Source organism: Prinia subflava, chromosome 14 (genome assembly GCF_021018805.1).
Source record: "Prinia subflava isolate CZ2003 ecotype Zambia chromosome 14, Cam_Psub_1.2, whole genome shotgun sequence".
In the NCBI taxonomy this organism is placed as follows: Eukaryota; Metazoa; Chordata; class Aves; order Passeriformes; family Cisticolidae; genus Prinia; species Prinia subflava.
In genome coordinates, this window is record NC_086260.1 from 1,193,259 (window position 1) to 1,479,087 (window position 285,829).

Sequence of the window (285,829 nt, forward strand, 5' to 3'; positions counted from 1 at the left end):
TTTCCAAACAGGAATGAGATCTGGAAGAATACGGTGTTCTCAGGCCACCTACTTTTTTTTCCACCCAAGAACCAGCTAAACAAAATCCTAAGGAAAGCTCATTTGTATCCATTTAATTATTTAATCAATAGCTCTGCTTTCAAAGCTCCTCCTCGCCCTCACTCCAGCAAAGCCTGGTGTCCCACAGATCCTTGGATATCCAGATGACAGCAAAGAATTTTAGTGGGCAACTGTTACAGGAGTTAAATTTAAAATAAAATTCAATTTAAAAGGTATTAAATTAAAGAGACAGAGCAAGAGGGAACAAGAGCTGGAAGCCTCACCAAGGCTGACCTGAGCCTTGGATACAAAAGTGGCTTTGAGGAGAGCAAGCACAACTCTGGGGTGCCCAGGTTATCCCAGTGTCTCCCCCAAAGCCCCAAGGGTCGTGCAGTTCCAAGCAGGCAGCGAGCAGGGCCAGCAGGAAGGTGTGCAGGGATTGTCTCCTGGCCAGGACATCACCTCCAGCAGCCTCGTGCCCCAGGCATGAACCTGTCCCCTCCTGACCCAGCAGATCCCAACACCAGTTGAGTCATCCTGACATTTAACGGTGCCACTGGCCGGCTGCTGCTGCTGCTGTTCTAGAACCAGGAGAGGAACCACAACAAATCAAAAATCCAGATAATTTTAAAAAGCTTTTTTCCTTGCTTTTGCCAGTCTCTTCTCCAAGCGTTTCCCGCACGCATTCGGGGTGAGGGAATGGCTGTGGCTGACTCTGACGTGCTGCTAATGGTGGCCAGGCACTGCTTCTCTAGCAGTGAACATTTCCTGGGAAAAATTCTTCAAATCATTGGAAAACCCCTGCTGAATTTGAGGTTTGTCTCTGGAGGCTCCCATCAGCCTTGGTTAGAGGGCCTACAAGGGGGCTGGAGAGTGACTTTGGACAATGGCCTGGACTGACAGGATCAGGAGGAATGGCTTTAAGCTGACTGAGGGCAGGGTTTGGTTGGATATGGGGAAAGAATTCTTGGCTGTGAGGGTGGGCAGGCCCTGGCACAGGCTGCCCAGAGAAGCTGTGGCTGCCCCATCCCAGGAAGTGTCCAAGGTCAGGGGGTGGGACGAGATAAGTTTTAAAATGAAACCATTCTATGATTCATTTCCAACCCAAACCATTCTATAATTCTTTGGAGCTGGGATGGGTCAGACCCATGGCAAAGGGATTGCACAAGCCACAGTTTCAGTGGAACTTCTTTGTGACGATGGGCTGCAGAGACACCTTGAGTGTGCATCTCACACAAGAGTCAAGGGGATTAAAAACCCAAAGTAAAATGCAAAAGGGCTCAAAACAACTCCTTTGATGATGCAAAACACTACACAGAACTGCCATTAGTTTTCTCACGTCTCACATTTCCTTCCCCAAATTTCCCTTGCTGCTGATTCCCATTGCTCCTGAGGTTGAGACCAGACAGTGGCAACACCACCCTCCCATCAGCAAGCTTTGCCTCAGCCAATTTTCCAGCATTAACTGCCTCCCAAGGCCGTTTGTTCTGAGGTATACAGCCTTTTTTTTTCTCGGGAATTGATCTGGCAGTGCTTTCGGGACTGCTGCCAGGGAAAGAGTGTCCCTATTGCTCCTTCATTGCCATCACAGCTACGGGGACCTCTGCTGCCTGTCTCAGGATCTTGGCTGCAGTTCCCGAGCCTGAACAATCTTTCCAAATGCAGGGAATTCCCTTTGAATAAAGGGACAGGCACTGTCACAGGAAAGCTTTGACTGTCATTCCTCAAACATATTCCTTCATGTCCTTGCAGGGAGCTGCCAGCACGGCTGGAGCCAGCCGGCACCTCCGGGCTGGCTCCACCAGGCTCCAACCCAGGCCAGGGTACAAACCTCAGTGAAACCCCTAGTGCACATGCAGACATCACTGTGCAGCAAAATCAAAATATAGGAGACCTTCGCTTTTTTTTTCTCTTAACCCACTTAAAAGCCTTACACAGAAAAAAAAAAAAAAGAAAAAAATAAGGCATTACTGGAGAGAAAAGTGATGTGCAAATACTGAGCATCATTAAAAGAGGATCAACTCATACACATGGTAAGGAGAAGGAGCTCCAGTATTGCTATTCCTCTTAGGGCAGGGAGAAGCTGTGGTGATCCTGCACGGTTCCTGCTCCCGGCAGCTCCTGTCCCGGTTTCTGGATGAGAGGAGCAGCAGCCTTCTCTCATCTGCTCTGTCACCACCCTGACCTTTCCCAATCCCCTCTCATATCTCATCTGTTACTGCCATGTACTTTTCTCTCCAGACACTCTGGAGCAGTTATTACTCACAGATGTAATTGCTTAGTGCTCCCTCAAGTCACAAACACAAGACATCAGAAGACATCTAAGAGCAGAGTTTCTCCAAGGCCCTGAAGTATGGAAACAAAGGATGCCTTTTCCCAGGAAAAGTTAGGGCAAACCATAGCTGTGATGTTTAAGCCATGAAGACATCTCGATTCCTTATTTTAAACAGGGTTGACTTTGCATCAACAATAACATCGCCCTTTTGCTAAAGACCTCGAGTTTGGGTTTCACAGAAACATTTAGGCTGGAAAAGACCTCCAAGATCACGGAGCCCAGCCTTTAACCCTTGGTTTGGAGCAGGGCTGGTGTGGAGCAGAGCTCACGTGCTTCCTGATAACCACGCTTGACCACATGACTGAGCAGCACACATCCCACGCTTCCCATGCCGCTCCTTGCTTCTCACCCTGATCTCTGCTTTCATCTCCCAAACATAACATGGGTGGGATTTGTTTACGCTGGGTGGAAGGACGAGCAAGAGCCAAGCCGGCGACCGCAACTGTCAGAAACTGGCAGAAAGGGCAGCAGCTGCTATGATGCAAAAGTACATATTTGCCTGAAGACTCTGGCTGGGAAACCATCAGAGAGATCCAGACTGATTCATGCTCTGCACCCTCTCCAGATGACTTCCGAGAGTCACGCCAGCCCTGCTGCCACAGCTGGAGCCGTGGTGGCTGCCCCAGGCCAGCTGCTGCCACTGAGACACCGGGCTGGGACAGCCCAGCAGCCTCCTCTGCCAGTGCAACACATCAGATAGATTTGTCTTTAATCAAAGTTCTGAAGGAAGATATTAAATGATGGTTTAACTACAGCATCAACAGCTGAATCACAATGGCTGAGCAAGCAAGCAGTGCCAGACAGTCGTGGTGCCTGGGGAGCCCCAGGGGAGCAGGTGAAACCTGGCAGGAATGCTCAAGGCTCCGGCACTGCACTGCCAAACCCACCCAGCCACAGTCCCTGGCAGGGCCAGGAGAGAAATGCCCATGGACCCTCTGTTTGCTGCTGGGAATAAAACACTCCGAGCCTCATCTGTGTGACTTGGTGCAGAATAAACCTCCTCAGTCAAGGGACAAAAGTCAGGAAAGCAGGAGAGCATGCTCTTCAAGATATGAAATCTTGGAAATGTGGACTGAAGTTTGAGCTTATCAGAAGAAGACTGCATAAGTTAATTTGCAATCTCTAAGTACCCCTCCCTCAGCCAGAGCTTCCAATTCACCCTCTTGAGGATAAGAGAGAGAAATACTTCTCTGGGGGTTTCTGAGGTTCCAGTTCAGGTTTCTACATTTGCATGAGATATTAAATGAACAAAGTATGCTGCCTGAAGAAGCTTTCACCATCATATGTCCTGGTTTTGGCTGGTGTGGAGTTAACTTTTTTTTCCCAGTAGCTGATACAGGGCTGTGCTTTGGATTTAGGATAAGAGTACTGCTGATAATGCTCTGATGGTTTAGTAGTTGCTGAGCAGTGTTTACATTAAGTCAAGGACTTTTTCAGCTTTTCACCCCAAAATAACTTCCCCTAAAAAGTTCATAAATATGACAATTATCACAGATTGATGAAGTGGCTTAAATATCCCAAGATTGGCAACTGTGGTTGCCACATCTCAACTCTCAGTGAAAGAGTTTTCCTCCACTGGCCATATATCCCAGTATTCCATTGCTAGCAGCAACACTTCTGGGTTCTTCTCCAAATTCTATCCAGCAATATTCTCAGACTAAGTGTCAGTCCCAGATAAATCAGTACCAACCAGGAGTACCTTCCTCCAATTCCAAATTACTTGACTTGTGCCCACAAACCAGGACAGGAATCCCCAAATGAAAAGGCCAGCCCATCAGGCCTTGGGATTTTGGGCAGTCCATCGTGGACAGGTTTTCCCTGCCAGGTGACACAGCTGCAGATCACAGGCAGCGTGGTCAGACCTCAGCTCCTGGGAGCACTGAAACCTTCACAGGCTGGACAGTGACTGACCACTGCAAAAGGGGAAAAATGGGCTGCTCTGCAGAGAAATGACAGCAAACCCTCCCTCAGTGTCCCTCTCAGAAATGAATAAAGACTCCCTAGGAATGTGTAGTTTGAGTAAAACCTGCTCCAGGGTGACCTGCTCTGTTCTGCTGGTGGCAGAGGTGGATTTTATGCCTATATGGTATTCCCAAGGTATCCTCCTTCCCTTCAGGTCATGAACAGAGTTTGGGGGAACCAGCTGCTATTTTCTGGGGGGGAGATTGTAGCCCATTTTCCCTCCCAGTGCTTATAACAAGACCTCTGTTCACAGTAGTGCCATAAACTCCCTCACCCAGCCCCGAGTGAACACCTGAGCACATTGCTCAACCAGAACACAGGCAACAAAGCCATCAGTCCCCAACCCTCCAGCACAGCCCTTGGAGAGGGACAGGACATGGCCAAACACCAGCCCATGGGCACAGGAAGGCCTTGGCAGCTGCTGTGCCCTCCCTGGCTGGCACAGCTCACACAGACCCCCGTGCAAAGGGAATCACCTCACCCACGAGAGGCCTGCAGCACCAGCACTGTGACAGAGGCCCTCGAGCCCAGAGGGGCTGAAAAGCTCTGGTTCTGTGCTTGGTTGTTTGAGGGGACCCCTGGCACAGTGCCCTGGTGCCCTCCAGCCAGGGGAGCTCTGTGCCCACTGCTGCCCACGTCCCCTGGCAGGAGGCTGTCCCACTGCTGAGAGCAGCTGCTGGGGATTCCACACACTGAGGGTGCTACGTGCCCGTTCCCAGCCCACCACATCCCTCTGGGTATGCCCTGTGGAATACAGGTGAATTGCTTTACAATCCAATGCATAATAAAGAAATGCGAGATATTTCCCTGCTTTTGTCTCCCTCCTCCTTTGCAGCCTTGCATCAGCTTTTTCCTCCCCTCCTGCAGTAACTGCAAGCTCCCTCCCTCGCCCTGAGAAGAACCTGCAGCAATGTAATGTCTCTGGGCTCTCCAGCTCGAGCAGTTTACTGCCCACACTGGATTTATGCTGTGTTTGTTTATGTAATGGCCCAGTTAGGAAACTCAGAGTGGGCTCTGTGCTTGGGGTACGCATGGATCTCAGCAAGACGTGCCACAAGTGCCTGGGCAATCTCTGGCCTCCAAACCACTGCAGCCATGGGCAGGGACACCTTCCACCACCCCAGGCTGCTCCAAGCCCTGTTCAAGCTTCCTTTGGACCCTTCCAGGGATGGGAGCAGCCACAGCTGCTCTGGACAAGCTGTGCCAGGGTCTTACCAGTCTCTGAATAAAGAATTTCTTCCTCAGTTTCTTCCTAACACGTGCTCTAAAACATCAAGGACGCTGGTCCCACATCTCCAGCCTTTGTAACCAGTCTGTAGTTTGTCACATCCAACCCACAGGCTTTGCTAGCACTGAGAGCTCTGCTCCTCCACTTTCTGTCCCTTATGTCACAACAAACCGCCTGGACACTGCAGGAAGCATTGAGGACACTTGTCTTAGTTTTATATAAACAGAAATTTCTGTTCTGGGACTCTCTGGCTGGGTTAGCTTTGCTTTACACAACACAGAGCAGCACACCCAACACAGACAATGACACAACCTGGCCAACGACCATGAAAATTCAACTTGAAACAAGGTCTCCATCAGCCTTCCCTGCTCTGGACTCAGCTGGTGGCCAGGCAGGCACAAGAAAAGGTTTCTGCTCTGGCCAGCAGCCAGCACTGAAGAAATGCCAGACCCCAGCACCTGGCTCCTGCGGCACTCGTACCAGTTCTGCTCCCACCTCCGAGGCCCAAGACTTACTTTGATGCTGTTCTGAAATCTCCTTCTCCCAGCTCCAAAGCAAGACTTGAAATTATTAGAGGTAGTAATGCCTCTCAGGGCAGAATGCAAATTTAAAACACTTGTCCCAAATAACAGGAGGTAGTAATTAGGCTCCAGCACTCCAAAGCAGCATCCCTCAGCTACACCCTTTCCTGACTGCTCCACTGATGTAGAGCATGTGCCATGCCATGACATGAAAACCCAGCTTGCACAAGGTTGTTTTTCTTTATCTGTATATAAATCAACTCCCCGCTTTTAATTTTCCTCCTTCACTCTGTGCTCTGGTCTATGAGTTTTTATCCCTGCTTGTTTAAACCTTTTGCTTCTTGTTGCCCTGGTCCCATTATTTTTGTTGTTGTTGTTGTTGTTGTTTTATCTGTTCAAGGTGCCTGCTTCCTTAAATAGTTCTCTCTCTCTCTGTCCTATTCCTTCCTCCCTTTCCTTATCATCTTCTCTTTCTCACAGTTAACCAGAGTCTTCTTCCTCTTCCCCTGCCTTTCCTGCAAGGCCATTTGCATTCTTTCTCAATCACATCAAACAGGAGATTTCAATTTAGCAGCAATCAGGAAAACACCCCAGACATCCACATGGCATCAAAGCCTGCGGCCACCTCCGTTCCCCAAGTCCCACTGAACTCTGGCTCGGTGAAGCAGGAGCTCAGGCTCACATAGCACCGAGGTGACAGTGCATGAGGGGCCACTGTTCCCCGCTGTCACCGCGCCACTGCCAGAGCCACCCTCTGCTCTGGGGACCGGGTCCTGGCTGATCCAAGCCACGTCCTGCTGTGCATCTCTTCAGGCCAGCAAGGGCAGCTCTGCTGCTCCTGCGAGGCAAAAAATGAAGTGAATGATGGTGACTGCCACAGGGTGAGGGCTGAGCTTAGGGCACAGAGGGATCGGATGCCCGAGGCAAAATAACCGGGACACAGACCTTGCCCCGGGACACAGACCTTGCCCGCTACTGCCCGTGCCCTCAGGGAGGAGCAGAAAGCTAAAGGAGACAAGTCTTTACATGGCCTTTAGGAATTAGGTATGTTCATTATAATCTGATTAAAATTCCTTACAAATACACTTTAAAGTTAGCTCTGGCATCAGGGAATGGTCGTGAATCTCCTCAAGCACAGGATTTGTGTTTAAAAAATTCTGTTGTTATGGTAAATCTATGAAGAATGTGTCCAGCTAGGTTAGCTCTGTCACAAGAGCCTCTGGTTCACCACTCATCCCGACTGCCAGGTTAAAGATGGGCTGAGACTGTAATTCCAGGGAAAATAACACAACCTAGAAACAGATGTTTTCAAAAAGCCAATGGAAGCAAGGAGAGTATGGGTTGTCACATCACTTTTTCACTTTCAAACTGGTTAAAGTAGAAGTTGTAGGGAAAAACATCTCCAGCCCCTCTAAATGACTCTCAGCCAAAGGTTCGTGTGCTGAGAAAGCAGAGGGGAAGGGAAGAAGCCTGGTGCCAATTACACAAAGCCAAAGCTCCAGGACTTTTTATTCAGGGCATCCAGAAAATGCATTGGAATGATGCATCAATTGCCAGAATATTTTTAAAGTTTTCTAATTCATCTGGAAGTTTACTTGGTCTGAGTCTGAGATGCTCGTCTGTGCTTTGGATCCTTCTGCAGCCACCAGGACAGCTCGAAAACTGCTTTGAACTGGCGGCAGAGTTCTTGAGGCATCCCCCACCAGGCGTGGGGGCTCTGGGCATGCAGTGAGCCTCGCAAAGCTGGGCAGTGATGCTACAGAAAGGTGGGAACATCCCTGTGCCAAGGACGTGCCATCACTGCCCGTCCTGGGGGCGAAGAGCTGTGTCAGCCCTGTCCTGTGCTGGACCATTCCCAAAAAGAGATGGGAGGGTGTGGGGACAGGGCTGGCTGCACCCCGGAGCGAGGGGGGACCGGGGCAGCGCTCCGGTCTCAGCTGCAGCTGCAGAGAGAGTTCTGGGGGAGCCTTGTTCCCACAGCCCCGGTGCATCCCGACTCCGGGACCAGCACCCTCCTCACAGCCAGCCCAGGGCTGATTTCACATCCTCCAGCCCGGCGTCCCTTCCCAAAGCTGCGGCAGCTGCTGGCACGCAGTCCTACAGTGCTGCTCCCGCCGTCCGGCCACCCCTCCGCCCGATCCCTGCCCGCGGCTCCTGTCTGGGGCAGTCTGGAAGCCCCCGGGGGCCACCCCGCCGCCCGATCCTTGCCCGCGGCTCCTGTCTGGGGCAGTCTGGAAGCCCCCGGGGGCCACCCCGCCGCCCGATCCCTGCCCGCGGCTCCTGTCTGGAGCGGTCTGGAAGCCCCCGGGCCAGGGGAAGGTGTTTGCCGTGGCCCCGAGGAGCCAGCCCGCTCCCCAGCGCACGGGAGCGGGGCGCGCATCCCCGGCAGGAAACACAGCGCTCTATTTTAATCCCGTCAAGGGTCTTCTGGGGAGCCAGGCAGAGCCCGGCTGTGCAGAGTTAAGAATGAATCCCTATTTTTAGCCTGTCCTGGGTGAGGTAAGTGCGCGTGAGTCAGACGCCGGCGTGGGATGTTGCATAAGCCGGGCCTGCGCCGCAGCTCCCGGCGCACGGGGGTGAGAGGAGGAGGATGGAGGGAGCCTTCCCTCGCCGCTTCCTGGCATTGTCATTTCAAGACAGACCCTTCACGGCATTTAAATGCAGGGTTCTTTCTTCCCTCCCCACCCTCCCCGAAAAGTTTAATTAGAAACAGCAGTAGGCTGGTTATGTAATGTGATTAATTGCAGCATTAGAGTGAAAAAAAAATATAGGGCATACAGGTCTTAAAGATTCACATGCAAAGTCATGTGTGGGAGTGAGAGAGGCAAGGGTGAAACGCAAGACTTATCTGTTTGATTAGGTGCTTTTCACAGGGCAGTGATTTATTCCCCGAGTAATTTCGTCGGAGGAATCTGCAGATAGCTAAAGCAAAAAAATAAAAAAGGAGCAAATAAACATCCAGGAGACAACGGGCCAAAAGTGCTTTCACAGCATCTCTAAAGGTTAGCGTTGTACCCGGGAGCAGGATGTTCCCTCAGCTGCAGACCTGCCCCTTGAAGCACTCACTCACACCAATAAAAGGAGGTTTTCCCCTGAGTCATGATGAAGGAGCTGCAGACACTGCAGCTAAACTTTCACTAGGCTGGAACTTTATTCCAGAGAACATGTGGAGCTTCAGATGAATTCTTTCCCCCTGCCTTTTGTGAGCCTCTCGGCAGGGAAGCCCCAGATTCCAGGCTGGCATCCCCTCCCACGGTGACCTCCAAGCAGCCGATGCTGAGGGCGCAGCGCTGCAAATGCTGCGCTCGCCACGGCTGTTGATTAAATCCAGCCCAGCTCAGTAATGCCAAGGAGTCAGCAGCGTGTTTGATTGCTCGAGTGTCCCACATGTGCACGGCCCCGCTGCAGAACAGCGGTGTCGGGGTCTGGGCGAGCTCCTCTCCGCAAAGCCAAGCTCGGCGAGGCTGAGCCCGCTGGATTTTGGCACTGCAGCTCTTCCGAGGGAAACAACTGCTGTTAATATTCATGCGACGAGGGGAGATGAAAAGGCACCGAAGAAGGGAGCTCGTGGCAGGGTACCAAGGATGTCTCAGCAGGTTTTATCCTGTGCTCTTGCTGGGAAGAGGAGGGTTCACAGCTGTTCTCACACCACAGATATTCTCCAGCATTGCCTGAATGCCAGCTACCCCTAAACGCAATTCTGAGGCTCCACTGAATTAAGTATTAATTTAAGGCAGCCTGAGCTGCCTCTGAAGTGAAGGTTCTTCCCTCAGTGAGCTCAGTCTAGTTCTAGAAAGCTTAATTCCTGGTAGCCTCAGCTGTAAAGCCATGGCTGGAAACACAGAAACCTCCAGAACCGATCTCTCCTGAATAAAAACTTCATTTCTTACAGCTGTGCAATGATTTCAAAGGCTTCAGATTTGTCAAGCAGCAAAATGCCAAGATTAATTTAAAAACAGCTTTACAATTACCTCGAGTTTGCATATTGTTTCTTGCTTTGCTTATTAGCAAAACACTAAATGATTCATATTAGAAAAGAGATTTCAACAGTGTTCTCAGGGAGGCCAGGCTCTCACTCCAAGTGATAAATGCAGAAATTCCCTCCCATGAGGCTTCCAGTCTTAACTGGAGCCAGAATGTGAGGGAGAGTGAATGGGCCAAGAAGTCCCAGCCACAAGGGAGGGCAACACTGCATTTGTGCAGCTACACGGCCTTGCAATAGTCCTGAGCTGCTTCCCTGCTTTTCTAAACCTTTCTTCTCCCTGCACGTGATAGCCAAGCAGGAAACACATCCCTGGAGTCAGCATTTGACTTCACACATCCCAATGAATGTGTTCCATATCACCTGAGCACAATTCCTTCTGCAGAACCTGTTTGAAGACAATTATAGGGACAGATCCTGAAGATGCTGCTTCCCCTGGTGAAACTTCCCCTGGTGAAACTTTCCCTGGAACCATTTTCCAGTGGAAACTTTTATCCTCTCTTAGAAATTGGACAAAGAAAAATTGTTCAGGTCTCTCAGTGCTAAGTGCACAGTAAAATATCTCCTGGAGAAATCAAGATCAAAGCTTGCACAATTAGAGACAAACCAAAATCAAGGGCACCTTTACTGAAGCTCATTAAAAATATCCTTTGTACCGCTCTCCTGTGTGGCACCCAAAGTCTCTCGAATATTGTGGTGTAATGAGAATGCAGTAAGGGTTTTCTCCCTCCAGTATTTTTCTTTTCCATAGTTAGCAACTGTCATAGTTTAATTAAGGGATGTCACAGGCACAGAGCGCTGCCCCGAGATAATCAAACCCTGCTGGTAGATAACTGCTGAGGTGAAGACAGGCAGGAACAGCCACCGTGCAAATGCCAAATCATCAAGGGAGGGCAAAGTTCAAAAATGGAACTGCCAATCCTTCATTTACAGAGGTGGGAGATGCTTTTGCCAGCCTTTGTGAATGGGCCCCTCCACCCAGATCAGCTTCACAACCCTTTCTGACTCCTCTCCGGCCTGTTTTTGCTCCCATGTTGTCCCTTGCAGGAAGATTCACCCCAAAGTATCTCCTGGGTGTCTGCAGCAGCACAGGATTGCTGCTGGCACACCCTTTCCTTGGAGCAGCCACGGACACGCCCTAAGGAAGGATCCCAGCTCCCACCCAGACACCCCTCAGCTGTGAGCCCTGGGTAACCTCACTAAGAACTGACCCCCAGCCATTCAAATTGCTACAAAGGCTCCCACTGCCTTTAATTTAGTCTTTCAAAGCGTGCAGGCTTTTATTTGTTAATATTTACCAAAGCCCTTCCAGTCTTTGGCTCTTTGATTTTGCAACCTTTTATGATTCTCACTAGATGAAGTTTTCTTTTCCTGAAAAACAACCGAGTGCCAACCCAACCAGCTGCGTGCTCCTCTCTCCTGCTGTCTGTGCTTGTTTTCATGGGAAGGTTGTGTCCTTCTCCTTTCCCTCTTCCACCCAGGTCATTATTGATCTGATCTTCCAGCAGCAGCTTTGTGCTAGCAGCTGTTTCTGTGATGTGCCCACCGATGAATCCATGACCTGCAAACCATCCTGATTTCTTGCTTGTTGTCCTTGCCTGGGTTCATTCACAGACCACAGAACAGTTTTTTAGAGGGGTGGTCTATGCTTTATTTCACCAATTACTTCCATTTCTCAACTTCTGTGGCACAACACTTGACAGGATCCCCATCTCTTCAGAATTATCTTCCAGTTAATGTACAGGTACTGTATTTCCAGCAAATATTTCCTTTTAATAGAAAATGTGCCCTAAAAATGGCACGCTGGAGTCCCTGTATAAGTTCATCAACACAAAGTGCTCTAAATTTGGCCGCATGGGGCTCAGGTCCAGGTTCAATCCCTATTCCTGATGAGGAGCCCACCATCCACACAGAAATAAAAGAAAACATCTCTTTGGAATTCTAACACCTCCTACAATTTTCCCATGGCACTGGGGACAATGCCAGCAAGGGGCTTCAGCATTTTCAGACTGCACAGGTCAAGCAAGATGGATAATTTTTCTTGGATCCTGGCTGATCCCTCACTGCATTATTAACAAACAGCTGTATTTTGACCAGCTTTGATGTAAACTTTATGTGACCCAGTGGTGAGGTTCTTCAAGTGAGACCACCCCACAGAGGTCCCTGGGAGAGGGGTTCAGAAAGTAATTGTGAGTAACAAAGAGAAGCCAAATGAATTCCTTCACTCTGAAAAATGGTGTGTGTCTTCTGAGCCAGGAAAACAAAAGGATTTCCATGGCATTCCCGTACAAAACTAGCAATGATTTCATTTCCATGAAACCAGCTTCATAAAAAATTCTGTGGCTTTCCCAATAAACTGTGATAAAACCAAGCCCCCATACTGCTTAATTGCACTTATTAGCAAGCCAATTGTCTGTCAGATTTGTCATGCGGGCCGTGTTTGTCAAAAAGAACATGAGATTTTTAATCAAACTTGTAATAGTCACCACAAGACAGATTTTTGAAGGGCATAACTTTACCCAAACAAGCACATTTATCATTGCTGAGCACACAGAAGAGGTGGCTGTATCTTGGTATATGAAAACAGCTGGTTGTATAAAGATTTATTTCCTCCATCCCACTCTGACTCTAATGCATTTGCAGGCCTGCTTGATGGACCTCGGGGTGAGCCTGGCGCTCAGGTCCCTGCCCAGGTGAAGGGAGTCACAACACACAGCCACCCCCAGCACATCAATCATTGACAGACGCACAGATTTACGTGCTCAAAGACTGTCACGTTTCCTCTTTTCCAGCTGGGACAGCTGCATCTCTCCCTGTGTGTCCCACCAAACCTCAGCCCCACAGCCCCTCTCAGTTCAGCGTGGACACACCGGGCAAGCCTGTGGCCGCGGGCAGAGGTCGTGGCAGCGCTGCCGCCCTGGCAGACGTGTTCCAGTGGACTCTGGCCTCTCCTCACTGCCACACCACCCCTGTCATTGCCCACAAGGTGCCCAGCACCAACATTTCCTCGGCTGCAGAAAGCACCGCGATTGAACTTTCCTTGCAGACATTTATCTCAATAGCTCGCACACATCCTCAGCACGCCGCCCTGTTCTTGTTTGTTCCATGAATATTCCAGACGAGAGCAGTACACTGATCACAAAGGTTGTCCAACACTCTCCATCATAAACCCTGTCTTAAGCTGATAACAACTTTGAAAAGGTTCACTGACTCTCTCTGCCAAGGAAGCAAGGGAGCAGGGATATTTTATCCATGCTAAAATAATTCTAGAATTGGTTTTTTTTGTGGAAAGATCTGATGCCAACATGCCTTGGGCTTGCACCCAAAACCTGGCAGTGGAGGGAAGGGTGAGTTCTGCCATCTTAACAATGAGGCCATCGACCTGATAAGCTAATAATTGATAAGCTTCTGAGAAGCTGCAGTTGTTGCACTTCTCAGCAGAGGTCTGATAGATGCTCCCAGCTGAATTGCCTGAGGATCTCACCATGTGAGGCCCAGCAGGCTCTCCTCTGCAACTGCAGATGCGCTGGGCTCAGCCTGGGCACTGGGACTGGAGATGGCATATTTAACTTCCTTGTTTTCCTAGGGATCTTTGGGGGTAGAAGCTGCCCCACTCAAGCACCAGGGGAGCAACACCTGCACTTGTGTTCAAGAAACTGCAGTTTGCTTTAGCTCAAACTAATTTTTTTTCAGAAACTGGTAGAGAGCAGCAGGGCTGGAAGGGAGACTGGGGGCAGGCAAGGATGTAAGCACAAGCAGCCATGAGAGGGGAAGGCAGAGGAGCAGGCTGAAGGACAGAGTCCTGATGGGCCCAAGCCCAATGTCTGGCAGTTCTCTTTCAGAGCTTTGACCAGATCATAAATCTTCTAACTCCCATTGCACTTATCCCATCTGCAAGTGTCCATGAAACCTTCTGGCCCTGTGCAAAAAGCTGTGAGAGCATGGCTCGCTGCCCCAGAGCTGGCTTGCAGCATGTGGGTCTCTCAGCAACACCCTGAGTTACAAAGGTAAGGCAGAACACCGAGTCCTTGCTTGTTAAGAAACACCCTCCGCTCTGCTCACTGGCTAGACAGGGCTCCGTGCAAAAAGCAGGAGATGAATATCTAATAAGGCTTCTAATCCATGCCCAGAGATAAGGCAAATTAATTTTGCACAGGCATCTCTTTTCAGTCCTGGATTTGGCAGCCACAGAATTGGCCTTTGAGGAATGCTTCATGTCTGTGCTTTAATCATTTGGGGCTTCATTGTGCCAGCTGTGGTACAAGTGGGGACAAGAATGACCAAGGAGACATTTATGTGTGCGGCCAGCTTTTAATTTTTGTGTAGTAAAAAAAAGATCCAGGTGGGTACGAGTGACAGGAGGACACAGAGGTACCATAGGTGGGTGAGGGACGGTCACTAATGACTCGTGGAGGTTATTTAGAGATTGCATGGAGAGCGCAGAGGAACCTCCCAGTATCTGAAGGGGGTTACAGAGGAGCTGGAGAGGGAGCCCACCATGAGCTGTAGTGATGGGACAAGGAATAATGGGTAATCAAAAGAGGGAAAATTTAGTTTAGATATTACAAAGTACTTCTTCCCTGTGAGGGAAGCTGTGATCCCTGAAGTGCCCAAGGCCAGGTTGGACACTGGGACAGTGGGAGGTGTGCCTGCCATGGCAGGGGTGGCACTGGGGGGGATTTAAGGTTCCTTCCAACCCCTTAGCATTCTGTGATTCCATGACTTTGGAAAGGACAGTGAGTGACCCTTGAGCGCAGCTGAGGCAGCGCTGAGGACGCTCACACACCCGCGTAGGTACGAAGAAGGAAATGTCACATTCATTTTACACCGTTTCCCACGCTCGTCCATCAGCAGGATGGCTGCCCGGCCGGGACATCCACCGTGTCCCCGGGGAGCGGATCTCACACCATTTCTGTGGGAAGCTGAGGGGGTGAGGTTAGCGGTGTGCGGCTCCCCGGGGCCGGGCCGCTGTGAGGGAGCGATCCCCGGGGCCGGGCGCTGTGAGGGAGCGATCCCCGGGGCCGGGCGCTGTGAGGGAGCGATCCCCTGCACGGCCCGTGAGGGAGCGATCCCCTGGCACGGTGCATGAGGGGTGAGCGGTGTGCGGCTCCCCGGGGCCGGGCGCTGTGAGGGAGCGCTCCCCGGCACGGTCCATGAGGGAGCGCTCCCCCGGCACGGCCCGTCAGGGGCGGGCGCCGTGCGGCCCCGAGCCGCCCCGCGGCGGCCCCTGAGGGCGGGCCGGGCCATGCGGGGCGGGCCGCCCGGGCCATGCGGAGCGGAACGTGACGGGGCCGCGCCACCGGGCGAGCGGGGGAAGCGCCGCCTCCTGCCCGGCCCGGCCCAGCCCCGGCCCCGCACGGGGACGGGCGGGCGGCCAAGGCGTGTCGCAGGCGGGCAGCCGGCTCCCGTCTTGCTTCCCTCGCTCGCTCCCGCCAGCTCGGCCCCCGCGGGCACGGCCCGTGTCCGCCCGCCTTCCTGCCGCCCCCGCCGCCGCTGGCAGCCGCCCCGCGGGGCTTTCCAGCGCCGCCGCGCCCGGCACGGGGGCTGCACCGCGGGGCCGAAAGGCGAGAAGAGCCCCCAGAAGCAGGGGCTGCGCCAGCCGCGGGGCCGGCAGCGCCGGCGGCCGAGCCCCGCCAGGGCTGGGGACGGACCGGGGCCGGCAGCGGCTGCCGCGCATCACCACCCGCCCCTCGAGCCCGCCGCCGGCCGGGCTGTTCTCAGCCATGCTTAGATAAAATAAAAACACAGCACTGCTGGATTCTTATAAGCTAAACCCCGGGGTTGCCTCAGGGGCAGGAGTGTCACCCGTAGCCCCCAGAGCGAGCCCGGGCTCCCGCGTAGCCTTGGACGCGCCCGCTGTGCCGGTGCCGCACAGTGCCTGAACTCCAGAATTCCCGAATTCCCGAATTCCCGGCCCAGCGGAGCAGCTCTGTGCCTTTGGAAAAGTTGAGCTCACCTTTTGCTAAGCACATTCCCCGAGGATTTCGGGAGGTGCAGCAGGCGTTTAAAATAGAAAAACATGTGAGACCTTGCTCTTTCCAAAAGGCCTAAGCATGCACTTGCGTAATATTCAAGTGTTATCCCTGTAATTACATTAGGTTTTACTTCTCACAAGATTAAAAAAGTTCAACCAGGACTTCACTTTGCAGAAACTAATATTTCCGCTTCTCAACATTTTATAGATATTGTTTTACTTTAAAAAAATAAAAACACTGTTTCTCAGCCTGTTACCTTACAATATATTATTTGTCAGTGCAGAACTGCAGTTACTTGTGATCTGACTGATCCACTTGACTTGGGCTTGCAAGGGCAATGTGATTTTCCAGATTTTATTGTGTTGGCACTTATATATCCAGAGCCCAGTTTGGGGGAATTTATGGCTGCAACGTCACGTCTGATGTGCCAGTGCCATTAGTGGCATTCTGGGCTGGTCCTAAATGCTTCATCTGCCCCAGTCGATGCAGTATCGTGGTTCAGCAAAAACTGGTAATTCAGCACAATCGATGGCTTGCTTCCTTGAAGAAAGAAACCTTTCAGGGTTTTTAATTCAATGTCTCCTAATCTGCTGGAGGTATTGTATTTCCCCGATATAATCCTGCCAAAACCCCATTGTTCGTAAATAAAATATACGTGATATATAAGTGATGCCTTAAGTAAACCTCGAGCCCTGACAGGACACAGGGAGATGTGATCTCTAAAACAGTACGAAATGCAGCGCAAATGCGTTCGTGTTTGTTCCGGTAATGAGGGAAAGGTGGTGATGGTTAACAAGAACCAAGAGAAAATCCCCCAGCACAGTCATTTTTTAAGTCAAACAGAGGTTGCGCCAAGCCGAGAGGGAAAATGTTTTCTGCTGTATTTTCACATGACACCAAGGGGGTTGGAGAGGCTGCTGCTGCCTGGCCCTGGCAGCAGGAGTGTCCGTGGGTTAAACGTGAGTGCTCCAGGGCAGGTATCCTTTCCAGAGGGGTCTGGGAGCTGCTCCTGCTCCCCAGTGTCCCCTCCGTGCCCCTGGACCTCGGGGGGGCTGAGCGGCCCCTCAGTTTTCTTCACAGGGGGATTACACCCCTGAGTCCATACAGAAATCCATACCTTACTCTTAGTAACTGGTTATGTGAGCAAACACAGCTTGTGCGGCTGAGTTTATTCCTACTACTGTAGCAACTAAATATTCTATGGAAAAAAGCAGAGGTTAGGTAAGATATTTTTTAATATATATATATACGTATTTATATATATATGCCATTAAAAAGCAAGTTGACTACAACACAGGGCTTCTTACATTAAAAAAAGGTTTTTAAGTGCATCAACAAATGGTTACTGCAAGTACCAGCGTCTTTCCCAAGTACCAGTGACTTTCCCAAACACACTTCTGTTTCATTGTACCAATTTTTCCACTCAGTGGCCACTTTTTATAACACGTGTTTATCTTCAGAATGAGAGGGAGGCTTTTCCCATGGTGCAAGAGATGGCAAATCCAAATCCCTGCGGGGCTGGTGCAGAGAGGTGATGGCAATGTGGAGAAGCCTGGAACAATCTCTGACATCCCATGTGAGGAATCACCTTTTCCACCAAAATGTGTGGAAGAGAAACTGGCAGTACAGCAATGGAGGAGGTCAAAGAAGGGCTGTGAAATATTTGACCATTTTGCATTTAAATCACTTCTCTGTAGCTTGTACGCAAAGTGCCAGCCCGATGCAAATCAACACTGCTGAGTCATGGCCAGAGTGAGGGGAAAAAAGGTAATTTTAGGTGAATTACTTTAAAAAGCTTTTGCGTTTGGAATTTGAACCACTCCTTCATAACATTCACAGTTTACAATTAGGGGACAGTATGTCAAGATAAGAAAGGCTTAAAACAACTTAAATCAGACATTTATAAAGCCCAAATTATTGTAAATATCAGGTAAGGAATGAAAAAATATTTTTCATCTCAGCATTTTTCAACAGCATTAAAAAAAAAGCCCTCAACTTCTCAAGCCAAAGATACAGCAGAGTAGATGGGTAAAATTCTGAATAGCAGCAAAACCAGCTATCAGCTCTGGGGGTATTTTATATAAAATAAGAATGTAGCAATGAAAAGGACATGATTTTCTTGGTCATTCTGGGTTAATGTCTCCAAATATTTTAGGGTTAATTCTGCAGGTTCTGGTTTACGACTGTCGGGTTTATCTTAACCCTGTTTTTCCCAGCGCTGAGGATGCGGGGCGGTGCTGGAGGGAGTTTGTGGGGGCCCAGGGGAGGAAAGCTGCTTTGCTCCTCCAGCAAAACAACTTCAGCATTCCGTGCCATTCCCCCTGCCCGCCGCTTTCCAAGAAGGGAGGCTGGGCTGGCTGAGCGCAGGGTTCAGGACAGGGATGGATTTGAGTGAGGGTTATCACTGTCCTGTGTCCCGCTGGTGCTGCAGGAGGGGGACAAAGTCCTCCCCGTCACTCTGGCGTCACTCGGGCATTTATCTTCAAAGGCCCCGTGGTTCGGGAGCTGCAAGGGGCAGGGGGAGAGAGGTGGCACCGAGGACTTTGGGCTGAAGCGTGGCTGCACCGGCAGCGTTGAACTTGGGGTGTTCAGGGGGCTTTGCCAGCTCCCTGGAGCTGTGTGAGGGTGCTGGCTCTCGGTCCCCGGCACAGCTCCTTGCTTGAATTCCCACCCCATTTGCTCTGGTGGCTGAGGTTTAGAAATCTTTTGGAAGACAATTTTAGCCCCGTTATGTCCTGCCAGTCTCATCCTTCCACTCTGGCATTTTCCTACCTTTCCCCCTTAGTTCGGGTGAGGCCACCTGAGGAGAAGATCCCCGGACAGAGTTTGGGCAAGAGCTCTGCCTCTGAGTGGGTGTTGGGAGAAAAACCCCTGAGCATTCAAATGAGGGACAAGAGCAACAGCTGTAGTGGAGTTTAAGTTGTAGTGATCATGGGACTTTGGGTCGTTTCCTATCTGTTTTTCGGTAACGCGTCTGGTGGTTATAAAATGAGCAGTATTTATCTGACCCGGGAGGCAGAGACATTACCTCATTGTCACGGGGTCAGTGGCAATTAGACTGCAAAGCCCAGCCAAGCAGTGCCGCTGGGTACAATAGTCTGTGGCAGGCTTAACCTTTACGGTCACCGCTGCTGCGGGGGACAGCATCGGAATAGCCAGAGCAGAAATGCCCTTTCCTCCCCAAACCCCTCCCAGGCAGCTCACACACGCTCCTCCCTCTATATGTTAAAAGACTGCAATATATTAATTTGGGCAGGATGGGTGGCTTAATGATTTATGTCAGTCTGGATTTGGAGTTAAAAATTAAGTTCGTCCCCAAAAAGGTGTAGTAAGGACTAAGTGTAACGCAAGAGCAATAATTTATAGACATCAGCCAGCCCGTGCTTACTGTAAACACGGCGTACAAAGGTGAGCAGGTAGGCCAGCAGCACAATTTAACCTGCACCTGGAGATGGTGACAGTGGCACTGGGGAGCAGCGAGGGGCCTGACCCACTGCTGCCCACAGCAGCTGAGCCTGGGCCCAAGGGCATCTAGAACTGAAACCAGGTGCTTTTCCTCTCTGGAGGTGGCACCCTGGTGTTTCTGCTCTGTTCACACGCAGTTGTTCGTCACACACAGCTCCTGTCCGTGGGTGACAGGCTCGAATCACAACCTAACCCCAGCTGTGAATTTAAGGGCCATTCACTTTCGGAGAGCTCCTTGAACAGTCACCCCAGAGGAGCCACTGGCTGAGGGCTGCTGCTCCCAGCTCCCACTGTTACTCAGCAGTGCCCGCAGGGGTTTGTCAGGATGGGCAGGAATGCTGCAGGAGCTGTGCCTCAGCCTGGCCGCCTGCCACCAGGGCTTTCCTGCTCCCTGCAGTCACCCAGCCTCTGATTCACACTGTCTGCCCGGCCTGCTCCTGCACGAGTTCATGCACCACCTCTGGGCTTTTGGTTCGGGAAAATTGAACCTTCTGCCTGTTTATTTTTTCACTCTATAAAATGTGAGGTTTGGCACAGGTTGAGGTAACCCTGGTCTCCCAGAGAGACAGGCTGGGAGAGAGGGGAGGGGGCAGCGCTGCAGGTACTGTACAAGCATGTAACCTTCCCTCTTGCTTTGCAATTCCAGTTGCTCAGAATTAGGTTAAGGGTGTGGGTAAGGAGCAAGACTTTCTCCTACAGCCATGTCAGACTGAGTACTAGACTCACAGAAAGACCAGGAACTAGGCTTAGAAAAGACCTGAAAAGCAAAAATCCGAGTGTTTGTGTTCTTACCTTGTAGGCACCAACTCAGACCCTGAGTTTGGGGTTTCAGTTCTTAGACAGGTGATGGGGAGAGAAAGGTGAGTACATAAAGGAGGCAGGAGAGCCTCTGGCACAGGGATGGAGCCTCTGGCACAGGGATGGAGCCTCTGGCACAGGGATGCAGCCTCTGGTCAGCACAGAACACCCTTCCAGCTGCTTTTCTCTGTGCTGGAATCACAGCTGGGAGCTCTGCCCAGGGCGAGGTGGGGAGCAAAGCACAGTGTGCACTGGGCAGCAGCCTGGAAGAGCCAGGTAAAAGCACGATGTCCCTGAGATAGGAGCTGCTTTATTCTTCCTTGGATACTTATTCCTTCAAAGCCCTGCCCAGGCGAGGGGATCCTGCAGCTCACAGCCTTGCTAGCCGTGCCTGCTCCTGACAACAGCCAAGGATTTTTACCTCTCCACCCCTGCCCTGTGCATCTGTGCCAGTGGTGAGGAGTGGTTGTTGGTAGAGCATTCCCTCCATAAATGGATTGCTCTGGTTGGGGAGGTACAAGAGGCTCCTTCAGGGCCATCCATTCATCCCAGCCATCCTTTGCACTGCTGCCCTTGGCTCTTGCAGGAAATTTTCACAGGGCCAGGAAGAAACTTAGGAGTGGCTGTGATGGCACTGACATCAAAGGGCTGTGAGGAACCTGCCTTTCCATCTCTTCCCAGCATTTACATTGAGCAGTTTTTGGAGGCCACCATTTCCTTCTATTCCTCCCACTTCCTAATTTTAGGGAAAAAAGGGAACGAGCTCTGGTTGCCAACCACAAACACACACCTTTGGGAGAGAGGCTCCTGACGCAGCAGAGCAGGAAGTCTGCGAGCTCATTCAGGAGGAGCCCAGCAGCAGCATTTCCCTGGGCATGACTCATCCTGCCCGGCCAGCCCTGCTCGTTTGAGGTTTTCCGTAGCCTTAGTCCTGGCTTCTTCCACACTTGGAGCTGCTCTAGGTTTGGGGGTGTCTCCAGGGTGAGGCTGGATTTCCATGCATTTTGGGTTTAAACAGCTTAATTCTCTCATCAGCTCTAGATCTAAGCGGACACAATCCAGGTTGCTCTCTGCAGAAGTCTGCTGGCTACTGAGGTGACCTTTTGAGCCAGAATGAGATTCAAAAAAATCAAATTAAAAGCAATAAGTACATTTATCAGTAAAGGCAGCCAGTCACAGGGCCACATTGCAAAGGTCTACACCAAATTCAGCATCACACAGAGATGTTCTTGAAGATGTGGGGCAGTTTTCCCACCACTTTGGGAGACACTCTGTGATTTGGGTCCTGCAGGTAGTTGTGTTACTGTGCAACCACAAGTTGCACCAGGGGAGGTTTGAATTAGATGTTAGGGAGAATTTTTCACAGAAAGGGTTGTAAAGAATTAGAACATGCTGCCCAAGGAAGTGGAGGGGTCACCATCCCTGTAAGTGTCCCAAAGAACCTGTGGAAGTGGCACTGAGGACATTGTTTAATGGTGAACATGGTGGCAGGGCTGGGTTGACCATAGGCTTGATGATCTTAAAGGACTTTTCCAACCTTAACAGTTCTGTGATTCTGCTTGATTATAATGGTTCTTTGGTTAGTGAATAATGAATCATCCTGTGATTAAATTGATGTGAAAACTCCCGTGGTGTGTAAATAGAGGCAAGCTGCAGTTTTTAGCTCCTTTTGGGGTTGCTAACACCGAGGGGATAGAATTTTCTTCCTGGAATGTGATTGTACATGATGTTTGCACCCATCATTCATAAGGAAAAGTTTCTTACAGACTTAACAGATTGTGTTTCCATCTCTGCTGCGTAAAAACAGTGTTATGGACACAAACGAGATGGAAATCATAACACAGCATCTCCACTATTTTAAGAGTCATATTGGAACACATGCAAGAGAGATGGAATTCCACTCTTCACTGCCTTCAGATTTGGTGTTCCGTGTATTTACACAGCGCTAGAAAAGGAAAGTGAAAACAAAGCCATTGCCTCAATAAAGCCCAGGAACGGGCTTTGCTCCTGCCCATTCCCTTGGGACCAGGCACCATTTCCAGGCAGTGGAAGGGCTCTGGGCAAGCAAGAGCTACAAAGACATTCCTGAGATGAGACAACAAAGGGAAAAAAAGGGCTGAGGGTGAGAAGAGCCAGCTGAGGAGCACTAATGGGTGAGAAAGAGACAGGTCTGAGGGATGATTGTGCTTCTGGAGGGAAGGGCTGCCTGGAAATGGGTCTGGCTGTTCCTGCTCTGTGGGGCTCCTGGGGAAGCACCTGCCTGCAGGCAATTTATCCAGCTGTCAGTGCGTTCTCACACAGACTCTGGATGCATCCCAGCACTGGGAGTTCGGCTGCGCACAGGGTGCTTTTCCCATCTCCTGGTTATTGTTGAATTTCAGGCTTTTTTCCTGTGTTGTGTTGGCTCAAACTGCTCCTGTTTCTCCCATGGAGACCTGAAAACAGAGAGAAGATTTGGGCACTTCCACACCAGCATTTAAGCTCTAAATTAATCAGATTTTCTGGGGGCTTTTTTGTTGTTTTGCATTTTTTTTCCTGCAAACTTCTCCATGCAATTCAAGCTCCAATTCTCCTGAGTTACTCTAATTCGGTCCAGAGTTATTCTTTAATTTTTTTTCCTTACACAATTTCAATTCCAAATGTCCCCCTCACACGTAACTGCAGACAAGCAGCCAGGACTGGGCAGGCTGCTCTGGTCCGAGTGTCCAGCGTGGCATCTCCTGCCTGTACATCACAATTTCAGGGTGACTATACACATTGGCAGTGGTGTTCAGTGGCATCTCCAGAGCACTGCTCTGTATTTGTCTTTCCTTCCTCTGTTTGTGTCTGTTTAGAAGGAAAAAACCAGGTTCAAGCTACGTGCTGACAAGACTTGGCGATTCTGGATGGCAGGAGGGGTACGAGGCTCAGCGCAGCCAGTACTGGAAAGATATTTGTCACTGCAGATTCTGCTTGTCATATGCAGAGATGACATGCAGATCTCCCTCTGACAGATTGATAGTCATTCCGAGATGCATCCACCCACAAAAACCACAGACATGCTGCTTGACTCAAATCTTGACTTTAACCACAACTTTGTGATGCAAAACTGGTGGAGTTTTTGGTACTTTTTGTTAAAAATGAAATCTTTATAGGGGTTTTCCAGCATCCTTGCTAGTTACTAAAAACAAACCAACATCAGCCTACTGGATGGGACAGCTCAGTTTACTCGTGGGTGGTTTTGACATTCAGCTCATTAACATGTTTAGTCTGAAAGAGGGTTGGAAAGGTAGTAAATAAAAAATTGGACGGGGAAGCACAGCATCTCTCCAGAAGTTACTCCTTATGTCACAGTGACAATGCCAGTTTCACTCAGAAGAATATTTGTCCTGGTTTTACTGCAGGTATCCCCAGCCCGTCGTGAGCAGCCCAGAGCCCGGTCAGTGTGTTTGTAGAAGTGAGCGCGCTGTGCTGAGTGTAAAGGTTACGCTCTGTGCTGGCCGGGCCAGGAAGTTCACAGCTCGGCACGGAACTTCCAGCGGGGCGTGGGAGAACCCGGCCGTGCTGGCCCGCGGCCAGGGAGTCTCCCAAGAAAACAGGGAGCCAGCCCCGGCAGCAGGAGCTTGTGGCCCCTGTGCGTCCCTGGTGGGGAGGGCAGTGACACGGAACTGGCTCTGGCACGGGGGGGCTCCACAGGCATCCCCTGGGCCCCCCTGTGCGCTCCTGCCTTGTGCTGTGGGATGGAGCAGGGATGCTGGAGCAGGTGATCCCCACCTGAGCCATGCTGGAATTGCAGCCAGTGGCTCTGCAGAGCACACAGAACACACAGGCAGCGTCTTCAGCTTGTGTTGGAAATGGGAAAGTGCTCCAAATAAGTTTCTCTTGTTCGGAAATACAATGGGCAATTTAAACCCCCTATTAGGCGTGTGTGTAGGAGCATTTCCCATCCGGGGAGACGAGGGGGATTGCTGTGGAGCTGCATTATGACTGCCCCGGTATCAATCAAGCCCCCATTATGTAAGGAGGTCTCCATCACACGCGCCCCGGTGCGAGGCCCCGCCGCGAGCACCGAGGTTGCAATCCCGGCTCCTTTGTCCTGCCCGCCGCCAATTTGCTGCAAAATTGAGGATGAGGCTTGAATTTGCCATTGTGGCGGTGCCGGGCTGTGCTTTCAGAGCAGTTATTTGCATTGCCTAGATTAGCATGTCACCTGCTTCATTAGCGGGGAAAAGGCTCCTCCACACACTCAGCCAGTCATGCAAATTGAGGAATGCAGGGAGATCCTTCCCCTCCAGGACTTTCCATTATTAGCAAAATTGGTAGATTCGGTTTGTTCCTTCCTCTTCAGAAGGGCGCTTCTGATTTCCACCTCCGAATGGAAGTTCTTATTTAAGAGATAAAGTAATCATGGTCCCAAACTTTAACATGCAGCAGTCGTGCTTAATGAAACCTGATGCCAAAGGAAAACCCAGGTGTGTGCAGGGCAGGTGGAACCTCCCTGGTTTCAATCTAATCCTTAAACCAACAGCCATCTGTCTGTCATCCAGTCATCAATTTTACTGGACGTCAGCAATGTCTTTTTAGAGCCAAAAAGCTCCCTCCTGTGCAGGACCTAAGCTTACATTATAGATGCCTCTCTCAGATTTTGGAGGGGTTTTTTTTTCACTTGAGAGACCAACAATTGTGAATAAAGCTTTCTGTGATGTCAGAGATACTCAGCTTTTGTGGAAAAGAGTACCCCAAATGGGGAAATTAAGCAGATCCCTCACACAGCTTTTCTGTGAGATCAGGAAGTTGCCATGGGGCACCAGATCTCAGTCCAGAATGGGGAAGTCCTAACACAGATTTGACCTCGGAAGCTGCAGGGACAGAACCACCACCAGCCCCAGCAGGGTTTTCACCATTCCCTGCCTCTGCTGGCACAGTCGTCATGGGCAGAGGAGTTCAGCCAGAAAGAAAAACAAACAAACAAAAAAAGCTTAGAAACCCAAGAGTGAAAGAAGAAAAAAGGAAAAATCTGATGGTCATGCATGAAATGTCCCAAATGTCACTGCAGAAATGAATCTGCAGACATGAATGACCTGTTCGTGGGCTGAGGGGAGGAACAGAGTCACCCTCCTCTGCTGACCAGCTGACACAGCCTGTGCCCAGGCTGGGGACACTGTGTGACCTCCTGAGCCATCCGTGCCACCCCTGGAACCACCCACCTTCTTCACAGCTCCATCCCCACTGCCGGGGTGGGGGCCGAGCTCTGCTCCTCTTGCTGCAGCTGCAGCCGAGGGAGGGAACCTCCCTCTCTGCATGTCCCAGAGCTCTGGGCAGGCTCAGCCGCGGTGAGAGGCGCGGGTCCCACCCTGCTGCTTTCACACGGGTCGCAGAGCAGGGCTGAGCTCTCGCTGGTTCTGCCTTTTTAAGGTAAAGATGAAGCAACGCCGCACATCCTCAGGGGTGCCCTCTCAGGCTGTGCTCAGCCACCTCCCTCTCACCTGACTGGCAGAGGCTCCGGGAAGCCTGACAAATTTGTGTCTGCTCATCCCTGGATGGCAGCAGGGGAAGGAGTGAGTCAGGTACGTGTCTCTGCTGCTCAGGGCAAACGCAATCCTGCTCCTCCAGCGCGCCGCGCCGGCGGCAGCCGCGCTCCCCCTGCACACACCTTGCTGCAGAGGGGAAGGCAGATCTGCCAGGAGATATTTATGGAAATAGCTGCGATTAAGGAGTCACAGTCTCCCGATAAATCTGGCTGGGAGACTGCTGGTCAGGCCACCCTCCTTCCTGCCTCCCCCTCGGGCCCTCCCCTCTCCCCATGACCTGAGCCGGGGACATGCACCCACCTCAGCCAGTGTGTGTGCATTCACCAGATGAAAGATGATTAATTGTGCAGGGTAGTTCCTGCTGCATCTTAATCAAATACACCCCATCAGCAGCGCTCCTGTGCACACGATGCGTGGAGCTGGAGGGGTTTTTAACTCTCACATGCTCCAGTGACAGCCACAAAGCTAAACTACCAGTGGGGAGAGTATGAAGTATCCCCACCCAGAGTGACCGCAGGTGACGCTCCCTGGGTGCCAGTGCCTCTCACTGCTGGAGGAGAGACATGCTCTGGTTTTAAAAAAATCAACCCCTGCCCCTCTGGGCACTGGGAACAGCCCCATCCTTACCTGGCAGGCCCCTGTGACCCACACCCCAGGACAGTGGGTGTGACAGAACTGCCACACGTCACCTTGGAGGGGACACAAACCACCAGCAGCCTCTGACCGTAGAGTATTTTGCATCATTTATTTAAATACCTATATTTATGCATTTACAAATTTTCATAGCTCTGTCTGTAGCTTTTTTTTCTTTTTTTTTTCTTTTGTAGACAGTATTGCAGAGAAGTCAGCTTCTGTAAAATGAGGTCCATGTATAAAACTATGCAGCGGATTGGAGGAAAAAAAAAACCAACCAAACAACAACCCGACAAGTTTCCTTTCACACTCTGGAGAATCAGAAACCAAAGAAAGTGACCGAATGAAAGGGGACAGGGAGAGGAAGGGGTGGGACAGAGCAGCCTCAAACCAGTGGCTCTCACACAAGCATTACACACATCAGTGCTCAGCTACAGGACACGTTTCAGTCGGTGCAGTGCCTGTTTGCTAAAGCTTTAGCAGGCACGTAGGTCTCTAATGAAAAAATAGAAGGAGAGGATCCTACACGCTGAGAATGCAAAGCCTGGACAGCCTCAGCTCGGTCCTGGGAGACTGCACCGACTCGCCAGCAGTGCATCCTCACTCCAAACTTCATTTTGCATAAAAAGTTCCCTTTAAGAAATCTTAGCATTTAAAAAACCCGGAGCTCTTCTAGCCTCAGTACTCTAAAGAAATCTCTTGAAAAATACCTCCTGCTTTCCTCACTCGGAAGCTTCAAAATAATGTTTTGCTTTAATCAATATCAATTGAACAGCTCATGGAGTCCCAGCTTCATCCCTGGGAGGAAGAGGCAACAAATATGGCATTGCAAGATATTTACACACATGGTACAAAAATGTCCAAGGGTATGAAAAAATCACCAGTTACACAATTTTGCAGCAGCCTCATTTACACCTGTAATTTTATACCATTTATTACATTGTACTGACACACCAGATCCAAAGATGTGCACTCCCTTTAGGACATTCAGGAGTTCCAAATATATTGTGATTGCATAATTCATATTGCACAATTGTATAAAAACATAAATACTAGCTATTCTATTCTTTTGTTTTTTAAATACAAAATACATGTCACATAGTCAAATAATCTCTTCAAGTGCAATTCAGGTCCTCTCTTTAGTCCTTCCAAGGAAAAGGCAATTTTGATAGTTTTGGCACAAAGTTTAACCTCTGTCCCGTGCCAACAGTTCTAACAACGCACGCGCCCCCAGCTCGACAGAGTAGCAGTCATGTACACCTAAGTATAAAACCAGGGTATTTACAGGATGCACAGGAGGGTCGGGGAGCAGCCTCGGGGCTGGGGGTGCTCCGGGGGTCCGGAGGGGCCGGACCCTCCCAGCTCAGGCCGGCTGCTGCTGCAGGTTCACATTCACGGGCGGGGGGTGGCCAAGGAGACCGATGCGCTGCTTCTGCTTCCTCTGCTCTGTCATCTGGAAAATTAACAAGTTTGCTCATTAGGCCTCGGCGCTTCCTGTGCGTCAGCCCGCCCAGGGCCCGCTGTGCCCGGCCAGCTCCCGGGGCAGGGGGTGACTCCAGCCCCGCCGTGCCCGCCCGGGCATGGCCACGAGCCCGCCGGCGTGCCCGGCGCCTGCTGTGCCAGGGCCAGCCCGGAGCGGCCTCAGGAACCTCCCCCGCCAGGAATTCTCTGTCACCCGTCCAGCAGACGAGACGGAGAGGGCGGAAAAAGGGGCGAGCCCCGCAGGCAGGCTGGGAATACCCTTGCCTTTGCTGGAAAAGACCGAGCACTCCCCGCTCTCATCCGGAGCGAGCCAACAGCCCTCCCCGCCTGCCGAGCAGGGCTTAACCACCTCACTGCCACACGGCCCGAAGCCCGGCATTCCCCGTCTGCTGCCAGTGATTAAATCACGTTCTCCTGATCGGTGAACCGTGAGCGGAGAATGGATCCGTTTGTTACCACTGATATTGAGAAATGGCCACAACCCAATGGCTCCACTCTGGATTTCTAAAACTTTGGGAGGTTTCTGACAAGTTATATAAGCCATGTGAGGAATGAGTGCGGCTGGGCAGGGGCTCGGGAGTGAACAGCTGGATCCCACAGCTGGATCCCACAGCTGGATCCCACAGCCAAGGAGGAGCTGACATGTGGGATGGCTCACAGGGAGTGCCAGGACAGCCTCATCCCTGCACCACCGAGGGCACCTGGGCTCCCCCAAGAGCCCCCACACCCCCAGGGCTCAGCACAGCAGGCACATGATCAACACTGCCACCCTGCTCCTGCTGCTCCTTCCACCTACACCCACCATTTAACTTCTCCAGTCGCTGCTGTTTAATGACAAATGCCACCCAATGTCACTGCTTGTGGCAACCCCGGCAGAAGGGAGGTGGCATGTACATGTTTGGTTCATTTCTAGCACACCTGGGATCATGGAATTGTTGAAGTTGGAAAAGACCTCCAAGATCAAATCCAACAGTTAACCCAGCCACACCACCCTGGTCACCACCAAACCACTCGAGTGCATCTGTTTAAAGCCCCAGTTTCAGCGCTGCTGGAGTTCCCCAGCTGGTGCAGGGTGTCCTGGTGGCCCCAGTGGTGTTCTCTGTGGGGAAGGGGATTGCTCCAGAGGGGCAGTGCTGGACAAGAGCCTCCACAAGGCTCCTCTGCACCCCGCGGGCCGGACGTGCTGCACAGCCCACACCCCCTGAGTGTCCAGTGCACTCCTTTAACCACCAGGAAAAGGGCTGAAACACCTCATTCCTCCTGAAACCATAATGAACCTTGACCTCAGCCCAGCACCTCGCTCACTGCCTGGCCCCAGGGGAGGCAGAGCTGCTGCTCTCCCTCTCCCAGTGCTGACCGCAGCCTCCTGAGGCCAGGGCACACCTCCAGCTCCTCCTCACAACTGCTGCAATTCTCTCCACAAAAACCCCTAATGCTTCACGGGGAATGGGAGCAGGAGGAGAGGGGCCTCCCCAGGGCTCTCTGAACACACACAACCCACCCTCTGCTAAACCTGAATGTCAAACTGCTTCTAAGATAACCTACAAGGGGAAATCAAGGCAGGCCACCAGGACCTGGCTTAAAACTGCCCCTTTACATTCATTATCTTCACTGGGCAAACTGAGAGTCACAACTTCACACTGCCAATAAACTGATCCAGAGGATGCATGGAATAAAAATGGAAAGAACAAGGAATAATGAAAAGGGACTGCAGGAGATACTTTTCAGGCTGTGTGGAAAAGGGATGGTGCACCCTGGTGCAGGTGTTTGTAGAAGATGTGGCTTTAAAAAAAGGGAAGAATGAAGCAACTAACCATAAATAAGAGGGAGAAATGCAATTTTAGTCTCGATGCAGAACATTATTAATCCTGCACGATGCTTAACGCTTGTGTGGAGGGGCAGGAGCAGGAGATGGGGCAGGATCCCCACTGGACACGGCACCTGCTGAGTCACTGAGTCACACCTGGAGCTCAGGGGGGCTGTCCCCAGCCAGGGCCTGTCCCCAGGAGTGTCCCTGGACTCGGTGACACCGGGGGAGGCGCTGGGAAGGATTTCTGGGTGATTACATCTAATCCCCTGCTGCTGCAGACAATTATGGTGTAATCTTTTTGCACAGAATTAAAGTGATCAGGATTTTAATGGCTCTTGGTGCACTTTGGGGAAGCAGGCGGGCTAAAACTCAGCTTCTAATAATTAGAGTCTCCAGAAACCTAACGAGCTTGAAGAGCAAATGAATGAGAGGTTTTCCCTTTATTTAATTACGAGAAAATAAATACAAATAAAAATTCCCTGAGTTGGTTCCTTTCCTGGAGACAGTTCCTGATCAGGAGGAGGGATATACTGGCTTTGTCACATAATTGGAGCATCCTGCATCTTCAGCAGGGCTCTCAGTAATGGTACTTAAGGGAATTCCTAAAAGCTATCACCACATTAATGAAGCTGGTTTCCTCTCTTGCTTTTACAGTCAAATAGCTCCCTAAAAGCTAAACCCTTCATTCTGATTTTCACAAAGAGCGAGGAAGGGTTTTAGTGCTTGGTCAGCCAAGAGGGCTGCGAGCTCCAGAAAGAAATGTGTCCTGAGGCTGCTGGGGAGGCTCCTGTGCCTGCAGAGCCCCTGGAGTCAGAGCCCTCAGCAGGGACACACGAGACACATGGGCAGGATAATTGTTTCCAGGCAGAACAGCCAAACCACTGCCCAGCAAGAATTAAAGCCCAGACAAAAGAGCAACTGCCTCTGCCCTCCATCCTCAGACCAACTGGAGCAAGGGGCTCCGTGGCACCGTGCCTGGGAACTAATTACAGCCTGGGGCAGCGAGGCTGGCAGCTCCAGTCCCCACAGGAATCCTTCCTTGTGCTCCCCAGGGGCTGGGGACAGGGTCAGCTCCAGCCCACGGGCAGAGCTGGGCCTCGGGCAGTGCTGGCTGCCAGGGCCCCTGGCACAGGAGAGCTTCCTGGGGACACCCAGCCAGCCCAGCAGGGATGGACTGGTGCTGGGAGAGGAACTGACCCAGAGCTCCTGCCCCGGGCAGCTCCATCCACCACCCGGGGGCAAGCCAGCAGTTAATCCCACCCGGTGCCAACAGCTCCATAAATTCACTAATTGAACCATCTGGCTCAGGTTATTAATGCACAGAGAGAAGCAGCCACCACAAACAGCTCCTGCCAGCGCAGGCAGCAGTGCTGTCCCTGCTCCCTGCAGTCAGGCTGGGATCCCTCGGGACAACACCAGCCAAAGCCCTGCTGCCTCTGTCTCACAGAGCCCAGAGCCCAGCCAAGGCAGAGGCCAAGCAGCTCTTGCTGCAGAGGAGCTGCTGCACCAGAAAAGCCCTGCAGGTCTGCGAGCGCAGCAGCTGCAGCGCCTGGTGCAGTGCAAGCCTCTCCTGGGGATGTGCGAGCTGCAGGCTGAGGGTGCCAGCAGCCAAATCACATCTGCTCAGCAGCACAGCCACAGCACGGAGGGACCAGCACCACCAGTAACCACCCGGGTGCTTCTCCAGTTTCTCGGTGGGTTTTGAGGTGCACACAGTGACACAGCCCTGGTGTCACTGTCACAGCCTCTGGCTGAGAGCATCGCGCTCAGCTCCTTGGGGTAAAACCCCAAACAATAACACCACACACAGGCTCCCTGCACCAGCCAGGACTGATTTAAGTTAACTCTGGTGATGTTTTTAACACAAGTTCTCCCTTTCTGATGTGGCTGCTTTGGAACTCGCCAGGTGGGTCAGCACCAGGCAGGTCAGCGGGAGCAGGGGGCTCTGGAGGGACACCTGGCTTGTTCACTTCTTTCCTCACCCCGAGTTACTCTGGGAAAGCTCTCCCTGGGGTCTGGAGGAGCTGCAGAACCCCCTGCAGGGGCTGGCAGGAGCCGTGCACTGCCCATCCCTTACCTGATCCTTGAGCTCCGAGAGCTGCCCGGAGAGGTTGGTCACGAGCTTCATGGTGGACTCCAACTTCTCCTGCAGGTTCCTCAGCTCGTTCTGCTCTCCCTCCGAGTCGCTGCTGACCAGTGACATGGCCCTCATGCGAGGGAACCAGTCCAGGTTTCTCTCCTGAGGATCACACACCAGGGCACAAATTAGCGTTTTATCCACATGAAAACCTGCCCGGGAGCAGGGCACTGACAGAGCTCTGAGGCCACGGGACATTCCTCGGATGGGCAGCTCTGTGCTCATCTGCAGTTATCTGCATTTGCATCTCACTGGAAAGTTTGCAAAGTGCCAGCCCGAGGCGCTGCTGGGAACTGGGGCTGCTCAGTGCTGGCCTTTCCTCTCAGCCACTGCTGCCCCCAGCCCTGGCTGCCTCACACACACCTCAGGATAATGCACAAACGCTGGGCATTAAACCAGCCTGATTTCACGTCTGGACAAGCATTTCCCAGTGCTAGAAATCCGCTGCCATCTTACAATTTTTAATTTGTGTTTGAGGAAGGTTTTCTGCTTTTTTGGTCAAGCAAAGCCTGGCTGTGCTCTCTGATAAAAGAAACCAAGTTCTACCTGGAAATTCTTCTATAGCTGAAATAGTTCCTTTTTAATGAAAAGGAAACTCATATTTTGACTGTCTGCTTCAGGCTAGAACATGGGACAGACACATTACAATGCACTGCCTGTAGAGTTTTCCTTCAGCCACACAAACTCTCTAATGTTCCACGCTGAAGTTCAGTCAGGAATGTCACTGGACACGCTCTCAGTGTGAGGAGCCTGCAGAGGCTCACACAGGCACTCGTGTACACACCCGAGATGTTAAAAATAAAGGCAAGAGCGGAACAGAAAGCCACAAAAGAGGAGGGGGTGCACCCCACGTCCTGACACCTTACAGTTCAACATCAAACTGGTTTCCCATCCAGTCTGGTTCTCCTCCCACGTGGGAGATGTGCTCTGAAATGGAAGCTGAGCTGGGGCTGGCTGAGGTAAGGCTGTGTGTGCCCTCCCAGCTGGGGAGCTTTAACACACCAGGCACGCTGATGGGTGACTGCAGTAACACCAAGGGATGATGTTAACCAAAAATCAATCAACACTGCAGATGAACAGCGACCAAGGCTCCCCACACTGTGCTGGCCAGGCTCTTCTCTGAGCTCTCAGCTTGTTTTTGCAGCCACTCCTGGCTTTTTGTCATTCCCTGCCTAAACCTCCAGCTCCAACCCGCTTCCCCTCCACGCTCCCCCTCACTCCCAGGAGCATCCATCCTGCCTAATCAGGGCTGTGCACCTCTACAGAGAGCTCCAGTCACATCCTCTCTGCAATTCAGATGCGATGCCAAGACTCATCAGCTTAAATTAGCTGCTTCTGATCTGCCTGGAGTTTCCTCTTGCCAGGATGAGAAGGCAGAAAGCAGGCCCTTTCCCATGCAGGCACCACAGCATTCCCACGTGATGCAGAACTGCCAGGAAGGCTGTTTGCTCCTGGTCTCTGTTTACAGGGCAGATGGTTTCTGCTAATAAAAGGGAGAAAAAAAAAATCTATGTACAAAAAAATATGCCTTTACCAAGACAAGTGCCAAAATATTTTGGACTTTAGGAAGCGCCAGTCCCACAATTAGGGTTTAACAGGAGGAACAGGCAGCACTGCACTGTGTTCTTCCAGCTGTAGTAAAAGCCTCATTAGGGAGGAGGGGGCAGCTCAACATTTGAGCTCAGGTCCAGCATCTCCCAGGCAGAGAAAACCAACTACACCAACTGCACTTCCCCCTGTTCCTCCAGGGAAGAAACAAGGATGGAGGATGAGGAAAGTTAGACTAAAATGCAATTTATATTTGCAGGTTTGCCTGGACCCTCAGGCCCATGTCCTGAGGTTTCTAGGCAGACACAAGAGCCCTGAAGCTCCTGCCTGCACCTCTCTTGCTCCAGAAATATTCTCCTTGTTGCCAAAAACGTTTCTAAGGCCATGCCCAGAGCGTTCCCAGGCCCCATCCTTGAGAAGGATGAAAGGGATAAGGGAAGCACCAACTTTCCCTACCTGCAGTGTTTCATAACAAATACCCCCAAGCACTTTCCAGCATTACTCTGCAATTTAAGCCAACGCTGCAGCTGCTGCAGGGGCTGTGACTTGATCGTTCCAGGCCCGGAAGGTGAAATCAAACAGCGCCCACAGCTTCTGCAGCCTCCTCAGAGCTTCCATACTCGCTGGGGTTCTGAAAGCCCCAGCCCTCAAAGTCGGTAGATCTCGGCTTTGATTTGAAAAAAACCAACAAAGCACCTCTAGTTCTCATGGCAATGTTCAAAGATGAAAACCAAACCTGCCTCACGTGAGCTCCACGGGCCGGGGAAGGCTGAGGACAAGGGGACGCAGCCCTCTGGGGTGTCTGAGCTGGGGACAGGGCTCAGCTGGAGCTGCAATGCCCTGCAAGGGCTGACCCACCTGGGAAAGGGTTCACTGGAAATTCCCTGTGCAGGGACAGCCCCACGGAAGGACTGGACACCCCAGTGCCCTCCTGACTGGGCTGCACTGATCTGCCTCCCCGGTCACAGCTGGTGAGCACCTCCCAAACACGGAATTTATCTGGACACGTCCGGCTGCCACCCAGCAAGAGACCAGGGGACATCTACCCAAACGGGCTGGGAAAGCACGGGGAGAGAGGGGCAGATAAATCCCCGTGGATGCAGCAAATGCAGGCACCAGGCAATGCCCCTGGCCCAGGACTCCCCAGGGAGGACAGAGGGAAGCTGCCAGCACGGCAGGACGCAGCTCTGCCTTCTGCACACACTCTTCATCCTGGATTGCACTGGAAGCCTCCAGCCTCTTGTTCAGCCCCTCCCAGCCCTGCAGAGAGGAGCTGGATGTGACCAGGCTGCTGACACACAGTCCCTGTCCCTGCTGGGAGTGTGGGGGTGTTTTCTTTCAAATAAATAAATATTTAAGCGGAGCCAGCACCAAGGGAACAGGAATGCTGAAAGGTCAGGGGATGGTGATCCTGCTGGGCCAGCCTGGCTCCCAGGGGTCAATAAAAGATTTATATCTCCATGATCCAGTTTCTGCTGAACTTCAGCTCAGCCCTGGGCTGCCTTTAAAGGCCTCACATCCCTGTTGAGGCTTTGGAGGTGTTTTAGGTACTGAGTGAGCCCAGAGAGGGGAGGCAGCCCCTGCTCATGGGCAGCTGCTGGCACCCACACACCGATGCTCTCTGAGCCCTCTGCCCTGGGATCCCGGGGTGCACTCAGCTCCCATTCCCAGGATCCCGGGGTACACTCAGGTCCCCATTCCCAGGATCCTGGGATGCCCTCACTCCCATTCCCAGGATCCCGGGGTGCCCTCAGCTCCCCATTCCCAGGATCCTGGGGTACCCTCAGGTCCCCATTCCCAGGATCCCGGGTACACTCAGCTCCCATTCCCAGGATCCTGGGATGCCCTCACTCCCATTCCCAGGATCCCGGGGTGCCCTCAGCTCCCATTCCCAGGATCCTGGGATGCCCTCAGCTCCCATTCCCAGGATCCCGGGGTGCCCTCAGCTCCCATTCCCAGGATCCCGGGGTGCCCTCAGCTCCCATTCCCAGGATCCCGGGGTGCCCTCACTCCCATTCCCAGGATCCCGGGGTGCCCTCAGCTCCCATTCCCAGGATCCCGGGGTGCCCTCAGCTCCCATTCCCAGGATCCTGGGTACACTCAGCTCCCATTCCCAGGATCCCGGGGTGCCCTCAGCTCCCATTCCCAGGATCCCGGGGTGCCCTCAGCTCCCGTTCCCAGCACGGGCACAGCCCCCAGCGCTGCAGCAGCCCAGCGGAAGCTGCCTGACCGCAGGGCTGGGTTTGGGGTTGCAGCTCTTTTCTAGGTGAAGCTGGAAAAGTCCCTGTTGTACGGCGAGCACCGCCGAGCCTCGGGGCTCCATCCCCGCCGGGAGCTGCGAGGAAGAGGAAGAGGAAGCGGTGCTGCTGATGCACTCGCCGTTCATTCTGAGAAGCGCCGGCTCCTCCCGCCTCCTGCCCAAGAGCTGCTTCTCAGAAAGGCTGAGAGGCGACCTCAGCTCGAGCTGTGCCAGCAGAGGCACCAGCCCTGCTCCTCCTGGGCAGGGGTGGCAGCTCAGGGCAGGGAGCGGGGCCCTCCTCTCCCCAAGGGCTCACCGCCCCTCTCTGGGGTCTCCATGCACCCAGCTGTGCCTTGCCTGAAAGTCACAGAGTGCTGAAGGGCTAATTCAGCCCTCTCCAAAAGAAATCCCTGCAGCTGCCATCATTTACAGAATCACAGAATTATTTGCCTTGGAAAAAACCTCCAAGATCACCAAGTCCAAGCTGTGCCCCATCCTCACCTTGTCACCCAGCCCAGAGCACTGAGTGCCACATCCAGTTGTTTCTTGAACACAAGCAGGGAAAGGTGGCAGCAGCAAATTTCAGTTTCCGTCATGGGAAGTTAAAAATCAGACCCACACAGCTACAGGAGAGCTCTGTGAAGCACTCTGAGAATTCATTTGTTTGCTTGTGGTGAGTTGGGACTCCTCTTGGGTCTTTCTTGAGCTTCCTGGAAAAATCCCCACTTCAGGTTCTCTCTCTGCTGCAAAGGGCTCACCATCACTTCTTCCACACCGAGCTGCACTTCTCCCCTCTATAAAAACCAGCACTTGGTGGTGTCCCCCTCCACAAGAACACTCTCAACTCCTCACCTGCCCCGTGCTGTTCCACGGGAGGCTGATGACACAGGGTTAGGGTGCAATAACCCCATTTTCTGTGTTAAATACCCAGGTGGCAGAGCACCTGGAACACAGACCCCATTCCCGAAGGTGGAGGATGACCATGGCCCTGCAGCCCTGAGGCAGCTCTGCTGTGGGGGCTCCCTGAGCCCATCCCAGATGGGTGGGGATGTCATTCCTGAAGGGCATGTCCTGCCTCCCAAAAGGACAGGGCCACCTCCCCACACCATCCTCCCCCGGGCTGCTGGCATCCCAGTGAAGCAGGGCACGTCCCAGCCCACAGCTGGGCAGCAGCAGCCGTTCCCCAGCACAGGCTGAGCAGTGCAGCTGGTGGCAGTGGCTGCTGTCACCACGTCCTCTTGCACAACGCCCGGGGTCACAGCGTGACTCAGGGCCGGCCTCGCCCCAGCCCTGGGCACCCCACGGGGCTCTCTGGCCCCCGTGGTTTGTGTTCCCAGGGCATCACCCACGGGTTCCAGACAGGAACCTTCCCCCGTCCCCGGGCGCTGCTCCAGGAGCAGGACACGGCACCCCGGCAGCTGTTTGGGATCCACCCAAAGCCAGCACGTTATGCAAACATCCCACTGCCCACAGCTGGCCCCAAGCCCTTCCTTCTGCTTTCATCCACCCAGGCCTGCTCCATGCACACGCTCAGCCCAAGGGAAACCTCTGTCTGGTCAGCCGGGATGCCAAGGCAAGATTCCCAGCATGGATACCAGGGGGTTTATCAGGGAAAACCAAGCACTGGACCAGTGGGGTTACTGCCAGCAGCAGGAGGGTTTCCTGCACTCCCCCATGGGGCAGCCAGCTCAGGCACTCCAGGGAATCCCAGAATGGGTTGGGTTGGAAAGGATCTTAAATCTCATCTTGTTCCACCCCTGCCATGGCAGGGACACCTTCCACTGTCCCAGGCTGCTCCAAGCTCCATCCAGCCCGGCCTTGGGCACTGCCAGGATCCAGGGACAGCCACAGCTGCCCTGTGCCAGGGCTGGGGAAGGTGAGGTTGACCATTCCCCTCTCCCAGTGCAGCTCCTCCTGGTTTGCAGCAAGGGTGGAACGAGTTCCTCCCCTGTGTGAGCACAAGGCTCAGCCCCACCGATGACACAGTGTTTCCAGCAGCCCAGGGCCTGCTGCCAAACGCTCTTGGCTCTCCCAAGCCTCTGCCATGATTTCTTGTTTAACCCTGTAATTATATTGGCTAACTCCAGCCAGCTATCTCAAGATGCAGCTTGTTGGGAACTTACCACCAAACTAAGCACTGTCAGCTCCAGGTCACATCCTGACCTCCCTGGTCTTCCTCCTCCTCCTCCTCCTCCTCTCCCAGGCTGCACCAGCGTCACGGTGACTGGTAGCCCCAAAACCCCAATTTCCTCATCTGTAACCCAGTCATTTGCACGGGCTGCTCACTCCTGTGTCTGCAGCTCGTTTGCTCAATATTGATATGACAAATCTCTCCTATTTGACTCTGCCTGAAGTACAGGATTTCCAGGCACAAATGACAGATGAACAAGTTTCCAGCACTTTCTCAGACTGTAATTTCATGTCCATGTGTCTCTCACCAGTGCTGGGATCATTAAGGGCCTTTTGGAATGCTTTGGGCTGGAGGTATCTTGGCCTGCCCTTGTCATTGCCGTGGGAGCTGCAGTGCAAAGCCAGTCCTGGCCATCTCCAGCTGAAGGGGATTTCATGGAGAGCTGGGACACAGCCACTGCTCAAGGCCACCAGCACTGGTGGATCCACCTTCCCTTGGGGTGTCAGACACAGTCACTGTCCTTGCTGGGAACTCCCTGGGAAAGGCTGCAGGGCACACTTGCACTGCTGAGAGGATGCAATTGAAAAGCCTGACACTGATGGAACCTTGTCTTTGCTTCCCAGGGGGCTGTGCCTTGGCCCAGAATCAGAACTCACCCAGACCCAGAATCAGAAACACTTTCCACTACAGGACAGAGCTCGGGACATCAAGGAAAAAGCCCAGTAACAGACCTCAACCCCCAGGTTTGTACACAGAAACAGGTACAAAGGGAAATCTGTAGCCTTCATTTCTACTCCAAACTCCTTTAAGGATATCTGTGCCATCACTCCTATTTGTAAATGGTTCCTTTTCAGTGACAACACAATCCAGATTTGGAATTCACTGCCCTGGATCCAGACATGGGAGCTTGGGCAACCGTGACACCTCTGCCTCATTTCTGTAATAGAGGTCCTTAATGACACAGATCCTGATTGGACTGAAAACATGGGGGAACTGCAGGAGCTGGCTAAGAAGCTCTGTGCTACAACCCTTTCTAAAGCAGCCTTTATTTTTTAATGAGCACATCTGCATGCACAGCCCCTGGCAGCCGTGGCTCGTACCCTCTGCCCAGGGTGCAGGGCACGGGATGCAGGGGTTGGGCATGCAAATATTTGTCTGTGCTGCCTGCAGACAGCTTAGGAATGCACCAAACCCCGGGTGTCTGTGTGGTTTTCTCTGTGCAGAGGTGCAGAGCGAGGGGTTTTACATCTCCTGAATGCCTGCACACAGCTGGCTGTGGCAGGGCCCTGCCAGGGCCCGGTGACAGCAGAGCTGGCAGGGCTGCTGTGCTGCCCAGGCTGCCACGGCAACTGCAGGCAAAGGCACGGAACTCCCGGAGGAATTCTCAGGGCAGGATGGGAAGATAAGACATTTAAATGAACTAATCTGCAGGGAGTTGCACGGAGTTCACATGAGTCACTGGGGTGTGGATGTCAATGTCTGGCCAAGGCGATAAGTGGATCCCCCCACCTCCCACACACAGGGTGTTATTCAGACATCACCTGATCCTCCTGGTGACTGCAGAGCCTCGCAGAACCGGGGCCTTTGTTCCTGGGAACCACGGGAGGCTCCCTCAGCATCCCTCCCGATGAGCGCTGCCCCAACACGGGCCCAGCCCTGTCTGTGCAGTGCAGGGGTCAGGCGGGCACATCCCTGCCTCGGCCAGCAGAGCTGGCACACCCCAGCAGTGAAGATCATCCCTGTACCATTCCCACATCCTGAGCCCTGTCTGTGCCACTCCGTGGATACAGGGAGGTGGCTCAGGATGCACTCCAAGCGGAGCTGCTCCGTGCCAAGCTGCTGAGATCCTTTGCCATCTCCCGACTCGCAGGGGCAGCAGGGCAGGGGTGGCCCAGGGCAGCACCCAAGGGTGTGCACAGGCTCAGCTTCCCCCGCCCCACCCTGCAGCCCCATTCCCTGAGCATCCCCAGCAGAGATTCCTGAGATAGCCCGAGTTTTACATCATCTGTCGCAGCAGGCACATGCTCCCCTCGCTGATGAAAGGGAACATTATCCCTGTTTACAGGGAGAGGAATTCCAGCCTCCATCAGCAGCCTGGACCTGCAGCTACAAGCCCAGGGCAGCCTGGCCCTGCACTCAACCAAACCAGTGCAGACCCCAGAGCCCCAAACTGGTCCCAGAACAGGGCTATGGGAGGGAGAGTGACAGTGCTGCAAGCTGAGAGCCACAGCAGCACTGTCAGGACAGTTACCAGATTTTATTTCACAGAATCCCAGGATCCCAGACTGGTTTGGGTCAGAGGGGACCTTAAAGCTCCTCTCACTGCAGCCCCGTGGGCAGGGACACCTCCCACCAGCCCAGGCTGCTCAGGTCAGATCACTGCTGCTTTTCTTTTGATTTTGAGGTTTGATCAGTCTTCAGTGCCCTAAACTCAGCTGTTTCCAAGTGTACCTGTTGACTTCTTTCCTCGTGATGTGTTTGAACTTAATGAGCTTCTGTCTGTGAAGAATATAAAATTCACTAAGGAACTGTTGTTAATCATTGACTTTCAAGGCTACAATTTCCTTAATGTGGGGTCAGGATCCTGGAGGGGGCCAGACCCAGCTCTGCCATACCCAGTGCAGTGGGAATCCTCAAAACTGCCTTTCCACACACATCATTTTTAGACAAGAAAACATCAAAATTCAAGATCACTCTTAAAGGCGCCTGAATATTCACTAACTGCATAAATGAAATTGTCCAGGATTCTTTTGATACCACAGTGCTTAAAATATCTTTAAAGCACTGTACAAGCAGCACTGGAAGCAACTCACAAACTGACAGTGGATATAATTTAAGTGTCCTAAATTCTTTATTTTTTTTTTACTGTTCTGTAGTGTTGGAACAACCCACGAATACTAAATGGCAAAGGCAATTTTTCAAATTGTATTTTCTTAACTTTTTTTCTTCCTTTCATTTACCGAGGGGCAGAAATCCAAGAGTTTTGTGGAGGTCTTTTGTTGGGAGTCAGAGCACAGGTGACACATCCGAGGTGTGTTCTGCCACCACAGTGGGACTTGCAGCACATGGTGCTGCCCACCCCAACTCCTAAAAACAGGAGCAGACAGCAGCTGGTCCCACACACACAGCCCGGGGAAGACGTGCCCCATCTCTGCCACTATCCAAGATGTTACAGTGCCACCTTCAGTCGGAAACACGGGAGGAAAATCCCTTTAAACGCCAGCCCTGCCCCAAGGAGCCTTCCCGGGACAGGCTGGTGGCTGCCACATGAGCGAGCCATGGAAGGCAGCACCTCCAGGGAACCTCTGCCTGGGCACCCATGGACACACTCCAGGCTTTCCTTGCTCTCTCCCTCTGCATTCGTGGGGTTCTGCCCAGACAGGCTGAGCTTGGGGAGTCCCCATCCCTGGAAGTGCCCAAGGCCAGGCTGGGGCAGCCTGGGACAGTGGGAGGTGTCCCTGCCCCTGGCAGAGGTGGCACTGGATGGGCTTTAAGGTCCTTCCCAACCCAATCCAATCTGGGATTCTATGAACACAGAAAGCTTGAGGAACAAATGAACCAGGCCCCACCCAAATTGTCCCTAAAACCACCTTAAATGGGGAAAAAAAAGCACTTCTGACTCTTACAGCAGCATTTAAAACAGGCCTGGTAGAGAAACAGATTCGTCATGTTTTACAACCAGAATTTAGGGCAGAAAAGGAAGTTTTTATGTTAAAGGACACTGGAAGGAAACTGATTTTCAGAGTAAGCTTTGCCAAATGGCTCCTCAGGAGTACAAGGACTGCAGAGACTCCAGAGTCAGGGCACAGCAGCCTGAGCCTGGGGCAGGGTGGTGACAGAGCACCGAGGTAAAATCCACATTTCCTGCCTGTTCCACGCTCGTGCAGTTACACCCCACATTCACCAGCCCTCACTGAGACCTGCTCTTAGATCTTCATTTAAAACTGCCTCATGAAATGCAAAACCCCACCAATACACACACCCTCCAAACTCTACCTAGAGCACATGGTTACATAAAATTGCATCTGCATGAGACACTCTGGCTATGCATAATTTATCCCTACTCCCATCCACACACAGTAATTAGCCCTTGCTGACACTTAATGAATGGGAATTCTCATAAAAGTTCTCCAGTTTTTGTGCTTGATGCAAACATATTCAGTGACTAATTTCTGCTTCTTATCTAATTCGAACCGTTCATCTGAAATAATGAATTGGTTGCCAACTGAAACTTTCTTTAAACTGGTTTTAACAACAACAAAAACACAGCACAAAATCATCTTTTCGAAGCAAAAGCACAACACAAAATGGTCTTTTAGCAGCAAAAACCCCTCAGAAATGCAGAGCTTCCCCCTGAAGTCACGCGTGCTGCGGGGGGATAAAGGGAGGGAGCAAAATAATCAGGCAGCCTGGAAAGCAGCAGTGATGCACTTGGTTATCTCACTGTGCTAATCCTCTGTCAGGTGACTGCTCACAAGATTTCTTTAAGCCCTCATTACTGAGGTAGAAATCCAGAAGTAGGACGGACACTTTGGTGACCCCAAAATAACACGTTTGACCTGGGAGAGGGCTGGGGGGGATTTCCAGTCCCACCCCAGGGGAGGTGCTGGGAGGGGAGGCAGCGAAGTGCTCTGCCCTACAGAAATCACACTGAAATGGCATAAATCAAACAGCTCTTGCTCCCCAGCCAGAAGACACAAATTAGTGACTAGGCTTCGGATCTAATTCCAGGAGCTCTGAACCTGCAGCTTGGCAGAGATGAGGCTTTTAATTCTCTCATTAAAAGCCCTTCCAATTGAGTAGACATTAATTGCAGTTTTTCACAATACTAAGCTCAAATCATATGACAACAAATCCTACAAAGTCAGTTGGAGATATTTATACCAGGACAGGCTGTAACCTGTTGGTTGTGCTTCAGACTCTTCCACCAGCTTGAAAATACCCTCCCTGAATGTGAATTTAGGGCAGAGCAGGTTCTCTTCCCCTGATCCAGGCCATGGGGAGTACCTGGCTGCCACCACTCACTGTCACCTACTCCAGCACACACACAGAGTGCTCTGGAGGCTGGGAACTCACAGTACATTTACAACATAAATTAAATAAAATACAGAGCAGTGTACCAGATCTTCCAATGGATTGGTCTAATCTAGAAAAAAACAAAAGGAAAGCTCCAAACTCACCTTGATCATTTCTGCCACATAACTCTCTGGTCCTGTGTATTCTGTGGAATCTTTGACTTTCACTAAGACAATAAAGCACAGATAGTGCCACATGTTGTGCTCTTCCTTAATGTGCTCCTCAAAGGTGACTGTCTTGTTGTCAAACTTATCTCTCTCCAAACCTGTGAGGGGGACACAGGGAGAACCCTGAGTGTTTGCCAGCTGGGCACCAGGAAAATCAGCTCCATGACAAAACTGGTTCCTAAAGTCTGCTGCACTTCTGGAAGTCATTCTGGATTGGACACGGAATATCAGGGTAAAATCTGACTAATACTGAGGGAGAGGAAGGAGGGAGAGGAAGGAGGGAGAGGAAGGAGGGAGAGGAAGGAGGGAGAGGAAGGAGGGAGAGGAAGGAGGGAGAGGAAGGAGGGAGAGGAAGGAGGGAGAGGAAGGAGGGAGAGGAAGGAGGGAGAGGAAGGAGGGAGAGGAAGGAGGGAGAGGAAGGAGGGAGAGGAAGGAGGGAGAGGAAGGAGGGAGAGGAAGGAGGGAGAGGAAGGAGGGAGAGGAAGGAGGGAGAGGAAGGAGGGAGAGGAAGGAGGGAGAGGAAGGAGGGAGAGGAAGGAGGGAGAGGAAGGAGGGAGAGGAAGGAGGGAGAGGAAGGAAGGAGAGGAAGGAGGGAGAGGAAGGAGGGAGAGAAGAGTGAAAAGAAAGAAACGGAAAAAAGAAGGAGAGAGAGAAAAGAAAGAAAAGGAAAAAAGATTAGAGGAGAAAGAGAAGTGGAAAGAGAGGAGGAAGAGAAAGTGAAGTGTAACAAGTACTGCTTATATTTATTATACATAACAGAAAAAATTGGTTAAAAAAGGCAACAACCCTGTAGCAAGCAGTTTGTTGGATTTCATAACACATCTCCTATTTTTAGGCAAACTGATAGCAAAAGCAACGTTTGCTTTGCAGCAAACTTCCAAAGGTTATCCCGTCAGGCTGCGTGTTATGCAACAAGGCAGGACCATGTCAGTCAACCACAGCCCCTCCATTCCCAACCTCCTGGTGGGAAAAGCTTCCACAGGCAGCGCTCTGCACGCCTGGAAAAAATGAATGTTCATAAAATCTCCTCTGTCCCAATAGGAAACTGTTCTTCGAGGCAGAGGAGAGGCAAGAACTGAAGTCTTGAGGAAAAATGGAATCCTGAGCATTCCCCATGTGCTGCTGCCAAGCTGCAGTGCACGTGGTACCAGGACATGAACTGGCTGAGGAGAGCAGGGAGGAACAGCCAGCAATTCAAGGCTTTTTCCTGAGTCTGAGCTGTCCCTGGCTTACCCAGAGTAACCCCTTCTTGTGAAGCTTCTCCACACTTACCACAAATAAAGCAAGTGGTTTTTAAAATCTCTTCTTTCTTCTGTTTTTCACTCCTTAAATCGGCAAAAGTGTCAATGATCACCCCAAAAATCAGGTTCAGGACAATAATGATGACCATGAAGAAGAACAACAGATCATAGATCACTCTAGCAGCAAAGAGAGGTTCCTGCAAGATACATTTTTGAATTATTAACAGCCCAATTAGGTACACATCTCACCCTTATTACCACCCTGCCCCAAACCCCTTTCCCTGAGATTCTCCACTGCTGATGCTCTCCAAGGGGAACTCACAACTCAAAACATTAAATGAAACTAAAATGCAAAACTAAAATGCAAAAATCACCGAAAGAAAAGCCAAATTAGTCAGCTGCCAGTGTGGGATCTCTGCAGAGCTGCTCTTCCAAGATTTTGGACTTCTCTCACAAGAGAACAAACTCTTCTCTCACACACTGAAATTTGTTCTCACCCCTCCCTGAAGCCCTTCCAAATTATATCCTTATATTAATTTGCAATATATCAACAAAGGATCAGTGCGGACCATAAAGTCTTTTACTGGAATTTAATACCATTAATTGCATTTAACAGCCATGTAAATGAACACTAAGCTGGAATTTTGAGTACACATTCCACATTTATTTCAGGCCTGAATACCCAAAATATCCAACCCCCATTTTCACAATCATCCTGCCAGTCAAGTGCCAAACTTATTGCTAAGTAACTTTGAAGGTTAAGTTTTAGAAAAAAACTTTGAAATGTCAGGTAAAACAAAAAGCACTGCCCCCAGTGTGGCTTTGGGAGTGGCAGCCTGAGCCTCAGATCACAGAATCATCACAGAATTGTAGAATGGGTGGGAGGGGACCTTAAACCCCACCCAGTGCCAGCCCTGCCATGGCAGGGACACCTCCCACTGTCCCAGGCTGCTCCCAGTCCTGTCCAGACTGGCCTTGGGCACTGCCAGGGATCCAGGGGCAGCCCCAGCTGCTCTGGGCACCCTGTGCCAGGGCTGCCCACCCTCACAGGGAAGGATTCCTTCCTAAATGATGGACACCAACAGCTCAAACAGCAGGCAGGGGGGAGCCAGAGGGGTGGTACTGAAAATTCCTGCTGCTTAGCCTGGTCCTCGCTCTGGTGACAGCTCCAAACCACATCCATCCTGGTCCCTGTCCTCTCATCCCTCCCCTTTGACTGTCACCTCTCCCTAGGGATGCTCCCACTCGTGCCACTGGCACCCAGCAGCTGCCACAGCGTTTTCCTGTGCCAGCTCACGCTCCTCCCTCACGGATTTGTGCTCATCTCCTTCCTTCAGCTCCCAGCTCAGACTGCTGGCTCCCCATCCCTGCTCCCCTGGGCAGCCCACAAGCTCCAAAGGCTGGGCAGAGGCTGTGTGGGGTGGCTGGTGCTCAGTGTGACACACAGATGTCACCACAGAGCCCCGGGTCCCTCTGCAGCCGCCCCTCGCCGTGCTCAGAGCGCTGCACACACGCAGATCCCAGCCCTGCTCAGGATCACTCCTCCACCCCCAGCCAGTGGTAATTTACCTCTTTGGAAGGTTTCCTGAGCACATCACCTACTCCACCCCCGCTCCTGAGCCCGTGACTCAGTACAGTAACAATGCACATCAGCAGCGTCTCGCACGTATGCTCCTTGTTCTCTTCCTCCATCTCCTCAGTGATCAGCTCTGGGAACACAGCAAGCAAAGACACGTTTCACTGCCAAGATTAGCTCTGAATCCTCCTCTCCATTCTTTGCTGGGTATGCTCTCTCCCCCCTCACACTGCCAGCCTGTGTTGCAAGTCCCTGTAGGTTCATTCCCCAATAATCACGAACAGTGTGGGCTGTGGGGACCTCTGCAGATCACCCATCCAAACCCGGGCAGGGTCACCTGTGCAGTGACACAGGAACACTCCAGGTGGGTTTGGGGTGCCTCCAGAAAGGGAAACTCCACCATTCCCTGGGCAGCTGCTCCAGGGCTCTGCCCCCTTCATGGAAAGAAGCTCCTCCTCATGCTGAGGCAAAATCTGTTTTAATTTATGGCCACTGCTCCTTGTCCTGTCACTGGGAACCACTGGGAATGGTCTGAAACCATTCTCTGACACCCCCTGGGGATATTGTACGGATTGTTGGGATCCCCTCTCAGTCTCCCCTGCACGAAACACTCTCTCCCCAGAAGGGAGATGCTGCAGACCCCTCATCATCCCATGGCCTCCCCTGGACCCTCTCCAGAGCCTCCCTGGGAGCAGATCTCCTGCCTGCCCCCTCTCCCCACTGCCAGTTTTCTTTTGTGCCTGAGCTGCTGCCTGTGACTTGGTGAAATCTCTCCCATCCCTGCTTGCCTGCACAGCTCAGATCACCAGATGCCTGTTTATACAGAATCCGAGCTTTTTGACAGCTCAGAGGACAAAGTGTTGCCTCTTCCACTCTCCCCTGGTGCCTGACAGATTGCACAGCCTTTGGGCTGCACTCAAAATGGCAACTTCCACTCGGAGCTTTCAAATGGCTAAAAGATCACTGCTTGTGGAAACAGCATTCTGCTAGAAAAGCAACACACTTTTTTAACCTTCCCTTCGCTTGGCTCGAGGTTCCAACTTCACTGTTTCACTTGAGGAGCTGCAAAAATCCATTCTCTACCCTCATACACTCCCCTGTACCCATTAAAAACCTCCCGACTTTGATTTCATCACAAAAATGCTCATGAGCAGATCCCACCTTCCCCAGCCTGGACGGGCCCCAGTCCCTCTGCAGCCCTGAAAGAACCAGAGCCAAGAGCAGGGGCCAAACACGGGGCACCAGGAACACCCCTGAGCACACACACCCTGGCACTGTGCTGGTTATTTGTGACACAAAAACATCCCTGAGTTCTCCTTCCTGCAGCCACAGCAGAGAGAAGGAGCCGAGAGAAGAAGCTCTTCCTGCAGCCAGGCTGAATTTTACTTTCTCATAGAGGACCCCTGAGCAAAGCAGAGCCCTCTCCTGCTGTGAGCAGGGCTGGTGGACATTGCTGCCCTTCCCAGAGGAACTGGGATGTTCTGTCTGCCCCTCCCAGCCAGCACCGTAAATCTCCCACAAGGAAATTACATTTTCTAGAAATAAAACTGAAATATTTCAATACCCAGCTAATATCTCACTTTCTTGATCTGCAAGCCCCCCAAACCTACCCTTGTCTACTTAATCCATCAGGTACTTCCTGCCATGATATTAAAACAGTTCCTTAGTTTGAGACAGAACAATGCTGCCAATAAACCATATTTCACAGGGCATTATCCTCTGAGATCACATTTAATAGCCTCATGTTTTAAAATAATAAACTTTGCAAAGAGGCAAACTGCATCTCTTCCTTCTCCAATTGATGCAGAAAACTAAAGAGTATGGCAGTGTTTTATGAAGTCTGGTTTAGTTCTAGGTTTCTCTGCTTTAGTCACTTCATGTAGCAAATGTTATTTATGCTGCTGGCCTAAATTAATCCTATTTCAAGTTTATCTCATGATAGCTTTGTTCCCAAATTTATTGCATAGGATTTTCTACAGAAATTACTTTAATTAAAGGTGATTAACTAAAACCAGAGTGCAAACTCAGGGTGTGAGTGGGGATTGCAGAGTGGCACTTACGGTCGGAGGAGATGATGGAGGAGCAGTTCTCACTGCTCCCTGCCTTGCACACATCTGAGTAGAGGAACTCGCCAGTCATGGTCTCACCCGGCTCTGTGCGATCTGAAACCACAAAATGCTGCATCAAAGGGGGCTTTAGCACCCTGCAAGGTGACTTCTCAGGGATGAGGGCTCCCCATCCTACTCAGTGTGCAATTACAAGGCATTTAGAGCAGTACCTTCCCCTAGAGCTCAGAAGGGCACAGCCCTTTCTGATTTACACATTCCATGGTTTTAAATTCAACCACAAAAGCGTTTTTATTTCACAGAATCCCAGATTCATTGAGGCTGGAAAAGACCTCCAAGGCTCTTCACTTAGTGGCTGACCCCCACCTTGTCCCCAGCCCGGAGCACTGAGTGCCACATGCAGCCCCTCCCTGCACACCTCCAGGGATGGGCACTCCAAACCCCCCTGGGCAGCCCCTTCCAGTGCCTGCTCACCCTTTCCATGCAGAAATTCCTGCTGCTGCCTAACCTGGCCACCCCTGGCCCCGCCCGAGGCCGCTGCCCCTGTCCTGTCCCTGCCCTGGGGAACAAGAGCCCGCTATTCCTCCTCACAACCCCGGGAATGAGCTGCTGGCACCCACCTGGCAGCAGGGTCTCGTTGGGGAGCTTGTCCACCTCCAGGATGAAGTCGTCCTTGAAGAAGAGGTAGCCCACGATGGAGAACAGGTAGACCAGGATGAGGGCCAGCACGGCCGTGAGGATGATGGAGCGCCCGTTGCGCGTCACGCTCTTGATGACGTTGAGCAGCGTCTCCTCCCGGTACACCAGGTCGAAGAGCTGGGGACAGCCAACAACAGCACATGGAGCACCATGGTGACATCGTGTCCTGGCCAGGCACGTGGGGACAGCTGTGCCCTCCTGTGCAGCAGCCTGGCCAGCAGCCCGTGCCCGCTGTGGGCAGGTGTTCCTGCCTGGGTGCTAGACACACACCCAGCTGCCAGCTGGTTTTTGTGGTATTATCTGCCCCCTCACAGCCTCCAAACAGCTCACTTCAAATTGCAATTTGCTGTTTTCTTTAAAGCTTCATTTACTGAGCATTTCATTAAAGAAGCAGTGTTTTTTCTAAAATCTAAACCTCTCCTGTTTTGGTTTAAAACCATCCCCCCATGTCCTGCCCCTATCTGTCTGTGCAAAAGGTCACCCATCAGCAAAAGAGATGTGGCAGGAGTCCTGCTGTCCCCCACTGTAACTTCTCCTAAAGAAAACCTCCAGTCTGGGGCTCTTCCCAGTGTCTGTTCAACAGTTTCCCATCAGAAAAGCAGGAATTTTCCTGGATATGCCCAAGATGGGCCTTCACAAACAGACCAGAAGATGTTCTGAGGGCCAAGCAAACACCCACCAGGAGGCTGTAAAAGAACTCGTGCACGAAGAGCCCCAGGGCACAGATCAGCAGGTACAGCAGGTGGTAGAGGAACTCCACGTCCATGATCATGGCCTTGTATCCTCGCGTGAAGGTTCCGCAGTTACCCACAAAACTCATCAGGAAAATGATTTTATTGCAAACCTAAGGAAAGATAACCATGAGTTAGTTCCAATTCAGGGAAAACAGACTGTTTCTTCAAGCTGGAGGTAACTTGGAACCTTGCTGGGCAATCCCTTCCAATGCCTGAGCTCCCTTTCCATGGGGAAATCCCTGCTGATGTCCAACCTGACCTCCCCTGGCCCAGCCTGAGGCCGTTCCCTCTCCTCCTGTCTCTGTTCCTGGGAGCACAGCCTGACCCTCCCAGCTGTCCCCTCCTGCCAGGGACTTGTGCAGAGCCAGAAATTCCCCCTGAGCCTCCTTTGCTCCAGGCTGAGCCTCCCCAGCTGCTCCCCGTCAGACTCACAATGCATCATTTAATGAACCTCACACAACCCCATAAATCCTGAGGCTGTTTGGGTGAACAGCCACGTGCTTTAGGTCACAGAGCCTCCTCCCTGTGTCTGTCTGAGCTGCTCCTACACTGAGCAAAACCTCAGGGCTCTGTCTGCAGCCTGGGGAGCCGGCATTAAATGGACAGCACAGAGCACTGTGTGAGGCACAGCCCAAGGAGGGAATTACTCCTCCCACCAGCCACACCACCACGTCCCAGGCTATTTTTGCTCCACATCTCCGCGGGCAGGTAAGGAACCCTTATGAAAGAGGCAAGAGAAGCCAGAGAAGCCCTCTGGGCTCTTACATTGAATGCTCCCAGCAGGAACAGGGTGGGCTGCAGCCCCACGGAGAAGATGAGGCGCAGGATGGTGGAGGCGATGAGGGCGCGGATGCCGTGCGGTTTGGGCAGCGCGATGACGATGGCCAGAGAGATCAGCATGGCTGTCCACAGCAGGCCAGACAGGTGGGGCTCCAGCGTGCCTGGCAGAGGGAAAACAACCCATTCCTGCATCAGCAAACTGAGCAGAGCACTGCTGCTCGGTCTGTCTTTGGGGGAGCATCACCCAGCCCCTCATTCAGCCACCCCTGACTGCACAGCACAACACCTGAGCCCAAAGCCTTCAGCAGGCCTCAATCACAAACTGGTTACTAAGTTATTAATCCAACAAGAAGGACTAGAGGTTCCTCATTTTGGTGTTCACTGCTCGTACACTGAGTGCTGAGGGCCCTTTACCAGGTGAGGACACCCCCAGAGCCTCCTGATGCGCTTTTGGCCAGACCCTTGTACCACTTTTGGCATCTCTTGCTATTCCTGGGTGTGTTTAGGCTGTCCCATGAGATTGGCTGCTTACACAACACCGAGCCCGTGCAGCTAAAAATACACGTCCCTCAAGGAGCCAGAAAAGAGATTCAGCCCAAAACACCATTTACCCCAGGTTTATGCAGAACACGAGACACCTCTTTCTCAAAGCTGACTCCAAAATTTTTTATCTTCAAGCAACTGGTTCCTCAACAGACAAAAAAGCAAGACCCCCAAATTTCACAGCCCTTCTGCAAGCACATTCTCACAGAACTTGTGTCTGACTGGCAAGATCCTCACCCAGGGCTTTTCCCCCTGCTCCCAAAGTCAGGCAGCTTAGGAAATATTCCTCTCATCTGACTACCACGAGCAGCCATTTAATCTGGTTCCAAATCACTGCAGATTAATAAAGACAGCAGAGGATGGATGGAAATTAAAAGTTAATAAGCGTAAAGTTGAACAGCTGTTTTGGCTGCCTGGAGGGGCTTTGGGCTCCTGGAGCTGTCACACAGCACAAGGTGCAGGGCTGGGAATGGAGCCACTGGGTGGGAACAGGCACAGAGAGGGGACAGAGGAAATGTGCAGCAGCTGATTTAGGAGTGACTTATCTAAAATCTAAATAGGATTTATTTGGGATATATTCACTTTCAGGAGTTGGAGCAGCTCCCAGCAGGCCTGAAGACACACCTGGAGTGGCTGCAGCCCTCAGGTGTTGCCTGTTGTCCTTGTCCTGGCACACGGAGCTCAGGGTGGTCACTCATCACCTTCTGCACCCAACCTGACCCACAGCCTTGCTGGGAGCAGGGGGAGCCCCTGCACAACCCCAGACAGGGGGAACATGCAACCAGCAGGAAGTTCTCCCTGTCTCTGGAATTCTCACCATTCCAGTACCGAATTCCAGGCATCCAGTTTTGTTTCTGCTCCTCAAGTCAGAAGTTTTACAGCTTCTGCTACTGTCAGATGCTCATCAGCTGCTCAGTTCACCGTGTCTGAGCAATTCAAGACACTGACAACTTCCCCCAAACAGTCTGTTTGGAAGAGTCTTTTTTTTTTAAAGCTAAATATAAGATACACATGTATTTATTTATTTTACTTTTTGGATTCTAACCAGGAGAGGACGAGGTTTTATCAAAACGTTACCTGATAAATAAAGAATTTCGAATATGTAGGGTAGGGCATCTTCAAAACAATCCCCCCCACAGTCTTGCAGTTTGTAATCTCAGGGAACTCATTTAACCAGCAGCTTTCCTGGCAGCCATAAATTCAGAGCTTTTAACTTGGGATCTTTGCAGCTAGAGACAGAAATTCAGTGGCTCCTTGGGCTTGCTGGAACCTTCCAGGCAGGCTCTGGTTGTCCCCACTGTGCTGGCACTGGGTGTGACACCGAGGAGCAGCAGCTGCAGCCACAGCCCGCTGGTCCTGGTGGCAGAAGGTAAAGCTGTTCTCCTCCCCCTCTCAGGAACGCTGGAATTCGGTCTGAAATATCCCCCTGACAGGCTTTTCCAGGATGCAAACCCCCCACACACAGGGAAAAAAACTCCTACCCAGACAGTCACATCATTCTGCAAGGGATGCACGGGACATTCCTGAGAACATCCCTGCAGACTTCCAACTGCTGCTGGCAGGCTCCAGCCCTGCCCTGCCCTGGGGAGGGATCCAAGGCTGCATCCAAGGCTGGATCTGCTCCGGGAGCCCCCGGCCCCACACAGCCCTGGCTGGGAGCAGAGCAGCCTCCAGGGAGCTGTCACTGCAATCCCTCGATGTCACCCCAGAATTTGTGGCAGGAATTCCTGCAATCCCACGGTGTCACCCCAGAATTTGGGGCAGGAATTCCTGCAATCCCACGGTGTCACCCCAGAATTTGGGGCAGGAATTCCTGCAGTCTCATGGCGTTACCCCAGAATTTGGGGCAGGAATTCCTGCAGTCTCACGGTGTCACCCCAGAATTTGGGGCAGGAATTCCTGCAGTCTCACGGTGTCACCCCAGAATTTGGGGCAGGAATTCCTGCAGTCTCATAGGGTTACCCCAGAATTTGTGGCAGGAATTCCTGCAGTCGCATGGGGTTACCCCAGAATTTGGGGCAGGAATTCCCCTGGGAATGCTCTGCTCCCCCATGCAGGCAATCCTGGGAATGGGCTCTTCTCCCTCATCCTCCACAGAACCCTCCTGGTCACGTCCCCCCTGCCAAGGCAGGATAATGTCACCCACCCCCAGCACCCAGAGGCCTCCTGCAGCACTAGGAAAAGGCTGTGGAAAAAGCCATTAATAAACTGCAAGCTCAAGGAAAGCAACACATTCACCATTTTGCTTATTTTTAGCTCAGTCCTTAATTACGGGACTTTAAAACAAAGTAGAACAGTCAAGCAATTAAAGGTGGATGTTTGTCTGGGGTAATTTTTTCCCCTAGGAAAAAGCATGGCTCTACATTTTCCTTAAAAATGCCTCAAGAAAGAGTAAGAGAACAGCACAATTTAAAACAATGCCATTTAAAACACCGAATTCTGCCCTGCTACCCCCACTGATGTAAACAGCAGTGCACAGACATGAGTGGGGAGTGCACAGTTTGGCTCGTGATACCTCATTTCTTCACGTTTTTGTAGGTTAAATATCAGTACCTCCTCGAATTCCTTTGAATGGGTAGAAAAATGCCACGAGCAGGTTCATGAGGACAGCCAGGTTAAAGGAAATGCTGCTCCAGAAGGACATGTTCCGAGCACACCAGTACAGGAAAGGCTGAGCTGCAAAAGAGAAAATGATTCATTTTTCATGGAGGGTTTACTAAAAATAAGAGGTGTCTACCAAAAAAAAAAAATTTACTACCAAAACAAATTTGTTTCCAGTTTGCCCAAAAGCGCAGCATCAAAATAATATTCATGGCTTATTCTATTTAATTATCCTTCATCTTGGGGGCTCTTCAGGTTTCTTAGATGGTGTTTTAAGTAAAGAATCCCTGTTTCAAACATGGTTCAGCAGCACCAAGAGAACAAGCTGAGAAACTGCAGAGATCAAGCACCTGAGGTTTCCCTAATAATATACTCTGTACTCAGGGTCACACCAAGAGCAATTTGGAATCTGGAGGAGGAAAACGAGCAGTGAGCTCCAGCCCCATCCCTCTGCGTTCTGCTGCTGCCAGCAGCTCACCTGCACCAGGCAGTGCCACCTGCAAATTCATTTCTGCTGAGAACAGCCCAAAACAGCCCCAGAATAAGCAGGGGGTGAAGCCCCCTGGCCCTCCCTCTGCCCAGGGCAAAGGACTCAGCACATCTGCACAGAGCTCAATGCACAGCCCAGCAGCACACTGAAATCCTTAATGTTACACAGAAACCCTTCTCAAAAAGACTCCTGATTTTAATAATCCCTGCAGCCAGAACCAAGAGGCAGAAAGCTGAGAAGATTCCTTTGCTGAAGTGGTCGTGAACCCAAGGAAGCCCAGAAGCTGCCTTGCAGTAATTCCCTCTGCATCCAGGCAAAATCCCCCTGATTTCAGCTCCTGCAGGCTTACTGCACAGCAAATCGTGTCCTCCTGAAATCTAGAGTAGGGAAAAAAATCCATTAAAACGCTCTTAAAGAAGGGAAAGGACTGTTTTCCCTGGTGGAAGGAGGCAGCATGTTTAGATATGAGAGAGCAAAGGAAAAGCTCTCAGTAAAATTTAGGAACACGCTGAAAATGCAGACTTTGTGTTGCAGGGTAATTTATTACACGCAGCAGTTCTGAGCCTGGCAGTGGCCACCACCTCTCCAGCAAATCCTCTCCTCTAACACCCCCAGATAACAAAGGGGTAAAGAATATCCATAACCTCTCCATGTTCTCAATTTCCTTTTAACTGGAAGAATTTGTGACCAGGTTTAATTAATTAATATGAAATTATATAAGGGTGATTATAAAGGTCCAGGATTAACTTTACACCTTCCTTTGGTGAAGGACACTGACTCTGTGTAGTGCTTCTGCCTGGCTTTAGCAGCTCATTTCCATTCTTAATTAACAATTAAGAGGCTTCTGGTGCTCAGATTATGGGTCAGCACCGTGAGCTGAAGGGAGAGGTACACAGGTCTTTATTTTAGAAGTCTTTCTGAGGGTTGAGAAACTCCAACTGGCATCACAAGAGCACACACAGCACTGCCAGAGGTCACAGCTCCAACACAAACTCTACTGAAAATGTGAGAAACAACTGTATGAAGGCAAAACATCACTCAGAGGCCAGCCAAGACCTAGATATTAGAGACAGAATAAATGATCCCTGTTTTTTAAAGGAAAAAAAAAAAAGAAAGAAATATTCTCCACTCCTGCAAGTGGATCTTGGCTAATTGGTGGTCTGTTATTAATGATGGATGCCTTCACAGCTTGCTTGGAGACAGCCTCAAAGACAAAGTGACTCAAACAACAAAATCTAACAGAATATATGGATGCTGTGGAAGCTGCCATTTGTCTAGGATGTCACACTCCCAGATTTCTTGCAGAGCTCTCAGATTTTTGGAAGCAGTCCCACACCTGCTCCAAGAGGGGGTTCCAGAGCAGTCCTGCTTGTGCAGGAACAGCTGGAGTGGGGCTGGTGCAGGGCAGGGGAGCAGCAGGGCTACAGGGGCAGGAAGGAGCTGCCCTGTCTCACATTTCACAGGGTCACTGCTGCTCAGCTCTCTGCACTGCCCACTGAGCCCCAGCACTCAGCCTTCAGCAGAACAAGAACAAAAATATTAAGGAAATGAGCTAAAAGGTTTACTGGGGGATGAGGTGGCACTGTGTGAATCAGAGTATCATTTTAAGGGATTTCCCAGCTGCCAGTGGGAACCTCAGAGGGAAAATCAGTGCTTGAGAACACCTGCTTTAACATCATAGGGATGGAAGGGACTTGTCAACCTGTCAGCCAGCCTACTTGCCAAAAAGGGATGATTCTACTGTACCATTACTGAGAAATCCACCTTTAACTCGTTCTTAAACATCTCCATTCCTATAGGGATGCCCTAAGCCCACAGAATCTTTATGGTTTAAAAGACCTTTACAACCACCAAGTCCAACTTGCTGCATTCCCCTGCATCCAGCTCTCTTCAGCTGGGTCCTCCCCCTGTCTCCTTCTCATTTCAGCTACTCCTCCACACATTGGAGATCCCTGCTGGATCTCAAAAGGGACGACCTGTCCTGCTCCTTCCCACCCTGCCCTGGATCCCCACTGCTCCAGCGTTCAGCCTGCCTTCATCCCAGCATCCTGCCAGATGCAGAGCAGCAGCTCTTGCCATAAACCATCGAGGGTGCTGCACCCTGGGGAAGCGCCCGCAGTGTCCCCAAATCCTGCGCCCCGCGTGGAGCAGCACGGACCCACCTCGCAGTTTCTTCTGCCAGTTCATCTCGTTGAAGAGGTCCTCAGACTTGAGGAAGAAGTCGTTGATCTTGCTGCCCTGCTCGTCCCTCTCCGTGGTGTAGTAGATGCGCAGCTTGGACTCCTTGGTGAGGAACTCGCAGATGCTGGGCACGGGGAACACGATCTGCTCCATGGTGCGGTCCGACCTGACAATCTGCACGGCAGCCTCGTCAGCCCTGCCCAGCTCTGAAATGCCTCCACTGCTTGGTTTTCTGCCTGTTTTGCTCCCCTTTCAAACCAGCTACATGCAGACACGTTTCCAAAGAGCAGCAGCTCGACACAGATTTGATTTAATTTACCTTTCAGAGCAGGTCTGCATTTAGCTCCAGATTTGTAATTTCTATGCTGTGTCTTATTCTGGTCTTAGCTGGGATTTCCAAGGGGCCCAGAGAATCCTGCACCAAAGCTGGGATGGAATTCAGAGCAATGTGGTGTCCCAGTTCAAGAATGTTGGCAAATTTGAGCCATAGGCAAGCAGAGGAAATAACAGTTATATCTGTATTGCTTATTAGGGAGTTTTGTGAAGTCACAGAACCATGGACTGGGCTGGGTTGGAAGGGTCTTAAAGCCCATCCAGTGCCACCCCTGCCACGGGCAGGGACACCTCCCACTGTCCCAGGCTGCTCCAAGCAGGCCTGGGACGCTCCCAGGGATGGGGCAGCCACAGCTTCCCCAGGAAATCTCCCTATTTGTGAACATTTTATTTTTATAAAGCTCTTAGATGGCACACGAGGCCAAACTGTCATCTGAATCCAGAAAGGGTGGCAAAAGCTATCAGAAACTTTCTGGATTCAGCAACAGCACCGGCCAAAATGTAACAGAAGCGAAGCCACACTTCCTCTGCCAAGAGAGCTCTGCTCAGCTCCATCCCCGAGCCCACACATGACAGCTCAGGAATAGCTCCCCCCGCCACTCCAGGGAATTAAATAAATAACTCTCTCTATGTGCTCATATCAGAGACAACAGTCCCCAGGCAGGCAGGGCCCTCCAGCAGCCTGGATGGTGCTCAGGGCTGCCCCAGGCGGGCTCAGCCCCTGCGGGGTCCCGTACCTCGATCTGCGCCGTGTGCTTGGCGTAGAACTCCAGCGCCTCGTCCCCCTCGATCTGACCCCCCGGCTTCAGCATGTTCTGCAGCTCTTTGTTGTGACGAGCCAACTAAAATAAAGGAATGCACAGGGAGTGGGAGACACCAGATGTCTCTCTGTGATATTAAATTTCTGATTTTTGGCATAAAAAAAGAAATAGTACGCAGTCAGCTGCTAGGAAAGGGCAAAGTTGACAGAAGGCTTGTTCTGTTCCAACCAGACACCCTGCAGCTCTATTTTGGGAGCGAGTCAGAATGATTCAAATATGTATTTCTTTAATGCCAGTGTTGTACTCCTCTTTTCCCCATCCTCTCCCACCCTTTGCCTGGAATCTTTCTGATCACACAGAAATTCACATTGGGTCTGTCCTTCTACACCACCCTAACCCAAAGGTGTGCTCATCGCCCAAGGACCCAGGCAGGGATACAGAGAAAATCTGCATCAGCTGAGCAGCAGATGTACAGAGCACTGCTCCAAAGGTGCTGCTGGATGCTCCAAATTCATCCTGCAGCACAGTGAGGCTCTGTCAGCTCAGATGCTGGAGGAACAAGAAGTCTCCACTGCAGTGAGAGGATGTGGCACCAATATATTAAGTAGATTTAGATATGTTTTTCTCTCCTTTGGTTTTTTACCTTTTAAACACACATTGTGTCAATACAATGGCTCTGCTTGGCTCCAGCAGAGAGGGAAATGTGGCAGGGACTGAGATTTCTGATTACACTTTAATTGATCTGTGAGCAGAATTTCTTTGGGAGTATAAAGTAACCTTTGATACAGCTGAAAAATAATACACTGCTGCTCAGTGCTGCCAGGAATTGAGCCACGTGTCCTCAGGAACTCAGTCCAGAGCCCGCCTGCCTCCCACTATAAAAGAAAGTCCCCCAGATTTTCTTGTATCATACTATTTTTGTTTCTGACTGCAATTCGGATTTGCTCCGATAACAAGGGAACGTGCAGTGAGTCAGTCCCAGAGATGAGGCACGACAACAGTCCCAGGGAAGGGCGGACGGGGGCTCTGCCCAGTTTGTGACTCGTGGGGAGACTCTACCTGATGAGCCAAGATGTAAATGTTGTGCCCCACGTTCCTCGGAGACGCCGCGACATCTTCCCCGTTCTCCCCATCCTCAAACTCCACCTCTCCCTGCAGATACGCCTTCTTGATCACTTCCACCTGCAGGAGGAGGGAGGCAAGGACGGGAGGCTGAGGCTGAGGCTGAGGGCGGGAGGTGCTGGGGGCAGCACGCCCTCGGCACTCCCGGGGACGGGAATGGGAGCGGAGCAGGGACACTCAAAGGGGGGTCAGTGGCTTTCTCCACACCCAGATAAACTGAACTCAGCTCCAGCCCAGCTCACTGGCACAACAAACTGAGCCCCACGTGTCCCTGAAGCTGACACACTCCAGGCCACCCTCTTTGCACCCGTGTCACGCTGTGATCCCAGCTCCAAGGCAGCCCCAAGCACTGGGACAGGCCAATGGTGCTCCGGATCTCCTGCTTTGTGTTTTCATCAGTTCATACATTAACCAGCCCCCAAACCCTGCCATGGCTGACTGGACAGCTCTGGGGGCTCAGGGAATTGTCACTCCTCTGTCTCCTGTGCAAATGAACAGCCAGGAGCTCGGCAGTGCTCCCGGGGCTCACCAGCTCCTTGGGCCTCATGTTGTACAGGATCCTCTCGGCGTTCTCACTGTCGTGCCTGCTCTCCATGATGGCCAGGAGCAGCTTGGAAGCGTTGTTCTGAGGGGAGGGAAAGCAGTGGAGTCACTGCCAGGAGCCAGAACTCAGGGTACCCAGCCTGAGGGGCACCACTCTGCTACCAGAAGGGCTTTGGGGACACAGGTGCCACACCAGCAGCCACTGCTGGCAGACTGTGCCAGGGCTCCCACAGCCTCACCTCACCAAGCCCTCCCTCTCCTCTAATTACTCACCTATACAACTCAACAGCATTCTTTAGCAGTTATTCCCCAAATCCTGGTTATCAAGAGGTGTCAAATTAACCCCAGCCAAGGTTTAAATTTCTAAAAATGCTGCTGTTTCATGCTCGTGTTGTTTTGTTTTGGTTTAAAGATACTGCAGCATCACCACAAGCTCCGAGCTCCCAAATGGTGCAGCTCAGCTCTGCTGAAGATGCTGCTGATTAAATCAAGGGACAGCCAGGGCTGAAGACAGACGTGCTTTGCTGCTTTTAACTGAAATCACTCTGCAGTCTGCTCACGCCAAGGAACACTGGGAGGAAATGGGAAACTACCACAAGGCACCAGACTACTTTAATACGAACAATTAAGATTAAAATCCATCATGCCTGACAATAAAACCCAATAAAAGTATTTAATTTTGAAGTATAGTGCTAATCGGGTCTAAAAGCATTTTTTATTTACAATAATAAAAACCCCTCATTACCCATAATAATGGTGTGAGTCGGCAACGGAAAACAAGGAGACACTGCAGTGTCAGTCAGGGCAATAAGGCAGAAAGGAAACATTTCTCAAGCACAGGCTGAAGCAAGAGTGCTCTGGGAGTGCTGTTGCTAGAGGGGAACCTGCTGCTGTGTTTTTGTGTTGAAACCAGCACCAGGGCTAATTATTTCAGCATTAACATGGACCGCCCTAAAGAACTGTTGATGATTTAATGTCAAGCAATTAAACAACACCAATGAAGTGTTAGGAAAGTAGTTGCAACACAAGAAATTTCACTTCCATTGCCCACGTAAAAGCTCAGCAACAACAGTTTTCATCAGGTTTAGGTTTTTCACAGGAAGTAATTTCAGGATTCCTCAGCATGTTCTGACTGCCTGCATGCCCCATCTGAGAATTGGTGGCTCCATGTCATCATTTAAGAGATAAAATACCCAGGACAAACAATCTTTGGGCACTGCCTGCAGCTCACTGATGTACATAACTTTTGGGCACTTAAGAATATCAGGTTATAATAAATACCCACCCAATCCCAACAATGCAGCGATGTTTTATCTCACTGCTAACCTGCTCTGCACAGAGCATTCACTTGCCTTCAGCTCCAGCACGAGGTCCATCCTCTTCTTTCCCAGAGGGTTGATGTCATTGAGAATTAATGCTGTGATGATGTCAATGCCGTTGGACTCGTGAGTAGCAATGCAGTTCTGTCCAAAGAAAAGTCATCAGCCTTCACTAATTGCCTGCACTACAAACACAGCCCGGGCTGGTGACCCTGCCAGAGCAGCAGAGTCCCCTCTGTCATCACCTCGGGGCTGCCCGGGATGGATCACTGCACACACAGCCCCAGGCAGTGCAACAACAAAAGATTGAGGCTTTTTGTTCCAGGCTTTTCCTCTCCTCAGCCGAGGTCCTGCCGGAGCCCCCGGCCTCAGGAAGCACCAAGGACCACAGCTGATAAATGAAGCATTTCCATGCCAAAGTGTGCAGGCTGGAGGAACAGTGTTTTACTGAGATTAGGGAGAGTTTTCTTTATTATAAACGTGCCAATCAACACCTACTTCAGTGTTCCACACAAAGAAGGGGAATTTCCTTACCCTGCCCAGCCTTCAGCCCTGCTTTGGGAATGGTCTGTAACCAAAATGTCCCAACAGCAGCAGCTTGGTGGCCTCAAAATGCAGACACAGCCCTGCTCTGCTGCTGAACTCCACACCCAGAACACCTAAAGGGGTTTATTGCACCTGATGCAGGGAGCAGAGGGACACTGACAATTCTCCCAGGTAGCCACAGCCTCCAATATTCTCTTGCAGAGACAAAAATGACAGAAAAGTCACATTCCAGCCTTTCAGGACAATATTATGGTTCGATCAATAAGGAAATGGGGAGAATAAGCAGAAACTGGCACAGGGTGCCCAGAGCAGCTGTGGCTGCCCCTGGATCCCTGGCAGTGCCCAAGGCCAGGCTGGATGGAGCTTGGGGCAGCCTGGGACAGTGGGAGGTGTCCCTGCCATGGCAGGGGTGGGAATGGATATTTAGGGCCCCTTCCAGCCCAAACCACTCTGGGATTGTATGACGTACAGAAATTCCCCTCTCTCCCTGTCCAGCCTAATGAAACAGATCTCAGCAAAGCAGGAATGCTTCTACTGCTTTGAGTGTTTCAACTCCTCAGAGGGGGCCCTGAGAAAGACAAATTGGTTCTGAGGAGTTATAAATGAACAAAATGGGGCAAGTGAAAGGGGCAGTGTTCTAAGACAACAGCAGTCTAGCAGAGCTGGGGCCCAGGGAGAAAGGGGGATGCATTTCTCAGCTCTGGATTCTTTACCTGGTTCTCATGGCAGGGCCCCTGACAGTATTCAGTCAGACTTTCCAGCGTCTGGTTGATCAGTGCCACGTTTTTCTCATTTATATACAGCCCCAGAAGTCCAAGTCCTCCAGTTGTGCTGCCACAGATGCAGTCCAGGAACTGCAGTGTCTCACACACCAGGTTGTAGTTTGTCTTGTTGTTCTGGCAGCGCAGGAAATTCTGTGGGGAGAGCGCCAAAGCCATGAGGGAGGGGAAGAAGAATCCTACAAAATGCTGTTTGCCTGAAAGTTTTTGTGAAGTTCACCCCTCCCCAGTTCCACTGCTTGGTGGATTGCTCTGGTTCACTGCACAAGCAGCTTCAGCCTCTTTCCAGGGCTTATCTGCACGTGCTGCTCTCGTTGGCTTCACGCTGTACAGCAATGAACAGAGTGCATCCCATGAACAGAGAGATCCACTGGAGCTGACACACCCAGCACGGAACAGGCACTCTGGGAGCTCTCTGGAGCTGCAAACTCCACCTGCTGCACCTCCCTGCCAAGCATCACTCACTGCTCCCTCCCCAGACCTCTCTCCAAGGTGGAAGCAGCGATTCGCTGGCTGGGGCCTCACAGCAGCTCCACCTGCACAACAGGGATCTGAGTGCACACCTTCAAGAAGGTGTCTTAAAATGGAATTCTCTCCACTGCATTTCTTTCCACATAAATATTGTGATTTCTGCTTGAGGCTGCTCATTAGGAGCAGTTCCTCTAATGAAAAGCCAGATTTGCCACCGTGGATTTAACAGCTTCCTGCTCTCCTATATTCCAAATTTAAAAAAAAGCACCAAACCCACCCAAAACTGAAGGACAATTAATGAAAACCAATTTCCCAGTGACTCAGATGCTGTTTGCCAGTGCACTCCCAGCAGAGCTACAAAGATTAGCAGCCACTACCACTTGATTTTCCTTGAAGTTTCAGCAGGAAAACTCTTATTTAGCTTAATTCTAGCAGGTAACAGCAATTGCAGGGTGAAAAAGCCCTCAGAGGAACAGGAGCCAGGGGACTGTGGAACCAGCAGGGACTTTCCTGCCAGCCCAGAGAGCAGCACTGGTCCCTGGCTGTCCCTGCCTGAGTCAGACTAACGAGTCTTTTAAGGCAAACAGAGAGAGAAATTGCAGATTCAATGGAAGGCGAAGCTAAAAAAGGAAAACGCTGTCTATGAATGCAGACTAAAGGTGACAGTGATTCAGCACATTTCAGCTGATTGCTCATTTAGTACCCTGACTTCTGATTAACTTGTCAGAATGTAAAAAAGGTTGATCCTACAGAAATTGGAGCTCGTGCATTCCCTCCAGGAAAAAAAAAAAAACACCAACAAAATAAAAGGATAATACCCAAAGTGAGGAAGTAAAATGCTCCCTGGCTGCAGCACAGCATTTATTCTGGTTACAGCTATGCTTGTACCTGAGCTGCTGGAGCCACTGTCAGTAAGGAGAGAAGAGGAACGAGGCACAAGAGGCAGGAGAGCATCGTTAGGGTAAAACACGGGGAAGGAAAAAATTGTAGAAAACAAACCCCTGCTGTACTGTGAGAAACTGCCCCAGGGAGTGTCTGCTGCTGTCTCAGCCAGGACACAGTGAACTCTTCATTTCCAGACACCCAGAGCATCTCCCAGGCTATGGAGGGGAACACAGCTCCTCAGTGCTGAGTGTGCCACCCCACTGCTCCCCTGGGAATGTCCCCGAGCTGTGACAGACCCTGCACCAGCAGCCACTGGCACAGTCAGCCAGAACACGTGGGAATTGTGCACCCACCCTTTCACCCCAGTCCCTGATTCACTGGAGAAGGTGCTGCAGCCCCAGGGAGGGCTGTGGAGCAGCATCACACGGAGCAAACCGGGGCTGTGTCTGGGAGGAAGGGCTGGCTGCTGCTGAGGGCACAGCACTGCAGCTGCCTGGGCATCCCAGACACCTCCTCCTCCTCCTCCTCCTCCTCCTCAGCACAGCAGCTCCTCCAGCACGCCCTGCACTCCCCTGTGTCTGCACATCAGCAGCCTGGGAAGGCTCGCTGTGCCCAGCACACCCCTGTGCCAGGCAGGTGACCCCACCTCACTCCAATATAACAAATATAACAAATATAACAAATATAACAAATATAACAAATATAACAAATATAACAAATATAACAAATATAACAAATATAACAAATATAACAAATATAACGAGACATTCCAGACACAGCTTCCTGCAGAGCCCTTCCCTGGTCCTCTAGGCAGCACTGGTGCTACTGCAGAGCTCAGCTACACATACCAGCTGCAGACACCAGGATTTTGGATGATCAGACACTTCTGCCCTCCCTTTGGGGTGAGGGAGAAGGACAAACCTCGAGGCAGGCAGGCAGCAAGAGGATTACACCGGAAAAAATGTTCTATCTTTTTTTTTTTTGGTTAAAAAAAGAAATCCCTTTTCTCTCTCAGAGATGACTACAGCTACCTGCTGTTTGGGAAATCTAATTGTTGGGGATGGGAAGAGCTGAGGCCAAGTTTCTGCACTGGCTGGAATTCAAGCGTGCTCCTATAGCTGCGGGTGCCTCGCCAGCGGCAGCGGCGGATCCTGTGCGTGCGGTTTGGAGCGGTGCCACGGGAACCGACACCGCCAGCGGCAGGAAAATCCTCTGACAAAACACACATCAAAGGGCTCCTTTTCCTCAGAATGAGGGAAGGGCTGATGTGTATAACCTGGGCGCTCAGAGATGCTCCCAGAACGCCTCCATGCAGCTGTGATCCCCCGTGCTGCCGGGGCATTCCCGCTCACAGGAAGCGATTTGGAAGCTCCGCACAGCTCTCAGGGTCCCACGCTCCTGCCGGCCACGGAACAATGGGCAATCAAGGCAATTATTGCTCTTTATGAGGGCATTTAGCACATTGTACAGCGCCTCACCAGCTCGTCGAGCTCAACCCGTGCTGCGCTGAACAAAAATCATCTGAATTGCAATTCCCATGTAAGGGGGAACCTGCTCCGGGCTCCCTGGAATTGTACAGACACGTCCCAGGGCAGCACAGGACACTGAAGCTGCCAGGACCTTTGGACACTGCCAACTCCAAGCCCCATCACCAGGCAGCTGGAGCAGAGCCTGGCCCGTTCCCCCCACAGCCCCCATCAGGTGTTTGCACCATGGTGGGAGATCCTGAGCCCCCTCCTCTGCCCCTGACCTCCTCCAGCTTCCCCTGCCTCTCCTTGTCCATGGTCAGCTCTGAGACTGCCTGCTGGACTCAGGAGCCCAGGACTGGAGCCAGAGGCATCCACCTTGTTTAGGTGCATATCCAACTTTTTTGGATGTTTCCCATCCCAACTCTCCACCAAGGGTGACACTCCCTTGCTCCAGACCTCACCAGGGCCTCAGGGATGTAGGGCTGGTGAAGGCCAGTCCTTCCCATAAGGGGCAAGGTGAAGGTGGCACTGAGCTCCCTCACCTTCTCCATGTCCTCTGGCACCAGGGGCTGTGCCCATTCCACCTCTCCCTACCTCCTCCTGTGTGGATACAACCAAAAAATCCTTCTCATTGCCCTTCATGTCCCTCAGCGGATTCACCTCCATCTGAGGCTTTCCTGACATCTCACCATGTGTTCAATTCTAGGCACACAAACTGATCCAAGAAAATCCAGGAGAACCTGGGAAAGTTAAGCTTGAGGGTTGCTGAAACCAAAGTCCCAATGCCCTCTTTGTTTTCCCGCGATTTTTCTTTCCTTCCCTCCCCTCTCAAAAGCAAATCAATAACCTCACAGCACATCACTTACTTGCTTTCAACATGTACTTTTTAAAAGCCCCAAGAAGCGTTGATCCAAACCATATTTATGCACCTCTCAAAGACCACCGGATAACTGGATTTACTCATATCAGCCCAGCAAGGTATAAGTACTTTTTTTTCCCTGGATTAACGTCAAGACCAAAGAGAATAATTGGTCCCATAATCCAGTTAAAAAGGCCAGGGATTAGGGCTAACGGTGTGGCAGCACAGCAGCCTGGAGCCAGGCGGTACCTGCAGGTCGCGGTTGTGGTTCTCACAGAGCAGCTGCAGGAAGCGCAGGATGGGCTGCATGATGGAGATGACAGCGCTCATCTCCAGCTCGTCCTTGCTCTTGTCTGCAGCAGCCTGGGCCCCCTCTCCAGCTGAGTAGTGCTCCTCGGGGTCGGCCTCTCTGCGGTAGGTGTTGTAGGCCTTGCGCGTGGCCGCCGACGCCTCCAGCAGCTGGTCCCGCACCTCCTCGGTGATCTGGGTCATGGGCTCCCTCACTGCAACACACAGGGCACGCCTGCCTCAGGGGGCTGCACGAGGAGGGCCAGGAAATGCATCCTCAGTTCCCCCGCAGCCCCACGCCAGGCCCCGCTGCCGAGCAGCAGCTCCTTGGGGAGTACGTTCAGTACAGATGAGGGGCTCGTGTCACACTCTGCACTTCAGACACCAACCACAGCAGGGTATGAATCTGGGGATTAATTGGATAGGGCACACACACCTAGCACGAGCAGGAGTTATGGTAAAAGGACCTGCTTCAGGACAAAATTAGGATTTCTTCTCATTGTTAGAGAAGGTGCTGACCACAACCCACAGTCCGGGGTTGTTACTGTGGATTTGGGCAGCTTGTCACAAGACAAGGCAGCAGGGTCTCAGCTCAGAAAGACTTTTCCACATTTCAACAGCACAACCTCACAAATGGATGAAGAGGGGATGAAGCTCTTGAAATCCCGAGCCAGGGCACCACTGATCTCTGAACTTTGCTCTGTGGGATCAGAGATCAGAGCATTATTGCATCAACTGAAATGAGTTCAAACACACCCGCTGTCACATCTGAAGGGGAATGACTGGGGATTACCTCTTTTCCTGTTGGGGACATCTCTGTCCGAGTCATCATCCTTCTTCTTGTTTCCTAAGTCACTGGTGTTGACTGTGACAGTTGCCTTGATTTCTTGCTGTGCCACTTTCATGCGATCATAAAAAACCTTAAAGAACTTCTCAGATTTCTTATCTTCTGTCAGTCGGCAGAAGAAGGAGTGCTGCAAGAGAAAAGGAACGGCATCTGTAGCTCCACACACAGGTCTGGATCCAGACAATTCCACCTCTCTGCACTGTGTGGCATCCTGCAGGACTGGGAGCTCCATCAGTCAGTAAACTGAAACTCAGAGCAATGGAAACTTGTACTTTATTGTGGGGCAGCCCCAGTGTCCCAGCTTTGATAAGTCCCTCATTAACAACTTCAAATACAGATTTAAGGAGAAGTGAGGGCAATAAATCACACCAGCCTGATACACTTGGGCAGCACACCTCACTCTCAACAAAGGGAGATAAGGTAATTACCAGGAATTAAGGTAAGGAGAAGGGAATTCCCTGTAATTTGACCCTCAGTTCAGAAAGAAAAGGGTATGAGAAAAATATAGGGGAAGAAAAACTGTCCTGCCTTCCCACCCTCAAATCCAAGGGACTGTGACTCACAACACACAAAAGCCAACGTTAATCACAGTCCAAAAATGTACAAACAGGGCGATGCCGTGAGGGACATCTCGTGCTGAGCTTCCCCTGCCCTGCCTGCAGCAGGCTCCTTAAAACCCCTTTTAGTTCCCACTCCAATAAATCTGTAAGTGACAGAAAAACCCAAAGCACTGACTACTTTTAAGAGGGTTTATTACTCTTCTTCTGCACATATGTGCACGGAGACAGAAAGTTCCCCCTAAAATCGAGGAGAATACAAATCATGTACAGGTCAAGAAGGAGCCAACACAGTGAGTGATCAGACAACTCTTGATGAAACCAATATGCTGTTACATAAATCAGGACCAGAGCTTAAACACGACTGAAGGATGAACTTGTAAGTGGGTCACCTTATGCAGAGCATTATGAAATTAGTTAGCATTCTGCAGCGGCTCGCCATCCAACAGCTTTACATGATGAATAGGAATGAAGCCTGATTTATTGAAAAAACAAATTAAAATGGGAACAGCAATATATCCTGCCCGCTCTGCCGAGGAGCACACGGGGCCGTGGCTGCTGCTGCCTTTGATCACTCCCAGCAGCTGCATGGAGAACACACCGAGTGACTTTGAACACTCCCAGAGTTGTGTCTTTGATTACTGCAGGAGAATGAGTGTGGCTATTTAAAGAACGTGGTCAATATTCACCAGATATCCCTCCCAGCACTGCAATACCTCCCACCTGCCCTCAGCACCTAAACTCTGAAGATTGTGTTTATTTCTAGTGATTAGCAGAGAGGAGGGAAAGGAGAAAAACTCAGGACAGACATCCCAAATCCAGTCACACCAGTTCCCCCTCCTGACACCCACCCAGAGCACTGCAGGACCTGTGATGTGCTGTAGGGTGATCTGGGTGCCAAATTCATTTATTAGTATCGGTACAGTAGAAATAAATTATCTAACCCAAGACTTCCGATCAACAATTTGAATGTTTTCTCATAATGGTTTCCCATGGTTTTAAGTGAAAGAGGGCTGACTTGGATTAGATATATTCAAGAAATTCTTCCCTGTAAAGAATTGTTGGCTGTGACCGCAGCCCCTCAGTAACTGGGTGGTTGAGGCAACCAGGCCTGAACTAACCCTGTGACTTGGTGGCTGCGAGGACAAAAAGAGGAGAATTTGTATCTAAGGTGCATTTTAGAAATTTCACTCTACCAAGATTACAAATAACAACAATTACAGATAGACCAGCAGAAACCACAGGCTCTAGCACGGCCAAGCACTTTGTGAAGGCTCAGGTTGTGAGGCAGTGATGGCCGTGACCTGGCTGTCACATCTGCACAGCCCAGACTGGAGGAGTTTCCCTGTGACGAAGCCGTGCTGAAGGAAGCCTTTTTTTAATGAACCACACTAAAGAAATACCTTTCATGAGAGTAATTACTACTTGCTGACAGACTTGATTTTTGCCGTCTTTTCAAGCTTCTTAACTGAGTTTCCACTGCACTTCAGAGAAAAAACCCCAAATGAAAGCAGCATTTCCAGTAAAGCTTCTTGTGCATGCTGTGCACACGCTGAAGGGGTGCCACCAAATGATTGTTTCAGTTTAGGTCAGGATGCCTAACACCTTCACACATATGAATCAACCACATGCCAGCTCCCAAAGATACTGTATTTTAAGAGGTGTGATCTTGCAAGTTACGCTTGAGCAGGTAACGGGTGGTGATAATTATGACAGAAACCCTAAAATCTTATTTACAGATATAGCCTCAAAGCAGAAAGTGGAGAAATCTCCCTTTTTAAAAGGGAAACCGAGTGGCCATTTTAGAGCACCGTCTGCTGGGGTCCTGGCTTGTGTACAGACACCACGGAACCACAGGCTGCTGAAAGAGCAAGTGAGGAGGAACAGCAACCTCCACACTCCCGTGGGATTCTGAGGAACAGAGCTTTAAACATAGCCCTGACACTGCGGCATCTGACACCAGCCATCCCTGAGGACGCAGTCAGCATCACAATGGGCTCTGGGAGCTCCTCAAATCCTACTGCAGGCAGGGAACTGTGTCCCATAAGGAACCAGCATGGAAAAGCTGTCTGAGAGGCACTGGAGACATGGGCAGTGAAGGCCAGAGAGGGAATTCTGGCGAGGGGAATGGCTTCTCAGTGCCAGAGGGCAGGGTCAGGTGGGATTTTGGGAAGAAATGCTACCCTAAGAGGGTGAGCAGGTCCTGGCACAGGTTGCCCAGAGAAGCTGTGGCTGCCCCAGGATCCCTGGAAGTGTCCAAGGCCACGTTGGAGCACTGTGGGCTAGTGGAAGGTGCCCCTGGCCATGGCAGGGAGTTGGAAGTAGATGATATTTAAGACCCTTCCTCCCAACCCGAAGCATTCTGGCATTCTCAGAGTGCTAAGCTCACATACAGTGAAACTGCATCTTATTTCAACCCTGCGTTGGTGATGTCTGTGAAGTCCCTGCCCCTGGACAGGAGACAGAGCAGCCTGTGAGGTTTGCCCCATGAGCTCAGGCTCAGCAAAGAGCTCTCCAAGTGCCACAGCTCAGGGGAGCCCAGCACACCTCCAGAGCACAGCAACCTCCCCAGCAGCGAGCCACGGCAGCCCCGAGGTGACAGCGCCGAGATAACGGGGTGGAAATTAATTACCAGGCACAGGAGGAGAGCCAGAGCCAGCCACGGGACAGGCACGGGTGTGTGACAGGACAGACACTCCCTGTGTGCAAGGACAGCACCAGAGACCTCCATCATTTCTGAGGAGGGAGCACCTCCTGCACACATCCATTGTTTCAGGGGGATGGGAGGAGAACCCAAAATCTGCAAAGAGCCACACCACTGCCCCTCCTGACAGCCAGCACCACAAAGCAGATGAACTGACACCACCAGCCACCAGGAAAGCTGTGGAGTAACTTCCTCTCCTCTCCATCACCCAGCTCTGCTCCCAAGGAATTCCAGGCAGAAGCCTCATGCACAGCAGGACATCCCCCTTACACCTCTGCCCTCTGGGCCAAAGGAGGTCGGTAAGGAAATCCCATCATCACCCATGGTTATCTCCTGGTCCACCCCACAGCTGGCAGAAGAAAAGCTGCAAATGCAGAGATGGATTTCTCTGGAAAAGAAACCAAAGGCCAAGTTTCAGCTGCAGCACCTTGACCAGCCACAGCCCTGCCCACCCTGGAGCACCAGCAGCCCCTCGAGCTCCCTCAACAACTCAGCCTTTGTCTAATGTGGTTTTTGAGAAAAGAATCCTGTCTTTCTTCAGCAAGTGTCAGGGATTATGGACTATGTCTGTCTATGGTCTGTTCCAGTGGTTAACAACTGTTAGAAACATGTGGTTAAGCTCTTTCTTGTGCCACTAACTTCCAGTCACAGACTTTTTCTTTTAAGTTTGTGTCTCTTCTGTAGTTATTCCCAGGAACTTGGTCTCCTCTTCCCTTCTGACTATTTACATACTCTGTGAAATGTTTACCTAATGTTTCGTGCTAAACTGAAAATACCATTTTTGCTTGCTGACTTTTTATTCAGCATTAATGTAATTTTCTGTGGTGGGTATTTTTTGGCACGTTCTTAAATACTGCAAATCATTAACAAGCTGGACTTTAGAACCCCATTAAAAAATAATAAATTGGCACATTTCCTGGCATTAGCATTTAATTCTGAGACCTCTGACATATGCAATATACAAAATTTCTAATGATGAGTGGAAGAGAAGCTCAGCTAACTCCCCAGCAGTTCAGGGGGGTGGGATTATGGAGGCAGGATAACCACAGGGCAGGGACAAATGCTCCTTAACGTCTCTCATACCAGCAGTCAGTAACAAATTGGATTTTAGCCAGCAGAACTGACATCTGTCCTGTGGAGAGTGAAACCATACAGCACAGCAGGCTGGTACCTTTGTGTAAGATGTACAGAGGACAGACTCAGGTAACTAATCCACTAGAAACGTAACTAATCCACAGTAAATTTAACAATGAGTGAGCTTGTGCCCAGTGTAGGATTGTTAAACAGGGAAAGCTGATTTCTAGCTCTTGCCTCTGAAAGCCTCAGCAGTTTGGGCCGTGTGTGCTGTTCCCTTTTCTGGGGACACCTTTCCCTGCCCTGCCACCTGGCTCTGCCCCAAAGTCACGACTGCTCTGCCAGCCAAGGAAAGGAACAACGCTTGGATTGTTTCTTGTGGAACAGCTTGGCTTTGCACCGTGGGCTCGCTCCGGGCTGGGCTGTCTGACTGCTCCTGGGAGAAGCAGCAGCAAAGCCCAGCAGCGAGCCCTGGGTTTGGGCAGGCTCTGCCCAGCTGTGTGTGCTCCCCACGAGGGAGCCTTGGCTGCAGGAGCCGCTCCGAGGTTGCCGTCAGCCCACGGAGCCCGGCGCGCTCCCGGGGCCGCACCCTCCCAGAGCTGTTCCATCAGCCACCAGCCCAGCACATCCCCAGAATTCCTCAGCAAAACGAGCTTCTGATCCCCAGGAAATCAGGGGAAGCAGCGTCCCAGCAAACACCTCACAGTTAAAGCAAACTGCTGTTGTCTCCTTCCCCATTTCTCTAATGCCAGTGGACAGAAAACAGCCCGTGAACCTGGCGAGCCAGGGAGATTGCAGAGAGGAAAGTCCCTCCAGAAAGAGGAGAAAGCTCAGCGATCTGGCTTCAGCTCAGGACATTTTATTCCAACACTAGAGAGAAATCATTGCAGGGACCTCAGCTCGCCCGGGTTATCCGGCCAGGCTGCCAGCACGAACTAATGCAAAACTTGTGTGCTACCTCATCTCTGCAGGAAGAGTTTGCCACCCCCAGATGAGCTCTTAGAGCTGGACTACTTCAAACAAGCCACATTTTAAGGGGAACTGCACTAACACAAACACCGAATTAAGCACAAGTGCCAGCCCTCTACATTCTGCCTAAACATATTGCGAGGGCTTCCACTGCAGAAAATTCCAACCTAACTCTGCTTTCGGTCCCTCCTCATTTATTTATTTTAAATATCACTAATCCCTCTCTCTCAAAATCTCTCTTACGTCCTAGCTCGCTGCAGATCCATCACTTTGGGCATGAGTGATAGATATCATTAGTCTTACATAGCTTAAGGAAATGGCAGCTGAAATATTTCACACTGAACATACTTCACAGTTTGAAATAAACCCATGAGGAAAATCTGCCAGAACACCTCAATTGCCTGTTTTTTTTGCAAACTGTAAAATAAACTTTGTCCTGAAAGCAGAAGGAGGACTTCCCAGCTCTATTTTCCACAAATAAGACAAACTCTCCCTGCCATGGGCATTCACTCTCCACCCTGCACAGCTCTGCTCTTTGCTGGGGGTTCTGCCCACCTCACGGGGAAATGTTTTTGGGGGTGATGAGTGCACAGAGCCTGACCTGTGGAAATGCCTGCCTGTCCCAACCAGCCTTAAATGAGACCAGCACCACAACCACACCAAGAAGAGCCCTTGTATTCTACACATTCTCCTATGGCAGGAGAACGGATCCCATTCCCCGTGGCAGGAGAACAGATCCCATTCCCCTTGGTAGGAGAACCGATCCCATTCCCCGTGGCAGGAGAACAGATCCCATTCCCCATGGCAGGAGAACAGATCCCATTCCCCATGGCAGGAGAACAGATCCCATTCCCCGTGGCAGGAGAACGGATCCCATTCCCCATGGCAGGAGAACAGATCCCATTCCCCGTGGCAGGAGAACGGATCCCATTCCCCATGGCAGGAGAACTGATCCCATTCCCCGTGGCAGGAGAACAGATCCCATTCCCCATGGCAGGAGAACTGATCCCATTCCCCGTGGCAGGAGAACCGATCCCATTCCCCATGGCAGGAGAACAGATCCCATTCCCCATGGCAGGAGAACAGATCCCATTCCCCACTGACAGGAGAACCGATCCCATTCCCCATGGCAGGAGAACAGATCCCATTCCCCATGGCAGGAGAACAGATCCCATTCCCCGTGGCAGGGGAACAGATCCCATTCCCCACGGCAGGAGAACTGATCCCATTCCCCATGGCAGGAGAACAGATCCCATTCCCCGTGGCAGGAGAACGGATCCCATTCCCCACTGACAGGAGAACGGATCCCATTCCCCATGGCAGGGGAACAGATCCCATTCCCCGTGGCAGGGGAACAGATCCCATTCCCCACGGCAGGAGAACGGATCCCATTCCCCACTGAACCGGCAAGTGCTGCGTAGGTGTGAGAAACAAGGAAGTCTGCAGACTCCCCAAAAGAAAAAAAAAAAAGTGTAAGATCTCCTTGAGAGACAGAGGAATTAAAGAAAACCATAGCAACAAGTCAGTCCACCTACCCAAACCACCCACCCACCACCAGTTTCATTTGCTGACGCACTTCAAAAACAAGCTGGCTCCTACCCGCTCTGGAAGGTGAGCAAGCCCTGAGAGCTCATTAAATTCCCTTCTCAGCTACTCTTGTGTGCCTGCAGCTAGTGAGCAAGTGGGATATAAATAGAAGTTATATAACAGCGCTTTGTTGATTCCTGTGCTTACCAAAAAAAAAGGCAGCATGACCTTGTTTTGCTGAATAGCTTTGCCTCTGCCTGCTCGGGGAGGACTTTAATCCTGCTAGGGATCATCTTGAAAGTTTATGTTGGACCTGGATCCCATGGAGAGGAACTGGGAGAATCACTGATTTACCTCCCTGCTCCTTGCAGGACCAGGATCCCAGTGGAATGCTGAGAGGATTGCCACACAGGAGGTGGTACCCAACCATGAACAACACAAGGCCACCAAGGCACAGCTGAACCCTGAGGGAGTGCCTCTCCTTTTTTTCCACCTACACTGCTCAACCGCACAGATGGGCATCTCAGAATCCAACAGAAAACCTTCTCTTTTGGGAAAAAAGGCTGGGAGATGTTCTGCTCCAGCAATACTGATGGCCCAACCATACCTCAGGAAGCAGCAGGAGCTGCAGCTCAGCTGGAAAGACAAGGTGGGATCGTTTCCATCCCACCTCATCCATCCTCAGCCTCACCTGTGCATCCCTGAATGAAAATGGAATGTCCCCTGCACGAGGATTCCTCACACTGCACCATCAGTGGGGCTGGGCCTTTGGAACACGGTGTAGGGACAGCTGAGGGACACTGAGACTTCACTGTGCTAAATAAATTAAAATATACAAGGAGAAGATGGGTGTGCTCCTCCAGGCTTGGCAGCCCTGTCTCCTCACGTGCTGTGCAGCAGCAGAGCATCAAGACAGAGGCTCCTCATGGCTCCTGCAGGTCCTGTGCCCTCTCTGGAAGGCAACTCCACTGCCAAGGTCAGCATCTGCACAAGGTTTCCTTCTGGAGAGGGCTCTTCCAGAAAAGGACAAGATCTCTGCCCACGGTTGATGATGCAGGTCCTTATCAATGTTTTTCTAAATGTCATGCTCCTAACATACTCAGAATTTTTTTAAAAAGGTGTATTCTATCTTGAGGAAAACCACATTAAAACAGTGAAAGACACAGGTAGGTGACTCTGTGACACGTGCCAAGAGCTTGCTGGTTGTGCATTGATTTCCTAAACAGGTATCATTAAAACAATGTAAAAAGAGATACAACATCCTGTATCACAAAATTCTGTCTGTTAGAAAAAACCAGAAAATTTAGGACTTGTTTTATCGATGATCAAAAGTTTTCAAGTGCTGTTTGCAGAAGTTTAGTGACCCAGAGACATTCTTGCCTCTGCAGCCTTTGCCATCACATACAACTGTCTATGCTACTAATATCTATGACTGCTGCAAATCTTGCATGAAATAAAGCTGATTTTAACAGTCCAAACCACAAATTAAAGCACTATTGTGTCACTAAGCCAACATTTTACCCCACCAATACTCCTGTAATGTTTTGTAGAGTTTTCCCCTTATTTTGCAGGGCAGTTGCAGCCACATAAAAAAAGAAACAAAGTGTTCCTGCAACCAAATAGGACATTTTGGTCACAGTACTTCACAGCCAATGCTAGAGTGAGCTCAAGGACACAGATTTGTCTTCAAGTGTCTGCTCTCTCAGTCCCAAGGGCTGTGGCTGACCAGCACCGGTGGCTGGTAGCCCCCAGCTCTGGGCTTCCCTGGGTCCCCAAGTGCCAGAAACACAAAGAACTGGGCAGCTCTGGATTCAATTCCTTTTGTGCATCAATCCTGCAATTATGTAACAACTGTCAATCATCTCTGGACAGTCGGAGGCACAGAAAAGGAGACCACAATTCACCCTGGCGGGGTTTCGTCACTGTGGCAAGGCATGAGGAGGAATGCTGAGAAATGTCAACTGAGTCCAAGGATGGAGCGAGACAGGGCTGGGATGGGAGAGCTGTGTGAGTCCAGGGCACAATTCCCTACCAAACCTGACGGAGGAGGAGGTGCCTGCTGAGATTTCTGTATCCCTGGCACCTGTTCCAGGGCTGGCACAGCCACAGCCCCCGAGTGCACCCAAGGAGGGCACATGGATCCTCAGGGGAGGCTCAACCGAGGAGCTCTGGAAGCTCAAACAGCTCAAAGCCACGAGCTTTGTGCCCTGTCACACCTCAGAGGAGCCTCAGGCACCCTGGTGAGCCCCAAGGCAGGTTCCATGCAGCACCCTGCCATGCTGTGACACAGGCACAGCCCTCCAGCTCACACCAGCTCAGCGGTGCTGTCTCGAGTCAGGGGGGCTCCTGCTCCTCATCCCCTCCTCAGCTGCTGGGGACAGAGGGCTGTGGAGCACATCCCACCATCATCCTCTGCTCAGCTGCCTTAAAGCCAGGAGCAAATCCACTTCTTTCCTGAAAAGCACTCACCTCTTCTTGTGTGCCAAGCCCCATCAGCCCATCCTCTGTGACTGCAGCCCGCCCAGGGGACAGCAGAGGACAGAGGGGAACAGAGGCACCACCATGCTGAGGTGGCAGGCGTGCATTGTGTCACCCTGGGGCAGCACCTAAAATCTGCCTGAAACAACCGGTGCCATCAGCCTCGTTTCACCCTCCCCTGCTGGAAGCACCAGCGTGTGCGTGTGGGTAATTTGTCACGCAGGCTGACTTCTGAGAAGATCCCTAATTAAAGGAGCAGAGTCTCCATGGAGAGGTGTTATGTAAGGGGTTTTACTTGCCATCAACTTCCACGGAGCAAGGAAACCCGAGACCCGGCGGAGGTGAGGCACGGTAACAGCACACGGAATTTTTATTTAGCAGATGAGAGACGAGCGCTGCAGGACGAGTCCTCGGCAATTTCCTGCACTGTCACTCACTGCTGTGCCAGAGGAAAGCCTGGCTGTGCTGCCACGCATGTGGGAAGGGACTGAGCCTTCATCCCCTCCCAAGGAGACGCAGCTCCGAGTGCCCACGGGCATCAGCACCCACCAGAGCATTCCCTGCCCTGGAGAAGGAGCCCAGGGCAGCAGCAGGACAGCAGGCAGGCACTGGCACCCAGGGCAGGCTCAGCCTCACCCTCTGCAGCACCCCCAGGGCTGCTCAGAACAGGAGCCAGCGCTCCCCAGGGGGATGCTCAGGGTTACATAAATTAATACAGGCCTGATGTAATTTGCAGCTCAGCCAGTTGTGCCATTTGTCAAGGTAATTTGTTGTCTGGTGCTGACCCCGTGGTGCCACCTCTGCCTCTGTCTGTGCAAACGAGGGCAGGCTTCCCGCAGAGCCGGAGCGAGGAGCTCACCAGGCACTGCCACCACGAGGTCACCACCTTCCCGCTCCCTGACAGTGTTTCTAAGCTTGTTCCAAAAGCTAAAGCCCGGAAAGTTCCCACCCAGAGAGCTGGAAGCGGGCAGAGACCTTCCCAGAAGAGCTCATTTGCACACTGACATTCAGCCCTGCAGCAAAGCACGGAGCAGCGTGGGATTCAGTGCCACACACCAGCCCAGCCTCCCTCCCGAGGTGAACCAGGAGCCTTTTCTCTTGTCCTGCTTCTCCCCCACATTCATTTTCTTAACAATACCATAAAAACCCCTCCTACCAATTACAATGAGGAGCGTTTTGAGATTTGCTTTTCTGCTGGAGTTGGCAACCACCTACTTTGCCTACCCTTAATGCTGGCCCTGCCTGTAGCTAATGAACAGCAACACCTCTTGCAGTGATCCCTTCCCAGCATCACGGGGATCTGCTCTCCCACTGAAGCTCATGGGAGTTACCCGGGAACTCCCTTTATTAACCACATTACAATCATCACGTGCAAGCTCCTGTGTGTTGGTACAAACCCTCTGCTTCACTCCGGGCAGAATCAATTTCCCGTGTGAAAACCTGGAGTTAAGAAAATGCCATGCAGGGGTGACACATTTCTGGCTTTGCTGCCAAAGAGCCTTTTTTACATAACCTGTCCCTATCCCACCACTTTCCTGTTCTCAAAGGCCTGTAGATAGAGGCAATTGAAGTTCAGCAGAAATTATTCAAACAGAACAAGCTTGTTTGGAACACTATCAATCAAAAGCTGCTAATAATAACCAAAAAAAAAAATTATGAAATGAAGATAAACTATGTTAGACCTCAAAGACAAAGCTGGCTGGTTTGGCTAGGTCAACTTTCCCAATGACAAATGCATCTAACACAAAATGAACACAGTTACTAGTCCAGAGACTGAGGATGACTCTTCCACTGGCACTTACTGGGAATGCAGAAGAACTACAGAAAATCCACTCTACAGGTTGCAGAGGTTGCCAAGCCCTACCTACCCAGCCTGCAAAACTTACCAAGGAACATAGAGGAAAGACTGGGATAAAACACAAGGGAAGTATCAGGTTCACTTTCCCAAATGCATCTTGTTCCCATAAGCAGCCAAATTTTGCAGCGTGTTTTGTAAAACCGAATTCCTGCTAAGGGCAGACCATCACTTAGCTGCACTCAGTAAATCTTCACTGTGTCACAGCCAAAGGCTGCTGTGCAAAACCCATCAGCTTTGCAGATCAGCAAGTACCCACACAGCTCCCCTGAGCAGCTGGGCTGCACGCAGGGCCCTCTGTGAGCCATCCTTCCTACGTGGAGACAGCAAGGCTTGATGACACGAGTTCAGTGTCTCAGGACCCCAGTTTAACTCAGCCATCACATCGCTCAGCAATCACCCTGGGAGATACAGCCCTGAATTAATGACTTTACTGAGGAGCAAGCCTCCACCTTCACTTTGATCCCCAGTGTGGAGCCAGCTGTTCTCCCAAAAGCTGAGCTTTGGTTGGTGTTCTCCTCGTTGGAGTCCTCCTGCCTTGGCTCTCTGAAGCCCCGCTGAGAGCTCAGAGGAGGACCCGACTGCCACCACCAACGTCCCACGGGCCCCCATGTGCTGGAGCCACTGCAAGGCACCCAAAACCTCTCTCCCTACCACCAGGAATTTAACCAGCGTGGAGGAAAGCCCCAGAACACGTCTATGCACTGATTCTGCTCCTTTTTTGCCTTTTGCTACCAAGTCCACTGAGTGTTCCTAGCATGGAATATCCTCACCCCAACCACTCCACGGGATATTTTCAATAACATCCCGTCCGTGCCTTGCATGCATGAGTAAGAGCTGCTGGGTGTGTCCGAGCCCTCAGAGCTCACAGCATTAGCTGTAGGCATCACAAGTCATTTGGTTCCTAAAACATTCTGTACTTTAAAGCAGCCCACACTGCAGCAGAGCCCCCTCCCAGCCCATCCCTCTGGAGCACGCACACGCGCCCAGGGACTGCTGGCTGCCCCGAGCACGTCCTACAGACCCTGCCAGGCACTTACTCCTGAGTGGGAAAGGGTGGAAAACAGCCACTGTGGGCTGTGGAAGCACAGCTGTAGAGGCTGGAATGCAGCAGGACCTGGCAGCAGTGCACGGTGCCCTGAGAGCCATCCATCACTCCTGACAGCAGGGTCATTCCAGAACCTCCCAGCTCCCGGTCACAGACAGCAAATGCAAACTAAACCACCTCCCTTTGGGGCAAAAAGGTGTCTTTGGAGATGGGCTGCAGATTTTCCTGTTGGTTTTTAGTGGGTGAGCTAAGGAATCTGCTTCCAACACGGATTTGTTCACAGGGGGAAGTGACTCTGCTCGATCCTTTAGCACCGAGGTCCAGCACAAGCAAAGGATCTCTCCACATCAGGCTGGTGCGGTTTGTTTTTCCTTCCAGCACGACAGTGTGAGGTTACCTGAGGCTCCCTGAGAGCTGTAAAGATGAAAGCTCAGCTTCCTTTACATTAGAGAAGAGCAGGAAATCTAAAGGAGTGACTGTCCCCCAGGAATGTTAATCCTGTCACTGCAGTTTAAGGTGACACAGGATTTTCAACACTCAATTCCCACTTTATCCTTTGCAAAGAAGTTTTATTCCAGAGCTTATACATAGGGGATTAATGAGGGCACTGATTGCACAGACAGAGTGAAGGAGCCCAGAGACATTCCCTGCTCTCTCAAGGGAAGTTTGCATGGACACAGGAGGTGCTGCTGTAGGGACCTAGAGTGTGTTTCAACCAAAACCATGAGATATAACTGCTCAGGACTCAGCCCCACAGACAGACTGCAAACACAACACGTGCACGACTAAACAAATAAGATATCACAGATTCTATCATCTTTGTAGGTAAGTTTTGCTGGAATAAGGTTTTACTTTCCATTTGGAAGAACATAAGAGCCCGCTGGTGTGTGTTCATTAATCCACACCAGGGACAATTTTCTTTTAGGGGAATCTAATCCTTACTGAAAACACAGAAAGGAAGAACAGCAAGATTGCTGGAGAATGGTGGTGGTCTGAAGTTTACCATACACTTATTTCAAATTCCACTCTGAAATTTTATAGCTCATTGTAAAAGTCTCTGAGCACATTGCAGTTGCTGAAGTTATTTGTAAGAGCAGTCAAGAACTTACCTGTTAAACAAAGCTGTTTTATTACACATTCCTCTGTATCGCCCTGGGAAAACACCTCAAGTACCCAGCGCCCGTGCAAACATTGAAAAAGTTCACTTTTGCATGGCAGACACCAACATTTCCCTTAATTACAGGTCAAAGATCAATCAGATCATTTCCTCTCTCGCCTCCTTAACCCTCTCAAATTTCCTGCATTTCATAAAAACATTTCCCTTCCCCACACGGCTCAGCCCCAAGATGGAGTTTTCCATTTCCCTACCTGTATCGTGGTGTTCCCACCTTCCAGCAGGGCAATGGCCAGCAGGATGCTCTCGTGGAAGACTCTGTCGCTGGTGGCATTCATGATGAGATCTATGACCAGGTTGGAAGCACCTTCTTTGTCCAGGTGGCACTGGACGTCTGCCAGGCTCATCTCCCCTCGGCTCATTGAGCTCGAGCCAGAGCTGCCCCCTGTGAAGGTGATCATGAGAAACAGGTTGGCACTGACCCCACGGGGAGGGCAAGGCCAGGCTGGACAGGGTCAGTGGAAGGTGTCCCTGCCCATGGCAGGGGGTGGCACTGGATGAGTTTTAAGGTCCCTTCTAACCCAACTCATTCTGTGACTCCATTAGTGACTTTTTCAGCAACAGCCTCAAATTAAATAAACTTCACTGTATAAATGACTTCAAATGGAATTTCTGCCCATCCTACCCCACAATCTCTGCAATACCATGAAGTGGTGCTCTTTCAGTAGTGGTTAATAATCTGACGCCCTTATGGGCACACATCCTAGATGTTATTGCAAATATTAAATTGATCAGGATATCCAAGTACATTTACTCGAAGCAATGTCACAAAAGTCAAGCCAGCCCAAGGCAGTCACTGAAAGGTGCAGAGAGCTCCGTCCGCCAGTTCTGCTCTCAACCGCAGTCACCCACGTGGACAGCCTGACTTTTTGAGGAGTTCACAGACAAAACCGTGAGGGAAAACACCCCAATTCCAGCTCAGGGGGTGACAGCCAGGAACACAGGCGCCCAGGGACGAGCAGAGAGCAGAGCAGTCCTACCTGCCGGGCCGGCCTTGCCGGGGCCGCCGGCGGACAGCGGCCCGTTGCCGAAGGCGGTGAGGCTCTCGCGCCGGCCCGCCGCGCGCACGTTGCCGTAGTAGCGGTTCACCAGAACCTGCCGCAGGGCCTCGCCCTGCACGCAAAGAGCAGAGAGAAATCACCACGGGAGCCCCCTGAAACAGCCAACCACCCATGCTCGTTCAGGGCTGCTGTTACCAGGAGCCTTCCCGTGGTGAGGGAGAAAAGATCTCCAGGTATGAAACGCTGGAGAGCTGGAAAAATCCAGTGAGGAGCTCCTCGTGTGCTGGGACACCGGAGGGGTCTCACGGGGCTCAGTAAGATTATGGGTTCCACCACGCAGCACGGAGACAGCTGCAGTTCAGATTTGGTGTAAAGCTTTCTAGACAGATTTAATTTTCCGACAGTTTTGCTTTAATTAATTTCAATTGTCTCGGTCTTAAATGCAAAGGAGTTGCATCCGTACAGCACCAACACAAAATCAAGAGGTGGATTAGAGGAACATTAGAAATGGTTTCAAGGAACAATTTAAGGAACAATTTAATCTCCTCATGCCTCTCCTATTTTCCATCCCACCAACCCCGCGGGGCTGTGCTCGGTGTCCCTCCACCAGCAGCTGACAGGATCCAAAGCCGAGCAATCCCGCTGGATCCCACTCTTTGGTCCCTGCTGGCAGCTGCCAGAGCCCTGCCAGCCCTCCCACCCCAGCACTGCACAGGCCAGGTCCTCACACAGCCCCAAATCCCCGAGAGCCCTGGCACGGCCCCGGCAGAGATCCAACACCTCCAAGGGGGATACGCTTCCATCACCGCCTGGGCCCAAGAGTGAACACGTGGGAGAGGCAAGAGACAGCTCAGGAGCTCCAGCAAATCCTGTCCTGGAGGGGTGCTGGGACTGACAGCAACATGGGAGTGTTCAATACACGAGGCAGGGCTTTCTCCACCTCCCTGCTCCCAGTCTGGCAGGTAATGGAGGCTACATGACAGAACAAGGCCAAGCCTGACAAAAAAACCCTGAACCACATCTTCCTTGTACATGTGCACCGAGGAGAAAGGCAACTTGACACCCTGATGGGCCCCAGGACACCAATGGCTACAGGGGACCTCTCACACCACCTTCTTCCTCTGTTGAACTAACTGGCAGCCATCGTGTCAACTGGCATTTAAACCAGTGATCTTTAGTGCTTACTCCCAAGGTAACACACACCCAGCCTCGAGAACACCCTGCCTGAATTCAGGAGGGCAACTACAGCTCTTGGAGCTGCCCCAGGTTCTCCTTCTGGCCCCTTGTGGAGCAGGAGGTGATTTCTGTTCCACTGTCAGAACAGCTGGGGTGAGTGGAGACCTGAGCAGGACAAGCACTGCTGGTGTCTGTAGGTGTTGTGTATCCAAACAAGACAAATCACCAGAAAATACAGCAGAACAAGTATGAAGCAGTTTCTAGTCAGAGCATGGCTGATACAGGTCTGGAAATACACAGTCACCAGCATTTCAAACCCTAACTGGGAAGAAAAGCTTTGGTTCTTACAAATTTATCCAAACCCACGGTATCAGCTAACGAAATATGAGTATGCGATGAAAGCAGAAGGGAGCAAAAATAAATGGTATTTAAGAAATGTTCTAATTAATTCAGCTGCAATGCTTGGCTTCAGAACAGTTCTTTAACCATCCTGTTAGTGCTGTGCACCACTTTGACGAGGGCAGTGTGCAAACAAATATCAGATGTTTGGCAGTAACCAGAAAAATCAAATATGGTACCCAGGAAAAATCACAACAGCGTCCAGTTTCATCTGCATCCACACCAGGTAAAGTAAGAGTAAGCCACAAGAAACATCACTGCACATGTATCAGCAAAGCAGATGCACCACACAACTCTAAGTGATACCAGAAACCTGTTACAAGTTTTAAAACAGAGCATCTTTCATATTTTAGAGTGAAGCAGTTGGAAGTTGCTGCTGTTGTGCTCCCTGCTGCAAGAGCAGAAGAAATGCAGAAAGGACCAGCGATGCTGATTTTGCAGCTTGGCTGGGTACAAAGGGGTGGTGGTGTGCCAGCTCCACCAGCAGTGCTGAGTGTCACCTCACAGTGGAGGGATCACCAGCCACGGGAGGGTTTGACAGGGTGAATGGACCAGACCAGGACCTGAGCTTCATTCCGAGCAGCCAAGCACTCGTCCCTTCCATGTAACCCCTGAGAAGGGGCTCCAGCACCTCACTCTGTAAATATGACTGAGTTTTGAGATTTTCCAAGGGCCCAACAGCCAACACTTAACCACACAAATTCCTTACACGATTTAGGCTTGAGTGTCTAAAAGGGAAAGGGAGAGGTGAGTTCTGGATGCACTGACTGCTGTACGTACCCTTCTATGGTCCTCCAGCTGCCTCTGTGGTAGGGCTTGATCAAGCTCCTGCTGCGCGTGCAGAAAGTTCATTTTAAAGCAGAACAACACTCAAGAGAGACCAGACCAACATCTTGGCACTCGTGGGGAATACTGGGGGAGTCACAGCTGGGTGCGAGGGGGGACATGAGGGACTGACAAGCCACCCAAACAGGACACCTGCCCTGTGCCAGCCCTGCCCCTGGGCCCTGCCACCCTCACACACCCCTGGCATGCACGTGTGCCAGCAGTGCTGGGCTCCAGGAGCACCAGGTCTGTCTGGGGTCACAGCTCCAGGACACACACACAGGTTTGGGGGGCTCAGCCCACGCATGCCCATGCACAGACACACAGGACACCCCCTGGACACACACCCTGGGGTGAGGGACCCCAGCACACCCCACCGTGGTCACTGAAACTCATTTGAGACTGGGGAGGGCTTCTGGAACAGCCTGGGGGCTCCCTTCAAGGGCTGGGATGTCAGTGGGAGTCACTGAACAGAGCCCCTTGGCACGGGCACTTCCCAATCAAATCTCTCTCACTTTAGATATCCATTTCCCCTGAGGCACATTGGGGTTTTGCTGCTTTAAAGCATCAGGAAAGGTGTAGGATAACAGCTCTGCAGGGACCCAGCAGAAACCAGGAGCCATCTCCCAGACATCTCAAATCCATTTGATGACCACTCAGAGTTTCAGGTTACATTTAAACACTATTCCACAAAAGTTACAAATACAAAGGCCTAAACCATCACAAACATTTCTTTTTCTACATGACCTCACATTTATAAACGTCACAGCTCAAGAATCAACACTCTCCCAAATTTAGACTTCCACATTGTTTCAGTTAGATTTGCACTGATTTGGCACCCAGTTGTCCAATCCACCAATGCCATGTCTGGGTCTCCCACGAATTTCAAAGGAATTGGAGGTTTGATAAATTTTCCTGCCTTCTTTTTGGCAAATGATCTGTTTTATGCACATAAAGGACATGTTTCCACATATCCAAATCCCTCAGAACCAGTAACCTTGACAATGTGCAGTGACCCTGAGCTTGTCCACTGGGACCTTTAAATAGGACACCAATTGCTCTGGAGGTATGAAGCTTCCACTAAGAACTTCTGACACCTCCCTCTCCTTAAAGCATTGAAGTTTTTAAGTATGCGAGGCAAAGGAAAAACCAAATTCTGCATTAGGAGCCAAAATGAAGTTTCATTTTGCCAATGTAGGAAAATTTAAGAGGTGACTTTTCCCAGTGCCACCCTTAGAGAATAAAGGAAATGGCTGAAAGGAACAGACTTAGGGTTAGCTTACATTTTTTTTTAATATATTTTCAGACTACCACGCTGATGCTGTATTGGATTAAGGCACTTGAACAAATCTACTGATTTCCACTGTCTAACACCACACAGGAACACACATTCCACAGGGGTTTTCACCAACAAGACACTCCACTAGCACTACTGAGACACCAATATTTGTGTGCTGTACAAATATAGGTGGCTGACACACCTCTACAGGGCTCTCCGTTTCTGGAGCTTGCGGCAGCTAGTTGAAAGTAAAATGCAGAAAAATTAGTCATTCCTCCAGAATCTTTCATCCCAACAGCAATCCAGTGGTCAACAGTGAGGGGAAGGGAGCTGGCAAAGCACTTGACTTCAGCTGAATCATCACGAATGAATTATAGGTGTAATTAGTGTTTACACCTTCCCACCCTGCTCCTAAAGGGGTCACATTTGGCAAATTTCACAGGAATCCTTTGAACATCCCAAACTGCTTTGCATGAACTCAGAAGCACAAGCAAAAAAATGCAGTTGCAGGTGCCCAGAGCACTTTTGGGGACCACACCCCCAGGATCTGCCACTGGAATGCTGCACATCCATCCCAGTGGGGACGAGGAGGAAGCCAGGGCTGCATATTACAAAGGTAGCAGCCTTAAGGTTTTACCTTAAAAAAAATATATTCTGTGGATTCTCATCTATAAATGTACTTTCCTCAAGATAAAAGATACATGATACAGCACCAAACAGGAGCAATGAAATAAGGGCCCGAATGGTGACAGCTTTTCAAATTTAAAATGCTGATCTTCAACTGAAACAGATGAAGACAAGTAACTTTTATCTAGTCAAGCACAGACACACAACAGAGAGCTGAACATTCAAACTCAACTGCTGACTTAATTGTGGGGAATTTGCTGTAACTCCTCAGGAGCAGACACCAGGAAACAACACCCTCACAATCCTGTAACCCCAACCCGAGCCAGGCGTTTGTGGCCGTGCCTGCCCAGAGGCCACAGGGATGGACAGAACAATGGAGCACAGACTGGGAGAGCAGCCCAGGAGCTGCTGCAGCCTGGGGAGTGCCCAGCAAAGGGGCAGGGAGGCCACAGGTCCAGCAGCAGGAATAACAAGACTCCACTTCCCAGGAAGGAGCCCCAGGAGCGAGCGCTTCCCCTGCGGTGCTCCACGGCCGAGAAAAAGACCCTTCTCCATTCTCCTCCTCAGGGATTTGCTCCTGGCCAGCTCCCACGGCCTTTGGTAGTGGCTTCCTTGCATTGTCGCTGCTCCTGGACACGTCTCAAGCATGCAAGCCCCTTGTCTGGCCAAGTGGAAGCAGGCAGGGTTTAATCCAGGGGAGCGCAGGAAGCAGCGCGTTCCTGCCGGGGAACACACCGTCCCTGCCCTGCCCTGCTCCCAGGCTGGGCTCGGGACAGCTCCTGGGGAGCCTGGCACATTGTCCTGCCTGCACAACCTGCCCGGGCCATAGGAAACACCCCTGCCTTCCCCAGGAGCCAACAGCAGCAAGGAAACTGGGGAAATGAGGCCCCTTCCTCCTGGGGAGGTGAGACTGAAGCTGACAGGTCAAGTGGCCGTGACTGCTGGACTCAGGATTCCAAACAAACGTTTCCTTCTGGGCACTGGTACAGGCTTCCCAGAGAAAGTGTGGATTTTCCACCCCTTCAAGTGTCCCAGGCCATGCTGGATGGAGCTCTGAGCACCCCGGGACAGTGGGAGGTGTCCCTGCCATGGCACTGGGTGGGCTTTAAGGTCCCTCCCAATCAAACCATTCTGGGATTCCTGGGCTCATACCCTACCCCATTTCAACCAAACACATATTCACATTTTGGGGTTAAAAAGCAGCACAGACGAAGGACCAGCATAAAATTATAGTTTCCTCTTTCCCAAGCTAAAATTGCCTATTCCAGCTCACAAATTCCTGCGCCCTCCCTCTGTGGCACAGACAGCACATCAGAGCCAGCCCCACACACTGACCTGGGAGCAAAACCACTGCCCTGGGCAATGCCCACAGGAACATCCACAGCAGCACAGCCCTCAGCAGTCTCCCAGTAAGAACAGAAATTCCAAATCCTGAATTTGTTATTCTTTGACTCAAAACGGGTTCAAACAGCAAAGGATTATCGAGCTCTTGTTGCTGTGCTACACTTTGCACTCTCCTGTGTGTGCTGCAACAGCCAAGCATCACCTTATGCTTTACAAGGACTGAAGAGGGTGGGAGAGCAGCCCAAAGCAGTAAATTTCCAAGATTTCTTGTGCCTCCATGTATTTCAGCTCTCTGTCTATCAGAAGGTGATGGTCTGGGGCAGGTTTGTTGAATATCAAACACAGCCAGGTGGGTAGCAGGACACAGTGGACAGCTTTCAACTGGAGCCCATTGGGTGGCCAGCTCAAATCCAACATCTGTGCTTTGTACAAGCACTGGGGAAAGGTCCTTTCAACTTGCTGAGCAAAACCCTCTCTTCCTTTGAAGCCTGCACTCCCCCAAGGCTGGCCATGACTGGAGAGGCACAGTCTGTGACCCTCTGGTGACCGCAGTGCTTCCAGCATGCACTTCCCCAGCACAGGCCACGTGTGCTTCCCAGAACAGCCTGTCTGACTCAGGAGGGGACGTGTCCCCCCCAAAAACCACCAGAGCACGTGCCAGCTCCAGGGTGAGCTCATGACATCTCAATTCCTGAGACACAGATGAGCTTCCCATCCTTTTCCTTTACGGTTTGGAGGAATTCTTCAAAGTTTCATCCTCATTTGCTTTCAAAATAACAATCACAATCAAAGTTACCTAAGCCTTCCTTCACAGAAAATTCAAACTACTGCTGTGATAGAGTGGAAAAGGTTTGAGGAAAAGCAGAAAGATTTTCATTCAAGTTTGAAGCATCAGAATTGCTTTTCTCCAGTTTCTTTACCCAGCTGTGCAGTGAACACCCAGACCACCGAGCAGTGAAAAGGCTTGAAATGCATTTAAAAGGCTGGTGGGGATTCCAATCCACAGACTGGGGCTGCTCCAGAGAGTGGCTTCAGCAAAACAGGCTGGAAAACATCTCACATTGTAAATAAATGAGAGGGAAATAATCTTATCAGAAAAGTCACATTTGTGTGACCACACAAATGCACATTCAAAATCCGGGTCCTGTTCTCTTCAGCCTCACCAGACTTCAGAATTTTGACAGAATTCTGGACAAACCAGCACAATTCCAAGCACCAATCCCCTACACTTCAGGCTGCCCTGGGGTTCAAAGGACTGAGAGGTGACAAACCTGACACTGCTGAACTGGTGACATTTTCCACACAATTCCTTCAGGTCTTTCTCCAAACATCCCTCTCTGCTGTCCTGGGAGGTCCTCACTGAGCACTCTGAGGAAGCTGAGCCAAACCCCATGGATTGGCTCTGTGGATACACAAAGATGAGGAGCAGGATGCCCTGGGCTGTGCAGAAGTCAGGTTCAGTCACTGAGAGGTCCCTTCTGGTCCCCAAATCTGAATTCAGGAACTGACCCAACCCCATGCATATGGCTTCTCATTATTGGGGTGGCAGGGGGAGACATTTGGCAGAGAGGAGGAAATAAAAAGGGAAAAACACAACTGCAGAGTCAGCCAAATAGCACATGAAGCTTTTGATAGCCAGGTTGTACATCTAGATGCAAGGAACTAGAGTGAAAATCTCAGATAAATGTTATTCTGAAGGCTCTGCCTCAGCTCCTGCGTTGCCATCTCCAGCAGCAGCTGGAATTCCAGTGGGAAAGGCTGTTCAGACTGAGTACTGCAAGTCCCTGTCCACTTTTTCCTCCTTTCTCAGAACTTCTCTGCTCTTCCCTTTGAAACACCACCAGCTCTTCCTTGAAAGGCACACAGCAAAAGCATCACCTTGTCTGATTCATGGCAACAGACTAGAGCACAAATTATGTTTCTGTCCTTCATAACTCTTTAAAAATACCACAAAACTCTGTGCAGCTTCCTTGCCAAGTCCCCTTTGTAAAGCCAACAGTGTTACCTTGTGGAGCTGAGCAGAAATTTGGATAGGAAATTTCTAGCCCCTGCAGATGATCTGTAGGTGTTTGTCAAACAAGCATTTGACTTGTCACGGAGAAGTTTCAGGGCAGAGGGGAATAACTGGGGCCCAGGAGCACTGAACTGCTCTGACAGACTTCCCACGTTCCATTTCCCTGGTACAGACACTGCTTTTTCAGGGATGGAGGATCTCAGACCCACCCAAATCAGGGAGCAGCAGGAGAGGTGGGGCAGCCCCTTGTCCTGGCACAGGGTGGGGTTTTGGGGGCAGGGGCAGCCCCCCAGGGCAGGGACAGGGCTGAACATCCCCCCTACCACAGGGAATGTGCAGAGACTTCGTGCACTGCCAGGCGAGGAGGTGGCAAATCTGCCACCAGGGCTGCCAGTGCCCGCACTCAGAGGTCACCAGGATCTGCCTGTGGGAACGCCTTCCCTCATTTTCCAGACTTTTCAGTGGAGAAATCATGCTTTAACTTGGGCTGGGGCTTTCCAGGAGCTGGAGACCTCAGTCTCTGCCCTTCAGTGGGAGTGCAACCACTTCCTCCTCCTTAAATCCTCAATCTTGCACGACTTCTACTGAATACAGTAAGAACTACCTTCACACCACATTTTACAGCAGCAGTTTTAATTAACCAATAAGATGGTACAACTATGACTTTTTTGGTGACAAGTAACTGTAAGAAATGTTCCAGTCTCCTTTTCCAAGGAGCTCACCAATTCCAGTCCGTGTTAAAAAAAAAAAAAAGAGCCCAGTCCAAAGACTGCAGGATTTCTCAAGGGGAAAAAAAAATATAAGGCAGCCCACAAAAATTTATGAGTGCCTGCATTTCCTCTGCTCGAGACATAACAAGTGAAGCACTGTCTAAGTGCAAAATACACAGGAGAAATGACTGCAGAGTAAGCTCTCTACAAGGAAAATAATTCCCCAGTGCAGCGTTCCAGCTCTGAAGAGGTTAATACATTTCCTAACACCAATCAAAAATGCATAGAACAGCATATATTTTGCACCTTAGTCATTGGAATTTCAGTTTATCATAGATAAGGAGCAGTGAGGAGGTTAATTCAGGCAACCCCTTTGAACCAGGATTTTCAGTTCCCTTTTCACCTACTTGAAACCTCAACACTAATGCCAAGAGGTGAAAAAACCCCAAACCTAAACTCTACTGAGTGGGTCTGCAAGTGCATTTTACTGGATAGAGCAGCCTGTAGATGTATCAGCTGCATAAAGAAGTGTCACTACGGAAACAATAGATAAAACACCAACACAACCCTAAAAAAACCCTAAATAACTACAAGGGAAACTCCGTGCTGGATTTGGTTGGGTGGTTGCTGGCTCCTACCCCAGCCCCAAAGGTTGAAGGGAAGGAGAAGAGCAGCCCCGTTTCACCTTGGAAAATGAAACAGAGCTGCAGTGGGGTGGGATTAGGTTTGGGGGGAAGCAGAGCACCCTCATTTCACCCTGGAAAATGAAATAGAGCTGCAGTGGGGTGGGATGAGGTTTGGGGGGAAGCAGAGCACCCTCATTTCACCCTGGAAAATGAAACAGAGCTGCAGTGGGGTGGGATGAGGTTTGGGGGGAAGCAGAGCACCCTCATTTCACCCTGGAAAATGAAATAGGGCTGCAGTGGGGTGGGATGAGCTTGGGGGGAAGCAGAAGAGCAGCCCCATTTCACCCTGGAAAATGAAATAGAGCTGCAGTGGGGTGGGATGAGCTTGGGGGGAAGCAGAGCACCCTCATTTCATCCCGTCAAACCCAGCAGAGCTGCAGTGGGGTGGGCTCAGGGAAGCAGCAGCAGCCCCGGCTGGGCTGCTACCGGCACGGGCTGCGGGCCAGCGGCGGTGCCTGTAAACATCCCCACCGCCTTTATTGGCAATTACTGCTGAAGGTCACACATCAGCAGCGGGCCCAAATTCCAGGAAAAAAAGCTCTTCTTATGTAACTGCTGCCTGAATGTTGGCAGGTGCCCAGCGGAACAGCTCACTGCAATGTGGCTGGGAGGGGAGGAAAAAAAAAAAAAGGAATATAAAAAAAAAAAGGCAAAGTAGGCCATCTCCCAGCGCGATCGGCATCCTGCGCGTGCCACCTGCAGGTCAGCACCAGCGGGGCCCTGCCTGCCAGGCCATAAAACATTCATGGCTTCTCCAGGACGGGGGTGTTTTAGTACCCAGGACTCGCACTGCAGGTGGAAACTGGGCCACGGTGTCCCCAGACAGCAGCCCTGGCCCGGAGCATGGACAGGAATGTCCCTTCCCAGCGCCCCGGCAGGGAGGGAGCAGGGCTGGGCTGGAGCACAGGGAGCCCACGGTGCAGCTCACCCTGCAACACCAGCAAATCTGCATTTGCAGCACGCCTGCACCTCTCAGTGGGTCGAGGATTGAATTAACAGCAAATTAAGCTGTTGTGTCTAATTACGAGCAGGGTTTGGCTCTCGCTGTTGTGTGAAGATTCACAGTTGGTGGCACCAGGGAAGAATTCACCTCGGCCCTGAAGCTCTTCCCTGAGACAGCAGCAGCTCCACCAGGAACAGGATTAGAGCAGCTCCAGCCCAGGAAGGAGCCACCAACACAGACTCAGCCCAGGGGCTTTTAAGGACAATGCCCTGCCTTGGGGTTTTGGCTTCATCGCCTGCACAGAGCCAGTGTCAAACACGCCCTGCTGAGCTCCTGAGCTCCTGCTCCCACCCCATGCCCGGGAGAGGCAAAGAGCAGCCCCAACACAACCCAGAGGCAAAGAGCAGCCCCAACAGCACCCAGAGGCAAAGAGCAGCCCCAACAGAACCCAGAGGCAAAGAGCAGCCCCAACACAACCCAGAGGCAAAGAGCAGCCCCAACATAACTCAAAGAGCAGCCCCAACAGCACCCAGAGGCAAAGAGCAGCCCCAACAGCACCCAGAGGCAAAGAGCAGCCCCAACAGCACCCAGAGGCAAAGAGCAGCCCCAACAGCACCCAAAGGCCAAGCTCTGAGCACACAACTCCCCAAGACCAGGGGAGAAACAACACAACAAAGGTGCCAATGTGGTGTGACAGTTCCCAGTTCCCCACGGTTTGGATTCTCTATCAACGCTGCTTTTCTCCCTGGAGAACTGCAGTTCCTCCCTGTCCCTGCTTTCCAACACAGAGGGAATCACAGACAAACCCTCAACAGAAGTGTGAGTTAGGACAACAGCACCACCTCTGCTGCTCCCTTCCACTCCCCTTCTCCAGCACCCAAAGCCCCCAGCTCAGCCCAAAATTGCTGACCAACCCCACACTCAGGGGATCTGCTGCCATTGGGTGAATTCCAGCATTGTTCACCCACTTCCAAAGGACACTCCCTTCTTCACTCACAGAAACCTTAAAGAAGGTCTGTCATGACTTTCTATCATGACTTTCACTAACAAACACATGAACCTCCTGGCATTTTTAGTCTCCTTTATTTTTTGGACCCACTGTTCGCTGGGATTACCTTGTAGGACACAACTAAGATAACTCAACCTGCATAAAAAACCACCATGAAATCACGCCATCAATGTTCCTTCAGTGGAGTGTCCCCTGAGGGAATAAGGAGCATTTCAGCTGATGAAAACAAATTGTGCATAGTTCTGTCAGAAAAGCACATTAATAATTTTACTAATAATGGAGGTTTTGTATTCTTTGCCCTAAATGTTTACTATTTCCAGGGCTGACAAAGGGAAAAAAGGAAAACAGAAAACCCCAGGATTTCTGAGACTTGCCAGTGGTTCCACCTCCACCTGAGTCCCTCTCCCTATGCAGCCAGGGCTCAGTGCTGATGGTTACACACACCTGCTCCTTCCATGCACTTGCTCCATTAAGGAGCAATAAAATTCCTCCTTTGCAGCCTCCAGACCAAATCCTAAATTGCTCTGCATGCTCTGGCTGATTTACTGCAGACAAAGACAGCACACAGCCAGAAACCAAAGGGGAAAGAGTTTCACATTATGACTTAATTTGCAATTAAACAATTCAACTTTCTCTCTGAAGTTTCTCCAAGCTAAAATTACACATATACACACGTGCTATTCTGGGAAGCTGCAGCAGCACACCATCCAAAGGACCTGGCCTGATGGAAATGTTTCTGTGCTACAGGTTAACTACTGGGACCCACAGCAGGCTGCTGGTGTGTGTGCCCCAGGTAAGAAGGGAAAAAACCTGTGTTTATTAACAAAAAACCCAGAGAAACGACAGCAGAGCACCTCTGTAATGCCAGAAGTGTGTGTGGAGCTTGGAGACACACCTGAGATCTCATCCCAGCACTGCTCACAGGTGATGGCAGGGCAGCAGATGAACTGGTGCAACAAGAAATTTTTCTTTGAGGTCAAAATCAGACTCTGGGCTGAAAGCAGTGGTGGGAAACCCATTTCTTAGGAAAGGGACCTTCAGCTCCAGCCCTAAAAGGCTCCCTGAACAGAAAGCACCCTCCAGGCCAACCCTGGGTGATGTGTACAGTATTTATCTACTTTAGTGACAAATAGTTTGGCTTTCAAATCCATTTCACCATGCAAGATCCCCAAATATTTCATTTTCAGAATGAAGTTTACCCAGCAAATTCAGGTGATTAACATCAAAATTAACAAGTCACACTGTAAATTGCTTTCTGTAGATTTCATTACCTACTCTACTAAATAAAGGTCAGAAATGCTTTAGGCATTTTAAGTGGCTGAGCTTTGTTCCAAATAAAAGCCTGGCTTGGGAGAGAACACAGGAAACACAGCACCGAGAGGAAAATATTTCTTTTTTTCCGTGGTATTTCAGTAAAATAAGGTGCCAGTCAATCACTTTCTCAGTATTATACATTTATGCAAATTCCACGCCCACAGCAGGGTTTTTTTGAGCTGATGAGGAAGCTGCACAGCAGAGGCAGCTCAGCTCCCTGCGCCCTGCCCCGACCGACACTCAGAGCCCTTGCAAAGCCCCACTTCGGTTCCACTCCCAAGTTTTCCCTCAGAAAGGGTTTTTCACTCAGAAACAGCTTCCCAAAGCACTGATCCCTCAGGGTTACACAGCACCCATCCTGTCTGACACCCAAACCCCACGGCAAGGGCACTGCAGTGCTCTCAGGACAGCACTGTCACCTCTTGGGAACAGCAGCAGCACAAGGACCTGCCCCTCTCCCCAGTCCCACCTGCACCCAGCTCCTGCATGGACACCATTAACCCTCACTATTTTAGCTTTCCAAATAAAAAGAAATGATCCCCTCACAGAAGGCACAGCAATGGTGGCCCAGTGCTAAATGCTGACTGCTTCCAGCAGTTCATCCTCCAGGTCTGACCCTCAACTTCACGGGATCTACCACGGCACCAGCTGATTGCAGACCACCAAAAATGATAATAACCCCGTTTGGATTAGTATTGCAAGTCATGACATATGGAATTAGTTATGGTAACTATTCCCAGGATAGACACACAGCAGACTGAAAACTCCACTGATTCACTGACACAGGCACACAAATCAGAACGCTCCGTGCTGCAGAGACAGGACAGATCACAGGGCTACTGGTAGAACAAACACCATAGAAACAACACTGGAGAAAAGAAATAAAATTAAAACCTCAGCATTATCCAATTCAATGGTAATCTGCTGGGAAAGAAAGAAGGGGAAGAATTGAAAGGAAGGATTAGTAAGAGAAATTAAACATAAGTTTCATGTAAGGATCTTATAAATCATTTAACACTTTAATGCTGCAATCCCACGTTGTTTTTGCAGTGGGCACAAGGCACATCTGCCAGCGCCGGGTTAGGGAACAGACACTGCTGGGAATGCTGTGCCAGGCAGCTTGGGAGGCAGGATGTGCCCTGCCTTTGTTCCTGTGCCAGGGACAAACCACGTGGACTGCCTGACCCAGAGCCAAGGACTTCACCCCGGGGCACGGGAGTGTCACGAGCTGTGAGCAGCAGCAGTGCAGGGGCTGCATTTCCACTCTGGGGGGAAAATGGAGCTTCCCAACGCAAGCCCTGCAGAGCTGAGGGGAGTCAGCTGCTAGGCACCCGGGCAGACGTGCGTGAATGACATGTTTCAGCACAGTGAAAAGCTCGGGTCTAGCCTACACTGTCAATGTAGAGCAGTTTTGTGCCTATTAAATACTCCACAGTATGCTCCCCGTCACTGAGCCATCCTGAGCGCGTGCCAAGCGAGGAGTCTTCGGCAATATGGAAAAATTTGAGCCTTCCCACAGGCTTCTGTACATCTGTGCTCTCCCCACGGGGTTTGCTGGCTGCTGAGGAGCCCCAGCTGTGGCTCCAGGGCCCTGGGTGACAGCAGCACACCCGTGCCCTCCTCAGGGATACGGGCAGGAGGGTGAGCTGGGCTGGGCTGGGACACTCAGCAGCACAGGAGCAGCCCCATCCCTCTGTAACTCAGGCTGCTCCACGAGGGGCTGAACCTCCCCAGAGCCCTGGGGATGGGCAGGGCTGTGGAGGGACAGCTGGCAGCCCTGGCACAGGGACAGGACAGGCGCTGACAGCTCTGCACTGCCACAGGCTCTGGCTCTGGGGAAGAATCCTCCCTGTGCAGGTGGGGAGGCCCTGGCACAGCCTGCCCAGAGAGAGAAGCTGTGGCTGCCCCGTCCTGGGAGGGTTCAAGGCCAGGTGGGGCTAAGGAAGGTGACCCTGGCCATGGCAGGGAGGGAACTGGGGCACCTCTAAAGTCCTTTCCAAGCCAAGCCTTTCCATGGCTGTGTGCTTGTGAGGTCTGTAAGCTGCTCACAAGGGTGAGTTCTGCCCCCTCCATGTAGGAACCCACCTCTATGGATTTCCAGTGGGGTTTTTCACAATGTAAGAGGGGTTTTTCCTTCTTTTTTTTGTTACGCTACAGGATGGTTTTAAAAACAAAAGGTGCTGCCTTTTAGGTGGTGACTAAATTCAGTTCTCTGAGTCACAAGGGAGAATAAATCTGACTGCACTGCTCACAGCCAGACAGCAAAAGCTGTTCTACTACTACTCACAGTCTATCTGTGAGCAATCAGCTGCTTCTTCCGACTCGGAAATCACTTCACAGGCAGGCATATCCTGGCTCCTTATGTAACTGAGCTGCTGCTTCAGAAATTAATGCCTCTGCCACACTTTGAAGATTTTTTAGCATCTTGTGGGGTTCTCCGTGGTGTGATTGGTGTAAGGTGGGTTAACTGCAGCTTCTAGAAATACTGCTTCATCCAAGTTAGCTGAGTAAAGTCTGAGAAACTCCTAGAAATTAACTTCCATTTGGGGAAATCTCTCAGTGGCAGATTACATATAAGGAAAACTCTCAAAGCTCTGATTTGGGTTCCACTGGTGTATAGTACACACAATATCCATCACACACTGCTTTTATTACTTAGGGTGACCTTGGGCAGTGGCTCCTGGGAGGATACACTGCTCTGCTGGAGAAGTGTAAAACGTGGTCTATGGTTACACTGAACCTGTTACACCCCCAGTGCTGAACATCAGGAAATACCAGCACCCCTCAGAGGCTCACCAGTCCCACTCCTTTCCCAGGAGCAGAATGACTTCTGCAGGCCACAGCCAGCCCCCTTCTGCTGGGATGTCTCAGGAGAGGACAGAGGGTGATGCCCCAGCACAGGAATTGAGCAGAGAAGGACAATGTGCTCCACGCTGACACCTGCACTGCCCTTCCCCACCCAGCCTGCTCCCTCCTCATCCCACAGGGATGTGCTGCTTGCCTGCAGCTGGCCAGGGAATTCCCTCACGCCAGCGAGTTTGCTCAAACCCACTGCTGCTGCCCCATGAGACAGTGCCCAGGCAGGAGCTGGGCTGGCACCTGGCAGCACGTGGGAAGAGCCCTCCTGGCAGGGCAGGGAGCACAGCCCTGGCCATCCCCACCCCTCGGGCATTTTCCTGGGAGTCTCCTGCTCCCTGGCACTGCCTGTGCTCCCTGGGTGTGCCCACGTGTGCCAGGCTGCCACTGCTCCCTCCCCAGAGCCCTACATCCTGCTCCTGCAGATCCTGCTGACATTCCCAGCTGGACAGGATGCTCCAGCTCCCTCTGCCTGTGGAGCCCCTCCCTCCCTGGCAGCTGCTACAGGTGATTCCTGCTGCCAGGAAGCTCAGATCTGAGGATTTCTGCCCTTTTTGCTGTGAACTGAGCACAAGGCAACAGCTCCAGACCCACCTGTGGGGAGAACTGGACTGAGACCCCAGCTGGGCACGGCCTCCCAGGGCAGGGAGAGCCCTGCCACTCCCAGCTCCCCCAATACCTGCCCTGCAGGGGGGGCTCCTCCGCGCCCCTGGGTGCCAGGGGGAGAACCCTGAGCAGGATTCCAGGAGAACCTCCCAACCCCAGCCTCAGCCGACTGCAACCACGTCTAGAAACACAAAGAGATGGGTGCACACACACTCTCCTGATGGAAATAAAGAATAGGTCTGTACCTACAGAAAAATGTTCTTCTCAACCAGTCAAGAGTTGTATGTAAGAAAGGGAAAGAAGAAACACGGGTGGGTGTACAGAGTTTCCATCTATAAATCACCACAAGATTACTCACTTGTACACAAATTCAAATTAACTACAAAACACCCTCCTGTTGCAAGGTTACATGACCTGAAGAGTCACCTCGACCCAGGAAAAGGTTACAGCCTTTGTTAAAAGGTAATAAAATTGATATTTTAGAGCACCAGCAACTGCAGGGATTAGACTTAAACTTGCCAGTCTCAAGAAGAAAAACAACCAAAACAAGCTTAACTTCAAATATGATTTGAAGGGTATTAGTTGACTAAAAACATTTTGTCCCTGCTCCAGCCTAGAAGTGCTTACACATACAAAACAGCTTGAAAAAGCAGTTTTATTTTCCTTTACTGAATCAAGACAGTGTTTAACAGAATGATGGACTGTACCTTACCTTTTCTCCATAGCCTCTATCTTTGGTCATCATTTCCCTGAGCGTCTGTAATACCTTAATACACAGCTTCTCCTCATTCTCCTCCAGCAGCTGCTTTGTGTGCTTAATTAACCTGAAAGAAGCCATCAGTCAGGTTAGGGCAAATATTCTAAAAATGGTTAAGATATATGTGCTTATCTGGACTCATTTATGGTGCAAACAAGGTTTATCATCCCACTGTTACACAACATTTCTGGAGCGTTCTCTCCAGAGCAACACCTGACAGCTGCAGGGCAACCTGCAGCCCCTGGGCAGGAAAAGAGCCAAAAATCCCCTCTGGCTGCAGGCAGCAAGGAATCTGTGGGACCCAGGACCTGAGGGCCCTCCAGAACAGCCAGTTGACAGTAAGAAATTTATTCCACTTGGTTAAGAACCAAACTGAGAGCCCTGGAGGGTGCAGTCCCAAATCCATCCCACCCAGCATTTGGGACTCAGTGCTCAGCTTCCACAACCTCTACAGAGCCCACCCCTCCAAGAGGTGACAGGAGAAGCTGGATCTGCTCTTATTTACCCTCTAAATGACCTTGGGATCTTCCCCTTTGCTCCCCTCTAGCTGTGGTGATGCCCATGACAACAACTGATCCTGATGTATTCACCCAGCACCTCACAAACACTCCTGGGGTGAAGGCAGGTATCAATGACTGGATCAGCTCCAAATTTAACTCATTTATACAACTGCTCAGGACATCTGCATCCTGCAGTAAATGGACATTTTTAAGCATTAGCTGGGAGAATATACCAACAGGTCTCTCCCCATTCCCACAAGTGTTTTTTTCCTCCTCCAAGGACAGATGGCCTTGACCATATCACAAAATACTGATTTTTATAGGTATTTCAGAGGATAATGAGTATTTACTAAGCTGGGCAAAACGGCTCCATTCCACAGGGCATGGGGAGATTGAGGAAAAACAAAACGAGGCAGATTTCCAGGACAACTCACTTGCAAATGAAACCTCCACTTTCACATTTCCTCCTGGCATCCGTGTTCTCTGGGAAGAGCAGCTCGGGCCTGTGGAGCACATCCACCAGCACTGACAGCTCTGCCTGGACCAGAGGGCGCAGGCGATCCTCCAGGGCTGACACGATGTCCTGAAACAGCCACAGCGGGTTTGAACAAACTAACAACACACATTACAGGTGAATTAACTTAACCAACGGCACATGAGGGACAGGAGAAGTGGGTCTGTCCTGCCTGAATAAATGAAAAGGGCTCAGGGTTTAGCCAGGTGAGCCTTTCAGTCAGTGCCCCTCAGGGAGGAAGGGGAGCTGTGCATCACCTGCAGCCTCTCGATGATGTTCCTGTAGTCCCTGGAGGCGGCCAGCACCGAGTCCCTGCGCGCGGCGTTGCGCGCCGTCATGCGCCAGTTCATGGCCGTCTTCTGCACGATGTTGTGGGATTTCAGGAACAGGTTGTTCACCTGGCTGTCCAGGTCCACCGGGATCGCAATCGCCCGGCTTTTGGCTGCAACAGGCAAAACCAGCAGGGGCTGAGACCCTGAGCCCGCCAACCAACACAAAACCAGGACAAAGGGCTCTGCAGTGCCCTCCTTCCACACTCTCTCCTTCCCAGGCTGAGAGGACACAGCCTCAGGTTGTACTAGGGAAGGTTTAGATGAGACATTGGGAATTTAGGACATTAGGAATTTTTATTCCCCACAGAAAGGGTTGTAAAGCATCAGAAAGGGCTGTCCAGGGAGGTGGTCAGAAACATTTGTATGTGGCACTCGAGTTCATGTTTTACTGGTGACCACAGTGGTGGTGCTGGGCTGGCAGCTGGACTTGACAACCTTAAGGGATCTTTTCCAACCTTAACCATTCCATGACTCTGAGTGCCTTTTAAACAGGGCAGTCCCAGTCCCCACGCAGGGTCAGGCCTGGGCAGGACTGTGTTCAGAGGCTCTCACACCTTGGAGCTGGTACTGCTCATTCAAGTGTGGGAGTAGGAATCAGTCCCTAAACACACACCCCCAACAACTCGTGCTGGCACACGTGGACACACAGAGCAGAACTTGACCCCATATCCAGTACAAGCTGCTCTTGTGGACACTGAAACTGGAGCAAATTTGTGGGCAGGAGAGGCACTCCCAGCTGCACCAGGGAAGGCTCAGGTTGGACAGTAGAAGGAATTTCTTCATGGAAAGGGTGGTCAGGCTTTGGAACTGCCCAGGGAGGTTTGGAGTGCCCAAGGAAGGGCTGGAGGTAGCACTCAGTGCTCTGGGGACAAGGTGAGGATTGGGCACAGCTGGGGCTCGATGGGCTGGGAGGGCTTTTCCAACCTCCAAGATTCCATGAAAACTTCTCCCTGCTGCAGATCAACAGGACTGCAGGGAGTTTTGAGGTGAGACACAGAAAGCACTTCAGGTGACAGTGACACCACCCACTGCTCCCCCACAACGCTCTCTCAGCATCAGCCTGGAGTAGGAGCTACCCCCAGGTGTCACCTGCAGGACACAAACCGCCCTGTCCCCGTGGCAGGGTGACACAGCAGCAGGGAGCCCTGCAGGGGCACGCCCGGGCAGGCAGCTCTGCTCTTACCTACGTCGGAGAGCACGCGGATGCAGCTCTCCACAGACGCCTTCTGGCTGGGCAGGAGCCAGGTGCAGTGGTACACCCGGAACACCCCCTGCAGCAGCTGCACGAACACGGGCTGCCGGGTCTGCAAGGCAAGCACAGCGGTCACCCCCTCGCCCCCAGCGGGCACTGGCCACTCCAGTGCCCTCTAAATGTCTGCAGCACTCACTGGGCAGCTCCCGTGGCAGCAGGGTATCCACCATGGGATCAGCACTACATGGGAAGGGTGGGAATGCTGCAAGGGAGACACGGAACAGGAGCTTCTGCAGCAGAAAGGCCCAGTAATTGGGGCCTGACTAAGCAAAGGAAATGAGCAGCCACCTTCAGCTGGTTTATCAGGGCTATCAGCAACCCTGGCACACGGATTCCTCTTTTAGTGTTGACCAGCAGCTGACTCAAGAGGCCACAGGTAAATGAGAGTTGGCTGTGTGACAGCACAGCTCCAGAGTTGGAAACTCATCATTCCAAGCATTATTAGCTGGTACCCAATTCACTCAAACCAGCTGTGTGTTATTTGGAACACAGGCAGTGGTTAGTGGCAAATACTGCAGCTGCTACAGATCAGCCAAAATCAGGGTGTGGTTTTCACCCCTGAATTTCACACGGTGATCCAGCACAGACAGGTGAGCTGCTCACACCCAAGCCCACGAGCTCTGTTCTTTCACCTGTGCAGCTGCCCAACAATAGTGACCAAAACTCCAGTTGGTTTTGTACAGTGATTACTTAGTAAGGACATATTTTACCTGCAGAGGAAAGAGCACGTCAAATATTTCAGTCTGAGAGGGAACACCCTGTGTCCCTGTGCCCACTAGCTATGGAATGCTTCTATCAGCTAAAGGAACTACACCACAGTGCAAACACCACAGGACTTTAGGAACCAGGGAAAAAATACCTCATATATTCTGGCCAACAGTAAAGCCTGTTTGCAAGAAAAAAGCGGAGTTAGAGTAAAAAGCCAAACCTATGCGCCAATTAAATCTGTTAGATCAATTAAACCAAACACCATTACAAAATGTACAAGAGGAGAACCAACATTCAAGCCCCAAAATTGCTAGGAGGCAAATATCCATCATTCTTTCTGAAAATAAGCCAAACACCAAAAACCATGGCAAACAGCAGCATTCACCCAGGGCCCTGAAAATACCTGTATGTTTGGATTTAACCACCCACGTGTTCCTTTCAGTTCATGTCCAAAGACTTTTTAATCTTAAAAAGCCTTGAAGATATCTCATTTGCTTAAATAAGGTCAATAAATCAAAAAGGAAATTACTCCATGTCCCTCATGTCTCCAACTGCATTTGGGAAGGGAAACCTTGGGCAGCAACAACTTTGGAGGTGAACAGGCTGAACAATGTTTGTTAAAGAGAAGCTGTGGGCAGCTGTCCTTTGCCAAGAGATTTGTGCTCTCCTGCTTTTACAGGATTTGAACCACATGATGGATGGACAAGGTGTTCCCTGAACCAGCAAGGCTGGGCCTGACTCAGGGCAGGAGGAATTTCAGTCAAACAAGCCCTGACATGAAGGAGCAAGAGGCGAGAGAAGGCTGGGAGGGATGAGAAGGTGCAGCAGGGAGGGCAGGGAGGGACTGAACCCAAAGGAGAGTGGCCATAGCCCTTATCTCGAGAGATCAGCCCACCTGCAGCACCCCAGGGGAGAGGAAATCCCACCTGGAGAAGGGAGGGACACCAGGCAGGGGGTCCAACGGGCTGGGCTCCTCACAGGGGAGAACCCCTGGGCACAGACAAGAATATTGACAGGCAGGAAAAGGGAAAGGAACTGCTTTTAACTTGGAGACGTAGAGGAAAGATGAATCTAGGACAAGGCAGATCTATCAACTGAGATGGGAAAAGAGGTGAACCAAGTGACTTCATCTTGCTAGACAGAGGGGGAGATTGAGAAACTAAAGAAAAACTGCTGATAGAACATTAACAGATGGCTAAAATGGGATGGCAGGATGTGTGTTCAAATGCTGCATCTCAGAGATGACAACTGAGCAGGGCAGCCCAGGTACACAGCACAGAGGGAAGGGGACAAGGCCACAGTCTCCATTTCTCACTGCTTTGATGAGCACGGGTGGTGATGGGCTGAAGCCACCTGAGGAGCAGAATCAGCTGCACTGCTCAGGCTGAGGTGAGGTCAGAGATGTGGCAGGGTAGGGCTGGCTGAGCTCTGAGACCTGGAGGCTGCCCTGCAAACACCTGCCTTTGGCACGGCCAGGCTGCATCAAGTTTGAACAACTGCCCCTCTCAGCCTGCAGCCAGAGCTGCCACACACCCAACCACTCCACCCACACCCTCCCAAAAAGTTATTTATGAATAAAGAGCAGCGTTATCTCCGTGCAAATACAAATGTTAGGGCAACCTCCTGCCACTGCTGCTCTGCTGTACAAATCTCTGCCTTCTCCCCTTCACAAGTGTCCCAAGCTCCTCCTCCACATTTCTCCAACTTTTGAACAAGACAAGAATCTACTCTGTGAGACACGAGAGTTCTGGATTTTTGTTTGGAATCCTTTGTTTTTTAAAGGGAAATCAGAATCTTTCTATAAAATATGCTGCTGTCCTCAATCAGTCGCCCTTGCTCCCTCTGTGGTACCTGTGGCAGGGGGTTGGATGAGACAGGCTGTAAGGTCCCTTCCAACCCAAACCATTCTGGGATTCAGTGACACACTAGAACTCTACAGAAGACCTGGGTGGTAACACAGAGTTGAATCCATTGATGAATTCATGTAACACTTGAGCTTTCCTAGAAGAACATTTGTACTGAGACCTACATGTTTTTCCATTTCTACAGCAAAAAGACCAGCCTGGTCACCAAGAACACCACCAGTTACACCACCACTGCTCCCATGCTTGCTTTGCACTGCTAAATGGCACAGCTGCCTTGGCAGTGCCCTCCCTGCTGTGGCCCTGAGCGTTCCCCACCTGCAGGGTGGTGCTCTGGTCGGAGAAGGGGGAGCTGAAGAAGGTGGTGACGATGCTCATGACGATCTCGGTCACGTACTTCTCCAGGACGGAGTCCGCGTGCTTCCTGTCGCTGGTGTTGTTGCAGGCCTGCAGCACAAACCAGAGCAGGGTCAGGAGCAGCTCGCCAAGGCAGTGAGGCTGGAATTGCTCAGCTCACACTGTCCTGGTCCCAGCAGTTCACTGGTGGCACTGGGGCTCTGCATTTCCAGCCACGGCTGCCCCTGGTTTGAGGTGCTGGCACAGAGCAGGGCTGGGGGCAGGGAAAAAACCACAGTGTCCTGGAGGAAAGCAAGAGCAGGATGGGGAGGACTGAGGTGTAATGCTTTCGTATGGGGAAATACTTGGAATCCCAGGCAAAAAGCCATATGGCCAAATAAACACCAAGGCTGGAAAACAATCTGTCCTGACCTGCCAAAAAACGCTGAGTGCTGCTCAGGAAGGAGCTCAGCAATCCTGGCCAGAATAAGCAGGACAGAAAAGGCACTGGACAACGAAGCAGGGCGTGGAGCTTCACTGAGCTTCGGGTTTGGGCTTGGATTTTTCTTTTAAAAAGGAAAATATGAATGTGTTCCATGGAATATGACTAATGAAATCCACAGGCATAAGGAAAAGGAGGCACATATTTGCAGGAACAGAGTATTCAGGATACTTATTGCCTGGATGCACTGGGATGTCTTATCCCTCCTGCTCTGGATTAAAGGGGTTTTTAAGCTTTCTGAACTCAGTTCCTTGGTGCAGATACATTACCCGACAGATGTCAACCAGGAAGTTCTCAAACAGCTTCCACATGTGATTACTGGTATAAATCTCTTTCATTTCTACTTCTGTGTCCACATAGCAGTGATTCAAGAAGTTGATGTATGCTATTTTGACCTAAAAGTAGAGAAAATAATTGATAAAGAATAAAAACCCGAAGAGTGGCATGAATGAATATAATGTCACATTAAAACTGCTACATAGATCATTTGGAATTCTCCTCTTCCTTTTACTTAAACACTGGTGAAATTTAATGCCATGAATAGCAAGACACCATCCAATAAAAAACCACCAGGATTACTGCAGACAAAACGTCAGCATAATAATAATTTCCAGTTCTGCAGAACCATCTGTTCAAGGTTAGCAGCACATCCATAAACCTCTCTGCCTCAAGAACCCTATAAAATAACCAAGTACAGCACCACATTCGCACTCTCAGGGTAAGGAGGAAGTATAAAAGGATTTAACTTGACTGTCCAGGCTGGCTGGGGGTGCCAACAGCAGCAGCAGGAAGGTCTCAGCTCCCCAGCTCGCTGCCCACCTGCACCAAGCCCCTTGCCAGGCCAGACTCAGCAGTGCCAGCCCTGTCTCACCCAGACCCAGCACACTCAAACACAAACAGCCCGGCTCTCCTGTAAGCCCTCACCTCGGGTATGCAATCCTCGTGGGTCACCACCCTCACAATGTCATCCAGAGGGAGCAGCGAGTTGCATTTGATCTCTGTGTAGACGTTCTTGCCCTCGGTGCACACGGCCAGCAGCTCCACCAGGTGGATGTGGTACATCAGGGGGCTGTTCTCATCCATGCGGTCCCGCTCTGACCTCATCATCTGCACCAGGGTCTGGAAGGAGGCTCTGTCGTTGTAGAACACCAGCACATCCTCCCCTGCATTCACCAGCTGCGGGGCAAGGAGAGCGTTCCATCAGCAGAGCCCAGCCTGGGAGCCCCCACAGCACCTCCCACAGCACCCCCTCGCTGGGGCTGCCCCACTGCACGGCCCCACTGCTGCCCCTGCCCCACTGCTGCTCCCCAGCCCCACTGCACGGCCCCACTGCTGCTCCTGCCCCACTGCACAGCCCCACTGCTGCTCCTGCCCCACTGCTGCTCCCCAGCCCCACTGCTGCTCCTGCCCCACTGCACGGCCCCACTGCTGCTCCTGCCCCACTGCTGCTCCCCAGCCCCACTGCTGCTCCTGCCCCACTGCACGGCCCCACTGCTGCTCCTGCCCCACTGCTGCTCCCCAGCCCCACTGCTGCTCCTGCCCCACTGCTGCTCCCCAGCCCCACTGCACGGCCCCACTGCTGCTCTGGCCCCACTGCTGCCCCTGGCCCACTGCTGCTCCTGTCCCACTGCTGCCCCGGCCCCACTGCTGCTCCCCGGCCCCACTGCTGCTCCCCAGCCCCACTGCTGCCCCTGCCCCACTGCACGGCCCCACTGCTGCCCCTGCCCCACTGCTGCTCCCCAGCCCCACTGCTGCCCCTGCCCCACTGCACGGCCCCACTGCTGCTCCTGCCCCACAGGCACAGCAGGGCCCCAGGGGGACATCCCCACTTCACTGCCCACTGCTGGAGAAGTTCAAAGCCAGGCCAGCTGCCTGCTGAGCCAGAAGCTGTGCCAAGGAGTTTGTGACTTTCCATTGTGCCTCCCATTTCACATCTGCCACCCCGGGTGACTTTAACACTGTGGCAGCTGTGGCAGCCCTGTGCTGGCGGGGAGCTGCCCAGGGCACAGGGGAGGGGAGGAGTGAAGGGCTCACTCCCTTCCACCCTTCCCAGCAAACACCTGCCATTTTCCAAGGCCAGGGAGTGGCACGTTAAGCCACACACTGAAGTTCTTCATCAGCTTCACATTTGACACCTGGCTGGCCACGATTCTGGAGCAGCTCAAACCTCCTGGAACTCCAGGAAGGGAAGGAGACTGAGCAAACCAAGCCCTGGTTTAGGCTGGGCACTGCTGAACACACAGCTGGAGGGATCCAGGGCTGTCCTCCCACAGGGTTTGGGAAAAACAGCAGGATAAAATGCAGAAGGAAATCCCCAGGGCAGCTGCTGACCCCAGGGAAGCCCCTTGCTGAGCATCTCACACTTGACTACGTGTTGAGAAGCTCATGGAGCTGGTTTTGAGCTGAACGGCAAAATATGAAAGATTTTTGATCCATCCGTCAGGACTGATGCTCAAAAGCCAGATATGACAAATCTGATCCTGGGGCTCCCCCTGCTGAGGAGGCCAAAACATCCCATCAGCTGTGCAGCTCTGCCAACAGATCCCATCCAATATCCCACTTAAAGGCATTCATTCACCCTTCTCTTACCTCTCCCTGTTGTCCTGACTCCCCAGTTTCCAGTTACCCACACAGCTAAAGCCCATCCTCATCTTCCTCCCCTTCAGCACCTGGACAGCTGAATTAGTACACCTTGCTAAGACTGTCTGCAAGGGCTTGTAGAGACAGGACAAAGCGGGGTGGCCTCAAATGGAAAGTAGGTTTAGATGGCAGGAAAAACATGGGTGGGCAGGCCCTGGCACCTCAGGGTGCCCAGAGCAGCTGTGGCTGCCCCATCCCTGGAAGTGCCCAAGGCCAGGCTGGATGGGGCTTGCAGCACCCTGGGGCAGTGGAAGGTGATTCCATGGTGCTTCCATGATTTCATAACAAATTCCCATCAAAATGCTATCATAGTGAAATTCTCCTTGTGCTTTGGTGATCTGGAAACTGAACCACTTCTCCTCAAGCCACTTTTACCAGACAAAGGCACCCTTGCTTCATAACCCCACCCACACGCTGCTGTGTAAGGCCTGGGAAGTAACTCCTGCCATTAATGCCTTGTTACACCTGTGAGTCAAGAGCTCAGAGAGCTTTTGGTCACAAAAAGCCTGAGCTTCCTGGGAGCTGCAATGCTCTTTTTGCACGGTGAGAGCTGTCAGCTTCTTGGCAGTCCCCGAAGCGAGAGGATCAATTTGTCATGTTCACCAACTGCTATGTGCAAACTTCTGTTCAGACCCTGCAAATCTCTGCAGCTCTCACCTCAGCCATTACCATATCTTGGCATTTCTTGATGAATTTCCCCTCTGCCTTGACGATGGTCTGCAGGAACTTGATGTACTGCACGTTCCTGCCGTGCGTCTCGATGCAGTGGACGAAGTGCTGAACCACGCGCTCGTTGATCTCGCTGCAGAGCTGGAAGTTGTTCATGAAAATGTGCTGCATTGTCACTGCCTCCAGGATCTGAGGGAGAGCACGAGAGGGAGCAAAACATCAGAAAATCAACAGCTCACCACATCCCTGCTGAGGTTAGGGTATAGCCAACACTCCTGCAGGCTCAGGGCTGAGGGAACACTGCTGAGGACCTCAGCTTTCAACACCACTGCTCCTATCTCAGCCTGTTTTTCACTCCACTTCAGCCTCTTGAACTTTCTACACTGAAACTGCCCTAAACAAACACCTTGCCAACTTTTGAGGCTTTAGAACGAAAACAAAATGTGACCTCTTCAACCAATCTTGCAACAGAACAGCCCCAGAGGTATCATCAAGGACAATCCAGTCCCTTCTCTTGCTAGAACAAAAAAATACATCACAGCCTGAGGTTATTCTTACCCCTGGGTTAAGGAACAGGTTTATGTGCTTGTGCAGCAAGGCCTGGTTCTGTTGGTTCCCAGCACAGAAGTTCTGCAGGAACTCGTGTGCAAGCTTCATTATCTCCTGCATCCTCGTGTCTTCAGCCTGGCATTGCACACAAAGAAGAGGGGGTTAAAAGGAATCCAGAGGTTCACCTTGAGGTGAGCACAGGATGAGCCTCAGCTCCAGCAGGGGAACTGTCACGTCTCTCACACCCCGAAGGAAAACAAACCTCCACCCAGCTCCCAGACGCTCGGGATGAGCTGGGCCAGCTCCACGCTTCCAAAGCGCGTCAAAAATAAAGCCCGTAATAGAAATTACAGTAGTTCATCCTCTAAAAAGTGCCTATTCCACAGCCAGGCCTGCCAGCAACGTGCTTTAGTCACTTCTGCGCCTCTGCACATCCCAGCCCCGTGGCCAAGCCACACATCATCACCTCGGGGCTGCCCAGGAACGCTGCCACGTTCCACTGCCGCGCCTGCTGGCGGCCACGGGCCGGGAACCTCGTGGCAGAGCAGGGATGGAAAAGTTGCTACTGCACCAGCTCAGCCCAATTCATCTTTACTGGAAGCTCCACGCTCCTTGCAGCCTTCCAAGCCCCACTGAGGAACCTGTGCCCTGCCTCTGACGTCAGCGTGGATTCCCAACCCGCCGACGGCAGGAGCCGCGCTTTGGAAAATTACTGCCTGTTTTTGTTTTTAGGGAATTAATGTGTTTCCAAGGGTGAAACCCCCTCCACACTGCCTGTCTAATGCACATTCACACGTAGAGGACAGAAAGGTGATGAGGAGGTCTTGAAGGGTGTTTTTGCTGGCGATTTTTTAGCAAAATACAACGTGAGAAACCACAAGAATTAACATTAATCAAAGCTCCTGTGTAGAATTACTGGTTCTCAGAAACCTGGTGAGTTTAGAACAGAGGACAGCAGAATGACCAGGAAAATGTGAAGAGGTGCCTCACCTCTGTACTGCTGAATACCTGTCACCCGTGATTAACGAGCAGCCAACGTGCTGACCCTCGGGTGTGCTGTGTCAGCACAGCCTGGTGCTCTGCAGGCCCACAGGCACAGCCCGGCCCCAGTGGGCTCCAGCCTGCACATCTGGCAAGTGCCAGCAAGGAAATGGCTCACTAGGAGCAGCCAGTGGGTATTTATTCACCTCCAAGAGGAGTTTAGGTCCCTACAGCTGGGGGAGGGTCTATAGCTACTGCTCATAAAACCCCTTGGGGGAGCAGGCAGCCTCCATTCCCTCTGTTCCCAGGATGGTGCTCACACAGCTGCCTCTCAACAAGGGTCTTGCTTCCATCCACACAGCTTGACCTCAAGGCAGCACCTCCTCACATGGAAAGCTCAGAGTTGAGCCTTAATTCTGAGGTGTGATGCATGAATATTTCTCCAGGCAGTAGTACATATTTGTATAGTCAAAGGCTTCAAAATAAACAGAGTTTGTCTGAGCATGGGTATTTCATAGACTGTGAGGCTACACAAACCAGCCTCTGTGCATCCAGTCTACAGGGAGGAGGTTCAGGAAGATCCAGGGGAGGTATGAAAAGCCTGTGAACACGACACAAAGCCCCACCTTCTCGTAGGGGATCTGCAGCAGCTCCAGCACCACGGCGTGAGCCCCCATGTTCCGCAGGAGTCGCTGCTGCTGCTTCCTGCTCTTCCTCACCGAGGCCCCCTCCTGCACGCAGAGCTTGCTGAGCCGCAGCAGGATCTGCAGGAGACACTGGCCTTAGAGCCCCAGCCCTGGCTCCCCTCCAGAGAACGCCAGGTCCCAGCGAGCAGCAACAGGGACCACTCATTGCACGGGGCAGGGCGGCTCCGGGCAGCCCCTCGTGGCCCAGGCTCCATCCGTGGCATCTGACTAGGGCTGCTGGACTCGGATGATCCTTGTGGGTCCCTTCCACCTCAGGACACTCTACAGTTCTGACACTCTATGCTCCTGCAGAACTCAGCCATGTCAAGTGAACCCAACACCAAGCTCCACAGCAGAGCCACAGCCACGCCTTCAGCTCACACCACACCAGCACCACAGCACGTTCTTGATCTGGCATTTTCTACATTAAATTTCAACAGCACAGTGGCTTTGAGTGCAAGGCACTCAGGACAGGGCACATTAAATGGCTTCTCCCCTTGCTTACTGCCTTTATAGTCCTTAACAATAAAAATATTGTGTTACCATTGAAACAGCAGCAAACGTCGCGTTTCTCACTAATCCATTCTTAAGGAAAGAATACACACATCGTGCTTATTCTATCCTGGCTTCTCATTCAAGTTGGGATTTGTTATTACTCAGCAAATAGTTTCCACAATGGCAGAGTGACTCAGACTTTCCTGGGTGCCTCCCTCTGACTGCAGCTCTCCAGAGCTCTGTTACTCATTTACACTTCCAGTGAACTATCAAGAAGCAAAGTTTTACCTCTTTTACTACCCGGTAGTTGTAGCTGCTAGTACTTTCAGGCTTTTGAGACTTGCTGTGACCTTCCTGAGGATAAAATCAGACAATTTATTAGTAGCTTATACTACTGTCTACATGAAGGCTAAAATTACCGTTCTAGGATAGCGCCCGCTCTCCTCCTGGGAAGGATTGGCATCCTCCAGCTCTCTGACAGCCTCAGAAAAGCACATACAATTATCCTGTCAAGTCACATTGACCTCTAGGACACAAAATAAGGTGAGGGTGGGATGATTTCAGAGGCAGCAACCTCCTGTCCTCTGCCTGTCACATTCTGTCTCTAATCAAGTCTCCCCTCAAAAACACCCCTTCCTTTCTCTCCCTCTCTGCTGCTATTAAGCTGTCACTGCACAAATACCAAGACATTCCTCACAGCAATGTGTACCAGAAAAGCAGCAAGTGGATTGCTTGAATTTACTTCCAGCAATAAATGTTCCTAAACAGGGACTGCTTCTTGGATCCCCTCATCCAGGCTTTCCTATTTGATTGCAAATTATGTGGAAGCAAAAGATGCTCAAAGAGCTCTAAGCCAGATGTGCACGTTGGGAAAACCCTGTGTTATCAGGCAGAGATAAAGCACAGCTCTCTGCTGTCATTTAATCAAGTGCCATGACTCAAAATGCACCACCTGAGCAGTCACAGCTCTGCCCTTACCTTACGTGATGTACTTTTGACTGCACAAATCCCGTGCCATCGGTCAGTGCTGAGAGCACACAGCTGGGGAGCCAGAGAAACCCAAACCAGCCCTGTCAGACCCCAAAGGTGACACCCCAGTGGCTGCTACTGGGCATCACCTGGCTCAGGTTCTCCTCTCATTCCTGCCTCAGCCTGAAAGCAGTAGAGAGAACCTCACCTAGGCAGTGTGCTGGGAAGATGGGCCTTGTCACAGTTCTGACAGCAGCTACTCCCTCCAAATGCCCACCCAAGTTCACACAGACACAACCCAATTACCTCTTTCTTCTTGTGCTCGTTTTCACCTGGCACACTGTCCATGGCCTCATCAGGACCTTGGCCTTTGTACACCCAGAGCTCAGATTTCTCCACTATTGACCTCAGCTGGTCCAGATCTTGTTTGATCTGTTTGTAGTTGTCAACATCTTGGCTGGTAACGAGCAGTTGAACCTTAGAGGGAGGCAAAGCCATTAGTTGCAGAAAAAGGGCTGGGTTCAGCTGCCATAAATACATTCAGATGAGGAATAACTCTCTCCAAACACACACGTACCTGCTTGAAAGCCTGAAGGACTTCCTGTCTCTGGCTGAAGTGCCTGAAGAGCAGCTGCAGGGCACCAGACACCAGGGGAGGGTAATCATGCATCGTTAAATGCAGCAGGACCCGCAGGAAAGTCCTGCCCCCGTGATCATCCAGGTCCAGAGGGGTGTTCTCCTCACTGCAAACACAGCAGGAGTTAACCAGCACATCAGCAGTTTCTAAGTCCTCTTAGCAGTGGCAGAAAACCACTTTTTTTTTTCCTTAGTTTTAAATAATGAGGAAACAGTACTGAGATTTTATTGCAGCATCGAGCTGAGATGCACTAATCCTGCACCTTGGCTTTCACCCACAGCACGGAGCCCTGCCCTGATGATCCTTCTGGATGAAGATCCCTGTTATCTCTGGTTTTTGATCCAAATGGACCCTCTGAGCTGCATCAAAGCCTAATTTCAGGAAAATGAACCCTGGGTAGCTGTGGCAGCCATTTCCCCAGTCCTCACTCCTTGGGAGCCCTCCAGCCTGGGGACTCCCCCTCAATCAACATCTGTGAAAAGATACTTTCCTTCCACCAAAGATCCCCTCAGCCTGTTCTTCAATGTGCTCAAAGTCCAGGGTTCCTGAAAAAAAAAATAAACAATACAAATACACGAGGTCAGAGGGGCAGCAAAGATGTTTTTCCGGCTTAAAAACATTTCAAACGAGAAGTGAGGACCTGCAACAATCATCCCATTAGCCCCTTGAAGACTCCAGAGCCTCCCCTAAGCCACAAACCTCATTCCTTGCCAGATAACCCACCTGGTACATTAGCTGGCATTTCCTGACTGCTGCTTCCAGTGGGGGATTCTGACATCTGAGCGTTGCTCTCATCAAACTCATGTTTGAATATACAGAGCAGGCAGGAGATCCTGTAGTCCAAGCGCACGTTCAGAATAAACTGATGACACAGAAGGAGGAAAAACATTGAAATAATTTGTGTATTTCCACCACATGTGCAATTCCCACAAAGCAGAGCTACCAATGTGCAGCATCAACTGAGCAGAGATGTGGATTTAACCTGGAAAAGTTACCCAGGGTGGTGAGGGCCTGGCACAGGGTGCCCAGAGGAGCTGGGGCTGCCCCTGGATCCCTGCAGTGCCCAAGGCCAGGCTGGATGGAGCTTGGAGCAGCCTGGGACAGTGGGAGGTGTCCCTGCCATTGGCAGGGAGTGGGATTGGATGAGCTTCAAGGTCCTTTTCAACCCAGCCCATTCTGGGATTCCATCTTTCTAAGAGATGCAAATGTTGCCTTACAAATCCCCAGAAACCAGTAGTATTTTCCAGGGATTTTAATGAGCATGATACGCACACACAATAAATACTGATGAGTAAAATGTTTTGGCAGAGCTTTGGTGCCTCATTCCTGTGTGATACTGGCCTCCTCACCCCATCCCCCAGGAAAGGGAAGCAGCATTTCCATTCCATCCTGAGCACGTGCTGCTGCTCTCCCGGGGTGCTGGGACACAGGAGCAGGACACGAGCTGCCAGGCTGTGCCACACAGGCCACCACCTCAGCTGGGCTGGGCCAGCTGGTGCCAGGGAAACCTCCAGCCTAGCAGAGACCACCTTCTCCACAATCTTCCTCTTGATAAGGAGCTACAAAGCCAAGAACACTCAGAGCTCTTGCAGCTTTCAGGGAAAAGGCTTAATGCCAGTTTGAATGGCCCTTGGTAACAGGGAACACTGGCACACTGAGATATCCCCTGCACATGCCAGGCCACGAGAGAAGCTCTGGCTTGAGCTGAAATTAGCAATGGTGCAAGGAAGGAATGGAGCCTCCCCTGTGCTGCATCTGCTGCTGAGGGAAGGGTGCAGCCTCCCACGGGGCAGGAACAGCACGGCTCTCCTGCTGCTCTGCTGCCCTCACCCACCAGGCTCTGGCAGCATCCTGACCCCCAGGACCTCGCTGGTGAAGTTACTGAGCACAGAAAGGACTCCTACATTCTGAGAGGGAAGATGCATTTCAGTGCAGTAATTCTGAGTCAATAACGAGGAAAAAACGTGTGTGTCCCACAGACTTTGGGGTGAGCAAGTGAGAAAAGCAGAGATCAAGAGAGAGGCTGTGCACGCTGCAAATACACGTCAGGCTGATGGCTCTGCCAAGGGGAGTCTCCAGATCCCCCCATTCCTCAGGGCAGCTCAGATGGCCCTGCAGACTCAGAGAAATTGAGAAGACAACAGGGTGGGAAACGACAGCTCTGCCTCAATCAGATACTCACAAATGACTGCTAAAACCACAGAAGTCTACTGCAAACTCTTCTCTCATGAATTCTTTCAATAATGGACATTGTCATAAACAAGTTGAGAGCCCTGTGCCTGACAAGGGCACCCCTGCAATACTTTCCCAGTCTGAGAGTCAGAAGCACATGAAGAGGCAGCAGGAAAGAGAAGCTGCAGCAGTGTGTACCTGGAGTATCTCGATGATCTTCAGCTTGGTGTCCATGACCAGGATGTCCTCCTTCTCCGGCTCGCTCTGCTTGACGTTCCCCTCGGGGGCAGCTGCCAGGGGAGTCATGGGCAGGAACCCCCCGCCCCTGAGCACCACCTGGGTCATCAGCTCCCCCACGCCGTGGATGGACCTCATCACATTGCTCCCTGCAGAGAGCACACAGCCGGGGTTAGCGTGGTGCAGTGGGACTGCGCTAACGGGGCAACCACCGGCCACAGCCTACACAGAGAAACTGTCTCAACATCACACATCCACATCCTGGGACAGGGGAACCAACAGAAGCACTTGGAGAAGTCCCCTGCCCTCTCAGCTTTGCAACCAAGCCATGGGCAGAAAGATTTCCAGGCACAGCATCACTGGCCAGGGAGGGAGGGCATTGTCCTGCTCTGCTCTGGGGCAGCCTCACCTCCAGCCCTGGAGGCACTTCTGGGGCCAAAATCTAAGACCCAAAGATGTCAGGGAGTGCTCAAAGGAGGCTCCAAAGATGGGGAAGGGACTAGAGGAGAAGTGATGTGAGGAGCAGGTGACACCACTTGGTCTGTTCAGATGGGGCAGAGCTCAGACCTCACTGGGGGCTGCAGCTCCCATCTCTGCTCTGGGACAGGGACAGCCCCCAGGGAGTGGCTGGAGCTGGGCCAGGGGAGTTCAGCCTGGAGATCTGGAAAGGTTTTTCCCCCAGAGGTGCTGGCACTGCCCAGGCTCCCCAGGGAATGGGCACAGCCCCGAGGCTGCCCGAGCTCCAGGAGCCTTTGGATGGCGCTGCCAGGGATGCCCAGGGTGGGATTTGGGGGGTCTGTGCAGGGCCAGGGTGGGACTGGATGATCCTGTGGGTCCCTTCCAGCTCAGGATGTTGTGTGATTTCATTGTTCCACCCCACAGTGACATTTGGAGATGAACCAGAGCCACCCAAGAACTCCCTGTCCTGCACTTTCCAGCCTTACCTTTACTTTCCTCGCCTTTTGCCATCTTGGTAATAGGGAAGATGGTAGTGATGTGCACACAGTCTAATATAGCAAGGAGGATTTTGGTTAGTCTGAGGAGGTCACAGAAGTTGTAGAAACCAAAATATATCAGATTTCTGGCTAAGTTAACAACCTACCAAAATAACAATAAAAAGCCTGATTAATACTGAACATTTTGCTATCACAGTCAAGTTGTCTTAACACAATGACAAGATCTAGAACCTGGCTGAGGGTCAGATTTTATCATAATATCTGGGAATTCTGCAAGGCTGCCTAGCTCTACAGCACATCAGAAAGTTTTCTACTTGCAATGCTTGCAGTTAATGTCTGTATATGCAGCTGATGTTCTATAGCCATAAAATCAGAATTTTTTGTCTCATTATAAAACAGGACAAGACTAGAGGGAAGGTACAGATAGTTTTTATCGTTGTCTTACAGAAAAGGTATCACACCCATAAAGCTGAGCTTTGCAGCCTCCAAGTTATGAAGTTTCCCCACAAGTCCACCCCATAAAGATCCACATAAAAACATCACATACAGGGCAAATATTTAATGCAGCCCCATTATCAGAAGTATATTACATCAACTGTATTTTTTACAGACTGTCACAGCTTTTCTTAAATTAAAGGTTATTTGTTGCTTGGATTTGCTCCATTTTATTTGCACAGGCTGTTTTAACAGGTCAGTAAGTGACAGGACACTTTTCCCCTTGGTGAACACCACTGTAAGCTCTCTGTGCGTGCAGACAGTGTTTAATTTTTGAGATATTTATTCCAGTAAAGCCTGGCTTTGCAATAACACTGAGAGCACGGAGAGTAAACAAGACTTCTGCAAACCTCAGACAAACTCACATTGATTATTTGTATTTCAAGAACCATCATTGCAAACTCAAACTTCACTGGGGTTACTTGCACCAGGAGAAAGGAGCCAGCTGAGGCTCAGCACTTGCTAATTACACTCACTAATTACTTGCCAAATTACCTGGTGCTGAAAAAATAACCAACATTCCACAAAAAACCCCAAATAAGACAAAATCAGAACTGGATAACTACCTCAAAAGTGAGTTTATTTTTCTCTTTATCAGAGAAAGGGAACCTCTGACACACCACATCTCTTAAATATTCCTCTACAAATTCCATTGTTTGTGCAAATCTCTCCTTAATTTCATCTTTGGAAGTTCCACTGCTATCATAGCTGAAGAGGGGAAAAAAAAGAACAAAACAAAAAAGAAAACAAAACAAAACTTAGCATGCAAATACACAGGGCTCTTTTCCCCCCAGTACAATTTTTCATTGGTTTGTCAAAATCCAAGAAAAGCTAAAGGCTGGTAAATAATTTATCCAAATGAGGGAGTCAGGACACTGACACCAGAATTTCCTGGCTTTTGTTGCTTTATCCCATATGCTCATTAGGTACTATTTTAAAATGTCTGAGGAAAACAAAAAAAAATTACAATTTTGTCCCAAAACCCAGAAAAAGCAACCCTCATTATCTGAGAGGAAACAATGACAAGTGATGTGCAGCACTGAGGAGCACGGGTGGCCAAGAGAGGCTGAGTGGGGATGGTATTTTTCCTCCAAATAAAACCAATATATATGCAAAGCAGATATTAATTTTTAATATAAATTCTACGGGTTTTTTTCAGTATGTGCAGAGTGACTTTGAGAAGGACAATCCCACCACCTCCCACAAAATATTCTTGCTTCCTATTTGATCACTTATCACTGGTGAGCCTCTGCCAGAACTAAAACCATTTGGTTTTATGTTTCGGCCTTTAAATTTGATTTATTATCTGCTGCATCTCTCTCAGCAGAGAAAACCAGGCTGGTAAGGTGCGAAATACAAGAAACCACTGAACACCAGTATTAACACTGACAAGATTTAAATTCCTAACACGTAACACCGATTTTAGGTGTTCATTTTCTCCAACTGAAAAAAATTAGCTCTGAACAGTTGAGTACTGTAAATTTGGAATTATTAATTACAGAGTTAATACAAGTGGTCAAGAAATCATGTACCTCCTCCAGCTGTGGTTTTGTGTAGGTTTTTGAGCACTGTGCCAGAGGATTTTCCACTGGAAGTTGAGGAATGTGTCCTTGTTTGAGCATCTTCCCCCTTGTTTCCCCCATGGGGACAATGACCACACTCAGAGGAGGTGGCCTCAGACTGGGGAGGTTTAGAGGGATTTTAGTGAAAATGTCTTCACTGGAGCAGGGGTGGAGCCCTGGAACAGGGGCAGTGGTGGAAGCACCACCCCTGAGGAGCTCCCAAGGTGTGTGGAGGTGGCTCCTGGGGACACGGCTCAGTGGGAACATTGGGCTTGAAGGGCTTCTCCAAGCTCAACAATTCTGTGGAGTTCTCCTCCAACCAAACGAGGCAGGAGGAGAGATGGACCCCTCCTCCCCTGCCCTGGTCACTCCATGGCCACCCCACACACAGGGAGCTCATTTAACTCCCAGCCACACCTCACAGGTGCCTGATTTATTTACAAACACCAACTGGACCAGCAGTGCACCACTTCAGGACTGCTGCTGCCTTAAAGCCCCACAGCTGCTGCAGATGGGTGAAACCCCACAAAAGAAAGGCTTGGTAAAACCATGGCCAGGCCTGCTGCTCCAGCTGAGTACAGCCAACAGCTGGCCTGGCAAGGATCCCTGAGAATCAGCCTGAGCTAGGGAAACCAGAGCAGGGACTGGCACCCTGTGAAATGTCTGGGACCCTGGAGACAGGAACACAAACCTCTTCAGAGAGGAAAGGGTATGGCCAGCAGCTACTCCAGCAACTCACTAACCACTGAACTGGGCAACTAGGAGCTGGTAACCAATGAAAATTAAATATGACACTTCTGTAGAGGTGAGGATGGGGGGCAAGGGAGGGGGAGCCGGGGCAAGGGGGAAAAGCCGGGGCAAGGGGGGAAGCCAGCCGGGGCAAGGGGGGAAGCTGGGGCAAGGGGGGAAGCCAGCCGGGGCAAGGGGGAAGCAGCCAGGGCAAGGGAGGAAGCCAGCCGGGGCAAGGGGGGAAGCCAGCCGGGGCAAGGGGGGAAGCCAGCCGGGGCAAGGGGGGAAGCCAGCCGGGGCAAGGGGGGAAGCCAGCCGGGGCAAGGGGGGAAGCCAGCCGGGGCAAGGGGGGAAGCCAGCCGGGGCAAGGGGGAAGCCAGCCGGGGCAAGGGGGAAGCAGGATTGGCTACTGCAGCAGGAAGAACAGGAGCTCTGCCCACCCGTGCCCCGCAGCAGGGGCAGCCGCCCCGCACGGCACTCACTCGTCGATGGCGATCTCGGAGGGGATCTCGGACCAGAGGCGGGCGTACTTGACGGGGGTGACCTGCTCCTGGGGGTCCCTGTCCACGTGCATGTGCAGCATGAGGCGGCAGAAGGAGGCGCGCAGGTCGTAGGGCAGGTTCTCGTCGGCCATGCAGCGCAGGATCAGGTCCACGTCCAGCTGCCCCGAGATCTCGTTGATGGCCAGGTACTGGCGGTCAAGGCACATTCGGGCAAAGAGGTTCAGCTGGTATCTTCGGGGGGAAAGGAAAGGAAGAAGAAAATTATAAAAAAAAGAAGATAATTATATGCTTTAATTTATACAGACTTGAGGCTTATGATCTGATACCCTAGGTAAAGTATATAAAAATATATATAAACACAATGTACATTATACATCAGATAAAATGCATATATAAATACAAACAAAGTATACTTTATATCCATAAAAATATATATATAAAGCAGAGAGGTTCAGCTGCTATCTTCACAGGGGGAAAGGAAAGGAGGAAGAAAATTTTAAAAAAAGATTATTACATTCTTTACTTTATATAGACTTGAAGCTTATGATTTGATTTCCTATGTACTGTAAGGTATATATAAATATATATATACACAATGTACATTATACATTACATAAAAAGCATATATAAATACATATAAAGTATACTTTATATACATAAATATATATATATATATAAAGCAAAGAGGTTCAGCTGGTATCTTTGGGGGAAAAAGGAAAAAAAGAAGAAAAATTATATGCTTTAATTTATATAGACTTGAAGCTTATGATTTAATTTCCTGTGTAAAGTATATATAAATATATATACTTTATACATTAGATACAAAGCATATAGAAAGTATAAATATAAAGCATATATAGAAAGCATAAATATAAATAAATTGAAAGCACAAATATATGGAAAGCCTATATATATATATATAAAGTATACTATGAAGTATACTGATATACTCTTATATATTAATAGAAATAATATTATGTTGTCTAGTAATACAGCTCCATCCTTACTGTGGAAAGAATAAAGCATTCAACATTAGCAAATAGTGGAACAATAGGATAAATTAAACAGCACAGAATAAATAACATAGAATCACTCATTAAATATCATAAAATCACTGAATGGTTCAGGTTGGAAGGCACTTTAATGATCCTGTGTCACCCCTGCCATGGCAGGGACACCTCCCACTGTCCCAGGCTGCTCCAGCCCCAGTGTCCAGCCTGGCCTTGGGCACTGCCAGGGATCCAGGGGCACCCAGGAACTGCCCACCCTCACAGGAAATAATAAATAATGATTTCTATGCAAGCTCCAGCAGAATGCAAACAACACTTAAGGCAACTCAGCCTGAACCCTGTGCAAGGCCAAACGCTCCTTACAGATGCTGAAGCCACACTTCTCCCTGAGGCAACAACACAGGTCAGGCACCTGATGAAACAGCTACTGAGCTCTGCTCCCTCCAGTGAGAGAACTGGTGAGAAACACTCAACTTCAGTCAACTCAACTTCCTTTTCAGTCCCTGAGCTGATCCCTGGCACTCACTTGTGCCCAGCCACCAGACTGCTAATTCACCTTTAGCCATACAGCACGTGCCCAACACTCAGCAGTGCTCACAGGCTGCTGCTCAGCACTGCCAAGTCTGAGGCTTCCTAAAGAAAAGATTTAATTGAAAGCAGATTCCTTTCACTTTTGGTACTCCTCATGGAATTTATCCAAACCAGAGCCTATGCCCTTCTTTTAAGCATGTTTATGAGGTATAATGTAGACTAAAAAATAGTTAACACTACCGTTGTTATGCCAATATATACACACACCAAAAATTATCAATTCTATTTAAAACCAAGCAAAATACCTACTTTGAAAGCAAGTATGTTTTAAAACACTTTTATCTAAGAGGTCTCCTTTTGAGCTCCAACAGGCTCAAATAAAACCAGGTATCAGGAATTCCCCTGCAGTGATCATTTCAAAGGAAGAGACTATTCAAAATAAAATGGTTATTAAAACAAACAATCTAGTTGTGCTTTCTGCACTGCCACAACTGAGTCTGTCAAATGACTCCCAGGGGTTTATAACCCAGACACAGGAATTTGGTCTGGGCTGAAACCTGACCTTACACATGCCAAGAACTCAGTGTCTTGTCAAGTCATGTGGAAACCTCACCCGTGTCAGGGCTGCCCAAAGCACGGCCTGGGCAGTGCAGACAGCCCTGCACACCCTCACACCCAGCCTGGGGCACCAGCACAGCTTCTGGTTTGTGCTGCTGGAACACAGGAACACTGAAGGCTTGCAGAGAGAGCAGCAGGCACAGAGAACAGCAGTGACTTCTCACAAACCAAAAGCAAAGACACCTACACACCCAAATCCTGCAATCCCCCAGAGCCCCCTGAACACAGTGGGCACCTGCAGGGGGCTCTTCCAACACCCACCAGCAGGAAAACAAGCACAAGGTGCTTGGGAAATGCAACACACTCGAAGCCTGAGCTGTTTTTTAAAAATCAGTTTAAGCTGGGTCATGTCACTACCTGCACTCCTCACCATGAACACCTCTGTGCTTGCAGCTCTGCCTTATGAGAGCCCTCACCCTCCCTGCCTCTCTGCAGGCTGTTTTGTGCAGAACCAGGAGCTTTCCTCCCAGAGCACAGCCCGGGCAGCCCTGCTGGGCCCTGCTGTGCGTTGTTAACCTGTAGTAGCTGAGCACGTCCCGATCCTCCTTCTGGCCCTCCTTGGCGTCCTGCGCCAGCTCGCGGATGCTCTTGCTGCGGATCTCCTTGGTGCTGTCCCTCCAGAACAGCCACACCTCCTCCTCGTCCTCGCCCACCTCCAGGGCGTTCTCCCCGCTCGACACCTCCTCGAACTCGAACCGGGACAGCACCAGCCTGCCAGGAGGACCAGAGGTTACACTCCAGACCCACACATCTCCTTCCAGACACTCGCTAAAATGTATCTCACCCTTTCAGCAGTAGTATTCTACTACACCAAACCATTGGGGTGTACAGTTAAAAGCTTTACATTACAAGCTTTCCATTCAGCCTTAAAAAGATGAACATTTCAGCTCCTTTCATATGAAAAGATGAAGAAACAAGGCAGTTAAAGACACATAACAATGGACTTTCAAAACCTTCTTTGCAGGAGAAAAGATTCAAAGATCATTCAACAGACCAGGAAAAGAAATGGCAAAGAAAAAATTGATTCATTCTGTACCCCATAAATGCCAAATGGATCAGAACTTCTTTCTGTTTATGTGATGAAGTAACTAGAAATGTATCAGCTGCTGATACTAAAAAGGCTTCCAGCAAAGAAAAGATCAACATCTGAAAAATACCCAGATTAAATACTCAAGGATAAATAAGTGATGCACCAATGTTAAGTGCTCGTGGAAATAAACACAGCCTTTATGATTTCATTACAAGAATGAAATGTGCAAGCATACTCTCAGCCATTTCTCTTAAACACTACCTGCCTCCCTTCTGCAGTACTTTGATAATGGTTATCTGTTCCCTAGTATATATAGTGAATAAAGCCATCTTTATCAAAGACAGCCAGGATTTGGTGCCTGCTATGAGGCCTCAGCAATGGCAGAGGAGAGCTGGAGCCCCAAACCCCACCTCGGTGGGAGGAAAGGTGAGCAGAGCTGGACCAGCTTCTGCTCCTCTGCTCCCTCAGAGCTGGGGAGGGTCAGAGCAGGGGCCTGCCCACCACCCTGCAAGGGCTGCAGTGGATCAAACGGGAGAGATGTGATGGATTTGTGCCCGCAGGGCTGAGGACACACCTGCTGTCCCCAGCTCCCGGTGTTTGAACAGGACCCCACACAATTCCCTGCCTCCCTGGGACCTGCCAACACCTCCCCCCTGCTCCACACACCAGGAGAACCATCCTGAAAGGCACCGACTCACTTGGTTTCAATGAGAATGTCTGCATTGGCTGGGTTCAGCACGGCTTTGCAGATCAGCTCCTGTGTCACGGGAATAGACTTGTTCATGGAAACGCACAGATCCGAGAGGTAATCCAAAAACCTGTCGGGAGACACCAGCCAAAGGGGCATCAATCACTGCTGAGATCCAGGCTGGAGCAGTCTGCATTTCAGGAAGCAAACATGCACAACTCCACTGGAACAGTGCAGAGCAAGCCTCGGTGCCCGAGGGGACGGCAGGGCGAGTGCCAGAACACAGCGAGCTGGCTGTGCTCCTCCTGAGCAAGCTGCCAGGTACAGACTTCCCCAGAAGGAGAAGGGTAATCACACATTCACAAAGGCAGCTCTCACCTGGGCTCCCTGTTTTTCCTCACGAGACTCACGAAGGTGTCAATCTCAGCAGCTGTGATGTGCTTCTCCAGGAGCTTGCGGTTGTTGTGGAGCAGGGCTGTGATGGTGTCCTCGGCCAAGACGTCGTAGCCGATCTGCTTCTGCATGAAGCCAAACTGCTTGGCAATGTATTCCTTCAAAACACACAGGCAGGGAGGAAGGGGGGTAATTAACCCTCAGAATTGGAAATAATAACAGAGAACAGGTGGATGTTTGTCAATAGCAACATCCCAAGGAGCAAACGGGGTTAGATCCAAATTGTTTGTGTGAAAGAAGGCAAACAATGACAGACTCTTAACACCTCCATCCCTTCCCTCCCTCCTGGGATAGACACCAGCCAGGCATTTATACTTATCTGACAGGACCCTTGTTTTTAATACATGGCAAAAAAAGCTGAACAGCCCTAATTTACAGGGCAACTTTCAATGGAGCCTGTAGTCAGCAAGAGTGAACAGAGCCTTGTAATTCACCTGTGTGGGACAGTTAGAAACTCTTTTGTTTTCTTAAATCCCACTTAGAACCAGTGCTAATTAAATCATATGAAAAAATGAAAATATAAAATATGAAAATGAAAAAATAGAATGAAACTGAGCAATCCCCAAACCTCTTGCTGACTGTGCAATCAGAGCAGACGGGATAAAGCTTTTTTTTTTACTTTATGGGTTAAAACTTTTTTTTTTTTTTTGGGCACAGGAACCACGCTGATGCCATGGATCACGACAGACATTTTTCCAACCTGATTCTTCCTGTAGTCCTGCTGGGAGTGCCTGAGCACCCTGTAGCAGAGCCTGCAGATGTGCCTGAAGGGCGCGTGGCGCTGGTCCCCCAGCTCCTCCAGCCGCAGCATCGGCCCGTCCCCGCTGTCCGTGAAGGGGGCTTGCAACAGCTTGAAAATCTGCAGGTTTGGTGAAAAACACAGACACAGCCCCATGAGGCACTGCTGCCTTCTGCTCAGAACTGGTGTCAAAGCTCTGTGCCTTTGTGTTCCAAAGGAATACGCTGCAGTCACCAAGGTTCTTGGCCACAGAGCAGCCCAGAGAGAAGATGGTGATCACCTTCATTCAACACCATCTGCTGGAATTTTCAGTTCCAGCAATGGTGAGCCTACAGTCCATTGCCCAGAGCCTGCTGAAAGCTGAAAACTCCAAGGAGCTTTTGGTCCCAATAACTGGAAACCAAAGTTTCACAGAGCCAGAATGGCTTGGGCTGGAAGGGACCATGAAGATGTTCTCACTGTAATCCTCTGCCACTGGCAGGGACACATCCCACCAGACCAGGCTCTCCAAGCCTGGCCAGGTTCTCTGGTATCAGCTTCTTTCATTCCAAGAACTCTTCTCACAGGCAGAGCTTAGAGAAAAGCACAGCCTACCTGCTTTAGAATATTCTGCTCTCTCATCAGCTTCTGCCGCTCTCTGTTGGGTTTAGAAAACACCACCTCAAGGACGTCCTGGCCAGAATTAGTTCCACCAGTAACAAAGTAGACCAAGTCCTCCAACAGTTTGGTAACAGATCTATGGAAAAGCCAGAAGCTGTTAACACGAGGATACAAATTCTCTGTGCTAAAAGAGCAGTGCCAGGGTGAGTTCATACAGATTTAATGCTAAGTGGAAACCCACCAGCAATTAGAGAGTGGATGAAGCCCAGAGGTTTGTACAGAACTTAAAATCAGGAATTAATGCTCCCCCATTGCTGCAGGCTCACTGTCCAACAGCTAAACCACAGCAGCAGCAAGACAAGAAAATCACTTTAGGACAACTCTACACTTGCCAAGTTCCATTTGGCACTTCTTGCAATTGCCACAAACAATAAATCAGGTGATAATCTCTCCCCAGGCCAAATAAAAGGCACTGGCTATGGAAGCACAGGGCCCTGGTGTGACACAGCCACCCCTGTGCTCTTTTTGTGTGGCCCCATTTTCACAGACACGGTCAGAGGATTTGCAGCAAGTCACATGCTCAGTCCTCACAAGATGGATTAGGAGTTCCCACACTCCATTTGCAGAGGTATGCTGGGGATTAGTCCCCCAAGCTCACAACATTTCTCGTGCTCTCACTACACAGAGGACAAGGAGGGCTGGACAGACCAGGCCTGAGAACATCCACTATGGACACAACAATATCAAATCTCCTCAAGGAGGAAACCAAATCCCTCTTCTATAGCTTACTCTGATAAAACTTTCAAAGAAACAGTTACTGACCAAAGGAAACAACATTATCTGATCCCAGTTCTGGTTTCCTTACCTTCTTTCATTCTGGGTTATTGTTCCCTTTTCCAGCTTGCCAGCAATGGAACCCAAAACTTTACTTGCATCATTTGCAAAATCCAAGTCCCGAACCTCTGCAGGCGAGACTGGCACTATAGCAAAAGCTTCTTTGTCCTCCTTCACTGGAGAGGTCCCAATCTGAAACCCAGAGAAGCTTTATCAGCAAGCCAAAGGCAGGAACAAAGCAGAGCCTCACACACTCAGTGACAATGAAACGGAAAAGCCACACTCTGCTTAGGCAGCATGGGGCACTGCTGACCCCAACTCTGAGAACACTCTGTGCAAGCTCAAAGCCATCCCTGAATTCAAAGGAACAGCAGGTGAGATGGCAAAATGTTGCTGTAGCCAGGGAGAAAATATCCTGCTCCTGATAACTGTTATGGTGAAGTTAAAAGCTGAACAGTGTAACTAGAAAACTACCACGAAACTGAGCCATTAAGTGCAAATATTTTGCACAGGCACTGCTCATTACTGTCACATGCTTGGTGTGTGACAGGCTCAGGGAGTGAAACTCCTGCCAACACCACTTCTGTGGAAGTTCAGGAATCAAAGGATGTGCTCACACCAAGTAACAGAACTTACTTTCAGCATCACGGGCTTCTCCTCCTCTTTATCAATAGGGATGTTGGTGCTGTGAACCCAGGTGTTGGTGCAGAGGTGCCTGAGCCTCACATAGGAGTTCCTGAAAGACAGTCAGGAGTGCCCAGCATGAGCCAGCTTCCCAGCTGGGAACTCTGCATTGCTGGGATTCTGAGATGCTGGCAGGAACAAGTGGAAGAGTGTCCACCCTGCCTACCACCACTGGAACAACATTCTCATTGCCTTAGCTCATTCTGTGAATCCACCTGAGGAAAGCTTCTTCTGTAATGAGAGATATTCTGCTCTCAAACAGAACCACAGCCACCCTCAGTTGCTGCATAGCAACAATCTAAACCTCTTCCCATGCTCACTTCTCCACTGCTATGAGCTGCCAGCTTCCCCCCTTGCCTCTGGGGTTTTCAGCCCAGAACTCCCTGATACTCCAAAATATGGGCACCCAATGATTCAGGGAGTTGCTGAATCGATGGAACAAACTTGCTGTGCTTCCTCAGTGGGACTCAGAGCTGTGTGCAGGGCGTGACTTGGAAAGGGGCAGCAGCTTCTCAGCACCAAGAGGTGCCACATGAACAGTAAAGAACACAAACAACAGAAAACCCAGTGCTAAACAGCTGGTGTTACATCCTAACACAACACAGACAGGTCACAGGAATGAATGCCTGGATAAGGCACCCAAGGCTTTCAGTCCCAGGTCATTCCTGGTGGGGAAGTCCCTGAGGAGAGGGTCCCTGAGGAGGGGTCCCTGAGGAGAGGGTCCCTGAGGAGGGGTCCCTGAGGAGGGGTCCCTGAGGAGAGATCCCTGAGGAGAGGTCCCTGAGGAGAGGGTCCCTGAGGAGGGGTCCCTGAGGAGGGGTCCCTGAGGAGAGATCCCTGAGGAGGGGTCCCTGAGGAGGGGTCCCTGAGGAGAGGTCCCTGAGGAGAGGTCCCTGAGGAGAGGTCCCTGAGGAGGGGTCCCTGAGGAGGGTCCCTGAGGAGGGGTCCCTGAGGAGGGGTCCCTGAGGAGGGGTCCCTGAGGAGGGGTCCCTGATGGAGTTCCCTGAGGAGAGGTCCCTGAGGAGGGGTCCCTGAGGAGAGGGTCCCTGATGGAGTTCCCTGAGGAGAGGTCCCTGAGGAGAGGTCCCTGAGGAGAGGGTCCCTGGGGAGAGGGTCCCTGGGGAGGGGTCCCTGAGGAGGGGTCCCTGAGGAGAGGTCCCTGAGGAAGGGTCCCTGGGGAGGGGTCCCTGAGGAGGGGTCCCTGAGGAGGGTCCCTGAGGAGAGGGTCCCTGAGGAGGGGTCCCTGAGGAGGGTCCCTGAGGAGGGGTCCCTGAGGAGGGTCCCTGAGGAGGGTCCCTGAGGAGGGGTCCCTGAGGACAGGTCACTTACTCTCAATTTTCCCATCTGTAAAATGGTGTTCTCTTACTCCTACCTCAACTGTAAAACACTCAAGTGAAGCTTCAGGCATTTTCTAGCGATTTCCGTGTTCATTTGAGGAGGAACCTGATTCCCTTCCCCGCCCCGCCGAGGCAGGCCGTACCTGGGCACCAGGCTGTCTCCCCCGCGCAGCGTGGTGGGGTCCAGCTCGAAGATGGAGGAGATGTCGTTGCCCTCGGGGACAGACACCAGGGAGTAGGCCATCTTCTCCGGGGCGCCCCGGCCCCGCCGCGCCGCGTCCTGCTCGGGGTCCAGCTGCACAGAGACCCCCGCGGTCAGCACAGCCCCACAGACACACACGGGGGGCGGGCAGGGCTGCACCAGGGCACTCAGATTGAATTCTCACAGAGCCTCATGTGCTCTGCCAGGGTTCAATAGCTCTGAGGGTGCCCAGCCCCTCACAGAAAATGGCTCAAAATGACGAGCGAGGTGGCGTGATGGAGTGTGTCTTGAAAAGCACAAAAGGTTTTAATAAAAGAAGAAAATAATATAAAACAAGGAACGAAGTCGAACACAGTGTAGGGGCAGGTCCCACACACCTGCTACAGCACCCCCAAAATGCACTGAGGAGCCTCTGTGCTCTCCTTTAAGTACTGGATGGTTTAGGTGGGTTTTTTGGCAAACAGCCCAACAGAGAACAGATTTTTTTTTGAGCAACAGGTAAAGAGACCTATCAGTGTTTTTGTTTGCCACTCAGCCAATTACTGCCAGGAGAGCAAAGAAGTTTCTGGGTCCTTTTACCTTATAAGAACAGCAAGGGGTGAATCTCAAACCCTGCCCTGTATGGAGACACCTGCAGGGGTGTGGGGTGCACTCCCTCAGGCTGGGCTGCAGGGCACCAGCAACTCTGCCAGCAGCTGCTCTGGCCAGCCACACTCCTGGCTTCCCCCTGGTGTAACTCCTGAGTACCAGCACAGGAACTGCCCCTCCACACACAATTTCCATCTCACACACAGTGCCAGAGAGACAAACCCCCCAGCCATTCCCCCCGACTGGTCTGTGGTACCACACATCAGCTGAGATCCCCAATCCTGACACCACCAGCTCTCCAAACAGATCCCACACATTGCAATTATCCCTCCAACCACGTAATTAATGAGCTGAAAATGTCAAAACCCGGCCATGCCGTGTACCAACAACCTTGCTGGGAAATAATCAGCTTCGGCAGCAAAAACGGGATGCACATCCATCAATCCCAGGCAAGAGAGACAAAAAGCCAATCAAGAGCTGGAAGTCTTGCTGTTCACACTACAGCTTGTGCTGCTCTCAAGCACAAAAATGTGTTCCAAAGGCCACGGCACCAGAAGGATCTTTATTCCCAAGGTGCCAGCAAATCCCCAGCCTCCTTCAACAAAGTAAAGATACATCACTTGGACAAAACCCCAGGGCTTCAGATGAAAGGACAAAATGGTAGGGAAAAACAAAGATGAACTGAGAAAAAGGAACAGCAACTTTCTCCAAATCCTTTCCTAGGGACCTCCCAGCTATCACAGGCCCCTGAAGAAGTTGCTCACTGTCCTGGAACACAGGAACCAGCTGTCCACGTACAACACCCAAACCCTGGCTGCAATTCTCAAGGTGACCAAGAAACCAAATTCTCAGCTTCTCTGTGATGCTGGCACCCAAGGGAGTCAGCACTGAGGCACCTGCCTGTCAAAGTCCTGCTGTAAGGCACTGCCATCCTGAAGCAGATGGAAGAGGTATCCAGTGCTGCTTGTGCCTCAGGATACTCCCAAGTTAACATATTTGCAGTCGATGAACTTGGCTGCAAAGCAGTGACATTTAAAGTCTGATTTTGTGCATGGGAACAGGCAGTTATCTGTATGGAACAGAAATACACTTTGGGAGTGTGCCTTCAAGGGAAGGAGCAACTCTACACTCAGAGTCCATCTGGAGAGAAATTCTGGGAGAAATTCGCTCACTTGGAATGAATTCTCCGAATTTCAGCTGTCTCCTTCATCCCCCCCAGCAAGGGGAGGGAATACAGGGAGGGATCCAGCTGCTTTGCATTCACAGCTTGTCCTTCAGGAGACAACTGGTCACCTCTTCAAACTGTGGCAAGGCTGAACATGAGCAGTAAAGCAGAAATCAAGAAACGGGGCAGTTCAGGGAGCACGGAAATTCAGCCCCAAAGGTGACGAGAGCAGCCCCCTTGGCTGCTGGGAGGTGGAGCTGGCACCTCACCCAGGCCCAGGGAAACCCTTCCTGCACAGCCCTGGAGGGACAGGGAGAAAGCACCAATAAAACCCCTGAGCTGTGCACAGAAACCCTGCAGACAGCTCGCACTCGGATCAGGCTGGAGTTTGGATAAAGTTGGATAAGGCAGCCTACACCCTCCTGTCACCAGAGAATGATGAACGATGTGGCAATTTCCTGTCAGAGCTGAATTATGTGCTCCTGCTCCTGTTCTCGCTGGTCCATTTTTGCCATCTAGTGGTAAAGAGACAGAGCGGGGAAAAACCAGAGAGCTGAGACAGTGCCTGGCTGTAATCCATGCACATGGATAGGGGTTATCCAGGGGCAGGGGTGTCTCCCTAAAGGCCCTCAACATTGATTAACTTCCAAAAAATTAACCCAACAAAACACCTCGGTATTGGATTCCCCCCACACCCCAGACAGCAGCTACGGGTGGGGTTTGCTCAGTTTTTTTACAATGTTTACTGCACTCAAGCTGCCAAACGCCACCAAGAAGTAATCAGGAAAACAGCTCAATATCTGAGGGTAAGGGAAGCATTTTAATGGCCAGGCTATAATGAAAAATCCTTTTAGGAGGAAAAATGCACCCTGCAGGATTTCCAAGCACCACATCCATCTCTGAAGAACGGAAGGAATAGCTCTTTGTCATATCCAAATGGTGCAAATCTTCCATAACACAGGATAAATGACCAAGAAAGCTGCATAAGCCTCTGATCAAATCCAACCAAATAATTAAAACCACAATGGAAAGTGCTGTTCCAGTTTTCTCTGTGTTCAACTACTGAAGCCACGCTGCTTCCCTCTGACACCACAGAGAAGCTTCTGTCAATACAAAGCACCACACACTCAGTTTTTGACACAATAACATTTACTGACAACACAGACTGGCTCCCACAGGACAAACAGAGGGATGGCACTGGGATCACCCTCCCCCTGCCACTCCTGCTCTCTGTTGTCCTGCTTTCCTGAGATGAGGTACAACGACAGCCAATTCACAGCTCAACCACGGGGGTCACACAGGCACAGCGCTGGGGACATCCCCTCAGGGACCATTCCCATCTGGTGGCACCCTGAGAGACTTCATGTCCACCCTTGGCAGGACAGTGCTCCAAGGAAGCAAAGGTTGAGGAGAACAGGAAGACAGAAAAAGATGCCACAAAGGGAGGAGTTGAGGGGGGTGCAGGTAATGTGTTATTTCAGCCCAGAGTGGGTTATTCTTCACTAAGGTGTCAACACCCACTCCTTGGATAGGCCTTAAAGCCTCCAGAGCATTCTCAGGTTTTTAATTTCTTCACTAACAACGGAGCTGGGCCAGCTGTGCACTGGCCAGGGCAGCCCTGGGGCTGTGCCAAGCCCTCCTCAGCCAGGGGCAGGACCATCCCCTTGCCTATACTTACTGAGGATTGACACTCCAGGTCATCTTCCTCATAGTCAGGGTTTACCTGATGGAACAGAATCACAGGCACGTCAAAACTCCAGCACAGCTGCAAGGGGAAACAGCCTGAGCATCACCTCAACCCTGGTGGTCACCACCAGGCTGAAGTGAGAGTTAAATAACCTGCAGACACGCAGGGAGATCTCTCTCACTCAGGAGAACCACTACAGGACAAGAGGAGAGAGTTAACCAGTTTATGCTTTCTTTTTGTTGTTTAAATTCCAAGTGGAATTCCCAACTACAAATTACTGACTTGGAGAAATCCTTTAGAACAAACATTATTCTAGCGAGGGATCAGGTTAGAGCAATCTCCTCTAGGATATTCTTGCATGGTCTAAGAGCACGTTTTTGTTTTGGTTGATTAGCAAACCCGAGATTTACTGGAAAAGCTCTGCACTGGATCACTACTGAAAAGGATTTGCAGTGTGCATGTGACAAAATGCTTCTGGCTTTCCAATCTGCTTATCACAAGAATATTAAATGGGATATTTAATCTGGGCTGTTCTCTATCTGCAGCTCTTACAGACTGGTCTGAAGTCAGTGTTTTCATTTTTTACTCAGTTCCACGATTCTGCTCAAAAATCAGTGATTCAAGAGAAATTACCAACACTTGAATTCCCTTTCCCCCTAAGGCTCTCAGTCATTTACCATTTATTCATCAGTTAATAAAGTCACATTGATTCCAGGGCCCACATGACAGGATACTATTTAGTGCCTATTCTTTGCAGCAGAAGTTCCTGACTCCAGAATTCACACAAGAAGTGTAATCAGCTCCTGACTACCCCAGACCACGGCAGTCTTTCAGCTCTTCCATCTCATTTCCTACATTTAGCATCTATTTCTGCATTAATGCCCACTCTCCTCCCTCGCCGTGTCCGGTTTCAGGGTGGGAAATGACAGATTTTGAGAAGGTGCTGAAGGAGGAGAGCACAGTGCGAGGGCAGGCAGAGGGGCCAGCCCAGCCCACGTACCTCTGCTGCCAGGTAGTGCCCCGTGGCCAGGTGCTTGAACCTGAAGAGGCTGTTCCAGTAGCCGGCCCCCCCTCGGCAGGGGTCGTGCTGCACCACCTGCAAGGACAGGAACACACCTCAGCCCCCTTCCCAGCACGGCCTGCCTCACCCCACGTGCAGGGAACAGCAAACACAGCCAGGGCTGAGAACACACAAATCCACCTTTTGTCTGTGGCCAGGGCTGAGAACACACAAATCCACCTTTTGTCTGTGGCCAGGGCTGTGCAGGGAAGGCCTGAGCTGGCTGGGAATAGTTCACCTCAGTTTATGAATGAATTAAAGAAGGTGCCCTCTATGTGCATGTGCTGCTAGGTCTTGAAACAAAGCCCTAGAAAAGGCAACAAATCCATTACCCTATGGCTATAACTCAATTTTTGACTGCTTAAAGTGGATGAGGGAAGACACCTGGAAATATTTCAAGTGCAACAACGCTGTACACAAAAGAATTAATATTAATATTTATATTTACTGGCAAAGTGGGGCAAGCAGAGCCTCCAACACCTGTAAGCTCATATTGGCTGCTCTGTGGATACATCTGACTCCTAAAGAAAACTCATCCCAGCTGACCTGAACCCTTCAGGAAGAACTCTCTCACCTGTGCCAGGTAACTGCACACACAGGGACAGTTACTACAGACTGACAACATGCCAAAGTAATGCTAATTACTGGCAGCCTTTCCTTGAAATACAGGAGAAGCTGAATGTCACAGCAGATACTTCTGGAAAAGGAGTATAAAAACATCTATCCATCATTACAATTTATTTTTTGATCCTTATACGCAGCTCATAATTTTTAAACAGATTTAAAATCATAAACCAATGCTAATAATAACAAGAGATTGAGGCTATTTTCAGAAGCCAGTGATGGCCAAGGTGTTAGTCACTCTGTTTAAAAGCCAAGCGAATTTAAAAAGCCAGTTCAGACAGACTAGCAAGGGGCTGCAGCCTCCCATCAGATGAGGATACACATAATCACATTATTCCACACCAAAAATAGAGTCCTCAGTACACTCAGCAGGACAGTGGAAATTATAAGCCGGTATTTAACTTCAGTGACTGGTATGAAAATGACTTCATTGATGTTTCTCTGTGCCCTTTTCCTGAACTGTAAAGCACCTGAGCTGAGAGCTCTGTGCTGCACCATCAGAGAGCAGAGCTCCACTGTGCCTGTGCACAGAGAGAGCACAGCAAGTGAAGGGATTTTAATTTCAACCTGTAACACCGGGAAAATTGTACCTAAAACCAGAAACCCAGAGTGTTTTTAACCACAAGGAGCAATTGTTCCCACCCAGGCAGCCCCAGTCCTCACCTCCACCTCCCACAGGGCTTTGGAGCTGGTGGCAGACGTGGCCGACTGCCTGCCCGTGGTCCTGAGGAACACGTGCTGCTTCTTCCTGTGCTCGTCGCACGTCAGGAACTTCTCCTGCTCGGCGTGGAACAGCCTCACCACGTCCCCCTGCCAAGGGAGCAGCAGGCTCAGCAGGGGCAGTGCCAGCAGGGCTGCAGGCAGCCACGGCGCTGGCGCTCACCCCTTTGAGGATGTCGTCCTTGTTGTCGCTCCATTTCATGAAGAGCACGATTTTCCAGCTGGTGTTGCAGTTCACGGAGTTGACCTAGGAGGAGAACTGAGACCATCAGTCCCCTGTCCTGTGCCTGCCAAGATCCTGCCATCAGCCACTGCCCTGTTTTCTAGACAATCTTCCCCAGAACACTGCAGGCCTGGCTCTAGAGAAGAAAAGTCCTTTCTGTACCTGCTCCAGGACAAGTAATTTCAGAGCTGACTTGCCTGGAAGCCACTTGTTACACATCTGTGCTGGTAGATTTAATTTTCTTCACAGTGACTGGTATCAGGCACATCACCGTGCCACAACTCCTGATTTTGAAGGAACAACTTGGTTTTAGCCAGTCATGCAAAAGAGATCCAACTCCAACCTCTGCCAGCACCCAAGAGAAAGCAGAGCTCCAAGACTTTTAGGTACTGGTTATCAGGATAACCATTCCTAAGCAGTGCCACGGGTACCAACCAACTTGCTGAATTCTAAACCATGTACAAATAGCTAAGCTGGAGCACAGAGAGGTTTGTACAGCTGTGCCAAAGCCCCCTTACCTCATTGCATCCCGGGTTATCCACAAGCTGATGGCTACTGGCGTGGAGAGGCTGGCCAGCATTGACAGGATTCAGGACTACTTTGTCTCCAATGACAACCTGCAGAGAAGTGCAGCATCAGACAAATTTGCACCCTGAGAAAGCTCTTTCTTCCTTTTTTTTTTATTTTTTTTAAATGGGAGCTATGGGAGGAAATCACCTTTTTGCAGGCTGGAGAGATGCCAGTCTGAGTACTCCACCAGGATTCTGTTTGGTTCAGAATCAAGCTCACCAAACTCAGTCACTGAGGCCAAACCCCCCATGCTACTGGACCCAGAGCTTGCAGAAGAATCAGATTGAGTCCTGGTACAGATGGGGGTGGAATACCTCATTTATCTACAGGATAAATGATGGCTGATGGATAAATTCACCGTGTTTAGGTGCCAAACACGCCTGGCCTGAACCCCAGAGCACACTGAAGCTCGTGACCTCCTGGTTTTAGGAAGATTCTATACCCAGGTGACTCAGATGTTGCAGAAGAAGGGATTCAAATGGTGATGCACTTCAAGACTTCCCACAAACTTGGGCATTTCACTTCCTTATTACCTCACTCCTCATATCCCAAGTGATGACGAATTTCAGCTCTAAGCTGACAACACTGAAAACCAAGATGCTAATTATTCCCTCCAAACCTCCTGAAGGAGCTCAACACTTCCTACCATTTTGAATTGAGCAGGAATTGTGCAAGGCCAGCCTAATTAGGTCCCTTATTCCCTCCAATGTTAGATCATTCCACGTTTCCAAAATACAAGTTACCATAGCAATTTCCCTCCCCCACATGACAGCATAGCAAGAAGGCTGTTCCTGCATCATCATCACGCCCTGGGGGATGTGTGCATTGCATTAATTGCAGGAAGGCCTCCCATGCAGGCTGTGTGAGGAGCCTGCTGCAGCACTTACACTGTCCCCGATGGAGCGCAGTTTGTAGAAGGGCTGGATGTAGAACCAGGATCCCTCATTTCCAGCTTCGTCCAAGGTCACCCTCATTGCATTCTTCTCCAGCAGAGCTGGAAGCCTCTTATTTACTGTTAAGTATTTGTTACTTTTTAAGTGAAGCAGCTAGAATAAGAATCAGAGTTCAGTTCTAAGAATGCTCCTCTTCCTCCCCTCAACAACCCGAGCGTGCAGACAACTGCAATGCTACACAGGACTGCAAACTGAATTATGTACAAATGCTGATGGATTCGGGCACAATTCCACTCACACTCAGAGACACAGAACAAAACACCCTCAGTTAATCCAACTGCCCCTTGCCCAGCTAGGACAAACACATGGAGATGCCCTCATCACTCACAACAACCTGTTCAAAAAATCCCAGGGCCAAAGCTTGTGAAATGCTGGGACTGAGTGGCTCTTCCTGGAAAGAGGCAGAGCTGCTCTTCTCTTGCTTTGCTTGGTCTCATCTAACAGATAATCTAACTATAATCTATCTAGTTAGATAATCCAACTATCTCTACTGATTTTCCTTCTCTGTGTCAGTTTATGATTTAAGTGCCAACATTTCACTGAGAGGATATTTGGTGTTGTGCATGTGGCACCTTCCAACAACTCTAATGAGAGGTGTAACAAAAATTTCTGAAGCAAACAATCAGTGGTGACCTCAAAACCCAACACAATTAACCCATAATAAAGAACTCATCACAGATATAATAACACCCAAGCCCTGCTTCCCAGGATCCCACCTCAGAGCATGGTGGAACCTGGCAAAACTACACACTCCTGACCATGAATTCCAGAAATCTGCACTCCACTGAGCAGGGGATTTGCACCTAAACCCTCTCCAGCTTGCCCAGATGCTCACAGCCTACCTGGATGACGTTCCCATACTGGATGACTGTTCCCAGCAGTTTTCTGTTTTCAGTTTCGTTCTGTTTCTTTTCCAAATCCGCTGCATGCTGGAATTAAAGGAGAACAGTTCAATTGCTGAGTGTTTTAGAAAAGGGGGTTTTGTGAAACTCCCTTTGCTTCGAGATCATTTCAAAGGACTGCAATAACAGCGAGCATCTGAAAGAGCCTAATTTCCTCTTTCTCCAGCTTCCAACAGTGCAATTTTCAATTCCCTTTCTCAACTGTTTGTGGAGATAGACACACATCATTTAAGTACCCTGTAATTTGGGTACAATTGGACAAAATTCTGGGATAAAACATGAGGTGAAAAGCTCAGAGAAGCGAGAAGGCAGATACCTAAGGGGGGAAAGGTGAAAAGGGGATGGGTAACCACTCCAGCCAGGCATTCTATTTTCCTTTCTACTGACTTCTACACAAACTGAATGAAAGAACCTCAACTTTGACTCTTTATTTTCCTTTGCCAATCCAGGCTGTGTTTTCCTGGAGCCTTCAAAGCCCCTCCCTGTGCAGCAGGATTTGTGGGCACACACAAATGCCCACTGCAGCTCTGCATTTGAGAGCTCCCCACGCCTGGGCTTGTGCCCCCTGAGGTGATGGATCCTCTGTGCCACAGCTGAGACTCCTGCACCACACGGCAGGGAAAGGGAAAGCCCTTGCAAAACTGAATTATTATAAGGAGATAAAGACCTCATTAATAATTAACAAAGAGCCTCCTGCCATTCTTGTTTTTAAAGTGAGCTATTTGGCCTAGGCTGTTCTTAAACAACTTCATTTGGTAAAGAACTTCTTCATTTTACAGGAAAGATGATGTTCTGAATTAAAATCAAAATTCTGTATTTGCTTTAACTGCTATCTAGAGGTGGAGAGCAACCTTAAATTGGACTTTTTAGGAGGTTGAGCATCAAAATCATGGTTTGGTTCTCAGGTCTCAAGGACTGTGGTGGGTCCAGGTTCCTCCTGGAGAAGAAAAGTGCCCACAGCTCCTCACTATGGTGAGGTGAAGTACCAGGACAAAGGAACAGCTTTTTCCATGCTGTTAGAGAATCTCACCAGCTGCAGCTCACTCAAAATGTGCCATTCTCAGATGCTGTGCTAGGTATGAAAAATGGCTTCTTACTCCAGAAGAACCTGAGGTACAGCTGCTCTTTCAAATTCAAAACATTATTTAGTTATGCAGGGCACCACAATTTTCTCTGTATTGCTGAAATACAACTTTTTTGCTTCATTTCCAAGCATTCTGTCAAGACAAGGTTTCTTCAAGACACCAGAGCCCTCCCAAATAACAGCAACCACAGCCAGGACTGCCCTGTTACACCAGGTGCCACATTTATCATAAATACAGAAAACAATTCTTTCTGTGAAAGCACAACCAGGACTTGGGATGTACTCCAGAAGCAGCTCCCAAACCTGACAGTGACTCCAGGAGAAGCACTTTTCTGGCCACTAGATGTCAGCTCCTCAAGCAGCTGGGATGCTGCGACCACAGAGAGACAAGTGTCCCAGATTTTAAATCCCTTAAATGGCATTAACTTAAAATAACCTGACCTCAGCATGGAGCCGTCCGTGGCAGACAATAAATTCCACCAGCAGACAAACAGAAGCCAAAAAAGGCAAGTGATGATGATGAAGACATCTTGCATCATCAGCTGCGTTGGAAATGCAATGTGCTGATAAAGAAACCTCATCCTGGGCAGAACTCACAGCTGAGGGCACAGGCACGAGGCTCAGAGCACTCCTGGTGCCACCAAGTGGAAAAGGTGACCCGTGGGCACACGGGACTGGCAGGAGGAAGTTCTGGTATGAGTGATGTCCATGGGACAATTATTTTCAAGCCCTGGGTCACTGCAGACCTGATTCAGCCCCTCAGACTTCCAAGTGGTGCAGATTAAATAAATCCCAGCAGAACTTAAGGCACTCAAATCCTTTCTCCCAGTCAATCAAGTCTTGGTGGGACATTTCTGTGCAAACATTACTGGGCTCAGGCTAGTGCTGGAAAAATCTCATCCTGGAAGAATCTCGTCCTGCATTTCCAGGACTCTGGCACAAAAGGGTCAAGTGTCAGATGAGCAGGGACAGGGGAGACATTTCCACATGAGAATGTAATCCAGGGCAATTCCAAAGCCCTTTTCTTCTCCATGTTGCAGTATTTAGAGTCCATTTTCTGTTAAAACCCATGAACTCTCCCTTTTCCTGATACACCCAAGCAGCCAAACCCTGAACCCCATCACTCTAAGCTTGCTGCCAGAGCCCACTTCCCTTAACAACACGGCCCAGGTGAGGGAGCTTTGTGCTCCCAAAATAGCTTTGTCCCTGCCAAGCTGATCCTTTTGGGTTATAAATACATTCCCTGAAGCAGAAGGAGTCCACCAGTGGGTCTTTGTGAAGTGCAGCAGCGAGGCAGCCATATGGCAATCAGCAAGTGACACTCTCCTACGGGGCCATTTCGTATTCCAGGCTACAATGAGCTTAATATAGGCTTAAAGAACCTAAAAATATTTAGAATTGTAATTCTGACATGAAGTACTCCAGCTATGTAATTTTAACATAAACACTGAGTTTATTTAACTCTAAAGTCAACAGATGGTATTTAAGTTAAGCTGGCTTTTTTTAATATAGGAGCTCTAAAAACAGCAATCAACTGCCTTACTGAGTTTTCAGCTGCTGAATGTCAACATTTTACCCAGAAAATATTAAATACTGCAAGCTAATACGGAAGGAGAGGCTGTCTGGCCTTGTAATTACTCCTAATTACCCATCAACCTTTCCACATATCAATAGCAGCGATGTTTGTTTGAGCAGTCCCAATAGATTGATCAGAGCAGCAGCTCCTGGTTTCCTGTGCTGAGATGCAGTGCTGAGACTCCTCCTCTGTGCCATTGTCCCAAAGGTCCCTTTTGGATGCTTTTAACACCCAAAATGCTCCCCTGGAGCATCATTGTCTCTGCCCCAGGTTAAAGACAGAGCTCCTGGGGATACCCCGGTGTCACAGACGGACTGGGGGACACAGACCTGGAGCAGGAACAGGAGCAGGAGGGGGTTCTGCCCATTTTCTGTGATACAGAGCTCAGGGAACGGCTGGAGCTGGGCCAGGGGAGGTTTGGGTTGGAGATCAGGGAATGGTTCTTCCCCCAGAGGGAATTACCCAGGGCACAGCCCCGAGGCTGCCTGAGCACTGGACAAACACTCCTGGGGACAGGGTGGGATTGTTGGGGTGCCTGTGCAGGGCCAGCAGCTGGGAGGATCCCTTCCAACTCAGTTTATTCCATGACTTTGTCATAAATCAGAGACCTGAAGGCTTGGTGTGAACATCTCCAAAGGAATCTTGCTGATTTATTTCCCTGTGCCCAGCTGGCTGGGAATGCTCATGGCAGCAGGCTGGGTGTGAGTGCTGGGGTGAGGAGGGGCTGCAGAGGAGGGATACTCACGTGCAGTTTATTGAGCAGCACAGCATCCGTGGTGCTGTTGGCTCCTGGCTTTGCTGCCTTCCAGAACTGCTTCTGTGCCGAGTAGCGGTTCATGGGACACAGCTTGAACAGGCAATCTGGAAAAAACACATGGGACAAGCACAGGGATGGCTACAGCCAGCCATAATTATCTGGATTCTTGCTGCTAATGCTCTCCAAATATTCCAGCGGCAAGGAAAGCTTCATAAACAAATTCCAAAAAGCTCTTGATCAGACAAATGCTTTTTTGAGCAACAGGAATGTTGCCCCGTGAATGATAAAAACTAACTGCTGCTGCCAACATCTGATGCAAGAGCAGAAAATTTATAACTTGTCCCAGTCAAAAACAGTACCAGACTAAAACGGGAACACGTTCCAGCGCTTTCCCAGGCAAACAGATTTGGCTTCTGCACTTCCAGCTGGGAGTTTTTGTACTTCAGCAGGTAAACTCTGTCAGATTCAGGGGGGTTTTGCTTTGCATTTTTTCACTGCTGTTGTTGTCAGTTCAGTTTTTAAATCAAATCCCTTCTATTGCTAGGGAAAATGGTGCAAAAAATAGGAGCAACTCCTCACCTAATGAAGGGGCAGCAGCATAAAATACCCTCAAACAACAGCCTGCACAAGCACAGACATTCAAGGCATGGCCTGAGGTAACATGAAACCCCTCAGGGTGTCAGCTTCTATACCCAATGCAGCAACACAGTTTATTTAACATTCTGCCTGGCAAAAGTCAGGAATCACAGCTCATTAGTCTTATTAAAAATACATTTCTGTATTAGAGATGCTAACTTATCAGTAATAAACCCACACGAGCTGCAGTGACTGTTTTCCCTCCTGTCGTCGCTAAGTAACAGAACACACAAAAAAATAAATTCAGCTATTCAAAGGCAGCGCCGAAAGTAGCACTCAGAAGTTCAAACAAAGTACCAGGAGAGCCAGGAGGCTGTTCCCAGCAGAGCTCTGCTGCCAGCAGAGGGGATGCAAGGCTCCAGGCTTTGACACTGCCTTGCTCCAGGCTCCCGGTGTATCCCCCCCAGACACGGCAAGGGGAGGAGAAACCCGCCTGGGGTTTATCCCCAGGGCTGGAAAGCAGAGCTGCCTGTCCATGGACACTCTGGATGCACATCAGCCACCAGGGGAGGAACCCCATGCTGGAGACAGGTCACAGCAGCTCTGCCAGAGGCTGAAGCTGCTGAGGGGGCTGACAGACCTTGGATTTCACCTCTGGATGCTGTTTGAGATGGACAGTGCCACTGCTCTCATGCCTTTCCTCTAACCCATCCCCAGAGCACACCAGGCAACATCAAACACCTTCCACAGCAGGGCAAAGAATCCCACAATGGTTTGGGCTGGAAGGACCTAAAAGATCATCCCACTCCACCCTGGTTTGCCAGCACAGGACCCCAAAGCAGACCTGGCAGGAGCTGGGATGGCACTGGGGCCCTGTGACAGAGTGACACTGGGGAAGGACAGAGCTCAGGGCACGAGGGGGAGACTGAGCTGCATCTCTGCACAAACTCTCAGCTCCACCTCCACGCACACTGCCAGCCTGGGGCTGCTGAACCACCAGGAAAAGTGCAAACCACACTTCCCAGGTTTGAGCTCCTCACCACTTTCTTCATTTCCATCAGGATGATTCACAGATTGACAGCACAGCAGAGATTCAAAAAGCCACTGCGGGCTGGCACTCCGAGCTAAGACTGCATTGTAAGCAACACACCAGTTATAAAATTTTCTATTTTTGCTTAAACCATCAGTTCACACAATGACAGCAATTAACACACAGAACTGCAGAGAAGAATTAATTGTATGCTAGATTTAGTCACAGTGCGCTTCTTCCCATCCTTTTCAGTCAAGAAAGTTGTCAAGTTAGGCTTAACTTCCAAATTGTTAACTGCAAGTAACCCCCTCTCCTGCCTGAAGCAGCCAGAGAGGGCTGCAAGGGTTTGACCTTGTCCAGTGCAAGAAGGGAAAGCATAACATGTTTTCCCTAGGCTTTCTCCCTAGTAACAAAGCTGCAGATCTAAAACAAACAATGAAAAGCACCCAATATATTTTTTCCTACTATTTGTTCTATGAAATCCATTTCTGAAGTGGTTGAGAAGTTCAACTTTGCCTTATTCACCTTCAAATGGCCACCAAATGTATTTTGCCACAGGTCAAACTTCATGAACTTTAGGGCCAGAGGAGTTTTAGATCTCCAGACCCCGTTGCCTTGGATGTTTACAAAGTCAAGGATGTGCTGGCTGAGTACCACCGTGGTCACTGATCTGTAACCCACAGCCCTGATGACTGAGCAAGATAAACCCGCGCTTGTCACACACCATCCTGATGGAATTTGGGTCTGTTTCTGCAACAGGAGCCAAAAACCCAAAGCCAAAACTAAAAGCAAAGCCAAAGCAGCCCGAACCATCAGCTCTCTGCTCCGCTCAGAGATTTGAGCAGCTTTAGCCACATAGGAAAGGTGATAAATAAAGCAATTACTGCACAGTAACCACATCTTTTTATAGCCTGTTTGTTGCATATTAACCAGAAAGGAACGCATTTTCCTTTCAGATCTTCATGATACACAGTGAAAAATGGCAGAACTGCACAATGAAGAAGTGTAAAAATAAAATACTACGTCACTGTTGATGGAATCATGATACATCGAGCCTGAACACCCAACAAAGGTCCTGCAGGAAGAAGGGATTGCATAATCCCACACTGCCCCAGCAGGATGGTGGAGGCTGCACGGGCACGTGTTCAATGTGCATTTCAATGCTCCCAGCCCAATCCTGCTCTTTATTCCTGCTGGAACGAAGCGAGGCTGCGGCTGCGCCACGTGAGCTGAACGCTCCCACTGGTGGGACACTCACAGCCCACCTGCAGCTCCCCAAAATACCACAGCAGGGATTGGTTACCCTCTGCCTGCACCAGCAGCACACAGAGTGGGCAAAAGCATCCTGGCAAGGCTGGAAACCCCCGTGTTCCCAAGTATTTTGGGGCTCAAGGGAGGGGGAACTTGCCAGCAACATTATTCCAACTGCTAATTCCTTCTACCCCATGGTTTTCATCTGCTCTTCTCCCTTCTACACCCCCTTCCTGACTAGGCTGTGCTCCTTCCCAACCCAGCACAGATCCAAACTTCCAACCCTTCCCTCCACTCCAGGCCTGAGCAGCCACATCTCAAATGCCCAAATACTTTTATTTTGCCCAATAGCACAATGAAAAATCTGACAAATACTGAGCTTTTTCTTTTTCTTAAATGGACTTCACCCTGTGGGAACTTAAGTCCCATTTAGGTTGCATTTTGGGGACCCCACCCCCAAATTTTCCTCCCTTTGCCCTTCTCCAGCGCTCCTGTTCCAGAAAGATCTGGAAGCAGTTTCAGCTCCAGCCAGGCTGGTTGTGCAATCCACCACTCATCATTTTTTCCAAGTCTCCACTGCCTATTTTAAGCACTTAGGAGAAGGTCTTCACCAACTTTTCTGCAGTTGGAGAGAGCAGGAATCAAATACTTCGTTGGCAACAAAAAGGTGCGTCGTTATTTCGGGTTTTAAACCCAGACTCTCCAAAATGCCAACTGGAGAAAGGTAAGAACCAAGAGAAATTACTCCCCCTCACAAAAAACATACTTTAGGGCGCTTTCAAATGAGGGAAATCTCTAAAGATGAAGATCTTTAAATAAGTCACTTACAAATCCACTGAACATTTAACACCAACACAGCTGTTTCTTCATTACTTGGAAAAAACCAAACTCATTTTTGCAGAGCAAAACTAAAATTAAAAGAAAACCAGCAATTCCCTGCTGAAATTTAGCATTTTCTCTTAAGACTTTTCTATACTTAGATACCTGATATTTTCCCAAGGCCAAAGCCTGCTCACAGGAGAGAATAAACCCACAGATAGTATCTTTTTATTTTAAATATGAAAGAACAGCAGCAGTGAAGAAGTAACATAGCTGGCAATGATGGAGATACTGTAAATAGAAGTTGTTGACTTTGTATTTACGAAATTGCACAGCTTTAATCCACTCACAAGGATGGTAATGCTCCACAAGATGAGGAGTTTATTTAAAGACAAAATGAAGACCTCTCTTGTGCTCAAATGCAGTATTTTCACACAGGAGACTTAGAATAATACAAAATGCATGTATTCAATCACAGACAAGTTTCACCTTTTCAGAAACCCTCGGATTACTCCATCATCTATTTCTATACTTCTGTTCCTTCTGGGATTTAAAATTAATGGATGACAGCCTGAGAGGTTCAAAGAATATAGAACAAAAGCAGCTACAGAAATGTGTTGATTATTAATCATCCCTGCATTTCCATGGAGGAGGAGAAAAAAGAACCTGATCCTGCTGAAATGACTCTCTTTGTGATGAGGAGACATCCTTTCATTTTCAATTTTGCGGGGATCAAGCTTTGCAGGGGCACAGCAGCTCTGTTTCTGTGCTCCCAAGGAGCTCCATCCATCCACCCACAGCTCCATCCCAGCCAGGACCACACCTGGACCCTGCAGCTTCAGCCTGGTGGAAGAACTCAGCTCAGCTCCAGCCTCGTGTTGCCAACAGCTCTGCCATGCCAAAGGGGGGGAATTTGAGGCTCAGGTGAGCAGGGCATCGGTAACAGGGAAATCTGTGCCTGTCCTCGATCCCTGCAGTGCCCCAGGCCAGGCTGGACAGGGCTGCAGCAGCCTGGGACAGTGGGAGGTGTCCCTGCCATGGCACTGGAACAAGCTGGAGTTTAAAGTCCTTTCCAACCCAGCCCATTCTGGGATTCCATTCCAGGCCCAAAGACCTCACATCAGCCACATCCCTCTGCAAAGCAGCCCAATCACCCAGGGTGCAAACCCTGAACTAATTACATGACAACATTTATTAGTGGTTTCTGCCGTGGTGATGCCTGTTACCTCCCTGCTTTGTGCTGCTGCATCTTGTGTTTCAAGGGCTTTCAATGCTTTGCTTTTAAAAGCAGAATAAAGAAGGAAAATCACCCTTGCAACCAACATTTAAATTGAGAGCGTGCACAATTTGTGATCTAAATATATTTAATTTTTATGTTAAAATAACCACCCTCAACTCCTATCTGCAAGACACGAGGGTAACCACCCTCTTGCTATTATATTCATTTATGCAAAGCCCTGCCAATGGGAATTGCTGCTTCATTTGTTCAAGCTGTAACAACACAGGAAATAATGTAATTGTTATTAACTTGGAGCTGAGGTATCAAAGCAAAGGAAGAAGACTGAACAGAGATTTCAGAGAGAGAAAAATTATCTACCTGAGGGCTGGACACTGAATATCAATGTCTGCTCAAGCTAAAGCTGACCTGAGAAAAGCACCTCTAAGTAAACACCTTGTGTTCCAAAGAGCTCAGAACACACCAGTGTTTGTTTTATTTCTACACGTAACCTCTTTGGTCTCCTTCAAAAAGAAAACTGCTACTCGAAAAGAGAGAAATATTTAGACACTGGATATACAGGCAGTTCCAAAAGGAAACATTTGCAGGAAAGACCAGATGCTTTTTTCTATCTCTGGTACTGAGGGAAGATGCTGCGTGAAAACACAGAGCCAGAAGGGAGAGCAGCACAAGCAGAAAGGAAAAAAACCCCTAAAACCCACTGATTTAACTACAACATATCCCATCTGACATCCACTCGGGCTCAAAAAGCAGGAAAACCATTCCTCTCCTTGTCAGCACAATGGATAATGTGTCCCTGGATGGGCAACACGGGCCACAAGAGCTCTGAGGTGACAAAACAGAGCAAGTTCCCTCAGAGAAAGCTGCTAAGGACACAGGGAATACACCAGGGACTAAGGTACAGCCTCATTTATGGACACAATGGATCACTTCAACCAACTTCAGAACAATCTCTTTATAAATCATCAAAGCACCTTGATGGCTCCTGGCTAATAACAGACACAAGTCACGAAAAAACTCTTCATGTTGAGGAGAGGGGAGAAGAGAGGAACAAACCTCAAGTGAGGGGCTCAGAGCTGCACACATGAATGTGAGTTATCCCAGAGAAGCTGCTGGTCCCAGTGAGTGCTTCTGTCTTAGCCCAGCTCCAGCTCTGGTCCAGCATGAAAAGAAACCCTGAACGAGAGGTCCCCTGGGCACATGGAAAGGCCACCCCTTTCTCCCCCTCACAAGCGCTCAAAATCCATTTTTACACACAAGGAGAAGGATTTGTACTTTATATGAAGGGAATTCAGAAAACTAACGCTGTATGAATGGCAGAAATAGTTTTAAGTGAACTGTTGTGGCTCTAGCCTCTGTCCCAGCCTGAGAGCTGGATCCTTGACCCAGGAACTCATTCCCATTCTCCATTTTCCGTGACAAATCTCCCTGTGAGACACCAACACAACCCTCAGGACAGGAATCCTGCGACGTTCCCTCCTCAAAGTCTTTGGGTCTATTCAGTCTACATTTCACCCTGGCAGGAAACCAAAGCATATTGATTTCCTGGCCAAATTTCGTTTAATTTTGGCTGCTCACCCCTTGGATTTCACTCTCACATTTGCTTCTTCACTTGCTCCCGCTTTTCCGGATGAAAGTTCCTGCTGAAAACAGGGCAGGAAGTGGGGGCAGGAGGCAGGGAAAGCTTGGACAGCCTGAGCACAGGAAGAACAAGGAAGATCAAATTTCAAACCCCCTCTGGAAGCGTCAGTGTTGACCAGCATGGAAAGAACACTGTTGTGCTATTAGACAGAGCTGACTGAACAGCACAATAAAAGTCACTTCCATTTAAAAACGTTTCTTGTGCGTGCCACAAGGAATGAACCACCACAGCACCATGAAAGAGAAAAGGCAAATTTTTTCAGCTGTTCAATAAGGCAGCTCCATTTTCAGCTCTTAAATGGATTCGGCTTAAAGAAAAACTCCATTGCCAAAAAAAGACGTAGGGAGATTAAATAAATATTTGATAATATTATTGAGCTCTTGGTTGGAAGAATGGAAGAAATAATAAAATTGAATTTAGTGCTTCAATTTTTCTTCCGCTAATGAAGCGCTCGGGATCCCTTGCCTGCATTGTTTATTTGTTTCCTTCCCTCTGCACCAGGTGCTGCCCTCCTGAACTGCTGCAGAACTCCAAGTGCAGGTTCAGAGGGCTGGCAGCCCCTTGGAGAGCTTCCTTAGCTCATCCCTCCCTTCCAAGGGCAGAGTTAGCTCCATTCCTGGCATAAACACCTGAAGCAAACCCTCCAGCCCTCCATTTCTGTATCTAACCAATTCCTTTCTGCAGTTTCATGCTATGATCTTTCTCCACAGGGCAGAAGGGAAATTCTCCCTCTGCCAGCAATAGCTGCAGGCTGCTCTGTCCCACACCCACCAGAACGTGAGACTGGCCAGAGGTGCTGCTGCCCATTTCCCTCCTGGATTCTCTCTCACACCTTTCTGCAAGTACAAGAAACTTCACTCAAGGCTCTGCCAGAGAGCAAAACTGGAAAAAAACAACAACTGTTTTTTAGCAAGGTTTCTTTTTCTGCATTTTCCAAGGCAGCAAGTGCACTTTTCGTCACAGCACAGCATTGACAACTCCTTTTCTAACCACAGTTCCCACACCACGGATCCTTCCCTGTCGCACTGCCACGTGCCCACCCTCCTCCTCCTCTCTGGGTGCAGCCAAGTGGGAGCAGTTTCTGACAGATTCTGAGTGAACTCCAAGCTGGAGTCTCCTCTGCAGAGCCCACAGAGCACAGCCAGCTGTGACCAACACTGTGGGCAGGCGTGGGTAGCACCCAGGAGGTTTGAACTGCCACAGATGTTCAGCCTTCCACAAACTGGCTTAACAAAGCAAGAGTAAAAGCAAAAAACCCTTCCTTAACTATAGGAAACAACACCCTGGAGCTGAGCAGATCCTGGTGCCCAGCTGTGCTGCACTCCCAGCAGAACACCACTGCCCACATCTGTTCCGAGTCTGGAAGTTTTATTCCTTGCTTTCTGCTGCTGGGCTGGAGTCTTCCACCTCCTGAAGGCCTCTCCCTTCTCTCCACTTTAAACAGTCCCCATCCTCTCTGGCAGGGCCCCAGAGATGCTCTGCTGAGGCTGATCAAGTGATGCAGCTCAATCTGTCCAAGCTCGCTCCGGCGCTGGGCGCCGCTTCCCCTCCCGGGAACACAGCGCGGAAAACGCCAACAAATCATGCAGCTAATTAAAACCTGGCCTCCAGAACGTAATCTTAGCACTGAAGGCTGCACTCTGCAAGTCATTTTAATAAGCAGGTTATGCTGACAAGGTGTATATACCCCATAAACACAAGTGCTGCCATATATTGCCTCTGCAGCAGCAACGCAGAGCGTTACAGCAGAGCACAACAGCCAAGCACTTCTGAAAAGCACAATATTCCAGTCTGACAGCACTCAGGAGTTCAGCTGTGCCAGCACCGCTGCTGAAACGCAATCCACGGCTTCAGAGATCAAAAATGAAAGTGGAAAATAGTCCCTGAAGTGGTAAAACAGCCCCTTCCAGGAAGGGTTGGAGAGCTGTGCGTTACCAAATAAGGGAGGCGAGCGGCGGGAGCCGAGGCAGCGCTGGATCCAGAGCCCGGACAGCTGGATTGCAGGGATGGGGGAGCAGCCAGCCCTGCTGCACTGCAGAGGGGAAGAACAAACGCTCCTGAGGGGAAGCAGAGCCTGCCAGGACAGGGCTGCACCCCTTCCACCAGCACACGGCCTCGGGGGGTCTGTGGTAATGCAGGGCTGCCACTGCCAGCAGGCAAACCTGCAGAGACAGAGAGGGACACCCATGGGACACCTGCCATCACCTGAGAGCCACAGGACACTGAATCAGCAGGTTGGGAGAGAGCTCCAAGATCATCGAGTCCAACCCAGTCCTGACATCACCTCAACTAAACCTTGGCACCAGTGCCACAGCCAGTCTTTCTTCAAACACACCCAGGGATGGTGACTCCACCACCTCCCCGGGCAGACCACTCCAGTACTTTATCACCCTTTCAGTTAAAAACTTCCTTCTAACATCTAACCTAAATTTCCCTTGGTGCAGCTTGAGACCAAGCCTGCAAATTCCATCCCAGATCCTGGGGATGCTCTGTGTGTCCCACAGGGACACAATTCACCTGCTGCACGGAGCTGCCCAAGCCCACAAACACGGGGATGCTAAAGAGAAACCTCTCCTTTTTCAACTCCAACTGAGCTGTTGTTTTCTCCTCTCTTACTTTAACACATGGGTGTAATCCAATTTCTTTTTGCCTGCTCTCCCAGCTCATTTTCTCCCAGCTGAAGAAGCAGAACACGCTATCTCCATCTCAGGGATGTTTCATACACGCTCCAGTGTGAGCCTTCTGCAGAAATAAACACTCTGTTAACTTGGTGTCTCTTTTCCAGCAGACAGAGCAGCTCCTGTGGCTCTTGGTTTATCACAGCTGATTGCCTCCCTGGAGGACAGGCTGAGAGAGCCCCCAGGAACACCAAAACTTCACGGGATAAGCCAAGGGGTTAAAACACACCTGCTAAAAAACCCCACAAGCTGTCATTTCTTTAACTCCGTGTGCAACTATGAAGCTAAGGGTTTAGGTGCTGACAGTGCCTCCCTTATTGGCCTGAAATCCTGGAGACAAAAACAAGTAAAAACAGTATCTTGTATATGTGCCTGAAAACTCTACAGAAAATAAATGTATTCAAGCTGCTTTGTGCTACAGCTATTTAACAACTTCCTTTTCCACAAAGAACAATAATTAGGTATTTTCACTGTTTTCAGCCATCTTTCAAGCTGCCTTACTGACACAGTGATAACACATGAGTCAGGGAGGGAGAACACTGGATTCACAAGTGATGGATGGGCTGGGAGAATTATTAAATAACACCAGCTGCACCACTGAAGGCATCCTACACTCACATCCACCCAGAGTCAGCAAAGAGTCATCCTGGCGCACAAATACCACCCCTGTCAGTAGCCTGGAAGCAGAAATAACCTTCCAAGTTCAGAAAAATGAACTGAAATCTACTTTTAACACTGCCTGCGCCTTTCCGTTCTCTTCCCTCATTTGTTTCAATCACTGTCTTTATTTCCAATTATTAATTGTATCATAATTGCATTACAACTGTTTTCTGGTTGTGTCAGGTGGTCTAGTCTCTAATTCCAGACCTACACCAGCTTTGTGCCTTGATTTGCAGGATTTCAGGTTTCAGATCAATTTAATCAGATTTCAGATGAATTTTCCTTTTCTGCACAAAATCCTGGGATTCAGGAACAGCAGAAGCAGCCAAAACAATCTGATTCTATCCCACAGATTTGATAACATCAACTCACAGCCGTGGGTCTGCAGAGCAGGAGGTGAAACCCTCTGGGGACAGCCTGAAATGCTGACAGTGGCCAAGGCACCCACACTTAAATTCAGCCCCACGGAAGGACCCAGCCCTGGTGGCTTCACAGCCAGGTTGGAGCATTCCAGAAGCTCCTGGAGATTTCTCTGGCTCTGCTGTAAATTGAGGGGGAGTTCTCAGAACCTCACCACACCTGAGCAGTGCCATGTGCTGGTTCCAGCCCCTAAATCCAGCCCATGGCACCCTCAGCTCCAGGAGGGCTCAGTGCCCCTGCCAGCTCTCCCACAGAGGAGGTGGAAAACAGGAATCATTTCTGCCCACAACGTTTCCACCTTTTGGAAAAGAAGATTCCCAACCTCTCAATCCAACAAGCAATCCCACACGATAAACCAGACACAAGTTATGAAATCTGGATTGCAAGTGTCCTTGGATTAGAGATGCTCAAAAAACACATTCGGAAATAACAATTGGTTCAGCAAATCCCAAACAAAACCCAGACAACTGATGTTATCCAAAGGCTCCATCATGGAAGTGCCAGCTGCCCTGATGAAATATCTGAACCTTATTCCAAGATAAATGGTACAAACAGAACAAAAAATTCCCCTCAAAACATCTGAGGCTATGAAAGTTATGTAAAAAACCAAAAAAACCACGTGAAAAAGATGTGAAAAGCTGATAATCTGCAGTTTCCTGAGCTTTTCAATCTGGATGAGCACTTGGGACTTTCCCATTTCCCATTCTACTGAGACGTGAAGAGGACACCACCAGGAGCAATGGGGTAAATTTGTGTGATAAGTCCCTGGACTCTTAAAGGTGAACTTCATGATGCCAACCATGCCTTCTTTTTGCCTACTGAAAATATTCCAGAAGTCTGCTCCTTTTCCATGCAAATACACAAATTATACCTTAGGTATTTGCAGAACCAACACGTTATTCTTTATTAAAGAGCACTTATGATACCACACCTAGGCAAAATTAAAAACTTCTTCAAGAAAGGATTATGAGTCCAAACAAAAGACATTGCTGGCACAAACTCAGTGAATTTTATTTCCACAATCTCCAGCTCTTGCAGACAGAGCACCATTAATGAACACAAGTGTCACTGGTGCCTTGTGGCAGCACTTCCACCAGGCAGATTTCCCCTGCTGCTCACTCAAAAAGCTTTGAGGGCTTTTCTGACAAGGAGAAGCCATTGCAAGCATGGTTAAAAACGTGACAAAAACCCCGTGTTTGAGGAGAAACAGATGAGCTGCTGGAGAATCACTGAGCCAAATCCCTTCTCTGACACTGAGAGAACAATCCTGTATTTTTTACAAGGCACTATTGAGGCTGGAAGTGTGACAGCAGGTCAGAGCAGGGACAGAACAGTGCTGCACACAGGGATGAACAGATTCCCACTCCAGCCCTGAACTGCACCACTACAGACACTGCCAAGTGCTGTAATTTCCATGCACATTCTCTCCCTGTCTTTGATAGAACATGTCTGGAAAGTTGTCATCAGCTTGCCCACACTCTCAGACACTGTGTCCCACGTCTGGGGACACAAATGACCGCTAAATTCAGAAAGCTTCCAGCCTGCACTGCAGGGCTGCTCGTGGATTCTGAGGGACCTCAAACACCCCAGCCTCACCCCAGAGAACAAAATTTCCTCACCAAACATCCCCGCGTGGAACCTCTCCTAATAAACACACACAAACAGCTGCTGAGCGCAAGCCTCAAACCATATGCCTGTGACATACACAAATCAACTTTTCCACTAAAAATATTGAAACTGAAACTGTTGATAAACCCACTGTGATGGAGCAGATGGATCCGTCAGTTCACCATCAGAACACCCTTTTGCTAGATTAAAAACTTGCAGAGGACTTTCAAAGAAGTAACAAATTAAGAACTCACAGAGGACTTTCAAGAAGTAACAAATAGAGTTCTGCACATCCTTGAAGGGGCACACCACGAAGGAGCAGAACCACAGAATGGACTAGGTTGGGAAAGACCTTTGAGATCAAGTCCAGTCTGACCAGACACCTCCTCATCAATTAAACCACAGCACTGAGTGCCACATGCAGACTCTTTAATTGGTTTAAACAGTGCAGAAATGCACACAGGATGGACAAGGAACCTGCCTAAACCCAAAGGTCCATGAAGGCCACCATGCTCACGAGGGCTTCACCTCCTCCTCCGAGCAGTGCAGGGAAAGCCACTCGGCTCAATAAAAGCTCCATCCTTCCCCACAGACCGCGTGAGCTCTCCCCGAGGAACGCACGGAGCTGTGGCCAGCAGAAGTTCCCAGGATTGCTGCAGGAGCAGCCCTGCAGGAGGATCCTCCCCCGCTGCCCTGAAGCAGCTGGCTCTGCCTACTCCCACCCCACGCTCTCCTCCATGGCAACCCTGCCATGCACACGGGGAAATTCGGGAGAGGAGCGCGGGATTCTGCTGCAGGCAGAGCCAGAGCAGCCCCTGGGCAGCTCAGCCCTTGGGGAAACTCCAGCCAGGGGCTGGACTGGCTCCATGAACCCCAAAAACCCCACGTGGCACCCAGCAAACCCTCACTGGAGCCTGCCACGGCTCCACCACAGACGGGTGAAGAATTCCTGTGGATCCATGTCTGACCTATCTGTTCCACTGGACACCTGCCCTTCCCAGCCATCACAAATATCCAGTCCCTACAATCAGACCCTACATCAGACCCTACATCAGACCTTACAATCATCTATTCCTACCATCCTCAGACTTCTGAGTGTTAAACAGGGATAAAAGGTTATTGCAGCCCAACCACAGGCACGTGGCCCCTTTCTGTACAGTCCACTAGTTGTGGTTTGTGTGTATTTGCACAGGATTTGCTCAAAAATTCCCTCTGACACATTCAGGAACTCTCACTAGGCCACCTGACTGCTTCAGCAAAAGCTCTGTCCAGACCCAACTCTCTCCACACCACTCCCAAAGAGCTTGAGGCCATAAAACCTCGAGAACATTTAGTGTTGTACAGAGGAACTCAGAGTTTATCTAGAACAAAAATCTACATAAACTTACCTTTACACTTGCAAAACTATAAATATTTATAAACAAACCCTCTCCTTTCTACTTACCAATATCAGGGCACTATGCCTCTACACTTCAAAAACCTAAATACTGGAAGCGTGGTTTAAATTAGCACCGTGCACAAGATGCTGCCAGTGAATTCTCCACCAATAAAAACCACATTTGGAGGCGGGAGAGACTCTGGGAGCTTCCAACACGCGCCACGGAGCAGATATTCAAAGCAGCTGAGTCACTGTGGTTTTCTGAAATGAGCCTCGAGCAGGGCTTGAAGGAAGGAACATGAAGTGACAGGCACTTCAAAATCTCTGACAGATAAAAGTTTTTCTTTGAAAGTTCCTGAGTTTTTTCAGTCTAAGGCTGCAGCTTCTTTACTTCACACTTTTTTGCCCTTTTATTTTTGGTTTTTGAATACTTTTGATATCTAGCTCCCAACACAATGTTTGACTTCAATCCTGCATTAAACATCAGAGCAAGGACCAGGCTCAGCAGACTTCTAAAAACTCAGAGCAGACAGGCAAATCCCACAGTTTGTGCACAGAGGAGGTACAAAAAGAGAACAGCAAATGTAAACACTGGAAATACCTGGAGGGAACAGATGGAATTAATTCAGTGTGAGATGCAGACTGCTCCCCTCAATCCCCTCCTGGTTTCAGGCAGGAACAAACCTTGGTGAAGGATCACAAAGATCCTCAGTGCTACACAAATGTATGCAGCCATCAGGTATGAAAATAACACTGAAAGCTCCAAGAAAGGAATTACTGCTCAGAAAAATCCCCTGTCCCTGGAAAGGTCTGAAAACAAGAACCAATTTTTATATTTTTTGCCCCCAAGAGCTTTACTTGTTCTCTGAGGTTTTGGCTTGTGCTTCTTTTTTTTTGCTGAATTTCAGAAAATAAAAAACTTGGATAATTTCATTTTTTTTCTCAGTAAGGGATTCACAGAGAAGCTGGAACAATAGAATATTCTCTCCTGTTCAACTCTGAACATTGTTTTACTCATTAGTGGGAAGAATAAGAACTCCACGTGGATTCCACATCTCTAAACCTTGCTCAGATTTTCCCTCCCTCCATTCAGTGGGGGCAGAGGCAGCACAGGGAATTGTGACACCCTCTGGAAACACGTCCTGAAACAGCTGCAGGGTTTTCCCTCGATCAAACACTCCACAGAGGCAAAGAATTCACCACATTTCTTCCCTTCACATCTCTCCCTGCTGCTCCTCTGCCCTCAAGGTCCTCCCAGTATTGCTCAGCACTGAGGATTGAACACTGAGCCCCTGCAGTGATGCCTTCTGATCTTTCAAGGTAACTGCACCTAAATACTACAAAACAAACACGAAAACACATCCTCTCAGTTATTTTTGCATCAGATAAGAAGTACAAATTAAATGTCAACCGTGATATTAAGACTAAAAGGAGCTGCTGTGAAGTATTAGTGGATATTCATAGCATAAGCTACGACAATTAAATATAAATCATCTCTGTATGTTGTACTCCTTTCTCTACAGTGTTTATTTGTTTATATATCCATATAGAAATAAACACATGAACCTGTAAGGAGACTGCAATACAAATAAGCTGTTCAAGCCCAGAGTTCTCTGCAGGCAAATTCTGATCATCTGCCAAGCTGCCCAATTCTTCAGAGAACACAAAAACTTGCAGCACATGACAGGCTGCATATGGAAAAAATTATATTTGGGATTAAATCTTATAGATCATATTTGAACGATCTTCTCCTCATTGTCATTCTTCATGACCAAGGCCATCTGCCTGACAGGGAGTGGGAGGATAGAAATTCTTCACTTATTTTAAAGCTTGTCAATGCCAACCAAGAACGTTATTTGTAAAATCTATATTGCCTTCAGGTTTACCTCCAGCCCCCAAGGCTGGAGCTCAGGGTGCTGCCATTGCTGTCCACTGAGGATGCACTGGGCACCAGGGAAGGATTTTTTCTCTACATGGAGGGCACCATCCCATAACCCTGCCAAAAGCTCTTCCAGGAGCTTTCCTTTCCCAGGAAAAGCTGGTGATCGAGTCACTCTTAGTGGACCTCAGCTTCTGACCAGTTTTTGTGGCAATGACCTGAGTATGGGACATTATTTGCTTTCCAATCAACGTGAAAATGCATTTCTGAAGGTCAGAACAAAGCCAACGCTGCCTCCAGCAAAGCTGCACGAACGTGTCTGCTCCAAAAAGCCTCTTTGTCAATGCTGGTGTTGAGACATGAGCAAGAAGTCACAGGCACCTGGATGCACGTGCCATAAAAACCCAGTTAAATGCACATGAGAATGCTGAGAAAGGCTCTGTGTGAAGCCATTTGTGAGCAGGCAGCATCACAGACCCACCCCTCGGTGCTTTCTTTGGTAAATCAGAGCTGCGGGTCTGGAGCATTTGCCAGATCAGCACTGCAATCCTGCTCTTGGGAGGAGTTTGGGAAAGCACCAAAGTCAACACCCAGCTCAGCCCTCCCTGCTCCCATCCTGCCCTTCAGAGGGGACTGAACTCTTCCTCTCTCCACACTGGTGCTGCTCACACTCTCATAATGCTGAGATTTATTCCTCCTTCTCTGACCATAAAACGCAGCTTTACTGCAGCAGGAGCAGCTGTGGGCTGGGATCCCCAACCCAGCCCAGCCCCTTTGGGCCACCACCAGCCCAAACCTCTGGCCCCAGGGCTGGTCAAAGCCAGCTGGTGCTCCGAAGGGGAGGGAAAGCATTTCTGCAGCTCCAGCTCAGATTTTTTCCTTTTCAGGATGGCTGCTCCCTCACTTCCTCATGCCTGCAAGTTCTGTGTTTATTTTTTCCTTGTATAATTTTTAACCTCGACAAATAAAAAGGTTGACATTCACTAAATGCAAGGTCTAAGTGCTACCAGATTGCTTCTGCATAGCACAGCTCTCTGTATCCTCAATAAAACCCAGCTCAGGCATGATTTGTTCTGGTCCAGGCAGGGGAGGATCCTGTGGCAGTGATTTCAGCACTGTCATGGTTTCTCTGCTGTCAGCAGAGCTCGCAGGAGATTTCTTCCTCTGAACATCTCAGTGAGGGCTCCAGCAGGGCTCTTCACCCACAACACAGGAGTTATGTTTTCACTGAACTTCTGTAGGTTACATAATCAAAACAGATGATAATTGCCAACGCTGAGGGCTCAGTGCTGACTGCTTTCACAAATTAGGAATGAAGAAGTGTTAGCCCTAACACACGAGTCCCTCGAGTCCCTCTCTGAGTGAAGAGCTGCTCATTAGAACAGAATCTTCCAGGAACACTGCACTCAGTGTCAGTCTGTGATGGCTATTTCAGTGTTTCCACACTCATGTGAGACATAAGGCTTCTTTGACACATTTGTCAGGGGCCACTAAAGCCAATCCAGGATTTTTACAACTCCCTACCCCCAGCCAGCCAGTTGCCAAGCAAGGAAACAAACAGTTTATTCCTAAAGATCAGTCAGGTGCTTTTCAAGACTGACCTCAAAGCAGCAAATTCCTCTCTGGACAGCACAAAGATGCAAAGCAGTTCTCAGAGACAAGAGCCTTCACCAACAGCTCACTTGTTCCTGGAGTTTGGATCACAAACGTTCAAGTCAGGCAGGAAAGACAGGAGGTTTTTATACAGCCAGCCCCAAATCACCAGGAGCCTGACAGATCAGCACTGGCACCTCCATCTGCACCCAGCAATGCCAGGAATGCAGCTGGAACTGCAGCCAGAACTGCAGTGGGAGCTGAGGAAAGGGATCACACATGAAGCACCACACTTCATCCTGAAGGACAAATCCAAACCCTGCAAGGAGGGCAGAAAATTCCATCTCCAGCAGTGTGGGAAGAGGAGGATGTGAGTGTTTGCTGAAGGCACCTGGCAAGGTCTGGCTTCCCTCAGAGCACATTTTTCTGGCTGGCTCTGCTGGCAGCCTCACTGCTCTCAAACACAGCTTTACCTCCCTGGGACAGCACCACTGCAGTCAAGGCTCCTGCTCAGTGAAGAACAGGCTGCCCAGAAAATCACAAGTGAAATTATTTAACTTCTGCATTGGGTTCCTCTTGGACTAATGACTTCCATGAGGCACTTGGACACAGCACCTGTAAGGCCTCCCCAATACAGATATTTAGCATATTTATCTCATCTTCCTAAGTAAATAACCTAAACTGAAAGTATTTTTGAATTGTAACACATCTGGAAGTATAAAGCCTTATTTTTTAAGTAAAATAATTGAAGCTTTTAATTGAACTTCCTGCTACTGCAAGCAGCACAGAACTTCACTGTGTCCTAAGAGCAAGAGAAGGGAAATGACCCAGAGCAGACTGCAGGGTTTGGCACAGGAGTGTCACAGTGAATTCACCTGCTCCTCTGAACAACCCAACCCCTCATGACCACAGCAGGGCAAGGGCTGAGAGGAAATCAAAGCTGGCCACAGAGAAATGTCCAGGGGAGGGAGCCTGAGAGGCCAGAGGTGGTTCCCTAAAGCTCACTGGGGAAGGCAGACCTAAACCCCAAACTCCTGAAGCATCGGGATGCACCAGGTGTGACCTGGGGACCAGGAGCAGGGATCACCCCTTCCCTGTGTGCCCATCAGGAATCCTCAAGCCCAGGGGAGCCAGGAGGCCGTGCCTGAGGCTCAGCCCTGCCAGTGTCAGCACTTCCAAGCTGGAAACGCCTTCCTGAACCAAACCTGAGTTTGGCACCAAATGTCTGTGCTTGCACACCTCCAGCACAGCCCCCAGCTGTGTCCTGGGCACGTCTTTAAGGGAGCTACAGCTGCTTTTGACTGAATGCACTTTTAATCTCAACTGCAAAACCCTGCTGCAGGAGCTGATGATCCACTGGAACCCCTCACTCACTGGCTATCAAATTCCAGAAGCTCTCTCCAAACTGGGAAGCACCATTTAGATGATCCTTGTCTAAAAGACCTTTTCCCACGTATTTGGGTGTCTCAGGCACGCTGCAGCAGGTGGACACAGCTCCAAAGAGCTCCAAACAGAAGGGAAGAACAGACAGCCCACCCAGCCTCCCACCCCAGCCTTGCCAATTTTGTATTTTTGATATTTGTACCCAAATAACCAACTTGCACATAAGAAAACAACAATTCATTGCAACTCCTGTACTGCAAAGAAACAAATCTTCAGCTCTAGGTTACCACAGTTGGATAAAATCTCACCCAGGGCCGGGTCAGTGAGCCTGGTGATAATCATAATAAATGATAAATAATAAATGATAAATAATAAATGATAAATAATAAATGATAAATAATAAATGATAAATAATAAATGATAAATAATAAATGATAAAATAATAAATATATAAATAACAATAAATGCCCTCTCAGAGAGGTGTTCTGGACTGCCAGCAGGATTTTATACCCCAGACCTTACCTGAGGCTCTCCCTTAAGTCTGTTAGCACTTTAGATAATGAGTGTACAGCTCAAGATGTTCCCAGTACCTGGAACACTTCTGTCCTCACACACAGGGCTTTTCCACACAATTTATGACATTACCCATCTGTCTGCACCCCTCTAAATGAGCGAGACTCCGTCCTGTGAGAGCACTCAGGCTGTGCTGGCAGAAAACAAAACCCCCTCCCTGGAGCTGAAGTGCCTGGCACTGATGGGACCCCAGAACAGACTCTGAGCCTTTCAAAAGGAACTCAGCAAACTCGAGGGGCTGCACAGAACAACACACTCGGCTACTCTAAATATTAAGCCACAAATTTTAATAACTTTGCTGTATGAAAAGACAGGCACCAATGTCACCCCACCCCCAGAATTCATCAAGGCATTTCACTCCCTTGGGCTCTTGTGACTAAGTATAATATTTCATTAAATATCCTGTTCATACTGGCTTATGTACTAGGGAACACACTAATTTTAGAAAACTGATTAGCTAGTTCTTTCTAACCGAATGTTATTGTAGCTAAGGTCAGATTTTGCACTGAAACTATGGCAACAAAGCCACAGTATTCTTTTGTCTACAAGGTTGGGACCAGGTTTATTAACAGAACTGCTCCACTTAATAGCTCAGCACTGCTTTTTGGCAATCCCTTCCTCGATCCTACCTGAAATACCCTGAGCTTTCCAGGGGGAAAGGCTCAGTCCTGCAAGAGCTGAGAAAGAATAAACGTTCAAAAGAGCATTTTGCTTATTTCTTCAATTCTAGGGCACAGTCACAGAACTCATCAGGACAGAACTGCCACCCACACTTGCAGATGGACTGAGGGCACGGATCAAACTTCTCCCCAGGAGCTCCAATAAATCCCTCTCCTTCCCCTGCTGTACCTGAAGCGACAGCCTGGGCTCCACACAGCCTTCCAGTCATGCATATTAATGGCACCCTGTGCTTCAGAGGGGCTTTGCTCTGCCCTCCTGTCCATGCAGAACACCCCAGATGGAAGCACTGCAGCCCAGAAGTGCACAGGGAGCTGCTTGGCCACAGGACTGGGGGCACAGAGCAGCAGGGAAACACAGCCAGCCACTCTCTGTGCCAGCTCCCCTCGCTGTCCCCAGCTGTCACTCCTGCCCTGTGCCACACTGACCCTCCCGTGGATCTCTGCACCCATCAGTGGCACACACAGAGAGCCTTGACCACCTTAATGAAGGCACTAATTACTTAGCCAGTCCTTTATCTCTGCTGAGCACACCAACACAGAATCCCTGCAGGGCTTGGGTGGGAAGGGGCCTTAAAGCTCATCTCACTCCCCCCTGCCATGGGCAGGGACACCTCCCACTGTCCCCACGTCCAGCCTGGCCTGGGACACTGCCAGGGACACGGCAGCCACAGCTGCTCTGGGCACCAAAGCACCCCAGGGCCAAGATGTCTTGGGATGTCCTCATACTCCATCACAAATAAATTCTGACTGCACCCCAGACTTGTCTGGCGTCACAGGCCACTGCAAGAGATGTGGGAGATGGAATAAAAACAGCTTTCCAGCTCACTCTCCACAATAAAACACCCCACCAGCCTTCCCTTGGGTTCCTGCATCCCCCTGATCAGGCTGTCCCAAGCCTCAGCAGACACAGAGCAAACTTGTGTGCATGAAAAAGCAACACTTCCAACTTCCCAGCTTTTTAAAATACCCAAATGCTGCAGTGGCAATTGCCCCCAACATCTGCTTGCACGTAGGCTGCAGTGGGCTAAAGTTGCACAATTCAGAGACAGGATTCAGGATTTCTTCATCTTATAAAGGGCAGCAAATTCAAATGTGTACGAGCAGTTGGCAGTTTTCTAGTGCAGCTCTATAAATACTGAAAGATTCCTCATCAAGGCAGCAAAACGTATTTTAGATTTAACTATATCCTAATTCAGCAAGACTGAAAGGTTTTTTTTTACTCAAAATGCTCAATGCTTAAATTTTGAATTAAAAAAAATTATAGGCACAACAACAGACTGTATTGTTATCAATTTTTCTCTTCCATCAGACAACCTAAAATTTTATTTTGATTTTACACTTCTCATTTTGGTTTTTTCTCTTTCTGAAAAGGGGGTAAGAGGCATCCTTTTTCTTTTTATGGTGTTTGGCTATAAAACAGAGAAGCTGGTAAGTGGGTATTCATTATTATGCTCCACTTTCTACTCCTGGTATTCAGCACGGGCATTTTAATCTGATTTGGACATCTCAGAATTGGAAAGGAGTTTCTACTGCCAGTGATGGATGTCTCTGCAAGAAGGCTTTGGCTCAGCACTCAGGCACTCCCCAAAGTTCTGCTTCCTGCACGAAAAACAAATCCTGCTATTTGAACTGCTAATATCAGAGGTGAAAAAAGGAGCCATATTTAGACTCCAGTTCAAATATTCCTTAAAGGAATCCAGGCACCTGAATAATTAATGCATCTGAGCATTTCAGCAGCATTAGAAACTCCATGTTCAGAAGGAAAAGAAGCCCAAACTTGGCTGTGCAGCTCAAGTCTACCCCATCCTCTTCATCACTCCAGCTCAAACCTCTGCAGAACACCCACTCCAACTCAGCTGAGAGAGCCAAACAATTCAGGCTCTCTCACATGGAAGTTTAAAAAGCTGATTTCATCCCTTGCACCACAGCAGGCCAGGAACAGTGTGTGTGGAGAGCACCAGGATTCCAGGCTGACAGGAACACAGGAACCTCAGGCTGATCCCACAGAAAATTCATGATGAGCACAGGGGTGGCACTGAACCACCCCACAGCCCACACAGGGCACTCTGTCTGCTGCCCATACCCCAAAACTAACAGGCAGAGGGACCTGGTCGTTTGGTTGAGCTTGTTTTTCAATTTTCACAAGTGTTTGGGAAAATTGTGTGTGTGACCCTTCAGCTGAAAGAATCCCTGATCTCAGCCCTGATGCCAGGCCATGAACAAGCTTGTCCTGGCTAAATAAGGGTAAATAATGTCTATGTGTGCTACAGAATTCCAGAGCCTCCAGCAGACCTGCATGAATCACAGATTTCCTTCATATTTCTCCTTCATATGGAGTTTCCTGCATGTAACACAAAGCAGGAGTGGGGAGGCTTCAGACCAGTGATGGCAAAGCTATGAAGGATAAAACATAAAACATTTCTGCCAGGAAGAACCACAGTGACTTCATCAGTGCTGAGCACAGAGGTAACTCAAGAACATCCATCAAAACTGGATTTTGGGCAGGAATTGTTCCCTGTGAGGGTGGGCAGCCCTGGCACAGGGTACCCAGAGCAGCTGTGGCTGCCCCTGCATCCCTGGCAGTGCCCAAGGCCAGGTTGGAGCAGCCTGGGACAGTGGGAGGTGTCCCTGCCATGGCAGGGGTGGCACTGGGTGGGATTTAAGGTCCCTTCCAACCCAAGCCAGTCCATGATTCATAATAAATACAGATTTTATACCCATATAATTATAAATTAAAGCTGCCCAGGGAGTTCCTCCTACAGCAGCTGCAGCTCGGAGGCTGAGCCCCCCAGGGCTGGCCCCCAGCACCTGCACAGGCACAGCCACAGCAGCACAGCCCGGATTAGGATCAAAAGAACAAACACAATCTGAACTACTCCTCTTCTGCTTCACCATGAGGGTATTTTAAGTCTAAGATATGGGTTCATTCCTTGAACATCTTGCCAAAAAAAGAGTGTTGCCCAGCAACTACTAAAACAATGTTCTGGAAGGAGGGAGCTGCTGGACAAATTAACCCAGTGAGTGCCCTTTTTGCCAGAGTTTGCAGCAGCTATTGCAGAGCTGCTGGAAGCCTGGCAGGCAGCTCTGCATCCCAAATCCAGAGCTGTGAGGCATTTCCTGAGAAGCCTGGCAGACAGACTGCCCTGCTGGAGTAGCAGCCTCCTGCACTAAACAAACACGCCCGGCTTCGCGCAGGGCTGTGCTCCAGTACAAATGGACACAAATAAACCCTGCAAAAGCACAGCCAGCTCACTAACACAGCACAGAGCAGCAGAAAAATCACAGCCTGGGCTCTGCTGCAGCTCCAGCCACGGCAGGGCTGATTTCCATCTGCAGAATGAGGATTTCTGTGTGTGTTTCACTGTATTTCCAGTGAGACACGGGGCTTCAGCCCAGCTCCAGTGCACACTGCCCACATCCATCCATGCACGTTAAAAGGAAATTCATTTATAGCCACTCTTCAGCTGCACAGTCACACTCAGGGATGGCAATTAGAGCTTAATAAAAACATTCAATGTCTTTTCTGTTTAAAGAAGTGCGGATAACAAAGGGAACACCACACTCTTTCTTTTTCTGGAGACTCACACAAGCAGGATTTCTTCCAGGAATCTCATCTGTACACAGCACATTTACAACAGTTAAGTAAAAACTCCTCTTTTGCATATTAACATGAAAAAGAAACACTCGAATGAAGGTGCTCTTCAGTCTTCACATTTTGAAAAGCAGTTTTAGAGGACTTTGGAATTGTTTGGAGCTGGAGACTCTACTTGAAAAAAACCCCAAACACACCCAAACCACTGTGTTTAAAGTGGACACAGAAAGCCAGAATAAAAAAAAAATCCACGGAAATCTTACACCATCATTACCATCCAACCTCAAACCACTGACCTCAGGTGCTCAGCAATTCTGCTTGGGATGGAAAAGAGTAAGAAAAAGAATCAGCCTTGACACCTGCAAGTGCTCAAATGAATATTTTGATGACCTAGAAGCACCACAGCATTTAAAATGTGAAATAACTGCAGGTAAACACTCACAGGAACCTGAGCATGCTGCACTAACTTCCTCTGGAGTTCTTTCCAACTCCAGCACTTCACTTTTTTCCATCTAATAACCCTGGAATTCTTTCTTTTAAAAAAACCATCTTATTTACACTTTTACTCCACACTCCTCCTCTGACTCTCAGCTGCCTCTTGCACCTCACCCTCTCCAGAGCTCCCCCACCACCACATCCATCTGTCAGCCAACTTTTCCACAATTTTTGTCAACAAAGCCAGTCCTGGTGTCCCCAGGATGCCTCTGCTCCCCTCCCTCCCTGCAGGCTGAGCAGCTCTGTCCCTCCCAGCTCCAGCACATCCTCCTGTCCCACCGAACACAAACCCAGATTCCCCGGCTGCCTCCAGGCCAAGCCTTTTCCAAGCAGTGATTTCCCAGCACACAAACCCCCCTCCTTTCCAGCTGGGAAGGAAAGGAAGCTGTTTTTAGGAACCCCTCGGGCAGGTCAGCAGTGTTCAGTGACAGAATATACCCACAGTTAAGCACTGCTGCCCAATCCCTCTCCCCAGGCACAGGGATGTGCACACACCCCACTCTGCACAGCAGCTCTGCTGCATTTCAAGGGTCTGGAGAGCAAAGAAAATCCCCCACCCTGCAGCCCAGGGCCTTGCTGCTGCCACCAGATCAAGTGATTAAATGTAGCCTTGGCAACATGACTTTTCACAACCTGAAGCACCTGTGGTTAGGGAAAAAAGCAGGAGGGATTCATTCTGCCACTGGATAAACAGGCTTGAGTTTCACACTGCATTTTCTTGGAGTCATCCACGCATAGCTAAGCAGTCAATCTTGCTTCCAGAGATCTCTCCTCATGTTGATTAAGCATGAAATTTGTATTTACAAGTGTTTTACATCTGCCCACAGAAGACAGATCTGCTCTAAGAAGCTCAGAACGACACTTTTCAAAAAATGACACCAAAAACATCTCCAAGCCCGGCCAAAGGTGGCAGGCTCAGTGTCCCTGCCAGGAGGGGACTGACCTGCATGTGGACACCTGGGAGCACAGGGACATAAACCAGGTCACAGAGGTGTTTTCCCAGCCCTCTGGCAGGGTGTAATACAGGTCACTTCCATTGGATTCATTTTCTCCTTGCTCCAAGAAGGTTTTTGAGCATTCCTCCATAATTCCCAGTGCCTGAGCCCACTCCTATGAGCTCTGCTCTCTCAGATGATTCACAGAACGGTTTGGGTTGGGAGGGAGCTCAAACCTGACCCCACTCCAGCCCCTGACACCTTCCCCCATCCCAGGCTGCTCCAAGCCCCACCCAACTTCTGCACAAAAATGGGTTATTTTCCATTTCTGGTGCAGATGGGGTGATAAACTCCACTATTACTTCTTCTGAACATATTTAACGTGGAATGCATTTTATCTCAGACTACACTTACAAAGTACGTGTATAAATAAGAGAAAAGCCTGCTAAAATTTTATTACTTTTGTTGCCATTTACCATTAAGCATAAACTTCCCCGTGAAAGCTTCACTGAAGTAACTACAAAGGTTGGAAAAGGTTCACACCATTCTTTCTCCCTGTATAAATTATAAGTAATATGAGAACATTTACAATGTCTAACCACGGTGTTTTATGTCAGACAAATGTCTCTCTGTACTTGCAGTTCCTAAACTGTGCTAGCAAGAATTGCCTTTTTCTCATTCTTTTCTCTCCCTCCGCCTCCTTCTGCACCCAGCAGTCTCAGTCAAATCTGCCTTTATTCTTCCACACCATTTTAACATCAAGAATGCCTCAAGTCAAGGCTCTGCTTCACATTAACAGCACTTTCTTGGAGAGAAATAACATAAGAACATAACAGTTCTTTCTTGGAGAGCTCACCACTGAATGCTGAAACTTCCCCAGGTTGCCTCTTTAGTGTTTCAATTGTCAGCTCTTCAGTTTTCCAGGAAAACGGGAGAAAAACCACCAGGAACTGACAGACTTCAGCAATATTTTAAAGGGAGAGTTTTGTTATATGCAACATCGTGTCATGACAAAAAAAAAAAAACCCAAACCACCCAAGTAACAGCCAGCAAAACGAGCAGTACAGATTGAACATGATTTCCAAGGGCAATCACCTGCAGCTCTGGCCAAACTGAATAGAATTATGGTGATTCTGAGGCCCTGGTAAAGGAAACAAGATTCATCCAAGGAAACAGAACACATGGTTGCTGCTACACGTGAAACAATAAAATCAAGACCAAAACTGTAGAATATTTGGCTGAGTTGGCCTCTGGGTAAAAGATACAACCCAGGGGTGAGAAAAAGAACTCAAAGTCTTTGCAAACAAAATCCCAGTTAGTGCTTCTCTGGCTGTCTGAGGCCTTTCTTGAACGAGTCAGCCCTTGCCAAACTGTGAAAAGCAGAGCACTAATTTCTTATCACTGAGCAGAGGTTTCCTGGCAGAGTGAAAGCAAAGCCCAAGGCAGCTCATATCAAATTAGGTCAGACAACAACAGTTGTGGCAAACACTTGCTCCTTTTTATTTTCCTCCTCCCTGAGGTTTGCTACTAGGTAATTAGAAAGAATGTGTGATAGAATGGAGAAAATGCAATTAATTTCAGGGATCCTGAAAGTGTGGACAGATCTGAAAGGCAAACACATGACAACCTCGACCCTACCCCTCAAAAAGCTGTCTTCATTCCTGAGTTTGGCTGGGACAGAGTTAATTTTCTTTGCAGCAGCTGGCAGAGCCACATTTTGGATTTGTGCTGGAAGCTGTTGGTAACACAGGGGTGTTTCAGATCTCTGCTCCTCACCTGTCCTGGCCCAGCACCTGCCTGCCCATGGGACACGGGGAATCAATTCATTGCTTTGCTTTGCTGCTGTATGAAACTCCTTTATCTACTGAACTGCTTTATCTGAACACTTCCAATCCTCCTCCCCAGCCCACCGGGTGGGGCTGGCTCAGGTTAATCCACCACAGTCCCACAGACATTCAACACACACATTTTTCCTCCTGAGCTGTCATTCGTGGGAGAAGATGACACTAAAATATGCTACAGAAAGCACAGAGGTCAGGAATGGTTACACATCACTGCACAAAAGTCATTTCTAAGCAGCAGGTGAGGAGCTGTCTGACCAACTTACCTCGGAATTTTTTGGGTGGGTTGTTAAGATCACCTGCTTCTGGCTGTACAACACACCGATCATCCACAAGGCTGCAAAGAAATGAGCAGCAAAGTGAGATTCCACCCCCTGCAGCCCCTTCCATCCTCCTCAACAACACCAAAGTCGTTCGCTTGCAATATTTCATCCGAGTGGCCACTCCAGCAGAAGACATTCCCCAAATGCCAACTTATGCCAGATTATTCTAAGAAGCATGCAGCTAATTTTTACTGTTGCCCAGAGCTATGCTCCTGGTAGGTGGGACAATAAATAAGTCATTGCTCCTGTGTTCTGCATCGTCTTTATGTGCCCTGCTCGAGGTGCAGACAGAACAGCCCATATTCTAGGGAGGTGACACACAGCCTCAGGACAGTGCCTGCCTCTTGGACAGATTTGAGTCATGCTGCAAATGCGTTTCTATGAATGGAGAAGAGGAAAACATGACAGCTTTGCAAACTGAACACTGACCCTGTGACCCCTCAAGGATTAAGAAAGGGCAGGAACAGTCACTGCCACAATAAAAATCGACTCCTGAGAGAAAGGAAGGCACACGTGTACCCTCCTGCTCACCAGCCAAACACAGGGTGAGAGCTGAGGGATTGAGCCAACCTCCTCCTGATCTGCCAGGAATGGAGAGAGCTGGACAAGCAAACCCAAGAGGTTCCAAAGGGAGTGCCAGGACAGAGCTGTCTGTCCCTGCACAGCCCCACAGGGTCAGCTGAAACCCCACAGAATAAAGGGATGGTTAAGGAGCAGCTTTGGATCAAGGTGCAAAGAGGCTTTCCCCAAACACCGCTTCCAAACTGGAAAATTGCACCTGAAACCAAACACTGGGGGTTGGATTTGATCCCAAATGAGTCAATTTGGCCCCTTACAAGCAATCTGTCAAAGAGGCTTTCTACACAAACGTAGAAAGAAAACTCCAAGGTCAAAGGTTTGAGAGGTCCATTCTCATGCAGAATCAACTGGAGAAAGACTGAGACCTAGAATATGAGAGTTGTTCCTTGCAGAGGCTGCTCACATGCAGGGAGCATCTTGAGACAACAATTAGAGAAAATAAGGAAGTGCATGAAAATTAAGAGATCAGAGAAACTAAGGGGGCTCGACAGTGTTATGCATCTAAAATTTGCATATGCAAACATTCAGAGTGAATTGCTTTTTCCCCATGGATTTTCTCCCTACTCAGTATTACATATATAAATATATATATATATAGGTGCTCCAACGTGAGTGGAATTAACATTTGAGCTGAAGCACCTGCTCCTGGTGAATAAAGGGCCAAAAATATCAAGGAAATGGGTTACTCTGATTATCCCATACTGATAATCTCAGTGCAGTGTACCCCTCTCATCTGAGATCAGGTTGAAAGAAAAGAGGAACTTCCCAGACTAGTAAGAGGAAAATTTTACAGGGTGAGAAACACGAAAGAGGATATATTGTACACCAGAAATCATCATGATGACAGCACTGAGTTTGGGAAACAGCAAGAGTAAAGTCCTGATTAAGCAACATGTCATAGGAATATTAAATAGGAACACTCTTCAGAGATTTAGGACAGCATTAGAATGTAGAGTGGTATCTGCTCCTCAACCTTCAGTAACCACATAACAAGGCATTACACATCATCATGACATCACACTGTCAAAACTCCACATGGGCTGGAGGACAATTACACCAAATCTTTCCTTTGCTGCTTTAATTTTCTCCAGGACAAAGACTAAATTAAATATGGGACAAAACTAATTCGATTACGAAGGCTTATTAAGATGAGAATGCATTTCATGTTTCACGTAGCAATTAGGATTTCTGGCTTAAATTAGGCTCAGAGATACGTGGCCATTCTATAATGCAGTTACCTTAAAACAGCACTAAGCAAATCAGAGAGGAGGCTCCAACACTGAGGGGTTTTTGGGCCTGCCATGAGAAAACCTCATCAAGCCCAGGAAAAACACGTGTCATGTCCCAAAGGACCACCCATGGTGAAAAATCTCTGCTCAGCAATGCCACCAGAAGCCACAGCCACTGCACACTGTTCATCATGCACCGCATGGGGTTCCACATGGCAGAACAACTTTCTACTTGGGCTGGAGCTATTCACTGCCACACTCGCTCCAGGGCTGGGAAGAGAAACAAGAGGCAGATGTAGAGGATAATTCCCGTTGCCAGTGTGCAGCAGATAGTATTTGGCCCGTTCCACAGCTGATCCAGGACTGCAGAGTGCACGTGCCATATTTGACGAGGACCTGGGAAATTTGTCAAATACATTCGCCAAATACTATTCCACCAACCCTACTTACTACATCCCTTGCTTTTATCATACCTTCTTTCCTTTCTGGCAGCATCCCATATTTTCTTCTCTTTCCTATAATAGATCATGGTGCATCTTCAGTGTCTGCTTCCTTCTCTGCCCCTTTATTTTCCAGAATCCTAATAGCTAGAGGACTAAACCTACAAGTTAGTTTGGAGTCACTCAGGTGAGATTGCAGCCCATCGTTTCCTGCCGAGGCACTTACCAGGATGCTGTGTCTGTGCCCTGCTTGGGAGCTCCATTTATCAGATGCATCTGGACTGCAGGCATCAAAAAATGTGCTGTGCCTGAACCCCCCCTGAGGCCCCTGGGGCTACTGGAAATGAGAAAGAGCAGGTTGTGTGTGTGCCCCTGGCTGGGCACAGCCCCGTGTGCCTCACGCCCTCGGGACAGGGTCCTGGAGCTGCTCAGCCTGCAGGGGCTCCTCCCCAGGCAGCAGCCAGGGGTCTGCAGAGGTTCCTCCTCAGCAGGATCAAACACTCCCTGGCCCTGGTTCCAATTCCACGGCTCTGCTCTGCCAGCTCGTCCTCTCCCCACGTGCAAAGCTACTCCTTTGGATAATGGAGCAGCATTCCCTGCTCCACAGCACCTGCCCTGTGTCCTGGGGAAGGCAGCACAAAGGGGCTCTGTGGGAAGCACGCCCAGGGCAGGAGCTGGCACAACACAGCTCCCACTGCAGCTCCACAGCTCTGCCAGAGCACAAGGGGCAAAACATGTTCTCCTTTGATAGGAGAAAAACAATTTTGTTTGTAGGAGAAACCTCAAATTAAACCTGAATTTTAAGACCAAACTAGCTGTAGTGGTGAGTTACTGGTATTTAAACCCCTTGGCTTGGGGATTTGATTTGTTTTTTGTTATATATGTATCTTTTTAATACTCCCTCTGCCTGTGCTACATCCTTTGTGCAGTCAGCAGAGTGCACTGGGGTCTGTTCACCCCTGACTGGGGGAAGGGGCAGGAGGGACAGGACGGGACACACGGATGGACACGGGACACACAACAACATGAAAATAACTGAGTTGCATCCATTCCCCCTCTACCCCTTCACCTGACAAGGTTCTTCCTCCCTGTCAAGGACAAAACTGCACCACAGCCATTGATACACTCCAGCCTCCCAAAATCTACCTTGCCATATTCACTTCATGCCATTTTTAAATTTAGGGCCAAATCAATCCATAAAGCTCCCTTGTTTTAGCCAGTATTCCCTGGGATCAGGCTCAGGAGAGCTCGCTGAGCTCTGCTAGTCCTTCTTAGGGTGTTTTTAATAGAAGAGAAGAGCTGTTCTTACCCCAAAGTGCTAATAAATCCATTTGTTGAGCCCTCTGCATAGAGAGAACAAATATCTCCAATATGAAGGAAGCTCGACATCTTGTCAGTCATCTCTGGCTTATTGCCCCTGGAAGAAAGAATAAAGAATAAAGCACAACATTAATCAGGCAGAATTCCTTGGTGCAGCTAGCAGAGGTTACAGCAACAGGACCCTTTGCCTTTGATTGTTGGTTTGTTTGAAAAACTGAACAAGTCCCCGCAGTGGAATTTCAGGTATCAAAGGAAACCCAGCAGGCCAGAGTGCTTGCTTGGAAAAATAAACCAGGGAAAAACAAGCAGCTACTGGCATCCCATTGCACGTGGGACTGCTGCACAGGCAGGCACTGATCCCAGAGGATGCACCAACCCACCCCATCTGCCAGAGGGAAAGGGGACAGGGGACGGCTTCAGTTTAAGGCACATTTGTATCTAAATTAATTTATTTGCCAGGATTAAAGACAGGTTTAAGCATCCTTTAAAGGCTCTCCTTTGTGCTGGATTGGTGCTCCTGAAAAATTCAAGATATTGACCTGATTCATGGCAGCATTTTTTGGTCACATCAAAATTCTGACATGACACCAGCAGCCTCCTGCTTACACCTGCAGGCCCAAAACCAGAATTAGGTGCAGACCCTCTCAGCATGCCTGACAACAGATTTTGCACGTAAAAACATAAATACCAAGATTTTTCCAAGTCAAATGCTTTATCAGGAAACCAAATCCCTGTGAAATCAGTAATACTTCAATGCTGGGTTTAAAATAGATGGCTTAAATGCAACACTGAGGAGACAGACACTGAGTGTTGCTAACATCCACTGTATTAAAAACTTCATTTTCTCTAAAGCCCCAAGTCCAAATGACACAGGACCCACCTGTCATTTCAATAAATATGAGAAAAAAGTCCGTTTCAATCTGTCACAGCAACAAAGAGACAGCACGAGCTGGATAAAAAACCCAACAGAACGGATTTTCAACCCATCTCTTCCAAGCCCACTCACTGGTTTCCTGGAGATCCTCCCAGCCCTGCTTTTTGATCACCAAGTTCAAAAAGGCCCAAGCAGCTCCTGTGCTTGAGGGTTTCAAACAGCAGGAGCAGCGAGGCTCTTCCAGCTGCTCCTCCTGGCAGGCTGTGAGCTCTGCCAGCCAGCACTGCCCAGGGCTGGGAAAAACTCCAACACTTCTACCCTCTCTCCCCATCACACCCAGAGAGGTTCTGGTGGTCTCAGAGCAGCAGGGAATTCTGCTGATTCTAGAGCACAGCCCTGGCTGCACAGGGATAAATATCCCCTTCTCTGGACATTATCTTGTTTACCAAAAGCACAAGGATCGGGTTGTCAGGCAAGGCTGGAGCTCAGCAAGGACAAATTCATGGAGATCTAACAGGTGATGTCTGAAGCTATGAAAGGGCAATAAAAACCTGAAGTTACACTTCTGACAAGTTCCAACCACATCTCTCTCCTCACTCCCAAAGAATCTGTGCTGCTGGAAATAACAATAACAACTTTCATTATTATTAAATCAAAGCACACCATTGACATTCTATCCGTGTAAATCTGTGTCAGTGGTACAATGAAAAACAAATCCAGGAAAAGCAAGAGATAACAGGCCAGGCTGATATCAGGTACAGGGGTCTCAGCTTCCCTGGAACCAGATCTGGGTACACACAAACCCAAACCCTTTGGCTCCAGGTTGCCTGTTAAATGCCAAGTCCTGCAGCCACTGCATGGTACAAAGTCTGTTCCCATTCTTGATAAGTGGACAGGAAAACTCTGCTGCCTATTTTAAGATCTATGCCATGAAACATACAGAAATATGCAGAGTGACTGAATTAGCAGCACTGGAAATACAACTTTCCCCCATTTCCTGACTTGGATGTAAAACTACCAGCTTCAGACTGAAAACCTTTTCATCCCTCAAAATTCGGCTCAGCCCTGAGTTAATACAGCCAAAGAAAAAGCTGTCTAAGGCAACAAAACCCACAGATGCTTCCAAATTAACCCTTTCCACAATGGCTTTAAGGTTTCCTTTCCAGGCTGTGAGGGGGATTGCTTTTCCCTCACGGGAGGCAGCTGTTCCCAAGGGAATGTGAAGGTCAAAATTATTGACTTCCATTAGAGACTTTGTCTTAGGAAAAAAAAAAATAAATCTCAGACCACTGACCAAAACCAGGCTCAGGGATGGACAAGCAAACTCCTGCACCATTTTCCAGGATACAACCTCAAATCTTTTACATTTTCTTCACCAAGGAAGACCCCAACACACCAGGATACTGTAACTCTGACATATTGCAATAGTGCAAACCCCTAAAAAAAGCTCTTCTGCAATTTAATTAATTCCACTAATGAAATGTTTATCAGCTTTACCATAACCATCACAGAGTTCAGTGTGATGTCATCTCCAACACACCAGGAAATGCTCCACCACCTCAGGAAGCCAATTCCCATGGGGTGAGCCTCTCATAAAACACTGATTTATCCTCAGGCTGCCTCACAGTCAAAATGAAAACTGGCTACATTTAATGTTTAATAGCCAAAAATCAGCCCCCCTGACACTTCTCCCCACATGTGCTCAGAACACGCTGGACTGGCAGATGGAGCAGGGACTCAGTGACCCCAGGGGCCTCCCCAGTTCAAGGGAAGAGAAGCATTTCTACACTGATTTAGCTTCAAAGCTTTTCACAGTCTCCTCACAAGGGACGAAAAAAAATCACTCCAGTTATTGGCATCAAATACTCAGTGATCAGCCACCCCAAATGGAGTATTTTCTACCTCTGGCAACTGGGAAATGTGAAGCCAAAAGTCAAACTGCAAAGTTTTCAAGAGCAAAGCTCCCAGGTATCCAGTAAAACCTTTTTTTCTAAAAGATACTCTCAACAACAGCTGACCACACTAATCCTCCCAAAATCAGACCTCTGTGGGGGTCACTTTTGATTATTTTCTTCAGCAGGACAAGCCAGAAGCGGAGGCAGTAAAAATCTGTCAGCCTTGGCACGTTTATGCCAAGCTCACAGCACAGGGAGACCACAGGCACCGAGGAGGACAGGTCTGCTCCTGGACACACCAGTCAGAGCACCCGTGTGTGTCCCCCTGGCTGGGAGGGGACACGTCCCCTCCCCAGGACACTGCCACACACAGGGATGGCATCAGGACTCTGCCAGTGCAGCACAGGAGGGTTTCACACCCTGCCAGCACAGCTCTCGTGGGCACAGCACAACCACGCTGCCCGAAAGGCAATTGTGCTCCATAGACAAACACAGCCATTACCCCACTGTTTGTTTATTCTAGATATGCCAGTGCCAAGAGCAATTGATTTATGCTAGAGGAGGCGACGGCCCTAAGAGAACATTTGCAGTTTTTCTGTGCATAATCCCAGTTTTAATGGCACTCTCACAGCCTTGCAAGAGGGGACTCCTGCAGGAAATCCATCCTGTTCCAGCTGAAACACGGCAGTGTTGCCCAGGGAGCAGTGTCCTCCCCTTCCCCTTAAACACTGCAGGAAAACAAGATTCCCTCCAGCTAAACTCACTTCAAAAAATCAAAGATGAAGTGCTGATAAGCATGGCATTACCTAGCAAAAATGAAGTCAGGTTTCTCCAAGCAGCTTAACTCAGGTGGCAGCAATGTCGAGAGCAGCAACCCAAGCTTTAAAAATTATGTTCTTTTCCCACTAAGCTGAAGGTTCTAATTTTAACAGACAGAAGGACTTGCCAGGCTACAAAAGAAACGTGAACTAAAAGAGGACTGTACATTGAGAAGTTAATCTGAAGCTGTATCTGTCCATAGACATCAAAAAATTCCTGAGATATGAACACATCCTGCAGTATTTTTTCAAGCCCTGAAAACCTGAATTTCTATAATTACAGTGGTGACTATTTCCTCATGCCTGTATCAAAGTCAGTGTCTCGGTATGTTTAATATACAGTTCATCTGCACAGGAAAACAAAATCAAGTTTGTGTTTAAGAAACTGACTAAAATAAATAAATAAACATAAAATTCTGTTGAATTTCATGTGAATTTCAAGAACCTGACCTACAAGCTTCTCAGCCAGCTCTGCTCTATGGGGCTGGAACTGAACGTGCATTAGCTAAAGCCAGGCAGAGAATCAAAGCCAGGAAAACCTGCTCTCCAGCCCAGGAGCTCCAGCACTTTCCCCTCCTGCTCTGGAGAGCCCAAATCTGCAGCACAGCACCACGAGTTTGATGTTCTGACTGAACAGAAACGACGCAGCTCCGGGGTTCAGTGCTGGTTATTTCTGACCACAGATTATCTTGTGTCTCTCCAAGCTGCTTTTCCTAGAGCAGAAAGGACTGAACAGAGCCAGTTCTGAGATGCAGAGGAAGGGTTTGTGCAAGCCCTTGGCCACGGTTTGTCCCCAAAGCCAGGGAGAAGCTCTGAGCGGGTCCCAGCAGCTCTCAGGACTCTGTTGTATTTTAGGGCACAAGCAGAGCATATGCTCAGCCTAATGGCCTTGAATAAGCCAGGATAAGCCTAATATAGTCCCTGAAATTCAACCCTTTTTCTCATGAAAACACATTTCACAGCGGCAGCTAAAGCAGGATTACCAGTGAAAACACTGAAATCAGACTGACTGTTCAACACCAAACACCTCGATGAGACAGCTGCCTTCGAAACTCCCCGAATGGGAAATGCAACTGCTCTGTAAACATTTCACGCTAATTTCTCCCATCACTCGTCTCACTCCCATGCTAAGTCACAAAAACAGGTTTCAAGAGCGATGCTGTGAGTTTGCTTTCCTTGAGGAGCGAGTCAGGGCCCCCTTGAAGCCCCTCCTCACGGGGACTGTTTGTGACAGCATCCCTGCACTGTCATTCCCCATCTCCAGCGTTTGTGAAAAGGCTTTTTCAAAGAACCCAAAGCCACTCCCGTGATTTCACGTCTCACACGTCTGCCTTGTGTGGGATTTTCATTCTTTACCCCGCGACTGCAAATCCCGTTTGTAAAATAAACAAGCCCAAATGTGTCTCACTGCAGACTGCTTGATTCCCAGCAACTGGGATACAAATTACTGTGTCTTTCCAAGATGCTTCTAATGATGTTTGTTCCGAGGAAAAAACGCTCCTTGCTGTGCCCTGCAGTCCCAGGATGCAGTCAGGTCTCTACTGGCAGATTTTCATTGTGGTTTAGTGCTCAATTCAATAAACACTGCCCATTTCACATGTGCTGGTAGCAAAACTGGAGCAGCACTTTATCAAAGTCTTTTTCACTATCTCAGTTGTTTAAGAATAGAATCTCAGACTGTACTAAAGTGTTTCAACTTCATTACTGCCGACAGGAAATTCCAGAGTGAAAGTTTAATTCTGTTTCAGTTTTTGACAGAAACAAGACCAGAGCTTAAGGGTAGAAAGACAACAAAGAAGCAAACACAAAGAACTGCTTAATGGCATAAGCAGAATCATCCAGAAATTAACAGAGCTGAGATCCCCCAAGAACAGGTAAGTCTGTTTGAATTAAATGGAATCAGGTCATTAATATTGCTAAATTAGGCCAAGGAATTTCACATTTTTTAAATGCAACCAAACCCCGTATTATACTGAAAATCCAGTGCTTAGATAATCTGATAAATCCAAATTTTACAAGATTACTTGGCTGAAAATTTGTTCCTACAGACTAACCAAGATTTCATGTGTTTTTTTTGGTTAACATCCACAGAGCATTCTGTATTTTCACAGGTGCAGCTAACTTGAAAATCTGAACCCAAACCTGATGTTTCTCATTCTTATTTCAGTAAAAAAGGGAAGGTTTCCTCCCTGAGGACGCTAAGAAAGATTCCTAAGAATCCCATTAAAGCAGCTGAAGAAGGGAGGAAGTGCTTTATTTAAAAGCTCACCCAGTGAATAATCACTGTGCTGAGGCTGAGGACAGGGCTCTGTCATCTGCAAAGCTTCTGACTTAGCAAATGCAAAAGGAGCTCTTTGCACTCGCCAGGGAAAGGCAAATAAAGGGATTTTGGGGTTTTGGAGCAGGCCACGTCCTGAACACCGGGATCCTCACACACCTGAGGTGGGACAGGGACAGTGCTGGGTGCTGGCAGGGCTCAGCACTGCTCATTTTATGCACATGGAGCTGCATTTCAGAGATTACACCTTAAAAAAAACCCACCCTATCAGTGCAGTACATTAATCTACCACAGGATCTTGTTTTCCCCTTCAGCTGCAACCTTTCATGTCCAGGAGGCTGCTAGCTGCCACTCATGGGCTGCTGATGCACTGCTAGATTAAGGAGGAGAAATGCACTTGCTCACATCGAGTATTTTTCCTCCCGACGCTGAAAACACAGCAGATTTTTTTTCTTCCCCAATTTCCAGGCTGAGCAGGCAAGATGGAGGCTGGGGAAGAGGGGAAGGAGGGAGCAGCACAGCACCGTGACTTTCTCAAGGACACGCAGCAGGTCAGCCTCGAATCCAGGTCTCCCAAATCCCCCTTCACTCCCCTCTGCTCCCAGGAGGGAGATCAGGCTCACTGCACATCTGATCAAGCACACGCTTCCCCTTCCTCCAAAAATAATTAGGAACAGGAGCGTAAATTCACACAGCAAGATGATGGCCAAGTTCATTATGTTCTATTCATACTATTAGCCACTTCACAGATAAAGAGATTTTTTTTTATCGTATCAGTGACAAACTTATTCAGAAGTTACTATTTCATAGGTTCAGCAGCAGTTTAAGAAAACAGATAAGGCAACTTATTTTGGTAACTTTAACCTCAATAAAACCTCAGTACAGGAAAGCAAGTGTGCACAGTGTCCTTGTCTCCTCAGAAAGGGTGCCTGCTTTTTTTAATTATTTGCCCAGTGCAACCAGACAAGCTAGTTAGAGAAAATTCAGGTCAGCAGCATGGAAGTTACACTCTGACAGCAATCCCTCACACAGCAGCCACTGACTGAGGTGAGAAACACCACTGACAGGTCCTACTGACAGGCATCTGCAGACAGCTGGAAAAGAAAATCTGTTAGAGACACTGTCGGGGGAAAAATGCCATTTTTTTGTTCCAAACCAAGTACGGCCTGACAGCATCTGTTTAATCCCATTAGAAGTGAGGAGCACTTACTGAAGGTGATACCTCCTGAAGTCCAGCCCTGCTGGGAGGAGGCAGCCTGGACAGCAGCCTCTGCACGAGGGCCCTGCGAGCACACAATGTTTTCCAGCGTATTTCCATCAGGAGACAGCTGGAACACGCCAAAAGGACCAGGACAAGCAATGTCATGGGGAAAGAGAGCAAGCTTGGCTTATTGCACCAACTGGAGTTTGGCCAAGGAACAAAGATGGCCAGGGGAGAAGAGGGCACAGAGCAGTGCCAATGTCACTTGGCGTGGCCAGGGATCTACTGAGGGTTCCCCACGGCAGGGGCTGGTTCCTGCAGCCCTTAGCAAGCACAGCACACCCCAAAGTCAGCACAGCAGTCTCCCTGCCTGTGTCCCCATCCCCATCCCCATCCCTGCCCCGTGCCCTCTGCAGCCGCGCACCTCGGCGGGGGCTCCCTCTCCTCCATGGCGGGCCCGCTGTCGGTCTCCAGGGCTGGGCTTGGCACGGCTGCCCCCGGCACGCTCGGGTCCCCTCTGGCAGCGAAGCCAAAGCTGCTGTCCCTCTGTGCAGCCCCTGCAGGCTCCGAGGGCCGGTGGTGTCCCCACGGCAGGACACTCCCGTGGCTGGCTCGCCGCTCGTCCCTCCCGGACACCTCTGCTGGCTGCCGGCTCTCTGGATAAAACCTCAGCCCCGGGACAACCAGCCCAAGAGGAGGAGCCACTGCCGCCACATGATGAGCACGTGTGGAGAGCCACTGGTGGCCAGGGGACCTACTTTGAGCCCCAAAGCCCCGGTGGGCCGGGCTCCCTCACAGATGAAGGCTCCAGTTCCCAGGCTGGCTTGTACCTGTTGGCCTCCCAACTGTAATTTTCTAGAAGGCGAAGGTTCAAAATCCCGAACCACCCACGAGCAGTAGCGTCTGAATGTAGTGAACACTTAAGAGAGGAGCAGCCAAGGATTGCGGAGTTCTTTTAATCAGGAGGTTTCAATTAACCCTTCAGATCAAGCACCATCTGCCAGCTGAGGTCCGTGTCTGCATCTGTGACATGTGTTTCTTCTTGGAGTGGGATGCAGATGGGACAGAGCTGGACTGCAAACAAAGCTTTTTCCTTCTCAACTTCTTGGCAGATTACTGAATTTCTGCAGAAATAGACAGCATGGGCCAAGGCACAAAAGAAATGTTTATACAAGTTTCATGCAAAACTGTACTAAACAGTTCCATAAAATAAAAAACAAAGTACAGCCTTTGGGCTGCAGCCATTTTTTGGCCTACTATGATCAGAAATTTCTTCCATGTGCATCCTCATAGATTACCATCTTCTGACCACAGACATCATGCACTGGATGTGTCCATTCTGACACCGGGTTCAACCAAGCCTCTCCCCTTAGAGCTCAGCATCACATTGCCCCCAAAGCAGAGGCATTACCTCACATCCTAACCCAGAAATATCTGGCATTGCCATTTCTCACAGCTATTCCCCCTCCTTTGATCACCTCTGCAACCAAAGGATCACAGTCACAGACTGGTTTGGCCTGAAAGGGACCTGAAAGATGATCTCATTCCACTCCCACTGTCCCAGGCTGCTCCAAACCCTGTCCAGCCTGGCCTTGGCCACTTCCAGCGAAGATTATCAGTGACCTGTGAACACTCAGCTTCCTGCAGCACTCCTCATGTTGGCGTTCTGGCACGTGAGGATGCAATTACACTGCCACAAGCCACAAATCCCCAAATAACACAGGCTTCCATGCACATTTCCAAACCACTTTTGGCTCCAGAGGGTTAACGTGCTCAGATATCAACTGACATTTTATTCTCCACAGAATGCTGCTAGGAAGTTCTGATCCAAGTTTTGACAAGCTCAACCAAAACCACAAGCATGAAAATGAAACTCCTGAGCTCAGAATCCACAGCTGAATGTTGCAGCTTTCCTCGCTTGAGTTACAGTTCCTGTAGTTTCCATTTCATCTTTTTCACAGAATAGAATCCCAGAACGGTTTGGGTTGGAAGGAACCTTGAAGATCCTCTCATTGCACCCCCTGCCACGGGCAGGGACACCTTCCACTACCCCAGGCTGCTCCAAGCCCTGTCCAACTGCCAGGGATGAAGCAGCCATGGTTTCTCTGAGCAAATTTGATCCCACAAACCACAACTGCCCTGAAGACCTGGAATTGCACGTTCTCAGCAGGCACAGCACAAGCAGGAGGCACACAAGGAGCCCCTGGATGCCTCTGCCAGTCTAACAAGCAGCTGCAGCACCCTGGAAAGAGGGCTCTGCCTCCATCCCCCACTGCTCACACCAAGACAGAACCAGGCAATAATTGCTGTAGTGCTTTTGTAGTGTCCATGGGGAGCAGGAATCAGACAGGAATATCGAGCCAGATCAAAGCTCGTGCAGTTTTGGCACCCTGCCTCCCACAGCAGCTCCAGGACAGGCTCAGTGGAAGAGCACAGGAATCCCTCGGCACAGCCATGGACACAGCCAGCATCCAGCCCTGCAGCACAGGGACACTCTGCTGCTCTCCCACTCTGCAAAGCAGCACCTGTCCCCACCCAGCACAGGCCACTGGATCAAACTGGGCAGCTTTTGACTCCCCTTGTGCATTACCACACACAAACAGCACAAAAAAAGGCTCCAGGCCACCCAAGCACCTTCAGGTTCTGTTGCTATTTTAGCAGAAGAAACTAATTTAAGACATACAGTAATGCAGATTTTTAGGAATCAGGATTTACACCACGGTCTCATTGTGACAGAGATGTTACATTTACATAACTTTCTAGCAGCACATGATTTTCTGCCTCTAAACCCTTTGGTCTCCATAAGCTGCTTTGGTGAGGCCGCCTTCCCTCACACTCACCCACGGGCGAGCCAGCAGCTCGTCTACCAGCTACTACAGAGCCACTACCCTCATCCCACCTCCCACGGGAGCCTGAGATTCCTCCTGGCTTTAAGACAATCCTACAACTACAACTATCTGGTATTTATGGGGTAATAATGTCTCAAAGACTCCCAGTACACTCTGCAAGTTGACACATCAGATATTCCAAAGGAGTCTGCTGTGCACTGAGGAATCACCACAGTGAACAAACCGGTCAGAGCCAAGGAAGAGCCACATCTGCTCAACCTTTGAACACCTCCAGGGATGGGAACCCTACTGCTTCCCAGGAGAGCCCATTGCAATGCTTGACTATTCTTTTAAGTGAAGTTATTTTTCCTAATATTTAACCTGAACCTCCCCTGGCCCAGCCTGAGGCCGTTCCCTCTCCTCCTGTTCCTGGGAGCAGAGCCTGACCCCTCCCGGCTGTCCCCTCCTGTCAGGGACTTGTCCAGAGCCAGAAACTCTCCCTGAGCCTCCTTTTCTCCAGGCTGAGCCCTCCCAGCTGCTCGTGGTGCTCCTGACCCTTCCCCAGCCCCATTCCCATCTCTGGACACACTCCAGCCCTTCAATGCTTTCCTGGCACCGAGGATCCCCGAGCTGCCCCAGCAGTGCCCAGTACAGGGCCAGGCACTGCCCTGGTGTCCCACACCAGCACTGGGACAGCTCAGGTGGCACTGCAGGAACGAGGCCAGGGGGCCAAGAGCAGCTATACCTGCTCCAAGAGCTCATCAGAACCAGCAACACCTCCTCTTCTCATGGATCTAACTCACGGGCAGGGACCAGACAAGGGCTCAGGCTATCGGGACCTGCTTTAATCCTGCCTGACAGCACACAACAAGAAGTTCCACCTCAATGCTGTCCATTCCAGCAAGGAGAGCCCAGCTCATCTCACCAGAAACAGCCAAAAGGACATCTGGACCACCCCAGTTTGACCACCCCGGGACTGTTCCCTTTTCTCCAGCGCACACAGGAGGAGCTGGATCCCCAAAATTCCCCCCAAACCTGCCAACCCTGCAGATGCCCTGCTCCCCTGCTTGCCACATTCAGAGCTGTCTTTACCAGAGAAGTCACTACAAAACCAGACAAGACCTCACACCACACAACAGCAGGACATTGTGGTTTGTGATCTCCCTCTAAGCTGCAACGGCCTCGCTCGTCAGCTGCCAGGACTTGAGATTGTTTCCTTGCTTTAACTCGATTTGTGCTTTTTCTAGACCACACCAAAACAGGTTTGAGGGAACTCGTGAGGATTGATGACACATTACAGAACCACTGAGGCTGGAAAAGACTTCCAGGATCATCAAGTCCAAGCTGTGCCCAATCCTCATCTTGTCCCCAGCCCAGAGCACTAAGTGCCATCTCCAAGTGTTCCTTGGACACCTCCAGGGATGGGGATTCCACGACCTCCCTGGGCAGCCCCTTACGATGCCTGACAGCCCTTTCAGTGAAGAATTCCTCCTGAAATTACATTTCTCATTCATAACCAGAGATCACCACTGTCCCTTGCACCCCTTCCAGCCTTTTCATCAGTCCCAGGACAGCTCTGTTCATCCACACCTGCAGCTCCACCAACCATCATCAAAGAAACACAGCAAACATCCCCCTCCTGTGCTCTTCACTCCTCCACCCTCAAACGATGGTGCTCAGGATTAGCACATCTCAGAAAAACCATTTCCCCGAGCTAAGCTCCACCCCATGATTGCAAAGACAAGCCAGAGTTACTCTTGTTTGTTTACTTCCTAATTTATGAAACCCTGTAAGAAGAAACTATTTTCAAGGCTTAATCAACACTGCAAAAGAAGCAGATGGGGGAAAAATCCTCATCTAAGCAAACACTTTAATCTTGGGGAAATACGGTATTTTAACAAGAAAAACCCCTATTATTGACAAACAAGAGGTGGTTTAAAGAAAACATTAGAAATAATCAGCTCAGCATCAGCTTGTTTTGAAACCCACTAGAACTGAGGTTTTATTTTCACAGTGATTCCTTTTTCTGAGCACTGCAGCTCCTCACCAGCTCAAGCTGCTGTGTCTCACAGTGGTCAATCTCCACGTCTGCTTCACCAAGTGTCCCTTTAACCCTGAATTTCTGAATTAACCCTGAATTGGCCTTACCAATGCCACCAGCTTTCTTTGCTCACTGAACAGTCGTGCTGGGCAGCCAAAGCTCTGCTCAGCCACAACACCCTGCAATGCTGTCACTGCTTCAGGCACTTACACCAGCAAAACCACCAGGCACTTAGACCGTGGAATGCTTGCTGTGTGAGGAAATTGGTGCAAATTAAGGCACAGAAAAGAAACCAGCGAGAAACCCAGTGCCTGGTAGCCCATTAACTTGGCCACAGAGGAACCACGGAGTGGAAAGGAAGGGATGCTGGCCTCACATGGCATCCCGCACTGACACAGCTGAGCCCTGCGAGGAAAACAGCTCCACCACGGGCCTCTGGCTGGGCTGCGAGGCAGCCAAGCCTCTGCATCAACAGGTCCGACAGTCCTGGGACACCACGCAAATTTCTGAGCCCAGGAAAAGAACCTCAAAGGCAAATAACACACTTGAAGAAATAAAACACACGCACAGGTACCGACCCTCACTAATAAAGAAAACCAAAGGCTCCCACACGACTTGCAGCCACTAAATCCTCATCAGGCAAGGATCTGGATTGTATTAGCCACGTTCTCCCTTCCTGATCTGCGAGCAGCAGGACCGCAGCCCGATCCGCCTGTGGCTGAGCAGGCACTGAACTGTCACACGGCAATAAATTCAACTCAAGCCTTTCACCTGTTGGAGTCTTTTCACACAAACTCCTGGGAGCCAGAGCGAACCCACCTGGGGCAGGGAGGGGAAAGGCTGAGCCAGCCCCAGCTGGTCCCGCCGCATGGAGCGTTTTCCCCGCGGGGAAAAGCCCCCGGAGCCGAGCACAGCAACAGGCGGGGGAGCCCGGGGGAGCGGCGGGCAGCGCCAGCCCCGAACAACCCGCACGAAGCCGCCCGGGACCATGGCACATCCCACGTACTGCACCGGGAATGCACATGTGCCCCCAGCCCTTCCCCCGCCGAAGTCCAGTTATTGTAGTCCAGGAAACAGCCAAATATTTGGCCTGTCAGGCCAGTCGCCGGGACCCTCCGAAACATCCACCCACAGCTGACCATTTAAGAGGAAGACCGCCCATTGCCAAGTCCCCATCGGCGCTCACGAGTGTTTACATAACGCGAAACATCGCTCGCAGCTGAGCCCCGAGCACGGGGGCACAAACACGGGAAAAGTTGGAGCGGATGCGCAGCTCCACTGCCGAGCCCGCGGCGGTCCAGGGGAGCGGACCCCGGTCCGGCAGCGCTGCGGGACCCGCCGGGAGGGCGGAGGGGTCTCTGCCCGGTTCTGCGAGGGCTGCGGCGGCCGGGCATCCCTGCCGAGCACGGGAATGCATCCCTGCACAGCAGCGGGCGGCATTCCCGGGTATCCCCGCCTAGCAACGGGTTGCATCCCCGGGCATCCCCGCCCAGCACCAAGCTGCATCCCTCGGGCTGCGGGACGGGGCTGCCCCAACGGCTACTCACCGCCTCCCTCCCTCCCTGCCCAGCCGAGCCCGCTTTCTCCCGGCCGTACCTGGCTGCAGAGGCGGCGGAGCGGGCTATCGACGGCTCAGCAGCCCCATTCCGGCGGCGCTCCCCGTCCCGCTCCCGGAGGCTGCGCCCGCCGCCGCCTCAACTGCGCGTCCACATGGTCACTGCGCTCCGCGGCCGCCGCCGCGCCTTAAATAACCCGTGGGGCATGCTGGGTAACCGAGTCCCGCCGCCGCCGCGCCCCCGCGGGGGGGGCGGCGCGCAGGACTACAGCTCCCAGCGTGCCCCGCGCGCGCTCCGGGCGGGGGCAGCGGAGACCCCCGGGTCCGTGCGCTCCTCGGTGACGGGGATGGACCCCGGGGATGGACCCTCGGTCCGTGCGGTCGGTGACGGGGATGGACCCCGGGGATGGACCCCTCGGTCTGTGCGGTCGGTGACGGGGATGGACCCTGGGGATGGACCCCCGGATCCTTGCGGTCGGTGACCGGGGTGAACCCCCCGGCCGGGGACGCGGGTGTGTTTTGGTCCGGGGGCTCCGCACAGAGCCCTGGATCGGGCGGGGGGCGAGCGTGCGGGGGTACCGGGAACAGAGGCTGCGGGGAAACCAGCCCGGGAGAGTAAACCCTGAGTAAACCCTGAGTAAACCAGGTGTCAGGGCGGCTCGGGGAGCGCAGAATAGCGGGGAGGTGACGGCGGAGGTGAGCACCTGCCTGCACAGGTGCTGTCACCTGGGCCGTGCCTCAGGTGCGAGCCTTGGCTGAGCGGAGTCACGGCTGTTCCGCAGGAAACGGCTCCAAGCTCTGGGAACAGCGAATGTCACTGGGGCTCCTCTTCACTATAATTACAGCACGGGGGTATCACTAACAAGACATCACAACTTCAGCGGGAATGACCAGCAGCGAATAAAAAATAGTAATATTTCATTTATTTATTGTATTATGCAATTATTTGTCCTTAAATATTAGCCGAGGCTTACACCCTAATTTTCCTGCCCTTTGTGGCTGGCTGGCAGCACCCGGAGCACAGGGGTGGGTGCAGTGTTTGCCTGCAGAACAACTGTATCACTTGAACTGGGTGAATTTAGGTGAAGGAAACATTTCCCTCTGCTCGCTCTCACCCACACCCACCTGCTGCCCTGGGTAACAGGTAGGAACGGTGCCCGGCTCCTTGTTTCCCTGTCTACAGCAGCAGGATAACACTGATGAATGGGAATGAGCCCGGATTAGCCAGTTTGAAATCAACATAACCTCCCCCTGCACTGGCTCTCCATTAAAAATGCCTCCAGAGGAGTTGGAGTTGTGGCTCTGGAGCAAGGATATGCAGAAGCTGAAGCCCGTGACTCAGGAACTGAAGCGAAGGTCAGAGAACAGAGTTTTATGGGTTTCCTACATGGCTGCAATACTACAAGCCATTACTCATCAGGAATTTGGCAGAGTAGTGGCGCCTAATATCATTAGATAATCCTAATGAATTCTTGTGTAATCAAATCTAATCTCTGGAAGGGTTCAGCAGGCGGAGGCAGTGACAGAAGGGCTCAGCAGAGCCAGGGGCAGAGCTTTGCCTGCTGAGCACCTTGAGCAGCTCTGCAAACAGCACAGCTCTTCTGTGCCTTGGAACAGCTCCAGCAGCGAGGGACAAACCCGAGCAGCAGCTCTGGGGAGAACACAGCCTGCCCAGGAGGGAAGGGAGTCTGTCCCTCTGAAGCATTCCCAAATTCCAAAGGACACGTTTCTGCTTATGGACCATGCTTGGTGCTGGCTCTTGGTCAGTTCTTCAAAGGCTGAGGAGCTCAGAGAAGCCCAGAATGGTCTCAGTTGCTCCAGGCTCCATCCAGCCTGGCCTTGGACACTGCCAGGAATGGGGCAGCCACGGCTGCTCTCTCTGGGCAACCTGAGCCAGGGCCTCTCCCTGCTCACAGGGAACAATCTCCTCCTGATATCCAATCTGAACCTGTTCTCTGTCACTTGGAATCCATCCCCCCTTTCCTGTCATTCCATGCACTTGCTTCTGGTGGCCCCTCACCAATTTTTGGGCCTTCAGCCAAAAATATCTGACCAAGCTCTGCAAAGACCTTGCTGGATTTGAAGGGGTGGTGGCAAAGACAAGATAATCATGGAAGTTTCCAATGGAGGAGAACCTTTCCATTTGTTTTTAGGAACTTGCTCTGGGATGATGCTGCAGACACAGTGAGTTCATGGCGTTCCTCTAATCTTACAGCACTGAAAAGAGGTAAAATTGTAAAATTGAGGGCAGTGTGGGAGTGGGAAAGGTCACCTTGGGAAGGACCAGAGCTATTCCCTTAAAGGAATTTTCCCTGACAATGGGAACTACAGGAGGCAGCCCTGAGATGGGAACAGAGTCCTGTTCACTCAGTAGCAAGTGAGGGCTGGGCTTGGAGCCCACACACCCCCAGAGGGCCGAGGGAATGAGCTCAAGAATTCAGAGAGGAAATGGTGAAAAAACACGACTTGGTAGGTATCACTTCAGCCCTGGGAGCTGCACTGTGAGTGTTTGGCCCAATTTCACATGTGGTTCCAGTCACTGGAAAACAACTTGTGAGGGATTTTTATTTTTCGCTATTGGAGTACTTTGTTCTTTTTCTCCTTTTCAAATATTATTCTGCTCCACTCCTACTTTATTTTTAGCAACTATGGAAATTCAGCATTGATGAAAGATGTTAAAATGAAGTTTGAAGCCTTTTATTTGCTTTTTATTTCCATTCTCTTGCTTTATGCTGACAAATTTGCAACAAGCCATGGGCTTCCCTGGGCTGTTTTGAAAATATTTCACCTTCAGCCTGCAGGGTGGCTTTGCACAGGTTTTGTCTTTGCTGCTGGCTCAGCTGCAGCTCAACAGCCCTGGAAGAAAAACGAGAGCAGAAGATATTCCAGGACTCTGAGGATGGCTCTGTCTCCTCCTGCTCGTGGCTGGTGTTCAGAATGGGGAAGGTGATCCCAGAAGTTCCCCGTGCTTAGAGAGATCCATGCCAGGACTCAAAAGCACTCCTGACAAATGCTAGAGCACCTCAGCCTCTCGGTGAAGTGCTGGAAAATCTCCCATTCCCATCACATTTTAATAACAGCAAGATCAGAAGCGTGGGGACTCAGTGTGAGGAAAGAGAAAAACTAAAGCCTGCATGGCTGAGCACAAAATGATCCACACCAGCAAAATTCTCCAAAGTCCTCAGGATCTCAGCCTGGAATTTGGATGTTGCTGAGAAGCAAACTGTAATTATTTCATCTGTTCTCCAGGGAGAGCAAGGAATACGAACCCTCCTGGTGGAACTACACAAATGATGCACACAAGAATTCCAGGAAAATGAGCCATGAGAACGAGTGGGCAGGATACACCAGAGAGTAGTCCCAGCTCATTGGAAATCAGCTGATTTTCCTCAATTCATCACCACACAGCCAGAATCCCAGGGCTTCAATAAGGGGAGGTTATCCTGGCAGACTGTTTCCAGTTCTGGAAGTCTGTAGAATTTGGATGCCTGCATTTTGCTCTCGCTTCAGGGAATTGTGTTGGGAAGAACTTAGCAGGAGAAGATAAGTTGGATTTAACTTTTATTTTCATAGACATTAATTCTTTAACAAAGGACAAAGATCACTGTGTCAACACAAAAGGGATATTTCCATTTTCTGACCCCAAAGCAGCAAGGGCTGGTTGTATAATGAAGTTTGCATTCACTTGTTTTCCTGCTCTCTGATGCTTTTCTGGAGCACGTCACAGGGCAAAAGGGACTAATGATGGATAATTGGAATTCATCCCCCAGCAGGGCCATTTTACACACACTAAAACCTCACTGAGCAAACACATTTGAGTGCAGTTCCTTCCAGCACTCACACAACCAAACAATAAAATCCCTCCTTCTCTCTGGCCCTGCTTCTCTTAGCTGCAAGTATAAACAAAAATTATATTGAGGATTTTGAATTAATATCCCGCAGGATGAGTAAAGATTTATTTTGGCATAGGGGATGATGCAGAAGACCTGTTCTGTTGACAGTTCCGAACAGAAGCTCCCACAAGAAGGTAAAGATTTTACAGAATCTTCAACAACTACAGTGAACTGCAGGAAAAATGAAGAGAACACAGGAATTGCGGGTTCCCTGATGGAGAGGGGGAATACCAAAGCACCCTTCCTGGAAAGGGCCTGGAGCCACGCTCTTGGCATCCCTTATGAGGTATCTGGGTAGATATTTGAGGTATTTATATATGAGGCGAGATTCCCGTGGGTGTTTGAGACATTAACGTGGATTGCTGAGCTCCCCTCAGCCTTCTCCGGACCAGCCAGGCCTCATCAGAGCGCTGCTCCTGAGCCTTCAGCATCCGCACAGGCTGTGCAGGTACGGGGACAAGGGGGACAGGGAAGGGAGCGATAGGGAGGGCCATCGAGGGGACAGGGAGGGGACAGCCCCGGTCCCGCCCCTCGCGGTCCCCTCAGGGCGCGGCGCGGCCCCTTTAAGACACGCCCAGTCACGTGACCACACGCAGCACGGGGCCTTTAAGACACGCCCCGATCACGTGATCGCGCGGGGCACGTGGCCCGGCTGCCAAAATGGCCGCGCCCACCCGGCTGCGGCGCTGCCTCCTCCCGCTGCTGCTGGGAATGGGAATGGCAGCGGCCGCCGGCACCCCCGGCACCCCCGGCACCGGCGACTGCGGCTGCAGCGCCAGCCGGGCCGCCGGGGACGCGCGGGAGGCGGCGGCGTGGCGCTACTCGGCGGCGGCGTGGCGCTACTCGGCGGCGGCGGCGGGCAACGAGCGGAGCGCTGGGAGCGGGCCGGTGAGCGGCGGGGCCGGGCGGGGCCGGGCCCAGCGACCTGAGGGGCCGGGCCGGGCTGTGGGGCGGCTCCGGCGGAGCGGGGCCTCCTCCGGGGTAACGGAGCAGCCGGGGAAGTGCTGTGGAGAGACTTAAATTGAATTATCGGCGCGTGGGCCGGGCCCCTGAGAGGCTGGGCTTGTGCGCGGGTGCTGCCGCGGGCCCAGCGCGCTCCGTCCTCTCGCACAGAACGGGCAAACACGGGCGGCTCCCGCTCCGCTTGCCCGTTCTCTGTGAGGCCGGGGAGCTGCACTAGCACGGAAAAGCGGCCTGTGTGCAGCAGGCAGTGCGGAACTCGCTGGGGGAAGGACGAGCAGCAGCAGCTGAGACTGCGGTATCGCAGGCTGCCCTCCACAAACTGGAGAGCGTTTAAAGAGTGTGAATTGAATAATCCCCGCTGTGCTTGGGATCAGTGTCAGCGATGGATGTTCTGTGTGACAAACCTGAGCAGTTCACTGTGGGTCTGGACGATGAACAAATCCTTTGTCTCTTTCTGTGGCTGGCAGCTCCAGCAGTAGGTCATAAAAGCTAATTACTGCTGGTTTAAGTTATGCTCGATGTTGGAGTCTATGTTTCCATGGATCCTCTGCAGAGAGTGAGAAGTGTAGAGATAGAAAAATTAGAATATATAAAAGCTTTAAATACATAAAGTAGAAATCTAACCTTCAGCTTTAAGTTTTACATGCCTTAAGTTGTCAGTGTAGAAGGACACAGCTTCAGGCCTAGTGATTGAGTATAGACATAACAAAAATAGGGTAGAATGCTGTTTGTAATTTGTATAAACTTTATGTAGGGAAGACAGAGTTTTTCATATATGCTAAAATAGAAGTTTTCTACATAACAAGATAGAACTTTATGCTAGTAAGATAGAGTTTTACGTTAATAGATATGCTATGTGCTTAAGTTTTGATACTGATTTTCGTAGTTTTTACGAACTTTGAAATTGTATTTAGATTAGCTAGTGTGTAAATAAAATATATGAATATGCATTTTGTAATTTGAGATAAAAAGCCTCAGTGTCGGTCGATTGATTGATTGATCAATCCGAACCATTGATCCAACCTCCACCCTCTGCAGCCTGAGGAAGGAGCCCAACCAGAGAGCTCAGTGAGATCCTAGAGGTACCATCTATTGCTGCCTGAGTGGAACTGCTGTGTGGGAAGGGCAGAAGATGGAGTCCTTGTAGCAACGAGGGTGGGACGCTTTTTCTTCTGAGTACTCTGCCTTTGGCTGAAATGATCCACCAAACGTTTTACCCTCCCATCAGCCTGGTATGGAAGAGCACGACCTTCCCAGGCAAGCGCTGGCAAATTGTTGGGCTTTTGTTCAGTGGTGCCCAAGACCTCTCCAAAGACGTGAGAGTCATGAAAAGCCTCCTCTGTTGCATCAGTCACCTTCTTGCCACTCTCTTCCTGCTGGAACAGAGGCTCCTCATCATGCTGTGGTGGCAAAGTATCTTTGGAGGCCACAGGCATAATTTTCAGGGGCTCACTAGAAGCAGGCCTCTGAAGTTGTCCCGCATTAGAAGCAGGCCTCTGAAGTTCTCCTGAGGATGTCTGTACTGCTGTGGAGCTGTCAGCTTGCTGCAGCTCAGAAATGGGCACACTCGTGGGTGTCTGTGTAACCCTCGAGAGTGACGGCTCTTTGTAGCAGACTGGTCTCCACGTCCACCTGGATGAGCGCCGTCGTGCTTCCCCTGAGCCGGAGTGAGACAGAGCCCTGGCATTGTTCAAGTCCCGCAGCAGCCTGACATCTTTGATTTTAACCTTTACAGAAACCATCTCAGGGACCTGGCTCTCGCTGTGGTCTGTTTCCACACTCACAACATAACTTAATGATGCTCAGCTAGAAAACAGCTTTACTAGCAGAGAAGTGAGAAAAGAATTGGCCTCTGCATCACCCACAAACAGGTTTATTCACTTCCAGAATGGGTTTAGAACTGGGATAGAGCAAGAGTTAATTTTGCACGAATGGCCTTAGAGCAGTGAGCTCTGAGCCTGGCTTGGAAACCTCTTCAGGGGGGGTTTCAGCTGCTGAAGGTTGAAGAGAGATGGGAAGGGAGGAAGTGGTGCAGCTTCGCACCACGTTGTCATTTCTAAGTCCTGAAAAATGTAAGCACATGTATCCTGAAGCCCTGTTATGGAGTCCATTTCACACTGTCTGTAAGAGCTCAGATTCTGCTCAGTGGAGAAGGTTACGAGGACACAGCCAGCTCCAGGTGTGGGCAGTCTGAAGGAAAGGATGTTTGTAGCATTTTTTATGGGCCAGTTGCAAGCTGAGTGGATTTTGGGTGGGCTTGGAGAGAGACCCAAGCAGCAGAGATGAAACCCTGACATGGGATGAGTGAGGTGATGCTGAATACCTGCTCCAGCTGCCCTGAAGATCCAGAGAGGTGCAAGGGAGCTGCTGTGACCTCGTTCACTGCTCCCTGGCAGTGGTGTAACTGCAGAAATAACTGTGAAGTGTACAGAAAGGAAAGGAAACAGAACACGAGAGCACAAGCATGGCCCAGAGCTCACATGAAAAAGCTGCACGTGGGGATTTGTTCCCAGTTCCAGCTCTGTTTGCTGTTTCCTCAAACGGGCTGGCCAAAACGCCTGAAGGATGAGGTGCAGGAGTGTAAAAGCAGCAGGGCCTCCCCATTCCCTGTTTCCCTGACCCTGTGGTGGTGTTTTCCGTGCAGATGGTGCCCATCCCGGGGGGCACGTTCACCATGGGCACGCGGGAGCCGGGGATCCCGCAGGACGGGGAGGGCCCTGCCCGCAGCGTGCGCCTCCGCGCCTTCCTCATGGACCAGTACGAGGTCAGCAACCGCCACTTCCAGAGCTTCGTCACCGCCACCGGATACGTCACCGAGGTGAGGCTCGGGGCCCGGGCTGCCCTCAGCCTGGGAAACACAGCTGGAAACCCAGCCGGGCTTTCTGAGTGGGTTTGGGGTTTGTACACTCCAGTATTGCTGATGGAAGGGGTGGGGAGAAGGAATTGTCCGGCCTTGCTGTGCTGGCTGAAGGGGCAGTTGGGTGTCTGTTGCTGTGTTTAATGGTTGTTACCTGAACTTGTGTCTACCCTGCAGCCTGGGAGATGACAGCAGCTCTCCACAGGGGTTTTTGGGGTGGTTTGTCTGGGGTTTTTGGGGTGGTTTGTCTGGGGTTTTTGGGGTGGTTTATCTGGGGTTTTTGGGGTGGCTTGTCTGGGGTTTCTGGGGTGGCTTGTCTGGGGTTTCTGGGGTGGTTTGTCTGGGGTTTCTGGGGTGGTTTGTCTGGGGTTTCTGGGGTGGTTTGTCTGGGGTTTCTGGGGTGGTTTGTCTGGGGGTTTCTGGGGTGGTTTGTCTGGGGTTTCTGGGGTGGTTTGTCTGGGGTTTCTGGGGTGGTTTGTCTGGGGTTTTTGGGGTGGTTTGTCTGGGGTTTTTTGACGTTAGGGTCCTGAAGCTCTTTGTACTAGTACACCCAGGTTGGATTTTCTGTATTTTAGAGAAACTTGGAGAAGGGCTTTAACAAACTGAGATGCCCAGGGACTCTGCAGGCTGCCCCAGCACAGGGCCTTGCTGGTGGCAGAGAGCCCTGTGCCTGAGGAGGGGACAGTGGCAGCTGCAGGGATAATTGTGTGCATGTTCCTGGGAACAATGGATTAAGAGTATCTTAAAGCTCTTCCCAGAAAGGAGCCACCCGTGCTGAAGCACAGCTCCCTCCTGACAGGTGACTGCTCCTACACAGCTTTGACAAAGCCCTGACAGCCCTTTTAGGCAAATGAGCAGGTCTCAAAGGAGGCACTCTGCTGAATTCCCTGGATGAACTGGTTCTCATTTGGAAGGCAGGATCCTCTGGTTGGATGAAGAGCTTCTTTTGTCTACTATTTCTGTTTCTTAGCTTGATAATTATGAAAAAGAAAGGCAGTTTAACTATTTTGAGTTGGAGCAAAGCTCTCTTGTTGCAAGCAGCTGCTGGGTGAGCACTGAGTGCTGTGGTTAAACCTGGAATCACAGAATATCCTCAGCAGGGAGGGACCACAAGGGTCATCAGGTCCTGGCTCTGCACAGACACCCCAACAATCCCACCCTGTGCCTGAGAGCGTTGTCCAGATGTTCCTGGAGCTCTGGCAGGTAGAACTGCATCACAGGGGGTTTGTTTCAGCCTTCATGGCTCAGCTGGTGTAGTTGAGTGCTCCACTTACACCTCTTCCTTTTTTTCTCTTGGTATAATGTACTGTGATTGATGGAATTACTTCTATTTTTTTATTCTTTTGGATTTCTATAATGCTAGATATAATGATTGAGTTTGTTTTAACTCTTTATTGTTGTAGCAGCACTTTAAAACATGGTACTAGTGATGATGGAGCAGTAAGTGACAAGGCTCAGGTCTTTTATTGTGATTCTCAAAGGAAAAATAAGAGGAATGAAATGTGCCCTTTCATATTAGATTGATGACTGTAGCAATTGAAAGCAGTTGGGACAATCAGAATTGCATTTTTAATTAATAAGAGTAAAAACATGTGCAGAAGTTCAGTGAGCTGCCATCTGCCCAGTGGCTGCTGAACAAAAACAACAACCAGAGGAAAAAATCCCTTATTTTCTGTTCCAAAACAGCTCCTTTGAAAGAGAACTCAAATTCACTGTTAGAATTTGTTCGGTGAAAGGTTGGACTTGATGGTCTTGGAGGTCTTTTCCCACCTTAATGTTTCTCTGAATTTTCTTATCCTTGATAAAGCAAAGCTGTGGAAGTTGAGTGTGGTTCTAAGAACAGCATTCCTTTGATGACATCGTGGTTGAACCCTTTGTTCTTTCCACAGGCAGAGAAATTTGGCGACTCCTTTGTGTTTGAGGGGATGCTGAGTGAGGCAGTGAAGGCTGACATCCACCAAGCAGTGAGTAGACAGCAGGGGAAACTCCCTGGGCAACCCCTGGGCTCTGCCAGCAATCCCAGCAGGGAAAACCAAACTCTGTGACGTCCCCAAAGGCAGGTGCAAAAATGGGGATTATGGAGAGGTGTTTGGCCTGGAATCATGGGCTGAAACTGAGAGGATTTGCAATTTATTCTCTGTCCTTTCCCTTTACAAAATGATTTAAATGATCCATTCCTGATTAGCAAAAGTTGGTGTCAACCCCTTGTTGTCTCTTTTTGCCTCCTACCTGTTCAGGCTGAGTCTCTAACATTCCTGATGCTGTGAATGGCTGGAGTTTGTGGTGTTCCTCCTCTACAGAAGTTCCTGAGTTCATTTGCTGCTTCTCCAGCTCCCCTCACCCGCCCTGGGCACCCCAGTGATCCTGGGAGGGGCAGTGCTGCCTAGTCTGGAGTTGATCCCGTTTTCCTGTTGAGTGAAAGTGAACACTGGTTTAGAAAGAAAGTTCTGCAGTGAATCCTCCCTGCCCTCCCTTTCCTCGTTTTCTGTGGTGAATGTGTTGCTGAGCCCTCCTCAGGCTTCATTTGCCTCTTCTTTAACGGGTCAGGTCCCCAGTGCAGCTCTTGGCAGATGAGCAGATTGTGTCCTGTCACCTCCTGGATGAGCTGAGCTGCTCTGAGCTCAGGCTGGGACAGAATCACCTCCTGAGGCCCCTCCTGTCAGAGCTGTCTCAGCTCTGATGGGCACAGTTTGAGCTTTGTTTTCAGGGGCAGCCTGAGCGATGGGAGGTTTCAGGAAGCCCTGGGTGAGTGTGTGCTCTGAGGGGCTGGCAAAGAACGTGGGATTTGGGCTCCTCCTGCCAGGGAAGGAAGATTACAAATGCAGTTTGTAATCTTTTAATTCAGGACTAACACTTGTGCACTGTGAGAGATAAGGCTGAATTGCAGTTCTCACCACCAGCATAACTGATGCTAAATCCATCCATGGATTTGTTCTGCCTTCATAACAATAATAAAAAATACAAATAAAAGAACAAGTGGCTCATCCCATCTTCCCAACAGTCAGTGTTGAAGAAATTCCTTTTCCTATGTGGTTCTGTGATGCAGAAATCCCTAAATCAGGTTCTCTGTTTTAAAACAAACAAACCCCAAGAATGCTGCTGTGAGCTCAGCCTTGGCAATTCTGTGAACACGGAGTGTTGGGAGCCACTTTCCTGAGCATGTCAGCCAAATTTCCAAGGGTTGGCTGCAGTGCTGCAGGACAAGTGTTGTGCCAGAGGCCTGGGATGGAGCCCAAGCTGGGCTTTTTTGGCTGCTGCTTTGTGAAGGTTTTCTGCAGTTGTTAAAAGTAAATTTGCTATTAAAAGTCACCTTCTTCAATCATAACTATCAGATGAAAAGCAGAAATAAGATATAAATACTGGCACTGGAAATCCCTCCCACCAACCAATGGGGGAAAGGGTTGTGGTTTTCCTTTGCCTCAGTGGCTCAGAGGTGTTTTGTCAAGGATTTTCTCCAGGTGAAGCACAGGGATGTGAAATGCAAACATGAATACAGGGGAAGAGCAACAGGGATGTAAATTTTTTTAAGCAGTGTTCCACATGCAGTGAAATAACTGGGGAGAGGTGGAAGTGGAGGTACCAAATGAAATAATTTATAACATAAATGATGAGCTGTGTGTGTCTGTTGGGGTTTTGCTCTGTTTGGTCCCTTTGGGGACAGCTTTATCAGAGGCTCAAAGCTCTGAGGGCAGAGCTGGGGCTGGTGGCAGCTGCTGCAGGAATGCCCCAGCTGAGCACGTAGGGTGATTGTTGGACTCTGGGTGTGCCTTTCCTGCAGCTGAGGTGGGCTCCAGACAGCCCCTGACAGGAACAGCCCCTGGAAGGGAAGCACTAAAAAGGGGTGGAGCAGCCAATGGTGGAATTGTTGCAGATTTCTGGGAACTCAAAGTTGGAGTTTTGGCCTCCAAGTCTGTGGTGGTCACGTGGCAGAGAGGGAGGATTTAGTGCTGTGCCAGATGAGGGTGTTACTGAGGGAGCTGGGGAGGATCCTTCAAATGGAAAAGGATTTTGGAGGGTGAGGGTGGAAGGTCCTTTGAAGCTGAAATTATTTGTGTGGGCTTAAAAATAATGAGAGCTTAAGTTCTTCACATGCAGCTTGGAGAAGAGCAGGCTCTGGAGAGAGCTTGGAGCCCCTTCCAGAGCCCAAAGGGGCTCCAGAAGAGGTGGAGGAGGACTTTTGGCCAAGGACACAGGGAATGGCTTCCACTGCCAGAGGGCAGGGATGGATGGGAGATTGGGAATCAGGAATTGTTCCCTGGGAGGGTGGGCAGCCCTGGCACAGGGTGCCCAGAGCAGCTGTGGCTGCCCCTGCATCCCTGGCAGTGCCCAAGGCCAGGCTGGACACTGGGGCTGGAGCAGCCTGGGACAGTGGGAGGTGTCCCTGCCAGGGCAGGGGTGGCACTGGAGTCCCTTCCAGGGTCCCTTCCACCCTCAACCATTCCATTTTATTCTGAGGGGATTTGAGAGCTCTTGCCAACCCCTGCAGGATTTTTCTTGTTGTCTGGGTATCGTGGAAAAGGGAACCAGGATGGCACAACAGGATTGCAGCCTCACTCCTTCCTCACTGGAGAGCAGTGGGGACGTTGTTATTCTTGGCTCGTGGAAGGCAGAAAAAATAATTTTTGCTTCAAGGCCAGATAAAATCTGCACTGAAGAGCCTGAGAGCATACAAATGTGCGTGCTGCCTTTGTCTGTGAGGGTACGGAATTTTGGGTCTGGAATGCAGTGGGATCACTAGCAGCTCAAGCAAACACTGAATTCTGGCCAATCCAGAGCTATGGGATGCTGCTTCCATCCCTGTTTGTATGGAAATCTCTGCAGTGGCCTGGAGCTGTGCAGTGTGCCTATTTCATAACAACCCCAAAGTGAAACATTTCCAGCTGAACATCTCAGCGTGCTGAGGGGCCCTGGCTGCAGGTGGGACAGCAGTGCCAGTGTGGGCAGGGTGAGCTGTTCCTGCAGCCCCCAGTGCTTCAGCTCCTCCCCACAGGAGCTGGAGCTGCTGAACTGCTCATCTGTGGGTTTTGTGCTCGACTCCCACTGCTGGGATAAAGAAGGATGTGCGGGAATTCTCCCTGGGAATTGCCAGGAATATGAGCCCGTGCTCATCAGAACTGCAGCGTTTGTGCCTCAGGCTGGGCAGAAATCCGTGCACATCTCGTTCCCTTGCAGCTCAGGGGCACTTGGTTGTTGGAAAAAGTGCCCAGTTGGAGTGCAGATGGAGATGTTTGCTGGAAATTCGGCTTCCAGAGGTGTCTGCCTTCACCAGGAATATCAGTTCCTCAAAGGAAGCTTCTTCTGATTCCAAAACTTGCACTTAATGAATCTGACTGGATTTTAGCATAATGTATTTGTGGTTGTTTTTCTTGGAGGATTGACAGGGCTGTGAAGTTTTAAACTGTCTGAACTGAAGTTCAATGACCTTTCCTTATGCAAAGTCCCTTCATAAAAGTGCTTCTTTCCAATCAAGTCTGAAGTATTTTTTGTAGCTGATGACTTACAAAGTAAAATTAAATATATTTTTAAAGCTGCTGCCTTTGCTTGGTGTGCAGTTTCAAACTGTTGTGAAATACTGGGTTTAAGGCAGATAATATCAATATTCAATATTAAACAAACCCTCTTGTTGCTTCCGTTTCTGAGCTCATGAGGGAGGCCATTAACTTCAGAACATGAGAGTGAGAACAGATTCTTCTGTAATTAGAGCTTTGGGGGAGCTGGGACTTTTAATTGATAGAATAAATAGCCTGGGAATTGCAGGAGCTGGCAAAATCAGGTGTTCCCAGAGTCCCAGGCTGGCTGGGCGTGGAAGGGATCCCTGGAGATGCTCTGGTGCAGCCCCTGGTGCAGCTGTGGGTTACTCTGCTGAGTGTGAGTTTGGGCTTGTGTGTGACAGCATTGCCCAATCCTGTCTCAGTTCCTGTCCATAATTACAGCTTTGTTCTCTGCAGGGACAACGAAGTGGATCCATTGCACAGTAATTATTTTTATTTCTTAAACTTCTCACCCTACTAAAAATGTTCCATTTTCTGACTGCCTCTTTCTTTGGTACTTCGTTAGTCAGAGCTCAAGGTTTAGGATCTGGCTTAGAGGAGGAAAAACTGTCAGAGATTTATGTGTATCTGCCTTACATGGATAAAATAAAACCTCATCCAAAAATTATGTTCTTTACTGAATATCAAATTTGTTCTCACGTCCTACCAATGCTAGCAAGATCCTCTTGCATTTTAAAGACGTGCAGAGCTTAACACCATCAGATTCAAACAAGTGGTAACCTATTAAGTCAGCTTCTGAACTGGAGTGTTTTTTTAAGAACCCACCACTTCATAAATGATTCTTAAAGTTCTTTCCAGACTTGGGCTACTTTTCACTCAAAATCTCTTTTCACACAGGTAATTCTGCAGTTCTTACTCTGCAGTCACTTGTGTTTTTTCCCGGCTGTTTATCCTGACCTGGTGTAATGCTTTGCCAATTAAAATAGCATTAGAACGCTGTAGCACAAAAAAGATGATGTTTGTTCCCCTGTGTCTGGACAGCAGCATGAATTTGTCATCATCCTGTGGGCCTGACGTGAGCTTCAAATCTACAGCTTTGTTATTTCAGGGGACTTGCTCCTTGATGGAAATGTTGGAGTCTGAGCCAAGATGAGCTACTGTGTTGAGTTTCTTTTTGGTAATTTTTCGAATACATAAATCTGATTTGAATTTGAGATTTGCTCCTCAAGTGGGGGTTGTTGTTGAACGTGACCTGCTTCATGTTGATGCAAGACTAATAAATGTTTTCATGGCTATGGGCTGGGTGCCTCTGGGGTGGTTTTTAGGGTTATTCCCCCACTGCAGCAGCAGCAACAGGGTAATGCTGACAGTGACACTCACTTGGTGATGTTCCCTGCTCTAATTTTTTTCCTATATAAATTCAGGAAGGAATTTTCCTCAAGGTAATTATGAAGTAGTTTAAAAATCTTGACATTGTGAGGTAATGGAGCAATTAAAGTTAGGCTGTCCCAGCCTACTTGGAAAGGAAAATGGAATAGTGAGGAGGAGAGTTTGCTGCAGGCTGTTAGTGGGAGCTCAGGCTCTGCAAACTGCTCCGCCCCAGAGCAAAGCTCGTGGGTCGGAATTAATTGTTCGAGCTCTTCCCAGCCTTATCACACTGGGCTCTCTTTTCCCAGTGCTCCGAGCCTGTAAGAAGCAGAACAGTGAGTTCTTAAGGTTTAATCCTGGAGGGGAGAGCTGGATAATCCCCGTTTCCAGCTGGATCAGCCCAAAACAAGCCTCTGCTGTGCTCTGGGAAGTGTTTCCCTGTGCACCGGGGGGGAAGGGTGCAGGGCAGGTGAGGTAACCTGGGACAGGTGAAATGCTGCAAGAATTCACCAAAAGGAAGGGGATTCTGATTCAACATCTGTCCAGCAGCATCTGCTGCTGTTCTGACAGCAGGAATCTGTTCCCAGTGCACAGAACACGTTTTGGAGGGAAGCAGAACGTGAAGTGTTATGAAAGTAACTAAGCTCATTATTGGCAAGGGAGGACTTGGCTGCATTAGCTGTGATGTTGTAATATCTCTGTCTAATTAGTTCTTCTGCTAATTAGATTTAGAGCAATTAAAAGCTTTAAAGACTTGTGAGAAGTTATGTGAGAGAACTGTAGATTCCAGGTAGGAGATTTCTGGAAGGAGCAGCTTGGGGCGGGCTGCCTGAGATGAATTCCAGGTAATTCCTGCAGGCTCTCCGTGCTCTCTCCCTTATCCCTGCCCCAGCACTGGAGGTGTGGCTGCCCTGGAGCTCTGGGTGCTCTGCAGAGCCTTTGGCAGCCATTTGGTGCTGAGCTCAGGGAGCTGTGCACACGCACTGCTCTCCTGTGGAGAGACATTTTTCTTGGGTTAAAATAAACCAGCCTGATTGAAAGCATCTGCTTTTTCTTTTGCATCACAAAAATGTTTTCCAAAATTAGTCGTCTAAAGTGTAAATCTTTGCAGTCTCCTGCAGAGATGTTTTTGTTCAAAACCCAGCAGTTTAATTTACAAAAATATGTTGTGCTTAGAAACTGTCGAAATCTTTCTTGTGATCTCTCAGATTTTAGCTTTAGCAAATGGTTCTGCTGCTCTTTTCCTTTCCTTAAATAGCTGTAAAATGCTAATTTTGGATTTCTGTCCTATTTTCAGTATAGTTTAAAGGTCAAACCTCAATATGGGCAAGGAATTGGTTAAATCAGACCAGTTCTAAACCTCTTGACTGTTGTATCGGTTTAGCAGCTCAGTCACTGAAGCTTTAGTGCTGGGAGAGTTGAGCAGAGTATCTCAACAATTTGTGTGTGACATGGATGATCTTTTCTCCCACACACGTGTAGTTCCATGTTCAGTTGAAGGATGTTCTGCTGTTTAAATTGTGTGACCAGGCTGATTCTGGGTCTCCTCAGCACCAGCCTGCAGTGCTGGTTTGGACTTTGCTCTGGAGGTTTGGTGAGTTAAAGGGTAACCTGTAACCTCTTGGCACCTTTCCTGCCTCTGGGAACAACACTTGACAAAGTCAGCCTAGGACTAACCAGCCTCTGGCTTGTTTCCCTCCTAAAGCATTCCAGGCTTATTTCCTTTGATTTTTGTTCTTTATAGACATTATCTCTGTAATAAGAGTATTTTGGAAGCTGCTGGAATAAACCCAGTGTTGATGGGTTCCCCTTTTTTTGTCTCAGTGAAGGCCCCATTATTAAAATAAGTATTTCTAAGTGAACCTGCACCAGAACAGAACAGTTAAATATGACCTCCTGTGCTTTGAAGTAAGCCTTGTAGAAGAAATCCTTTAAGAATGTCTTCCAGGAAAAGCTCCTTGGCGTTGAAGCACCAAATCTGGGACTTCTGGTTTGAGAGAACCACTCAGTGTCTGCATTGCTACAGAGGATTTTGGCTGTCTGATGTTTCCCAGCAAAAAGCAGCTGGGAAAAAAAAAAAAAAAAAGAGAAAAGGCTTCATGCTTCACTGCCCTTGTGTGGTTCTTGTGTCTCCACCTTCTGGAAACTGAGAGCAAATAATTTAAAATCAGCTTAGTGGGTTAATGACCCGGAAAGCCAATGTGTCTCAAGGTGTGTGTTTGACCCCCAGCTGAAGGGCATCATCAGGGGCTGTTTCAGTGATGTCAAAACACCGAGTCCAGGGAGCAAATAATTAGGGTGAAAATGCTCTTCAGGCCAAAATTGTCATTTTTTTTTCCCTTCTGTGCAGATTGTATCAGACTAAAGTCAGCCAGGAGGTGAAATTCATACAGGCCCAGACTGGTTTGGGTTGGGAGGGATCTGGAGGCTTTTCAGAAAATCCCTCAGCTGGGGATTTCAGTGTCCTTCCCTGCTGCTCTTGTCGTTTTTCAGGTGGCAGCTGCTCCCTGGTGGCTGCCTGTGAAAGGAGCCAGCTGGAAGCACCCCGAGGGCCCTGGCTCCAGCATCTCCAGCAGGTGAGCCATGGACACCCAGCTCTAAACACTGGAGATCCCTGTGGCTCCCCCAGGTTTATTGAATCCCCTGCTTGCTGCTGCCCCTGGGAGTGGTTTCCCACCTTGAGATGTGCTGTGTGCAGCATTCCTGTGTGCACTGAGGGAGTGCACAGAGCTCTGCCAGGACCGTGCTGGGGCAGCCTCAGGGGTTGCTGTTCGTGTTTGAGCCAGCAGTGAAACACAGCAGATCCTCCAAGGGGCAGAAACTCCAGTGCAGGCTTGGGAGAGGAGGAATAAATCCTCACTGTGTGCACTCTCCAGGAGTCTGGGTAGAGTGAACTCTTCCATGTGGGATGTGGAAGCCTCTTTCTCTGGCAGCAGCAGACTGAGGACTTCTGTGCCTTTTTTGCTGTATCCTGACTTTGTGGAAAATCAGTTGTGACTATGTCGAACTTCCAAATGCTTGGGAAAACTCCGCTTTTTCTTCCAGTTTTGTCTGCATGAACCCTGAAACTTGCTGACCCTTGTCTTCGTCCAACTGCTTTCCCTTCTGAAATGGGATGAATTTTAGGCCTAGAAAATCAAATTGCTGTTTTCATTTGGGACCTCCAACATTGCCACTGCTCCTCTCACTCGGCAGGTGTCAGTGAAGTTGACACTTCATCAACTCGTGAAAGTTTCTAACAGCATTCTGAAATCAAATCAGACTCTCTAGCCTAGATCTAGTAGGTTTTTGAGTCCTCTAAGGACAGGACTTTGTTAGTGCACCATCATCTGATGGCTGAAGCTCTCAGTAACGAGTTGTCTGCTCTCCAAGGGCAAGGAAAGAATTATCTGAGGCAAAAATAGAGATAATAGCTGGAGGCGTTGTTAGGGGGAGCCAGGAATTGAGGTCAGAGCCAGCAGACAGGAGCTGGAAACCTGCCATGAAATTGTGGCCTTGTGCAAGGCTGGTGCAGGCCTGGCCTGGCCCAGCTGCTGGGACCTGCCACGGGGAAGTGACCATGGATAACAGGGATACACTGGTTGCTGCAATGGGGCAGGAAAGAGAAGTTTGTGGGGAGTTCCTCTCTTTCCTGGACCCTCAGGACCCTCAGCTCTGGAAGCATTTTGGTCTATTGGAGGCTTGGATGAGGAGAATCCTTCTGCATGAATGCCTGGGCTCTTTTTCTGTCTTTTTCTGGAAAAAGAGACAAGGATTTTAATGCCAGTCCTGGAACCAAACCCCATTAAGGATGGGAGCTCTTCTGTGAACTGTGGGCTGCTTAAAGCACCCAAGGAAAATCATTTCCCAGGTAAATCCCTGCAATTCAGTTTCCTGGACAGGCTGCTGCAAAGGCTGATGTTGGTAAGACTCTCCCTCATGTCTCTCCTTCAAAATTCCACAGCTGGCAGCAAGGACAGGACCCAGAGCAGGAGAAGAGCCACAGGGGAGTGAAGAGCCATCACCATTGAACTGCAGTGTGCATTTTGCTGTTGAGGGTCCTGGCTGAGATGTCCTTGCCAGGCTGGTTGGGTGTAGGATGCCCTTGCCAGGCTGGTTGGGTGTAGGATGCCCTTGCCAGGCTGGTTGGGTGTAGGATGCCCTTGCCAGGCTGGTTGGATGCACAGGATGCCCTTGCCAGGCTGGTTGGATGCACAGGATGCCCTTGCCAGGCTGGTTGGGTGCAGGATGCCCTTGCCAGGCTGGTTGGATGCACAGGATGCCCTTGCCAGGCTGGTTGGGTGCACAGGATGCCCTTGCCAGGCTGGTTGGATGCACAGGATGCCCTTGCCAGGCTGGTTGGGTGCAGGATGCCCTTGCCAGGCTGGTTGGGTGCACAGGATGCCCTTGCCAGGCTGGTTGGGTGCACAGGATGCCCTTGCCAGGCTGGTTGGGTGCACAGGATGCCCTTGCCAGGCTGGTTGGGTGCACAGGATGTCCTTGCCAGGCTGGTTGGGTGCAGGATGCCCTTGCCAGGCTGGTGATGCTGCAGGCCTTTGTGCCTTCCTTTGGGTCTGCACCCACCCAGGTTCCCACCGAGGGCAGGGTGGGGACAGTTCTGTGCTCCCTCCTGGCTGCTGCACCTGGGGAAGCACAAACCATAAATATCTCAGACTGAACCATAAACATCTTTAAATCAAGAGCTGGATGTACCAACACAATGAGACAAACAGAAGTTCATTATTTTCTCTTCCTTCCTCCCCTCTGGTGGCTGAATTTTCCTTCCAGCATTTTGCTGCCTTTCCTTGAGTAGCCTCTGTCCTGTTGGAGTCCCCGGTGCCTGCTGCAGCCTGCTCAGTGCTGTGTGCCCCGTGTGGGTGTCGGGCTGTGCTGTGCAGTCCTGAGCAGCCTGTGCTGTTGGTTTTGTTTGCAGGATGGACCATCCCGTGGTGCACGTTTCCTGGAACGACGCCGTGGCCTTCTGCGCGTGGGCGGGGAAGCGCTTACCCACCGAGGCCGAGTGGGAGTACGGCTGTCGGGGGGGCCTGGAAAACAGGTACCTGTCCCAGGTGTCCCTCAGCAGGGCTGGGCTGGGCTCTGAGGGGTTTGTAACCCTAGAAGAGCTCTGGGGCCAGGCTGGGGGGGCTCACCTGGAGAGGAGAAGGCTCCAGGGAGAGCTCAGAGCCCCTGCCAGGGCCTGAAGGGGCTCCAGGAGAGCTGGAGAGGGACTGGGGACAAGGGATGAAGGGACAGGACACAGGGAACGGCTTTAAACTTAAGGAGGGGAGGTTTAGATTGAGTATTAGGAAGAAGGAATTTATTGCAAGGGTGGGCAGCCCTGGCACAGGGTGCCCAGAGCAGCTGTGGCTGTCCCTGGATCCCTGGCAGTGCCCAAGGCCAGGCTGGACACTGGGGCTGGAGCAGCCTGGGACAGTGGGAGGTGTCCCTGCCATGGCAGGGGTGGCACTGGGTGGGATTTAAGGTCCCTCCCAACCCAAACCAGTCTGGGATTCTGTATAACACTGAATTTTAGTTAAAAGTGTTTGACATCTGCTCTGTTTGTCTTTTCCCAGGCTCTTCCCATGGGGCAACAAATTGCAGCCCAAAGGACAACACTATGCCAACATCTGGCAGGGAGAATTCCCCACCAATAACACTGCAGAGGATGGGTACAAGGGGACTGCACCTGTAAGTGTGTCTCACAGACAATCCAGCACGTGGAAATGATCTTAATCTTCCTAAAATTAAGGTCTGTCTTCAGCAGGATGAGCCATGGCTGTTTTCCATCCCTGTGCTCTTTCATTTTAGATTTTAAGTTACATGAAATTTCACTGCAGGCTTGAGCATTATCAAGGGACTCTTTTACAAGCTAATTGAAAAGTAAAGATTACTTTCATTTTAACTTCTAGTTCCTCTCAAACTGACCTCTTTTCCCCCTTCCCAGTCAGTTTGTAGTCAGAAGCTGAAATACTTTCTGTCTGCACGTCTGGCCTTGCAGTTTGGTGAACTCAAAACTTACACAATAGTTTAAAAGAAATTAAACTTCCCTTTTGGGCAAAGGTTGAGCTAGTCTAGTATAACAACCAGAGGGGAATTTTAAAGGCAATCAAGAATGTGAATGAATTATTTAATGGCAGTTAAGTAAGTGCAAAAGTTTCATCAGAAGAGGAGTCTGCCCAGGCAGGAGTTGGCAACCACCCTGGCTTTTCCTTGGTGGGAGGGGAACCTGGGAGCTGTGGGTGGGGTTAAGCTGTGTCTGCTGGTCAAACAGTGCCTCTCTGGAGAGGGTCACTCTCCAAAACCAGCTGGAGATGCTGTGGCACACTGGAAAAGGTGCTGAGGGCACAGGGGAGATCCCAGCTCTGCATCCCATTGGATTTAAATGCAGGATTTAGAAGTGTTCCAGCACTGCTGAGCTGGTGTGTGCTTTTGGGTGTGTGCTTTGGGGCTCCTCCAAGGGCACCCTCAGAGCCTGGGTGAGGGTTCAGGCCCTGTCTGGTGTGCAGTGGTTACAGAGCTGTGTTCCCTGTCCCGTGCAGGTCTCTGCCTTTCCCCCCAATGGGTTCGGCCTCTACAACATGGTGGGGAACGCCTGGGAGTGGACGTCTGACTGGTGGGCTGTGCACCACTCCCCACAGGACCTGCACAACCCTGTGAGTGTTGGTTTGGATCGTGGTGAGCACTGAATCCCCTCTGTGACCAGGGTCTGCTTCCTGCTCCATGCTCCTGGGGGATTGGGACAGCACAGCTCACCCTCACTGCACTTACAGGGATTGGGGATTGGGGATTGGGGATTGGGGATTGGGGATTGGGACAGCACAGCTCACCCTCACTGCACTTACAGGGATTGGGGATTGGGGATTGGGACAGCACAGCTCACCCACGCTGCACTTACAGGGATTGGGGATTGGGGATTGGGACAGCACAGCTCACCCACGCTGCACTTACAGGGATTGGGGATTGGGGATTGGGGACTGGGACAGCACAGCTCACCCACGCTGCACTTACAGGGATTGGGGATTGGGGATTGGGACAGCACAGCTCACCCTCACTGCATTTACAGGGATTGGGGATTGGGGATTGGGACAGCACAGCTCACCCTCACTGCACTTACAGGGATTGGGACAGCACAGCTCACCCTCACTGCACTTACAGGGATTGGGACAGCACAGCTCACCCTCACTGCACTTACAGGGATTGGGGATTGGGACAGCACAGCTCACCCTCACTGCACTTACAGGGATTGGGGATTGGGGATTGGAACAGCACAGCTCACCCACACTGCACTTACAGGGATTGGGGATTGGGGATTGGGGATTGGGGATTGGGGATTGGGGATTGGGGATTGGGGATTGGGGATTGGGGATTGGGGATTGGGGATTGGGGATTGGGGCAGCACAGCTCACCCACACTGCACTTACAGGGATTGGGGATTGGGGATTGGGGATTGGGGATTGGGGATTGGGGCAGCACAGCTCACCCACACTGCACTTACAGGGATTGGGGATTGGGGATTGGGACAGCACAGCTCACCCTCACTGCACTTACAGGGATTGGGGATTGGGACAGCACAGCTCACCCTCACTGCACTTACAGGGATTGGGGATTGGGACAGCACAGCTCACCCTCACTGCACTTACAGGGATTGGGGATTGGGACAGCACAGCTCACCCACACTGCACTTACAGGGATTGGGGATTGGGGATTGGAACAGCACAGCTCACCCACACTGCACTTACAGGGATTGGGGATTGGGGATTGGGGATTGGGGATTGGGGATTGGGGATTGGGGATTGGGGATTGGGGATTGGGGATTGGGGATTGGGGCAGCACAGCTCACCCTCACTGCATTTAGAGGGATTGTGGATTGGGGATTGGGGATTGGGACAGCACAGCTCACCCACACTGCACTTACAGGGATTGGGGATTGGGGATTGGGGATTGGGGATTGGGGATTGGGGCAGCACAGCTCACCCTCACTGCATTTAGAGGGATTGGGGATTGGGGATTGGGGATTGGGACAGCACAGCTCACCCACACTGCAGTTACAGGGATTGGGGATTGGGGACTGGGACAGCACAGCTCACCCTCACTGCAGTTACAGGGATTGGGGATTGGGGACTGGGACAGCACAGCTCACCCTCACTGCAGTTACAGGGATTGGGGATTGGGGACTGGGACAGCACAGCTCACCCTCACTGCAGTTACAGGGATTGGGGATTGGGACAGCACAGCTCACCCTCACTGCACTTACAGGGATTGGGGATTGGGGACTGGGACAGTACAGCTCACCCACACTGCACTTATAGGGCTCTGTCCCAGCAGGTTCCAGCTCCAGTGGTAGATCTGCCCCTGTCCCATTATCCAGGATGAGTTAATCCCATGATTTATGAATATGACAAGTTTGTCACTCAAAACCCCACCAAATACAGTGGTTTTTATTTGCTCACAGCTTATTGTGAGCAAATATTGTTATTTATTTGCTCACAAGCACTTGGAGGTTTATTTTTACTCCTGGTAATTATTTGTGAAGGCAAGACAATCAATTACAAACCCCCCCAACAATCTGTGTGCACAATTCCATCCATTCCTTGTAACAATCCCCAGCATAGCCCAGAGCTCCCCAATGCTAGAAAGCTGCTTTGAATATTTTGGATGTTAAACTAAATATGTTAAAAAACTTTGCCTGGGCTCTGACCCTCTGGAAGAATTCAGTCTTTTCAGCCCAGAGAGCACATCCTATATTTAGGTTACACTGCCTTGTGCTCTGCAGAGACTGAAGAGCTGGGCTCTGATAGATCTGGTGCTAATCAGTTCTAATGTCTCAGAAGATAACTGCAGCCTGGCTATTTTGGGACACCTTTTCACACGAGGAGATTCAGTTCCCTTACCCATTTAACCAGCAAAACCCTTTGGAATTCACTTTGAAGTGCTCTGCCTCAGACACTGGATTCTGACAATCAGTTTGCATTTGAAAAATTCCTAAAAGCCTCATTGTTAACACCTAGTTTTTAAATGCTTTCTGAAGTGTCTGGGTTTAAAACTTCAGCAAACTCTTGGAGTTTAACAGAGCAAAATTCCCAGGACAGTTGTTCCCCAGGTTACCCCAATCCAGCAGGGAAGTGCTGCAGCTTTGGCATCGTCAGCACCAAAGTGTCTCAGTTAAATAAATCATTCTAGTGAAGGTGCCTCACTGCAGTCACAGAATCCCAGAGTGGGTTGGGTTGGAAGGACCTCAAAGCTCACCCAGTGCCACCCCTGCCATGGCAGGGACACCTCCCACTGTCCCAGGCTGCTCCAGCCCCAGTGTTCAACCTGGCCTTGGGCACTGCCAGGGATCCAGGGGCGGCCACAGCTGCTCTGCCCACCCTGTGCCAGGGCCTGCCCACCCTCACAGGGAACAATTTCCTCCCTAAAATTGTAACTGATCCTTTAGCAGAGAGAGACAAGTGTGTGTGTGAGGCCAGGCAAACCACAGTCCCTTCAGGGGTGATTTTGTGGTGTCCTCTGGCTCTGATTTTTTGTATGAGCTGCAGTTCTGTTTGAAAATTGATTTTTCTCCAAACAGAGTAACCATGTGGCTGTGCACTGAAAATCACCATGCACCATCAGAAAGCATTTGTTTGATGTGATTAAAGAAATACAACTTTATTTTCACTAACAAAAAAAACCTCCTGCGTTTTTTTAGTAACTTTTAAAAGAACAATCCTGCTTTTATGAGCTTTGGTAATGGAATGCACAAGCACTTGTAATTATGTAATCAGACTGGAATATGGCTGGTGCAGTATGCTAGGACAGAATAATCTTGCTAATTTACAGTAAACTCTGGGGTTTAAAGCTGGGATCAAAGTCTGGCCCTTTGCACCAGGCAGCCAATGTCCTTTCCCTGCAGTACCAGCTGGTGCACTGCTCCAGGTCAGGCCATAAAACAATGGTGTTTGATAGAACAGAGATTTGCCTGTTTTAATGAAATGTGACCTTAATTGCTGGGCTTGATAAGCTTTTAGTGAGGGGAAGCACAGCCAAGGCAGTTTCCCTCATCTCTAAGTGAGATACGTGCACAAACAAATATTAACACTGCAAGTGCTGAGGATGTCTGTTGGTTTTCTGATTTTCTGACATCTTTGCCAGTTGTTTCCTGATAAACTCTTTACCTTCAGTGATCTTAAATAAGAGAATGATGTTTTGTAATAGAACAGATTAATGGAGGACACTACAGCAGATTTCTGAGGTGGTGACGTGTTTCAGGGCTGTAATCCTCCTTCAGAGGCTGTGGGGGTCAATTTAAGTTGTATTTTTTTTTTGTTACCAAATAACCTTTAATGCTCAATTTTTGCCTGCTGAAAGATACTTGTAGGTAATAAAAAGATGCATTTATGAGCCTTGGGTTCACATGCTGCTCACTACAGGTCAGCCGTTTGTAATTGCTGACACATGATAGATTTAGGGCTTTCTAACCCTAACCAAAAATGTTCCTCTTAGTTTATAAGAGTGTCTTTGGAGGCAGTTGCCCAGATTGCTGCTCAGCACTGCAGCATTTGGGGGAAATCCTGCTGCACAGCCCCATTGTTCTGCTTTGTCTTGTTCCCTGGAACTTTTTTTAGGTCAGTTTTCTCCTGGCTTCCCTTAAGATGAGATTAGCAGCTGGGTGATGGCTGTGCTGGGGTGTGGCTTTCCTTGAGTGTTTGTGTGCCATGAAATGCAGTGATAAGCCAGAGTCCTTTTCACATGTAGAAATTTTGGCAATAAACATGAAGCTGCTGCAGTTTGTGTGGTGAACTTTCACACAAAGCTGAAAAGCTTGGAGGGTGCAGGCAGGAGCTTCTGCAGTGCCAATATGAACTCTCAAGGTTTCCTGACAGTCCCTGGGATTTATGTTCAGTCACAAATGCTCTTGTGGGGTGGATTCCTCTGGAACATCACCCCAGTAACGCAGACCTGGGTGGGAGACAGGGTGGGAGAGTGGGATCCACGCCAGTGAGACCAGACTGGTCTCAGGGTGGTCACTGAGGAAAGCTGGAGCTCAGCTCCTTCCTGGTAAAATCCTCTTTAGGAACTCACCTGCACATCCTGTATGCAGAATTATTCCAAGCTGCTTCAGACACCACTGACATTTGTGTCTGCAATATTCCTGACTGCTCCCTCTCCCTCTCCCTCTCCTTGCTCCCTGTAATTAGCAGTTATCCCTGAGCACTGACCAGTGTCTCCCCTCCCCAGAATGGGCCGTCCTCGGGCACGGACAGAGTGAAGAAGGGTGGATCCTACATGTGCCATAAGGTAATGTGCTGTTTTCATGTCCTCTTCCCTCTGAAAGCACTTGACCATGAAATGATCCTCTGACAGAGTTTCCTGGATGCTTGTCAAGGGGTCTCATGGAATTTATGAAGAGCAACACCTGATGTTCCTAAGGACCTCTTTTTGCTTAGCTTGGAATTAAAACAAGTAAGTTGTTTTAATCAGTATGGGGTTTAGATGCAGAACTTAAATGGATGTAGGCTTCTAAGGCTGTTTTCATGACAGTAAGTGATACTTATCAGAGTAGAAAGGATGGATGGATGTGACTTTGTTTTTTACGTTTTAGAGTGGCTTTTGGTCCAGAAGGGATATGGAGCTCTGAGTAACCTGGTCTAGTGAAAGGTGTTCCTGCCCAGGGCAGGGGGTTGGGACTGGATAAGCTGTAAGGGCCCTTCAGTCCCAAATCCTGTTATAATTCCATGGTTCTGTGATATCAGGTGTTTGCAGAGGTGCCGGGAGATGAAGTGTTTCTGCTGAGTTGGTGGCATACCTGAAAATCCTTCAGAACAGCCAGGCTGTTCATGAACAACCACAGAATGATGGCTGTTCATGACACAAAATTATGTTTTAAACTGCTCCTGCAGTGCTTAAAACCCCTCACTTTACATCTCCTGTTTCATTAAAGCTGTCCTGCTCCTCTTCCCTTGTAAAGCCTGTGGCTGGCAAATCACCCTCATAATTAGATTAAATTTTCTGCAGTGAGATCCCATTTTCTACACTGATTCCCTTCTTAGGTGAAATCAATGTCAGATGTTAATTAGCAGTTTTGATTAAATTAACACTGGAATAGGCTCTTCAGTGATGAATAACATGACCCATTTTGAAGGTTTGTGAAGATTCTAGTCTGCCCTAGTCTTTTTTTGTAGGTGATAAAACTAGGCTGTGTATCACGCCAAAAACCACTGAGTGCTGTTGGTACAAGGGCTCTTTATGAGGTGCCTGACGTGTGCTCAGAGTCATCCCTGTGTGCTGGTGCTCTTCTCAGAGCTGACAGAGCCTGGAGCTGCAGCTTTTCCCATCCCATTCCAGACGTCTGGCATCTCATTCAGGGCAATGTTTCCAGGCAGGTGCCAGTGCCTGTCCATTCCAGTGGGGCATTAGCACATGGATGCACAGCTCAGCCTCCCAGGGGAAGCTGGATGGGTGTTGGGGTTTTTTCCTGGAGCAGGAGAGGTTATTGGCTGACACTTTATCAGACACTCTGCCATGCAGTGCAGTTTTTGTGTCAGTGGTGTCTGTGTAGGATTCCCTCATTTCTAACGCAGTGATTTCCATCCATATCACTTCATTGATCTGTCCCACAGCCATGGCAACGTTTTGCTGTATTAATCCAAGTAATTAATCTGTTAATCTAACAAGCTGTTGCCCGAGGAGCCCCAGCTGTGCTAAGAAGTTCTCTTTCTGTGTTGCTGTGCAGTCCTACTGCTACAGGTACCGCTGTGCAGCCCGGAGCCAGAACACCCCCGACAGCTCCGCGTCCAACCTGGGCTTCCGCTGCGCCGCCGACGCCGCGCCGGGGCCGCGCTGACACCGCGCTGACACCGCGCTGACACCGCGCTGACACCGCGCTCCCGGGGCTCAGGAGGGGCTGCAGCCACCCCAGGGACAGGGAATGTCAGCAGCCTCCCTTGCTGATGGCACAGAATGGAAAAACCTTGCTGGAAGTTCCTGCTGAGGGGAGAAAAACCAGCACGGCTCGGCAGCGCTGAGAACCTTCGTGTTCATGAGCAACCTGGGCTGGGTTGAGATCCTGACCAGTTGGAATCAACTGGAACAAAACTGAGCAGAAACAGGCCAATGATGTTTGCAAAGGTTACTTAATCCCAGAATTACTTAGGCTGGAAAAGACCTCCAGAATTGTTGAGTCCAACCCCTGACTGATCATCACCCTGTCAACTACAGCAGCTCCTCTTTAGATAAGATCTTTATTAATTTTATTTATGTAGAGCTTCTACACTCAAATGCAATAAGCAAAGACTATAAACTTCTAGACAGCTTTAAAAGAATTTCTAGGCAGCTTTGAGAGAGAATGAAGGAGTCAGGGATGAGGGCTGGGAACTGACAGCTCTCCCCACAGGCAGCTTGTCCTTTGTTACATTCCACTTGCAGTGAAAATCATGTCCAGAAATGGCTTCTTCTGGGAAATATTTGCTGATCTTTAGGAAGTGCCTTCTGCAGCTGAGGGTGATGGTCCTCAGGCTGATGATGATTAGAAATCTTGTACATATTTGAATAAAATGTCAAGAATTTGTTTATGCCAAAGACTTTTATTGATGGAAAAACACAATTTCCTTTGCATTTCTTGGATGCGATGTAAGCTTATTTTAAGGACTTGGAAAATGCAAAACTGGCCTCATTAGAAACTGAAGCTAATGAATGATTCCACTTGAATAAAAGTCATGGAAGTGATGGCAGATGGAACTGTGAGCCCTAAGGCCTAATAGGGTGAATTTCTAAACTGTTATGTTGGAAACAAAATTCCTCACTGAGAAGGAGAGGAATTTTAGCAAGTAAGAAGGGAAATGGGAGTAATTGAAAGCAACCTTGTTTGGGGATCTGAATGTAACTGTGGATTATGAAAAGCCTCGGCAGTGAGGCTGTCCCTGCCAGTGCTGTCTTTGCTGTAGAAAGTTTGGTTTAATGCAAATCCATCACCTGCCAGCTCCTTCTGCACTGGTTTCATGTTGAAAGAATGACCAAGAAGAAGGCCTGGGCAGCCCTTCACCAAACACCAGCCTCCAGTGGGGCCCAGGTAAGCCCAGCAAGCAGAAAAATCTACTCCAGGACAAAGACACAGCATGATGTGGCAAAATATCGAGATATTGATGACTAATACTGCACTCAGAAGAAAGGAGAGGGAGGAGGATGAGAGGAAGCTCAGAGCCTTTGGAGCTGTTTGGATTCATTGAGGAAGAGCACACTGAGCTCTCAGGGGCAGACTGGGGCTCTCATGCTGAAAGGAGCCTCAAGGGGAAAGTGAACAGAAAATCAGCAGATACAACAAAGGGTCTGTTTCTTTCCTAGTTTCTGACAGGGAATTTTTTAGTAGGATTTTGGTCCACTCCCCTAGGCAGCTGCAGTGCCAAGGCATGGTGGAGGATAGAGCTCTATGGGAAGAGGCCATTGACTGTCAGCATGGTTTAGAACTCTGTTATTATTTTGTTTTTGCAAGGCTTTCAGCGTGGCTGTTTTGAGCAGCCCAGCACTGTTCCCATTGTGTGCTGGAAGTTTGCTCCAAGCAGATAACTGGGCTCAGGTCACTGGCGTGGGCTGAGGGGTTGGATTGCAGGGACACAGGGCTCAGCTCTGAGGCTGTGATCAAGGACCAGATACTGCTGAAGGTGGTTGGACTTGTTTGAATCTGCACTTCCTTAACTACTCAAATCATGCCAAGTGCATACTCACAACAGGAAGGTAACAAACAGTGCTGTCATCCTGAAAACGAGGAGTGCAGATGCTGTAACGCTAATCCTGAAACTTTTCTCAGGAGGGAAGGAGGAAGTGGACTGGATCATCTGCTCCCAGCCCCGTGCTCTGAGAGGGGCTGGCATGAGGCCTTTTCAGGGAGAAAACCAGATAAAGCTCTCCTCTGCACAGAGGCCTTGCAGTCCAGGCTGTGCTCTGGAATCCTGTGTGCTCCAAGGTACGGGAGCCAGGGATCTTCTCTGCTGTAGCAGCAGAACCCTTATGGAGGCAAGGAGTGCAGGTAATGTCCACTCAGCCTGTGAACTACTCCTGACAAGCACCTGAAGTCCTTTGGGAGGTTTCTGCACTGGCAGAAATGATGCTTAATGATTAACCCTGAGAGAAATCACGTGGTAATTTTTATCTTAAACCCACAGCCGTGTGTAAACCCCAACAGCAGCAGGAATGGGAGAGGTTAACACTGAATCTCGGCCAGGAAGCAAAGGTAAACACCAAGGAGGATTTTGTTTAGTAAATAGCAAAATGTGCTTTATCCCTGGTCAGTACCAGGTTAATCAGAGTGGTTTGGGTTGGAAGGGACATTAAAGCTCATCTTGTTCCAACTCCCCTTCCCAGAGCAGGGGACTTTCAGTTTGTTCAGAGCTGCATCCTTGAATTATTCTGATCATATTTCAATAGGAAAGTAAATGTCCTAATGAATACTGAAATATTGATAATCATTACTGCTCTTTGAGAGTAGACAGGATCAGAGAGCTCCCAGTTTTTATCTGTTTGCCTGGATTCCTTGTGAAGGAGCACACTGAGTCGGGAGTGACAGCTCAGTCCTTCAGTGGCACCAATCTTTCAGGTCCAAATCAAAGTTGTCTGCAATTTAAAAATGAAGTTACTGATTGCCTGCAGGACAGCTGATCCCCACAAGATGTCAAAGGGTATGGAAACAGGTAAAGATCAAACTCTCCAGAGCAAATAACTGAGGGTGGTGCTGCTGCTGGCATGAATGGAAAACTGCATTGCAGTTTATCCATCTTAAATATCAAAACCAGCCCGTGTGAAGCTGCCTTAATTTGATCTTTGCAGAAAGAAAGCAGAGGAACACGCAGTTACAGAGCGTGCCCATCTGGCAGTGCACGCTGGTGGAAGGAGGTGCTCAGGAAAGCCCTGCACAGCTGCTAGAGCCGACAGGGATGATGCAAAGGACATGGAGTGACCTTCTCCCTGTGCTGGGAAAGGCCAGGCCTTGCTGAATGCTGGCCCTGGAGTACTGAAAACATGGATCAGTTGGCAGCTGCAAGAACCCTCGTGCATCTGTCATGTGCTCAGCACAAACCCACCAATCTGTGGTTGTTCAGATGCACTTCTGTATTTATACTTGCACTCAGCTGTCAGCATCATCCTGCCTCGAGCTGCAGGGCTGGATGTGCTTCCTGAGCATGCACTGACAGTGCTGGGGATAACAGATGTGCTGCTTGCTGTGATTGCAGAGAGCTGATGGGAGCAGCCTGGAGGCTGAGGTGATAACAAAGATGGGATGCTGTGCTCCTCAGAGACTGCTGTCCTGCAAAGCTCAATGGGAGTGAAACAGCCGGTCTGTCACAGCTACATGGGACACACAAAGTACTAAAGCTACTCTTCCCTTTTACCTCAATAATTAGTAGTTACTGTGCTTTGTGGAACAAAAAAAAAAAACTACAGCAAATAATTTGAAAATAATAATTTAATGAATTTTAAGAAACCTAATGCCTTTCTTGCAGGAGTCATGGTTCATGTGTCATTTTCTTGTGCCACTGTCAGTCCCTTGCTGTTATCACATGTCCTGTCCATGTACAAATGCCAAAGGTACAAACCCTTTCTGAAGGATACAAACTAGGAGAGCTGCTTTAACATACACCAAGCTGTCAGAGATAACCAGACAAAACCACCAGGCCTGGCCTAGTCACTGATTTTGGAACATCTCAAAGCTCCAATAAACTCTTGTACTATCCACCTTGAAAAGGGTTTTGCACAAAATTAATTCTCAAAACCATGTCTCTTTGCTGCTCTTCAAACCCACATGTGCTTCCTTGTTGGAACACAAAGAGTTTTATTTAACTGCTAGAGAAAATAGTATTTTTTAGGTGTGTTTAAGGCTGAAAGGCTATGGAGAAGTTGCTGGTGTGGAGAAGAGGGAGCTGTCCCAAGGCAAGAAGGAAGCACACGTGCGGGAGCCACAGTAGCAGGGTTTTCTCAGGCTGTTCTCTTCCTCCAGAGGTTTGTGTTCTGTGCTAGCTCCTGGTGAATTATGGAATCTTCCAGAGTAATCATAGCAAAGTTCCTCTCCAGCAGAAATATCAGCAGCTGCAAACAGCGCCAGCCTGGGCACCATGGAGTCCACCCTGACGGGCACCATGACGAGGTTGGGCTCGCAGGAGTGGTTCAGGAACCTGCCCACGTTCCCGACGCGCGTGGGGTCCACGAAGGTCTCCAGGAGCCGCCCGTCGTGCAGGTGCTCCCTCACGGCGATGATGTAGTTGGGCTCTTGTGGAGCCTGGGCCCGGATCCTCCTCTGGGCCTCAGCGGAGCCCAGCACCTCCCCGGCGTACTCGCACACGAAGCTGCCCGCGGGGATGGGCTCCATCGCGCGCACGCCCCAGCCCTTGCAGCGCGTGCGGAACACCTGCAGCCGCAGCCGCAGCCCGCGCTGCACCAGCCTGTTGCAGCAGCCCTCCCCGCAGCCGCACAGGCTGTTGCACTCGAACACGGGCCTGGAGAAGGGCTGCTGCTGCTCGGGCAGCCCCAGGCCCAGGCGGCCGTGGCCGTGGCCGCGGGGCAGGCAGGGGCAGGCGGGCGGCGCGCAGGAGCGGCTGCGGCACGGGCAGCCCGGGAAGGTGACCTCGGTGGGGTCCAGCTCTCCGTCTGCTCCGGCCACGCTGTCGGGGCTGTACTGCAGAGAGAACGGCAGGCACGGCCTTGGCACCAGCAGAGCTTCAAACCACAGTTCTAAAACACTTTCTGTCTGTAAATGACTGATCCCAGAACTCTCAAATGGTGAACACACTGCTTTTCTGTAAACCTCCAACTCAAACTTGTCTGAAATGTTTAAAGAATACAAATCAGATATTCCATATAGACCAAAAACCAACTGATAATCTTCTTGGTGCCTGAATTTCTCAAAAGAGCTCCCTGGGCACAGAATATGCTTAGAATAAAAAAATCAGCTCATTATATCTGCTCTATTATTTACAATTTTCTTTTATGGAGATGCCAAAGATATTTATTTATGGAGGCATTTATTTGTAGAATTATTAAGGTATTGTTAAAGTAATTCTCCCCACACTTCAAAATGCTCAATAAGTTACCTCTAAGGTTAACCCATAGCTCTTCTAAGCCACAGAATTTCAAATATACAATTATGATAAAAATAAAGATACTTTCAATTTATCTTTTCAACTTGTTACACTCACACGTCCTCCTAATTGCAGCAGAAAATCAGGTTCTCAAAATTACACTGATGCCCCCAGCAGGTGAATGCTTAGAGAACCACGGAGTGCTGCAAAACAAAACCTGACAGAAACTGCTACATTTGGAAACCACAATATAACACCAGCCACGGGTGTATTTTCACTCCCTCTCAGCATCAGCTTTATTTAGAAGCCCGGAGGATGTGCTATCACTAAATATTGCATTTCACAGCAGCTTGTACCTGGCAGGTCCTGGGTGTTGTGGAAGATGACAGTGCATTCGCAAGCTTCTTTTTTAAATAAGCATCAGCTTCTCAGTCACTCGGCTTCACTCAAAACCAAGTTTAATGTTCCTCAACCATCACCACCTTTCCCATTTTGGTAAAATACGAGCACACCACGCAATTCAGGGAGATTTGGGTCTACAGGGATCACACATTTTTTTCCAAGGCTTATTAAAAACTTATCCAATCTGCAGAGGAAATGGGCTGGCAGGGGAAGGTGTCCCTGCACTGGAAGGTGTCCCTGCAGTGGAAGGTGTCCCTGCAGTGGAAGGTGTCCCTGCAATAGAAGGTGTCCCTGCACTGGAAGGTGTCCCTGCACTGGAAGGTGTCCCTGCAGTGGAAGGTGTCCCTGCAGTGGAAGGTGTCCCCGCAGTGGAAGGTGTCCCTGCACTGGAAGGTGTCCCTGCAGAGGAGGGTGTCCCCACAGGGGAAGGTGTCCCTGCCCCGCTCTCCTCCCCCGTGTGTCCCCCCGGTACCTGGAAGGCCGGCGGGGCCTCCCCGGGCGGCCACAGCTCCACGGGCACGGCCTCGCTGCCGCCGCTCAGGTCCGCCATGCCCGCGCCCCGCCCCAAAGCCCAGCGCCCATTGGCTGCGCGAGGCCGGCGCCGCTCGCTGATTGGGCGAGGCAGTGATTGACAGCGCCGCGCGGGCTGGGCGCAGTGTCGCGCGGACCCCCTCAGGGGGCGGGAGCTGTGAGGGAGCCCCGCCCTGACCCGGCCCCGCCCCGGTCCAGCCCCGGTCCAGCCCCGGTCCAGCCCCGTCCAGCCCCGTCCAGCCCCGGTCCAGCCCCGTCCAGCCCCGTCCAGCCCCGGTCCAGCCCCGGTCCAGCCCCGTCCAGCCCCGGTCCAGCCCCGGTCCAGCCCCGGTCCAGCCCCGTCCAGCCCCGGTCCAGCCCCGTCCAGCCCCGGTCCAGCCCCGGTCCCGCCCCGTCCAGCCCCGGTCCAGCCCCGTCCAGCCCCGGTCCAGCCCCGTCCAGCCCCGGTCCAGCCCCGTCCAGCCCCGTCCAGCCCCGGTCCAGCCCCGCTCCGTCTCTCCCTCCGTACCCGAGGCGGCGCCTCCAAATCGCGCTGCCGCCTGGTGCGGTGCGTGTGAAGTGCTGGCATCAATGGTCAGTAGTAATCGCTGTAGTAATAATAATAACAAACCACTGAGTTGTTCTAATTCCTCACGTGGCTGTCAATCCTTGCTTATTTTGAAAGTGTTCGGGTTTGCTTTTGTTTCTTTTTTTATTTTCCTTTTTTTAACAAGTTAATGTGTCTGATGAGCGGGTGGAACTGATGATGAGGGGAGGGAGCGCCACAAGCTCCTGTTCCGAGGGTGGAAAAGACAAGGCCATGGCTTTTGGCAGGACATAATCCAGCCAAATCCGTGTTCTGGATGATGGGAGACACGAATCCATGGAAACAAGTTGTGGCTTGGGATCACAGCCTGGTTTGGGTGGGAAGGAACCTTAAATCCCCCCCAGTGCCACCCCTGCCATGGCAGGGACACCTCCCACTGTCCCAGGCTGCTCCAGCCCCAGTGTCCAACCTGGCCTTGGGCACTGCCAGGATCCAGGGGCAGCCACAGCTGCTCTGGGCACGCTGTGCCAGGGCTACCCACCCTCACAATAATTTATTCCCAATTTCTCATCTAAATCTGGCTCAGGGAAGTCCTGCCGGTGCAATGTATGACATCCTTCTAAAGCATTTCACACGAGCTCTTTCTGAGCTGGAAACTGCCCCGTGTCTTTGGAAAACAAAGCCAGGCTTGTGCTCCCGTGCTGGGGGTTCCATTTGCTTCTGTATTTACCCCCGGCTCAGGTGTTCTGGGTTTGAAGTTGTTGATGCTGTTCCATCATTTCACCTGCAAAAGTTTCTCCCTGCGCCTGAGCCAGGTGTTTCCATTTGGAACTCAATTAGCACACCCACAAATAGGCCCCCCTGCCAGGACTGGCAATCAGACACTTTTGGAGTGTGCGTTGTGCTCCTTCAGGAAGATGTTACTTGTGGCTTCTTTTCCCTGGGGTGGTTACCGACTTGGCTCTTCTGCTCCCTTTTTCTGCAACATTCAGGACGTGGAAAGAGTTGTTGCCACTTTTGTCTTCTTCCTCCTGCTTGGGAAAAGGAGTTGAGCAACGCCAGGAGAGTTTCTGGTGAGTTTGAACAGTAAAACCTGTGTTTATGGGGGATAATGGGGATAGGGAGATGATGTGAAGATGATGAAAGTATTGTTTGTTGGATAATTGAAAGGGTTATTTACAGCACTGGAAGGGAAGGGAGGTATGGAGGAGGCACTTCTGGAGGTTGCTGCTTCCCGATATTTGGCCTATCTAAGGTTGGGAAAGACTTCCATCAGTTTAAACTTGTGGCATTGGTGCCTCATTATTGATCAGAATGTACATGGTGGAAGGGTTTAGGCCCAGCTTGTTGTGCTGTGTTTGTCCACCCACAGCTGCTCAGGGTGCCTGCTCTCCCCTGTGAGCCCTTTGCAGCGTGGGGAAGGTCAGATCAGCTTCATGGGTGATGCTGAACTGCTGGGTGATTGGTGATATTAAAATGCACTTCAGTTTAGGGCTTTCTGTTATTGCCAAGTCGACCTTTAGATCAAGACACTGTAATTTGGCTGCTGATCCTTAGGGCCAGATGGAATTCTCTACCATTTTGAAATGATTGAAGTAAAGAGTGAGTATTTTGTTGTAGAAAAAACAGATTGCGTGTATGTACAGGGCAGGCATCTGGGAATCTGCAAAAGGTCGTGGAAAAGCCAGTGGTTTTTCCTCCTTATCTCTCCCGGGACTCTGTTGTGTTGAATTATGAATGGGTTCAAGTGTTGAGAGGTCCAGGGTGGGTGAAAAATGGGTGAAAGCTCGTTTTCATTTGTTATGTAAAATTGTTGTGGAAGGACAGCTTAAAATGGAGCTGGAGAAGTGAATTGGAGATGAACTTTGTGATGCTGATCTGAGGCACCTGGTGCAGCTGGGAGTTTCTTCTTGCAGTCTCAGGGATGAGACTGCAAATCCCTTTTGTTGTATTGCACGTATTAAGCAGTTGGGTTTTCCTCCTGTATAAATAATGCTTTCTGCTCATAAAAAATTTTTGGGGCTCCTCTCTACACTTCCTTGGATTTCTTAATATTCTTCTGAAAATTGGAATTTGGAAGGTTAATTGTGCTTGAACTGTGAGTTTGTGTCTTGACCTCACTCTGCCGAGTTCTGGTGGCTGAGGCTGTGTGTGGTACCAGGGGTTGGAGCTCAGGGGTGTGAACCTGTGACTCAGCAGCTGCAGTTAAGGGAGGTGTGCTCAGAAAACTCGGCACAATCCTAGTCTGGAGGAAACTGGAGAGAAAACTCCTGTCTCTCTGGTAGGCAAAAGGCCCAGGAATCAAAGGAGCCCTTTCTAACACGGGTGTGGTGGAAGCCAAAGCATCCCCGGTGATACACACAGGAGTTCCAGGTGTTTCTGGTGCCACCGTCAGTCTCTTGGGGATTTGGTGCAGCCCTTTCCCAGCTGGGGGTGTTGCATGTTCTCCATCAGCTCAGCTGTGGCTTCCTCACGCTGATTTTGTTCCCAAAGGGTTCTGGTTTCAGGGCTCTCCCAGGGAGAGAGATCAGGAGCCTTGAAGGCTCCCTTTGGCTTCTCCATTTCCTATGGAACCAATCTCCCAAAGAATAAGAAAAATAATCCCTTTTAAGTGTTTTATTTTGCATTGCACATGGTTTCTCTCTGACTTTGTTCTGAATAGCCTATTCAGATACTTTTCAGGTATTGCAAGTTGCTATTTAAAAGGCAGCATATTTCCTGTGTGATATACTGGAGATGCCTCTTGAAGGGTTTTTTAAATTGTGGCATTGAACACAGACATTGCAAAGGAACTTTAGTCTGTCATTCTCTGGCTGGGAGTTTTAACTGCCTTATCTGTGTCTGCTCTAGGCTGTCTCCTTCCTCCTGTAGTTAATCTTAGTTTCTATTTTTTTAAATTCCTTTATTTAAGGACTCTTCTTTTTGTGCTGCTGCTGTCAGGTTTAACTTTTCCTCTGATTGCCCTTCAATTATGGATCATCATCTCTGTCAGGCTGGTGGGGCATCCTTCTGCTGGTCTCTTTTGTGTCTATTAGAATATTGATTTGCAGAGAGTGAAGTATAAAAAGTCAATATCCCATTAAGTGGAGTAAAGTGACAATGTTCCAAGGCTGGCCAAGTTCAGGTTGGTGTCTGCACACTGAGGTGGGCTGGGCAGGTGAGATAAAACCATGTCCTGGGCAGGGTTTTGTTCAGGTGTGTTCATGGCAAACAGCTACATCTTAAAAAGTGCTTATAATGCAACAAGGTGCTTGGATTTATTAGAACACTTGCAGTTTATTCTTTTTTACTAGTGAAACAGAATATAAGTGTTCTGCAGAGCATTTAGGCCAGATGTATAAATGGGAGCAATCTGAGGTGGCAAAGCAGTGCCTGCTCTGAAGTGCTCAGGGAGTTGTGGAGACACCAGGTATGAAGAGTTTATTGTGTTTTGTCAGTTTGAGATGACTGCCACATAGAGGTGATGACTGCAGCTCAGCACACATTTTTGAGTTCCCACTTTTGAACCCTTCTCAGAGCAGTCTGCGGTTATTTTATCATGTGCTCCTCGTGCTTCAGAGCCAGCCGCAAACCCCTGACCGCGCACAGGTGCGACTCCTCTCCGATTAAGATGTAATAAACCATTAACACCTGTTGCTAATTGCCGAGCCGGGAAAGGGCAGCTCGGCCGTTCCCAGCTCGGTCCCTTTGTGCTCTCCGGGCTGGCAGTCCCGGGTGAACCGGGACTCCGGCCCGGAGGGTTCGGGGTGTGCGGCCGGAGCAGCCCTGCGGAGGGTCGGTCACTCCGGCCCGGTCCCGCAATCTGCCCGGGGAAACGCTGCGGGGAGAGCTCTGTACCGGCCTTTGTAAATCCCGAGGAGGAGAGGCTGAGGATCAGTTTATTTAAGCGTGCTTTAGCTGCGCGGAGAGGGCCGACCTTGGAAAATGCTGTGTTTGAATAACGCAGTTTATCAAAATATCTCCAAGTGCCTCTGCAGAGAGAGATGAACTTTGTTTCCTTTCTTGTAGAGATAAGAAAGCTGACGCAGGGACACATGAACAAAGTTAAGCAGTGGTTGAGCTCTTGGTTATCACAGGGCTCTGCATTTCATCCCTTCCTGTGTGCTGTTCTTGCAGCATCGATTGGGTGATAGGAACCGTAAATCTCTTTGCCGATACACGGGCACTCACAAAGCCTTGACTTTGAGATGAGTAACAAAGTTTTATAACTCGATATTTTGTCACATCCTTGGATGTAAGCAAAGCAACAAGTGAGAGCAGTTCAGCTCTCACCATGCAAAAGAATTCCTCATTAATAGTAAGGTGGTTTTGTGAAAGGTAGTCGTGCTGTATTTCAGGTAATTAAATTCACCCCTCTTTTGGCCTGGTGAGTCACTTACAAGGACTAGAATGGATCACTCATCTCCTGGCTAAAATTGTGCTGATTTTTTGCAGGGAATCTTTCCTGAGTGTATTATTCTCTTTTTGTTAATGGGGAAAACCATGGAACAGCCTTTCAGTTAAACAGACTTCTGTGCGACAGGATTTCTTCAAAAGACACTCATTACCAAGTGAGAGACAGAGCTGCCTCCCAGACTGGACAAATTCCTTCCCTTTGAAGTGCACATCAAATTCCTTCTGTGCTCCCCATCTGCCTTGTATGAACAAACTTCATTTGACATCGGTGACCTCTGGCATTTCCCTCTGGATGAGGGAGATGTATTTGCACACCATTCAAGTCTTTTACGGACTACATGTGTAAGGGGCACTTCCAGGGGATTGCAGGCAGTGTTTAAGTGGATGTACCGGTGATACAGCAGGCTCAGCAAACTTCTGCTGCAAATTGTGTTGGTGGTTTCACTTAATGTTCTGCTGCTTGCCAGAGGCAGAACTGCACCTTCTGCTGGGGCAAATGGAGCTGAGAGAGGATCCCCGTGGATTTGCTGTCCTGCCTGCCCCAAGAATGTGTTGTGCAGCCTTGGGTGTGCAGGGCTGGTGGTCAGTGTGACGTGGTGGCTTTTGCGTTTTTACAAGGCTGTGCTTCCAGTGCCTGCAGCAGCAGAGAGGGCTTTCCTGGCTCACAGCTGGCTGTGCCAAGGCTCTGTGTGTCAGTGACCCGTGTCTTGTGGGACACCCAGCTGCTGGAGGTGGCACTTGAGTCCCTGTGAGAGGTGGCAGTGGCTCCCTGGGGCACACAAAGGTGGCTGTGTGACACCAGGGTGGGAGTGCTGCTGCTCCCAGCCTCACTGCCAGCTCTCACAGCTGCCCTGGGGTATTGATGTTTATTCCAGGGCTGTTCTCAGTCTTTACACTGCCTGTCCCCTGCAGATTGTGCTGCACGCTGGCAGCAGAGCTCTGCCTGTCTGCAGTCCTGTTTGGCTTTGTGCAGGTGTGTTCTCCATTATTCAGGGCATTCCCCAGAGCTCACCTTGCCTTCCTTTGAGACACAGCTTTGCCATCCGTGCTAAGATAATGGGGTCACAGAAAAGGCCAGGGGTGCCCCTGGGGGGTAGCTCAGTGGATCAGTGCTCCCTTGGGGTGTGATAAACACATTTCATGCAGGGTTTTCATCTCAATTTGCCCCGAACGACTGTATTGATTGAAGTTGTCTTCTCAGAGAATCTAGAGGCTTCCTTCTTTTCTCAGGTCTCATCTCTATACCTCATAAAACAGGGTGTAATGAAAATTTATGATATTTTTTAGCTTCCTTTTTAAAGTAAATAATTTATTTACTACTCTTGATTTCTCATCACTAGTGTGGCCCGGTGCCTGTAAATACCCTGCTTGGAGTGGTTCTTTTTGGTGCTTTGCTGTCAGTTGTGTTTGATCTTGCTGGTTAATGTGTCCCAAGAAGTACAGCAAAGCAACTCATCTGCAATGCACAGGAGCAGAGGCTGATGGAAAACTGTAGTGCTCTGTGCATAAAGAGAATTGAGTCAGGAATAGTCACTTTTATCTGAGCGAGTGTTGGGTAGGCACGATGGCTCATGGAAAAAGCCCTTCTAGTTCTCATCACATGCAGCATCTTGGTCTGAGCCTTTCCTTTATTAAATGACTCCATAGGAAAAAAAATGGGTTAGGGTTTTTTTCTCCACAAGCAACATTTGCTTAGTGTAATACAAATTTTTCACTGTGATGATTCTGTACTGATTATGCTTTCAAAAAGATTTCATGTTGCATTTTTTTTCCATTTGCATTGTTGAAAAAGATCTGTTTTGAGAATAAAAATGTTCCTTTTCTTGTCTTGCTGCTCTATAACTGTACTCTGGCTGAAATGAAATCCATAACTTTTCCTTGTTGGTAGGACAACAGAAAACATAAAGGTGAAATTAGAATAGGAATATAGATCAATGTTAACTGTGTGTACTGTGGTTAAATAAATCACTTAATGATTACAGAATAATAATTCAGTGTGGCCTGCAGTCAGACAGAATGCTTTTAAGGGGGGAGGAGCAGTATGAAGAATGAATTATGTGTGTTTAATGTAGTATTTCACTGTGATAGTAAATCAATTACCCTCATCAAATTACCCAAACAAATTTGAGTGTGTGTGTGTATCCAGGGCAATTAATAAACCATCTTGCATAGGACTGAGAGATGTAGTTTTGTGCTGTAACCTTTAAATACAATTTCTCTCAAAGACATAATGCTTAAATGCTAAATGTCCCTTCTCAAAGAAAACTTAGGAAGGAAAAAAAAAATAGAAAAGTTAGCTTATGTAAGATTTCAGTTTTTTCAAAGTTAATTGCCCTTCAAAGCTATTAATTTTGATGTAATCCTTCAATTTTTATCTTAATGTTCTGTGCAACACTGGTTTTGTGGGGCTTTAAACTGATGGAGAGTAGGTTTAGATCAGATATTAGGAAGGAATCCATGCTGGCCAGAGCAGCTGTGGCTGCCCCTGCAGTGCCCAAGGCCAGGCTGGACACTGGAGCAGCCTGGGGCAGGGGGAGGTGTCCCTGCCATGGCAGGGTGGGAATGGATGGGACCATTCTGGGGTTCTGTGAAAGCCTCTCATTCTTGGGAGTGCTTCCAGTGCAGTGCAGAGCACTGGGAGCCAGGAGAAAGGGGCTCTGTGCCTCTGGGTGTGGGCAAGGCTCCATCAGTGCCAGCTCTCACAGCAGCTGTTCCTGAACGTGTAAATCAAACCTAAAAGCACCAGTGGGAGGTCCCGGGGAAGTTTCTGGGCAGTCTGCAGGTGAGAAGTGAACTTTTTAGGAGTGTATCCCTGAGTTCATCAGCCCTGCTCCGGCTCTGACCTCCACGAGCACGTCCTTTGTGTCCAGCCCCCATCACAAAGTGCTGAGCAGGCAGGGATGGAGTGAAAGCTGTTCCTGTTGGGAAAACATCTGGAGCTCTGATCTTAGCACAGCATTAGCTGGGTTGCAGGTGTGTTGCACAGCAAAGTCTGCAGTTCCTCTCCCCGTCAGCAGAGTGAAAACAGTGACAGAACTCCTCTAACACAGATCAGCAGAACATTCCTTTGTGCCAGCAGGCTTTCCTAGTGATTATTCTGATGTAACTGTGGTGTGTCCCAGGACGTGATGAACACTGAGGGAGGGCTGAGCTGCCTGCTTGGCCAGGAGCTGTGTTGTTGCTGTTGTGGACTAGTCAGCTCTGACCACATTACATGAGACGTGGACAAAGAGAAAAGCAATCTTGCTTTCAAAGGATTGTTGGTGACCTTTAAATTAGGGCTGGGAGTCTCATCATGAACTGCCAGGGCAGGAGACATGACTTACTCCCCTTTCCCTTGGAACTGAAAGGTTATTTTCACTGAAATTACCACTTTTTACAGAAAGGTCAAATCCATATAGTTGTGTCTCGAGGAGGTAGTCAGTGACCTTGTTTATCTCCCAGTGTTTCCAGCTTCATAATTGTGGGTGCTTTTTTACAGTTCTTGCTTTTGTCATTCCTTTATAAGATTGCAAAGAGCCCCATATGATGGGCTCGATGCTGAACTGCTGCAGACTGTCTCTGTTCACTCAGATGGAGTGATGCTAAATGACCCTGGTGCTGGGCTTGGTGCTCTGCAGGAGCTGTTCTTTCACTGCTTTGTGGCTCTGTCTCCTCAAAACCTCTGCTTGGAGCCTCTGGTGTAGAGGTGTTGACTCTGCTGGGCCTGCTGGGACTTTGTTGTGTATTTTAGTTGATGACTTGCACATAGTTATGTAAATCATGAATAAAATTTATAGGAGTCCCCCAAGTGCCATGAGACTTCACTGGGACTAAATCTCCACATTGTTTTAGGGACTTGCCCTTAGACTAGATTTTACAGCTCTGAGCTGGATAAAGAATCTCTTTTCCAAAGACATGATAAAGGTTTTTAGAAAATAAAGAACCTCAACTCCCTGCTATTTAGGATATGTTATTTGTCACTTCATATACTTGAAAGAACCAAGAACTTTGAGCCATATTTTTGCCTGTAAGTCTGATGGTAATTTGGTACTCTTTTAATCAAGTGGGTAAAATCTTGAATTCAGAATAGCAGTTATGTGCTGCTTTAAAAATTAGTTACTGTCTTTTGTACAAAAATTTAAAAAAGGGGGAGTGGGCTAGACCATATTTAAACTTTCAGTTGTTTGTTTTTTAAAGTGTGTCTAGCATTAACTACACTTTGAGAGTCAGGAAAGTAAAGTTAATACAGACTGCTGGGCTAGCCTGTCAATATGTTTTTGTTTGGCTAGTAAGAGAAACGTGTCTCTATAGCTTCTAATGTTTTGTTAATGTTAATTTCTTCGTGTGTAGTTCCACTGTTATCCAAACACCCGCCAAGAGATGGCGGTGCGATGCTGCTGCATGTGCTGGGTGAGCCTGCGGGGACGTCCCAGGGCTGGGGACACCTGAGCCTCCTCCCGAGGCTCCCTCTCCTAGAACAGAGCGGCGTTTATCAGTTCACATCTTAGGAGCTGTGGGTTGAGAGAATAAACAAAATCTAAGCGATTGTCTGCTCTGTAGTGCTCTGTCAGCTCTGGGAAGTTCCACTCCCACCCTGCGTGCAGAGTACCTTTCTGAATGAGTGCTGTGGCTGGGATGGAGTTAATTTTGGTCCTAGCAGCTGCTTCTGTGCCGTGTTTCACTCAAGAGAAACCCAAAGGCATCGCTTGCATCCCCTGACAGGAGTGGTGCAACGCTGGTTTCTGTTGCAGGCAATGTTTAAAAGGGTAATTCTTACCCCCAAAAGGAATCCCCCTGTATTGCTGCTGGGTGCTGGATTCAGGCAAGGCTGGCAGGGACAGGTAATCCCTCTCATTTGTCAGAGTTAGAGAGTGTCTGGTGTGAAATCCCGTCTGATCTGTTGTACAGCCCCACGTCCCAGGCACAGAGCTGTTTAACAGCCCATTAACAGAGCTGTTAATGCTCGGAAATTTCCTTTTGTCTGCTGAACACCCGGGCGTTTCCTGGAGCAGGTGGGTGGGCGGTGAGCGGGTCCAGCTGCGGAGCGCTGTTTGCCTGTTCCTCTGCTGGCCTGGGTGTCCGCAGCAGGCGTCGTTCCCTCCTGGGGCTGTGCCTTTGTTTACACGCTGGGTGAGGGCTCCCAGGGTTTGGCAGTGCTGGTGCCTTCCTGTACCTCCGAGTGCAGCTTGGTTCCTGCTGCCAGGCAGAGCCAGGCTCTGGGCTGGAGCTGTGCTGTGCTGCCCGAGTTCTGAGTGGGGAGAGAACCCCTCGGGAATGAGAATAACCCCCCTGCCCTGCCCTGAGCCTGCCTTTCCTGGTGTTCCTGGGATCACCTGGCTGTGCCGGGGACACTGCACTGTCACCTGCTGCCACTGACTGGGAAAGGATCCAGTTCAGGCTGGAAATGTCTTCTTGGAGGACGTATTAGTGGAGAAAATTCTTGAGTTGGTGCCATTTGTTGTTAAAACCTGAGGCTGCTTCCATGACACTGGCACTAGACTGTGTTCCCTCCGTTCACATGGGATGTTTATCATAGCACTTTATCAGGACAACTTTGTAATGTTCAGTCTAAGTTTTCTATGTCTTCATACAACCTAATACTGTTTGCTGTTGTCTCCATTGCTATAGTAAATATTTCACACTCTTATTCCAATTTTATAGCTTTTTATGATTTCACTTCAGAGTGAATGTGAGGTTTCTTACCTGTGCAATCTTGTCTATTTTTTCATTTACTCTTGAATTTAATTGGTCTGAAAGTTTTAATATACACTCCAGTCATTCTAAGGGCATTCTTCACTTGAGAAAAATGAAGGAATAACCTGTGTAATAAGGGAACAAAATTTATAACCATTTGAAAGCTAAACCTAAACTGGTGTGTCCTTCCTGGTGCCTGTTCCAAAGCCGTGCCTGGAATTGTGCTCTCTGTGTCTCAGTGGGTTTGTGCCTCTGTTCAGCTCTAGTGCAGATGGCTGGCAGGAGACCAAAGGTTGGTTCTTGGCCAACAGGACATAAAAGTGGGAAGCTAAACTCTGAACAGGAGTCCAGAGAGGCCTGGGCCTTGATCTGTGTCAGCAGAGGCTGGTGCAGCTCCAGTGCCCTGCGCTCTTTATTTTATAACCGCATCAGGAGGATTTTAGGAATGAGATGAGTGGAGGACGGGGAGAAGAGAGGCCAGAGGACAAATGACTCATCAAAGATTCCCCAGCAGGATGTGGCAGAGCATTCAGGTTTTTAGAGTGCATCCTGATCTCCTTGCCAAAGTGGCACAGCTAGAGCGGAGCACCCAGAGCTGCTGCTGCCGTGGCCCTGGCAGGGCTCTCCTCCCCCTCTGTGCTCCAGCCAGACACCACGAGAGGTGCTGGGACACCTTCCCTTGACAGCAGCAGCCTTTTGCTTAGGCCTGGCTTTACAGAGGAGTGGGCATCATCTTCAGCATTAAACACCTTTGTCTTTTTTGTGCTGTTATGGAGTGTCAGATCAAATATTCCCTGAATTCTTGCTTATTGGGAATGCTGGGCCACGTGCTGTGCCAGACTGAGAGGGTGCTGTGCCTCATCCTGTGGAGACTGGGGCACAATGGCCAAGCTGTGTCCCCTCAGTGCAGAGATGTGCTCAGCATGTGGAATCCCCCCTGCCTGGGGTTATCTGCACATATGCCAGGGTGGCAGAGAGGGAAAAGCCTTTTGTTGGGGGTGTCTGTGCAGGGTTTGCTGCCAGGGATGGATTATTTGGTGGTGACTCTGTTCTGTACACGTGCCTGGACAACCCCTGGGGCTGCTCCTGAGTTTTTAGTGGATCCCCTCATAGACCTGTGGACCTGGAATTGTAATGAATGAAGTATATTATTGTTACCATCACAAATTCAGTTTGAGTTTTGAGAAACGTTTAAGCTTAACGGGGAGAATTAATTCCTATTGATAAGAAAACTGAATGCAATTACCAGGGATTTTTTCCATCTGTCAGCATTGTGTATACATATATATTTATCTCCAAACTCTCCAGTCATTCTCAAAATCACTTTGTATTTTATCCCCTTCCATACGTTTTCATGGAGTGCCCTGTTCTGTACACCAGTTAAATCTTATGCTGAAATCTGATTAGTTTACATTGTGTATTCATCCATTGCTTTATTTTCCATACATGCTCAGAATATTTTTGGGGTTTCTTAGGATCCATTCGCACTTCAGAACTTTTTACTTCAGGCAGCAGTTAGGGGTAAAGGAAAAAAAAAATCACTTGACCTAGTTCTGGAACTGAAGCCTGCAAAATGTTCACTGGTGGGGAGTCTCCTTGCTGGAACTGTGCATTTTGATTCCTGATTGCCTTTGTCTTTCCATCTGTTCATCTCATCTGCAGCTCCTGCACTGTCTCTCGCCGAAGCTGTGATTGCTGGTGTGTTTTATTGTGTGCCAGACTGTTGGGGACTGGCTGCTGACTTCTTTCTACTCTGCTGCTCTGCTTTTGTTCCCCTGACTCAGATCTGCCGCTCTCGGTGCCTCTCGCTTGCTCTGACAGACGCTTTCCTTCCAGGGAAAAGACTCTGACAAGATTTTTGTAGAAAGTAACAAAGCCAGAATACTTTATTTTTTTTCTTTTTCTTTTGCATAGGATCTACTTTTTTTTCTGTGGCCTTTTATCTGAGTTTGCTCTTGTCTCCTACCTTCACAATGTCATTTCAAGACTTTGTGTTTCCTGTAGTTCTGTCGCTTAATCTGAGTGTGATTTAGGATGTTTTCTGTTAGGGTTGAAATACCTTTTCTCTCCTGGCTCTGATAATGAGTTGAGCAGTGCTTTGAGCTGTATGTGGGATTTCTTCTCCCCACCCTTGCCCTCCATCAGGTTTGTTCCCTCCTCTTTATTGTGCAAGTGTAAATGCAGAGTGGCTGTACTGATTTGTGCTGGGTTTCACTGGGCCACCATCTCGAGTAGAGACCTGGCTGCTGGGCTTCTTTCACTGAACACATCACAAACTGAAAATGAGTGGCTTTGTGATCTTGTGTTTGGAGGGAGGCTGCTGCTGTCCGTGCTGAGGGGAGATTCCCAGAGTGACTCTGGGATCTAGGTACTTACACAAGCTTGGGGTCACTTCTGTGGCTATTTTCTCATTCCAGGCACCTGGAGGGATGTACATGTGGTAAAGGAATTTGACTGAGTAATTCATGTCCAAGATTCACATGAAAAACAGAAAAGAAAAGAGCTTAGAACTTTCTACTCTGACAATGCTTCCCTCCCTCTTCTCCCACTCTCACTTTCCATTGTTTTCCCAGGGGCTTCTGAAACGTAATTAAATGCTAAGTAAATTTTTCTATCACAATTGGCACACAGTGCTATTGACAATATAAACAAAGCACACAAATTGTTTAATGCAGGAGAGAGAGATAACAAAGAGGAGGAAAATAAAACCTGCCTTGCCCACAGGAGCTGCAGCTAAATGTGAAAGTTTTATATTTCCAACTCCCTTTGGAGCAAACCCAGCGGTTTTGGGCAGGTTCAGTTCCACCACCCCTCACCATCAGTCACAAATGCAGCTCTTCCTGAGGGAGTAGATGGTAGAATGGAAGGAACTCTGGTTTTTGGGAGGCCAGAATACAGGAGCTATGGCACTTTTTGGCCTTAAAAGCTGCAAATTTGATCTGTGGCTATTGGATGGATATCAGATACGTTTTTAGAAGGGACAGGTGACTGCCTGTACCCCTGGGGTCCCAGGGACTCCCAAGGGAAGCAGTAGGAGCTGTCCCATTGCAGTCAGGCTCTGGTAGCAGCTTCTGCTGTGCTGGCAGGGTCTGCTGGTGTTTGTTACAGCATGGGGGAAGAGCCATATTTCATAATAGATGAAAGCTTCCTGTTTTCTGTCAGGCACTCAGACTCTTTGCAAATGGCAGAGTAGTTGTTGGATCAGTTGGTTAATCACCACTGATTGTGATTTACCTCAGTAAAAAAAGAATCTCAGGTGATCCAAATATTCCTCACTGAGATCAAGAGAATGGTGACAGCTGACACCAGCAGAGAATCTGCCACTAAGGGACATCAGGTTGGCTGTTTAATTACAGGAATTAAAATATGTTCATATAAACTTGTTTGTGAATGATTTCCCATGCCTCACTGGTTTTGTTTCACTAAATGTGAGTGAGATGACAAAGTAATATTTTACTTCATTCAAGTAAGATTTGTAGCCTAGTGCTGGGTACTGTGAAGTGCAAAAGACTGTTAAGCATTTAAACAAAATGGGAATTGAATTAGTGAGACACTGAGCTTTAGAGAAGGAATTGCTCTGTGGGTGTGAGGCATCTCTGCTTCTGTGAAGACATCTGGAATTTGTGCTTACTCTGCGTATTTGGTGGTGTGGAGCAATTTTAAGCATGTTATTTTTGAAATATGTCAGCTTCCAGTGGCACAGGAGAACATAATGACATTGCCTGTGACATGATTTGCAGGCTGAATTTCTGTTAGCCAGCGTTGCCCTGCTGGTGAAGGAGCAGCTGTACTTTAGGATGTTTTTAAATCCTGCTAATTAGGGCTGCTTCTGTAGATGGAATCATTTCCCTGTGGTGTCAGTGGGTGAGGTGGGGCTGGTTCAGCACCGAGTGCTGGACATTTCCTGGCATTTCTAAGGAAGAGCTGATTTTTCTGCAGCTGGATCTCAGTTCAGCTTGCTCAGACTTGGGGTGTTTGATGTGACTTGAAGCCCAATCGGCTTCCATCAGCTCCTCTGCTGAAAAAATGAGCAATTTGAGAACTGCTTCAGATCTGACAATTGCCATCTCTCAGGTTGTTCTGCCTCTGGAGTGAGGGTGGTTTGTGCAATGCTGCTATAATTCCGAGCTCTGGGAAAGGCTGGGGAGTGGTACCAGCAGAAGTTCCCATCTCCCATCTCCTGCTTGTTTGGGGTTTTCCATGGAGCTCTCAGCTGCAGAGACCTGCAGGAAACACCCAGGGGACTGCTGGAGGTGACAAACAGTGAAATGGAGGGGTCTGTGGGTGACTGCACAATGCTTTATTCCTTTTCCTCTTGGAAGGGAGATGACCTCAAGCTGGGCCATTCCTCCAGTCCAGGTGTGCTGTTCAAAGCTTTCCTGTGATGTTTTCCCTCCCCTAGGCCTTCAAGAGGTGAGGGGAAAGCAGCAGCTGAAAAGCTGCTGAGCAGAACATTCTCTAAATTGCCATTCCAGAGGCTATAAAGGAAAAAAGACCCCGAGGTGACCTACCCATGTTTGGTTCCTGCTTGTACAAGTTACTGTGTGTTGGTGGAGCAGGAACAGCAGCGTCCTGTGCTTTTCCTGGAAAAGCAGAGTAAGGACAAGAGGGAGTATTTACAGTAAAGTCAAAACGTGACCTGGGCTGGTTGTGGAAAAATTCCAGTGGGCTTCAGATCTGGAGGTGTTTCCTGACAAATTGTACAGGTGTGTTCTAGGGTAGGGGGGTTTTCCTACGTGTGAGTTACTAAAATGACTGGGAACTGTGAAGAGCCAACTTGAGAGTTTGAGGGATCCATTTGAAAGAAACCTAGACCTGAAGGGGAAAAAATATAACCGTAGCATTGACTGTCTCTGTGATAAGGTCTCTGAGATTTTTCTCAAATAATTAGCAGGGTATAAATATATCAGTTCAAAGAAATGTGCAAATCTCTTCTGACAAACATTATTATCTAGAGACATCCTTTTTATCTGCAGGCATTGTTTCTTGTGCATCCATGGTTACTTACTCTCCCAGAAGGGGGGAAAAAAAGTTATCTGTTCCTAGGTATCGTGTTTTACCTCTGGCTAGAGCTGTGCTATGGGTGAAAGAGTTTTTCTGCATAATCTATCCTGGGAAATGGTCAATAACTAAACCGGAGTAAAAGTTAATTACCAGCCAGTTGGTGAGGTCATTAAAAACATGCCCGGGGGAAGAAGAGGCTCTGGAGATAGGAGGTGTAAGGAGTGAACACTTCTCAGTAGGACTGTGTGTGTGAAAGGAGAGAGAGCAGTTCATGTACATGGAATAAAAGAAGACAACAGTTTGTAACTCAGTGCTTAAAGATGATCTGCTGAAGACCTTTTAGTTGAAAAAAAAATCTTTTTGTTTGGGTTGGAAGGGACCTTAAAAGTCCCCTTGTTCCACACCCCTGCCATGGGCAGGGACACCTCCCACAGACCAGGGTGCTCCAAGCCCTGTCCAGCCTGGCCTTGCTGCCACAGAACAGGAGCACACTTGATTATTTTCTGCTGAGCAACTCCCGGGAGTGTCTGAGAAGATCCTAATTCCGATTTTTCCCGGTCTCTTGGTCAGGAATCCCTGTAGCACACAAAGCAGCAAGCCTTGCCTTTCCTGCTGGGGGGTTCCTGTGTCCCCTTGGTTTGGGCATGCTGGGGATGTCCCTGGGCTGGGAATGGCCAGGAGCAGCTGGTGTCACATCAGCTCTGTGAGCTGGGCTGGGGACACGGGGCTGCCAGCTGGGAGCCTGTGCACATTATTGCTTTTAGCAGCAAAAACAGCAGAAAGGGCATGATGAGGCAAAAACTGGACTCTGAGGTACTTTGCTTAATTTTAGAGCTTTGCTAATGTGCTCTTTAGCATGAGTTTAAGTGCTTGAGAAGGGTGCCTGGATCTTGTTCAGCCTAGGTAAGAGCTAGCCCCATTCTGTCACTTAGTCTGTATTTTAATAAGCCTTGTGCAAGGAGTATGTGTGCTCCACAGCAGAGCAGAGGTGACCCAAGACTTGTGGGTAATAATTCATATTCTGTAATAATGAGGTTTTGCTAACTCTCCTTCCTGCCTCCCATCTGCCTTAGCTTTTTCACTGAGTAGAAATGAAAGGCTTTATAGATCAGAATTCACATTCTGCTTGGTGTCATAAAGGACAAACATTTACTGTGGGATGAGACACTTGACCTGCTGTAGTCCTGAAGGTGTGCAGAGACCTCCAGGGAGCTGAGCCCTTCCTGAATAGGAACAAAAGTACTGAATTTAATCCTAAATGTTTAGGTAGGTCCTCATGGATCCCTGGGCTCAGCAGCTGATTGCAGTCTCAGCCTGGGCTATGAGGGCAGCCTTTTCCTGGAAGGGAAGAGGTCTCATCCTGCAGCTCCAGTGGGATGAGCCACGTGGAAATAACAACCGCAGTGAGCTCTGACTGCTGCTGGAGCCCTACAGGGGAATCACAGAGCACTGGGGGCTTGGAATGGGCTCCCACTGGGGCAGCTTTTCCAGAACTTTCATGTCAAGGCTGAGTGCTGCTGAAGGGTGAGGAGACAGAACCCTGGGAAAATGGACATTTCCTCAGGTAGGAGTTTGTAGGAGACCTGGAAAATAAGTTCAGGCTAGGAAAGGTTGCAGAGCCAGAGCTGGGCTGCTGGGGGGCTTTGGGGGACAAATGAGAGAACTCTCTTCAACATTTCATAATGCTTTATTCCAAAACCAAGTAAATGTGGCACTTTATGATGTGGTTTGGTGTACCTGGTCCAAACATTGGAGTTGTTCTTGGAGGCTTTTCCCAACATCAATAAGTCTATGATGAAATTATTTGGAAAGAATCTATAATCTGATTGAGAATTTGGACCTGTGCTTTCTGGATGTGACAAAAGAGATATGGAGCCTGAAAGACAAGAAGAGTTTTGCAATGAAGGAGATTTCCCTACAACAGTTGATACAAAGCAAGGGACAAGTGCAGCTGAGACATGGCATTAGGGAACAGACATAACTTTTTTAAAGCATGCTCTGATACAAATTAGTCCGAAGAAGTAATTTTAGTTGCAAGAGCCTAATTAAGCCCTGTGATGTGAACAGAAATAGCCAGCCCAGAGCAGTAAATGAGGCCATTCTGGTCCTGAGAAGTACATTTGGCAGAGGGTGCAGAGCAGCTGAGAGGGGGTGCAGAGCCCTGGCATGGGGGTGTCAGCTTGGATGTGTCACTGCCTTGGGCTGCAGGCAGGACCTCGGATCCTGGCTGTGAACTGAGCAAAAGGCAGAGTTGGACTGGATGAGGACTGTGCACTAATACTTTAAAGCAATGCTCTCAGCAAGGATGAGAATAACCCAGCAGCTTTTTGGGTGTACAGGTACAGCAGTAGGTGTTTCCTCAGGGTTTAGACACTTCCAAGTTTGATTTTTATCCCACCATGGCTTTATCAGTTGATTTTATTAAAAGATAGTTCAGAGACCGTAACAGAAGTGAGATTTGTGGGGAAAAGGTTATAATCTTAGCACTGCAGAATGTGGGATTTGCTGAAACGATTTTCCTCTGCTTGCCCTTGATGCACTGTGGGATTGGAGCTGGGTGAATTTCATCCAGAATTTGGGACTGAAGGTTTGTTTCTCCTTGGGATCCATTGCTGTTACATCAGTGTTTGGGTTGAAAAGTCTCTTCCAGAAAAAACTTGGTGGTTGAAGGTGGCAGCCGTTTGGTGTTGGGGAGGGTGGCCCAGCCCAGGAGGGTCTGAGCTGATTTCCATTACCTGTTCACTTCCACGTTTTTATGTCAAACACAGCAGCAGATGTTGGGAGCGTGTCAAGAAGAGGTTGTTGAGCTCTTTGTGGGTGAGTGGCTACTGGAGTGGGAGTTGGCAAATTCATTATTGAGAGAATCATTTTTTATGCTGTGACAATGAGCAGGTTCAGTTGTTATGCTTCAGAAGTGAAAACACACAGTCTGAGTCCTTTTCATTGGTTTTTTTGGAGTCCCTTTCAGTGCTGAATTATTTTAGTAAGGCTGGTGCACAGCTAAGCTTCAGCCTGAGCTTTGGGCCATGCTTTTTGCTCTCCTCTCTGGGGAAGACAAGCACAGTGCATGACTTCTCCAGGCTTTGTTTCCTGGGCTTTAGCTTTTCTGTCTTACATAGAAACTCATGTTCTGGAATACACAAAAAAATGAATTTCATTTATGATAATACATGCCCAGCACTCCAAATCCCAAGGGGAGGGGATTATTAAGCTTGCATTTTTTCATTGTTAATGATTCTCCAAAGGTGATGAGATTAGTTATCTTAGGAGCATGAGGTAACTGTTGTTTTTATTAGTTCCTGGCAGATGGCAGCTGGGTAATGAATGTGGAGGGACTGGCAATTCACAATCCCAGGAGTTCAAAAGAGAATTTTTGGTCTCCAGAGAGTGGAAATGGCCCTGTTCAGCATCTGTGAGATAAGTTTTTGCTATCCATAGGAAATTCTTTTAGCCAGGAAACCATTGAGTGATGAAAATTACTACCTTATTCTGCATTTCTCTGACTTCTCCAAGCTTCACGAAAATAAGTATTCTTTCTTAAAAAGGAAAAATTGAATTTATCACCTATAAAGTTCAGTGTGACTTTCTTTTAGCTTTAATACCAGAGAAGCTTCTCTGGGCTGTGTCTGGAGTGATCAGCAGTAGTGTTGTTGTTTTTTATTTCCCATTACAGCACTCAATTGGAGAAACTTCCACATATGGGAGGAAAATATCTGTACTCATTATATATACATAGGAGAAAATAATTTACATTTCCCCCTCATTCTGTGTTATTAATTTAATTAATATTAATGTGTTTTCTACATGGAGGCATAAAGGAGGGAGCCACAAAAACCTCTCCATGGTTTTCAATGTGAGCTCTCCTCCTCACCCATGGAACCCTTCTGCCCTCTCCCTCCATCTCAGTTTCAATCTCAGTTTCACTGTGTATTTCTCCCTGGGCTAGGGACACTCTCCATTCTTCACAGGAATTCTGGACACAGCTTTTTTTCCAACCACTTGCTGTAATTAAGGTGGAACACTCTATTTTCTTGGTGAATGGGAAGCTCAAACCCATTTTTAAAACACATTTCTGTATCTCTGAGTGGGTTTTGGGGCAGCATTACGGTTTGGGAGAGTTTATGGTTGCTGAATGCCAGTTCCACTTCTTCCAGGGACTTTCTGTGTTGCTGGGCAAGCCAGTGTAGATAGTCTGAATCTGTAAAAAGATGATGCAGATTTGCATTTATAAAGTGCAATAAGGTCCTTTTAGAAGAGCAACGTGTGTTGCAAAGCAGCATTATGATGATTAAAAAAAAAGATGATAATCTTGAAAATGCCCATCTAGAAATAAAATTAAAATAAACCCTTTGTGTGGGGGTTCAGACAGGAGGATTTTTGCTTTGTCTGGTGACTCCATTAGTTTAAAGACCACTTCCATGTAGCCAGCAAAGATTATGCCCCCAGAGCAGATGTAGAGTTTGGAGTCCTGCTGAGGTGAATCATCTCTTCAGAGCTTGGGTTTGCTGGCAACAAAAAGAAGGAAACAGCTGGAGAAAGCTGAGAGGCTTTTGGGGGTTGGCTTCCTATGGATTATTCTCTTAATTGCTCCAGCTGAGCACACAAGAAGAAAGGCACAGCCAGGGGAGGGGTCTCGATGAAAACCAGGTCCTTTCTGGTAGCTGATTACTGCCCTTCTGGCTAGTGTGCTGTTAAGGGTGAACTTGGCTTCTGCATTGCATCATTTAACAAATAAAAACATCTCAGCAATCTCCCCTTGCCACCTTTCACTTTCTCGAGGCACATGGTGCTCTAATTGCTACTGGGTAAGGAAAATATTAATCCAGACTCTAGGTGGAAGAGACTCATTACAGATTTGTTTTCCATCTCTTTCCGTGGGGCTGGGCAGCAGTTTTTTGTCAGGCCAGAGGGCCTGAACTTGGACTGGTTTGTGCTTGGTGTCCACAACCCCCAAAGGCAGGAGGATTAATCAGATGTGGCTTGTTATCACTGAACACTTGGGAAATAATGAAAGGCAGGGACTCTCTGGCTGTATTTGTTGAGGGTGCTTGTTGCAAATAACAAACACAACAATAACGCTCCAGGATGAAACCCCTGTGATTTATTACAATTGCATTTCTGTCTGATACAAAGCTTCCTCCTCCAGGCTCAGCTCCATTTTGTGGTGCTGTTTCCTGGGTTCTTGAGTCCTCTAGATAATTAACTAATAAACTAATTGCATTCCAGCCAGGGTTCCTAGGGGAAGGATACCTGTGTTAGACACAGGCAAACAGCTGCCAGTGAAGCCATGAGATGTGGGCACCTTCTCAGACTCTCATGGAATGGTTTGGGTTGGAAGCTGTGGAGCTGCCCAGCCCCTCCTGGCCTGCTGAGCTCTTTCCTCCTGGCTGCTGCCACGGCTCCTTGGTGCTCTGTGTACCTGGCAGCTGGAAATCACCAGAGAGACCCCAAACAAAATACTTGCACAGGATCATTGTTCTCATGAGCTCTTCATTCTACTCTAGAAAAGGGGTCCAATTTGGAATAAATGCCAGTGCCTGTTGGCCTTGTTCTTTGACACAGATGAACCAAGTCCATGTGTTTTTAGCACTGGGTCAGTTGTTTTCACTAATAAATCCAGCTGCCTCAAGAGGCACTTCAGTGAAAATCCAATACAGACTTCTGGAAACTGTTATTGCCCTCAGATGCAGGGAAAATTTAGGGCTATACCAAGAAAAGCAGTTACGAATCTGAGCACATCTGGGTTTTTTCCTTTCTCTCTTTTAACTCATGAAATCATGTAAATGGATTTTTGCTTTTTCAGCATAAGAGGCTGCCTAAGCCATTGTAGAAAGTGAGTGGTGTTTTGGGAGCTGCTGAGTATTTGCTGCTCCTCTTTTTGCCACTTACTGAAATCACAATGCCAGAAAGAACAGACTAAACATGGCCCTTGCCAGGTGAGAAGTACAATATCCTAAGGAAGGCTTGGCAGTGTTTTAGCTGGGATTGTGGATTGAAAAAGGAGGTCCAAGAGAGCAGAAGAGAATTTATCTGTGTACTGAATTAATTTTTCTGAGAAACTGGTAGAAAAGAAATCAATTCACCCATCAAAGGTACTGAAACAGAGAAATGGAGGGAATACATAAGTCTCCCAGACAGTTTGGTGGATGACAGCCCACTCCATCAGTGATAGGTGCAGTGTTCTGGGAAGCTCCTGATGGTTTTAGAGGGAGGGGCTCTTCAGTGATGAACTGTTTGCCTGGAAGCTCCTTTGGAGATTATTATTGTCTCTTAATAATTCCCTTTTAGATGATTAAAACACATAGCTAGTAGTTTTAATAGCAGCTTTAATTGCCTCCACTGAATGAGAAAAGCTCCTAGAAAAGTGTGTGGGGAGGTGGGGCTGGAGCTCCTTGCCTACAGCCAGAACCCCACAGCTGAGGTCCCTTTGCTGGGGACAGTGGTGACAATTCTCAGGACGAGTTGGGCTCCTTGGGCTGTGGGTTGGGAAGGTGCTGGAATGGGCTCCACCTCTCAGCAGTGCCTCCCTGCCTGGGTAATTTGGAATGGGGTTCTGCCTCCTCGGGATGGTCAGGAATCTGGGAAAATGTGCTTTGGGGACAGGACATCAGTGATAAATTTCTGTCTAACCATAGTGGGTACAGATCCCTCTCCTCCACTCTGTGTGGTGCCTTTGCTGTGTGTCTTTGGGACTGCTTTGTACAAATAGTTTACTCAGTGCTAAGAGTCCTGGATACACATCATTAATTTCCTCTAGTGTGGGATTTGTGCTCAATTCTTTATTTTCCTATAATAGCCAATAAATATTCTAAGCACCGTGCTAAGAAGTATTCTACAGAGTGATTTCTCAACCTTTTCTACTGAAGTTGTTCTACTTATGAGGGAAAACTCTGTCTTTGAGGGAGAAGTGATGGAAGAGAGTGATTATAGCCAGTGGGGTAGAGGACTCCTGGGATGGACATGGCGAGACAGAGCGAGCCCACATTCTGATTGTGTGTCTCCTGAATATTTATTTATGCAAAAAAGAACAGGTTCTGTGGGAGGAACGGAACCATGTCTTCCTCTCAAGTATTCTGGGGCTCATCTTTGATGTGAGGGAGAAGGAACCAGCAAACCAGAGGAAGCGCTGGGGTGTGTGGTGGCACTGCAGGGGACAGTGGACTTTCCCCAAGGCACAGAATGCAGTATCCAACACGAGCAGAGCAGACAGCTGGGTGTAAGCATCACAAACTCACCCCAGGGCAGGCACAGCCCCCCGGGCTGAGCCTTTTGGCTGCTGCTGCGGAGGAAGGGGCAGGGGAGCAGAGCACTGCTCAGAGCCCATGAGGAGCAGCAGGGCTGGGCAGTGCCCCTGCCTCGGGAGGGTCCCCAGGAGCAGTGTCCCACCTGCACAGGTGAGGGGTTCTCTTCTCACTGCTGTGCTGAGGGGCCCAAAGAGAGGGAACTGCCCTGTGCATTGTCTTTGGTGAGGCTTTTACCTGGGGCCCTAGGTTGGGGTGTAGTGATGCACCCCCAAGTTAGCAGATGTTCCCATATTAGGAAAGGATGGGATTCCACCCCCTGTCTTGCTTAAAAGGCAAAGAATATGAAACTGATGCTCTTCTCAATGTAATTTGCCTTGAAAAATGCCAGGACAAAGGCACCTCTTGGATCCTTGAAATGTAACTCAAGAACTGTAGCTACTTCTATTGGGCAGCGTGTAGAAAACCCCTCCTAGATCATTCTATACTTAAAGGAGAGCAATGAGATTTCTGGGGTGTTTTAGCAGATGTAAGGAACCCCCCTATGCACCATGCACAGCTTATAACCCTTTTATTCTGTGTAGTTTGTTATTTTTGCCTCAATTAAAACCTTTTGCTTTTCAAACACCTCTGATCAGCTCTCACTATCTTTAAAGCCATTTCTGAGGCTGCAGGCAACCCTCAGGCAGTGATACATCTGTGAGGGGCTCATAACATTCCAGTCTCCCTTAAAAGTGTGATCACAGGGATCACAGAATCATTAAGAAGAGACCTGCAAGTTCAGCAAGTCCAGCCTTTGACTGGTGTTCAATCAGCCACATCATGAAGTTCCACATGTTCTGGATGTTTGAACACTTCCAGGAATGGTGACTCCAGAGCTTCCCTGCAGAGCCAGGTTTCTTGGATTTCATGGCAGTGTGGTCAAAAGGTCCCTCTGGACAAAGCTGGTTTTTGACACAGGAATTCTTGTTTCATCCAGATGACAATTCCAGCATAACAGAAATTGCCTTTTTTAATCTGCAGTCATTCAATTTAGGTTTCAAAACATTTGACAAACCAAAGTAACCTTGTTCTCCACCTGACCTGAGCTCAGAGGTCATGTCCTGTAAGGAGCAAGATGCCCTGAGTGTTTCTCTTGTCCCCTTGGGCAGCTGTTTGTGTGCGGGAAGCCCACGGGGCAGAGCTGCAGGAGCCGTAAATCCTCTGCCTGTGGAGGTGGGGGGTGTTGGCAGGAGCACAGAGCATGGCTGAGTATTTCTGTGCTGAGACAGAAATATGGCAGCCCGAGGGAAAGCAACATCGGGTTTTCTTAAATCCCAGACTTTATTTAGAAGAGCCTGTAAGTATTCTCAGTTTGTCTGAAACCCTAAATCTGTGCCTCACTTAGCCCCAGCCCCCAGTGGGGGAATGGAGATCAGTTTACATAAGCTTTTGTCACTGAAACCTTAGATTTATGCACTGTAGTTAAATCAGATTTACGGGACACCATTAACTCTGAGAGAATGACCCAGAGGATATAAAGAAACTTCAGCTGAGGAAATATTTTATTTTAGTGTCTGGAGGAGTTTTACACCTGACAGACACTTGCACCCTTGTGCTGCTGAGAGTTACAGCAGTGTATTTCAGGCTGTAGAGTTAATGAGGTTGCTGGAGTGCGTTTGAAACCCTGTGGCTGTCATTGGTTGGAATTTGGCTGCAGACAGACAGGTTCACAGCTCCCCACTGGAGCTGGGGCTCCAGACCTGCAGGGCTTGTTCCCTGGGCTGGGAACACTGGTGTGCCCGGTGTCCTGCCCCCAGGACCTCCACAGCCTGAATTTCACAACAGCACAGTTGGCTTTAACAGCAGTTTCTATCAGCAGCAGGTACCAAATAGTGTCAGACTATCCATGGTCCTTGTGTTGATGTGTGTAATCAAGGAAACCTGGAGTGATTTAACAATGGGGGACCTGTGAGCTGCAAGGGAGGAAAGGATCCCTCCCCAGCTTTGTCTGGATGTGTCCCTGTAAACCAGGAGCTTGACAGATCCCATCTTCCCATCAACATCCTTCCTTCTCCTGAGGTCTCAAGCTGTGGGGGTTGATGAAACCTGTGATTATTTAAAAATACGTCAGGAAAGGGCTTTGCTTCTTTCTCTCTTGTAGGCCAGAGAGGCGCTGGTTATTCCCCTGTGGCAGGTCTGGCAGCTGTGCCCGGGGCTGTGTGAGTGGAATGCCCTCATCCCTGGGGTTTTCAGGGCTGAACTGCTGTGTGTGTGATAACTGTCAATTAATTATTGCACATCATGCAGTTCCCTGTGTAGCCAAATATCTGATCCTTCCATTTATTCTCCAATTTACAAGAGAAGTTACTTAGAGTGATGTTCTTCTCCTAGAGCAAAAATTACACAGGGTTGGTAGTGCAGAACGTACCATGAAGTAATTGTGATATATATATATATTCATTTAAGGCAGTGCTAAGTCAAATAGGGTAAATTATTAAATTGCTTCAAAAGAAGCTGTGAAATTTTATGAATAAAAAAATCTGTGTAGAATGATTATAATCATGAGACAATGATAGGAGCTTTTGTCATGATATACTGATAGATTCCATGAAAGGCTAAAAGGAATTAGAAAAGTTGCCAAAGCAGAAATTAGACTGCAATTATGGGAATATCTGCTCGGTTTGGGCTGAAGATAAGACTTTAAATCTTACAAACCTCTGGTATTTGCAGCAAAATAAATAACCTCATCTGAAAAGGCAAAGCAGATCTTGATTAATCCTGCATAGAGAACAGGCCATGACTCAAGATACTGCTATGAGGTTTGTCATCATTTTATTCAAATGTGACCTCCTGGGAGAAGCAATAAATCCAGCACAGTAGAGCATTTAACTTCAAACGGCACCTAAGAGGCTGTTTAGACATAATTTTAAAAGAACAACTGAGAGTATAACACTGTCAAGCACAATGATTTGGAAAGGACACCAGGAGCATTATTAGAAAATGAATGGAAGGAGAATAGAAGGAAGATGTAAAGAACATACATTCTGATTAATTTAAATTTAAAACTGTAAGAAAAGCGGAAAAAAAGAGGAATTGACAGTGTTAATGAAAAAGGCAAAGAAAACACTCTGAAAAAAGAGGCTTTACCAGCCTAGCCTGGCACTTGTGTTTGGAGTTAACAGGTAATGGATGGTAAAGTACCAAAGAATCATTCAGGGGAGGGAATGTGACAGTGGAAGAGTAAGTGCAGGATCAGCCTTGCACACGGTGCAGGGGAGCCTGGGGAGGCTCCCTCTCACTCCTTTTCCTGTGGGAATAGTCTCAGGAACTGTCACAAATTGATGTGGCAGGAGGAGATGGTCAAAACAGTCAATAAAGGAACCAAATGACAGCAACAGATGGCAGCATCCTTGGTGAAAAAGGAACTCAAATGTGGGCTATTAACTGTGGAGTAACCTGTCACTTAAATCAGCCTCAGTGCCACAGAGACAAAGAGGATGTCCTTTATGGGAAGGAGTGGGAGAGCTGATGTGGGAACCACAGGTGTGGCTTCTGTACCAGCCCATTGAGAGAGAATCGAGATTGTTGGACACATAAGCATGAATAGCAGGAAAAGAAAACTTTCTAAGGGATTCATGCTTGGCAAATCAGATTTGCCTGAAGGAGTGAATGGATGCCTGGGTAAGAGTGGTCTGTTTAGTATGTGTACATTAATTTTTTCACAGCACTTTCAGCAAGGTCCCTTCAAAAAAAAAAACAACCAACCAACCTTTTATTTGTAGTGTAAAATGTATTAGTAACTTGCTAGTAGATGTGAAAGAGAAGGTAAGAATAAAAGTCTGAGTTTGAATTGAGGAAGATTTCCATGTGTCAGACAGATCAGTTTTTGGGTTTGTGCTGGTCACTTCATTTGTGGCTTGATCAGCTTCTTCCCTTCCCTGCTCTATCAGTTCCCAGGTGTTCATTTTAGGACCTGGTGATGATACCTGGGAAGTCTTTGGGTGAGATGTTAATTTTAAAGTGTATTTTCTGTCACAGTGAGTTGTCAACTTAAAACTAATTTTAAATCGTGTTTGTGGGCAGAGGGTGAACTGCTTCCCACCACTGCAGGGGATGAGCAGCTCTGGGTTTCTGGTGAGTGCTTGTGTCCTGCACTCACCAAGTGTGTTTATTTGTGCTGGAGACAGGCGTGGTCACACCTGCTGCAGTGTCACTGACCTCTGGAGACAGCTCCAGAAAAGTTTTCTTATTTGAGCACAAAGTATTTGAAGCAGCCAAACCAGTCCAAGTATTTTCCGCTGTGCTGGAAGAACACAAATGAGGAATTTGCTTCTATTAAAGGAAACTTTGTGCCATGCAGGAGCAAGACATGTCCCAGCTGCTCCTGTTCCTTCCAGCTTTTTCTCCTTCCCCCCAGAGGCACACATTGTGCAGGCTCAGGGGATGAATTACCTGGTGGTGCTGGCTGTGGGCAGGGAAGGGTGGCAGTGCCATGCTGACAGTGGTGGGTGTTGCTCTCTGAGCCTTGTTCAGGGCAAATCTGGGGAGGAAATCGTTGTGATCTCCTCATAGAGGATCCCTTCCTTCCCTTTTCACCACAACTGAGTTAATGCAACACCAGCCCAGCTGGGGCAGTCTGTCCCTGCTGCCAGCCAGGGGTGCAGGGCTGCAGCTGGGATCTGAGCAGGGAATGGCTTCTCCCAAAGCTCTGCACAGGAAGAGGCATTTCCATGGAACTGCTGCACAAACAGCACTGGGGGTGTCAGAGCAGCAGAACTGGGCAGTAAAGCATGGAACACACAGCTCCCTGCCCGGGTCACTGCACTGCTGCCTGCACTGTGTAACCATCCCTGAATCAGCAGTGCTGCTGTCACCTCCTGGCCCTGGGAACGGCAGTGTTGTGACAAACTGCGTGTTAGGCCGTGAAAAGTTATTTTTGGCTTTCCACCTGGAATAAAACACCTCATTTGAGTGTGGCAGCCTAAATATTTTCTGACACTGTAATGAACCACAGTAACAGCCTGGGTGACAGAAGGGTTGTGGTGCTATTAATAGACCTGTGCCTCTGTCTCAATAAGTTTTAGGCACCTTTGTTTGGAGCTGTGGGAATTCATAGCTGCAAGGCAGAAGGTAGATGAGATATTGGGAAGAATTTCTTCCCTGGGAGGGTGGGTAGCCCTGGCACAGGGTGCCCAGAGCAGCTGTGGCTGCCCCTGGATCCCTGGCAGTGCCCAAGGCCAGGTTGGACACTGGGGCTGGAGCAGCCTGGGACAGTGGGAGGTGTCCCTGCCATGGCAGGGGTGGCACTGGGTGGGATTTAAGGTCCATTCCACCCCAAGCCACCCTGGGACTCTGTGATTAATTCTAAGGGATGCCACATCTGACAGCTCTGAAGGGAGCTCAGAGCTTCTGTTAATTCCCCCTGGATTTTGCTGGCAGGAAGATCCCCAGCCTGGGCACTGGTGTGCAGGGGAGGCTCCCAGCCCGACCTGGGGGTGCTGAGCAGGCAGGGATGCTCTGGGCATTATCCCAGGGTGAGCAGGGATGCTCTGGACTCTGTCCCGGGGCAGGCAGGGATGCCCTGGGTGTTATCCCATGGCAATGAAGCAGCAGCAGCAATGCAAGCACCGTGCATCAGAGGAGGAGGCTATCACTGCTCCACTGTGGGGCTGGCACCTGCCCAGGGACAGAAAATCACCTCAGTTCCCTTTAAAGTACCTCTGGCCCAACTCATGAAATCTGTCAGAGGTTTGTCCTTGAACATTTAAACCTCCTCGGAGATGAAGAGTTCATTGTGCTACACACAGATGTGTTTTCTGGCTTTCAGGGTTTGTCCTTGGGTTCTCAGCAGCGTGTTGAGCAGGAATGTGAAAACTCTTGATTATCAGCAATGTCCCTTGGTCCTTCTGTTGTCTTCTGAATATTTTGTTACTAAAATATGCTTTGGTTTAATTAAAAAAAAAAAAGTTATTTTTTGCTCTTAACCACTTCAGCCACTAAATCCTACCATCCAGTTCTAGTTTATTGCTATAAATTACCTTCATGCCTTTTCTTTTTCATTATTTCTCATCTTTAAGAGATTTAGAAAACAGAAAGGGTATGTATTTTTAGTTGAGCTCATGTGTCCAGTCTTTGCAAGTTATCCAGTTTTTTTTTTCTATAGTAAGTTGATAGTTAATCCTGTAATATTTTCAGATTTCCTGGACCCCTGCTCTGAAGCAGTGTAGCTCTGTACATACACAGAATTAAATCTGGAATTGAGGAAACTTGGTGTTAAGTGAAGGAGACTCAAGCAGTGTAAAAGCCAAGGCAGTGTTCTCTGGAGCGATGGATTTTGTGTACAATCACTGCAAGCTGTCACATTTTGTATTCCAGTTCTTTATTAAAATCATTTTCCTTGCCTGCTTAGGGCTAAATTTGACTATCCCCACTTCATGGAGACACGCTTCCAGTGCAGGGAAAAAACCTGATGGAACATGCTAAAAATTGGATATTAAGCCATATGACTAATTTTAGTTTTGAAATAGTATATTTTTTTTGCTTTTGTGCCATAAGAGGCTTATTTTACCTGACTTCAGGCTTCCCACACAAAGCTAAGTGAGCACAGTGTGGAACAGCTTATTTTAAGGTGGAAAAAGTCATTAGCTGTCTCCTGCTGAGACTTTGTATTGAGAAAGCCAAATTATAACTCACTGAAGTTTAGCATGAAGGAGAGGTAAATGATTGTTTATGATTTTGCTGTTTCCTGCTCAGAGCTCTCAGGCTTGTTAGCTGAGCGTGGCCCACGACCCTCTGGGGCAGCCAGGGCTGGGGCAGGGCTGAACTTGGAGAAGGAACACTCAAACACTTCTGATTTCCTTGCAGAGCTGAACATCCTCAGCAGAAACACCTCACAGCAGCTTTAGACTGAGAGCACAAAATGCCAGAATTTCAGGGACTCTGGAGGGATCTGTGCCTGCCTGAGCAAATGAGGGCTTCTTTGGGGCCTGAGGAAACAGCTCAGGATGCAGCTTCAGGGATAATATCCACTACAATTAAAGGCTCTTCATTGTTTTTTACAATCTCTCTAGTTATAAATGTTTCTGGGCTTCTGGGAATGTTTCATAGGACTAGTTTCCATATTTTTTATTAGGTTGAATGTATAGTTGTCCAGCACAGCAGAAATAGATAGAAAATGATGTTTGAAAAAATGACTTGTGACTCTTGAGAAGTTTTCATGCAAGAAGGAAGATTTTATTCATAATTTCAATTGCAACCATGAATTTTTCCACTGTCTTGTTATGTCAATAAATCTGTCATTAAGTAAGGGCTCCTCATCAGTGCACAGAGAGCAGAATTCAAAATCCAGTTATTTATCCTCAGAGCCCCCGTGTTTGAGTCAGGGGGGTGTGCAAGTCCTGTGCTGCTTTCTCAGATATCCCTGCCTGTCCTGATGCAGAGGGAAGGGCACATCGCTGTTCTGTGGGGCAGGAAAGGGGAGCTCTAGGATGTAAAGAGAGCTCCAGAATCACAGACTTAACCATGGAATGTTAAATGTTGGAAGAAACCTCAAAGCCCATCCAGTGCCACCCCATGCCACGGGCAGGGACACCTTCCACTGTCCCACACTGCCCAAGGCCTCAGCCAGCCTGGCCTGAGAGGGAATTTGGGAACCTGTTCCTTTGGCAGCAGGAAACCAAACCACAAATGCAGACAGAGCTGTAATCAAGCCCTGGTTTTGAAGTTATATCGAATTCAACTCTGCTCTTCCTGCTTGGAGAACAGACAGAAGTGCTGCTGCTGTTTCATCTGTCCAGGACAGACTGATGCATCTCGAGCTGGAAGAACAGCCAAGCATCTCTTTTTGTTGAATTAGCACTTGGTATGTCAGTGGGAAACAGAATAGCTTTTGTTCCCAAGGGGTTCTGCCAAGACTGTGCCTTGTGCAGCACTGAGACTATAACCAGCACACTCTAATACACAAGAAGTAAATTTTCATAAAATAAATTCTTGGCTTCTTCACTGTAACCTGAATAGCAACAATATATGATTATCCCTTTTAAGCATTTCTTAACAAGACTTTCTCTGAGCAGCAATTGGTGATGTAAACGAGGGCATTAGCACTCAGACCACAGTAACAGCATCATTAAAATGCAACTTCTGAGGTGTACTACTTTAAATTTCCCTCATTATATGTGCAATTAGGGAACAAACAATAAAATGGCCATAATTTTTCTGCCATTTCTTACCCTAACTGCCTTTTTTTAAAGCTTAATTAATGTTAAAGGAAAAAAAGGAGAAAAGTGGTGGGCTGAGCCCAAGTTTAACAAGCAGAGCCATCCTTTCGAGTGATGGATGAGCACTGCCTGCAGGCAGCCCTGAGTTCCTGTTTGCTGTGGCAGGGAAAAATGGGTTCCTGCTTTTAGATCCTGCCTGTGCTTTATCCCCCTCACTGGAGAAGGAACAGGCTGGTGGAGTGAGGAGGGAGAGACCCTGCCCCTGCCAAAGAAATGTTCCCACTCCTCCAGGGAAACGGGAGCAGAGCTCTGGAGTCAGTGCTGCACTTCGGCTCTGCTCAGATAAGATGTTAATTAAGATAGCAATCACACTGAAGGTCTGATGGTAATATATATATGCTGCTATTCGTGTGTAAATTTGTTATCCATCATTTTGGGTTCAGCCAGACACATCCACGAGCTGTGGGTTTGGCACTAAGGAAAACCAGCAGGGGAGTGTGGTCTGGAGCCAGAGCTGTTCCAGCAAGGATAAATGGGAAAAATGTCTTTCCTTTCATCCAGCTCTGCTAATCCTCTTCAATATTCACTTGGAATGCCATTGCAGATGTTCCAGTATAGGTATTTTGATGTTATTTATTGCTGGTAGCTGTAGTTTGAATGGATACTGGATTTGCCTTGGTTGTGGAGCCTCTGGGAAAGAGCAGGACAAGGAATAACTGTGGCATCTGCCAAGGAGAAATCCATGTGGGGAGTGGGATGTTGCTTGAAAGCTGGTGGCTCTGGAAATCATGTGGAGTGATGCTGTGACTGGGGACAGGAAGCAAATGATACTGGGATAATTGGAACTGCAAAAAGGAATTTAAAGTAGAGCACAAACAATTGCCAAAGGTAAATTCAGGCCATAGGATGGCTAATGCTGTTGATGGAAGAGGCCTGAGGAAGACTGTATAGTTGGAAATAGTTGAGAAATGTTCTCTGTGTAATTAAAACGATGACCCAGGTACGTTCTTTTGAAGTGATGGAGGAACTTGGGTGATTTCTTTGCAGATAGCAAGGTAAATTTATTTTTCCAGCTAGTCATGTTTCCAGGAGATTTTTATCTGGTAATTGTGTTTGTCTGCAGTGTGGAGATTGATGGGGAACTGATCCTGCTTTTCCTGTGAGCTCTGGCAGGGTCACAGTGTTGGAAGGTGTGACTGACACTGATTTTTCAGGTGTTGCCTTCAGGAGCTCCCCTTCCCCAAAACAAAGAAATGGGAGATGAAACAATTGCAAATATTCTCAAATACTGATAGCCGAGTATAAATACTCAGAGTATCACACAGCCATGCAATGGGGATATTGTGAGATATTTTCTGTGCTTGGTTAAGTATCCAGACATATCTAAATCTTCAGGAATGAATATACCCAGCTCTCCTTGTAACCCTTCAAGTACAGAATGAGGACTGTGGAGAAGGAGCCATTAAAATTGCATAGACAAAAAAACCCTCCTTGCCATGGAAAGGGTTCAATAATTTTGTTTCTCTGCTAAAGGGAAAAGAAATCAACCAACGGATGTGGGCTCAGGTACTAACTTTAAATTAGCTTAACTTGCTGATGCCTTAAGACTGGGGATTAGTGAATTTAATTATGGGAGCCAGGAAGCACATTAAGATAACATTGGGCCTTAAACTAAAACCCACAAAGCAATGAAATTAAAGTTGGTGGCTTGTGTTCCATCTTTATAATGCCCTTTTCTTACTGTGCTGTGTCACAGGAGGCCCTTCCTGCCTCTTGGTGAGGGCTTTGGGGGACTTTTTTTAATGCACAAGTGACCTTTAGGAGCTTTTCCTGTTATTTTCTCTGACTGTCACAATGTAGATGGACTGAAATCTGGTTTGCCTGGTGGTGGGGCAGCTGCCGTGGTTGTGGTCAGGTGATTTTCTCATTCTGCTTCATGCTGTTACAGCCCTGTTTAACTTGAGTAGTTCTGTGAGGGCTTCAGCAAAGGACATTTGACTTTGTGGTGAGGGCAGGTTGTTAGTGGGATGCTGGCAGAGTGTGTGAGGAAAATCAGATTTCATTCCTGCTTTGCTTCTACCCTCCTGCTCAACCTGCTCTGCTGCTCATTCTTGGGGTTTGTATCTGGGCTGTGTATTTACTTCCTATTTTTTAAGAGGGACTCAAGATTAAAGCACTCCAGGACCACTTTTACAAAAAGTTCCAATTCTGAGTCTATTTGCTGATGAATTATGCAATATTGACCTTCATTGCTCCAACACAGGATGGCTTTTTTCTTTCACTTGTCTGTATTGAAGTCACACACCCCAAAGTCACATTTAGGGCTCTCTAAAGTCTCACAAGGCTTCTGGTTGAGTTGTGACATTAGAAATTAGAGACTGAAGTTGGCACTTGGGACTGTCCTAACTTCTGCTGATGTGGGAAATGGGACATTACCTGGGCATCTGATTTCTGAGCTGTTCCAGGACCTCACCAGGAGCTTCAGAGCCAATGTTGGTCTGCTTTTTCTTCCAATGAGAAATTATTCAGAAACCTCCTTTCCCCATGTTGTTTGCTAAAGTTGTCTTTTTATTCTCTGCTTAACATTCATCACTTTTTTTTTAATGTGTTTAAAAGAACTTTGTATTCCAATAAACATTTTTATTCCCTTTCTGGCTGTTGTCATTTCAAGGACCTAGTGGAAACTACAAAATATGCAACTTTATTCTCTTGGTATGCAAATTTATTCTGTTTTCACTGTGTATTTCAGTGTAATTCACTTGATTTTTGTTTCATTTTGTTCCAGATAATTAAAAAGTGTAGAATAGTTTAGGTGCATGGGACAAAAACACTTGGGTCATTCAAAAAACTAGTTACCCAGCCTGGCAGGGAGTGCAGGAGAGCGAAGGGATCATCCCCTGCTGGGCCAAATGGCTTTGATCCTTCTGGAAGCACTCGTGATCCTCCCTGTGTGTTGAACAGTGCAGTTCCAGACTGAGCTGCTGTGTTTCAGGCTTGGTTTGGGCTGTTCCTGCCTCTGGGACAGTGTGGTTTGGGAATGGAAGCATTTTACTTTTGGTGCTTTTTGGGTGCCTTAGCCAGGTGTAAAGGGGCTTTCCTGCACCTGTGCACGGCTTCTGGATTTGTTTTGCATCACTTGTTGTTTTCTCTCTGATTGAAACCTTTTGCTTTTCAAAGCACACCAGATCAGCCATCTCACAATTCTTCTGAGCCTTTCTGAGAGGTGCTGGGCACCCTCAGAGCTGGGCACACCTTCCTGGGGCTCGTGTGAGGCTGTCTCACCCCTCCTTCTGCCCAGTGCATCATCCCCACATCCCCTGTCCTTCCCCTGGCTGCCAGCTTCCTGCTCACACATCACTCAGCCCTTTTGCTCTAGTTTAGGGTCGTTATTTATTGATCTGCTTTGGGCACTTGGTAAAATGCCAGTTTTTAATGTTAGCTACTGGCCTTGTTTTACTGCAGCCTTGTAAAATTTTATTGTTCCTCTTCAGTGCTGAGAATGTGTAAATGTTTCTCCTAGAATGGCTTGGATATTTTGATATTTTTCCATCTTAACCCTTAAAACTCTCATTGTGAGAGGTTCCCTCTTGCATCCTTGTTGTGGTGTTGGAAATGTTTTAAAAGCCTGTCTGGAACAGTGCTGGGAGGGGAGGGCAGGAGAGGTGTGATGCCCTTCAGAGTTCCTGTGGAGAAAAGTTTCATAATTTAAAAAAAGGTATCAGCCCCCAAAATTCTTACCCAACTCTTGTTTTCTAAAGTGCTGCAACAAAACATATTTTAGAAAGCATTTTTCTTATTAATATCTTGCTGCTAATTAACCTTGTAGCGAGGAAAAAGGTGCAGGAGAACATCTGGCCTGGGATTGCTTTCCTGCCACAGAAGTGCTGGAGAGCACTACAGGGTTTTTGTACCACCTGGAGAAACGGAGCCAGATGTGGGGAGAGGTGCAGAACCCATAAATCATCAATCTTCCTGGGATATTGATGTGCCATAGCCACATGCAGGTGGCTGGTATTGATCAAGGCAATCCGTACAGAATGTTTGAGTGACTTGGCAGACCCTCATTGCTACAAACAGGTTTGTTCTTGAGGAATCTCTTGGAAGAATTCCAGCAGGATCACCTTCAGGGCTGGCACGTGACTCGACAGTTCTCACTGTCAAGAGCTGTGAGAATATTTTGTGATTAGTTAAATATCATGTGATTTTAATTAGCCCAGCTATTCTCTATCCATTTTCTTGGTATTTAGTTTTCATTATCTTTACCATGGAGTTGTCATTTACATTTTTGTTGTCTCCTTGTTTCCCAGTGAGGTTGATTTAATCTTTGTTCTGGTGAGAACACTCCAGCAGAACTGCATAGAATTTTTCCTGTTGCAGCTTAGTCCCACTGCTGCCAACTTCCCCCTCTTTAGCCTGACCTGTTCCTTGATGAAACGAAATATTTATGATTTTAAGACCATAGAAAGCAGTGGTGGTAATGGTGTGTGACCTCTGTGTCACAAAAGCTGTTACCTTTTACTGGGTGAAATAATTGCTTTGCTTATGTTCTGCTGGAAATCTGCCACATTGTATGGATCAAAAATTACTAAAGAAATGAAAAATAAAGGGCTTGAAAACAGCTATTTAGATAATGCAAGCTGTTATGCATTATTTAAACTTCAGGTTTGTGTTTCCTGTCATTATGTATGGAATAGTTGACTTTCATAATGCCAAATTAGGTAATGAAAGATTAATCAGTTGGCAAGAGCATAAACTCTAGGAGACAGGAGTAGGTTGTGACAATGTTGAGAGGAAATGGTGTACTTGAATTTAGTTCTGATTGTGTCTGACAATTGTTTGTACCCAGTTAAAAGTTTTTGGTGGCAGTTTAACTTCCAGAGCTGGGTTTTATTTAGCTCCATGTAGGTAACAGGCAGACCTGGCTACAATATCCAGAAATTCTCCAGAGTGGGAGTCATCCCAAAGAGTTAAAGAAACTAAGAGGACAACCACATCTGTGTCCTTTCTGCCCTTGGAGTAGAGATAATATGGAGAACTTTCACTTTAATAAACGATGTAATTATTATTTGTGGTGAGTTGCAGCTGCTATTAAAATTCCAGTCTAATTCAGCTTCCATATATCAAGGAGCAGAGAAAGTCAGCAGACCCTGTGCCCATTCCTCTGTCTTGTGATGCTCTTGGTGAAGTGAATTGTGAATTTCTTGTGGGTTTTCCTGCTGAAGGCTGGCACTGCTTCCCTTGCACAGGGCAGCCTCAGCAGCACATTGGGAAAACAGATTTCAGCTTTGGTTTTGTTTTAGGCATTTCCCTTATCTCCAGCCCCTGCAGTCCTGCCACAATGGCTCTGGGAATCTTTGTGTGCAATTCCTGGCACCAGATCTGACATCAGCCTTTTCACTGCTCACCTTCCGTGGCACAGAGAGCCCCAGAGCTCAGGGGCTGTCTGATGCACAGCAGCAGCTCTCAGCTGGCCCTCAGCAGATGGGAGCAGGAAATGAGGAGCAGCCACAAAGATTGCGTGTGTTGGCTTCTTTGTCATAAATTCATCTGAATGCCGAGTAGCTGCGTGGATGCGCAGAATCAGCCCTCATCTCATTTTAGGAGCACAATTTGTTTTATGTTTGGCATCTCTATAGCCTCTGCCTCGTCCCCTGTGGCAGTAGGAATGAAATGTAATTTTTTATAGAGCTTAGTTTGCTTTTGTGTATTTCTTTGCAGCAATTAGGTGCTTTAATTTCTTATCTCCTAAGAAGTTGTTCCTGTTCTTAGCGCTCTCTTGTTTAATCCATGCTGCTCTGCTGCAAATGTTATCACTGCTATTCAGAGGCAAGAAAGGAGTTTCACTGGCACTGTGATATAAAGGGTCAGAGATCAAACTGCTTAATTCACTTTGGCATTGTGTTACACCAGGATCAGGTAAAACACGAGTCTGAGGACCAGCTGCTGGGTGTCCAGGAGTCACTGCCCCGAAGCTGGGGTTGATTTCCAAGGCTGTAACACAGAGCCATTCAAAATTCCTGTGGCTTCCACAACTGCTTGTTGGAGATGGAACAACTGGAATTCAGTATGTTAATCAAGGCCACGAGAAAAGAGCTCTCACTCTGTGCATTGCAAGCAGCAAAACATTAGAATGGGAAAGAAAAGTCATGACCACAGGAGAAAACAAAATATGATTTAGGGGTGGTGTCTGTTGGCAGCTGTGGGCTGGGTGGTCATTGGAACAAGGTGCCCAGGGAGGGGCTGGAGTCTCTGTAGGAGTTCAGGAGGTGTCTGGATGTGGCACTGGGGACATGGTTTAGGGGTGATGATGGGTGGGACTGGAAGATCCTGAAGGTCTCTTGCAGCCTTGATGATTCAGTGATAATTACATAAAGGCAGTGTTTGCCCTAATTCATCTAATTGGCCAAAGCAGCTCATCAGAGCTGTGCCCCACCAGAGCTGGCACTGGGGTTGTGCTGATGGGGCACCTCTGCAAATGTCCCTTCTGTGACTGCTGGAAAAGCCAGGAATTGGCACCATCAGGCACCTTCAGGGCTCTGGGTCCCCCTTGCCCTGGGGACAGCAGTGGCCTGGGGTGACCAGCTGGCCCTGTGGGTGCCCTGGGGCACAGCTGCCTCAGGAAATCCAGCAGATAAACAAGCACAGTTTGCTCAGAGCCCCTTAATTCTCCATTTGCTCGGTACAAAGTGAAGAATATTACACAACCTGACCGAATATTCATACAAATAAGATCGTAAATTGTTTTCCTCCTTGTGCCACCTGTTCTAGCAGCTAAGCTAATGCAGAATTTGATCTTGTATTATTAGTTGGAAATGGAAACAAATGAGGCAGAGGTGTGTGCTTCCATTCTGTGCCATCCATCCCGTGGCAGGTCTCTATCAGTCAGGAGCAGGGGCACTGCAGGCAGGGCTGCTGCTTCTGATGCCTGTGGGCAAATGTTTGCCTTGGCACTCATTGATCCCGGGAAATGGTGATGGAACTGAGGCTGTGCCTACTCCTGTGACTATTTACTTACTTTAGGTTTGCAGAGGCTGATTGAACCTGAAGATAAACAGCGTCATATTTCCAGTGGAGCGATTGGATTCATAAATCCTTGGGTATTTTCGCTCTTAAATTTTCATGTTCTGTAAAGAGAAGATGGTAGATGGGGTAACCAAGATGGGAAACAACTTGTTCAATCATCAACAACTTGTTCAATCAGTTTCCACAGTTTTTCCTGGGACGGAATAATCCTTTCTCCCAATAATTTATGTGCCTCCATTGTGTGTGACTCTCACGTACCAGCCTGGGGATATTACGTTAAGGTGCAGAATTACTGTCAGAATCATTTCAGATACAAACAAGTTATTTCTTTACCAATACAAAAATCAAGACAGTTCCTTGCACTGAGGGGGTACTGGAGGTTTCATTGTGGAATTAATTACCAAGATGACAATTTCCATGTCACTTGTTGACTTGCTGTTACATTTCTGACTCTGCAACTCTGCACCTTGGCAGCTGCTGCCTGTTCCGGGGGCAAAGTTATTTAAAGGTGGATGTTGGAAAACGCCTCCAAACATGCATCTGTGTGTAACTGCTGAGAAATGAAGCAAAACATTTCACAAACCCCTGTCACTGAGGCTTTGGCTGTTAACAGGGGTTAGATACAACCTTGCAACAAGTTGCAGAGTTGGGTGTGAACTCAATGAGCAGCTGGGACTGATGAGTGTAGAATTCAGCAATTGATTCCTGTAGAACCACGAGGGGAGAAAGATCAGGACAGTTCTGTGTAGGAAGCTGAAGCTGGGTCACCTTTCCAGGCCAGTGTTTTGTAGGGGAACATGTAAGCACAGCCAGGTTGGTTCAGAAATCCCCAGCCCGGTGTGGAGTCAGGTTTGAATTGCTGTGCTGGCTTTTATATATAGGAACAACCATAAATGTGAAATATTTAGGAGGGAATGTGACAAGCAGCTTCATCATTCTGCCTGCTGAAAGGGAGCTGGACCAACAGTTCAATAATACATCCAGTTTTGTAGTTATTAATGCTGTAATTACTCATGGTGTGAACTGTTTTCTTCTCTGTGGGTAGAAGAAGGACTGATGGTGTTCAGATGTTTTTGTTAAAAATGCAGCGTGCTGAGCATTATTTTGTGCCTTCTTAAATCACTGCAATATCCTGGCAGTGTTTGTACTGGGATTTGTGAAAAACTGGAGATTTATCAGTGCTCTGTGAATACTTAGTAATAATAATGCTCCTGCCTGTACCTGTTTGGTGTCTTGGTCTGAAAAGTTCCTTGCCAAAGAAGACAGGTCCAAGACCAATATTTCTTGGAAATGTTCAGGCATATCCCTTTAGGCTGTGTTTTTATTGCCCCTTGTTAACACACTGAAATGGAAATATTCCACTGTCTGTTGTAGAGATCTGTTCAGAAGAGCTGTAGCTGGGAAGTTTTGTGGATGATTAATAAAGGAACAGACTCATGTTTCACTCAAAGACTGCAAGAGAGGAGAGCTTGGAAGGATAAAAATCAGAGGGCTTTAATTAGCAGAAGTTCTAAAGGAGTTGTAGATTTGGAGGCAAAGTTTGTACTGCTGATTTACCATCAGCAAATGTGCATTTCTGCAGGACCTGTGAGCCTGGCCCTGCAGGTGGCTCACTGGGTCAGCCCAGCCCGAGGCCCTCAGCCTTGCAGTGCGAGGGAGAGTGGTCTGGGGGCTGTCAGTGGTGTGTGGTTTTCCATCTCCCCTGTGTGTCAGACCTCACACCCCTTTGGATGTTTGCAGAGTTGTCAGCACTGTGGTAACCTTTTGTCCTGCCTGAGCCAGCAAAGCACAAACTTGCTTTGTACCAGTTCCCAGAGAACACCTCACGTGTTTGTTCCTCTAAGAAAAACACAGCCAGTACTCCCCCTGACATGGCTTTGAAAACGTGGAGCTCTTTGTGTAATTCTGTATGAAACAGCATTAAGAAGAGTGTATTGCTTTAAAATGCAATCCTTCAGCTCCCTGAGAAGGCTGTCACTGCTGCAGCCTTACTTCATCTCTCACCAGATGGGATCAAATGTTCAGGCTCTGTTGCTTTTGGTGTGCTGGGCACACAGAGAGACCATCCCAGAGTCTGCATGGCAGGGGGGATAGGATTGGCCATTTGGGCTGTGGAGTTTGTCACAAGGAAGTGCAATTTCTCTGGAGAATATATTACCTAGGAATAAACACTCTTCTTTTTCTGTTTCTCATGTTGAAACAGTTGCTCACACAAAACTGGGAACAAACCCCAGTGTATTCCGTGGAAGTATCTGGTTAACTTAAGGAACTCAGTCAAATGTGCATATAAGAATTGTCAAATATTGTGTTTTCACCTGTTTTAACTTCCCCAACCTGAAAGGGGACCCTTAAGGTTTAAGCCAACTGTAATGCAGATGGTTTGGAATGGTTCCATGGGAATAGGAACTATTTTGACTCATCTCCATACCTTTGGTTTTAATATTTTTTTTTTCCCCTGGCAGTTCACTAAAAATGAGAAAATCTCAGTCATTCTTTCATTTTTTGACAGGGGTTCTTTTTAATATTCCTGCTGTAAATGATTTAGTGGAGAAAGTAATCTCACTGCAGAGAAGGAAGATTCTTTCATAACTTCACTGAATAAAGGTCAGGGGTTGGTATTGTTAATGGAAAAGAGAAAGGGGTTGTGCAATCTCTTCTAATATTTGTGGTTGGTCTCCAAAAGGAAAGACTTAAACCACATATAGTTACCATTTCCAGGTTTTGGAATGTGCTTCTTTCCTCCACTTCTTTGCCTTGACTTGTGTTCTTTCCCCATTGATTTATCTGCATCATTGTCCATGTTCAGCTTGCCCCACCCTGGTGATGGGAGTGGAGCTGTATCCTGGGAGGAGGGCTGGTGTTATCTCAGATGCCATCTCAGTCTTTATCTGTCACAGGCAGTTACAGGAGCAGGAGTTTGGAAGCAATAACTGGAATATTTGAATTCCAGGAGGCCACAGAGGCTGGGATGTTCCGGGTGTCCCCTCTCTGGACTGCAGTCAGCAGGAGCTGTTGCTGGGCTTCACGGGGGAAGGGAGGCCCTTGGACAAGGGCAGCAGCTGGGAAAAGCTTCCATCTCCTTTCCACCTCCCTGAAATTTGGAATTCTTTGTTCTCCTGCCCCCTCCCGTGTTCCTTGGAGCTGCTCCTTGGCAGGCTGGGGCTGAAGGGGGCAGTGGGCACTGCTGCTGTCCCTGCCCCGTGCTTGGCAAGGCAGTGCTGCTGCAGAGCTCCTGCAGAACCTTTGGGTTCTGATCCAGCCCAATCCCCCAGATCCTGGGAATAATCAGCATTTCCCACATGAGCACCAATGTGCTAACAGCAATTATAATTTAATGTATATAATAGTTTCCTCCAACAATTTCCTAATTATCTTTAGGACAAGATGCTGGTTGCAGGTGATAATTTTTATTGAGCAGTAGCTGCAAAGTATGAAATTACAGAAATACTGATACTGTTTGATCTGTTCAGTCTGTGCTCCTTGTTATGGATCAAGTTCAATGAGTAGGGAAAAATTAGAGTGTGTTTAAGACATTTTGGGCACTGTATGTTTAATATGAAGACTATGCCTAAGGAAAACCTTTGTTCAATTAATAATTTGAATTTAGATTCTAACTAGTAGTCCAGCAGAACAGTAAAAACTGCATTTGGAACTTTGTTGTACTTAATTAATATTCTTGATAAACCTTTTTCTTCAAAAATCATCTAATTTTAAGAACAAAATTACTTTAAATTTCGCAGCCAGTTTTCCTTTGCTGCCTCACTCACAGTCTGCTGTTGCTTTCAAACAGAAAATTGTTTTGACAGTGTCAAATACCAGGGTTGGTGCTGAAGTTAAATCGGATTTTAAGTCCTCACTCTGCTGAGAGTGAGCAGATCTGTTTGTTCACCAGCCACTTAGCACATGACCTTGAGCAAGGCTGTGCAAGGGCTGCACTTTTGGAATGGTCGCCTCTAATTAGAAGAATTTTATTCTGTGCCGTGTGCCTTGCGGGGACTTGAATCAGGATGCTGGAAAAACACATTGCTCGGGCCCTGTGTCTGCCAGAGGGGCGCCAGGGCCTCATGAATAAAGAAACTCTGGCTGACCTTGGCCACTCTCTTGGCAAGAGGCACAAATACAAATTCCAGCAGATGAACTTCTGCCTGTGGGTTCTGTCCCAGAGCTCCCACGGGGCTGGCAGAGCAGTGGGGACACCCTCAGGAGCTTCAGGGCTGGTGGGAATGGCTGGGAGAGGTTTGTGCTGTGCTCCTTCCCTAGGAACATCTTCAGGAGCTTCAGGGCTGGTGGGAATGGCTGGGAGAGGTTTGTGCTGTGCTCCTTCCATAGGAACATCTTCAGGAGCTTCAGGGCTGGTGGGAATGGCTGGGAGAGGTTTGTGCTGTGCTCCTTCCCTAGGAACATCTTCAGGAGCTTCAGGGCTGGTGGGAATGGCTGGGAGAGGTTTGTGCTGTGCTCTTTCCATAGGAACATCTTCAGGAGCTTCAGGGCTGGTGGGAATGGCTGGGAGAGGTTTGTGCTGTGCTCTTTCCATAGGAGCATCTTCAGGAGCTTCAGGGCTGGTGGGAATGGCTGGGAGAGGTTTGTGCTGTGCTCTTTCCCAAGGTCTTTCGGTGTTCCACAGCTCCTGGTTTTCTTTCCTCCCCCTCACACCTCCCCAGCAGGTGATCCTGCTCCCGGAGGAGCCCAGTGGCCTGTGAGAGCTGAATTCCCTGAGTAACCACAGAGGAAAGCCATGGTAATCACAAACGCTAGCCACAGGGTGTTGGTCAAGAAGTTTGTGGGGAATGTTCAGCTGAACAAGGGCTTGATCTGAACTTGCCAGTGTTTGGTTTCTTTGGAAGGAAGGCCAGAGCACAGCGAGGTCCCACTTGGTTTAAGCCACGTGGCACGGCAGAGATGCAGGATTGGGCTGTAGGTACCTGGCAGATCCGTCCAGCAAATCTGCACAGAAATTCTGCTTTACTTCAGCAAGGTAAATAAACTTCCTAGGGCTTGAGGGAGCGTGGTGAGGTGTGGCTGGGTTAATCCCAGGAATGTTTTGAGCTGCTCTGTCGGGCTGCTGCAGGGATGGGCAGTCCAGGACAGGTCTTTGGCTTCTTGCAGCAGCAGCTGAGGGCACAGTCATCTGTCCTCAAAGCAGGGAGCTCATCTGCATTTATGGACAGCCCGTGCTGGATCCAGGCCAACACAGCCTCCTCTTTGTTAAATAAACTGCCCAGGTTTGTGTTCCCTGGAAATATCCATTCCCAGTAAGGACAGTTAGGGTTTTGCCATCACTGGCTCCATCATCTCCTCCATCCTCCTTTGAGACTAGATGTGAAAATAGGAGAGAAGCACAGAAATAGGTGAGGTGGCTCGTCTGGTTTTAATGCACACGAGCTTGTCTCAGTTTCTGTGCTGTGTAAACAAAGTAACTTGTCAGATCCTCTGCAGGTGCTAGACTTGAAGGGAGTTCAATGCAAATTTTTCACGGTTTCTGCATGGCTATTTAAAATATTCTAAGCCAAGCCTTGCATGCATTTCCTGCATGTCCCAAGGATAACCTGTTACTGCTGTTTAAAACTTGCAAACAATGTTTTTGCTGAACAATGGAATAGGTTATATTTTTTATTTTTTTGCTTGCATGTTTCTCAAACACAGCAATTCATTCTGGTTCTTAATTGCTCGAATAATCTCACCTCACTGATTTCCAACAAAGCCACCAGACTGACACTTCAACAAATTGGGAGTTCAGTATGGAATAAAAGCTGGTGACAAAACCTGACTCCTTGTTTGGAGGCGTGAGATTTGTGGTGAACGTAAATTTAGCTGCTGTGCTTTGCCTCTGTGAAAACCAGAGCGCAGAGCAGGACCTGTCAGAGCTGATTTTGGGAAGGAATTGTTCCCTGTCAGGGTGGGGAGGGGCTGGGATGGAATTCCCAGAGTAGCTCTGGCTGCCCCTGGATCCCTGGCAGTGCCCAAGGGGAACTTGGGCAGGGCTGGAGCAGCCTGGGACAGTGGGAGGTGTCCCTGCCGTGGCAGGGGTGGCACTGGGTGGATTTAGGGTCCCTCCCAACCCCAAACCATTCCTGACTTGGGTCAGGTCGCTGTGATGAACCTGCTGCCTGGTGCTCTCCCTGTCCTTGTGCACATGGAGGCAGCTGTGTGTGAATAACCCCCTGGAAAAGTCAGGGAGGTAACTGGGGCTGACAAATCAATAGCAGGGCATTGTAAGGACATAATAGAATATGGCACAAAAGAGAGCCCTTCCTCCAGGGCTTCCCAGCCTAATTATGGAGCAGATATGTAACTGTATCAGACACTGCTGTTGAGCTGCTGAAATTCTATTGAAAAGGAACTGTTTTCTGTTCCATTAATTAATAGCAGATTTGAGGTTCTGTGTGGTTGCCACTTTTATTGGCAGGCTTATTAATTTCCTTGCTGCTATAGTCATAGCTTTAATAGACTTTTTTTTTTCCCTCTTCAATATGATTTTTATTGTTGGGGATTTTTGTTTTAATCAGTTTAGCTTAATTACAACTGTAGCGCCTCAGAATCCTGATGGGGGCCAGCACCCTGTTACACCAAGGGCTGTGCGTTAAAGGAACAACGTGTTATGTAATAAATAAACTTGCTTTAGGTATTCATGGAACTGAGACTTTGGGATTCAGGGCCAGTCTGTTGCATTCATGTTTTGCTGTCTGTTCAGTGAGGAAACTTTAGACCTGATCCAGTCAGGCAGTTACAGACAAATTAAGTAGGTGAAAAATTCCACTGGTGTTTGAGATAGGTGCTGATACAGAATTCCTGGTGTACAAACCATGCACAAACTGGTTTGCAGGTAAATCTAATGAGTGTTCTGCACTTGGGATACACAACCTGAGCTCTCTGTGTTTCCCATTACCAGCAAAATCCCCAGGGATGTGGTTTGGGGGTTTTTGGTGTGGTTTAGGAGTGATGCAGTGCTCTGTTCACAAGCAGCAGGGAGCAGGGGCTGCCTGGTCCATCTGAAAGCTCAATAATGAAGGTGTTCCCACTGGAGCCAGTGTGTTCTGAGCAATTAGTTGTGGTTTCACCTAAGGAAAGTTTAGCCATTTTTAGGAAGTACAAACAGTTTCAGTACCCTTGAAACAAGAGTAGGAAAACAGCGGGAGCTGTCTGCCAGGCTTTCAGGCTTCCAGGAGGCTGCTGGGTTGTTTGCAAATGCAGAGTGTGTTTTGTGGAATGGGAGCAGAGGTCTGGCAGGAGACAAAGGTGTGGATGTCAAAATGAGTGCTCGCCCAGGCCAAGCCAGATCTCTAAAGGTTTGCTGCACACCCTGCCTGTCCCGTGCCCCACGGAGCAGGGGGCTCAGCATGGACACTTTCACTCCCAATAACCCACCAGTGCCTCTCTCACGGGTATCTGTGCACAGGCTGCACCAGTAACACAGTAAAATAAATTTTTCCTTCCTGTGCTCCACCTTGCACAGGAGCAAGGGTGGATTTTCTTTTCCCCCCTTTCTTTAGCTTCTCTAGAACCTCTGTTCTCTGTAGGGAGAGCAGAATTTTAGCGGGAAAAAAGAAGAGGCTCCTGCCTGCAGATGAGCAGGATGCTGCAGAGTCTGTGGTTCGAGCAGCTGGAGTTGTGGCTCTCTGCTTCCCAACGTTTGGAAGCTGGGCTGCAGCAGTGGCAGAGGGACTGTTCCTGTATGCAAATACTGTTCAAGTTACTCTTGGTTTCTGGGATCAGTAACCACTGCAGTCAGTGGTAGCTAATTCTTTCTTCTGAGAAGGATGTACAATCTTTTGTTACTGGCATTATGTGATTGGAACATGGCAATTCATCTCCTGACAAACACGGCAGTGCTTGGAGATGTTGCTTGTATGAGTGTTTGTACATGTATTTGTTTTGCATTATTAATATATAAGCTTTTCTCAGCAGCTTTTAGTGAATTACTGAGTCTTGACAGCATTAATCATATTTACTTGGCAAATCTTTTTTTTGAATCCTGCAGTGTCCTTCGGAGTTTTTGAGTGCTCATCTCTTTCAGTGCTGTAATATTTGTAGCTGCTTTTAAAAAATGCTGAGGTCTCAACTTCATTCTCTAAACGTGGAGCACACCACCAGAAGGGTTGGTGATTTTCTTTGTGAACTCTGGATAGAGTAAAAGCAGTGGGATGATTGATGTGCCCTTCTGGAGTGCTTACAGGTGTTCATCTGCACCACTGCTCCATGACCCAGCTGCTGGCAAGCCAGAGCTTGTGGCAGGGATGGAGTCAGACCCTTGTGCTTCTCCCCTTCCACTGCTGCTTCTGCTGAGTCCTGTTTCCCTCTCCGAACAAGAGCAGAGCATTTCCAGGTGGTTGATGATCATTTTCTCCTTGCATTAACTGCTAACGAGCGGGCTGCTGCTGAAACCATCTGAGCACCCGTGGTCAGAAGGAATAAAATAGTTCGGGAGAGCTGGAGCCCATCGAAAACATTTCTGCAGTAGATTGAGAGAGGAACAAAGTGGGTGCTTCAAAAAGCAATTCTGGACAATCAGTAGTGGTTTGGGTTATTTAGTAATTGATGAGCCAATGGCCCGGACTCTTGTTTGAGGATACTGACTTGCTGTTAAGGATCTCCCTGAAGCTCCTTGGCGTTCTCATCAGGATTCCCATAAAATACACTAATTAATCTGCAAAAACCAAAGTGTGCAGGTATTGACTGCCTGCCTGTACATCCAGTCAAGCAGTGTCACCAATGTGGGTGTCTCCAGTTTATCTTTGAGCAGTGCAGCATTGCTGGTGTGTCACCCCAGGAAGGGTTTGTGTGACACTGCTGTGGCTCTGGGGGATCCCTCATCTCCTGACACCAATCCCTTTTGTATGATGGGCAAAAGGAAATGTTCCTTTGTGGGGTGCAGCTCAGTGACCATGTGGGCACCTTCCACTGCGGTCTGGAAGGAGCCAGCTCTTCCCCCTCAGTGTGGAGGGGACGTCAAGGAGCCAGTCTCATCAATGAGCACCTAAAACTGCCTCCCCTAAATGTGATCTTTCACAAGATCTGCAGAGACATGTTTTATTCTTCTGGAAACCCAAAATCTCACCTGCTCTTCACAGTGACTCCAAAATGGTCTATGCTTTTGGAATGGTTTTAACAATAGCACATGACCAAATCAAAACAATCAGTAATTAGATTTTTGCATAAAGGCAAGATATTTTAACTGGAAGGTTGCTGGGAACATCCCTGGGGGCTGCTCTGAAGGGGCACTGAGTATTTTCTGTGGGGCAGGAGGGGCTGGCACGGCTCCTTCCACTCTCCAGCTGGAGTGTGGGAAACCTGTTAATGCACTGATAGAGAGCCCAGCCACGTGGCAGGGAAATGGGGAAAATCCCCACTGGGATCACTGACAGGCACGCCTTGCAGCTTAGATGAAATGCTTTGGTGTTCTGTTCTGATGCATTTCAGGGTTTTTTTTCTTTTAAATCAGCAGAAACTGTTGCTTTCAGGTATCCTGCAGTTTAGAGGCTTCCTTTTGGCTGGGTTTGGGAAGCTGGGATAACTTGGTTCCTGCTGACACGTGGGATCCTCTCAGCTTCACAGGTCTGGGAGGTGCAAAGGCACTTGACAGATTCCTCTTCTCCCAGTCAGGAGAAGAGAAATCCCAGGAACAAATCAATTGCATTCAGACCCTCTCTTTAGGGAACTCTTCAATAATTTAAGCACACAACTCAGGTAAAATCCTCAAGCAATGCTCTTGCCCAGCCACCAGCACCTTGTTCATTGCCTCAACCTCTCCAGCTTTGCCTGTGGAAACTCAGATCCTTTCACTTAAAATGCTTCTTAGAGTGATTTGCTTGACTTTGAAATCTCAGGCTCTCATCTGCATTTAGATGTTATTCACCATGTCTATGGAGAAATTTTCAGGTCAGGTAAGGTAAAAGATTCACTGACAGGGAATTACTTGGAAAACTTTGCTGTTTGGGAAGGGGATGGATTCATACATTTCCGTGTAGAACATGGTCACAATACTTAGGTCATAATGTAAAACACAAACTCATTGTAGATGACTTTTTTTGAACTCTCGTCATTATTATCAGGCCCTTTTGCAAATCTCATTTTCAAAGTGCTTCTAGAAATTTTGTTGCTGTATTTTTGTTTTTGTTCAGTTCTGACAGTTGGTAAGCAGCACAGAAGATCCAGTAAAGAGACAGATGCTGCCTTAGTGGGTTACATGGTTTGAATGACAAACCAAGATCAACAGATCATTATTTTTCACAGCAAGCAGAGAGAAATGCCTGATTTTAGTGCCAACCTGTGCTGATAGGAGCTCTTGTGCTCCAGAATGCAGCACAACAGGAGCAGCTCTCTTGCACTGTTCCAAGCTTTGCTCTGTTTGATTGCAATTACATTTTTCATATTCAGGCCACTTCCAGTTTGCCACTGCAGAAAGGAGGCTGATGACCTCATCTGTTCTCACTCAAATGAGAATAAGCTGTTCCATGTTGTTCAATCATTTGAATTTTCTGCATTCCTACTGTGTTTTTGCTTTATTCCAACTTATTTAGTTGTTTAGAGCAGATCAATTAAGTGTAGGCAATGTTGTCTTTTACTCTCTTAAACACACCCTAAATTTTGATATGATTCAAAGTGTTATGCTGCAGTTGCACATTATTTGATGTCTTCAGAAATCCCACTGTGTCCTCAGCTTCTGAAGGAAAAAAGTATTTATTCGGAACAAATCCAGAGGTCATGGAGAGCAGCTCTGGAGACTTTTCCCAACATTCCAGTGCCTTGAGGATGTATCAGATGCTTTCCATTGACCATCTTGTTACACATATGGAGACAGTGATGGCATAGTTCAAAATTCTTCAATTATGAGATGGATTAAAGAACCATGTGGAAATGCCAGAAAATATTTATTTAACATTTTTGTTTGACTTGTGAGGATTGAGTGATAATTGGCTGAAGGAAATACTTATTTCTGTTTCATTCATCGTATTTTATCGTCATCAAATCTGTTCCTCTGAGTGTTTTTCACATCTCAGCCTGGTTTTCTCTCTGCCTTTGCTGGCCAGTTGATGAAATGCACACTCTGGCTCAATTTTAAACCCAGTTTTTGACTTAATTCTTGCAGACAGGAGCTGAGGATTTTGCTCTGAGCAGCTGGTCTGGTGAAAGCACAGCCACAACCTGCCAGTAACTCACAGCTCGAGGAGCTGGTGCTGCCTGTAAATCTGAGCTCTCTAGGAGCTGCTTTCCTGCTCTCCTGGAGAGCAAACACTGCCTGTAAATCCTGGCACCCAGCAAGGGCCACCTGACCTGGCTGCTCTCGTGTTCTGCTCATAAATATTTACTCAGCCCCTCGGGGCTCTGATGGACTGAGGCTGTGCTGTGGGGCTGGAGAAACCCAGCAGGTTTTTCTGGGACTGCCTCTTATCTCCCCAACACCTTCCCTGGCCTTGGCTGCTTCCTGTGTACATGATGTAACAGAACATTAATAAGGCTGTGTCACTGCAGTGTCACTGCAGTGTCAGGACACTGGAAGGGCCCCAGCAGCCCCCAAATGCTGTGAACAGAGGAATTGTCCTGCCCTGGCAGCGACACTGCAGCCATTTACTGACGGTGACAGAGAGGATGGAAACAGGGGTCACTGCAGCACACTGCACCTGCTTTTCAGGCACAGGCAAGAAATTGGATTGGCAGCTGAGGGATTTGGGCCCACACACTGCCATCAGATGGTCCTTGGCAAAATAAACCTGGATACGGGAGTGTGAAGGCTCTGACTGAGGAACAGAGCTGACACCTGAGGAGTGTCCCTCACATCAGTGGCCCTGTGCCAGTGGAGGCTGCATCCATGTGAATCCAACTGTTTCTTCCTCAATCACATCTTGCTTTTGTTCCTTGCAAATAAATGACATTTAATTGAAACATCCTCAATGCTTGGAATTAACCACTAATTGGGTGAGATAGTCAGGTGTGTTTAGCACCAATCCCACCTGAAGTGAATGAGCACTCACTCACCTTCTGTCTGCTGACCTTATGCCATTGCTCTTAGAAGAAAATTTCTTCTAATAAATGGCTTTCAAGCAGAAAAATGTGTTTATTGTGGTCTTGATAGTGTAAGTGGGCAGGGGCATGCAGGATGGGCAGCCAAGCTGATCCACCCTTACTGCTGAATCACTGTAGCCATCTCCAGAATGCCTAATTAAACCCCAGGAAAATCATGGAAAAAATTAATTCTCTATTGTAGTTTAGCTGACAGAATGTTGAAGATGTTTGGAAGAAGCCATAAACCTGGTGCTAATAATGAAACCTTTGAACCAGAGGGGCTGGGTTACATCAATACTGATCAATGGCCAGCTGGATAAACCATAAACATCAAACCCCTTGGAACTGGGAAACTTTTGAGCAGCTCCTGAAATGTGTGTGCTGACATCAAATCATCCCCAAAGTCTGAGGCACGAGGTTACAGCCCAGCATGCTGTGCCTGGCAGGGGCAGATTCCTTTTCTGGATCAAATATTGTGCTCCTGCTGCTGCCCTTCCTCCTCCCTGGACCAGCCTTTCCCAGGCACAGCTCGCAGCCTCCTCACTTGACTTCCAAATCTGCTCTGTGCTGTTGCAGCAGCCCTGAGCAGAGCTCTGTTTGCTGGAAGTAAAAGGAGAGACCAGTGTGTCACTGATGTCTCAGATACTGTGAATTCAGGCAAAGGCAGGGTGTAAGAAGGGCTCTTTTCCCAGTGCTTGTGAGAGGAGAGAACTTGGCTGCTTGTACCTGTTTGTGAAACTCCACAGGGAATTTTCCTGATAGATTTGACAGCCTGTGGGATCCATGGCATCAGTGCCAAATCATCCTGGTGGCCTTGGTGCACCTTCCCAGCCCCTTTCCACATTTCAGTGTGGGTATAACCAGCAGTGCTTCCACAGGCTGTGAGGGCTGGAAGGGACTTCCTGCAGGTAATCAGCTCAAGAATTGCATGTTCTTTTGAGAGAGCACAGAGTTCTTTAATAAGAAATAGTTGTAAGACAATACAGTATTTCAAGTTGTTTTGTCACATCTGAAATAATGTGACAAGAGACCTTTCAGTGGAAGGTGTGGGGAAGGGAGTTGGAACAACATGAGCTCTAAGGCCCCTCCCAACCCAAACCAGTGATGATCCTCTGAAATACTCTGAAGGTGGTAATGAAACCAGGGCCTGGCTTTTGGAAGAAATCTTATTTGGTGTTGTGGGTTTCAAGATTAGGAGAGCCCTAATGCAAAATGAAGAGTTGACTTCAAATGGTGTAGTGGGAAGGAGGTGTTTTCTAGTCTTTTGATTATGGTGCTGATCTGAACAGAAACACCCAAATCACTTTTGATGTGATGATTGGAAACAAAGCTAGCTCAGTTTCCAGAAGTGCCAATCATACCTGAGGCACATTTATTTCCCTCTGTCATAAAACTGTACCACCCACTGAAATTAAGCCCCTCTTCCTCTGGTGTGTCAGGTAGGCGCATTCTTGAGCTGAATTTCAAGCGGTCTCTGTCCCTTTCAGTATTCAGTCTGAATTTTGGTGGAATTAAGATGCTCTGGGAGTTTGGCAGTGACTCCTCATTATAAATCTGTGCTCAGAAGCCCTGGTGTGCACAGCGAGGGTCGGTACTTGCAGAGCATATTTGTTTTCTGTTTTTTAACCTGCTCAGATTCAAATGTAACTCTGTTCTTCTTGCTGTTTAACTTGATTTCAAACAGTTGGAACAATCAAGCCTGTTGTAACACAGAATGCAAACCGTGGCTGGAATTTGCTAGAGGAAAATCCCTCTTGATGCTTGTCCTTTAAAAGCAAACTTTTTACAAGTTTCCAGAAGTTTGCTGTGATCTCAGGGTACAGAATCCCAGGATTACTGAGCTTGGAAAAGCCCTCCCAGACCTTGGAGTCCAAACTCAGCTGGTCCCCAGCCCAGAGCACTGAGAGCCACATCCATCTCCAGGGACGGAGACTCCAAACCATCCCAGGCAGCCCTTTCCACAGCTTGACCACCCTTTTCCTGGAGAAATTCCTCCTCATGTCCAACCTGACCCTCCCCTGACACAGCCTGAGGCTGCTTCCTCTTGTCCTGTCCCTTGTTCCCTGGGACATCTGAGTTTTCCCCCAAATCCTGGAATGGTTTGGGTTGGAAGAGACCTTAAAGTTCATCTCATTCCAGCCCCCTGCCGTGAACAAGGACACCTTCCATGCCTGATGCTCCCTTTGACCCAACTGGACTTTGATTTGCTGTTCAGTGAGAGCTGAAGGGTGTTAGGCCCTGCTCAGCTCGTGTTTAAGCTCGACAGGCAGGCTGAGCCCTGACAGCACAGGGATTGTGGTGACCATCAGTGGCTCAGCTGTGCGTGAAGGAGGATTTCCAGGGTGTCAGTGTGCTGTGAGAGGAATCAGCCTGCTCACTGTGCCTGCTCCTGCACGTCAGCCTAATAGAATCAGGAGACATGGCAGGAAAATAATTGCATTCTCTTTCCTAATGAAAGAGCCCTTCAAGTTGCCGATGGTTTTACTGCCTTAATTACTTTGCAATGGCAATATTCAGTGCCTTTGATTTGAGTTTTGTAATAACAGTTACTTGGACTTATTAGTTCCTGTGTGAACCAGGCAATCTTTTATGCAATTACATCTGAAATGTGTTTAAGTACATAGGGAAAAGTAGAGAAAAAAGAGGGGAGGGGAAGTAATTAGTGAGCAGGATGGGGGAGATCCCTAAGGAGCCTGGAGCTCGGGTTTCAGCTCCTGCTTGTTCTTCTCATGGTTTCAGTCCCTTGGTGGCTGCAGCACCTTGAGGTCTTCTGAAAATATATCCATTTATTTAAATCAAAGTTGATGTAGAAATAAACTCCCACTGGGTGAATGGAGGAAAATTAAACAGTAAAAGGGAGTCGCAACATTTTTAAACTTTGAATTTTCAAACCCTCCTGTTGGTTTCTGAACTGTGATCTTTGAACTGCTGTTCCTGTTCCATGACTGAATTCTCAGAAGTCAGTGCTAAGCCCGAGGTGTATGTTCAGCTTAACAAACTGTGTAGTGGGTCTCACCAGGCTGTACCTTTCTTTCTTGGCCAGCTTGTAATTACATATTCCCACTGAGCCTGTTTTCCCACACATCAGGAAGGCTTTTATTCCTCTGGATTTTGTTAAACTCTGTGCAGAACCCGGGAACAACTGCGGGCTGTGCATTTCCAATTGTTTCTCCCTCTCTCTGCGAGTCTCAGGGCCCTTTGAGATATCCATGGGGTGGTACCATGCCAGTGGTGAACTGCTGGGTTCAAAACGAAAGGCAGGCATTCCAGAACATTTTTATTTTTAGATCCTCCTTTTCTTCCTCTTGGATGCTGTTCCTGCCCTCCTTCAGTGCGGTTGCTTGCCAAGCCGTGCGAGGCAGCTTCAAACTGACATCCAACCACAGCTTGAAATGTGCCTTGAAATCTGTTTTAATTAGATATGAGCCATAATAATTTAATTACAGATCCACCCACTAAATTGTCTGTTTTGAATCGGAGCAGCCACTTTGTGTACAGAAACAGAAATGTTTGGAATCGACACCTCACTGACTTCTATCGAGGGCATTCAAGCTTGGAATCAAGTCCCAGAGTTCTGTGGCTGTTTAACCTCCAGCCACTAATTATCCACAGCGCTTGGAAAAATCTGCCAGATTTCTCTCCATACAAGTCAGCTCTGCCCTAAGTGGTTGTTCCTGGGGGATGAGATGTCTGGGACATCTTGCTCTGGGGAGGATTGCTGGGGAGGAATAATGCCTTGAGCCTGAGAAGTGTCTCATTGCTTTGTGGATCTCTCCAGTCAGTGTTTCCCATTAATTTGACTTAAATATCCATTTCAGCAGGAACTCCAGCCTTCAGTGTAGGTGCACAGAGGCTGTTGTCCATGAGGGTTCTCTGCTGGGAGTGGTGTCTGGGTGGTGCTCAGGTGCCTGCTACGAGCTGAGTTATTCATTGCTGGCAAATTGGCCAGCCACAGAAGGGCTGCTAGAAGAATTAATGCGTACATGTTAATTACAGAGAGTGGGCTAAACCACCTTTTTTTTGTGGGCTTTGGGGTTTTTGTGGGTGTTTTTGTTATTTCTTAAGGACACTTTGGACTTCCACTGTCCCAGGCTGCTCCAAAGTCCAGCCTGGCCTTGGGCACTGCCAGGGATCCAGGGGCAGCCACAGCTGCTCTGGGAAAGATGTTTTGTGTTGTTTCAGATGGTGGCTGGAAAGAAATAATTTGGCTTTTTTCGTCACTTCTTTTAATGAACAGTTCTAATTAGAAGCTCCTTGCCAGTCAGTCCATGGTGCTGGAAATCAGGATGATTTCCTGATCCATTTGGTCATCAGCGGTTGCAGGATTGGCCCAAACTGTTCCTCTGTGTTGCCTCTGAAGGAGAGGGCTGGGGGATAACATCTGTCAGGTGCTGCTGTTTCCTTGGCTACCACATCACTGAAATGCCTCCTCTTTTACTGGCATTAATGGAAATCTGCTGGGATCCACAGCTTTGCACCCTCTGCAGTGGTGTCTTTGGAGCCACGTGCTGTGTCCAACACGAGCTGGAGGGATGGAGCATTTGGGGTGCTAATTGTACAATTCTCCAACACCAAAATGGTTAAAGAAGACAAAAATATTAATACCTATTTCTATTAATAATCTTTGAGTGACATGTTTTACTCTTTGAATCTTTCCTTCCATGACACTAAAGTGACACCAAGGAATTTTTTTCCCTGAAAACTCAGGTGTGAGTTTCTTAGCAAACACCTATAATTAGGTCAGAATTTTATAAAAGGCTTTCTATTTGCATAGAATAGCATTAATTTTGCATTCTTCTATCAGATGAAACATGGAGAAGGAACAAATAATTTATTCATGCAAAACCAACCCACATGAATCATTTATTTACCTCTTCTGGTAATTTCACAAGCTCACTTTTTATGCATCAAGCTGCAAATTAATCAACATTTTCTAGGAGTTGATTTTGTCCAGGAAAAAAAAAAAGTAATAATGACATAAATAACTTTGTATGTATGGGAAATCATCCAGTGAATTTGCACAAAAAGTAGGTGCGAGTTGTTTGGTGGATTTTTTGGTGCTGTTTTTGTGGGCTTTGGGTTTTTTGTGGGTGATTTTGTTATTTTTTAAGGCCAATTTGGATTCCAGCCTCTCCTGAATCATGATCTTTTCTAAATGTGCATGAAATTCATAAAATCTCTTGGTGGATTTGGCACCTGCAGGTCCCACTGTTTAAATATTTTGCACTATTGTAGAGATCTTGGTTTTTAATGAAGATAATACTCTACAGCCCAGGGACATTCTAAATGCAGATTATTTTCCTCCCCACTGTTGGCTGGCACCAGAGCTTTGTGCTGGGAGCTGGAATTTTGGCTCTGGAGGCTGCTGGAGGCTGGTGGATGTGGTGGCATCACTGCTGTGCTGCACTTGAGAGTTTCAGGGTTCATATGAAGTGTTTTGTTCAGTGCTTTGCCACATGAGACACTACAGAACTATCCCAGATATTCTGCAGTTTATCAGCTTTTCTTGTCACTTCTTAGGGTTTGGACTGAGCTTGTCCAGCAGAGGTTTCTGTAACATTCTCCACTATTAATGTCAGAATCATTTCCTTGCTCTGCTCTCCCAACTCTTGGACTCTTGCTCGAGGGCAGTGCAAACAGTCTGATGTTCTGTATGATGGATAATTGGATTGGTAACAAAAGCACTTGAAAGTTTATTGGCTCTTCACAAGGCCTAGTTTCAAGGGTAATTAAACATCTCATTATATCTGGTAATGTTAATTGCAGTTTTAATTTTATTTGTACACTGACATTTGCTTTGGCTGAAAATAGTGTTTGTAATTGGGATTGAAAGGGGGAACTGGAGAGAGAGATTTATGAGTTTGGGAATTATTGGGAAGGGGAAGTGGGGGAGATACCTGTGGCACAACAAAGTTGCCTGTACTGATAAGCCCAAAGTGTTGATTATTCAAAAACAGGGCATTTTAAACTGATCCAAGCCACATTGTGGTTAGTTGGATTGCAATGTTGTTAACACCTTGTTTGTGTAGCTTTAAAAACACCATATTTAATACCACATTTAAATCCATCAATGTATCTAAAACTGGTATCAGCAGGTTCCTCCTCCTCCTCTGCAAAGGTGGTGTTTGTGTCACTGAAGCCTTGGGGTTTTAGGTTTTATGAGTATGACTAAAGTCTTGCAGCTCTTACAAGTGACACAGTGATTTCTGTTCCCATCCCATATTGCCACAAAAGGAGAAAACCAAGCTGAATTACCAGGGCTTGGCAGACTTGAATTGAGAAAGGAAAAAAAAAAATGTTAATATGCATTTAAAAGCCACAAGGACAACATGAAACAGAGGAAAAACTCAAGTTTGGAAATAATTTATTTGCTTTCTGAATAATTAAAGAGTCATTGTGAGGAGCGCGATAATGCATGTAAGTCCTCAGCTTGTTGACTATGCTAATTTATTCAGTGTATTAGAGTTGCCAATTAATGTTCTCCTAACAATGTGCCAATTAAACATTCTTGCATTTTATTAGCGATTTCTCTTAGTCAGTTTGCCTTGAGATAAACATTACAGAGCATTTCACACGTTCCCAGGTAACCCTGGCCGGGTTCATTTATGGCCAGCCCTGGTTTGTTCGCTGGGATGAGGCTGCCCCTGGATCCCTGCAGTGCCCAAGGCCAGGTTGGACACTGGGGCTGGAGCAGCCTGGGACAGTGGGAGGTGTCCCTGCCATGGCAGGGGTGGCACTGGGGGGGATTTAAGGTCCCTCCCAACCCAGTCCGGGGTTCTGGGACTGGTGGAAACAGCCTTAAAACGGTGAATCCTGACAATTCCCAGAGGAAAGTGCACGTGGCCCAAGGCATCACCCTGCGTGTTCATTTGCATATATGTAAATGACCTGCCTGCCACCAGTGCTGCCACAGCTGCCTTTGATTCAGCTGCTGTGGTTTTGCCAGAGAGCCTTGTGAGCCTGTTCTTGCTTTGGGAGAAGTTATCCCAACTCCCAACCTGCCCACATACAGGATCTGACCGGGTGGCACAGCAATCCCTTCTCAGATGTTTTGTAGATCAGCATTAGCCTTTGCTGCTATCTGGGGGCAAATTAAAGCCTCTGAGAGGCTGAGAGATCTTTATCTGCGAAGGCACTAACAAAGAATTGGAAAATGATAGCTGAAGCAGATTTCTTAACGAGGCCCCTGTAGCAGGAACAACAAGGTGCTCTTAATGATGGCTTTTTTGCCTTGACTTGCAAAATGATTCATCAATTGCCAGAAATATTCCTGAAGAGGTGCCTGTGAGGTGGAGGATGCATCAGCATCTCTCTCGACAGAAAGCAGCACAGTTTGTGCCTCCTGTCGTCATGCGTGACCTTTGGTGGGTGCAGAGCAGAGCAGGGGGATGTGGGGAGCAGCTCAGCCCCGAGCACACATCACACCTGCACTGCAGTGGCTTCATCTCTGCACATCTCGGGGCTCTAATGAAAAGTGACTTTTCTCTTGTTGCTGCTCCAGAGCTTTGCTTTATTTTTGAAGCAGTGTTGAATGTAATGCACGTTTCAGTGGATGAACTTCAAATGGAGTTGTTCCTTCCTGGGAAATGGAACTTTGTGGCTCTGGGTTAGTGTCCTCCTCTTCTGAGGTGATGGAGTGAGAGGTGGTTTCATGAGAGCACGGGAATTATCTTAATTGACATAAATCATTTGCGGGACTGTCAACAGAATATTGCTCCTAATCTGCTTTCTCTGTTTTGTGTAGGGATTTCTATTTCTTTCTAAGGATTAATGCAAATCACACATAATTACAGATTTTGGAGGTGGAGGCGAGTCCTTTTGAGACATTAAGCAGTGTCAGATTTACTCCTTCACATAATCCTTAGGCTCCCTTCTATGGAGCAGTGTGAAACAGACTCGGGGAGTTTGTTCAAAACGAGTTTCAAAGTTCTTGCTCAAGCAATTTCTACCACTGGGTGTATTTCCATTGTAACTGGGAGTGTGGCTCTCAGTGGTGTAAAACTCACAAATCTCCTTAAATAACCTAATGCTTAATATGATTGTGTGAAAGCAATCCAGGAAAGTGAGCAGCAATTAAAGCTGAAATACATGAAATCAGCTTTGTCCTTAGAAGTCAATTAAAACATCACCAGGACAAAGGCGAATGCTTGGCTGGAAGATTTATTATCCCAACAAATCCTGTATTAAACACCAGCAGTTGATCTGCTATCAAACACGGCCAAAGTGACAGGTGAGGTGATTGAAGCAGAGCTGAGTGAAATGAGTTTTGGCCTCTCCATTCCCTGGAACTCCTCAACACAAGCTCCAGATGATGGAGCTCACCCTGGAGGTGTCCTCAGCAGGGCCAGGAGTCCCCAGGGTCTGTGGGGTCAGGACACGATGCTGAGGAGCCTCTGCTGAAATTGGGGCACCTCAGATGTTCTGTAATTCACAGTCCTGTGCAGGGGATAAACTGCACCCTGCAGTAGCTCCTGGCTATGTCTGTCTCCAACACTCCTATTTATAGCTGCAACTTTGAAGCTGATGTGGACTTAAAAAAAATAATAAATTAAACCCCAGCTTTTTTCCTGATTCTGAAAACCGCATTAATATTAAACAGCAATTAAAAATCTTTATATGGATGCAGAGGAACACCATGAAGACATTTAAAGAACAAAAAACGTCACCCAGAAGAGGATAGTGCTCGGTTAAGGAGTGGGATCTGCTGGCCTGGGGCCAAGGCAGGCAGCACTTTCTGCTGCAGAAATTCAACTGCAATCCCAAAAAGTGCATCTTGGGCCTTGTGCTTCAGGGTAGCACCACTGCTTTTTAACCTGCTTTTTTTTCCCTGATGGGGGTACAAGCTGTCTCTTAACATCCTTCAACAGTTTTTTAAACTAACTATGGAAGGAGGGAGCTCATCATGAACCTTCTTTGAGATATTCCCCATTGCTGTGATGGAGATTTAGACTATACTCAGTAAATAAATAGAATATCATGTAAAGGCGGTGACCTCACAGCTCACTTATGGGGAAAGAGTGGAGTGAGGTGTAACTAAAGGGCTGATTGTTTTAATTGCTCTGCAGCAGTGATGCCTTCAGCTGGAGCCAAGGAATTGTCTCCCTCCAGTGTGTGAGAACTGCAGGAGTCACAGGGAGCTTCCCCCTGGCTGTTAGAGCAGCAAAATCTGCTTTTATTTCAAGATGGCAAACACACACCTGAGTGTGTTCCTTACCAGGGCTATGACTTTATATCTGAAAGCTTCACCTGTGCCTGTGTCCAGTTACCACAGTTATTGCCCTTGATACAGGAGAAAAACAGCAGGGTTAGAGGGGATAGTGGGAGGAAATTCCTGGCTGGGATGGAATTCCCAGAGCAGCTGTGGCTGCCCCTGGATCCTGGCAGTGCCCAGGGCCAGGTTGGACACTGGGGCTGGAGCAGCCTGGGACAGTGGGAGGTGTCCCTGCCATGGCAGGGGTGGCCCTGGGTGGGATTTAAGATCCTTTCCAACCCAAACCACTCTGGGATTCTGTGACTCTATGAGTGCATGATTGCTTTGCATTGTTAAATAGAGAAAATAGTTCTGTTCAGGGGGGATTTTTGAGGAAATGAAGGAGTTATGCTGCTTCAGTACAAATTCATTGAACCACAATTTGTAGCTTTTAGTGCAAGGTTAAATGTAGGCAAGAAAAACTAAGTTCTCTCTAAAACTTGAGTTAAGACTAATTTCTTACTCTGAACTGGAACAATGTACTTAATACTATATAAATATAACTAAATGAAAGGTTTTATAGAGCATTAAATATTTATAGCACATCAGCTGCCTCAAAAATGCATTTCCTTTCTCTTCCTGGGCATTTTAGTCAGCTTTTCATTGCCTGTGACTGGTTTATTATGGGCTCTGATTTCTGAGCAGGCATTACTGATGCCCTTAAGTTTAAGCGAATGCGTTTGTGGTGGTTGCTGTGTGATGACTGTTTTACTCTGTAAATAGACTATAAATTATGTATGGAGAAATTATGAATTAATCTATAGTATATATCTTGCACTCATAAATATTGTAGAGTACCTTGTAGCCTCTTTAGAGCTCTCTGGTGGAGATCTTTAAGTGCAGGGTTTTCCTGCTGTTCTCTTGTATCAGAAATAAGTAGTTTTCATTTTCTGCAGACCTATTTTTGGTCATCTTTCACTTCTGCACCTTGCCAAGTGCACAGCAAAATTGTCCAGTGCGTATAATGGAGCAAGGGATATGCCTTGCTTCACCTTTCTGTTTTGAAAGGGAAATAAATCATGAGGTTCAGACCTCTGGAGCTGTTTTTCTGTTCACCTGGCTCCTCTGAATAATAACACGTTTTCCCCAGGCACCTAATTATGGGGTGAGATTAATGTGGCAGCAGATTGTAACCACAACTGAAGAGCTCAGTAACTAACTATTAAAACCCCCTTCATGTCTGTCGAGTGCTGCACTAAAACCTTCTGTTCACTGGAAATCAGCCTTTTGTGCACTGCTGTGCATGAAGGAGTGTCCAGAGGTTGTCTGAGATACTTCAAACCCTCCCAGCCACAGTTCAGGTGCCTCTGTCACCTCATTTTATCTCCAGTTAGCTGGGCCAAGAGAGCTGGGGGCTGTGACCTTTGGAGTGAAACTTGGTGCCTTGGCAAGGCTGAGCTGGAACAGAGACTGGACAGAGCCAGAGAATAAAGCAGAGATTTATTAAAAGGCCTTTAGGATAAACCTTGGGCAGGACAAGAGCCTGGCCAGGGCTGCACCCAAGGTGGACCCAAAATGGTCCCAAAATGCACAAACGCTCACCAGGTCTCACACTTTGATGAGTTTTGGTCCATTTGCACATTGGGGTTGAATTGTCCCATTCCAGCCCCAGGCTGTGAGGTCCCATCCTTCTTGTTCCTCCCTGCAGCCACCCTTGTTTGTGCTTTGGGGCTGAAAGTTGTCCTTGGTGTGCAGCAGGAGAAGGATTTGTTTTGTGTCCCTGCTGTGTGCAGAGCTGAGTGTGAGCTCAGAGCTGCACCCTGGGCAGCACAGGGGCTGGAATACAGGGAATTAAAACTGAAGGTATCAGGATCAGTGAGCTCCAGAATGCATTTCCACAGGGAACAGCCTGGGTAAATCACTGCTGTGGTTTGTAGGCATTGCAGGAGCAGGCAGTATCTGGGCAGGAAACTTGTTCAGCTGTCCTGAAATAAAGAAAAGAAAGCAGCAGGGAAATTCTTTCCCTGGGAGGTCTCGGGTTTGTGTGAGGTACTGCTGTACCAGAGCTGGGTTTGGCTCAGGAGTGCCCAAGAGGGAATGCAGGACCAGGGGTGTGTGGCTCTGAAAGAACCTTCTGAGGTGTTGGTGTTCTCCCTTTCCTCTCAGGCACAGAACAGGAGGGATTGGTGACATTCCTCAGTGGATGCTTGGAGCTCTCTGGATGTGCTTCTCTCATTCCATCTCTTTCCACACCCTCTGCTCTCCTGTCTCTCTGTTGCTGTGCAGCCTCCAGCTCTGTGGGACTCTCCTAATGCTCACCCCGTGGGATTTGTCATCAGCCTGGCAGTGCTTTGTTGGAAGAGTTTCACTTACCGGGGTGTGTCAGGAGTCCAGAGGGGCTGCAGGAGAGCAGGAGGAGCCCCCAGGCATCCAGCACAAGGACCAGGAGGGCAGGGGGTTTGTTTGTGGGGAGCTGGGTACAGGAAAACCCTCCTGAGGATGTCACTGTGCTCCTCCCATCATCCCAGCAATCCTGTGCAGGATCCCTGCAGGGATGCAGGTCAGAATCAGCCCGTTGATCCATCTGGGTTATAAATTCAGGAGAATCACTGGGAAGATTTATCACACCCTTGACTTACACACAAAGATAGTTGGAAATGGAGCAAGGCAAGTATTAGCAGTACCATAGATTATTCTTTTTGTATTGTAGTTCTCGATGATTTATATGGAACAATAGGCATTGGAACAATAATTAGATTCCAGGTGGATTTGGCTTGTCATATTGCTAGGAAAAGGGGATAGATTTGATTTATCTGTAGTGGTTGATGAGCATAGAAGAAGGTACAAAGTGAAATTCTAGCTCCAGATTTCCTCAGAAAATGAGGAATTGGGAGGTAATTGGAGCAAGGCAGGTGCCAGCAGAAGGAAAGACCAAACTCAGTGAGCAGCTCTGTCTCTGTGCTCCTTTCCTGCCTTTCCACTGGGTCCCAGGAGCCTGTGGTGGGTTTTGTTTGGTGCATTTGTGCAGCTGGGCCTTTCAGGGGCTGTGCTGTGAGCAAGGACTGTGCATTCGAGTCCCCATAGCTCAGTGTAGGATTCCTTGGATGTACAGAATGGGGACTTTCTCTGGCCAGTTCCTACTCTTTAGAATTTGGGGCTTTGCTAAATCCAGCCCTCGTTCTGCAGCAATGAATAGAGCCATTGTTCTTCATCCAGTTTTTCAGTTCCAGCTGTAAAACTGATCTTTAAGTAGTGCTTTTCTTAGTGCATAATGGAGGAAAATGCTTCTTGAAATGCAGGATTTTTTTTTTTTCTTTTTTAATGGCCATTAAACAAGAAAAGAAAGTGCAAAATGCCATTTTTGTGCATTGGGGATGGATCAGTTGTGCTCAAGGAGATGGGGTTTGCAGGAGCTCAGCCCATTGCCAGGAGCCCCCTTTCTCCTGGCTGTGCAGGGAAGGGTGTGGGATTCACAAGGGACTCAGGTAAACTTCCACAGAAACCCAAATTTGTCTGTTTTGCTCTGAGCTTACTAAACAAACCCTCTGTTGTTTGCACAAAGCAATAATTTTGCTTCCAGCTGTCTGTTTACTAAGGAATAACAAACACTTCTGGGTAGGTTTATCTCACCACACAATTCTGCAGGTGCCCTTGTTTTCATATGTTTGGGATCTTCTGAGATCATTACCTGATTTCTGGAATGTTTCTCTTTATGCGTCCTGAAAATAAACGTCTGCAATGGGTTGCATCACCAGCAGTGAAAAGTGGGAAGAAATGGCAAATTAGTGGTTGTTTTTCCAGACTCAGGAGGAGGGGCTGGGTGCATCTTGGACAGATTTTCCTTGGAAGACCTGAAATGTGTCAATGCAGAGATGGATGTGGTGAGGTGAGGGTCTGTTTGCAGCTTTGTGCCTACAAGATGGCTGGATAAATGTATAGCCTCAAGCTAAAACATGGATTTCTGTTATTTCCTTCAGTCAAGCTTTCAAGTACATTTCCATCCTCCAAGATTAAAATCCATTTCGTCTTAAAAAAAAAAAAAATCAGTAAGTGCTCTAAAAATTTGGCATCTCCTCAGAGACCTGTGGGGAGTAAAAATCAGGAATTCAGTTGGATTCAGGATTTAAATTCTCAGTGATTTTAATTGAACTATTGCCATTTTCCAGAGTACGATTCAAAAGAGAGCCATCAGCTCCTTGTGTTGATATTAAAGAGAGGCTAAAAAGGCAGAGTACAAGACGGGGATTATCTGGGAAGAACATGAATCTGGATTTCTTCTCAGGCCTAGGAATTTTCAAGAATTCTTCCACTCTTAGAAAAATCTGTGGGATGAAAAGGGTCCATCCATACTGCATTTATCCACTGGGATCAGGGCACGCAGCTCTGGACATCAGCCAGGATTGTGTATTTGGAAATGGATCTGTTATTGGGCCGTGAGAAAAATGATTGCTGAACCTTGAAACAAAGTTTGATGGAACTCCAAGAATGCTGAGTAAGGAAGATATAAAAAGGAAAACAACGTATTATTAGTCTAGTTGTGACAAAATAGTTGAGTGTGTTTTTTCCCCTTAAAATATTCACAAAATCCCAGGATGGGTCCCTGCAGGCAGGGACACCCGGGGTGTCCTCTCCAGCCCAGCCCCCTCAGCCTTTCCTGGGCATGGAGGTGCTCCAGGCCCCTCAGCATCTCTGCTGGCCCTGCTCCAGGAGCTCCAGGTCTTTGTTCTCCTGAGCTGGTCCAGAGCCCCGGTTTGTGCAGGGTCACCTCGGGCTTGGGGAGCACTGTGGGTCCCAGAGCCCCATGAAAGGCACAGACACTTGTGCTCAGGGAAGGCTTCAGCTCTGCCCTTCCTGTCCTGGTTCCCTTGGCACCTTCAGAAGCCAATCTCAGAGGAAAACCTTTCCATGAGCTGCAGCCAGAGGGGAATATCGGGTTTGCTCTCATTCCCTGCATCCCTGCTCCATCAGTCCCCTCTTGCCCTGCAGCTGGAGAGAGCTGGAAGGTTGGAATTAAAAACCAGGTGCCCCTGGAGGGACTACGACTTGGGAAAATAGCAAATAGGATGTTCTCAGGCTCTTTTCTGACCCCAGACTGGAGCAAAAGCAGCAATAAAACACAATTAAATCATGTATTGATTTGTGTATAGGAGAAGAGTTTTCTCTTGAGCTACAAGCGTGATTTCAGTTTCATTTCTCTTGTAATTCAGCATAGGCTAAAGGACACTGATGTTTTACAAACCGTGGCATTCCGGCTTTAGTGCAATCAGACTTTAAAAATGTTATTTCATTAAATGGCGCTTTGACTTTTAATAATAATAATGTCATGAATAATTTAAAAAGAGAGTCTTTCTCATTTGCAGGGAATATGAAGGAGAAGTTATTCATATCCCAGGCTCTTGAGAAAATGCAGGGAATTACTGAGGGATGACAAATTGCAGACAGCTCCGAAGGCTGAGGTTTTCTCTGTATTTACAGAACAAAAGTCCAGAGGGGCTCAGGATTCCCAAAGGCCCCAGGAGTGTCCTGGAAGGATGGGAGAGGGAACCTTGGAGCTGGGCTGAGCCCATCCTGTGATGTCACAGATGGAACTGCAGATTTCCAGTCCCTGGCAAACCAGTCTGGTGCTTAAACTGTTTCCCTGTCCAATTAACCGGCTCCTCACTCTTCCATCACCCAGTCCCTGCTCCTGGTGGCAGCAGGAGCTGAGCCCCTGCCAAGCAGCCTGGGAAGCAGAGGAGCTGCCCGAGCTGCAGGACTATTTCTGGAGGTGAAAGCTGCCCCCAGCTCGGTGCCAGCTTTGTGACAGGTGATGGTGCAGCCAGGGATGCCAGTGGAGGCTCCTGGCTGTGTCCCAGCGTGGGACAGGCGCTGCTGGCGGCTGCCAAGCTGGGAAGGCAGCCTGAGCTGGGGCAGGCTGGGCTCTGCTGAGAGGTGTTTAGAGGCTGAAGAGTCACCCTGGGCAGGGCAGTGTGGTGTCAGTGCAGGGATGCTGCAAAACAGCTGCACTGGAGCTGCATGTGGTGTAGGACCTGCACCCCCCTGCTCTGTGCTTCCCAAGGCAGATAAGTTGTAAGAGAGCTGGACACGAGGTGACTCCTTTTCCTTCTGATAAAGCTTTTGAAAGAAGTTATCTCTCAGTGGAGAGATTTATACTGTGCTGAGGCAGAGGCAGTGCCAGGTGTAATCGTGTTTTCCTGCTTGCACAGGAATTTAAACTGCTTGATCTGTGCGTGCTGCAGGACCCTGGGGCTGCTCTGGAGATGGAGGGAGGGCTGCATCACTGCTGCCACTCCAGGCACTGCAGCAGCAGGAGGGAACTGCCCTGCTCGGTGTCCGAGCTCTGGCAGCAGTGGGGATGAGTGTGGGGTGTTTGGGTGAGGGAAAAACGGGGATCCAGGGGCAGCCTCTGTGGGCACCCTGTGCCAGAGGCTCACCGCCCTCCCCGATATCCCATCCCTGCCCTCGGGCGCTGGAGGACAGCGCTTCCCAATTTCCCCTTGCCCCAAGTCCTGTTTGACTGCTCTGCTCTTGGTGTGCTGCTTATCCGCAGCACGTTCATGGAACAAAGCCGACGTTTCCTTCTCTTTTAGAACTTCGCACTCTGGACAAATCCAGCCCTATTCCTTCCTTGGCACGATGAATTCCCAGATGACAAAGTTTTCCATCCTCTCCCAGCCCTCTGTTTGGCAGCACGAAGATCTGAGGATCAGTAATGAGCGTGCATTTCTCAGGCTGCATTTAGAGCTTTTTTTGTTTGAAGGACATCAGTGTAATGAGGCTTGATGTGTTCCCCTGTGAGGGAAGGGTTTGGTTTATAGGCTGTAAAATGAAGGCTCTTTCAGGTGTGCTTTTAATCCACATCCCTCTACTCCAGGGAGAGAATCCTGCCATGGTTTTACCACCACTCTTCTTGCTGTTTAACATATTATTTTCTGTAGCTCAGAAAGGGAAATCTGAAGGTGGCAGACAGAGAGGTTGAAGCATATGGTATCCAAATAAAATCCTATTGAAGGGGGTGTGAAACAGGGAGGACAGACAGCTGTCCTGGGATTCTAGCATTTCTCTGTGCTGCAAGTTCTGTAAAACCTCTCCTTTTGGAGGAATATCAAATACAAATTGATGACACAGGAATTCCTTTGTCTATTTTTACATATAATTTATGCATGTGAATGACTTATTGAGTATAAAAATATGGATTGGTAGGATATTGTCATATTTTACTGGTGATCTGCACTAGTACAAAAAAGGTGCATTGGTGGAATGGAAACACTGGAACTGAAAATGTTTTTAGTCAGTTTACAATCACACATTAAATTTTGTCCATTCTTATGTTTCCAGTCATTCTTAGTGAACCTTGAAAAGTTCTCCACTGTTGCATTGTGGAAAGTATGAAAAGGGAATGCACAGGCTCCTTACTAAGTTCTGTCAAGACATTTTTGCTGTAGGTGCCACTGATGTTCAGCACCTGACATTTTGTAACTAATAACTAAATAGTTAGTTATTATTTAATAGCCATTAGTTAATTGTTAATGGTTAGATTGAGTGGAGCCATGAGAGAAGTCCCTGGCAGATCCTCAGCTGGCCTGAGCTGTGGTGCTGTGGCACACACAAGGAGGGTTCAGCTCTGTGTGATGGGAAATTATTCCAGGTGCCCCCAGGGAGCACCAGGGAGAGCATGAGTGGCCGCTCATGCAGATAATACTGAAATTATGGAAATATTAAAATGCGTGTGATAAGATCTTGGTGCCTTCTGTGTGAGATAAAAGCAGCCAGTGCAATGCTGAGTCTGTTCAGCTTCTCCACAACCCGTTTTTATTGGCACAAAGGAGAGGCAGTGGCAGAACTTCCACTTGTTTATTTAGGAATGGCACATTGTTTCATCCTTCTGATATTTTCTGTCTGCTCATTCAAGACCTCTTCTTCTCTGGTCTGGAGTAACCTTCTATTTCTCAGCTTCATTAACTGTATTTCACATAGAATCTTACTAAGAGAAATAATTCTCGGGCTTTGTATTTCAAATTCTTCCATGATTTCTTTATGCTTGAAATTAGCTGTAACTTGTTGCGATCTAAATTATTTGCAGATTGCTCCATGTGAAAGATGCTATTCCAATAACTATTTCCAGCCTGTTTCAGCTGCTCTTTTATATGAAGGTGATGCTGAAATTAAATTCCAGGCTGGACAGGGCTTGGAACACCCTGGGACAGTGGGAGGTGTCCCTGCCTGTGGCAGGGGTGGGACAGGATGAGCTGTAGGGTCCTCCCAGCCCAAACCAGTCTGGGTTCTTGTGGTTTCCTGGCTGGTTTGGGCTCTATTTCCCTCCCTGCAGCACAGGAGCCCAGCCCCAGTTTTCTGCTCACTCTGCACCCCCAAGCACAACTTGGCTCTTTCCAGAATAACTCACTTTGCTTCATTCCATTGGTTGGACCAATTGCAGAACAGTCTGATCTCTGAATAAATCTCAGTTAACTGGAAGCCTCATAGTCTTTGATCAACATCTCAATCCCTTTTAATTTGCAGGAATATTTTTGATGCAAGTTTCTTTTTTGTCTCCTTTTTGATTTAATATACCTTTTTTTTTCCTTCTTTTTGCTGCTCTACTGTATGGTGGAGGAAGATTAAGCTTCCAGTCTTCATCCTGACATTTGACCTTTACTTATCTCTTGCTAATTCTGTCAGCTTTAACAAAATTGTCTTATTTCCCCCCCTGCTGATAGACAGTGGAGGTCCTTCAAATTATTTTTAAAAAGCGAGGGTGTGAAGAGGGAAAACCAATGACCTTTAATTAACTTTCTCTAAATTTTCCATTGAAATGATTCATGTGTGCCACAGGATTTCACTGTCTAGAGATGTGGGAACAGTGTGTGTTAAATGTATTTCTGCATCATCAAACAAAGCAACTTAAACAGATAAAATAGAGCAGACATTTGTGATGGGTCTCACAATGTTATAATGAAAATATGGATGGTATTTCCTGGTTCACCTTCTGTGTGTGTAAATACATTGAGTATTATAAAATACATTAATAACTGTTATAATAAATATGCAAGGTTATTAAAAGGTAAAAATGCTGCTGTTCCACGCAGCAGAGGAATGGTTTTATGGAAGGCCAGAGAGATGGAAGAGCGACCAAGAGCTTGGAAGATGGAAGGGGATGGATTTTCCCAGTGGGACTGGCTGCTGTGCTGAGATGGGATGGGAGCAGCAGGGAATTCATGCAGGGCTTGTCCAGGGCTGCTGTGCAGCTCTGCCTGTGCACCATTAACTCGAACAGAGGAACGACTTCTGTAAAAACAGTGGCTTTGGTAATGAAGTGCTTTGCACCCCGGGAGTGGGCAGCCATCAGCTGCTCTGGTCCCCAAGGACACGGAGCTGTTTGTGAGCTGGGGGATGCTGGGCATCAAGGGCTGCTTATTTGCCAGGGTTGGACTCATCTGATTCTTTCAAGTAAAAACAAAAAGATGAAACAGTCACGAACAAGCTCTGAAGTCAGACAGAAAAACGGAGCCGCCGCGTTGCCTGTGGTAATGAGGAGGATTAAATTTACACAGAGCTTTCATTTGAGCGTGGCCAGATGTTCCCAGTGTCGGGAGCCTCCCCACGAGCAGCGGTCGGAGGCGCTGCCGTGGGCTTGGCCGGGGGTGCCGTACCCGGGTTTGGGGACTGGAGCTCGTGTGCTCGCAGCCCAGCCCGGCTGGGGCACGGCAGAGCCTGCAGAGCAGAGCCAGCGCCGAGGCAAGCACTGAACCGCTCTGTTTCACACTCCGCTGCTCCCAGGCACCGGCTGCTCCTTCTCATCTGCCTCTCCCCTTTGTTCTGTGCTTGCCGTGCATTGGGAGTGACTTTGGTATCGACCGCATCAGCTCGGGTGAAATTCTTGCTTTAAATTCCAACTAAAAGTCTGAGGTGACTTCAACTGTTTTTTAATGGGATTCTTGTCAATGATACTGAATTATTTATAGAACTGTTCAGGCTGGCAAGAATTCCCTGTGGGAATTTCTAGTGTTTTCAGCAGATTTCCAATCTGCTGTGTTATTAAGGCGTGGATCCAGTGGACAAACAAAAGGCTGTTGCTCCTTCATTAGGACGCCACTTGTTTAATGAAGCTTTGCCTTCATTTCCCGTGGCCTGTTTTGCTGAGCCCAAACTCCACGAGTCACTGAGTGAACACCAAGTTCTGTGTCTTGTTTCCTTCTAGGCCTTTAATCACTGAAAGTCACCTGATTTGAGCATAATTCTCCCTTAATCTCATTTGATCTGAGAACAGATGTCTCCAAGTCCTGATCCTGTAAGGTTGTGAGCTAAAGAGAAGGTGATAAATCTGTTATCAGAATACCCAAATTGTGCCACATCTTCCACGGCTGCACATCCCAGAGGCGTCCCTGGGACTGAGAGCTGGATCAGCACCCACTGCTGTCCACCCACTCCCAGCTCTTCCTGGGAATCGTGGAATAAAATTACATTTTATTAAAGCCCTCCCAGCCTAGGGAGGCCAAGCTGTGCTTGATCCCCACCTTGTCCCCAGCCCAGCACACTCAGTGCTACATCCAGGAATTCCTTGGACGCTCCAGGGATGGGCACTCCAAACCTCCCTGGGCAGTTCCAAAGCCTGAGCTCCCTTTCCATGGGGAAATTCCTGCTGCTGTCCACCTTGACCTCTCCTGGCCCAGCCTGAGGCCGTTCCTTCTCCTCCTGTCCCTGTTCCCTGGGATGAGATCCCAAATCCCCCTGGCTGTCCCCTCCTTTCAGGAGTTATGCACCGGAAATTCCCCCTGAGCCTCCTTTTCTGCAGGCTGAGCCCCTTCCCAGCTCCCTCAGCCTCTCCTTACAGAACCAGGAGTGTTCTCTCAGAACAATTTTCCACCTATGTCCCCGAACTCACACATTCCTTGGCTGCAGCTCCGTGAGCAGTAATAAAAATATGCTAAGGATGTGCAAATGGAGTGATGAAAGCAAACAGATGAAGTCAATGACAGCAGGGTGGTGCAAGGTTGTGTCTCTGAGGTGTGAGATAATGGGGAGAGATCTGAAATACAAAAGGGTTTGGAGGCTGGAGGAGAGAGGAAACGTCAGCCCCTGCTAATGGGCAGACTGGGAGCACAGGGACAGGGTGGGTGTTGGAAGGAGCAGTAATCTGGAGATGTTTTATTCCAGGTTCCAGCAGCCTCTCTAAACCAGTCCCAGCCTCTCTCCAAAACTGAAGCAGAGGTTTTATCCAGGGCTACAGGATCAAATATTTGAGCTAAGGGTGGTCTGAGTCAGGCAGGGCTCCTGCTCAGCCTGGCTGAAGGGAAATTCTTTGCATTTCATTAGAGCCGCCTTCTAATGATTTTCGGGACCTGTGGGCTTCATTTATCTCACACTGGGCTTTT

The 285,829-nt window shown here is 49.0% G+C and overlaps 3 protein-coding genes and 1 long non-coding RNA gene across 11 annotated transcripts; 2 read left to right on the forward strand and 2 right to left on the reverse strand.

The window, feature by feature from the left end:
* Positions 1-26,541: 26,541 nt before the first annotated feature.
* ITPR1 (inositol 1,4,5-trisphosphate receptor type 1) lies at positions 26,542-181,863 on the reverse strand. Of its 5 annotated transcripts, XM_063411834.1 has the most exons (59): positions 181,717-181,863; positions 168,175-168,282; positions 166,899-166,940; positions 164,561-164,631; positions 138,013-138,128; positions 134,548-134,634; positions 133,640-133,798; positions 132,701-132,799; positions 132,123-132,206; positions 131,903-132,049; positions 130,556-130,651; positions 129,547-129,591; positions 126,057-126,208; positions 124,529-124,628; positions 123,924-124,084; positions 123,053-123,194; positions 122,420-122,578; positions 121,645-121,817; positions 121,277-121,396; positions 120,065-120,259; positions 117,369-117,620; positions 115,162-115,303; positions 114,089-114,242; positions 113,106-113,293; positions 111,459-111,597; positions 111,226-111,280; positions 110,676-110,841; positions 110,405-110,575; positions 109,418-109,483; positions 108,575-108,712; positions 106,977-107,102; positions 106,407-106,607; positions 104,034-104,285; positions 103,379-103,504; positions 102,590-102,718; positions 99,633-99,753; positions 98,375-98,559; positions 98,038-98,186; positions 97,059-97,170; positions 80,538-80,670; positions 79,752-79,942; positions 66,118-66,298; positions 65,286-65,539; positions 61,287-61,487; positions 60,061-60,171; positions 58,695-58,790; positions 58,103-58,225; positions 57,020-57,124; positions 55,931-56,123; positions 53,231-53,353; positions 50,120-50,295; positions 49,300-49,464; positions 48,542-48,737; positions 47,916-48,017; positions 45,849-45,988; positions 44,311-44,476; positions 42,976-43,136; positions 31,818-31,979; positions 26,542-27,901 (listed from the first exon to the last, which is right to left on the reverse strand). In XM_063411834.1, exons 2-59 carry the CDS (start codon positions 168,264-168,266, stop codon positions 27,812-27,814), a joined length of 8,181 nt encoding a protein of 2,726 aa, XP_063267904.1. In that variant the 5' UTR covers positions 168,267-168,282; positions 181,717-181,863; the 3' UTR covers positions 26,542-27,811. The 5 variants fall into 5 exon arrangements, with proteins under 5 accessions (XP_063267904.1, XP_063267905.1, XP_063267906.1 ...); XM_063411835.1 differs by lacking the exon at positions 166,899-166,940; XM_063411836.1 differs by lacking the exon at positions 129,547-129,591.
* Positions 116,829-122,513, forward strand: LOC134558203 (uncharacterized). Its single transcript, XR_010082309.1, has 3 exons — positions 116,829-116,962; positions 117,340-117,574; positions 122,377-122,513. It is a non-coding gene; the product is annotated as an uncharacterized LOC134558203 (long non-coding RNA).
* A 4,327-nt stretch (positions 181,864-186,190) lies between the features above and the next one.
* Positions 186,191-210,274, forward strand: SUMF1 (sulfatase modifying factor 1). Of its 4 annotated transcripts, none has more exons than XM_063411340.1 (10): positions 186,191-186,456; positions 189,176-189,349; positions 191,278-191,352; positions 198,742-198,824; positions 201,161-201,283; positions 201,801-201,915; positions 202,767-202,880; positions 207,445-207,504; positions 207,593-207,669; positions 208,940-210,274. In XM_063411340.1, the coding sequence occupies exons 1-9, from the start codon at positions 186,229-186,231 to the stop codon at positions 207,662-207,664; spliced, it is 1,044 nt and encodes a 347-aa protein (XP_063267410.1). In that variant the 5' UTR covers positions 186,191-186,228; the 3' UTR covers positions 207,665-207,669; positions 208,940-210,274. The 4 variants fall into 4 exon arrangements, with proteins under 4 accessions (XP_063267410.1, XP_063267409.1, XP_063267408.1 ...); XM_063411339.1 differs by lacking the exon at positions 207,593-207,669 and having other exon boundaries at positions 208,940-209,041; positions 209,075-210,274; XM_063411338.1 differs by lacking the exon at positions 207,593-207,669.
* A 2,373-nt stretch (positions 210,275-212,647) lies between these two features.
* On the reverse strand, positions 212,648-215,304 carry LOC134557961 (histone-lysine N-methyltransferase SETMAR). The gene is made up of 2 exons (XM_063411342.1): positions 215,146-215,304; positions 212,648-213,868 (listed from the first exon to the last, which is right to left on the reverse strand). The coding sequence occupies exons 1-2, from the start codon at positions 215,221-215,223 to the stop codon at positions 213,083-213,085; spliced, it is 864 nt and encodes a 287-aa protein (XP_063267412.1). The 5' UTR covers positions 215,224-215,304; the 3' UTR covers positions 212,648-213,082.
* Between the last annotated feature and the right edge of the window lie 70,525 nt (positions 215,305-285,829).

Coding starts and splice junctions, on each gene's coding strand:
- ITPR1 (XM_063411834.1), bottom strand. CDS start 168,266: ATGACTGACAAGATGTCGAGCTTCCTTCATATTGGAGATATTTGTTCT. Junction 122,579..123,052: donor AGCAGAATATTCTAAAGCAG/GTAGGCTGTGCT, acceptor CCAAACCTGCAG/ATTTTCAAGCTGTTGCAAGC. Junction 121,818..122,419: donor AGGACTACAGGAAGAATCAG/GTTGGAAAAATG, acceptor TGTGTTTTGAAG/GAATACATTGCCAAGCAGTT.
- SUMF1 (XM_063411338.1), top strand. CDS start 186,229: ATGGCCGCGCCCACCCGGCTGCGGCGCTGCCTCCTCCCGCTGCTGCTG. Junction 201,284..201,800: donor CGGGGGGGCCTGGAAAACAG/GTACCTGTCCCA, acceptor GTCTTTTCCCAG/GCTCTTCCCATGGGGCAACA. Junction 202,881..207,444: donor CACAGGACCTGCACAACCCT/GTGAGTGTTGGT, acceptor TCCCCTCCCCAG/AATGGGCCGTCCTCGGGCAC.
- LOC134557961 (XM_063411342.1), bottom strand. CDS start 215,223: ATGGCGGACCTGAGCGGCGGCAGCGAGGCCGTGCCCGTGGAGCTGTGG. Junction 213,869..215,145: donor AGGCCCCGCCGGCCTTCCAG/GTACCGGGGGGA, acceptor TTCTCTCTGCAG/TACAGCCCCGACAGCGTGGC.